The following is a 221,939-nucleotide window of genomic DNA, read 5'->3' as shown; positions in this document are numbered from 1 at the left end:
ACAATTATTATTATATGGAACACAATTATAATGTCACTCGGGTGGTTGTTTTTACTTTTATATATATAAGAAGATGTTTACTACTGATGGGGGCAGATATGATTGGAGATCTTGAATAAACTGTTGCATCCGCAAGCTATGTCACCCTATTATGGATGTTGGTTTTAACAATCCAGTGGAAAGACTTCAAGAAGATATTATATGGACTATAAATTTAAAGTTATTGTCTTTTCTTTTTTTATTTAGATATAATGGAATATATATATATATATATTTTTAAGTAGTGTGGGCAGTGAATTAAAGATATCAAGAATTGTTGTGTATGGTAAATTTGTAAGACAGTGGGTGAATAAGCTAGCTACAGACTGATTAGTTTAAGAAAAGGGATTTTTAAGTGATACATTTAGGGGAGTGGAGGAAATGGATAGAGTGGAATAAATGTTAAATTAGATTTTATGGGGAGCCCGCTTTGAAATGTTATTAAAGTAGGACTTATTGTATAGTTTTAAAGTGGAAGGTGGTTTTGAATTGTTGCAATAATGCATAGATATAAAACACTATTATGCTAAATTAGAGTTATTTTATAATAGTTATAGTATAATGTGTTTGTTTTTTTTTTGTTTTGTTTTTTTTTCTCTTCTTCTTTTCTGAAATGTATGGATAAAGGGGGATTTATAATATTTTTAGTAAGTAAAGGTCAGTATTTTGAGGAGGGAGTAAGTAATCTGTTATGAATTAGGGTTTTTTTTTGTTACGAAGAAGTCACAGGGGGGGAAGGGTGGGGAGGGGGGGTTAGGGAGGGGGGGGAGGGGGGGGAAAAAGGGGGAAAAATTTGTATTTGAAAACCTTTTCAATAAAAAAAAAAAAAAAAAAAGAAGTTTCTTATATATAATTGAATCTTGCTGAAGTTCATTTACTTGTGTGCTGGTTGGATGTGCTGCAAACTCTGACAGATATAAACCAAGTTAGCTGAAAAATACTTCAAAGGGTAATGCAAAAGAAAAAAAAATATCCTCAATAAAATAGAAGCTCTTTTCACTAGAAAAAGAAAACCTTTGATAAATTGAAAAGACAATTTTATAATAACATTCCTCGGATTTTTCACTCTGTTGTCTAACTGCAATTCCATCTTTGATGATAGAACAAGTGCACCTTTTTCAATAAGACAGACTCATAAAATAATTGCTATACCGACCGACACACCAAAGTGAAAATGACACTAAAGTAGAGCAGCATACTGATTATGTATTGCTGAGTGATAGCACGATTGTTCTGTCAACTTCCTTACTAGACGTACAAGATCTCACTACTATAGTATGCATCCCTTGATTGCTTAAAGCATATTTGTGTAAAATAAATCTGAATGATAACTTTTAGAAAAGCATTTCTTCTCAAGTTCTAGAGATGACACTCTGTCTCTAAATATTGCTTCTCGTTTCGGAATAGCAAATCTGAAGTGATATCCAAATTGGATATCACTTCTGGATTTTGTGCTTGTGATGAAGAAAAAAGAAAATAAACTTTGACTTTGGTTTTGTCAATTAGATAGATTTGTCATTATAGAAATGGCTAGTTATATACTAACGTGTAAAAGCAAAAACTTGAGGCCCCCCTTTTTTCTCTTGTACCTTACATTTTCTTTTCCCCTCTCTTTTTCCTTCCCCTAATTTCCCATTTCTACTTTTCTTATTTCTGTATTTTATATATAGATAAAACAATAAAAACAACAATAAAAAAAGAGGAACAGACAACCTATTTCTCTCCAAGTGAAGTTGGACTACAGCTCCCAGCGTTGTGGATCATGTTTTATCTGGTGCTGATGGAAAAGCCACAGTTTCTTCCAACCTCATTCAAGATTATCAATAGTAACAATGACTGAGATGGGAAACAGAAGCTTTTCTTTTCAGTTCAAAGGAAGGCTAAGTTAATGACTGAATGTTACAAGGATGAACACTGAAATTAGAGATACAATTACTGATAAATAATGTCATTTCTTGCCCGACCAACTAACATGATATGAAGGGTAAATCAATAAAAATGAAAGAAATGGGGTTGGATCCGTTTAGGAAAATGCATGTGTGCAATGGCTTCCCATCAACGTTGCCCGTTTAGGCAGTTCTGATCTTACTACTCCAGTCGGCATCTCTTAATTGCATAAAGCATATTTGTGCCTAAGCAAACAAAATAAGGCGGAATAACAACTCCTCCACAGTTGCTAAAAATATAAAAATTAACTTGATTTCTATGAATAGTTTTGCAAATTTGCTATATCTGCCTTTGAGAGAAGAAATTTCTTTCAGAGACATAAGGAAAATGAAAATCTATTCCCAATCCACCCTAATAAGTTCAGCCAGCCCAAGCAGTTTGATAAATGCATGTTAACCCATATGATACTTTTTTTTTAAATTCTTGCCACAATATTTGTTCCTGGCAACTGAAGTACAATTGCATGAATCTTGGCATTTATTCATCTATGAAATTTATATGGCTGCTCATCTTAAGCAAATACCTCTGGGTGACTCACGGTGCCAAAGGATAAAAATAGCATACATTCAAATCCAAACAAACACAATCAATACAAAACCCAAAAGCTTGAGACATCTCATACATTTTCCCTAATCACAGTTTCATCAATATCAAACTGTGCTAACAATGCAGACCTAACACCTATGGGAAAAAAAATCAGATTTCTCAATCTTCTAGAAGGCTGACAAGGTGGAGCTATCTACACAGAACAGGTGTTGTGACAGAGAAGATATGTCTCTTGGATCCTGCCAGATAGCAGTGTCTCACTGAGGGAAGTGGAGCAATCCCATTAAAACTAAAGTTGATGGACTAATCTACACCTGCTTTTCCTTATTCAAAATTACTGTGATGGGTGATATTGACCATGGTAGGAAGTTGCATTGCAGTTCCCCATTGCAGTTAGGAATATAAACAAAATAAAGAGCATGAATTAGTAAACAAAATGAGAGAAACAAAAATATGCTGTTAAATTCAAATAAAGTGTGATATACGCCAGAAGTGGGTTTCAGCAGGTTCTGACCAGTTCGGGAGAACCGGTAGCGGAAATTTTGAGTAGTTCGGAGAACCGGTAGTAAAAATTCTGATTGGTCCTGCCCCCATCTATTCTCTGCCTCCCAAGTCCCAGCTGATTGGGAGGAAATGGGGATTTTACAGTAACCTTCCCCTGGAGTGGGAAGGGAATGGAGATTTTACAGTATCCTTCCCCTGCCATGCCTACCAAGCCATGCCCACCAACCCATGCCACGCCCACTAAGCCATGCCACACCTACCAAGCCATGCCCACCAAGCCATGCCATGCCCACCAAGCCACACCCACAGAACCGGTAGTAAAAAATTTTGAAATCCACCACTGATATACGCATCCTGATTGTATCTTAGTACACTGCATGCATTTTTAAATTAGCATGATACAGGATACAGTATACTGGCTTGAAGAATACTTTCTGGATTAGAAGCCTAGATTGCACAGTATTACTATCTAGGAGAAGACTGTAATAACATTAGTTTGGGTAACATTTCTGATATACTCCAGCAGAGATGCAGGAGACAGTATAGTAGCTTGCAGGAACTTTCTGGATTAGAAATCTAGATTGCACAGTATAACAATCTAGGAGAAGACTGTAATAAAATTGGTTTGGGTAGCATTTTTCATATACTGACCAAAGATTAGTTTTAGGGGGAAAAAGTGCAATATTCTGAATGAATGGGATCTAGATCAATGGAAATAAAAGGAGAAGGTACACAGAGGTGCCTGAATTATTCAGAGACTTAAGAAGAATGAGAATTGAGCTGCTACATATTTGTTTAGAAAAATATATATGTTTAATTCAGATATACAGTGGCACTTTGATACTCAACTGCTTTGAAATGTATCAAATTTGATATTCAGTGCATTTTGACGTGAAATGTTTATCCCGATACTCATTGTTTGTTTGGTACTCAATGCACAAGCTGGAACTTGTTGGCATCAGCTGCCTTGTGGCTCACTACATTATTTCTTATGGGAAAAATTTGTTTGCTACTCACTGTTTCTGGTATTCATCTCACCTCCTGGAACCAATTAATGAGGAGTACCAAAGTACTACTATAGCCGAAGAATAAATTTATTCACCTGTACATATTGCTAGGCAATGAATAAAAATCTAAATGCATGACTGATTTGACTTTATTATGAAAGACTGAAACAATTAATGAAGGAGTCAAAGGTTGATGAGATGTTCAGAATGAAGGACAATTTGTGTGTGGTGTCAACGGTCTGGGTGCGTGTGTAAAAGAAACAAGAGTGACTCACTGTTGAAAGAAATAGTCTATTCCTTAATCAGAAAACAGATTAACCCTGAGTGGAATGGAAGAGAAGGTAAACATAAGAAAAGACAATTAGAACTACTACTGGGAACAGAGTCAAAATAAAAAAGTGTATTGAGTCCCGCCTGGACTACTGTAATGCTCTCTACATGGGGCTCCCCTTGAGGAGTACCCAGAGGCTCCAGCTGGTCCAGAATGCGGCCGCGTGGGTGGTTATGGGAGCGACATGGCGCTCCCATGTAACACCTCTCCTGCACGAGCTGCACTGGCTCCCAGTGGTCTTCTGGGTGTGCTTCAAGGTATTGGTTACCACCTTTAGAGTGCTCCATGGCTCAGGCCTGGTTATTTATGAGACTGCCTTCTGCCACCAGTAGCCTTTCACTGGCCAGTACGCTCCCACAGAGAGGGGCTTCTCAGGGAGCCATCGGCCAAACAGTGTCAACTGGCGGCCCCCAGGGGGAGAGCCTTCTCTGTGGGGGTACTGCACTTTGGAATGAGCTCCCCCCAGACGTATGGAGGATCCCGGATTTGCGCACTTTCCACCGTGCCCTCAAGACCTTTTTATTCCAGCAAGCGGGGCTGGCCTGACCCTTCTTAATTGTTTAATTTTAATTCGAACCTGTTCTTAAAAATAGGGGTGTTTTAATTAGTGGGCCAAATTTATTTAATATGTTTTTAAACTGTTTTTTAAATTTTATATTATATTTGTTTTATTTATGGCTGTTCACTGCCCTGAGTCCTTCGGGAGTAGGGCGGTATATAAATCTAATAAAAGATAAAGATAAAGATAAAGAAGAGTTAAAATACTGAGAAGTATGTAAAAGGATGCCAATTGGAATGATTACATGAAAGAAATTGATAAAAACAATGCATATAAGAGAACAATTGATGCACAAATGAAAATGTCTGCAGGTTGAAAATGATACAGTACATATCAAAGGTACATAGTCAAAGAGCAAGAAATAGTTAATATAAGATGAGGCAGAGAAAATTAAGAACAATTTCAGTGGAAATAATAATAATTTTTGGAAGTGGTTAAGAGAGCTAAGTAAGGAGCTTTCAGCAGGAGAAGGAACTTTAAAATAAACAAGATACAATGATTTGGAATAAAACTGAAATGAAGGAATACTGGAAGGAACATTTTAGAAAATTGTGTGGAACTGATAGTGATGTGCTGAAGATTGCAGCTGAGTAAATGTTATAATATTAGTATCCAAAATGATGAAAGTCATGAATGCTGTGAGAATACTAAAAAATAGTAAGGCTGTAGGTATAGATGGTGAAAGAGGAGAAATGCTGACATATAGATATGGTTTGCCTATGAAGGGTCTCTGTTACTTGTTTAACATGTGTAGAGTTATCTGTGGAGTCCATGCTGCTCTCTGAGCTTGATTGCTCGCAGACCTTTAATTACCTGACAAGGTAACATCATCAGTGCAAGTGAGTGTGGTGTTTGCTGTCTGTTTATACACTGTAGCATGCAAAAGTTTTCTGACACCCAGAAATTGAAAACTTTATACCGCTTCATTTTTTTTTCCATATCTTTCCCACCCGCCCTTCATTCTTCACAAGTTGTCTGAAATGTATATTATAATTTCTGTTATATTTAAAAATGACACCTTCTTCAAAAATTGAGTTCGGTTCCTTGTGGTTTTATACTGTATCTGTGTAATTTCCTTGGAAATGGTATTAAAAAAAAGAATTTGCAAGTGCCATCTCCTAATATTTTTTTTTTCAAATAATCCCAATTTAATTTGCCACCTTCCAGGAGATCTTCTATTGTAATATTAACCAGATTTATTTCTGCTATCCCTTCACATGTTCTATTTTATTCTTTCAATAACCCTCTTTCTGGAACTGGTTTCTGTTACTGTTATTTCCTCCTGGATACAGAATACAGAACAAAAGAGTTGGAAGGAACCTAGCAGGGTTAGTACCTTATACCAGCACTCAGATAGCAAATGCAGAACTCCAAAATTTTAATTTTCTAGGAAGCTTCATGTTCATAAAATATGGTTCAGCTATCACAACCCTATTGGAAAGGCAGCAACCTGCTCTCCAGGGAAATAAAGCAAGGCTGCAAAAAGAAAAGAGCCAAAACACTAGAAAAGTGAAAATGGGTGGTGAGTGGAGTGAAGAGCTTCTATTACAATGTTATTTATAGAATGTAGAACATTGAAAAATTGCATTTAAATGTGTCTAGATACATATTCCAAGCGCATGATCTCAAGCAGAATTGCTTAACGCACTGTAAGCCGCCCTGAGTCTCCGGAGAAGGGCGGCATATAAATCAAATTTAAAAAAAAAAATAGAATAATGGGAATAAATGATATATAATCCACTCCCTTCTTCTAAAAGAAAAAGTAAAATAATTTTGAAGGCTATGAACGTGTTTAATCTCAAAATGTCAGATAACTTAAATGTGAAAACATAAGCAGTTTTAAAATTATGATCTGCCTGGAAAGTGTAATCTTTTGAATGATGCATTTATATTCGGTACTCATTTGATATACATCTGCATTCAATACCTTTGCACATTAATAAAAAAGTTCACAGCCTCTGGTCTCCATAATTCTTTCTTCATGCTAAAGGAATGTTTTTTTGCCCCTTGAATTCTTAGTCCTTAAATCACTGCCTGCTTTGCCTTGCGTTGGGATGCAAATTGATCCAATTCTGCTTGTGCTTCTTTTCTTTGGCTCCAGATGCAAACTGGATTTCATTTAGAAACGCTCTGGGGAGTCACTGATTTTTTTTTCCAAGTCAAATATCCTAAATGTAAGCTAAGATAATCACAGTGGCTGGTCGAGCAAATTTGAATCTCTGCAATTCCTTCCCTCTTTCTTTTTAAGACTGTGACCATGGTCCATGATCACCAATTGCCACTGTTTTCTTTCTGTACCTTCTCATTTTGCTTCCTTGCCCAGTGAAAAGCTGGAAAACTCTAGACCTTGAACACAATTTCCTGTTGGCCACATTCTCTACCTTCTATGCTCTTTGGACGCTAAAAGGTAACCATCAAACTTTCACTTCATCTCAGACATTTGCTTGCAACAACCTTGTGGATAGTATGGCCTCCAAAATCAAAAAATAAAAATATGTGCTTGCATTGTGAAGCGGGAGCCCTCAAGGCTTTTGTTTTGAGGAGATCAATAAATAAATACATATGAAACAAACTGAACATGTGCCACATTCTCCCTGGGTCCTTGTTCGAGTCATTTATGGACTCTCCTTTATAGAAGATAGTCTTCTATCTGAAGCTCTGTTCAAATCTACTTGAAAAAAGTTCTAATTCTTCAGAAGAGTCAAAAGCAAGGCCCAATCAGTGTTTGGATCTTGGACAGCAGACCAAGCAGGCACACAGTTCAACATCTTCCCACTACACTGAGAAGTATTACACAGATGGCATTACTGTATATGTTTAAGTGTTTGCTATTTTAAAATTTGCAACTATCTATGTACGATGTATTAGGCCATGCACATCTCTGTTCTCTTTTTTCCTCTTCTTTGGGCTACAATATATGACTTTCTAGTTCTCACTGTAGCAGTGGAGGGAATGCATTGGCTTCTGAGGTTTGTTTGACTGAATCCAGAATGCCTTGGATGTCTCACTTTACAGTCTTACTTTAAAAAACAGAGAGCTTTGAATATAGGCAAAAGAGGATGAACTTTTTTTTTTTTACAGTGATTTTCATCAAGCAAAACCACTGAACCAATTAGACTGGAGTTGTGGTTCATTTCCATTACAAGCAGAGGACTCCAGGATCACAAATCCATCTGCAGGTAGGTAATGTTTGAAAGATTGAGGGTTTGTGTGATTGGCCAAAGAAAAGTGATGTAAATGAGATGGAGCTGTATCTGTGGTAACAAGGATAAATAACAAAAGCAGCTTCGAGCAGGAGATGCATCCCTCAAATCAATTGCTACAATCTACACAATGGCTTGAAAGCATCTCAACATAAAACTGTAGTCTGCCACCGGCCTGAGCTCTGCCCCAGAAAAAAAACTGCAGTCATATTCCTGGTGCTGGCACAGCATGTGTGAATTAGAGCTGAGAGAGAATCCCCTGCTCTGGAAAAGACAGTGGTACATTCCTCCGATTATGAACCTCCACTAAATTGGTTGCTGTGCGTTTAATTCTAGTCCCATCTTTCAGAGCTTTCAGGTCCTGTGCAGCATCTTTCCAATTAGCCCAGGTTTTCAGAGACAGGTGCCTCTCCGCTTCCAAATAATTAGAACCACCAGACACAACAGCTCATTCAGCTATTTGTCTCATTTGACAACCGGGAAGACTGCCCAGGAGTACAAGCAAGTGCTGAGCTACGGAGGATGGATGGTGTCGGTGGCAACAGGACTATGTCTTACAGCCGATGGAGTTACGACAGGTACTGTGCATCACAATCTTTATGTTCCCTCCCACCTCCTTCTTCCACCACCGGGGAAAGGTACACACTCAAGGTTTGTCATTGATTGTTGGTCATTTCTTAGCAAAGCCTCTAGTCTTCTGCAGCTGTCCTACTGAAGCAGTTCTGGGTTTAGAAATGGAAGGCTAGCACTTTCCCTTCCTTCCTTCCTTCCTTCCTTCCTTCCTTCCTTCCTTCCTTCCTTCCTTCCTTCCTTCCTTCCTTCGCTTTGGACATTAAGAGGAACTGGCAACACCAGATTCCCCGTTTTTTCAACTTGTAGTTCCAAGGGAAAGTCACCCTCTTCAGCCAGGTCCACCAGAGAGTGGAAAGTTCCTAGAGATGTGCTTATTTTTCTTCTTCACGCAGAAGTGGCTTCCCCAGAACTAAGTGTAAAGAAACGCTGCATGCTTAATTGCGAAAAGTGCTATAAAATTTAATTAGAAATTCATCTGTAGGCAAACTCAAAGGGGACAGGTTGGTGAAATTATCTTCATGATCCTTTTGCAAAGTCTCCTTGAAGCATTAAGGTGACCTCCCCCTCAAAAGCTAACCATATTGCTTTTTGGAGACTGTTAATCATCTTGCAACAAGCTATCGTTTTTTCCCCCCATTGGTTTCCTTCCTACTGCATTATTCCAGTGACATTTTTTCTGTTATAGATAGTAATGTGGGTGCAAGTTGAACCATACAAATAATTGAACTGCAAGATCTTGACAAGCTGTATGAAGTGTCAGACTCCTTTTAAAAAATGTAATTGCGTATGTGTATTAGGTTGATATGCCTACACGTTATCCCTAAAGAATAAATAATTGATGGACCATAAAAGGTAAAATCTGAACACGTAAGCACTAATTGCTGTGTGTCTGGATTGAAGAATGTGGATTTGGTGGTCATACAAAACCTGGCAACAAACATTTTGTGCAATTAAAAAAAGTAAATGAAAATACATAGTAGCCGATGTTTCTTGTAGTCTTGTTCCATTATAACCTCTCTGAACTGATTCTTTTGGATAAACAGTTAGTTTATAATAGCAACACACAAACATGGTTTATTGTAGCAATACCCTTTATTTAACAATACTTTAAAGTTCACCATGTTTGTTTACTGTCACAACTGATACTGGCTGAAATATGAACAATATTCTTTCTCCTTCCATCACCCACCTTTGTTGTGAAGGTCAGGACTGCTTGATTTCAGCTCCCAGTTTGCAGATTCATTTCAGATTTTAGGATTAACTCCAACAATTTCCAGACAGATTGAGAATGATCCTAAATTAAGGTACCCTAAATTAATGTTGTGAGATTGAGGAATTGTAAAGAACTTTTTGTTGCTCATTAAAATTATTTCCCTACAATTATTATGATTGACCCCTACTAATAACAACTGGCCTCCCAAAAGTCTGGGATAGATGGCTGTAGCAATGGGAACTCAAATAACATGTTGCATTTTGAATAATAAGATCTTAGAGGTACATGTGTTAACGGAAGAGTAGCTGCATTAGCATTGAAGTACTATAAGGAATAAGCAGATTCCAAGCGTGTTAAAGCATCAGCAGATGTGGAAGATGTTAATGTTACTCAGGATACCTGTCTTCAAGGTCTCATGTTTATTTTCTCCTCTGTCTAGAAGACTATACAGATAGCTCAAATCTCAAGTGCACATGATGTAGTTTTTTATTATACTTACCACATATAGCTATATAGTTGTTTAGATGGTGTTTTTTTTCTAAATAGATGGGCTTGCTCTTACGTAGACTGAGAATTGTCCACTGCAATGATCTCATCTTACCCTTGGATATTTCTGTCAAAAACATTTTCAAGGTGTTCAGAAATAGGCATTTTGCTTCATAATGTTGCATAGATTTTGCAGATAAATACTTTTATATTTTCTATATATTTCATAACTGTTAAGTATTGATTGCAGAGAAACAAGGGTAGCATGTAAGCCATGTGTGGTCTACAAATACTCTTTTGTTGCCCGTAGAGTAATTTCACTTTTTCAATCTCTGTAGCCCCTCGAAACATTGCACCCACTTGGGTCCTACTTTGGCCCACTTTTGGAGTGTGGCCTTTGAAATGCCACTCAAACCTAGTGGAACCCTCCGATGACAGAAGTTGTACATCCCTGATTTATTGTCTGAAATGTAGACTGGCATCCATTGGCCATCTTTGATTTAGATATTAAATTGGACCACATGTTTTCTCTCTCTCTCCCTTCCCCCTCTTTCCCCTTTGCTTTTTAGACTTAATTCAAAAATTAGCACATTCACCAAGCCAAATGATGGTAGTGGTAGTTAGAAATACTCAACTAGCTAAATATTTGCACAATTTTAATGCTAGCCCAATGTCTTTTTTGCTGATTTAGTTACTGCTTCATATTGACTGCTATTCTTCACCTTTTTTTTTTCTATTGACTCTTTGATTCAGTGTTCAGTGCATATAGCAACCATCTACATTATATAACCATAAAATAAACAAAAAGCACCATGAGTATATTGGGGGAAAACCCACTATAAGGAATTTACTTTAACCCCTGAGTCTTATGTACATATCCTCACCTATAGTATCAGTCATGCTAAATAATCCTTATTTGTGCTGCAGATGCTATATGGCTGTAGAGAACAGTATTGCAATAATATGGACAACTAGTACTAGAATAATTGATGGGAATGAAAGGGGTGGTTTTGTTTTGTTTTTGCATTCTCAAAAGCATATGAAATGAACATATAGACTCAGTCCCATGTGTTGGAACAGCAGCTCCCTCTGGCTCCTTACAATACCATCTTTGCTGGCTACTGCTACTGATTGTTCCTGGAGCCCAGCAGAAAAAAATAAAAATAAAAATGCAGGGAATCCTTTGGAAGCAAAACTCAAGAGGAGTCCTTGTAGCCTTTCTTGGGAAGGATGACCTTGAGAACCAAATTTTAAACTCTGCTGAAGTTGGTTTAGTTCTCAGGCTGTCTGTGGGGCTGCAGCAGTCAAGATTTCTTACCTGTCTACTCCTGTTGTGTTTTTCGACCAGTGTTTCACAACTTCGGCAACTTGAAGATGTGTGGACTTCAGCCTCCCAAATTCTCCAACCAGTTTTGGGATTTTAGCTCCTGAAATTTCCCAACCAGGAATTTAGACAGTTGAAATTCACACATCTTCAAACTGCCCAGGCTGAGAAACACCGCTTTATCCCTGTTTGAAGGCCTCTAAATTAGAGCTGTGCATACATTAAAAAGAAGTTGGGAGAAATGCTTTGGCCTTCATAGAAGCACACAGCGCATCTCTATTATTAATTTAAACTAGTTCAGTTTTTTTTCCCCAGACTTCTGTATTAGTTGCTGCTGTTTAAGTCTTGGATTAATTTTAACCAATTTTAATTTAATTAATTAATTTTAACAAGTGGATTCTTAACGCAGCAACATCTTTTTTAAAAAAAAAATTAGGAGGAAACCTGAAAAATGTCTGGCTACCTCAACGAACAAATGTGAACAACAATATCATTAAGAATGGTTGTTATGAATGATGGTTAAGGCAGTTACATTAAGCTGAAGTGATACATGCTGTTTATTCCTCCTTTTTTTTTATAATACACCTTTCTGTATTGGTCAGTTCCAATTTCTATCAGAATAGTTATCAACTGAAAGGAAAAATTAAAAAGATATCCCAGCATTTGTAGTTACAATTTTCTACTGCATTTGGTTTCTTCTGAAATAATCAAGTTTTCAGTTGCAGAGTTGCATCTTCATTCAGTTAGATATTATTTTTATTTTATTATAACATATTAACAGGTAGCACTGCAATGCATTCTAACGTCTGGGAAAATTTTCTTATAATTGGAGACTGCATATTTTTACTAACATTTTAGAGGCGACAATTCTCCAAGTATTCATCCAAATTCTTTGTGACTGATGTATATGTGTCTACTTTGTAAAAGTGTGTACTTATGGCATTGGAAGTAGTTTTGAAAAGTGCATTTTCAAAATATTAGAAGTGCTGTTAAAAGCAACAGCATCTTTATTTTTATGGGCTGCTTTTTTTGACTCCATTAAGACTTGGCCTTCAGAGTCCAAAGACATGTTTTCATTGCTAGGAGTGCTTGAGAAAAGGTGAGGTGGTAATTATTGTCGGTTGATGACTATCACATCTGTTGCTATGGGTGCACAGAAAATGGAGGAGAGATTTTTTTTTAATTATCAGCTTGATTCAAATATGAAATGATCAACTGTGGAACAAGACCTACCTCTTACTTGGACTGTTGACTCAAGAGCATTTCACAGTTGCTACTTAAGGCTTCTGGGCATGTATCAATAACGTTCGTACTACTAATCAGAAACACTCAGCTCCTTGATAGTGGCAAACCATTAGCCATTTCTGCAAAACAGATATTAAGGATCATTATTTTTTTTAAAAAAAAATCTGCTGTACGTAAGAAGGAAACAATTTAAAAAGCTGCTGAAGTACTGTGCCATGGTTTTTTTTTCTTCTAAAAATGAAAACTAACACGGAAGGAAAACTAGTATGGACCTGGGAAGGTGAATGGGTAGAAATTCCAAAAGAAGGGTGGTTATGATATTAATTATAAGAGGAACTTAAAGTAATAGATAATGAAGAACTAAAAAGGGAGCATTTGACATTTTATTACAATCTTTGACCAGATTTGAATTACATAACCAGATAAGATTAATAGAATAAAACAAAGTTTAAAGGAAAATGAGGTAAATACAAAACTTTAGTGAAATTGAACTGTTCCTAGTAAAGTCCTGATGGATTTTGACAGTTTTTAAGCAAAATTTGATGATGTTATAAAAGAGTACATTTTTGTCATCAGCTAAAAGCTAACAGAAGTTAAAGGAGTCAGCATAACCTGAATACTGAGATAAAAACAATGCAATAAGATTGTAATAAAATTGACCATAAGGAAGTACAGAGGCTGCTGTTTTAATAGCTCCTGATTTATAAGCACAAAAGCATTTTTATATGAGATTTTTCTGGACTTTTGCTCCCCAAACTGCAGTTTGCAAAATATTACAGCATGCAAATATCAGACCACTTTGAAATTTTTGTATAGTAATTTGACATAGCGATCTGGCAGGCTTATGTATTGACTTGATTACCAAATAGACATCAGTAGGAATTAGGCCATTCTCAAATTGTTGTTCCATTTCAAACTCTCATTGTCTGATGTTCTTCCTGGGTGAGTCATACCCCATGATGATCAGGGTCTGAAGAGAGAAGCTGCAATAATGCAGATTCTCTTTCAAGCCCCTTTCCCTAATTATCCAGATGGTTTGCTATTTGATGTCAGATTCTATACAAAACTCCATGGCAAGATTGCATCTACTTTGTTACAGGGAGGTGATGAGGATTCTTGAATAATATTTGATGAAGAAGATATAGTTTAGTGTACATTTGCGGCATCTTAAAGCAGCAAGGAGGATCTGTATTTATCTTAGAACAATTTCTCCATCATTAGGAACATATATTTTGCTTTGCCCTTGGAATGAACCAGTATATGAAAAAGCAAAGGCAACTCTTATACTTGATTTGTTGTTCATAGGTTATTCAGTGAGCAACTGGTAGAACACACACTATTCCCACCCATTGGTTCTTATTCTACCTTTGGGCCCTGTGAAAAGTAAATTCACACCCTCTTCCTTGTGATGATCCTTCAAGTATTGAAAGATTGCTATCCTGTCTCCCCTTAACCTTCTCTTCTTTAAACATTTAACCAATCCCACTAACCATTCTTCATAGAATTTTGCTTCCACACCCGTCATCATCTGTTGCAATCTTCTTTGCACTCTTTTCTAATCCTCAGCATATTTCATTTATTGTAAAGACCAAAACTGGATACCATATTGCAGCTGCAGTCTGAGCAGTGCAGCAAAGAAGCAAACTATAACTTCTGCTGATCTAGCCTAATATTGCATTGATTCTCTTCTCCAGTTCTTTGTTTTCTATTCTGCTGTCTCCAGACACGCCACATCCACTATCCAGACTTTTTTGTCTTTCTTATCAACAAGTTAAGTTATGGCAGGTGCCTGTCTGCTTGAATTCTAAAGTCTCAGAGCAATTTAACTTCTTCATTTTCTATGACTTCCTCTATTTTATGGTCCCACCAGTCCTTGCTTGCAGGCAAATGATATTCCTTGCAGATCTTCCAATCCCCCATTGTTGCTACTTTGACATGCCGCTGCTTGTAGCCAGTCTGTGAATTCTTGTAGCAGCTTACCAGGTGGTCCACTGTTTCTTCAGCTTCTTTGCATAGGTGGTTGAAAGCAGATTATTATTATTATTACTATTATTACTACCCGGAATGGTCCATTTTTCACAAAACAATATGGCTGCTACTAAGCACCTTGTTCCTTTCTAAATGCTTGCAAATCCACTGTTTGATTGGTTTTTTTTTTCCATAAAGTTTTCCCAAATACTGATGTAATACTGATTGAACTGTAGTTTCCTGGATTTGTAATCTCCACCAGTTCTTTCATTTCAGTTCTTTCGTTTCTCATCCAACAAACCTCTTTAGTTCTGAGGTAATACTGAAGAGCTGAAGAAGCTTCTTGGATGAGAAGTAAAACATTTTCAAAGAAAGAACCAAGAAAGTTCAGTTGCGTTTTGGAAAAAGCAGTTCTGGGACAACCATGACTTGAATGACTGGGAATCTCCACAGACACCAGTTCTTTTAACATTCTGGAATGCAATTCATTTGGTCTTGAAAGGTAAAGTTCATTCACAGTATTTAGTTATTCTCTCATCAATTTATTATCTAGCTTGATCTGCATTTCTTTTTTGATGGCTGTGCAGTTTTTAATAGGTTGAACTACTTTTTCCTTTTGTGGAAATAGGAATCAAGCAGTTCAGCCTTCTCCGTGTTGTCCAACATTAATCTTGCAATCTTCCCTTTGTACCTTCCTTCCATGTCTTTATACTGAATGCTTCAGAGTAATTCTATATTCCTTTATTTTATTTATCTAGTGATAACCTATTTGTATCATTCTGTGATTTCTTGAGCAGAGGAAAAGGTATTAAAACAAATAAATTAAATAAATTAGGATAGATGAGAAAAGCGATATTTCTTTTCCTGCCACTACATTGACTTATCACAACATAATATGTCATAAGGCCATTATCTAAGAATGTTGCTGAGATGGAATGCTAGATTTTGGTTCCAACAGCCCAGGGAAAATCCTCCTTTTGTCAACTGTGCTGTAGAATTGGCTGTGTAGGATTCAGAGGCCCAAAATCAGAAAATGAAGTTTTTAAGGATGGCCTTCTATTCTGATTGAAACCCTTAGTTGGACCTACAGGTTAAAAAGTACCTGGGCTTCTTTAGATTCTATGGTAGAATCCATTTGCTGGTTGGTGAGATAATTTGGCAAACATAATCAGGTGGAATATGACAGTGTAGTTGCTGTGGACAGTGCTTGATTTCTGGGTAAGGTCTTCGTTACACTTTTGTACTTCTCCAAGAGATCTCTCTCCTTCATGGTTTTCCTTCTGTTCCTCTTGTCTACATAAGAACCACTTGACCAGCAAAATTGTGCATCGCAAAAAGGAACAGTAATTGCCCACCATATTCTAATAGTGTTGGATCTAAACCAAAGAGTACATTCTAGAATGCCAAGGGCAGTTTCTCACAAATTAGGTCATTTTGTTCAATTTTTCCCCCAACATGTATAATGCAATGGATTCTACTGTCTCCAGAATTTAATGTGAGCATTTCCCAAAGTATATTAACAGGAAGCTGACCAAATAAATACAAACTGCTTCATGAATACATATAGTCATTTCCCTGAAACCATGTTCCCTTCTGGCAAGAGTATAAATGCTGTTATTATCTAGGCACAAAAGGTGCTTGATTTTCAGTGCTCTTAATTTCCTTTTCCAGTAGTACCCATTCTTACAGGAACAAACTGAGTAGAAGTTGCCAAGAAGCATTGTTACAATAAGAGCTATTACAGATCTCTGTGCGTCTGTGTGTCTGTGCTCTTATTCAGTCCCTGCAAATGTTTTCTAACCTTCGATAAGAAAGTGGGAACAGTAATGAAGCTTGCGGTTCAAACAAGACAACAGAGAATGAAAACTCTGTAGCAGAACTGAGTAGCAATAGCAATAGCATTTAGACTTATATACTGCTTCACAGTGCTTTACAGCCCTCTCTACAGAGTCAGCATAGTGCCCCCAACAATCTGGGTCCTCATTTTACCGACCTCGGAAGGATGGAAGGCTGAATCAGCCTTGAGCCTGGTGAGATTTGAACTGCCAAATTGCAGTCAGCTGGCAGTCAGCAGAAGCAGCATGCAGTACTGCACCACCGTGGCTCTTTACCTTTGACCTCTGTTTGCAGGGATCAGAGCACCCCACACCATAGCGTTGTCCTGGACCTTTGAAATGCTCCATTATTACCTCTGATTGTATGTCACTGCCTTTCTTGATCAACCATATTTCAGAGAGCTTTTGCTGCCATAAGAGTTAGATTAGCATTTATCTTTCTGTGGTTGCCATTACTTACCTCTGTATCACGCTAATATGCTAAGTTTTAGCTGTCTTTTTAAATATACTGCTATTAAATTTGAATCCACTGTTTCTTTGAAATGATCTTATCAGTGTAACCTGAAAAGGCAAAATGGAAATATTTCATTTAAAAAAATGATAATAATATGTGATTCCCCCTTAGGCGCAGGCTGAATGTGTCCTCAAAAGCCAGCAACTTAACAATTATTATTATTAATTCCCACAACTGAGTTATAATATTCTCTATACATTTTTAAGTTGGCAAAAATAATATTGGGGTGATATTTGCTATCCCCATTATCTATCCCTGTTGTGCCACTATTGCCACTGTCCACTTCCAGTTACCTGATAGTGCAGATGTGGTGCAAGTGGGGAAAGGCCTTAAGTCCCAAATACATGCACATGCACGCACGCACACAAACACAGTAACAGAACAGAATAACAGAGTTGTAAGGCACCTTAGAGGTCTTCTAGTCTAACTCCCTGCCTAAGCAGGAGACCCTATACCCGTGATGGCGAACCTATGGCACGCGTGCCACAGGCGGCACGTGGAGCCATGTTGCCTGGCACCCCAGCTCAGCTCCGGTGCACATGCGTCGGAGTCTCTGGAGGCTGGGGACAGCAAAAAAGTCACTTCCTGTCCAACCAAAAGTTGGGAAACAGGCCATTTTGGGCCTCCAAGGGGGTGGGGAAGACTGTTTTCACCCTCCCCAGATGCATAGAGAGGATCTGGAGCCAGGTGAGAAAGAAAAACGGGCCTACCGGGCCATCGTGTGCTAGGAGCAGAGGGAAGGGTGGTTGCATGCACAGGGCAGGGTGCATAGAATTATGGGTGTGGGCACACGTGCACGCGAACCTCCCCCGCCTCCCCCTTCCCGGCACACGATAGCAAAAAGGTTAGCCATCACTGCCCTATACAAATTGTTGTCCAGTTTCTTCTTAAGAACCTCCAGCAATGGAATTCCTACAACTTCAGAAGGCAAGTCGTTCCACTGATTAATTGTCCTGTCAGGAAATTTCTCCTTAATTCTAAATTGCTTCTTTCCTTGATTAGTTTACATTCACTGCTTCTTTTCCTGCCTTCAGGTACTTTGGAGAATAGGTTGACCCCCTCTTCTTCATGGAAGCCTTTTAGATATTGGAACACTGCTATCATATCACCTCTAGCCCTTTTTTTCATTAAACTAGACATACCTGGGTTTGCATACACATAAACACAAACACACACTGTATTTTAAAATTTATGGTTTAATATATTATTCAATGATTCAGGTGTTCACTGATAAAGTAATACAGTGGAAACATATTGGATGATAAATATATCTTCTAATTATGATATAATTCCTATAAAGCCCCTGTTATTTCCTTGAAACATAATATTTACCTTGAGAAGATAATGAGCATATGTTTTGCCTCTCTTTCTCTGTTACTTCTCTGATTAAACATGATAACAGTAACATGATTGTTTTTCTAATATATACCAGAGTTCTGGGGGTGGAAATGCTGTTGAACTTTGTTTTAATTTCCTTTAGATAATACTGGGATATTTTCAACATCCACTGTAATTAGGTTTAGCTGAGGATATATTTTCATGTTATCTTTTACAAGCTTCCCATTGTATCATTATCATCTTTGTTTATGCAACATAGAATTTAAAAAAATATATCAAAATTCGGTTGAAATTGGACTCAAACTGAATCACTCAGAATTGGAAGAGTATTTCTGTAATTGCTCTGATGCTCACTGTCTGGGATAGTGTCTCATTTCCAGCAAATGTTGCATACGTCATGCAATCATTTTTAATCCAAGTACAGGGAGAAAAGAGGAAAATTACAACCTGGGACATAAATCTGATTCAAAAACAGCTCCTTACCAGGAGCTGGTAAAGGTAAAGGTTCCCCTCACACATATGTGCTAGTCGTTCCTGACTAGCTAGGGGGTGGTGCTCATCTCCATTTCAAAACTGAAGAGCCAGTGCTGTCCGAAGACGTCTCCATGGTCATGTGGCCAGCATGACTAAATGCCAAAGACGCATGGAACGCTGTTCCCTTCCCACCAAAGGTGGTCCCTATTTTTCTACTTGCATTTTTTACTTGCTTTCGAACTGCTAGTTTGGCAGAAGCTGGGACAAGAAGCAGGAGCTCACCCAGTTACGCAGCACTGGGGATTCGAACTGCTGAATTGCTGACCTTTCGATTGACAAGCTCAGCGTCTTAGCCATTGAGCCATTGTGTCCTTACCAGATAGACTGTGGTAAATTAAGCACATCCTTCACCTATGCAGTGCATCTAAATGATAGATAGATAGATAGATGATATAGATGATAGATAGATGATATAGATGATAGATAGATGATAGATAGATAGATAGATAGATAGATAGATAGATAGATGATATAGATGATGCTAGATGATATAGATGATAGATAAATGATAGATAATATAGATGATAGATAGATGATAGATAGATGATATAGATAATAGATAGATAGATGATATAGATGATAGATAGATAAATGATAGATAGATGATATAGATGATAGATAAATGATAGATAGATGATATAGATGATAGATAGATGATAGATAGATGACATAGATGATAGATGATAGATAGATAAATGATAGATAGATGATATAGAAGATAGATAATATAGATGATAGATGATAGATGATAGATAGATAGATGATATAGATGATAGATAGATGATAGATAGTTAGATGATATAGATGATAAATAGATGATGGATAAATGATAGATAGATAGATGATATAAATGATAGATAGATGATATAAATGATAGATAGATAGATGATATAGATGATAGATAGATGATAGATAGTTAGATGATATAGATGATAAATAGATGATGGATAAATGATAGATAGATAGATAAATGATAGATAGATAGATGATATAGATGATAGATAATATAGATGATAGATGATAGATAGAGAGATAGATGATATAAATGATAGATAGATGATAGATGATAGATAGATGATATAGATGATAGATGATAGATAGATAGATGATATAGATTATAGATGATTGATAGATAGATGTTATAGATGATAGATGATAAATAGATAGATGACATAGATGATGATAGATAGATAAATGATAGATAGATAGATGATATAAATGATAGATAGATGATAGATAGATGATATAGATGATATAGATAGATGATATAGATGATAGATAGATGATATAGATGATAGATAGATGATAGATAGATAGATGTTATAGATGATAGATGATAGATAGATGACATAGATGATAGATGATAGATAGATAAATAATAGATAGATAGATATAGATGATAGATGATAGATAGATAGATAGATAGATAGATAGATAGATAGATAGATGATATAGATGATAGATGATAGATAGATAGATAGACAGACAGACAGACAGACAGACAGACAGACAGATAGGGAAAGATATGAGGAGTTCTTCTCAAGTCTACGCTGAAGCCAAAGATATTCAGAGCAAAGAGGATCTCTTTCCCCCCCCACAAGTTTTGTTCAACAACAGTTATTTTTATAGCCAGTGCATCATTTTGATATCAAATCCATACTAAGTTGACTCTATTACTTACAGGTACTTCTGTACATTTTCCAGCATGTAAAGAATGGCAGAAATTGCTGTCCTCCTTAGAACCTTCTCTAGCAGTATTATATCTTTTTTAAAGGTGCAATAACCAGAACTGCACACAATATTACAGATGCAGTTGCGCCATGAATTTATGTAAGGCCTTATGATATTAACAACTAGATTTTCAGTACTCTTTTTTATTATGCCTCCTGTGCTATTGGCCTTTTTTAAACAGTGGAGGCATACTGTGTCAGCCTCCTACCTTGAATTTCATCAACCTTGTCAGTCACAGCTAGCTCTGATCCCATTTGTTTCAATGAGTAGTCAGGATTTTTTGGCGCCAACATGCATCACTTTACACCTGCTTACGTTGAATGACATCTGCCATTTTGATGTCCATTCCCATAACATAAAAAGATTCCTTTGGAGATCTTCACCATGCTTTATTGTTTTTTTATCATGCTAAACAATCTACAGAAGTATCATCAGCAGTAATTCAGTTGCTGGTAAATGTTGTTGGGAACTGAGTTGTAACAACATCTCCAAAAAGGCATTAAGAGTTGTAAAACTAATCTTGCATAGCTTCTTCTCCGGTAATATTACACTACTAACCAGAGCATACAAAACATTTGCTAGACCAATTCTCAAATACAGCTCATCTGTCTGGAACCTGTACTCATATCGGACATTAATAGAATTAAACATGTCCAGAAATATTTCACAAGAAGAGTCCTCCACTCCTCCGCTTGCAACAAAATACCTTATGCCACCAGACTTGAAATTTTGGGCTTAGAAAATTTAGAACTACGCCGCCTTCGTTATGACCTAAGCATAGCTCATAAAATCATCTACTACAATGTCCTATCTGTCAATGATTACTTCAGCTTCAACCACAACAATACTTCAGCTTCAACCACAATAATACAAACTTAAAGTGAACCGCTCCAAACTTGATTGAAGAAAATATGACTTCAGCAACAGAGTGGTCAATGCCTGGAATGCAGTACCCGACTCTGTGGTTCATCCCAAAACCCCCAAAAATTTTAACCTTAGACTGGCTACTGTTGACCTCACCCCATTCCTAAGAGGGGTGTAAGGGGCGTGCATAAGAGCACCAGCATGCCTACCATCCCTGTCCTAATGTTTCCTTTAATTGTATTCATTTTATGTATTCAATTCATGCTTATACTTATATAGATTATCTAATACGTACTTGACAAATAAAAATATAATTAATTTTTTGCACTAGAATCTTGGAAAAAGACTAGAAAAAAATTCCACCCTCGATTTAGGTTTTACTTCTTCTTCTGGAATGGAGCTGGTATGGTTAAAATGTTGAGCTTGCACAAGGAGACTCAGATTTTAGTTCACTGAAGTTTTTTTCAATGACTTTGGGACAGTTATTCTTACAGGATGATGATTGTGGGGGGAACAATAGGAGGGGACACCATGTAAGCCAGGGATCCTCAAACTTGGCAGCTTTAAGACTTGTGGACTTCAACTTCCAGAATTCTATGGTATGCTGGCTGGAGAATTCTGGGAGTTGAAGTCCACAAGTCTTAAAGCTGCCAAGTTTGAAGATCTCTGATGTAAGCCATCTTAAACAGTTGCATGAAAAAACAGAATGAAAATATATCTCTCCATGCCACTTTTCTGCATTCCCAGGCAGTCTCTAAACCAGTGATGGTATTCAGCCGGTTCGGACTAGTTTGGGTAGTGGCGACCTGCAGATGGGCTGCCACCCCGGCAGAATGCCGTCCTATTTAGCCACATTTTCTAAGCTGCACACATGCATGCAAGCCATGCGTGTGAGCAAGGTGCATGCACAGAAGGCCGGGTGCATGCACGAAAGGTGCGCACACTCACATTTTCGGTGCGTGGCGAACCAGTGGCAAACTTATGTGAAAGCCATCTCTGCTCTAAACACCAACTCTGGGTTGCCTAGTTTGGAGACTTATCCTTCGACAGGATCTTGCAAGTTCCTATTCAGAGAGAGGAGCAAAATGTTTAGTCTTCATGTCTTAGGGAACCAGAGAGACTATCGTTCAATCTTTTAGTAGACTGTCATTTTGCTGCATGTACAGGTAGTTCTCGTTCAGAGGCTGCCTCATTTAGTGACAGTTTGCAGTTACAACAATGGTGAAAGAGTAACTTTATGGTGAATCCTCACATTTATGATTATTATGTCTGTAAAGCAAAAGAAAACTAAAGAAAGATCATAAGCGCAGTCACAGTTTTACTTGGGGATTAGTTTGCTGAACAACGAAGTTGCTGGTCCAAGTTGTGGGCAGCTAAATGAAAGTCGAGGTAGTCCGCGACATACAACTGTTCGCTTAGTGACCATTCAAAGTTGTAATGGAACTGAACAAAGTGACTTAAGACTATTTTTCATACTTATGACTGTTGCAGCATCCCCATAGTCACGTGACCCAAATTCAGACCTGTTCTGTTCCCCAGGCATCTGGCTCCACTGGGAACAGACAGATAAACTCTAGCAAACAGGTTTTCATGCAGATTATATTTATTTCGGGAATCCTCAAACACATAGACTTAACAATCATGGTGAGTCAAGATGAGGTTCATCCAAGTATTTCATAATCTATCTCATTACCTAGTGTAAAATGACGGTAGTTCTGTCCCCCTGTTCAGAAAGCATGCTTCTCTCTTCTGTGGTAGTTCAAAATGGCCGGGTCTTTGTTCTGCACCCAGGCAGAGAGCCTCAGTGGCTAATCAGACACACAGATGTGGTCACATGTCATGGACTACATTTCCCATAATGCAATCTCTCTCTACATCTCCCACAATGCAATCTCTTAAGGAGACAGCTCTTAATTCTTAAGGTAACTAATTCACTATAACTCACTATCTGAAACAGCACAAGACCCTTGGCAACTGATTCATATTTATGACCGTTGCAGTGTTCTGGCATCATGTGATCACCTGTCAATGGGGAAGCCAGATTCATTTAACAGCCGTGCTATTATCTTAACAGTTAGTGATTCACTTAACAACTATGGCAAGAAAGGTCATAAAATGGGGCAAAACTCGCTTAAGAAGTGTCTCACTTAACAACAGAAATTTTGGCCTCAATCGTGGTCCTAAATGGAGGAGTCCCTGTACCTGAATATGCAAATGACGTTAGTTTCAGACCTGAAAAATGGAATTCAGGATTTCAAAGAGTTAAGTGAATACACTACATGCAACACACACATGAATATACAGGGCAAAAGGTTCCTGAAATGGGAATTGGTACAATTGTCAGTATTTAAGTGGTGATTTCATTTTTAAAAAAATATTAAAAGAAGTTTACCTACACAAACAACTGCTGGTAAGGTAATCGAAGGGATTGTAACAAGGTTTTTGTATTGAATTGCCAGTACAGGCATTGCGCTCAAAGGGGAAGAATTAATAACATCCAACAATAAGAACCGTTTCCCTCATTAAAGGTTGTCTTTAATGAGAAGGTTCTCTCAATGGCCCCCCCTGAGTGCAATTACAAGGGTGCTATTTCTTACCTCTGTTTTAGTTATTTATTGCACTGAGGCCCAAGAAGGAGGGATGTTTAAATCTATGTTGTTTCTATTGGTGATTATCTGCCCAGACTGGTAAATGCTTTGGAACCATCTCTAAACATCTGGATTATTCTGGTGGTGGGGAGGGCGAAAAGAAGAGAATGAGGAAGAAAGATGCTTGTTTAGAATTTAGTGAGTGGGCTGAGCATTTCTATCCAAACTGCCAGTAAACACAGCCAGACAGAGATCATCGCTCCCAACAGGCTGATTAAATGGCTCCTATTACTTGAGGGATTTGGTTTAAAAAAAAAATGTCTTGTTTGTTTTCTTTTTACTTGAGCATCCATAAACACTATATAAAAGTTTATTAAAAATAGCTTTTTTAATGCCTGAATGTTGCCAGGAAAGTAAGTTCATTTTCTACTTTACATTTCCTAATCTAATTATATCATATTATTGATCTGGAGGAAAATGATTTTTGATATTACTGCTATTTTCTAAAACAGGAGTAACTCCAATGCAACTAACCCCCATTCCTATCTCCACCCCAACCCTCAACCCAACCTAACTCAACCCACCCAACCCAACCCAACCTAACCTAACCTAACCTAACCTAACCTAACCTAACCTAAGATAACCCATGGGTGAAATTCAGCAGGTTCTGACAGGTTCTGGAGAACTGGTAGCGGAAATTTTGAGTAGTTTGGAGAACCGGCAAATACCACCTCTGGCTGGCCTCAGAGTGGGGTGGGAATGGAGATTTTGCAATATTTTCCCCCCAGGAATGGGGAGGGAATGGGGATTTTGCAGTATCCTTCCCCTGAAGTGGGGTGGGAATGGAGATTTTGCAGTAGCCTTCCCCTGCCACACCCACCAAGCCACGCCCACAGAACCGGTAGTAAAAAATTTGAATTTCACCACTGACCTAACCTAACCTAACCTAACCTAACCTAACTTAACCCAGGGGTGAAATTCAGCAGGTTCTGACAGGTTCTGGAGAACCGGTAGCGGAAATTTTGAGTAGTTTGGAGAACCGGCAAATACCACCTCTGGCTGGCCTCAGAGTGGGGTGGGAATGGAGATTTTGCAATATTTTCCCCCCAGGAGTGGGGAGGGAATGGGGATTTTGCAGTATCCTTCCCCTGGAGTGGGGTGGGAATGGAGATTTTGCAGTAGCCTTCCCCTGCCACACCCACCAAGCCACGCCCACAGAACCGGTAGTAAAAAATTTGAATTCCACCACTGACCTAACCTAACCTAACCTAACCTAACTTAACCCAGGGGTGAAATTCAGCAGGTTCTGACAGGTTCTGGAGAACCGGTAGCGAAAATTTTGAGTAGTTCAGAGAACCGGCAAATACCACCTCTGGCTGGCCTCAGAGTGGGGTGGGAATGGAGATTTTGCAATATTCTTCCCCCAGGAGTGGGGAGGGAAAGGGGATTTTGCAGTATCCTTCCTCTGGAGTGGGGTGGGAATGGAGATTTTGCAGTATCCTTCCCCTAGGAGTGGGGAGGGAATGGGGATTTTGCAGTATCCTTCCCCTGGAGTGGGGAGGGAATGGGGATTTTGCAGTATCCTTCCCCTGCCATGCCCACCAAGCCACACCTACCAAACCACACCACGCCCATCACACACCCACAGAACCGGTAGTAAAAAAACTTGAATTCCACCACTGACTAACCTAACCTAACAAGCTCAGACTAGGCAGGCAGTTTGAGCAGCCCTTTTATCAATTCAAATATATTTACTATTTGCAGCTAAATTAAGATTGGTTAGTAAAAATAAAAAGGGGTCTTATTTATATTCCCCAAAAGAGGAAAAAAAAACGAGTTGAAAATTTATTCATTGATACTTATGGGTATATAATATAACTTGTCTAAGTAACAAATGGTTAAACAAGTTAAAAGGTTTTTTAAAGTTTAAAATACATTTGAAAGGGAATGAAATAAATCATAGCTACCAAAAGGCAGTTAAAAATGAAATTGGTATAAGGCCCATAACCACAGAAAAAAGGGATAATAAAAACTATACAGCCCGGCGTGCTTATAAATTACATTTTTGTTCTGCCATGCCTCATTCTTGGAATTTCACAGTTCATGTGATGACAGCAATCATCTCAAGTTTTCTACAACTTTTGTCTTCGGAGAGCTGAAACAGCACCATCTGGCTAAAACCATCACCTTCTGACATATAAGCAAAGACTGAATCTAAATATGTAGCATGGTGTTAAAATGAGTATTTCTTTTTTCTCACTTTAACTTCACAGCTCTCTGTTATTGGGGTGTGTTCATGCTTGTGTTTAAAGGACTTGTTTTAAGCATGTATGAATCTCATAGCATTCTAGACATACAGTACCTGTCCTCTGGAACATCGTGTCCCCAGAGATTTGTAGGGCTCCCAGACTGGTCCTATTTAAATAAGGCCTTAAAATCCCAGTCTTTGTGTTAGAGAGGGTGATGAAACCATTGTGTGATGTTTTGGGCCTATTATTTTGGCTTTATTGTTGTAATATGTAAGCCATCCAGACTGGTAACAAATTGGGGTGGTATGTAAATCTATTTTTCTCACTTCCTTTCAGTTCTAATTTTGGCAATGAATTCTTAGGGGAATTAAGCATTGGAGTTTCATAATTTTTAAACTGGAAACTCTTATTAATGCTCTCCTATCCATTTGCAAGAGGGACACGGTGGCTCAGTGGCTAAGACACTGAGCTTGTCAATTGAAAGGTTGGCAGTTCAGCGGTTCGAATCCCTAGCGCCGTGTAACGGGGTGAGCTCCCGTTACTTGTCCCAGCTTCTGCCAACCTAGCAGTTCGAAAAATACAAGTAGAAAAATAGGGACCACCTTTGGTGGGAAGGTAACAGCATTCCGAGAGCTTTTGGCGTTTAGTCATGCTGGCCACATGACCACGGGGACGTTTTCAGACAGCGCTGGCTCTTCAGCTTTGGAATGGAGATGAGCAATGCCCCCTAAAGTCGGGAACGACTAGCACATATGTGCAAGGGGAACCTTTACCTTTACCTTTATCCATTTGCAACTATTTGAGCAAGTGAGTTTTGTAATGGTTTTGATCATATTATGATTTTAAGTAAGGATAGGAACCATCTTGATGGTGAACCTTCTGTTGGAGAGCAAAATAACTAATGAAATGCATGCTCATTTAACAGGATGAAATTCTGGGAGTTGTATCAGTCTATCTGAAAAGCAAATATGGGGAGAGGATCAAAATAGTAGACTACAAATACTTCATGGATGCTCTTTTTCTTCTTTGTTGTAAGGGAGGGTGTCCTTATACTAAACATTTATGGAAGGGAATTGAAGTAAATTGACTATTGTTCTAACAAAACAGCAACTTAGTTCTCTATCTTAAATCCTCAGGCTTTAAACTCAGACTATTAGCCTGAGTTTAAAAGAGGCGTGATGGCTCAGCAGTTTAAAAACACTGAACTTGTAACTTAGAAAGCTGAAAGTCTGGGTTCGAAACCCGAGCAGCCCATGATGAGGTGAGCTCCAGTTACTTGCTCCAGCTCCTGTCCTCCTAGCAGTTCAAAAGCATGTAAATGCCAGTGGATAAATAGGTACCACTTAGTTTAATTAAGTTAACAGTCTTCTGTGTGTCTCGGCCAGTGGTGGGTTGCTACCAGGGCTGAGTTCTACTTACCTTTACTATCGGTTCGCAACGGGGCCGTGCAAGCACACGCTCTTCTGCAGATGTGCAGAAGCATTCTGATGACATCGGCATCAGTGGGTGGAGCCTCCTGCCGGTTTTACTATCGGTTCTATAGAACCGGAGAACCGGGGCAACCTACCACTGGTTGCTACCAGTTTGCCCCGGATCAGGTGAACCAGTAGCAGCGGTGGTGGGAGGCTCCGCCCACCCACCTGGATGCTTCTGCGCATGTGCAGAAGCATCACACGTGTGCCCACGAGTGAATCGGTAGCGACAGGTTTTGAAACCTGCCCCTGGCCTCAGCATATAGTCATGCTGGCCACATGACCACAGAAATATTTTCGGACAATGCTAACTCCCTCAGCTTAAGAAATGGAGATGATCATCGCCAGTGGTGGATTCCTCCCGGTTTGGTCCGGTTCGGCCGAGCCGGTAGCGGTGATGATATGACATCACCGAACCGGTTCTCCCCCCCGCCCTCCCACCCCCCACCCCCCACATTATTCTTACCTTTTATTTGGTCCCACCCCCAATCTATTGTTGCCTCCTGAGTCCCAGCTGATGACTAGAGGGAAAAAAAACTGTTTAAACTCTTGCCATGGGGCTTCAAAGGGCTGTCCTACAGCTGATCAGTGTTAAAAGCAAACAAATGAGTCAGGTCGTAAGTGCGAGGACTTTCCAGAAATGATTGACCAGCTAGCCATGCCCACCTAGTCACATGACCTCCAAGCCACACCCACAAAATAAGCCACGCCCACAGAACCGGTACTAAAAAAATTTAGAACCCACCCCTGATCATCGCCCACTAGAGTCAGACACGACTGAACAGGGGAAGCCTTTACCTTTACCTTTAATCAATCAATGGAACAGCTTGCCTCCGGATGTTGTGGGAGCTTCATCACTGGATGACCTACAAGGTCCCTTCCAACTCTGTTAATCTAACCTAATACCTTTATTAATTGATGAAATTTTAAACAAGTACTTAGAAGGAGGGACCTCCTTTTCCAAAATGCTTTGATTGTCCAAATGCTTTGATTTGCTGGGTTCAGCAAAGATGAGTTTTAAACAAATAGTATATATGCAAAGATCACAGATTTGTTGCTAGGGCAAAAGGTTCAGGTTCAGACTAAAAGAATGATCTTATATCAGAGCTCCCTAAAGATTTGAAAAGGCAGCCAGTTTGCTCTTTTTAAAACATTATTAAAACAACCATGGCTATACAAAATTTTTTTTAAAAAAAAGGTAACAGGAAATAATGAGAATATAGAACACTGGTTTGTAAGTGGGATAGGATTTGCAAGTACTGTGAACCCCTTTCAGAAGAAAATACTACTCAGAAATCCCCCTGGTGTCATCCAAGAGGAACTGCAAGCTGGTTTTATTTCCGTTGCATCATTTTTGTTTTAGAAAGGGCTCCCATTTGTTTTACAAATCTAAGAAGAGCCTTATTTTGATTATAGTGGAAAAGAAAACCTGATTGTCAGATTCCTGAATTAATTAATCTACAAATTTGAGATGATGTTTAAAATATCAACTTGTTCACTTTTATCATGGTAAAGCACGAAGAAAGGAGACTAAATCAACAACATTCGCTCGCCGCCTTGTGAATGGAACAAGTAGCAACTTATTAATACACATATTTGTTTAGAGGTTTACGTAGTAATGAGTGCAAAGACACAATACAGTGTATGCTCTGTGTTACAATGCCATTCTTCAATAAAGATTCCACAGAGATTTGGAAATATGCTGTAAAAAATAGATGTCTCTGTTTCAAAGATTAGCTTAAAGATGTCAAGTCTCCCTTTTTTTCTTTCTTTTTTGGTTATAATATGCAAGGCAAGCCCTCTACCAAGACTAACCAACTCACAGGAATAGAATCTGCTTCCTGGTCAACAGATGAATGCAGAAATGTCTCAGGCAATCAAGGTGTGTCTGCTGGTGAACAAGGAATGCCTTGTTATCAACAAGGCATACCCTCAACTCTCGTCCACCTTTTATAGCAAAAACAAATCAACAAAGGACTAAACTTTCTTAACTGTTAAAAATAGAATTTAAAAAATAGGGATTAAAAATAGCATGTTTATCATGGTGGTTAGCAAGAATATGCAAAACTGTTTGTGCGAGGCATAGGATATTCTGTTTTTCTACCTGAATGTGTCAGTCTAGTCCTGTGATGGAGAACCTATGGCACGCATGGCACACTTAGCCATATCAGTGGGCATGTGAGCTCAGCTCTGGCACCAGCCACCTTCTGGTCCCACCTAAAGAGGCTCTGGAGGCTGGGGACAGCAAAAACGGGCCTTCCGGTCCCACCGGAAGTTGGCAAACGGGCCATTTCTGGCCTTTGGAGGGCCTCCGGGGGTGGTGGGGAAGGCTGTTTTCACCCTCACCAGATTCCTAGAAAGGCTCTGGAGCCAGGTGAGAGAGAAAAACGGGTCTACTGGGCCATCACGTGCCAGGGAGCAGGGGGGGGAGCGGGGGGCCGCGCACGCATGCACGGGGGCGGGGAGCATAGAATTATGGGTGCGGGCATGCACACACATGATCCCCCCCCTTCCTGCCACGCGATGGCAAAAAAGTTAGCCATCACTGGTCTAGTCGTTCCAGGAACAGTTAATGTTTTTTCAGAAGTAAACCTGGAACTAGTGGTATGTACTGTATTCTAGATGTGGTTCAGCCCACTAAGGATTAAACTGGCATATTCTGGCAGAAGAAAAAAATGGAATGCTCCACAGAATCTATAAACACAGACTTCTGCATAAGATTAGTGGCTGACTTCCAAGGTCCTTATACGACTAGACATCTGGGGCCTTTTATCAGTCCTGATTTTTGGACATAAAGTGAAGTTGGTGGTCAGAGTCAGGCTACAGATACGTTTTTTTCAGAGTTAATAGTCACAAATGAAGGTCCCATGAATACATGTTCCAGGATAATGTTGCAGAATCCAATCTGGGTTGGTCACTGGGAGAGAGATTTACTCTTCCGAGCTTTCAGACTTGTGCTGGAGCCCATCCATCCTCAGGGAACTTCTCTTTAGCAGAGTATGTGCTTTGGGATATTCTGTGTGTGGTATCTATAGGATGCCTGTTGTATTTGGCTTTTTAGATGTTGATTGGGGTGTTGATGGCTGGCTATTAAGTTGTTGGCTGTTGTTTTCCTCATGCTGCCAAGCCTTTGCCTACTAAGTACTTGATAAGCTGATGGTAAATCAGCATTCCTGTTGACTTGACAATGGGCCTGTTTCCCAGACTTCAATCACTTCCCTGGCTGATTTTGTGTCTACTTGTCCAACATTCTTAATAGCTGCAAAATGGAATATATGTTCTTGTTCAATGCAATGCGAGATTACCAATGAGTTTGGGTCTCCTCGTCTGACCACTGTCTTGTGTTCTTGCAATCTGGTGGTTAACTTCCTCCCCATCTGTCCTACATAGTAAGAGGGGCAAATCAAGCAGGGGACCTGATAGATTACATTGGAAGTATCTCCCACCTCCAAATGATATTTACAATGCATAATTTGTTCTCATATGATAATATGCCCACTTGCAGATTTCAAAGGTACATTCTACTGCTTCTGAAATGTTTTTGATGCATGGCAGGGTGTGCCATGTAGTTGGTCTTGCATCTTGTTTCTTTCTTTCTTTCCCCACTGTGTTGCGCAGACATCTTGTAAAATGATTGTGGGTACCCACTCTGCTTGAATTGTTTATATAGGTACCTACTCTCCAGCTGTTTGGCTATCTGTATACTACAGTAGGTTCTCACTCTACAATACAATGTTCTGATACAACTCTTTTTGTGTAACAGTGGATGGTTGATGGTTGTTGAAATTCAGTATGCATGGGGGGTTTGTAGCCTTGCAATAAACTGATTTCTAGGGTTCCATCTTCTTGTCTGTTGACAAGCACATCTAAAAATGGTAATTGTCTAGCTGTTTCTTTCTCTATTGTGAACTGTATGTCGGGGAAGATGGAATTCGGTATGGTATGAGTCTTTCAATGTGTTTCTTTTGATGATGACAAATGTGTCATCCACGCAGTGGCACCAAAATTTAGGTGTGTAGTATTTTTTTTTAGAATTGATACCGTGTTTTCCCAAAAATATGACCTACCCTGAAAATAAACCTCAGCCTGTTTTTATGCATGCACCTAATAGAAGCTCTACCCCAAAAATAAGCCCTAGTGGGTGTGGCCCAGGTGTGGGTTCTACTTACCTTTACTACTGGTTCACAACGGGAGCACGCACGTACTTCTGCGCATGCGCAGATCACCCGTGATGATGTCATGGCGGGTGGGTGGAGCCTCCTGCTGGTTTTACTACCAGTTCTATAGAACCGGACCGAATCAGGCAACCCACCACTGGTGTAGCCAGCATAGGAGGTTGAGAGCATGCATGGACTGATGGTATCTGGCAGCAGCCACAGCCCATTCAGCACAGGTGAGTTGAGTACCTGTGCAAGCAGCAGGCAGAAGCAGACGGGGGGGGATGCGTTGCGTGGGCCATGGGAAAGCTGAGCAGCAGTGGGCAAGAGTGGCAGGCGTCTGTGGGAAGCTCATCTTCACATCTCTTGGCTTGTCCTGCAGCACATTGGGATCACCAGCCTTCCACTCTGGGCCTTCTGCTCTGTGCAATCCCACCTGTATTTAGTCATGTGTCCTTACTACTAAACTTGAAGAGTTTTCAAATTTAAAATATGACTTTCAGTAAAAATTTCTATCCTATATTTCATTGTGGGGAAAAATGGATGGCCCTCTCCCCTTTTGATATATACTGCCTGACTTGTTGCAGTAGCTAAAATCTGCTCCATTGGATGGCTGAGGGCCATTTTAATTTCCCATAATGCCATAATGTATTGGCAAATAAAAGGCATTATGGTAAATTCAAATATCTGCTAGGCTCAGCTAGGTATTGCTCCATTGCTAGGAAACGACCTTAAGGCTCTGCTCTGATGCTGGTCTTCAAATGCCAGATAATGACAGCAGCCCTGGAAATGAGAATAAACGCCAAACCAGAAGCACATATCTGAAATTTCAGAGGGGAATAATTTAGTCTCTTTCTGCACCTTAGGGCAGACCAGGACAGTAGCTTCAAAGTATATCTAGTTAAGTAGGTCAATTTCTTGAGATTAAAGCATCTTGCAAGCAAAAATACATATTACTCTTTTAAAAGGATGAATTGTAATGATAGTTTGAACCATTTTTTACAAATCATACTCCACTAAGTAGATGTTGTACATTAGCTGTCAAAAGAGCTAAATATTTTGAGCAACATTTTGCTTTGATGTTAACTGTTTTCTGTAGCACTTCTTTTCCTTATCTTACATGTCAAGAATAGGGCAAAAAATAGCTGAAAGACTACATAAACAAGCTAGATTAACCTGAGAATACCCAAAGAATAAATATCTATGTTATCTTAAGCTGGCCTTGCTTGCTATATCACATATACTTAGGTCTATATGTGAATGAGTTCATAAATGATATTCTTCATCATGAATAAATTGTCAGTGGTTTATATTGATAAAATTATGCGAAACAATTATATCCACTATAACAGAAAGGTATCTATAGTCCATTTTCCCTTAAGCTTTCAGAGACCCCGGATGTTTCATTATAATTGGTTTCCACATATGAGGTTGAGATTTACTCTATTTTTACCCATTTCCTGTGTCGTGTTTTTTATTTTATTTATCTATATAAATAAAAAATCATCTATAACAAAAATAAATTGAATATAGTGAAAATTTAAGAAATATACGTAATGGTAGGATTCTGAATAGGTGAATGAAAGTGAAAGTAATACAAAAGTGAATAACTGATACAGATAATTCTAAACTTATGACTATTTGTTTAAGAACCATTTGAAGTTACAACAGTGTTGAAAACAGTGACTTATGACCAATCTTTGCACTTACGACCATCGCAGTGTCCTCACAGTCATGTAATCATGATTCGGGGTGCTTGGCAACCAACATCTATTTATGACAATTGCAGTATCCTGGGATCACATGATCACCATTTGTGACCTTCCCAGCCAGCTTCTGACAAGCAAAGTCAATAGAGGAGACCAGATTTACTTAACAACCACAGCACAAAAAAAAAAAAAAAAAAGTTGCAAAATCGGGGGTTGTCATATGATGATTCATGAAATGACTCATGGAATGACATCACTTAGCGATGGAAGTTCCAGTCCCAATTGTGGTTTTAAGTCAAGGATTGCAGTAGTACATAGAGACAGTTTGGCTTTATAGAGAGGAAAAAATCAGGATTGAATTGAAAACAAATATAAAAAGAGGAAAGGAGAGATAATCGTTTAAGACCAAGAACATTATTCTTGGAGAGGGTTGATACGAAACTCCCAAAATCTGAAGTGAGAAATTTTAAAAAAGAAAATATTATGCATGAAAAAGTATATGGAAGTGATGGAACCAAGGATGGTTTGCAGGGATAGAACCAGTGGTGGGCTGCAACTGGTTTAACAACTGATTCTGTGAGCGCACGCTTTGTGTGCGCTTTGCACATGCCTAACGCACTTGCGTGCAGCGTTCAAAATACAGCAATTTGAAGCTCAGCTACTTACCTTCTAAGGCAGCCCCGATAAGTAGAACAGCGGAGGCGTGGAAATCAGCTGTGTCACGCGAATCAGCTGAGCCAGAAAGAAGCAAATATAGGACAGGATAGGGGTGGGTGGGCGGGGCCAGCTGATCATCGGAACTACTGGTTCGCCCAAACCAGTCCAAACCGGCAGCAGCCCGCCACTGGATAGAACCCTATGGTGAAGTATACTGAATAGTATGCCTGTAAATTAAATTTAGTTACTGTGTTTCCCCGAAAATAAGGCCCTGTCTTATATTTTTTTGAACCCTGAAATAAGTGCTTGGCCTTTTTGCCATGTGCTCAAAAGCCCAATTGGGATTATTATCAGGAGATGTCTTATTTGGGGGAAAACAGGGTAATAGTTATCTAATTAGTGTTTTTTACTGCTATTTTTTCTGTGCTTTGCACAGCATTGTTTATCCCAAAAGAGTATAGTGTGATGGTCATGTACCTATCTATCTATGTGAAAGTTTATTATAATTAGGTACAACATAATGAGCCAGCACACTGCACTGTGTAGGACAGCATTTGAGCAATAGACCTAAAGTGTTAGATCACCTCAACAACCATTTTGTGACTCGGTAATTCCAATAGCATCCATTTTTTGAAGGCACTCATGAAATTTTCTAAGCGGGCCCAGAATTCACAATGGTTGGAGACCTGAAATCATCTTGAAATTTCTAGTTCAGAACTTGTTCAGGTTTTTTGGAGAGGGGGAAGTATATTTTTAAAAACTGCTGCGAAACATTTGCCATAACCCTCACCACAAAATTTATATATATATATATGTGTGTGTGTGTGTGTGTGTTTTTCTTCTAGCCAGGTTTTCCCTACGTAGCCAAGGTTTTTTTGTAGCTCCAGCTCAGTAGAATCACATCTACTCGGTTCTGGGCTTTTTTTCTTTCTGACACCTAGCAAGCTCTAACTGCTAGGTGGGAGACCTAAATAGATCCATTTCTAGCTTGTTAGCTGTCATCAGTAGGCCACACCCATGTCTTATGTATCCTCCCTGTAAAGGTACAGTATCAATTTTCTTACTTCTTCGTAGGGTTTATGTGTGTTTTTCTTCTAGCCAGGTTTTCCCTACGTAGCCAAGGTTTTTTTGTAGCTCCAGCTACAAATACACACACACACACACACACACACACACACACACATATATATACATATACATATACATATACATATACATATACATATACATATACATATACATATACATATACATATACATATACATATATATATATATGTAGGTCTTTGGTTATTCGGGTCTTCTCCCACGTAAAATTGGAAGTGTCTTGGCGACGTTTCGACGAAGTCTCATTCGTCATCTTCAGGCTGGTGTTCTCGGCTTCGTGCTTCCAGGAGCAATGTGAGATCGCAGCTGTCTCTTCCTTTTAACTGCTAGTGGGGGTCTGAGCTGATTGGGTGGGGACTTGGCTGTGTTCTGATTGGGTGGAGGTGTGTTTTGATGGGTTAGGGGCTTGGCTGTGCTCTGATTGGATGGGGGGTTGGTTGTACTCTGATTGGCTGGGGGTGTGTTCTGTTTGGGTGGGGGCTTGGTTTTGCTCAGCTTAGTCTGAGTTGCAGGGGGATTTGAGCTGGTGAGCTGCATTGTTGTTGTTTGGCTTCATGTTTGTGGCCGTGCGAGCTCTTCATGGTGGGTGTCAGTCTGCTTCATGTATGGATTGGAGGGGTTTAAAGTAGCTAATGATGCAGCTGCGGTCTGGCTTCTGGTCCTTGGTCGTGGCTCATTATCAGTGTGGGTTTGAGTCTGCTCTCTGCGTGGATGTGTGGTGGTGACATCCTGTGTGGCTCTCGTGAGTGTGGGTCTGGTGTCATTCGTCGTGTTAGGGACTCGTTTGTCAATAAGGGCGGGTTTCCAAATGGCTGGTAGGCGGGAGGTATTGTCTCGTTTGTTCATGCTGTGTGGGTGTTTTTCTATCTCGATGGCTTCTCTGATTATTCTGTTGTTAAAGTGTTCAGTTTTGGCGATAGTTCTGGTCTTTTTAAAGTCAATATCGTGTCCTGTGGCTTTAAGGTGTTGGACCAGGGAAGAAGTTGGTTCCTCTTTTCTGACTGAGTTCTTGTGTTCTTCTATGCGTGCACTTATTCGTCTGTTGGTTTGTCCGATGTATGTGGTGGGGCAGGCGGTGCATGGGATTTCATATACTCCTTGATTTTCTAACTCAATTTTGTCTTTGGGGTTCCTTAGGATGGTGGATATTTTTTGGTTTGTGCAGAATGCCCACATTTATAAAGACTTCTGTCTTAGTAATTCATGTATGCAGATGCAATTTCCTTGCCGCTCATGGAAACACAAACAGAATACTTTACAATGGGAGGAGTTCAAACATTGCTGAGAATGACTGAGCACTAAGTAATCAAGTGTGTGAAATAACTCTGACAAGAAACAATTTGCACTATTACGCTGGCGACTTTGGGAATTGAGCTGAATAGATTTGGTATCGAAGAGACATACTGTATGAAGAGATCAACTAATCCCTAGGACTGGAAGACAGGCTGAATCAGTGGATTTCATTCAAGCTATAACAGAACTTTCCAATCATTCAAATTTATAATCAGAACCAAACATGGCTTCTTATAATTCAACAAGCTAGTAAGTGTGCAATTTTGTTGTTAGATACCAGTCCTCGTTGCTTCATTGCTGCTGTATGATAAAATGCATTGCTTTTATGTTGCCACAACTGACAGTTTTTCAGGTTATAATTATCACACCTGAAGAAGGGAGAACTTCCAATTGAAATGTGCACAAGTTTTAGCATTTTCTTCCTTTCTCATCTTACATTCCGTGGCAATATGCTGTAACTTTTTTTCATCACTTAATTCATCTTCTTGCCAAAGATGATGCTTGTTTTGCATATAAAAGGTTCTTCCAGAACAGTGTCACTGTGAAGAAGAGTAATGAATATTATAAAGGTGAAACTGGAGTGGGGTGAAGGGAGAAAATGCTATCAGATGAATGTTAATGCTTTGCAATAAAAGAAAGAAGTCTGAAGGTGGAGAAAACTGACAACTGTGACAAACTGAGCTATAAGTAAATTGTAATGCTTGTAGTATCATTCAATCTAGGTTTCCTTCATTGTCGAACCAATTCAACTCACTGGAATGTATCTCTGAGTGAACACACATAGGACAGCACTATTAAACAATATGTACATGGAAAAGGCTTTGAAAGGCATATTTTGACTGTAGGCAGACCAGGCATCCCATATCTCCTATTTAGAACAGAACAGAACAGAACAGAACAGAACAGAACAGAACAGAACAATAGAGTTGGAAGGGACCTTGGAGGACTTCTAGTCCAACCCCCTGCTTAGGCAGGAAACCCGACACCACTTCAGACAAATGGTTATCCAATCTTTTCTTAAAAACTTCCAGTGTTGGAGCATTTACAACTTCTGGAGGCAAGTTGTTCCACTGATTAATTGTTCTAACTGTCAGGAAATTTATCCTTAGTTCTAAGTTGCTTCTCTCCTTGATTAGTTTCCACCCATTGCTTCTTGTCCTACCCTCAGGTGCTTTGGAGAATAGTTTGACTTCCTCTTCTTTGTGGCAGCCCCTGAGATATTGGAACACTGCTATCATGTCTCCCCTAGTCCTTCTTTTCATTAAACTAGACATACCCAGTTCCTGCAACTGTTCTTCATATGTTTTAGCCTCCAGTCCCCTAATCATCTTTGTTGCTCTTCTCTTCACACTTTCAAGGGTCTCCACATCTTTTTTACAGCATGGCGAGCAAAACTGGATGCAGTATTCCAAGTGTGGCTTTACCAAGGCATTATAAAGTGGTATTAACACTTCACGTGATCTTGATTCTATCCCTCTGTTAACGCAGCCTAGAACTGTGTTGGCTTTTTTGGCAGTTGCTGCACACTGCTGGCTCATATTTAAATGGTTTTCCACTAGGACACCAAGATCCCTTTCACATATATGAGCTGTATTGAAATTGTGGCACAGTTTCTCCTACCATAAAAGAAAGTGGCCATTATAAAAAAAGGAAAAAAAAAGACTGCTGGAATGTTTGTAATGGGCTAAAGCTTTGTAGCTATTCTAAGATTTATATCTGGATAACACAGGCATATTTGACGGCAAAAAAAATGCTTCAGAAAGTTTTAGGATGGTAAAGGGAAAGGGACCTCAGTTGTCTAATGCAACCGCTTGTTGGCTGCAACTTTAGTTGTCTAATATAATGTTTCAGAATCACTTTCAATTCTATAGTAACAATTTTTTTGACTAGATTGTGTTAGCTCTTACAAATTTTCATCTTGCATTATGCAGATATATATATATATATATAAATTGCCATACACTAAATAAATAAAAAATAGATAAAATATATGTAAATAAGCATTATAAAACAAGAGCACCAGAGAGCTTCATTAGTAGGTTTACAAAGAAATGGAATTTTTCTAACCATCTTACTATAGAGCAAGGGTGTCAAACTTGATTTCATTGAGGGATGCATCAAGGTTGTGTTTGACCTTGGGGGGCGTGGCCAGAGTGGGTGTGGCCAACGTGATGTCACTTGTGTCGGGGGGCACTTATGGTGGCCCAAACACTCTGCCAGTGAAAACGGGCTCCCAAGCTCCATTTTTGTTTGGGACAGCTTCCTGCAACCCTCTGCACCACGGGCTGGTCCTTCGCTGTTTCCAGGGCGGCCCCACTGTCCAGATCTAAGTACCCCGTGGGCCGGATCCATATGAGTTTTACACCCCTGCTATAGAGATTTAAGACATCTACAGAAAAAAATATATTAAGTTCAATTGAGTGTTGTGAATGACTTACCAGCTTTAAATCCTGGGCATCTTATCAGTATTTCTCAAATATCACTTTTTTGAAATGGTGTTAACATATTTTTTCCAGTTCAAACCTCAGAAGTTGCTGCTTTATAAACAATTGTATTTGCAGTTTTATTTTGGTACAAAATTATATTTTACTAGCTGAAATAAAAGATTGACATATTTTATGCTGCCTTCACTGAAAATCTCAGAAGTAAAAAAAAAATGGTAAAGTAAATAAACTCTTGAATTTTCTTTGACTAAGGTTGTTGCACATTTAAAAAAGGGACAAAGTTTTTATTAAATGGTTGGGGCTCCCATCAACTTTTTTAACCCATGGCAGGTTCCCTGGCCTTCAATAATGTTCTAAAAAAATATGTACAGATAGTCCTTGATTTACAACAGTTCATTTAGTGACTGTTCAAAATTACAATGGCATTGAAAAAAGTGACTTATGACTGTTTCTCACATTTACCTTTGCAGCATCTCCATGATCATGTGATCAAAATTCAGACGCTTGGTAACTGACTCATGACCGTTGTTGTGTTCCAAGGTCACATGATCCCCTTTTGCAACCTTCTGACAAGCGAAATCAATGGGGGAGCCCAATTCATTTAACAACCATGTTACTAACTTATCAACTGCAGTGATTCACTTAGCAACTGTGGCAAGAAAGATCGTAAAATGGGACAAAGTTCACTTAACACATGTCTCACTTAACAACAGAAATTCTGGGCTCAATTGTGGTCATAGGTTGAGGACTACTTGTATATTAAGTTAGTGTTGCAGTGTTTCCCAGTATTTGCTTGACAGATAACAATGAGAGAAGTGACCTTATTGAGACTGTCAAGGTAATCATTACATGAGAATAAATGTCCAATAAATAATTTTTTAATCCCTTAGATCCTGATGTTGCTTTTGCCGCATTAGTGAAGCATGGGTTCTTTCTATAACAACTTCCTCTTTGACCAAGATTAACATTATCTTGGGGATTAGACAGAAATACTTCTGACTTGAGTTGTATCCTACTGGGTCTTTCCACCAACAAAATGGATTTGTCCTCATTCTTCTCCAGCTTTTCTGTGATCCCTCCCATTCTGCCTGGGGGTGGGGGGGAAGGGAGGAAGTCTGATGATTTGGGATAGAAAAGATGCTGTGGTAAACTTTCTATGAGTGGATTTTAATTTATTATTATTATTTTTATGACAGTATACACAGCAAACAAGATGACCATGCTGGATTTCGTATCCCAAATCACTAGTTGTTGTTGTTGTTGTTATCATCTCTTTTATTCATTAAACATGAAACTTAGTCAACTGGACATTTAAAAATGTGTCACATTTAAAAATGTGACACATTTTTGGTTGATACGGGTTGCTGCCAGAGTCCTAGGTATCAACCAAGTATCTTCTTAAAATATACGATGTTCCAAGTAGCACAGTTTTTTGCAGTTCTGCTGGTGTAATTGCCGGAAGCTGCAATTTCTTGATGTATCTTACAAAATTCTTGGACATGGTAACAAGTGCCCCAGGGGTGAAATGTAAAATTTGTTACTATCGGTTCTGTGGGCGTGGCTTGGTGGTGGTGGGGTAATGTGACTGGGTGGGCGTGGCCAACTTTTTAAAAAAACTTTTCAAAGCATTTTTTCTGCAAATGCAAAAAAATGCTTTGAAAAGGCTCTGCCGATCAGGCAACACAGCTGGGATCGTCAGAGCCTTTTCAAAGCATTTTTAAAACCACCTCTTCCCTGGAAGAGGTTGCAGAAAAAAATGCTTTGAAAAGCCTCTGACGATCCCAGCTGAGCCACGTGATCATCAGAGGCTTTTTTTTTTTTACTTTTAAAAGCATTTTTTCGGCGGAAGAAGTTGTAGAAAAAATGCTTTTAAAAGTAAAAAAAAAAAGCCTCTGATGATCGTGTGGCTCAGTTGGGCATGGTGGTGGTGGGGGCACAGGGATTTTTGCTACCAGTTCTCCGAAGCACCCGTTGCCATTGCTACCGGATCGGGTGATCCGGTCCAAACTGGGAGCATTTCACCCCTGAAGTGCCCCAATGAAAATGGGTATCATGGTTACCTGTTTCATCCATAGCCATGTAGTTTCAATGGCCAGGTTGCAATATTTCATTATTTTTTCCAGTTCTTTTTCTTCGACTCTGGCATCTCCTGGTACCGCGATCAGTGGTGGGTTCTAATCAGTTTTACCACCGGTTCGCATCGCGCACACACAGTCAACTGAACATTTAAAAATACGATTGACTGGTGCTAATGGTTGATACGGGTTGTTGATGTTATTGTTATTGTTATTGTTGTTGTTAACTACTTTGTCACTAATATAATATAGAGAATACAGGTCAATAATTTGCAAATCGATTTAGTAGTTTAAAGAGGGCTTGTTTCACAAGGGGTGGAAACTAATGTAGTAATGTATTAATCACTATTCTACTACAGAGGATAATTTGTATATATGGGGCGGTTGAGGCACCTTTTTAAATGTTTTGATTGTTTTATGTTGTTTGTCCTTTTTTCATTATTTTCTTTTGTATTTTTTCTGCTATTTTGTATTTTAACCTTGTCTTGAACAAAAAAATTTTTTTTGTTTAAAGAAAACAGTATGTTTGAAGCAGTGGTGAAATGTAAAATTTGTTACTATCGGTTCTATGGGCATGGCTTGGTGGGGGGGTAATGTGACTGGGTGGGCGTGGTCAACCTTTTTTTTTTTTACTTTTAAAAGCATTTTTGCTACAACCTCTTTGGTGGAAGAGGTTGTAAAAAAAATGCTTTTACAAGCCTCTGACAATCCCAGCTGAGCAGAATGATCATCAGAGGCTTTTTTTTTTACTTTTAAAAGCATTTTTTCTGTAGAAAAAATGCTTTTAAAAATAAAAAAAAAGCGTCTGATGATTGCGCGGCTCAGCTGGGCATGTGGGGGGGGGCAGGGATTTTTGCTACTGGTTCTCCGAACCACCCGCCTCCATCACTACCAGATCGGGTGATCCAGTCTGAACCGGGAGCATTTCACCCCTGGTTTGAAGGGACAGAAGGGAAAAGAGGAAAACAGGCTGTGATGATGCAAATGGAATATTTTGGAATTTGATTTCTGAGAATGGTTGATTTATCTTCTTATTTCAAAAAGGGTTAAAGCTGTCAGTTCTAAAAAGCAAAGAAATCTTGTCCTTCTTGACCCGGGCAGCTGACAGTTCCACAGAAATCTATTTTCTTTGCTCTGGAGTATATAAAACACACCAAACAACACACATCACCAGATGCTAAACTGGCATTTTCAACAGTTATTTCAAATAACTGTTGAAAGATATTTCCCTCATGACCCATCTCCATGGTAGCTCTTAAAGTGCTGAAGAAAGAACTCTGCATTTCTGTTCTTTAACTGCACTTGTTTAGGCGAATAAAATGTTGCTATAAAAAAACCTATGCACCTTTTAGATTTAATGAAGCACCTTTATTCTACAGCAAGTAAACTCTTACTGCTGTCAAGAACTCTAAACTACTATTGCTATAGAAGACAACAAACCCTTGAGTTTTTAAAGATTAATTAATTAATTCTTGAGGTGTAAGACTTATGCCCTCTAGAGGCACTTCAGTCACACATCATGTCAACAAAACACTTCCTTTCTCTTTGCTGCCTATGGTAATAGCAATAGAACTTAGACTTATATACTGCTTCATAGTGCTTTAAGTGGTCTCTAAGCGGTTTACAGAGTCAGCATATTGCCCCCAACAAAGTGAGTCCTCATTTTACTGACCTCGGAAGGGTGAAAGACTGAGTCAACTTTGAGTTGTTCAGAGACATCTTGCTTGTTAAATGCAGGCACCTCCACCATTATTGTTCATAAATCGTTATCTCATAACTGTCATCCAGAAGAATATGTATCTTCTGTCATGGATTGAAAGCTACATTCTGGAATTTCCTACTTTCACACAGTTCTTTAAGGAGATCTGTATCTTCAGTAATGGGGTTTAACATCACTGCTAAAAAAGTTCAATACTTGGGGATTTATCTGACAAAAAATGAGGACCTATTTAAAAATAGCTAATTACAGATCTGGAAAATATAATGGCAGTTTTTTTAAGATGGAAAAGTATTAAATTATGTTTGTTAGGAGCAATTGCTGCCATTAAAATGAATATTCTATCAAGGCTTATTTTTCTGTTTTGAATGATTCCCAAAAGAATTGAAAATAAGGTATTAAATGATCCTAATTCCACATTCTAAGAAAGACTGTAGTTAAATGCCAACATAATATCAGATTTTTTTCTCTCTTTAAATCTTTCATTTTGTTTTTTGATCAGTCTGCTTAAAGAGATCTTCAGATCTTGGAAATTTTTTAAGATTTTGACTTTGCCTAATCTAGGAATTGAGTTGATCTAATCAAACTACTTCTAATTAGATATTTCTATGTTCTTGCTTGTGGAAAATAACTAGGCTTATTCACTATTGGAATAATAATTTTCAAGTTAACATACAAACATTCATTTCTTTTTTAAAAAACATGTTTTAGCTGGTTTAATTTTTGACAGAAAAAAAAATACTGTTTATTTATACAGTATTTATGGGCCTCCCTGAACCATTTAAGATTCTGGGTGAACAACAAAACAAGAGTAAAATGAAAATAATAGTAAACAAATCAGCCAAACAACCTGCATGTATAACCAGGAGGGACCTCAATCATTCAATCAGGACCAAAGGCCTGGTGGAATAATATACCTTTATCTGTTTTGCAAAATGGAAGGAAAGAAGAAGCTAACTATATATCTGTGTGTTCTGAAGTGTGTGGGCTGTTAAAAAAAAAAACTGGCTTCCAGTCCCTTCCTTGAAAGACAGAGCCAACCTACAAATAAAGAGAAATTTTCTGAGTGAAAACAATTAAACAATGGAAGAGCTTGTCTACCAGATTTGTAGGTGCTCCATCACTGGAGGTTTTCAAGAACTGGACAACCATTTGACTAAGGTGGTATAAGGTCTCCTGTCTTTAGCAGGGGGTTGAATAAGAAGACCTCCAAGCAGTGCTGGGATTCAAAAAATATAACAACCCGTTCCCTGCCCTAATGACTGGCTGGGTAGATGTGGCTGGGTGGTCGTGTGGCTGGGTGGTCGTGGCCAACTCGATGTCACTCATCACACCCAGCCCTGCCTCCCGGCCACTCGCCTCAAAGGCAGAGGTGGAATTCAGCCGGTTCGGGCTAATCCCACCACTGGCTGGCCCCGCCCCCACCCATTTTTCGGCCTGTTTTGAAGTCCACAAGTCTTAAAGTTGCCACGGATGGATACCCCTGAGGTAGATGTTCTGATAGATCAGTGTTTTTCAAATTTGGCAACTTTTAAGATGTGTAGACTTCAACTTCCAAAATGCTGTTTGGGCAATTCTGGAAGTCCACACATTTTAGGATTGCAAATTTTAAAAACCCTGTCAAAAATGGGCAAATTAAGATCCTTTTTAGAGATCTGTGCTTTGGTCTTTTTTTAAAAAAAACATATTACAGATTATCCTGAGCAGCATATCTATGAAGGAAGACTCTACTAGAAACATGCTTTATGCATAAAAATATAGAAAGGCATCTAAGTATCACTAATCTCCCTACCTTCACAATGGGGAGAATTGCAAGAATCACAATCATCTCAACAGAAGTTTTCCTCAGCTCTGCTTTGCCTGAATATGCAATATTTCTGCTTTGTCATTGAGTGTGATCATTCTGGCCCTAAAAATAGACACAAAGTTCTTCCAGTCATAAAACTGTCCTCCTCTGTCTTTATTTATATTCTGGAATTGTCGGATAATGAAGAAAAGTTGAGCAGGAGAGATACATGGACAGACATTATTATTGATCTGATTTATCCTAGAACTGTTATCACTGGAAAAAAGGGACTTTTACACAGATACTTAAGATTCCTTCCTTACCCCACCCCATTACTAATGTACTGATATGAGGAAAATGTCCAAGTGGGTGGAAGGATTTTTGACCCTCACGCTTATTTTCTCAGGATTAGTTAAGTTTATTAGTACAGAAATTGTAATTGGAGCAAAGAAGGAAGCAGGGGACTTTAGGAAGACAACATTATGGCAATTCAAATTTTTGATGAAGTTTTCTTGTTTTCCTTATTTTCATATCTTGGCTTTAAATCAACCCAAAGACATTACATTTGTTCAACATAATCTATATATGGGGTATGGGAACTTATATAATTTTTTTTTCACAAGGTTTTGCTATAGTCTAGGTGTTACTGTGCTTAGTAGTGCGATTTTATACTATTTCATATGGTTGTGTAATAATCCAAATTCAGAAGGGGGAATATGCTTTGGGGTGAAGACTCACTTTGTGTTTGCCAGAAAATGTTTAAAAGATTTGTGCAGCGGGGCAGGAAAAAGCACAATGGATGTGAGGTATTGAGAGGTCTGAAGTGTGTGCCCACACAAGCTACAAATTCCTCTTCCCCTTTCAAATCCAGATTGTTGTACAGCTTTAAGAGAGGTAATTGAAAATTTGAACTATTCATTTTTTGGGATGTTTAGTAGTAGTAAATAAATAGAGAGGGAAACTGTACCTTGTTGAGACCTTTGACTCAATTTCTGTATTTATTTACTACTACTGAACATCCAAAACAGCCCAAAAAACAGCTCAAAAATGGCCCAAAAAAGAGCTGAAATAGGGCCCAAAAAAGAGAGGGGTTGGGACCAGCCAGTGGTGGGATTCAGCCAGTTCGATCTGAACCGGCTGAATCCCACATCTGCCACCAAGCCTATTATTCTACCAGTATGTTCTATGAAACCTCAAAATCCCGCAAATTCTTATACAGGAAAAGGATAGAAGGGAGCAACCCAATAGCTTTTTGACTTTCTGACTGATGGGTATTTGTGACTAACCAGCTGTGTGCTGCAGCTGCCAAAAAAGCCAATGCAGTTCTAGGTTGCATTAACAGAGGGATAGAATCAAGATCACATGAAGTGTTAATACCACTTTAAAATGCCTTGATAAGGTCACACTTGGAATACTGCATCTAGTTTTGCTCACCAAGATGTAAAAAAGATCCTGAGATTCTAGAAAGAGTGCAGAGAAGAGCAACAAAGATGATTAGGGGACTGGAGGCTAAAACATATAAAGAACAGTTGCTGGCATTGGGTATATCTAGTTTAATGAAAAGAAGGACTAGGGGTGACATGATAGAAGTGTTCTGATATCTCAGGGGTTGGAGTCAAGCTATTCTCCAAAGCACCTGAGGGCAGGACAAGAAGCAATGGATGGAAACTAATCAAGGAGAGAAGCAACTTAGAACTAAGGAGAAATTTCCTGACAGTTAGAACAATTAACCAGCGGAACAACTAGCGTCCAGAAGTTGTGAATTCTTGAACACTGGAAGTTTTAAAGACGAGATTGGACAACCATTTGTCTGAAATGATATAAGGTTTCCTGCCTGAGCAGGGGGTTGGACTAGAAGACCTCCAAGGTCCTTTCCAACTCTGTTATTCTATTCTATTTGTCGGAATCATTAATGAAAGTGAACAAATCCCCACTGTCCCATGACAACCATTTGGAGAGAGCACCTGTGACACCTGTATCAGCTTAAAAAAAAAACCATTGGGTGTGGGGGCTCTATCACATGTTTGTATTTTGTTGTTTTGAGAAGCAAAACATTCATCCATATAACAGCAATTTCCATTCCCCTCAAAACCTAGCAGAGGCTGGAAATGTCATTCTACTCTTGATCTGACCTCTGTAAGCTCTTAGAGATACAGGAATGTGTTTGTAGGAAGCAGAAGCTAGAATTGGTGTTAATGGGAGATGTGGGAGATGGTCATTGGTCAGGGTTGGTGCTAAAACCCTTTACAACTGAGTCTCTGAATTGAGGTAGCTTCTTAGAGCTCTAGATTCAATCAGTGCGTTCACAGCATCCATAGAGAGATGCTGAGAGAATTGTTGTGAGGTTATATATTATAAAGTGTTGCTGAAATCATTTGTCATTATCACAATGTATAAAATGGCTCATTGACTAGCAAAAGCATGTTTAATTTTTTTTAAAAAAATAGTTATCAATATTTGCATATGTTTGTTTTACCTGAATTCAATTAAATATGGGGAAATAATGCACTGTAGCAGTAATTCTATTCAGTGATGTGTGCTAGCACTACAAGAGTAGCCAATTCTTCTGTACATATTTTTCTTAGCTTGTTTCCATGGAAATGCTCCACAGCAATCATGCAGGCTTTTCATATTTCCATGGAAACTGGATCCAGGGTGCCACCAAGTGGAACTCCTCTGTCTTTGCAGCCACTTGCAGTTCCCATTGCCATTTCCGGGAAGCAAAGAAATAGAAGGGGCAAAAGTAATCCAGATAGCAATATTTGTAAGAAGTGTCCTTCTATTGTTGCATCTTATCTAGATTGTGAAATAAATCCCTGTGTAATATTTTTTTTTCTGTAAAAAATATATAGGGTGATTGTTAAGAGTTGGAAAATTTTCTGTCTTTGTAGAAGAGGCCTCTCTTCTCCTGTCTTGCCAGTGGACGCCATGGTGATAAATTGCTGTAGCTGTGCAGCACTTTGAAGGGGTGCTTCACTTCATTGGGTATCTGAGCAAACAGCCCTTTGAAATGCCTCCATTCAGCAAAATGCTGGCCTGCTTCAGTGCATGGATACTTAGCTCAGCAACAATGGCTTTTGTGCACGTACACATACATACACACACACACACACACACACCAGTGGTGAAATCTAAAATTTGTTACTACCAGTTCTAGTAAAGAGAACTTTGGAAAATGCTTGCTTCCGCATCTTTACTCGGAGTTGGGGTTTTCCTGGAACGCTGACACTGGTGATGTTAGCAGAGGCTAACGAAAGCTAAGTGGATAATATATTTTAAGTTCTGGAGATCGCAATGTCTGTCTCTTCTTTTATAGCTACACCTGGAACTTGTATCTTTAGGATCGTTTGCAATACATTTTTACATATACACACATACATACACATACAAAAAAGCTTGGCAAAATTAAACACATACACATGCAATACAGAAACACACACCATAAGTTGCTATATGAACCCAAACAGCAAGTTAGGTATCAAGTTAGGTGGCTCACGTACACCACACCAGAAACTGAGTGGAACCTCTGCCCTTTCTATTCCTTTCCTCAGGCTGCTTCTTCAGTAAATCCAGGTGGGCTGGCAGCAGTAGAGAGATTCAAATCCCGTCACTACAGTTTGCTCATGAGCGCGTGTGCATTCGTGCATGCACATGATGCTTCTGCGCATACGCAGAAGCTTCTATGCATGCGCAGAAGCTTCTGTGCATGCGCAGAGATGTCCTGGCAGGTGGGCAGAGCCTCCTGCCGCCACTGCTACCGGTTCGCCGAATCCAAGGCGAACCAGTAGCAACCCACCACTGGCTGGCAGCCATTCAGACAAATGGTTTTGCACTCATTCCATCTCTGAACCATGGAAGTTTTCAGAGGTCAAAACCAGAGCTCTGAATTGACCCCTGAATGATCTGGAAGTCAGTACAGCTGGCGAGGTACAGGTACAGTGTGATAATAATGCTCAGGTCAACTTTTCATTTATTTCAGGAATGAACTTTTGTTCATTTCAGAATGCATGGCAGTTGAGGGGGGCAGTTCAAGCTGTTCTAATTCATGGAGATCATGTAGTACAATTACTTGTGAATTATGACCCTAGGTGAAGAGAGTTAAATAGCTTATATGCCAGAAGTCATTCTGTAGGGGTCAACTGAAGAATGATTTGGGTCAGTGAGGAGGAACAATCAAAGTGAAGAGCTAAGAATCAGGCGTGGGTGTGTGTGTACGGGGAAGGAACAGCTCTGTGGGATTAGTATTATTTAAATGTTTGGCCTATGTATTGTGTTTAATGTATACTGGATTGATTATATAAACTAGCAATTTTGAATCTGATAACTTCCCAGAAATAATCACCTCAGCCAGAAATAATTACTTTAATATCAATGAATACTCACATCAATCTTCTGCCACAGAAGAAAGAGTGAGAGAGTTGTATAAGGGTAGCCCTCAGGGATTTCTCTTTGTTGCATAGCAGATCTGACATGACAAGTACTTGCCTACAAAAAAGCAAGTGGAAATCATTTTTGAGGTGGATAAAGCACTTATGTATATGAAAAGGCAGGTTGCAACTTCAAAAGTAGCTTCAAAAGTAGTTCAAAAGTGAACAGGTGGAAGAAACACAGAATGGCCATCAGGAAATAAAATGCAGTCTGATTCTAGGACACACATCTATGATAGCTTAGGTTTAAATAGGGCTGCAGAGAGGATTATTAAGTGATGGAACAAGACTAATATGGGCCCCCAGCCCAGTCCCCCCGTGCATGTGTGCCCCCCTGCATGTCCCCGTGCATGCACGTGTGGTCCCCCCACATGCGCTTCCCCACACATGCGCGGCAGAGACCTAAAGTCTATTTCCACACAAATTAAGTGTGTGACATCCACATGGGCATCCAAATTCAATAAATTACATGAATTATTCACTGAGTTTCAGATTAATAAAGGTTATGTCTGCAAGGAGGTTTTGCTATACACACAAAGTATAGCGTATGAAGTATATCCAATATTGTTTTTCTTTTTAAGAATTTGGTTTTGTAAATTTTTTTAAAAAAAATTCCCCTTCATGGGCCCCCTTTGAGCTCCATGGGCCCCGGAACAATGTACCAGCTGAATCACCCTCTCCTCAGGCCTGGGTTTAAAGCATGCTACAATTCCTCTGCTTGTTTCTAATCTGGGTTGACATTTACAGACAAAACATAACCTAATGCCAGGCTTGAATTTAACATATTACAATGCAAAGTGTAATGTTGCGTACAACTGGCAAAAGAATAAGAATACAAGACTTTGGTGTGATCAGAATTCATCATCAAGCAAGTTGGAGATTTGACAAGCTAATTTGGTGCAATTTGGAAACATTTTTCATACAATTAAGTTAAATAATTTATTGAGGAACTACTCTCATCAAAACTGGCCTGCCTATGGACTGTTGTACCTATTCTGCTTCTTTGTTGCTGGCCTAGTTAGAATAAAAAATACTTTATTTGGCCAAGTGAAGGAATTTGTCTCCGGTGGCTAAGCATACAAAACAACAATCATAATCATAATAAAAAAGTAATAAATAATTATTATTTATAAAGTAATAATAATTATTATTATTCAATGAAACAAGAGAAAGTAGTGGAACAGATGTGAAGGATAATAGTAATACAGCCATATTACTTGCGTAAATGCTTACTAAGTTCAGCAATTAAACCCAAATGTCTGGGTATAAGTAAAAGGAATAGGGACTGCATACTGTACATTGAACTGTAACACTCAAATAAAATTATTCATCTATAAACTGGTGGCTTTCTTTCCTTCTCCTCTGCCAAATTTATATAATTCACATCTTCTAAAATATGGTATATGAGTAACCAGATGGTTTTAAAAGGTTCAAATGCAAACATCTTCTCATCTATGAAGTTAATAATCTCTACCAAGGGTGATGTTGTATGCTTAAAATAGATGTGATGGGAGAACTTTTCCTCAAAAAAAATTCTTGCTGAGAGAAAGCATTAAATGTCCTTTCTGTTGTCACTTTTTAGTATTGACCTTTATTTATAACCAAAAGCAATGGAAGTGGAGGTGGGTTTCAGCAGGTTCTGACCAGTTCTGAAGAACTGGTAGCGGAAATTTTGAGTAGTTTGGAGAACCGGTAGTAAAAATTCTGACTGGCCCCACCCCCATCTATTCTCTGCCTCCTAAATCCCAGCTGATTGGGAGGAAATGGGGATTTTGCAGTAACCTTCCCCTGGAGTGGGGTGGGAATGGAGATTTTACAGTATCCTTCCCCTGCCATGCACACCAAGCCACACCCACCAAGCCATGCCATGCCCACCAAGCCACATCCACAGAACCGGTAGTAAAAAATTTTGAAACCCACCACTGAATGGAAGAAACTGTAAGAGTAATAATGTTGCATTAAAAAGAAAACTATAAATTAAAAGTCTTCATAAACTTCAGGAAAATAGGTTAACATTCTATTTCTGCTCAGCACCAATTAAATATATCTCTAATGTTAACCAACTGCCTTCTCTTTAACAACTACAGATAATCCTCATTTAGCAACTGTTCTATTTAGCAACCATTCAGTTATAACAGTGATGGAAAAAAGTAACTTTGGAACCAATACTTGAACTTATGATTCAATGGTCAGCAAAGCAAAGCAGAATTAAGATCAGAAGCACAGTTGTGGTTTACATAGCAGCCGCTTCATTTAATGACCAAGTTGCCCATCCCATGGTTGCTAAATCAGGACTGCCTATTTTGGACACCTCTCCATATGGACTATTGATACCAGGGATATGAGGATATCTTATTTTGCCACAGGGGTTCCTCATCTCTTCTCACTCAACCCTGCTGTAAGCTTCCCAAATCTGCTTCTCTTAGGTTGGCCAGGATGGAAGTACAAATGGAGGAATGAAAGAAATCAACAATTTAAATAGGATATGTATATGATACTGTTTAGTAACCTCTGTAGATGCTGCTCTTTCACAGCCTTTGTTCTATTACAATGGTTCTCAACCTGTGGGTTGGGACCCCTTTGGGGGTCGAATGACCCTTTCACAGGGGTCGCCTAAGACCCTCAGAAAACACATATTTTCAATGGTTTTAGGAATAATTTTATGGTTGGGGGTCACCACAACATGAGGAACTGTATTAAAGGGTCGCAGCATTAGGAAGGTTGAGAACCACTGTTCTATTATCTTGTAGTTTAGGGTGTGGGACTTTATCCATTGTCATTTACTGTACTGTATGTCACAGTGAGCCTGTGAGAGAGGAAATACTTTATTTCAATGTTTATTTGCATCTGACTGAAATTTATATCCTGCCCTTCCCATGAGGTTTACAGGGTTGCACTTGAAGTGTAGCTCTTTCAGTAGCCTTGGCTTTTTCAGTAGTGGTTAGTCCTATGTTTCAGAAACTGTTATGAAGGGAAAATGCCCAGCCATAGGTTCCAGAAGCTTTTTAAAAAGATTATCCAATTCTCATGCAAATTCTCCTCTCAGAAAATGGCTCTAAGGACTGCCCTTTTCTAAGATTCAATAAATCTGAAGACATGCTGAGTCATGAAAAGACAACACACCTTCACTTTCTTGCTTTCAAAGCCAAATAGTTGAGACTGAAGTCTTGCAGAAAGGAACTCACATAGGTGAGTTTGAAACTTGGATAAACATTGTTTGAAAATGCATAGGAGGTCCGATGTAGGGGATGACCAGACTAAACCTAACGGTGGAGTCCAATGCGTCATCAGTTTGGAGTACTGCTGTCCCACAAGAGATCTAAGTCCAGCCATGAATTCCGTTTGACTCTTATCTAGTGTCTATTTGTCTTGATCATTAGTAATTCAAATTCTTCTGTATAGGTAGTATCAAATAAATGCATAGTACTTTTGAACACTATCCTGGCTCTTGGTTTCTTGCACCTGAAACCCAAATCAACAAGTAGGGCAGTGGTGAAATCCAATTTTTTTTACTACCAGTTCTGTGTGTGTGACTTGGTTAGTGTGGTGTGGTTTGGTGGGTGTGGCTTGGTGGGCGTGTAAGGGGAAGGATACTGCAAAATCCCCATTCCCACCCCACTCTGGGACAGCCAGATGTGGTATTTGCCGGTTCTCCGAACTGCTCAAAATTTCCACTACCGGTTCTCCAGAACCTGTCTGAACCTGCTGGATTTCACCCCTGAAGTAGGGGTACTCTTGCAGATGCCCTCAAACATTTAAAGGGCAATGAATCCAGTGATGTTCATACAAGTTAGATCCCATAGTTGTTGTGTTTCTTTAGCCTTCCTTCATATAACTGGTGCAGGGAGTAGGGATAAAGTCTGAGAGCATCTAAGATATTGTTGTTGTTGTTAGTTGCAAAGTCATGTCCGACCCATTGCGACCCCATGGACAACATTCCTCCAGGCTTTCTTGTCCTCTACCATCATCTGGAGTCCATTTAAGCTCATGCCTACTGCTTACTGCCTTGTCGTGGTGAAGGGGCTTGCGTAGCTCAATAAAGCTATGAGCTATGCCGTGCAGGGCCACCCAAGATGGACAGGTCATAGCAGAGAGTTCTGACAAAACGTGATCTAAGATATATGAACATGGAAATGTTTATGCTTATAAATTTGAGTGGTCTAATTCAAGACCTCCCAAAGTCCCTTCCAGCCCTATGATCCTATGATTCCATCAAGCAATAAACAATGCTTAATCAAAGAACTATCAAGGAGAAAACATCACCTCACCAATACTGACAGGGAAAGCTACTTTATATAAACAGAATGCAAATTCCACTCCTTTCCAGCACTGCAGATGTCACCTAGCTGAGTAATAAAACATCTGCAGGAAAACAACCAAGCTCAGAGAGCATCAAGTCCTCCATAGAAGTAGTAATGATGGAGAGACAATGCAATGGCTGGGTATGTACTAATAAATTTGATTTTAAAAGAATATCACAGAAGTAACAAACTAGTTAATTAGACCCACAAGATTGATGTGCTTAAATATATTGCACATTAGTGATTCTGAAAGAGATGAATTATGACTTGCCATCTATCTGGTTCTGGAGTAGTGAAGTTTTCCCAAACTCTTCCAGATGCCGCTTTTGGAATTCCAAGCCAGCAATTTCAAAACAAATACCCTGTTTCCCCCCAAATAAGACATCCCCTGATAATAAGCACAATCGGGCTTTTGAGCACATGGCAATAAGGCCAAGTGCTTATTTCAGGGTTCAAAAAAATATAAGACAGGGTCTTATTTTTGGGGAAACACGGTAACTGCAATCCCAATATTTCTGGAGTACTCCTGGTTAGAACTCAAGAACTCAAAAGTTGAGGATCTTCCAACTGGGATCTTCCCCAGTTCTAGTCTTGCAATGGAACACAGAGCTGGGAAGATAATATAGCAGGTGGGCAGCAGGCACCAGTGCTGTCTATAACAAAGGCAAAGTGTATTCCAAGTGTATAAACCATTTCCTTAGATGGCTCACCTAGTGTAGCCACATGTCATCAATTCCAATCAGCAGTGTCATTTCAGCATTTCTACTTGGAGCACATGGGGTGTGGGTCTGTGGCTTTTTTGTATGCAAGCACTTTGACAATCTAAGCCAGGGGTGGGCAACTACCGGTATGGCTCCTTTACAACCTGTAGACTTCAATTCCCAGAATTCCTAAGCCAGGAGGCTGGCTCAGGAATTCTGAGAGTTGAAGTCCACAGATTATAAAGGGGCCATAGTTGCCAATCCCTGAGCTAAGCTTTCTTGGAATGCAGATTCAAAGTGCCGTAAATTTCTATGCATCATCTTCAGCAGACAACAAGGCACCAATTTGAGCGTAGACTTGAAAAAATGACATAGAAAAGTAACAATTTTATGTTATTTTCAATTATGAATTAACCACCAAGTTGTGCAATTGGAATATGATAGCTAGAAAACATCTATTATTTCCTAGATCAAAAGTTGAAATCCACACTACATGGTGCTTCTGGATTATTTTTCTTATAGCGGTATAAAATAAGAGCATAGCATCTTGTTGTATAAGACATAAAAGCATGTAAAAATAATTTTTCCTTGGGATAAAAAAATTAGTTGCCCTGGTTAGTCACTCTGGATGGATTTAAAGACTAGTCTCTTGAAACATCAGTCTTATACATTATGCTGTTACCTTGCAGTTTAACTTTTGGAGGTCAAATAACAACTGCTATTTTAATTTTTAATTTATTTTTGGCCTTTTTCTATTAAGGAAAATAAATAGAATTTAAGATTGGATTTGGCTTATCAGTCAGTCACAAGGATTTATTTTTAGTCAGGCCTTAGCACTACTTTATATGTGACTAAAATGAGAGAATCAGTTTTGAAAAGAAAAATCCTTTTAGCTGATGAAAAAAAAAGGAAATTTAATTGGGTAATTCAATAATCTTCCTTGTTTTTAATGGTCTTGCTTCATGCCTATCTTTTCTTTAGAAGCCCTTTTATTTCTTTTGAGGAACTGATCAAGAGGTAGATTTTTTTGATTTCACCACTGCTTTTCCATTACGGGTATTCCTCAATTTACGACCACAATTGAGCCCAAAATTTCTGTTTCTAAGTGAGACATTTGTTAAGTGAGTTTTACAATCTTTCTTGCCACAGTTGTTAAATTAGTCACACGGTTGTTAAGTGAATTTGGCATCCCCACTGACTTTGCTTTGCATGCAAATGGTGTTTACATGATTCCAGGAGACTGCAATGGTCATAAATATGAGTCAGTTGCCACACATCTGAATTTTGATCATGTGACTGTGGGGATGCTGCAACAGTTGTACGTGTGAAAAAGTCACTTTTTTCAATGCCGTTGAACTGTTGTAAGTCGAGGACTGCCTGTAGTTCACTTGGAGGCCACCAGAATGCAGAGACTTTTCTTTTGAGGAGGAGACTGGGAACTGCAAATGTTGATTTCACAAGTTTTGTATCTGGCTGAAGCTTCATTATTTTGGAATCTCAATTGCCAAGAGCAACAGGAGATTGCACAAATATATTAGGAAATAATAAAAGACCTAAGTGAAATATCAGCTTTGTTCAGCCAATATAGCTACACATACAAAAAAAATGCTACATGGAATATTCTGAAGTATAATGGCACATCAGTGGTGTTTCAAAACCTCTGCAGATATTTCAGCTCATGGAAAGAGATTACATGAAGTACTTACCCAGCTGAAGACCATTGTATAGGCCAGTGATGGCTAACCTTTTCTGGACCAAGTGCACAAAGCGTGCACACACTTGAACCCACAAAATGCAATGCGCCCCCATCCCATCTCGGCTCCCTGTATGCAAGCGTGGCCCTCCATGCATGCATGTGCAGCCCCCCTGCATGCATCCCACCCCCGCGCATGCACGGCAGAGACCCAAAGACCAGCTGGCTGATGGGAGGCGCGCCATAGGTTCGCTATCATGGGTATAGGCGGTGTGATATATTTTGGCTTCACTTAGAGCAGTGTTTTTCAAACTTGATAACTTTAAGACTCCAAATCCTGGAATTCTTCATTATTTGTAGCTGTTGTCATTTTAGTAACTACCTTACATAAACTAGTCATATGAGCCATGGTGGTGCAGTGCTTAGAATGCAGTATTGCAGGCTAATTCTGCCGACTGCCAGCAGTTCGAATCTTGACCGGCTCAAGTTCAGTCCTGACCGGCTCAAGGCTGACTTAGCCTTCTGAGACCAGTAAAATGAGGACCCAAATTGTTGGGGGCAATATGCTGATTGTCAATGTAGATTGATAACATTAAGTTTTCCATTAGATGATTACATAATATAAACAGGTGACTTTTTGATATGATGGTATATTTATATCATCTCTTGGTGTTTGCTTTCAATATTGCCATACTTAATTTCTTTGCACAAATGAATAAAATGAAATGTGGTAGTGGTTATAGAATAGAATAGAATAGAATAGAATAGAATAGAATAGAATAGAATAGAATAGAATAGAATAGAATAGAATAGAATAGAATAGAATAGAATAGAATTCTTTATTGGCCAAGTGTGATTGGACACACAAGGAATTTGTCTTTGGTGCATATGCTCTCAGTGTACATAAAAAGACAATATACATTCGTTAAGAATTATAAGGTACAACACTTAATGATAGTCATAGGGTACAAACAAGCAAGCAATCAAATCATACTAGGAAACAGTATGTTGTAGTGTTGTAGTGGTAAGAGTTGTGTTAACAGTTGTAGTGTTAGGCATTAGAGATGAAAACTATCCAGATCCAATGAGTACAAAACCCAAAGCTACCTGATCTTGCTAGATTTGAGTCATTGTTTATCCGTTCCCTACAGAGGAGGCAGGGTTTCATTTCTTACCAACCTGACTCCACCAAAAGCTACTTTCTGTAACTGGTTCAGGTATTTAACTTCTAAAGTCTTGGAACAATTCATGCCCGTTAGCCCCACTACCTTCCTATATATATTTTTTTCTCTTTGGTATCCTTGATCAACTCCGAGAACTTTTGCCGCAACACAACTGGGCCATCAAGTGCCATCAAGTGGCTTGGCTGACAGAACCCAGAAGAAGCCCATACAATATACAAAATCACCTAGGATTAGTCAGAATGGTCCCGCTCCCTACCCAAAATAATGAAAGCAGTAAAAAGTATAGCTATACAAAGCCCTTATTGACGGAATAATAAAACAACCTGACAGTATCCGTTGAACAGCAGGTAGTCCATAAATATTTGTTTTTTAAAGTGCCAAAACTTCACAGCTATCCACTGCAAATTTCTTAAATCCTGAAGGCTATTAAAATGATGTATGACACAGCAAAATGCAATTCTTCAAAACACATTTCTTTGTTGCTAAAGCTTCAGACCTGAAATATAAGGACACAGAAGTCAGTGCTAGAAAATAAGCCAGAAAGGAAGACAAAAAAAAAAAAAAAAACCCATCAAAGGTGCATAAAGCACAAAGAAGAATTTTTCATAGTGTACTAACTACATTACTCAACAGATTATTAATGAAAAGGGCCCTGGCTTTTAGCCTGCAGCAGTGTTAAGACTATCCCATCCTTACTAATCAGAGTAGTTTTGGAACTTTGAAGACCAGCAATCTAAGCTGCTTTACACTTGGCATCACAATTCTGCATGCAAAGCCAGGATGTGCTAAAAATAATCAGACAGTTTAGTTGATCTTCAGATACAAGACCGGGGTCAAAATTTGAAAGGTTCTGAGAAGGGGAAGATGATAAAGGCTTTGGAGGCTAAATCATATGTCGAACAGTTGAGGGAGCTAGATATGACTCTAGCCTATTGAAAAGAAGAATTGGGGAGACATGATAACTGTCTTCCACTACTTGAGGACAGAAGAGGGGATTGGCTTATTCTCTAAGGCAGGACAAGACATAATGGGTGGAAGCTTGTTAAAGAGAGATCTAAACTAGGAGAAATTTCCTGCTAGTGAATTAATCAATGGAATAGTTTGCCACCTGGGGTTGTGCTTGATCCATCATGGAGGTTTTCAAAAATAGACTGGACAACCATTTAACTGGGATGGTATAAGGCTCCCGCCTTGAGCAGGAGGTTGGACTAGAAGACCTCCGAAGTTCCTTCCAGTCCTATGATTCTATGGAAAGCTAAAATGCATATGAATGTATGTGTGGAATCTTCATATCATACCTTCTCTCACCTGATAGAGGAGGTATACAGATAGAATCTGGTTAGAAGGGTACCTAAAGTGAACTGTTAATTTGATGGTGATGTTACTTTGATGGTCTGTGCTGTCCTGAAAATCAGACCAAATTGCTTGAAAACTTCAACATGACTTTGGAGCAGTATCTGGGCATTCTATGTTTCCACTGCTATAAATGCACCAGCGAATTTAGACTTCCTGACATTTTTAGGGTGACATTTCATTGCAAACTGTAGCATTTCAAAATAGAGTGATTTTTTTAAAAAAAGGAAATAAGAAGCCTGACTTTCCCTTCCCAGAACATCCTGGCTTTAGTCACAATTTCCTGAGGTCCACCTGATAGATCCAATTCATAGTGGTCCTCCTGCATTAAATCTCACTTTGCAACATGGGTTTTGCTAACAATGCTTTAGTAAAACCCTTGCAGTGCTCTAGCTTTTATTTTTCTACTTTTTGACTGAAGACCTCCTTCCTTTTGTAGATGCTTTAAGTCATGTGAGGAAGATGACAGGTTTTCTTATTGAGTGGGTGGCTCACACACTTTCTGAGAAGCATAAAAAGGAATCTCTCCATACCTCATACTTCCTTCTTCACCTCCAACCTTGTTAGCGCCTTTCAGGGATACTAGAATTTCCTATGCCTAATGGAAAAACTTGCCAGCAGAGAGCACACCTTAGAGAAAGCAGATAAACAAATTTGAGAAAGCAACACAAAAATCATATGGTTCTCTTATCTAGTTCCTTGAAAGTTAGGGAATGTCTGAGAGACACGGGTGTTTAGTGCAAGGTCTAAAGGTATGGGGTGTTTTATTATCAGATGCTTAAACAAGCTTGCATCTGTTTACAACTTAGCTGGGAGATCACTAAGGCTGTAGGCCATGGGTGTCAAACTTATGGAGTCATGTTGCCATCATGTGATGTTTTTTCCATTTGTGGAGCTGGGGTGGGTGTGGCCTGCATGTGACGCATCCGGCCCATGGGCCGCCAGTTTGACGCCCTTGCTATAGGCCAAAACATCTCAGAAGATAAGGGCAAATCCCTTGTCTTGATTGCTAAGACAGCGTCCCTGTTGTGTCCATGTAGCCACCAGGTTTTCATTTTAACACAAAGACAGTTTTACCCTGACTATGAATGCAGGTCTAAAAGCTGCAGTGCAATGGAACAGATTGTCATGTGAACTTAATTCTTTTTCACTAGAAGCTGGATGGTCATCGTTTGGAGATGATGTAGGTAACTTGAATCAAACTGGGAATAGGACTTGATTACCTCGGAAATACATTTCAACTATACTGATTTCTTTTTAGAAATATGAAATATGTGAATTGAAGGAGACTTAAGTCTCACTTGTGTTCAGATATTGAAGGCTTTATAAAGAGAAGGAAGAAAGAGCTTATTTTACATAGCTGTTTTCCTCCAAATAAGTATACTGTCAGTAGAGGGGGAAATTGGAGAATGTGAACAGTGATTTCTTAGTAATTGTAAAGAGAATAACATAATATTGGTTACACTTTGTGTCTTCAAGACCTATTGATTTTTTAGTCTTTAAATTATGAACAGATTATTCAAAAGGCTTCTAAATGAAACCAGCTTATTAATTTGTTTCCTTTTATAAATTGCTTGAGAGAAATATTTATACCATATGCTAGCCCTCCCTCTCCATCTTTCAGTATTACATATTAGAAGAATATGACTTCGAACATGCCTGGCAGTGGTGTCCTCCAAATTTATATTTTTTGAGAGATCTGACTGTATACAACTGCATGGTTTCAGTTGTCAATAGAATTAAGAGCCATACAACTTCTTGCTTCAGATTGGCATTGAAATATATGACAAAATATGCATGTATTCCTGAGGCAGGAAAACGATTCAAATTCCGGATGCCTATTACATGATGGCTATGAACAGAATGGTTGATGATTCATGTTAGCTTTTGCTTATTGTCCCCAAGGGTCTGAATAAAGCAAGTACTTAACATGAGACATAACAGAAAACAGGGCACGTGGGATCATTTTAATTTGCTGGCTTATAAAACCTTAATAGCTTCAGCATATAGTAGCAGCTAGCTAATTGCTGCTTTTTCTAAGTAGGGCTGTTTCTTGGATGAGGAATTGCCTGGCAATTCCAGGCTGTTGATCAGACTGGAAAATGGGGGTGGACAGGCGAGAAACACAATTATTTTGGGGGAAAGCAGCAGCATCAACTTCTGTAGCACTGCATAAAAACAAAAACAAAACCGAACACCTGGCCACATAAAAGCAAAGCCAAATTAAGAATAATAATAAATACCTAAGGAAGGGCTCTATCAATCTGAAAGCTTGGAGGAAAATACCTCTGGGTCCCGGCAACCAACTCAGATTGGATCCTGCAACATTATCCTGGGACACATATATTTGTCTTCATTTGCCAAATAAAAAAGTTGATGTTCCCTAGAATTCAAAAGGACAAGATCTGTCCAAAGGAGGCTTATTTCCATGGCAGTCTTATTTGCTGGTCCTTATTTTGTAATATTTTGCAATTTGGTGATTTAGGTTTCTTGAGTTTTGTTTTTGAATAACTGCTGTCATTCCTCTTTTTTTTTTTAATGGGAAAAAATATAGTTGTTCTTTTGAATGAAGCACAAAAGATATTTACCGCTAAATTTCTTGTTTTCATATGCAAGGATTTATTTTTATATACTATTTCAGCTATTTGTTTATAAATTTGGAACTCATTCATGTGTTTTGTCCTTCACTTTTTTTTTAGTTTTATTTTTGTAAATTTTCATTCATAAACATTTTTGAAAAACAGTGCCAGGGAAATTCAGATCTTTAGACTAGACTTGAAAGTTGAAAAGCATCCTGTATTAAGACAATGAAAACCATTTCTGTACTGTTGACAATTAAATGGATGGTTGTGTCCATGTAGTTACCTTGAGTTAATTTTGACTTCAACTTTTCCTTATTAGTTCAGATTTGTTGGGATTCTTAATTCATTTATAATTTTCTTAGATCAAAGTCTTATTAGCTTTTTGAGTTTATTTCCAATTCTTTAAATTCTTAAACTTATAATTTTTATTTTGCTCAGGAATGAAGATAAATTCACCTGACCAAAAAACAAATCTTTTGTTCTGAAGACCTCTAATATCCTTAAGATATTTAAATAAGTAATTTCTGAAAGTGATTACTAAGTGAGGTTAGCAAACTTCACTGTCCTTTAAAAAGTTCCACTGTGACTGAGAGCATGATGGTTGATTTGTCTGTTGGCTCTCAACTGTGCAATGACCACATGCAGTCTCCTCATGAAGAACAGTAGTCCAGAGCATATGTGAATAATCTCCTGTATTCTCCTTCTCTGGAGAGGTTCCATAGAATTGGTCAACTCATCAGTTCTTCAGTCTTTGCCATGGTCATTGTCTCTGCTCAGAGACATGCTAGGTTGCCATCCTCCAGCCAGAAGTCCAGTGATCAACCACATTTTAGCCTAATGTGTTATGTAAAGAATATCCACGTGGTTGCTTATAATTGGTGTGTTTTTTAAATACAGATGACTGAATTGAGAGAAACATGGGAAAAAGAGTATTATACAAACACAACCACGGAATTGCAGGGTTGCTGTATATGGGAGAAGGCACTTCAGGGATGGATAATATGGTGTTCTTCATATATTTCAGGTTACAATTCCTAACATAATCTTGATTGTTAATGGCAGAAATTAGGAGTTCAAAATCTCTTGAGCCACCAGATTTTATAACTAGCTTTATGGCATTTCAGCCTTATATCATTTAAGGCAAAGGTGGGCAAACTGATCTCTGAGTGTTTGTCAGAAATAAATTCTGTGAATCTCTGGCTCCAAATAACTCACATGTTTCTCTTAAAGAGGCAAAGTTAAAATAATCAAGGCAGTGCAGAGTTTGTATTTTTCTGTGTTACTTAGTATTCAATCACAAAGAATGTTCTATTAAAATATGACTGTAATCTATAAAAGAGGGTAGGCTTAGTATATAGTTTGGGCCTCATGAGAGCTAAAGTCCCCATACTAGCAAAATCTCCTAGTGTTACTTAAGTGTATATTCAGCAGCTGATCCTAATCTTCATAAGAATCTCATGCATCTTTTCCAAAACATCCACTTTATTTTTAAAGTCTTTCAAATTAACCAAATCTGACTTTCTGCAACAACCTTTGTGCACATGTCTCCTAGTTAACATTATTTCAGTGTGTAAGAGAAATATTTTTCTCTTTACAAGTAATTCTTTATGTCTTTATTAATTCTTAGCAATTAATTTAGCAATATGTATAGGAAGGATTCAATGGTTCACAGCATTCAATACTGGAATCATTAGTCCCCTCTAGTGAATCAAGTGAAATTCATCATTTGTATTAGCAAGTGAAATACCAAATAATAGCAAATCCAGTTGGACTTTATCATGTCCTCACCAAGATCCTATAAAACCTTCTTCATATACAATTTAGACCAGATGTCCCGAAACCCTGGCCCACGATCAGGCTGTGGACTGTTCAGAACCCGGCTGCAGAAGCCCCACTTGCGCCCACTGGGGGTGGGCGAGCAGGCAGCTTGCACAGATTGAGCTGTGCGTACGCTCGCCTGATGCTCACATGGAACCATCCCCTCTCCTCCCCGCCATTCCGCAAAGCTGGAAAGGTTGGAAACCACTGATTTAGACAATTTCTCTCTGTAATTTCCACACCCCATCTGTATCAAATTATCCATGCACCAAAACAATATCAAATTAGCTTTTGTTATGTCTCATAGAGTTCTTGGTGCTCTCTGAGCTTGGTTTTTTTCTTGGAGACATTTCATTATCCATCTAGGTAACATCATCAGTGCTAGAAGAGGGTGGGGTTTGCTCTCTCTGTATATACCGTGGCTTGCCCTTCAGTGTTGCTGGGAGTGCTGTTTTTTTCTTGGTAGTTCCTTGATTAGGCTGTTGTTTACTGCTTGACTGTCTGATTTGGTAGTTACTTGATTGGGGTATTGTTTACTGCTTGATTATCGGTCTGGTATTAATCTTGATGTTAATCTCTGCTTATCTAGATGTTGATTGCTGGTGAAGAGGTCTTTTTGATCTTGTTTCCTTTTTTATTGTCTCTTTTGAATGGTATGTATGTTTATCTCTATGTACTTCTTGATGGCTGATCTGTCTGAGTGCCACATTTCTAGGAATTTTCTAATGTTTTTGGATTTAGTTTTATGTTTTATAAAACAAGTTTTCAAAGAATCAAAAAAGTCATCTTATTTTTATGTATAAAAGTATAAAATGCTCACTTTATAAATGGACTTTTTGGAATGAAATAAGCATAGAAAACTTCTTTGTGTAGAGTTTTGATAAAGCAATGTTTTCCCAAGAACGTGAACTTGATTTTATTATTAAAAGATACCAGCCTAGAAACTGGGAGATCGTGTGCTCTAGTTCCACTTCGGGCATGAAGGTAGCTGACTGATCTAGGCCAGTCCCTCATTCTCAGCCCTAAAAAATAGGCAATAGCAAATCACTTCCAAACTCTTGGCAAGAAAATGGCAGAGACTTTGCAAGCATTTCACAAAGAGCCAAGACTGATTCAAAGGTACGCATGCCACACACACAAATGAATAGGGGCAATTTTGCATCATGACATCACTGTCATTTTGCTGCAACCCTCATTTGCTGTGGATGTCTGTGAGTGTCCCCAGATATACAGTAATTAATTTCCATTTGCAATTTTCTCATGATTCCCAGTTGTTTGCCTTTCTCTTTGTTTCATCTTATCCCATAAGGATATCCATTCAGTGATTCAAGAATGGGGAATTGTACCTAATTGCAGCACAAAGAAACTGTGGCAACATTTTCCCATTCTTCTTCTTTATTGGTTCGATTTATATGCCGCCCTTCTCAGGAGACTCAGGGCGGCTTACAATGCGTTAAGCAATAGCCTTCATACTTTTGTATATACCTGCTTAGTAGGGCTTTTGGGCCCCCCTAAGCAGTGTTCTTTTTATACAAACTCAGCTTATTGCCCCCACAATCCAGGTCCTCATTTTACCTACCTCGGAAGGATGGAAGGCCGAGTCAACCTTGAGCCTGGTGAGATTCGAACTTGCAGTAATTGCAGGCAGCTGGCAACTAAGTGCTATTTAACAGCGCTTTAGTCCGCTGCTCTTCTTCTGAGTCTCCATTTATTTTGCTTTCATCTGGTGTTCAGAGTGAGTGAGTTGCTTAAATACTACAACCCCCCCCCCCCCCCCCGGGACCATATAAACTCCGTTTGGCTTTGTCCCTCATTCCCTTGAAAAGAAGTCGTGAGTGCAAAGCCTAGAAACAGAGGCAGATTAAGGGACCACCACACAGACAATAAACTTGATGCCAACATAGTTGTCTGTTGGCTCAAGGATGGATGGAGAGACGACTTCAACTCAGCAGTGAGGAAAAAAAGCCTACCCCGCACTAAAACCTCTTCCACTCGAAACTCCCCAATACACAATTATACTAATAACCTCACGTGGATCGTTGCCGGATTTAGTAAATGCACGAAACCCCGTCCGCTTAAAAATGCATTTCGCCGAATTACAAATTTTGCCGACCGCCGATTAACCGTAGCGCCCTAAAAGACAGCATGTGCAGCTTCCTTTAGTTCCAAATGCAAGCGATTACAAACTCCGGATTTTGCAAATCTTTTATTCGTGACGATTTCGCCTTCCTTAAAAACAAAAAAAACCAAAAACAAAAAAAAAAACACGAAACAAAAAACTGCTCCGCGCAGCAAAACTACCGACCACCTTCAAAGACGACCAGATAAATCCGCTGTGCGAGAATTCTGACGGGCCAGAAGAATTTTCTGCAGCTTTAAATTATTTTGTCTGCTAGGCAATTTTTTAAAAAAAGAAAAAAAAAGAAAAAAGAAAAATCCAGTGCCGCGCGCTCCCGAGTCCTTGAGCGCGCGCGCGCGCGCCGTTTCCAATCCAACCTATTCCGACTCGGCCGCTCCCTCCTCTCTCCCTTCCAGCTTTCTTTCCCTTTCTTCCCTCCCAAAGCTTTCCCGCGCAAGGCGGCCTCCGCTTCGCCCGGCACCCGCAAAGGCAGCAAGAGCGAGGCCGAGCGCGCGCCTTGCCTTGCCAACCTTTCCTGAAGCCACGCAGACGGCCGGAGCGAGGCGGGGCTGGGGGGGGGGGGGAGAGAGAGAGAGAGAGAGAGAGAGAGAGAGAGCAGCGGGCGCGACGATTGGCGGCGGGTGAGAAGAGGGGCCGACCCAAGCTGGTCCGGTGCAGTGGCCTTTCCTCGCCGCTACTGGGGCAACGGCGTCCCTTCGGCCCCCGGGAAGGACGCGCGGGCTCGGATAGGCGGAGGCTCGGCTAAAGAAAGGGAACCACAGCAAGCAAAGAAGCGGGCGGAGGAGTAGCCGCTGCCACCACCGCGTCTCTTCTCTCTCGCTCTCTCTCTCCCCGCTTCTCTTGCTTCCCCGCCGCTCCCCCTTTCCGAGCAAGTTGCTTCTCGGCCCCCGTTGCAGCTCGAAGGGGCAGCGGCCGGGCGGGTCCCTGACTCCCTGCTCCCTCCTTGCCTCCGCCTAACCTTTCCCGAGAAGATGCCGCCGCTGCCGCCGCCGCCGCGGCTGCTGTAGGGTGGCTTGCTTGGTTAACTCCTCCCCATGTTCTTGCCGCCGGCTTCGGTGGCTCTGCTTCGCAGGCCGGGTAGAGGATGCTGTCCTGCTCGGTGCGGGGCCGCGACCAGGGCATCGCCGGCCGTTTCCTTCCCTGCCATTCCGGCCCCCGGGGTTCTCCGTGCCGCAGTTGGTAGCTCCTTAGCCGAGCGATGACTTCAAAGCATCAGGCGGACTGGATCCCTTACAGGTACTTCCCAAGGCGCCAGAAATGGGCTATTCCTTCTCTTCCCCCACCTTCTCCCTGGGCGCGGTTTCGAAAGAGGCCGGGAAGGGTGCTTGTAGGCAACAGTGTCATCTTAAATAAGTTTTGTATTTAATGCTGGGGGGACACACAAACACACACGCGCACACACGCACCACCCTAATTAAATGAGAAGCTGTAAGTAAAGTGCTTTTGACATTCTTTTATAAGATTAAATAAACTGTACTTCTGGGAGGTGAGGAACAGAGAGAGCACCAGGCTGAGGGATAAACTAAGAAACAAGCCCTGCAGGAAAGGAGTTTTCATGAATGAAAGTGGCGAATAAATAGAAGTAGTTTGTTTCATTTGGGAGGAGATGTGGCCATTGCATTTTTGAAACGGCATCCTTTTAAAACACCAACAATTAACACCCTGGAGATGTCTGGAACTATTTTTAATCTCTATTGTACATCACAGTCCCTTGGAAGGGCTGGAAATCTTTGTTTTTTTTGAACTGACATGCGCAGCCAGTTCCTATTATTGCTTTTGTGTGTTTGCTACAGGGTGATTCTTTGGTGATGTGTTCTAGATTTATTTCAGTGGGTCAGATCGTGATGGGGTATTCTCATATGCTGTTACTGTCCCACTTTCTCTTCAGATAGTAATAAGAGTGAATATGTATCAAGGCCACTGTGCTAGCTCATTCTGCTCCATTATTATTTGCATCCATTCTTTTTTTTCATACTTCTTCCCCTCATTTATCTGCAAAAGTTTATGGCATCTAAGATAATTTCCAAGATCATTGCAATACGCATGACACCTGTGAAATTTCCTTTTCTTTAATTTAAATGTTACTTGCTGCCCTCAGGAACAGAGGACTTTTGTGGGTCAACATTGATGGTATTTCAAGATCCTTGATGGGTTGACAACTGCCTTGTATTTGACATTCAGTTCTGTTCTTCACAGATTTCTCCGAAGCTAATTTCCAAATTTAAATTCTTTCTGTATAGGAAATTGATGAACCCAAGGATAATTTGTTACAGGCGGTAAATGCATAGATCCCTTCTCATAAACAGATCATATATAAAAATGCATACAGCTTTCATGCAGTTACTTACAAATAATTATTTAGGTGTGAAGTATTTCAAACAAAACTTGTGGTATAGAATCAAATTCCAGAATAGATTGACATCTATTCTTCCTTGGAATTTATCTGAGGAATCTTGTTTTCTATGCTGGATCCCCCCCCCCATTACCTTTAGGTTAAGAGGATCAGAAACAATTATCTTATCAAATAAAATATAAATTTAAATAAAGCAAAAATTAAAAGGGCTTTCTTTAGAGATAAGCAATTATAATCCCCCCTCTTAATCCAGTGTTTGTTGATTTGGGAATGAGTAAACAAGTAGATTTTACATAGGATACCTCAATTCTTCCTCTCTCTCCACTGAATTGTTTTGCTTGTACTCCTACCTTTCTATATAATATTGGCAGTCAAATACTTCTGCCACCATTCTTGCTGTCTTTGTGACGAGCAGGAATTGCCATGGCAGCATCAGCTGCTGTTGTCGGTAATTGGTTCCTTGGTTGCTATAAGCTACCAAAGCCTCGGCTAGTTCTCTTTCTGAGAAAGCATATATGCATGCCTCAGAAATAAGTGAAGAACAGTGCTTGACACAGAGGGCTAAATCCCCTTGCTTATAATGCCTCCTGACGAGGCAAGGAAAAGAACCCTAATTGATTGGAAACTCAGAATTGCTGTAACAAAAAAGTTGACAAGAGAAAGTGGATTTCTGTTCATACCAGAAATTCAGTAGATGTTTGGGAGCATGTAAAACATTCAAAACTTGATAGAAATAAAATAACTTTATTAATTTAGGCAACATTATCTGTCCCAACTTTACATTCATAATGCTAACTATAGTATGATCACTATCTATGCTCATTGATAAGAGCCAATTGGGGGTACTTTTTCCCCTAAACTGGTGCTTTCTACAACTTGCTGAATGAGAGTGGTCAACATCTGGTTTGCAGGCTCTCTGCACTTTTCAGCCAAGTTTTATGGCCTTTGGAAAACAGCTAGATTGCACTGTTACATTTCTAACTCAAAAGAGAACACTGAATTTTATTTCCTATAATATATGTATGATGGAACTTCATACATGGAGCTTTTTTTAAAAAAATCACATTTGTCAATAAATTATATCTGTTCTAGACATATAATAGCATTTTTCTTCTGATGGTATCTCTTAATATTGCTAAAATATTTCCCTAGATTTTCTTTTATGGAGACATTTTTTTAAAATGTAGCAACTAGAGTAACAACTGTTCATTAGGCACAAACTAAAACTAGCCCCAGTGGCATTTTGGAAAATTGGTCAAAAATGCAACTATTAAATTATCAGTTAGTGTTAGCTGCCAGCCCTCATGCAGGAAGAATTTCACAATTATCAGCCAATGTTCAAATTTGTGACAAGTTTCTGCTTTTTCTTTTTAAAGCCTAACTCAGCGTTAGATTATTATTTGATGGAATGTTATTCAGTGATTGTGTTCACACATTATACTTAACCAGATCAGTTAAAAATCATTAAAATGCTTCATTTTAACCTGCAGTTGTTTGTGGTTGTTGCTGTTTTATGCTTTCTTATTATGTGTGCTGCTGTTCTGATTAATTTTTAATATTCTTCCTTATTGTGAAAACATGCTTGAATTAAAGAAAATATGAGCTAAATAAGCAATGATAGAAAGTAAATATATTCTAAATTAGATTTGTTCTGTGGCTGAATAGTTCATCGTTAATTTTTTATTACTGTAATGGCTCCTTTGTTAGAAGTACCTAGAGATGTAATTTTTACTTGTAACTGATTTTCTTGCTCTGAGGTACATGTAACATTTTTAAAGGGTGAATCACAATTATTAACACTTTTTTTTCTCATGAGGAATTTAAAATAGCACATAGTTGCTTGCACAGAGAATGCATTATTTCAAATTTTATGTGTATGGTTGTAGCCATTCTAGTCAGTGTTTTTATCTCCCACAGAGAAAGAATGCACTCTGTATGCAAAGTGAGAAATCAGATCTCAGCATGGAGTGAAAATAAACTGTATACAATATTTTGGAAGCAAAGATTGTAGCATGCTGTATTTTTAAAAGAGAGGGGCAATTTCAGTTCTAAAACAGAAGGCTGAGGACATGGTCAGATGGTGAACGATGCAACAGCATTTCTGAAACCAATAAGGTATTAACTGATTGAGTTGAATAGAATATCAGCTAGAACTTCTGTATACTGACAACACTTTGAATTGTGTGGAAAAAAAGGTTTTACATAAATACCTCTGTTACCTGATGGTTTAACAGTAGCTACACTATAAGAATACTGTACTAAGAATACAGTAGCACTGAAAATATTTTTCAGGAAATGCAGATCAGTTAGAAAACAAAATATATTGAGGCCCTAGAAAGAGTACAAGGAGGGCAACACTGTAGGATAAACAGTTGACAGAACTAGATGTGTCTAGCCTAATGAAGGGAAGGACTAGGGAGTGAAATGATAGTAGTCTTACATCATTTAAGGGGCTATCATAGAGAAGAGGGAGTCAACTTATTCTCCAAAGCACCTGAGGGCATTAAAGAGAGATCTAACCTAGAACTAAGGGGAAATTTCCTGACAGTGAAAACAATGAGTGGAACGATTTGCCTCCAGAAGTTGGAGGAGGTCCATCACTGGAGGTTTTTAAGAAGAGATTGGACAACCACTTGTCTGGAATGGTATATGGTCTTCTGCTTGAGCAGGAGATTGAACTAGAAGACTTCCAAGGTCCCATCCAATCTTGTTATTCGATGTTCTATGAACTCAAACCTATGTTCATCCTGAAGATTTGCAGAAAGATAGTAGCAAGAGAGAAATAACTGCCTATGCTATCACTTTAGCAGCCACAATTTTATAGAAGGCTTTATATGAATAAAGAAGGTAATAAATGTTTATCATTTCCCTTCAAGGCATCCTTTTTCTGTTCCCTGTTTTGCGTGCTTGAAAAACATAATGTAGTTGTTTTATTATTATTTTTTCATATGTAAAATTATTGTCTAGCACCAAGAATCAGGACCACTGTGCTGTCCTGCTCATTCACATATAACAGTGGTTTAGCGGGTTTAATATTCCCCAGCAATACCCTTCACCAAAAACTCAGAACTGTTCCAATTAAGTCCAGCCAAAGACAGACTAATGCTAGTCCACAGAGCAATGGCCAGTGAGTTCAGAAAGCACTTGAAAGTTTCCCAAACAAGATAAACCCACAAGTCAAAATTAAACCCACAATATAAGAGGGTTTGCAAGGCACAATCCAAGTCAAGGCAGAGTGTCATCCAAAGCAAGGCAAGGGTCACAACAACCAGGAAAAACATATCTACCCCGAAAATAAGACATCCCCTGATAATAAGCCCAATCGGGCTTTTGAGCGCATGCGCTAAAATAAGCCCCTCCCCCTCAAAATAAGCTCTCCCCCAAAATATTTAAATGCATGTGCAGCCGGTCCCTGCCATTTCATCTGGTTTCCTCCACGTGCCCCAAAATAATAAGACTTCCCCGAAAATAAGGCCTAGCACTTATTTTGGGGTTCAAAAAAATATAAGACAGGGTCTTATTTTCGGGGAAACACGGTAGGAAATGAATACATTGTTCCCAGCATTATCTCCATCTGTCTTCTGTGCTAAATAGCCAGTTTCCAGTGCGGCCCATCAAGAGGGGTGAGTTTGCCTCCTCTCAAGTAATCAGGTTGACTTTAGCTGTTCCTGCCTTTTCTCTGCCCAAAGTTTTCTTAGATCAGGAGCAAGAAGGCAGTTCCTCTTCCTCATCATGCTTTCCTCACCTGAAGCCTCAGGGCTGTCCTACTGCAACTGTGCTTCAGCCAAATTCCTTTCAGACGGTTGCTCGGAGCCATTGCCCAACTCCCCTCTTGATATGCCTGGAGCTGGTTCATCCTCCTCTGAACTGATAATTGTAATGTAATGTACTTGGATGTAATGTAATGTACTTGGATGGGAATGTAATAATTCCAGGATGATTCCTCTCTTGACTCCACCGCCACACTCTACTTCTCCTTCTCCTACAATTGTTTGTAAATTACAACATGGAACATTAGGTATATAGAAATTCTGTGGGGGGGGAGGGGCGTCTCCTAGAAATGTAAACTCATATGCTCTCTATGTATGTGCTGGGCATTAAGAAGATTATCCACCAATATTTAATAAGTTGAACAGACTTTATAGCTGCAGATGGTAGTACATAAAACAGCATAAAACAGCATACACACAATATATATTATTCAAACCTTACTGAGAAGTGGAATAAAGTGGAATCTGTTCTTCATTGTTTAAATTACTCATTATAGCTCTGCTAATTTTACAGAACATTCTGTAAAATTCGGCATGTCATGAAGTGGGAGAAGCCACGATATGACATCTAATACAGCATTTAAGCATATCTGAAATGATAATAGGTATTGTTGCAGATAATCTCCTATAGAACAATATTGTTCAAAATATTCTTTAGTTATCCTATAAGTTGAAATGCAATTACAGATTTCTGTTGTGACTATCCTACTTATATTTTATATAATTGTCCATGTTGTAGGCTGGCCAGATAATTGGGCTTCTTGTAGCAATAAAACATCAATATGTACCAACAATAGGATGAAATAAACAATGATGTAAAATCTTTAAGGAACAAGAACAGTATGTTACACAGAAAATTTAAAATTTGGTGAATTAAAAGTACACAGAGCCAGAAAAATAAAAGTGTTTTGCTAGGAAAAATGCAATGTTTGTAGGACAGACAGAGCTGGGTAGAGCAGAGGCACTACCCTTTCCCAGTGTCTATTTATTAGCTGCATTTCTGCACTCTCTGAAATGAGTCTTTGTTTGTATCGATTCACTTTAATTACCATGCTCCTGTTCATTTATGCAATCCAATGAGCCTGACTCCATTGGATTCATGAATATGTCCAGGTAGATTTCTGGGCAAAAATATGGAAGTGGTTTGCTACTGCCTTATTCCAGGTTCTCTCTGTCCAGCCTAGCCATCAGTCCATGGTCTCCCATCTAACTATTAACCAGTCCCACTCCATTTCACTTTTAGACATTGAGCCGGGGTGGTGGTGGTGGTGGTTGGACTAGATGACCCTTAAGGTCCCTTCCAACTCTGTTAATCTGTTAAATAGATCATTCCATTGTTACAGTTTGAATGTCTCCTGCCAGAAGTGTTACACTAGCTGTGCTATATATCAGTTTAAATTTCCATTAATTATCATTTAGGTAAGCATCTCTTACATCTAAGAAAAATGTAATTGTTATTAAGTAAATGCTGATGAAAAAAAGGAAATTTTCTAGCCTGACATAATAAGGTAGCATTCTTATTGTGCTAATTGTAAATAAAAAAGGTTTCATCACGTCAACATTTCCTCATGCTTTGCTGAATGCATAGGATTGTTTTATATTACAAATTAGTAATTAATAATATAAGAACAGATGACTAAAGAAAATCTGAATGTAGCATGCTGAAATCCATTCCTGAACTAATCTCTAGTTGACATTTTTCTTTGCCACATATTCATTAGGGAAAGTCTCAACTGATTTATATTCAGTGGGATGGTTGGATTTGCTTGGACATGCAGAAGAAAAAATAAGAAATAAAAGCACTTATAAATATGCAGAAATCTTCCAAGTGAATTTTAGCACTGATACCAGAACTAAGAATTGTGAAATTTACATTGGCCATATGGAAAACATATCCATTAGATTTATTCCTAACATCCCTACGCTGCAGCTTGATCTCCCATGAACTCATTTTCATTCCATGCCTGATCTTGGGCCTCACTTTCTTCCCAACTGCAATAGTAGCTTAGCTTTTTTGTGAAAGTGATTTTTTTTTAAATATTAAGGGAGTTATTTTATTGTGCTAGGAATGACATAGTGTAGCAGCAATGTAGTTTATACTGGCGATTTAAGTCTGAGTTCTCTGCTCATTTTCTTAAACTGTATTGTGGAGCGTGGATTTTTTAAAAAAAGTTTGTATATAAAGTGACCTTAATATCTGGCTTGTGAACAGCAAGCAGTTCTATGTATTCTGCTCACCTAATCTGGTCCCAGAGCATCCATATCTACTCCCTTGGTGTTTTAGCACCTTTTCCTCATAGGAAGAGAGTGAGATGATTTCCTACTCTCCTACAAACCCTTTTCCTCTTGGGTGTCTTTAAAATATGTCCCAGAAAATCATCCAACCTCTTAGAATGGAGGTTTTAAAATAACTTTTAATATAGTAAACTAATTAATAAAATTAATTAGCATCAACATATATGACTATAGAATTAATGGAATAACTTCCAACTTAATAATCATAGTTATACTAATTAGAGAAAGAAGAAAAAGTCAGCCTGTAGACGGGCACAGGTTTCCCACAGAAAGAAACAGCATGTCCATTTTCACAATTAGACATTTCCTCCCTAAAGATTGAATTTACTTTGAAGGAAGCTGTCCTGTTGATGATGTCATGTACCATCAACTTAAAAATTTAGAGATACTTTCTCAAACTGAATGGTACAGATTCATAATGATATAGGTACTTCCCCCAAGGAGGTTTATCCTGTCACGATCCTTCTGTAAATCCTCCACCAGTCTTTATTTTCATTCTATAATTTATTGCTACAGAAACAGGGCCCTTTCTTCCTTCCAAAATGAAGAAAACTGAGAAATATATTTATGTATTAGTTATATTCTGTTTTATCCTCAGACAATCAAGACAGCATACATCAGCAGCCAGTATTTTCCACACAACGATCCTATGAGATTGTTTGGGCTAAGTGCTCTTCTGAACTGCAACCATTAACTGCATTAACTAATCCGTTCTGTGTAAACTAGCAAGGAATGTTGTTATTTTTTAACTATTTAATCTATTTAATTGTGTCTGTCTCTTGGTAACTTTATTGCAAGTGCTCTCCATGCTAACCTGTCAAGCACACCTTCTTTTAATTGTTGTATGTTCAACTTTCTATCAGATTTGATGTTATCAAGCCAGTGTGTTCTTTGCTTGTCCCTTCTTCTTTGGTCCACTAACCTTTTCTAGCATCATTGCCTTTTCCAATGACTTTGCATCATAACATGGCCAAAGTAAATCAGACATACTCTTACGATTTTAACTTCTAGTTGTGTCTGTTTTTTTTTTATGATTTAACATCTCTCTGTGATTATTCTAGCTGTCCATGGTACATGCAGTAATTTAAACTAGCACCACAGTTCAAAGGTGTCAATTCTTTTTCATCAGTCATTTTTTGTATCCAACTCACACCCTAAGTCATGTTGAGTTATTGCCATAAAGTGTTCTGGTGAGATTCTTTTACAGAGTAGTTCACCATTGCTTTCCCTAATCCTTCCCATTTATACGTGAATGGGACCGGCATATGGTTGATGAATCAACAGTAAGGCTGAGTTATCAAGAAATGAGGTTGGTTTAAAAAGTCCTTTTCCAGATTTCAAATACATCTCCCTTTTGGCCACAGAATTAGTAAGAATTCTGCCTGACTAAGGTTAACATGGCTTGGATAGGTGATTCTTTTCCCTGCTTCTTTTCCTCTTTCACCCATTCCAGGAAAGAAAACCACAATTGCCTTTCTTTTTCCACATCTCTTTTGAGATTCTTCTAGTCACTTGGACTAGGAAGGAGGAACTTGGCAGAACTGTAGTCAATTTTACCCTGTTAAAAAACAATAACACCCAAATGGCCAACTTTTCTGTTCTGTGCCAGTAACTATAAGTACAGGAGGCCAGACTTAGATCAATGGTCTTGACAGTGACTATAAATCTCACCACTGTGCAGGAAAGCTGGAGTTCAGGAAAAACAAACAACCTTACTTCAGAAACTGAAGTTTTATGTGGACAAATCTAAGATCCAGTCACCAGAGCAGAATGTAGCCTTGTATTAGTCCAGATGTCAGCCAGGGAATCAGATATTACACACACTGAGGAAGCCAGGTCCAAGGTTGGAAAGATTATTTGCTTACATGAGTTTGACTCTCAAGCCTTTTTTTCACAGTACTGCATCAGCCCATGCCTACTTTCCTGAGTCATAGCTCTTTCCTTGGAGAAACCTTGCTGAACTTCCCTGTTGTACTCACTCCATCAATCTTGTGCAAGGATTCAGGACATTTTCCTGTTCAGTCTCTGAAACTGTAGACTCAGCCTATTTATGGTTTGGCTGTTGATTATGTGATTGCTCCAGAAGTGCAGGTTCATCATGTAGAACAGAGGTTCCCAATCTTGGCAACTTTAAGATATGTGAGGAATTCTGGGAGTTGAAGTCCACGCATCTTAAAGTTGCCAAGATTGAGAAAGAACTTCTACATCTACTGTAGAAGATCTTTCTTTTTCTGACTTATTGGCAAATATCTGAGGGCCTTGAGTTGTGAAGTCTTGCTCTTCCAGTTCAGAGTCTGATTCATCAGATGGGGCCATATTAATTTCATCTGCTGGATCTGTTTTTTTTAAATAGTCATTTTACACTTTCCCACTCAGTTGGTCTACTCTAGAGGAAGAAACTTGGCAATTTTTTTTTTTTTGCCAGTGTTATACAATTAAAAGAAATCAGGCCACATTTCACCATTCTTACGCTAAATCTGTTAAAGAAAACAAACAAACAAAATGTCCAGCATTTCACTGTTCCACGATTGAACCATGAAAGCAAAAATAAAATGGTAAAATTATGTCAGACACAATAGCAGCTCCGTACAAAACAGCCATTAAAGGCAGATGGTGGGGGATGAGGGAGAATGCCAGGCAAAGCATAAAGCATAGCGAGCCAGTTAAAAAACAGTATTTGTGTAAGAAAGTATGAAGTGCAATGAGTGAATGGATCAGACTTGCTCGTCCCACTGGAGGAAGAAATACACTACATTTGAGGTAGTGTAACAAAAAAATTCAGGGGGAGGGGACCCTCTCAGAGATTTGGGGGTGTGCTGATGGTAATACAATAGATTCCTGCCATCTTCAAATAATAGGGGAAGGAACATTCTTGAACCAAGGCAAACAGGAAGTGTGAATCAACCCTAAGAGACAGTGACTGGCCCAAGGTTACCCAGTGACCTTTAATTGCTGAGAATGGACTTGACCATGGGCACCTCCTGTCCTATCCTAACACCTTAACCACTGCTTAACATTTCCTCCCTGAGGAAAAATCAAAGCCTCAGAAACCCAGTAAGCCAGACTCGCCAAGGACCAGAACAAGGAGATCAATTTTTGGGTGGCTGAAGAAGAGGATGGCATCTCTTCCTTTGTTATGAAAGATGGCCAAGGACTCAGGTTTAGAGGGTTAATACAGTAAAAAGTGCTAAGTTGTGGGGAAGAATGGTTAAACTGTATGCACCCTACCTGGATGAACTCTTTATTTTCAAGGACCTCTTCTAGAGAGTTAACTGATGGAGATGAATGCCTAGTATAGCTGAAACTGCTGTCAGATATAATGGGAGGAAGAAATTAGGGTGAGAAGGAAGAGCCTGTATCAAGACAAGGATCAGATTTTTAAAAAAATGGAGCTCAGGGTTGAAATGTAACCAGAGAAAATGTCTCAGACATTCACCCTCCTTAATTCCCACAGAGACCTAGTTTACATGAAGGAGGGAGAAGTACAACCAGACTATATTGATTTATTGATTATGTGCCATGAAGTAGTATTTGACTCTTAGCAACCATATCAATAGATTTTCTCCATGTGATCTATCCTTAACTTGGTCTTTCAGATCTTCTGACAGTGCACTGATTGCCATTGAAACTGCTTGCTATTGGTCATCCTGTTCTCTTGTCGTCCATTTTTCCCAGCATTTCATACTGTACCAGAAAACTAGGTTTTCGGATAATGTGTCTGAAGTAGGATAATCTCAGCCTAATCTTTTGGGTCTTTACTAAGAAGTCTGGATTGATTTGTCCAGTAATCGATTAGTTTGTTTTCTTGGCTTTCTACGGTATTCTCAAGAGTCTTCTCCAACACGAAAGTTCAAAGACATCAATACTCATTCTGTCCTGCTTCTTCAAAGTCCAGCTTTTGTTTCCATAGAATGTCACAGAGTATACTATGGCATGCACAATTCTGATATTTGTTTAGACATATCATGGCATCTAAATATCTTTTCCTAAACCTTCTGTCACTATGACCTTATAATAAGTGTGGTATTGGCCTGCATGGCTTAGGTTTCCTAATATGATCTATTTTGAAGGGATGTCATCAGATCAATTCTAAAGGAATATCTTTGATTTGGCCTGTCTGTATCTGATCCCCTGTCTACTTTTGCCTTTCATGCTGAGTCCCCACTTCTGGAGTTTCCCTGAAATTGAGCTGGTTAATTATCATTACTTGCTTGTTGGACTGCTAGCCTCTTGGATTGGCTTTCACCTAATTACTTTCAGCCTAGAGTTGTCAACCTTTCTTGATCCATTTGTAATCTTGCCTGAAGGCACAGGTACCCACTAATTAAAAAAAAAGAAAACCCAGGGCAAAATCTTGTAATAACTAATAAGTTTATTAATGAAAACTATGTAATATTTTGTAATAAAATTACGATAGCTTATCACTTTGGTTTATTCTGTATGGCATCCTGAAATCTATTTGAAAATGAGTAGCTGAAGATTCAAGTTGCTCTTTGTAGAGATGGAACCTTAGGGGGAAGACTAGCCTAATTGATACGTATGAATATGTCCTGCCATTATGCCTGACCTTTCATGGTAAATACCAGCATCCTATTCACAGAGAACTCTGGGAATATATAGTGATGTGTAGTCATTTGTAAAGCACAAACAAGGAATTAAGCTTTGCATTTCAATTACAAACAGCAGGAAATTTTACTTTGGCTACATAAACAGTACCACTTGGGGAAATACACCATGTTTAGAAATAGCTACTCATAGCGCTAGGAATACATGACTATAACTTGTGGTATTATAAACAATCTCTAGATGTCTTCTCTTCAGTCTATTAAAAATGCAGGTACATTGTTATTTCAGTAAATGTGATCAAATATCCTTCTTTCCCTGTCAAATTCCTGCTTGGTGTTTAGGCATGATTTCTGAAGGAATAAAGGAGACATGATTAGGCAGATAGTCTGTTTAAATACTGTGAAAGATGAGATTTCTCCATCTCTGCATTATAGATTAATATTACTTAGTAGGTCTTTCATTTTCTCTATTACTGTTAGGATATGGTTTGAGCCTAACAGTTGTCCAGGTTATATAAGTGTACTGTAACTTTAATCTGTAAATGTATTATGTGACTTTAATGCTGAATCATGCTGTAATTACATAATTACTGGTTGTGAGAGTATTTAAGCAAGGTACTGTAACATGTTCAGTTGCTGCTATGCTATGCTGCCATTGTGTATGAAGATGATGAGATGATGAAGCTGCTATGATAAGCTACCATTGAGAGGAGTTGCTATCTGCTAATCATCGTTGGATGGACCTGCAACCATTGTGGTTTGTGAACCAGAGTGAGTTTGTTATTCTAACCAACTACTGTTTGTTGGGTAAGAAGATTCTGTAACTACTGGACTGATTTACTGGCAAAGACTTGGAATTTGTTTAAAGACTATGAGACTGTTTTTCTACTATAAAGTTTGCATAACTCTTATTCATTGCTCTCAGCAACGTTTCCTTGTGCATACACTCTGCTGGTTGGTAACACAACGACAATATCCTTAACATTTACCTCTTGGCAGGTTTCAATAGTAGGCTTAGAAATATGACCCAGGATCTGATCATAACACATTTGTGCAGCAGTAAATATTATTCAAATCAATGTTCTTAATATCAGTGGAAATAAGTTTAGCAACTGAAGATTGGATATTTTCTCCTCACTAAATGTAACAAATAAATCAGGCTTTTATATTCCTTGATGAAATAAAGCAATATTGTATAGAAATCAGTTGCTTAGAGCTTCTGTCCTATACTGTATATGAAAGTACAGTTCACTTAATTCAACAATGTTTACTGTTGAGTAGACATATAACATTGTACTATATAAGTCCCATTGTTTCCCAAAGTCCTATTGGTTTCTCCGGACTGTGAACATTAAAGACTTTAGACATTTATGTTGATCTATTGTTGTCATGAAAACTTTCAACGCAGTTGATGTTGGAAAGCAACTGTACAATGAATTCATTCTTAGCCATTTTAATGAACTTGTGCTTTGCAATCACTGCCACCCTTAGTACAGTTTTCATAAACACAATTGAAACATGGAAATTATCATCTGGGATTCCTTGAGTTATTTTAAGTACTTGATTATTAATTGGTAACACTGTTTGTTCTAATTGCTTTAGGCATATTCAAATTTGTTGTACTATCTATTTTTCATACTGGGCATTGATGATTGTAATTTTATCTGTAATTGGAGTTGGCACATGTTGATGATTCTCCATGCTGCTTTGGGAACAAAGTTGTAAAGTTTAGCCTAATGATTTAAGATATTGGATATAGATTGATGGGATTCATTTTCAGATCCTCACTTGGTCGAAGAGCTCCCTGAATTATTTTGGGTCAGTCAACCTCTCTGAGCCCAAGCTACCTCACATCATTATTATTGAAAAGATAAAGGGATGCCCTTTTATCTAGTGGGAAACACATGTGCATCTCTTTTGTTGCAGCTTGTCTTGTATCCACTAGGTCACACACTACTCAGAAGCTTCTATTTTTATTCAAAGATACGTTTTTTAAAAATGCCATGCTAATGTGGCATTCTGTCTTTTTGTTGTAGATTGAGTGGGACTATCAAAACAGAATATCTGAATCGTATTGGGGGAATCTAATACTAACTTCTTTCTGCAGTTCAATTTTTTTTTTAAAAAAAGAACCCTTGGTTAATCAACTGTTCTTAAGTCATTTCATTGAATTTGCAAAGGCATAACATTGTAGTTTCTTAGAAATTGTATAAATCTGTATTTATAGAAATGCCACTTTTTCTCTGCAGTGTTTGGCAGAGGCATCAGCCTGATCAATTTCATTGTCAGTTTTAATTCAAGCTGCAGTCCATCTTCCTCCTGATACTTGACTCTTCTCGGGGAAAACAGTCTCAGCAACACCTGTGACTTTCTGTATAAACGAAGCTCCTAGTATGAAAAGAGCCATGGTTGGGCAGTAGTTAGAATGCAGTAAAGGTAAAGGTTCCCCTTGCACATATGTGCTAGTTGTTCCCGACTCTAGGGGGCGGTGCTCATCTCTGTTTCAAAGCCGAAGAGCCAGCACTCTCTGAAGACGTCTCCGTGATCATGTGGCCGGCATGACTAAACGCCAAAGGCGCACGGAACGCTGTTACCTTCCCACCAAAGGTGGTCCTTATTTTTCTATTTGCATTCTTTACATGCTTTTGAACTGCTAGTTTTGGCAGAAGTAACAGGAGCTCACCCCGTTATGTAGCACTAGGGATTCAAACCACTGAACTGCCGACCTTTCAATCGACAAGCTCAGTGTCTTAGCCACTGAGCCATCGCGTCCCTATTAGAATGCAGTATTGCAGGTTAATTCTGCTGACAGCCAACTGCCAGCAGTTTGGCAGTTATAGTCTCACCGGCTCAAGGTTGACTCAGCCTTTCATCCTTCCGAGGTTGGTAAAATGAGGACCCAGATTGTTGTCATCATTTTGCTTTTATTCTGAAAAAAACCCTTTCCTAACATATTTCATCATCACCATATATAATTGAGGCATTAAAAAAAAAATAAGTCACTGTTCATGGTTCAGACACATAGAATTTTCTTGTTGCTGCTGTTGTTTTTTTGGCTATGTTTTGCATAATTTCATTTATTAGTGTTTTTGAGCATTTTTGGAGAGCTTTTATTCCATAATCAATTCCCTAAAATATTCTTAAAACAACAGTTATGGAAAGATGGGGAAGGTTTTTTTTAAAAAAATGCACATATATCATTTAGAGTTTTAAGATGTCATCTTTAAAGGAAGAAAGTCAGAATTTCAGTGTCTCTGAATTAATTTCAAAGCTTCTTTTCTTTAAAGGAATGGAAAAAGACTGTATATACATATTCATATACAATTCTGTAATTGAATTTTGGAAATGCAGACAGATTCTTAGAAACTAATTTCTGCCCTGAAGATTAGCATAAAATAACTAGTTGAAACAAGCATTTTCTCCTGTGCAGGAAGGAGCCTGTAGAATTTGACAATAAATCTCTGAATCAATTTTGAAAAGCGCCTTAAGTATTAGGATTACAATAAATAAATACACATTATATATAAAATCTGTTTACTCCAACTCAGCAGTGTAACAGACTTAGTTGGAATAAAATGTATGTGGTTTATTGTTCATTGTAATATCTTGTACTAATACCAAATAGAAAAAAATGTGTCTCTTGAAACTGGGTTCTAAAAACAGACTTAAAAGAAAGGTAAATAAAATCCAAAACTCTATCATTTAAGAAATGCATTGTAGCATATATCTGGTTCAGCTCTGATAGGCTAATACATTTCAGATTAGCTAGCATACTTATTCAGTCTTTGTGTTTTCCATGAAAAAAAAAAATGATGGTCTCAAAAGCCCTTGCCAGTTTTCTTTTAGAAAATATATATAATTTGAGATGTGCAGCAGTTATGCACATCTGCTTTCTACGAACCATGAAAGGCTTTAGACTCTAAAATAGAAGCACAGTCATGGCAATTCAATAGATGACAAGTTTTCTCTCCTCCTCCCATCTAATGCCAAACATTTCTGCTTTGTGTCCAAATGCTACAGAATTTCTGGAGTCTACAAGAAGGAACCCAGCGTATATTAACTGAAACTTTCTGTTTCTAATGTAATGTTATTTGAATTGATGCTTCTGGCCAAATATATAGTTCCTGACTTGCAGAGCTATTGTAGATGCAAGATATTTTTCTGTTGATAATTGTATTTCCTGAGAAGCTTGACAGCAATTAGATGGGTACAGAGATAAAGGCTCACCCTGTATTTTCTATTTATGAAGAAATGTTTGTTTTGTCATTTTATTTTTTATTGTTTGTTTAGAATTTTGATTTTTATGGCTTATCCTTGAACTGTTTGATGGCTACTTTTGAATTTTCTGTATTTATTTTTTTTTATACTAAACTCCCAAGTCCAATGAAATTGTCAAATAATTTTAGGGCTGGATTTATGTGCAAAAAAAATAATAATAATGAATAAGAGAGACTCAGAGAGAGAGAGAGAAAAGGAAACAGCTTGGAGTGGGTGGGGGACTTTCCCCCTTTCTGGTTCTCTTCAATTATTTCAAGTTCTTTTCCAAATCACCCGAAGGCCAGACAAGGAATAATGGATGGAAACTGACCAAGGAGAGGTTCAACCTAGAAATGAGGAGGAACTTTCTGACAGTGAGAACAATCAACCAATGGAACAGCTTGCCTTCGGAATTTGTGGGAGCTTCGTCACTTGAGACTTTCAAGAAAAGATTGGACTGCCATTTGTCAGAAATGGTGTAGGGTCTCCTGCTTGAGCGGGGAGTTGGACTAGATGACCTATAAAGTCCCTTCCAACTCTGTTAATCTGTTAATCAGGTTGCCCCAGAAAAAAAGTTTACTAAGAACATTTGGAAAAAAAAAACCCCTGAAATAATTGCCTATCGATCTTTGTAGAATTTATCTTTGTTAATGTAGAGTGATAATGATAGCTTTGCAAGGGTAATGCAGTAGTATGGTACCTGCATTGAAATGGTTAATTCAGTTGAATGGGGGGTTTAATGAGGATTAAGCTCCCTGGGTTTTTTTTTTTTTTAGTCCATTGTGTTTTGCAGTATTTTAAAGAATATCTGCAACTGATATTTGGGGGACTGCCCAAATTATTAAATATTTTTCAACACCTGCTATCCTGTACCATCATGGTTTAAGACCAGCATAGATCTGTAACCCATACAGCATTATTCTCCAAAAGGCTAGGAAGGGCTAGTTTGGAAGAAACATCCTCTCCTTCTCCCACTCCAAAAACAACCTGTCATGATGTCATTTCATTCCCCTCCCCCAATGGATTTTCTTTGGTAAAACAAAATTGAAGGAATTAGTGGGGAAAAGCAGAAGAGTTCCAAATAAGAGATGAGAACATTTGAGCCTTCCCAAACTATATTCCCTTGAGTAAAATTCGGTGAATATATTGTATGTTATGATCTGGGAGGGTTAGTCTACCTTATTGGCAAACATCTTACTTTAAAAGTACCAGTGGAAAAAAATTAAGATATCAATCAGGCTGGACCTCTTGACACACCCTCATCTTTCTAGCTAGAGAGGTTTTAGCTGCTCTTCCAAGGACCTCTCCCATAGTCCTTCCATAAGCCTTTCCCTTGAATCCAGCTCTAGAGAAAATAGAAAGGAAGGTGCTTTGAATCTTTTTGCCCAAACCCCAGAAATGGAGAATTTAATACACCTTGTGCCAGATATAAAATAAAAGCTATAGCTATACAGTGGTGAAGTCTTTCCCACGGGAAGGTTTTAATGAGAAATTCCTATTTGAAATGTATAGATATAAAAGGAATATATTGGAAAAGGAGAACGCAAGACACAGCAATGGTCATAAATATGAGTCAGTTGCCAAGCATTTAAATTTTGACCCTGGAAACGCTGCAATGATTGTAAGTGTGAAAAATGGTCATTGTCACTTTTTTCAGTGCCATTGTAACTTTGAACCGTCACTAAATGAACTGTTGTATGTTGAAGACTGTACAAATCTTCCTCTAAAATTCCTCTGCGAGGGAGATGGGCAGTAAATAATAAAGTGTTGTGGAAAAAGAATGAGAAATCTTCCTGACCACTTTCCCTAAAGCTTGCTCACTCCTATTTACTGCAATATAAAATCATTTGCTGTCTAAAGTGTTGATTTGTATATAGATTTAGAGCTGTTCTCCAAAACCAGGTTTGGCTTTGAATACTCAGGACTTTATATACTGTAGTGTGAAGTGCTCTATTTCAAACTCTCGGATGCGTCTGAAATTTACAGTGAAGTGGAAACGGATTTGAAAAATATCAACATGAAGTGGACACATTCCCTGCATTGTACTTGTCACATATGCACCATTTATCTGTCTGTGCTTGTTGGGCATTTATTAAAAGACTTTTATGCACATTCACATACACATATATCTTATTCACTTCTGGGAGTAAAGTTCTATTGAAGTCAAATGTTAAAAATATGGAATAAAGCAACCCTAAGCTGTATCCAATTTTGATAGATGTTTTATTTTTAAATAAATTATGTTCCAGTACTTCAAAGAACCTTACATATGCACAGAGGACATGCAAGCACGTACAAGTTTCTTTGAAATAGCATAGCATATTTCTGATAAAAATCTGAATTTTCTTCTGTTAGAAGTGCTTTATGCTACTAGCAATATAGCCAAGTAATCTATGGTATAAATCAAACCTTACGTTTTTCAGAGGGTAGATTCCAATCAGGGGAAGTATGCATTAGTTTTCCAAGTTTACAGCATGATGCACATATGCTATGATCAGCTTTAAACTCAGACAGTCACAAAACTACAAAACCTAGAACTGCTTAGAGATCTAGAACTGAAGATAACAGGAAAATCTTGGTCAGGTTCAAAGACCTCTGGAACTGGCCATGATGCTGAAAAAATTATGTGCACAGTGATATCATGATGCATACCCCATCTTTTCATAATTGCTTTCCAATGTCAGGCACAAGTGCGTAAATCACTGTGTTAAGTCATGTTCCATAATTTTCCTCCTTACCATAGATGCCTGTAGTCAAAAGTATAGATCCGTGATGGCGAACATATAGCACGTGTGCCACAGGTGGCACGCGGAGCCATATTGATGGGCACATGAGCGTTGCTCTAGGTCAGCTCCAGTGCGCATGTGTGCACTGGCCAGCTGTTTTTCGGGCCTTCCGGTCCCACCGGAAGTTGGCAAATGGGCCATTTCTGGCCTCCAGAGGGCCTCTGTGGGGTTGGGGAAGGCCGTTTTCACCCTCCCCAGGCTCCTAGAAAGCCTCTGAAGCCTGGGGAGGACAAAAAATGGGCCCACCAGGCCCACCGTGCCATTGCGTGCCAAAAGCGTGGAGAGCATGGGGGGGTCGTGCGCACATGCATGGGGGGGAGGGGTACATTGAATTATGGGTATGGGCATGCGACCCCCCCCTTCCCCTGCTTTTGGTATGCGACGGCAAAAAGGTTAGCCATCACTGGTATAGATGATCTTATAGTAACCTTTTTACATGGCTATCCTTTGGCTATATAGTAAGTTTCTTACACGACTATTCCATGGCTGTGGAATAAAGAGCAAAACAGAAAAGTCTTAATGTTGAGGAGTCCTTTATGCTCTCTGAGCTTGTTTTCTTGCGATAACTGTAGATGTTATCTACTTTGGGTAACAAAACATCTGTAATGTACCAAGACAAATTCCTTGTGTGTCCAATCACACTTGGCCAATAAAAAAAAAATTATTCTCTTCTATGTAATGAAACATCTGCAAGAAAACAACAAAGCTCATAGAGCATCTAGGACCCCTCATTACAACTTGGATCTACAAATATTCTCTTATCAGTCTTAATATTCATTGAGTTATCCAGCCAGACTGTAACTAATTTTACGATGGTTGTAAAAATATACTTTTCAAACAAGTGTGTGATAGCTTTTCTTCTCAGTTAAGAGTTTTGTTAGACTTCATTATTGCTGTTTCTTGACTCAAATGTGCAGTTTCTAGATCTTAATAAAGCAATGATGCAGCGGTGTTCCAGTTTAAAATGTGGCATTGATCTTGTTCTTCACCTGGGAATTTGAAATCACCTGCAAGGTTATGTTTGTTTCTTTTTATAGTACTCAGTCCTGAAAAAGGAATGGGAAATAACCACCCAATTTCTCCTCATTCAGTTCAGGAAAATTAAAATACGCTTAGTAGCAGTTTCTGTACCGATGTCCTGTTTCTCACAGGTGATTCCTCAGAGTTCTCAATTAGGCCAGCGTTTCTAGGTCGTGTTGCATTGCTGGGAGATTTCCCCACACCCAGCTATGATATCAAATATCAAATATCATTCAAATGCTGATAAAGGAGCAAAAAAAGTCTTGTAGAAGTTTTCTAGAGATGTGCCATGGGTCCTGTCTTAGGATAAGAAACATGGAATACTAAAATAAGAAACTCCTGTCAATGAGCTGTTAAATCAGGGTGATCTGCATGAGAGAGTCCATACATGAAATAAATTATTAATCACCAGCTCAGATGGAATGACTGAACTTTCCTACAAAGATTGCCCTAAAGGTAGTCCTCAACACAATTGGGACTGGAAAATTCATTGTTATATGGTGTGGCCGTTAGGCATCATATGATTGCACCCAATTTTATGACCTTTTTTTTTTTTGCCATGGTCATTAAGCGAATCATTGTAATAGTTAAGCAAGACAACAGTTGACTATGATTGGTGACCTTCCCTGCTGGCTTTCTCACTTTGCTTGTCAGGAGATAGTTGAGAAAGTTGCAGATGGTCACATGACTTTAGGAAGCTGCAATTGTTGTAAGTGTGAGCTGGTTGCCAATTGCTTGGATCATGATCAAGTGGCTGTGAGGATGCTGCGATGGTTTTAAGTGTGAGATCTGGTTGAAAGCCACTTTTTTCAACATCGTCATAACTTTGAACAGTTGCTAAACAAGGCAAGGAGTGCCTGTATTAAAATAATATAAATGCACTTAGGCCAAATTCTAACTTCATTTTCACCACTGTGGTTTCTGCAGGATATAAACTTTAAATGAACATATAACCTTTTAAAGGAAATTATTTTGAAACTTGTCAGATATTTAGCAAGGTGGATTTATTCTTTGAAAAGTGTGTTATATCAACCCTGTTATGAAAGGTGTCTAGCACTAGCTGCAAAATTTGATAGCATAGTAAATAGATTGGAGCCTCCTAACAGAAAATTTTGACATTATTTGATTCATTTTTTGATTTGTTTCAATCATTTAGAGTCTCAGATTGTGGTATTAAATGTCAGCATGAAAGTATTCCCATTAATCATGCAAAACTTAGTTATGCACTAAAACTCACATTGCATAGGTAGAAAGTACCAGCAACTTCTAACAAAATGATTACTCCATGGATCAAAGCAAGCGGGAGGTGAGAGATCTATGAATAGGCTTTTCCTCAAAACCTTACCTGCAGTTTTCTTAGCGAGGTTTTTCAGAAATGGTTTTCCATTAACTGTATTCTAGGGCTAAGAGAGAGTGAGTGGCTTTGTGCCTAAAATAGGACTAGAACTCATAGTCTCTTGGTTTCTATAGTCTGGTGCCTTAATCTCTATACCAAATTGGCTCTTTATATTAAACCATGCTAAATCTCTATTAGCTAAGATGTCTTTCTGCTGCTTGATGAAGACTATTCTTTTGCAGGAGTATAAGTGAACTGTATTTTGGTGTTTTAGCTCTTCGTTGCTGTTAAGGTTTCATTTTTATTTGTTTTAATTTTTAGTATCATATTAATTTCTTTTAATTCTCTTTATGGTGAAAAGGGATTACAACAATGTTAATCTACTCCTACTGTGATGTTATTGTAAGTTTGCATACAATGAACCTTGTGCATAAATTATACTATTGGATCATAATAGTTGGCTCGGATGAATCTATGACATCAAATTCCATCTTGGCTGTTACTCGCTATGCTGAGGATATTATGTTTGATCATGCATTTTTCCCTTTATTGGGTAGAGAGATCATCTGCCTTGAAGGAGATGATGAAATAACTCTTCTTCTTTTTTTTTTTTTTACTATTTAAAATAACTTTAGACCAGAGTTAGCTTCATCACTTCCAGTGAAGGTAGGTCTGAGAGTGATGGTAAATCAGCTATTAGTACAGCTGTATAGTTTTCTGGGTCTATTTCAATTTGGTGTTCAAGAAAGTCATGACATACAGATGTACTAGTTAGTCTAGTGGATGATGTTATAAAAGCTATATTTCTATAGCTTTTGATGTCATTAGCCGTCCTGGACTGCATTGGGAAGGGTTTTTGGGGAGAGGTTGGGGGAAGAGAGGAGAGAAGAAAGCAATGGCTCTGCTATCTACTATTACTAGTAGTATAGTTCTGCTTCTATCCTGGAGACAGATGTGTGATGAGATATTTGGGGAACTGTTCCATCTTGCAGCCCCTGTACTATGTGGTACCATAAGATTCCTATTCTGACTGTTTTAACATCTGTATGAAGTTGTTAGGTACGATTATTATCAGGGTGGATAAAAATCGATGATTTTGTAAAAATAATGAAAAAATTGATTTTTTAAAATTTAAATCAGATTATTTAAATTTTTTATCAAATTTATTTTAATAAAATGCTTTTCGAGTAAAAATCTATCTAAATATAGTTTTCTATTTAAGATACATTAATAATTTAGTTTATTCAGCATGAAATGGAACTTAGTTATATAACATGAGGCTGTATATTCTGCAATATTTACATTTTTGGTAAACTTATTCAATGAATCCAAGCTCTGCAAGCTAAATAGGAAACCTTCATTTTAATGAGGAAGTTGATCATCTGATCTGCAATTCTGCAATTATTCTACTCTATTCTATTCTGCTTAAGTATTTTATTGAAATATTCTCCTATGGCAGTGATGTCAGACTTGTGTATAGATGAGCCTGGCAATGTAGTGAGGAATTGTTACTTGAACAGAAAAACTAAGACGATATATAATCCAAATCTCTTTGAATCTGAGAGCTGTTTTATAAAGCTTCTCAAGCTGAAGATAGATAATCACATGAATCAGACTGATATACAATGCACATAGTTTTTATAAATCAGTCTTTTCTATCCTGGAACTTGGCTAGGGAGAATGGGAGGAATCGTCTAATCAAATGTATATGGGACTGACTATTATGAGATATTAGAAATAGAAGGTATAAATGTGTGTTTATTGAAAAATAGCAAGAATTTCTTCTGTGAGTAGATTAATAATTTATGTTTTTTTAAATATTTATCTTGGCAGTGTTTTAGATGACGAGAGCAGCAACCTGCGACAACAAAAGCTTGACAGACAGGTGAGTTTTTCAAATGTTGCTTGTGCTTTTTCATGTTGAAAAATAGAACTTACATAACTGGATTTGTCTATAAGAAAAATATATTTTATTTAAAAGTCTGTAGAGATTCTCAGTCATATAGGTCATGGTTGTCCCAAAGATGCTTTTTTCAGGATGCAACTGGACTTTCTTGTTTTTTCTTTTGAAGACGTTTTGCTTCTCATCCAAGAAGCTTTTTCAGTTCTGACAGGATAGTGGGGAATGGAAAGATTTGTATTCCTTGCAGACAGCTGGTCATTTGCATCCTTTTAGAGGGTTGTTGAAGCACTTAGAGGTTTATCTGTGTCCTCAGGGTCACTGACTGAGTAGTGTTCCTGGTTCCTGTAGTCTGCAATTTTTCCTCTGGAAACCCATTCCTACTCTCACACCATTCAAAGGGTGTTCATCCCAAATTGTATAGCTACAAGTCTGTTGAGATTCTCAGTCATCCAGATCATGGTTGTCCCAAAGCAAAACATCTTCAAAAGAAAAAACGGGAAAGTCCAGTTGCCTCCTAGAAAAAGCACCTTTGGGGCAACCATGACCTGGATGACTGAGAATGGGTAATGGAGTACAGTCCTATACAACACCTACTTCTGAGGTGCTTGTTCTTGTTTTTATTTGAAATATCTAGCTTTCAGTTGTTTTCTTTTAATACTTTTAATACAGGTATTAGCAAAATGTTTTGATAGCGTTACAATCAAACAGGATAACATTTGTTTCAGCACATCAACTAAGGTACATAGCAAACTTTATGTTTGCAGTTTCCATTCTGCTGTGGCATTTGAACTGAATTTTTGTCTCTTTGTATTCTTTACAGAGAGCACTGCTAGAACAGAAGCAGAAGAAGAAGCGTCAGGAACCAATGATGGTTCAGTCCAATGTAGATAGCCGCACAAGGACCCGTAGAATGAAACAATCTGAAGAACAAGCACCACTGGTTGAGTCTTACCTCAATAGTAACAGCAGCGCTATCTATCATGGTATATACCAATTTACTGTACAATGTTATGTGGACTGGCAAGATATGTTACACCAATAAATACCTCTGATAGTCAATTAGTTTTAGAAAAATAAGAGTAAATTTTGACTTAACACAAAGTTAATACTAGTTATATTGAACTTTAATTGATTTAAATATATATTACCCTGTTTCCCCTAAAATAAGACATCCCCTGATAATAAGCCCAATCGGGCTTTTTAAGTGCATGGCAATAAGGCCAAGCCTTATTTCAGGGTTCAAAAAAATATGACAGGGTCTTATTTTTGGAGAAACACGGTAGTTTTTTTTACTGCCATTGATTCTTTGTTGCACAAATAAAAGATACATGTTAAGCAGGGTGATGACAGCACTGAAGATGTTAGCAGTCTCAAAGGCCTATTCAAAGCCTCAGTCGAAGTGGTCTTTAAGTTGGCTTTATGAAACATTGAGGTGCTTGGTACTCATGGAAGGCCTTTGTCAATCTGCACAGGTCAGAGACAACCCCTTCAGGCAATTTTGGAAAAGCAACCATCTGAAAGTACCTTTCTTTGATGAGTGCTGCTGAGATGGCCCATCTTGCCACAGATCAAATCATTCCTTTGATCTAACTTGAGGCAGCTCCATGAAGCATTGCCGCTTCACACAGGCCTCATCATTTATATATGCAGTTCAGAATGAATTCATATAAATTCATACCCTGCTCAGCAAAGGGTAATTGGATTCTGTACTAATTTACTCAGCATAAATCATGTTTTATTTATGCAATCTGTCCATCTCATAGAGATTCTTTTCCCCCCTTCCCCTCAGATTGTCTCAGGGAACAAAGGCTGTTGCTTTTATTAATAAGCTGTAGCCTAGTCGAAAACAAACAAGCAGATCATTGAACAAATCAATTCAGAGTTCTCACTCGAGATATATATATTGACCAGGGTCGAATTATTTTACTTCAGATATATTATGCCAAGCTCTCTGGAGAATGCTGTAATGTTGGGAAAGACAGAAGAAAAGAGAGAGAAGACAACAACCTGTAACCTAATAGAAAGCAATAACCCAAAAATCCACTTGTTTTGTGGGTCTTTCCTTAATGCAAACAGTTTATAAATTTTGTAGGCTTCGAATATGCAGTATTTAGAAATAGCACTTAGACTTATATACTGCTTCATAGTGCTTTACAGCCCTCTCTAAGCAGTTTACAAAGTCAGCATATGGCCCCCAACAATCTGGCTCCTCATTTTACCCACCTCTGAAGGATGGAAGGCTGAGTCAACCTTGCTATTGATATTTACATAACATTCTGGGTGGAGTATTCTATATTTTGGCCACAGATGTTTATCATTTCTGTTTCAGCCATTTGAGACTTACTCCTTTATCAAGAAGTAAGCACAGGGAGAATCCCTACTGTAGCTTGCCTGAGGCTGAAAGCCATTTGGTTGGAAACTGGTAGGGATGACTACAGACTGATATTCCTAACAATTCCTCCAAGTAGATAGAGGCCTGCACCACCTGCTGTAGCATTCCTTGTATTTGGCAACTAAAGGAATTGTACCACATCTCAAAATTGTTCAAGGGTATTGAAGGAATTCTTGATTTTTTTTAACAAGAAAAATAATTTTTCTGATATCAAAATATGCTAAAATATATGTGGTGGAATGTAGTCCAGAATCACAGGAGGAAGGGGCTCTTGCCCAGGCAGCAGAAAAAATATCAGAGCTTGGAAACTTTTACGTATAGGAAAAGGCAAAGGCGATCCTTTCCCCCTAGACATTTACAGGGTATATCTAATAGTTACACAGTTAAGTACTTTAGTCTGGCAAGATTTCTGTCTATAGGCAAACAACAATAAACTACTCAGAAGTATCTCTAGGTGTCGTCCTTGGACCTAACAATATAACACTAATTGGAGCTGAAATGTAGCAATATGTGAGTTTATTGCTATTTATTTGGCAGTCCCATTAATTAGTCTTCAAGGCAGTCCTTCCATCGTTTCTATATTCTGGTTTAAAGCCGCCTCTTCAGAAGAAAGGCTTTTAAACTGTCAAATAATTAGCTCCCTTGGAGCTTGCCAAAATTCACTCGGAATATATCAGCAAAGCTAGATGCATAGAAGGTTTTTTTGTTACTCAAATTAAGGGGTATCTTTTTGTCGGCAAATATTGCATTGTGTGCCTTTAGTTTCACTAGTGATCAGCAGATGGGTATTTTTTGGTCATGGAAGAAAACTACTTTCAACGCTATTTGTTATATTGCATTGTACTGAGGGATTTCTAAATTAAGAAATGTCAGTTCAGAATGTCTTTGGCTTGTTACAAACTGGACCACAGGAACTCTCAAAAGCTATATCATTAGGCTAGAATTTTCTCTCTATTGACCTGCCAAAACCCACACTGAACTCAGTTTGGGGCTTGCTTCTGGTTAGGCATGTTATATAAGATTTCACTAGAAATGGCATTTTTATCTTGCAGAGTAAAATATTCACAATAATTATATTTATTTATTAATTAAGCAAGTTACTATGACCTGAATCACAGGAGACTGTAGGTAGCAAACAGATACTAATATTTAACTTGATCAAAGCACTTTTATTGTAAATCTCCTTTATTGTATATTATTGTATCTTTGCTATTATTGTATTGGCTACGAAGGCTGCCTCTTCAATTGCAGAATTGAATTGAAACTTCAATTCAGAGTTCACTGATAAATGTTTCAATATAGTAAAAGAAACCCCAGTAGTAACAAATAGTACAGAATATTATATTAATATATTAAAGCTAATATTAATATTAGAGCCAAGTTTTTACCTGCTTCTGGAAAGTTGTAGAAGTGAGGGCCATTCTCATCTAGAGGGTAGGATAATACACAATGGGTGATCCTTCAGCCAGCTTCCTTGGCTGGCTGGCTCTGAGCCAGTTTGGATGGGGCTTTCTTTTTGTGTGTGTTGGGAGAAACGATCCATGGGAAGCCATTGGATTACACAAAGGAAGCAACCTTCCAGCTGGCTCAAAGCCAACGTAAATTTTAAAGGGAAAGATGCTTCCCCTTCTTTGTCCAGCAAAGCTTTAGGTGGCTGTCCCACCTCCATCACAGAAATCAAGGAAATCTTATGTTCTTTTCCAAACAGTAGTGAATTTCTTTCTCTCCCTATATGGTTTGGAAAGGATCTGAGCACAGCACATGGGAGGAGCTGGTGGGCCAGAAGGAACTTTCCTGAGGACAGAAGTAGCCCATGGGTCGTAGTTTGGAAACCCCTGATCTAGCAGATGACAGAGTTGGGTTTTGCTACTTTAGTAACACCAATTCAGAGTGAAAGGGCACTTTAGATAAACAGAAGCTACAGATGCTTATACAAGAGTCATTTTGGTGAATTGGGCTATTTATATAGAAGTCTACATTCTGTTCCTACAATTGTTTCTGCCTTATTTCCACTTTTCTCTGTTGCAATAGCTGTGATTGCTATCTGTGAATAATATAGACTCTTTCCACCTTATCACAGACATTTGCGGTCTAATAGTGGCTCATTCTGTGATCAGGATGATAGACTTTTTAAAAATCCATTTTTGTCTTAAATTCTATTTCAACTTGTACAATGAATAGTTTTAAAGAGAAAATAGGGGAAATTTTGGATACACTAGTTTATTTTATATACTGTGTTTCCCTGAAAATAAGACCCTGTCTTATATTTTTTTGAACCCTGAAATAAGCGCTTGGCCTTATTGCCATGCGCTCAAAAGCCCAATTGGGCTTATTATCAGGGGATGTCTTATTTTGGGGAAAACAGAGTATTTAGGGATATGCAGGGTTTTGGTAAGATATGTGCTGAAACACTATTAGTTGGAGCAATACGGTACAGCACATATTTGGCAGCATTCAAATAGCTATGAAAAATCGGTTGAATCTTTGTCAAGATGAAGCACCCACAAGATGAAGCAGATCCCTAAATTTCTTTATTATTCATTGTTATGTTTATGTACTTAGTATTTGAGAGAGCCAGTGTGATATAATAGTTAAGTCGCTGAATTAGGAGTAGAGAGGCCAGATTCTAGTCTTCTTTAGGTTTAGAAGCCAGCTGCGTGGCCTTGGCCAGACATTCCCTCTCAGCCCTAATCCATGACAGACTCTGTGACAAGCCAGCTAATAAACAAAACCCATCATTGCATCAATATTGATGGCTTTGCTGTAGAAGTTAGAAGTTTGCTGTAGAAGAACAATGCAAGAATAGGTGGAGGACCCAAACATGCAGGAGAAATGCTAAGAAGGTCAGCAACATTGTACTCAACATGTTTCATCATGACATAATCATGGATGTTTGGTCATTCCCTTACCTCTTCCTCCCCACCCCAGTCCTGCAGATGCCTACTGTTTTGTTTTTTTTAATCACAAAGGGTGTAATTTTAAACATCCAAAAGGGAAGGTTTTGTGCTCTGCAAATGTTTTGAACTACGATCTCTTCTCTCTAAACCACAGCTAACATGATAATATTAATTGTAAGTATTCCCCGAGTCGTTTGCTCAGTGGCCAAAGTTACAACGGCTCTGAATGAGGGGGACTTATGACTGGCCTATGTAGTTGCAACTGTTGCAACATCCCTGTGGTAATGTGATTGCTCAGTGCCTGGCTACAATTATGTTTGTTGTGGCCCATCAGCGGCCTGTGCAGCTAGTAGCTGATTCCGACAGCGAGGAGGCTGGTGTGGTGCTGCGCCAGCAGCCTGTGCAGCTGGCACTCAAGTCAGACAATGAGGAGGCTGGAGAAGATGTGGTACCAGAGGTGGGGATTCAGCCAGGGCCTTCAGAACCTCCAGAAGCTCCCATAAGTGAAGAGGAAGAAGAGGAGGAGCCTCTTCTCGATGCATGGGCACGCAGAGCTGCCAAAAGGCAGGAGTGGTTCCTCAGGAGGAGGTCTCCTCGAGAGTAAGGCTTGGGGCTAATTGGCCACTCCCTTAGCCTATTTAAGGAAGGACGACAACTGAGGCAATTTGCAGGACACAACTTCGTTCACTCTCCTTCGCATCCTGATCTTAGTTCTCTTATCAGTTGCCTGCAAATGGCTTCTGGGCTTTCTGCCAACCATAGTAAGATTACGATTATTTATTCTTTGGATTCTTGTAGGCTGTTAAGAAAGTTAATTAACAGCCTTTATTTGAAAAAGACACATTTAATTTAGTAAACTAAGGTTTGTACAGACTATGTGTGTGCTGCGTTCTTTGGGGTCTGTAGCTGGGGCAGAACAATGTTGTAGCGAGCTGCAGTCAGATGATTATAAATTCTGTCATTCCCTGCCAGCTTCCCATAAGCAAAGTCAGTGGTCCCGCTGATCTTTTGCCCATCTGCACCACATAGCACCTACATCAGGGATGAAATCCAGCAGGTTCTAACAGGTTCTGAAGAACCGGTAGTGGAAATTTTGAGTAGTTCGGAGAACTGGCAAATACCACATCTGGCTGGTCCCAGAATGGGGTGGGAATGAAGATTTTGCAATATACTTCCCCCAGGAGTGGGGAGGAAATGGGGATTTTGCCGTATCCTTCCCCTGGAGTGGGATGGGAATGGAGATTTTGCAGTATCCTTCCTCTGGAGTGGGGTGGAAATGGAGATTTTGCAGTATCCTTCCCCTGCCACGCCCACCAAGCCACACCATGCTCACCAAGCCGCGCCCACAGAACCGGTAGTAAAAAAATTTGAATTTCACCACTGACCTACATGTGACACCCCAACCATTGTGATACTTGTCTGTGCTTTAGCTCCTGCCCATGGCACCTCCCGCAACATTCTGTGGCCAGTTTACCTGGGACTCCTATGTCTTCCCACTTAGAGACCGACTTAGTCTTGGGGTTACAAAGGGAACTGGGATTGCAGGATTGTTGTTGCTAATTGATACGGGGATATAACATCATGATTTATGACCATTTAGTGACATAAATTCTGGTCCCAAATGCCATTGTTACCTTTAGTTTGGGACACTTGGGACTGGACCACAATTTGGTTGGTCTTCTTTTTTGTATAGAATCATTAAGATCCATCTTGGATCATAAAAGGACACATGGATTGTTCACAGTCTTGCTGACATACATATGAAAACTTAAGGTCTAATAACCTTTGAAGTAATTCCTTCTCTTTAACACTAATTCCTCAAACTGATGCTCACAGTAATAGCTTCAGGCTAAATGCTAATTAAAGTCTCCAATTACTGATATAATAGGAAAACAAGGGGCAGTTGTAAAAAGTTGTGTTATGTCTTAAAATAAGCAGAGTAGCAAAACATGCAAATCAGTTTGCAGACTACATCCTTTAATGAATGTTTGATATTTGTTAGGATTCACCAGGTTCAATTTTGGGATACTGAGAAAGAAAGTACTTCCTATAATCTCCTATAACTTCAGTTTGAATGATCAGATGCTTGTTCAGTAAACCATGAGAGAATAGCTTCATGCACCCACTTCTTGCCCTTTAACCATTGTTAAATATAGTTTGGTAACTAATAATTACAAGGAACTATACTTAATGTTTTCGAAGTAAGCCAGTGTTAAAGTTAGCTACTAAATCCTAGCATATTAAGGTGCCATTATACAACATCCTTGGTTTTGATACAGTGAGAAGTTATAGCATAGTATAATTTATAATTTCTTCCTATTTTTTGTCATAGATTTTTGAAATACACACACACACACACACACACACACACACACACACACACACACTTCAAAAGAGGAGCCCTGACTATATTACGAAACTGGGAGATTTTAATTTATTTTACAGAAAACACTGCCAAAAAGTTTGGACCAATGGGGATATTGGCAGTTTATGGAACTGTGTTCTGGATATTCTCAGCAAATGGGAATAATTTGTCAGTTCACTAAATGACTATCATGGAATCATTTATGAAGAAAAAAAATCTAGTGATATAGCCCCATGCTATTTTTTCTTATTTATCAGAATATGGCCCTACATTCTCAGCTTATTTTATCTTTTTAACATATATATATATATATTTCAAATAAGCAGTGGTTTTCAGCCACATACCATTTTTAGTTTCTAAGGGTATGCCTGACACATAGGTGTTCCTTTGGGATCCTGTAAGAGTTGTTGGGTTTCAGCTTTCCATGTTTTCTTCAGTGTGATTGCCAGAATTATTCCTTGCAGTGCATGGTGGGAAATTCTGGCTCTCCCATCATCCCAGAAAATATGGTTTCCTTCATGAAGGAGAAGATAGCAAACAGCACTGGAGGACCTTGAGAAGGACATCAAACCCACACCTTACATTATCCAATGAGCCCAGAAAAACAGGAGGTTTGACTTCAGTCCATAGACCATACCTTGTCTAGCAAATAAGAACCAACCATAAAGGATTCCATTAAAAATTACTCCATCCTTTTGTCTTATTCTGGTTTATTCTGTATTTTTCTCTTTCCATTTAATTACTTGAGGAAATGATTTTACAATATACTTAACTTGCTTCTCTGTGGCTTCATACACTGGTAACTTCCCTTCCCTTTCTTTTCTTCCTTTCTTAAAATTTCCTTCTTCTTTTTCTTTACCTGTCTCTTTGGGTCACCCCAAATATCTCAAGCAGTACAAGAGACTGAGCAAGAAGATGTCAAGGTGGCAGCAGACCCACAGGCTCTGAAGTCAACTAAAAAACCCAAAGCAGCCACAGGAGGCTGTCAAACAAGCAGCACTAGGAAGGAGAAGAAAGGAAAACAAAAAGGTAAGCTGCATGCCAGTCATGATTGAATAAGAACAAGACATACCATTTAAAAGGGAACAGTACAGTCCTCGACTTGCAACAGTTCATTTAGTGACCGAAGTTACAACAGCTCTGAAAAAAAGTGGCTGATGACCATTTTTCACACTTACGACTGTTGCAGCATCTCCATGGTCACATGATCAAAATTAAGACACTTGTCAACTGATTGATATTTATGACAGTTGCAGTGTCTCTGAGTCATGTGATCACCTTTTGCGACCTTCTGACAAGCAAAGTCAATGGGGAAGCCAGATTCACTTAACAACGATGTTACTAACTTAACAACTGCACTAATTCACTTAACAACTGTGACAAGAAAGGTTGTAAAATGGAACAAAGCTCACTTAACAAATGTCTCACTTAGCAACAGAAATATTGGGCTCCATTGTGGTTGTAAGTCGAGGGCTACCTGCATTTAATGTGACTGATTAGTTTAAGCTACACATCCTTCAAGAACATTTAGTAGATGGAGCTTATGTTATCTACTGAAGTCATCTGTGCTTTGATTGGTGATGATGTGATTTATCTATCTCCTTTTGTATGTCTTCAAACACATTACAAGATTTTGGGAACACGAAGCATAGAATAGAATAGAATAATACTCTAATAATGATAGAAAGGTCACAATAATGCAGATTAATAAAATTCTCCGCCTTCCTAAAGTTAGCTTAACCCCTGCTCCCTAAATCTAAATGAGGAAAACTTGTAATCTTTTGAAAGGATGCTCATACTAGTTTCCACTAAGTTACTTAAAGTGGATAATCATGTGTAGGGCTTGCTGAACCCAACCCACACTTCTGCCAAATTATTATTTTTGCAAAAGGATGTTCAATGTCTGTTGCACTAGGCGGTGGTGGTAGTGACGATGGTCAAAGTAGTTGCACTTATGTATGTGAGATGGTCCAGTTTCTCTTGTAAAAGCCTTTAAATTGCATTTATCCTCATAACAACTGTTTATCTAGACCCGTGATAATGAACCACAGGGGGCGGGGCGCATGCAGGGGGACCTGCACGCATGCGTGGGGGGCGTGCGGGGAGCATGGTGCAAATGGGGGTAGGGCACGTGCGGGGGGGCGTGCACATGTACAGGGTGTATGCAGGGGCATGCACGCATGCATGGGGAGCGGGGCACATGCACGGGGCAGGGCACACATGCATAGGGCCGCATGCACATTGCATTTGGGGGTTCAGGCACACGTGCATGCATTTGGGCGTGCACACTTTGGGCACTTGGTCCGGAAAAGGTTAGCCATCACTGATATAGACATTCCCCTCCTGAAGTGCTTCTTGGTAAATCCTCTGTATTCACACAATATACAATGCTTGTGGATGAGAAGCCTTTACGCCACAATGAGCGCGCAGGAGACTTTTACTGTTTTTAGAAACAGAAATTGAATACTTCTCAGCCATCAAGATAACTGCTATACTCCTGTCTCCTAATTCAATATTTATCAGCTTTGTTTTAACTAGCATTTTGGTTCTTGTTTCATTTTATATCAATCCTGCTTGAAGTAGGGGAGAAAAGAGCAAGGTTCAGTATTAGGTTTATACATATGTTTCTTATTGCATATGCAACGCTCCATAAAGCCCTTTGCAAATGACACATGGTTGTTTTTTTAAAAAATAGTTTGTTTTCATGCTGGAATGTCATAAAGACCTCTGTTTAGTGATAAGAACTGCTTTGGATTTGGACATAATATCTCAAGAAGCTTGCTAGCTGTTTTGATATTTATTCATAAGGGAGTCTACTGTAAGAGTCTACTGTATTTGTATAAATATGAAACTCAGCAAAAAGTCTCTTTTCTGAAAGTAGTAGGATACTAAGATAATCTGTATCTTACAATCTCTTTGGACTGTTGCCTTCTGGCAGAAGATACAGAACAATTAAAACTCGGATCACATGTTTTCTGAATAGTTTTTATCCCAGAGCTATAATTGCACTCAACAATGAACTAAAGGGCCACCATTAGTGAGCTGTTGGACAATATTACTTGGTCTGTTGTGTGAATGTTTGGGTGGTTTAGGGGTGGGGAATTCGGCTGGGTGGGAGTGTGTTTGGGGATTGTTATATGTGTTGGACCTGGTCTTTGGATGTTAAGTGAATTTTGTTGTATGGGTATACTGTGCATACACGTACAATGACAATACAATTATTATTATTATTATTATTATTAATAGAATGGTTGATTTCAGAAGATACTGTTTCCCCATTATCATTCCTGGGGCTACTTCACTTATAGTCTAACACATTTGTGACTAAATTGGTGAAGATTGTTGTGGACTATGTTCTTGCTTGGATTTAGATATCTAGTTTAGTGGGATTATTCTAATATATATGAGAATTTAAATTACATCTGAAATATTGAGACACAAAAGATTTCATTGTTTAGTATATAGTCTTGTCTTGGTTCCATAATCACAGCTAGATCAGCCCTAGTTTTTCTAAGGCTGATTAGATTTGACCTAATTTTTCAAATTAGGTGAAATATGTTTAATGAAATATGTCTTTGCATAATTGTTTTTACTTTAACAGATGGTACACAGAGGTCTCCAAGCTGCTTCAGAACCATGGCGTATGTGTGCGTGTTAAATTATTTGTTTTTTTTAATAATAATTTTATAAAAGATTATAATTGAAAAAATACAAACTAACAAAAAAAGAAAAGAAAAAATAGAAAGCGCAGAAAATGAATAGAAAGAAAAATAGAAAAGAAATATATACAGAGGTAACTTCCCCTTTCATCACAGGTATAAACAATTTTAGTAATTTATATTTTCTCTTAAAATAGAACAAATGATCTCCTCTTCTCATATTTCAACTTGTAATCATAAATGAAATCCTAAAACCTCATCATTAATTCCTGAACAGAAAAAGTCTATTAAAGGTTACCAGAGACAGCTCCAAATCTATTTTAACCTTGATCAAATAATGGAAGTTTATATTCCTTCCTTACATTTTCAACAATTCTGGTTTTTAATTCTTCCAAATAATGTCCTAGAATTTGATATGGTTTTATTTTTTTCTTTGTCCCTTCTCAGAAAATCCTTTCAAATTTTAACAGGTCTCTTTTACTCTAATTCCAGTATAGAAAGATTATTCAAATCACTATTCTGGCTTGTTATTTGTACGTATATTTTAATAATTAAAACATCAATTGGTTTCATTTGTCTATATAGTATATCATCTTTTCCCATATCATTCTTGTATTTTGTCATGTTTAAATCCATATTCACACCCATTTCAGTTTTATCTGGCAGAGTTTGTTCCTCTTCTGTAATGTCATTTATACAATGAGTCCACTGTTCACATATATCCTTCAAAATGTCCAATGTTAAAGTATTTTGTTCCATTCTGTGTTAATGAGTCAACTTTACCAATAAAGAGAAGTGTCAACTTGAAGTATTCTTCTCCTCTAATTGTAATCTTTAGTTTCATCTAGTTCCCTCTGGTGTCCAACCTTCAAAGTGCCATCCTCTCATTTCCCCCCCCCCCTAAAGAATTCTAATAACAGCAATTTTCCAAAGGATGGACTCTTATAATTAATTTTAGAGACTTATTTCAAATCCAAATCCATCTGGATCCTTAGTTCATTTTTAACTTTCCAGAAACAACATTTTAAACAACCTTTTGCTGTTTATTCCTAAAACTTTTTTTTTTTCAAATCCTTAAATCATATTTAAAACTTATTTTGCTAAGAAGGAGGAGACTCACACAGTGATTGCAATAAAAACTTACCATTTCAAAAGTTCTTAATATTTGAAAAACAGTAAAAAAATAATTCCAAAAGGGATTAAGAAACAAGGCACGGTCAAGCTTTATGAATACATATAGGCTGCATTACAACTGTGAGCTTAGCTGGAATCCTCCAACTTCCAGCTGCTTGATTCATAAGCTGACTGCAGAAAGTTCCGGTAGGCTGTTTATGAGAAGCAGCTGCCTGGAGTACATGTGGGCAATCTTATGATCTCTCCTTTCTCTAGAGAGATCCAGCATCCGGCCATCAATCTCATCATAAAGGCTGTCCCCATTCTTTCATCTAGTGCTCCATGCCCTCACCAGAAGTCTGTGTGTATTAAATTATTTGGACATACTACTTTCCATATTGGAATTAATTCATTCTCACACTTCTGCTATTCCAAATAATCTGGGCTGAGAAGAATACATTTTTTTTTCAGGGATGATGGAATAGGGGTGATGGTGACTGATAAAACACAGATTATGATTTTGATTCTGTTGTACAAATGCAAACCATGTGGCAAATATCATCCCTGGTTTTGGCAAGATTCTCACATTGCTGCTATGTTATCTGTACTAACTCAACTCATCCTCTGGTTTTATTATTTTGGACAAGAGGTTGCTGAATTTAATGTATTTGTTTCTGAAGATGCATGCAGATTTGCAAAATGCTACCTTCAGTGGTATGTCCTAAAATAGGTATATAGGTAACATACCTTCTTGTCCAAAGTGTTCTGATTAATTTTTAAGTTATGCAGAGAAATAACATTATACAATGCTTGGCTAACAAACATTCATTTGATTTCTGACTTTGTAAAGGCTATTCATTTTAGCTGAAGTGCTGGTGTATTTTCTAATCCTATATTCAATAGACTGTACAAAATGTTCATTGAATGATTTTCTGAATCTCATTCATGAAAGACCCTCTTATAAATTTATTGAGACAGAGCCAAATACTGCAGGTGTTCTTCTACAATGTAACTTTTTCTTTTACTGTAGTTACAGATCTGGCCAAATATGCCTATAGTCTATTAAATTCAAAACCAGTTGATTTTTCTTTTTTAAAAATGAGCTACATATCTGCCCTTATTAGAATTTAATGGGATATTTAATTTTCAAATTGTGTATTCAAAAGCTAATTTTTGATATCTAGTTTGCATTAAAAAAGGCAGAATTCTGCTTAAAAATGAAATTGGGTAAAAAGCCTGAAATGAAGGCTGTTAATAATAACTTAGTTTAAATGTATGTTTGTATAGTACTAGTGTATCAATATATAATAATGTATAACAGTAATATATGTAACACCATGTATCCTAGCGCCTAATGTTTTGGGCTTGAAATCAGGAGCCTGAGTTCTAGGCCTACCTTAAGCATGAATGCTACCTAGGTGATTTTGGGCCAGTCACTCATTCTCAGCCCATCATCCACAGGATTGGTATTTTGGGGAAAATAGGAGAAGGAAGCAATATTAGGTGTGTATGCCATCTTGAGTTACCCAATAATAAAGGAGGGATGAAATAGCTAATATTTATGTTTCTAAAATACGGTAAGATTAAGAATTGTATTCATTGAAGTGCATTTGCTGGGAGGACAGGCCCTTGTTGGTAGCATAGATGCTCCCTGACCCCTCCAAATCTTCCAGAGCTATGAGGACAATCCAGGTTCAATGGAAAGGAAAAAGGTACTAAAGAGAAAGAAAAAAGGGGAAAGTCCTTTTATATGTTTGGATGTTGAAGGGTGCAAATTCAGCTGTCACATAGAAATAATATGTCTTCTATTTGTACACGGTATTTGAACTTGGAGAACTTGGTCTGGGCAGGCAATGGAGTATGATAGTTGTAGGTTGAAGGAATGAATTTTTTGCTGAGATTCCACTATTGGTAGTGGTGATGGGGTTAAATACAGGTAGTCCTTGACTTCCAACCTTTCATTTAGTGACTATTCGAAGTTACAATGGCATTGAAAAAGCGACTTAAGACCATTTTTCATACATACAACTGTTGCAGCATCCCGATGGCCATGTGATCAAAATTTGATTACATGATCAAAATTCAATTGTTTAATATTTATGACAGTTGCAGTGTCCTGGGATTATGTGATCGATCACCTTTTGTGACCTCCTGATAAGCAAAGTCAATAGGGAAGCCAGATTCATTTAAAAACCGTGTTACTAACTTGACAACTGGACTGATTCGCTTAAAGACTGTGGCAAGCAAAGTTGTAAAATGGAGCAAAACTCACTTAACAAATGTCTTGCTTAGCAACATTTTGGGCTCAATTGTGTTCACAGGTCATAAATGTTTCAAATTCTCAGAAAATAAGTACTGCAGGCAAAGACATGATATGTGTAGAGAAAGCACTGTCTTATGCACATAAGTGGATATTTGTGTCTGTGAGCCGCATGCAAAGAATTTCTTGCTGAAAATAATTTATATCAGATCAATTATATGGAAGTTTTCTTCCAAATAAAAAGTATTATTTTTAAAAAGCTGAGGAGAAAATTTGCAAACAGTTTATGCTACACAGCAATAGTCAAAGTAAGCCTTAAAATGTGGGAATGAGTATAAGGAATAATTTGGAGATCTGTAGGCATTGACTTGCAATCACAGGCTAATCCTATCTATTGTAGAAACCTATTTTGTTAGGAAACCTATACACCAACATTTGAGAATTTCCTGCATCATTTAAGTAGTGCTTCAAAAAGCGCTACTGTATAAAAATAAACAGCACTACTGTATAAAAATAAACAAGGTACATGATAGCAATGTTCTATTATCTAAGGGGCTGCCACAAAGAAGAGGGGATCAACTTATTCTCCAAAGCACCTAAAGGCAGGACAAGAAGCAATGGATGGAAACCAGGGTGGATAAAAATCAATGATTTTTTTAAAAAAATCAAAAAATTCAGATTTTTTTGATTTAAATAGGATTTTTTTGATTTTTATCGAATTTATTTTAATAAAAAACTTTTGGGGTAAAAATCTATTGTAAGATAGTTTTCTATTTAAGATACATAAATAATTTAGTTTATTCAGCATGAAATGGAGCTTAGTTATGTAGCATGAGGCTGTATATTCTGCAGCACTGGGATTATCGGTGAGTCAACAGTGGGTCAAAGGAGTAGCAGAGATGACAGTTGCTCTTTAAAAATTATGATTTAAATCGAGTTTTTAAATCAAATCCACCCTGATGGAAACTAATCAAGGAGACAACCAACCTAGAACTAAGGAGAAGTTAGAACAATTAATCAGTGGAATTACTTGCCTCCAGAAGTTGTGGGTGGTGCAGCACTGGAGATTTTTATGAAGAAACTGGACAGCCATTGTCTGGAATGGTATAGGGTTTCCCGCCTGAATAGGAAGTTGGACCAGAAGACCTCCAAGGTCCCTTCCGACTCTGTTGTTCTGCTCTGTTTTGTTAAGTTACAATAAATCCATCCATTAAGAGGTGCTGGTTTTGGCAGAATGCAATGGAAATTCAATAGATGATACACCAGAAAATACCTCCTCTTTGCACAATCCTCAGTTATCTAAAATCATGTTCTCGTAGAAATCATGTCATTGAAAATACTATGCTCCTGTTGGCTGTCTACAATTTTAAAATATGGGACACTTGAAAATCAAGAGATATGAATTAGATCAAAGACTTGCTGATGAAGTGACTTTCTGGTACACAAACATAAATGTTATTTTAAAAAGAGAGACAAGGCAGCTTTTTTTTTTTTACTGCTATTTTCTGATCATTCTTATTTTAAAGAAATCCAGCCTTTCCTTCAAAGAGTTACAGAGCCAGCTTTCAGTAGGGCTGGAGGTTTTTTTAGTCGTGCTTTAGAATTCTAATGTGCAGATGTCACCATGGTGGAGACACTAGGCTTTTGAGTATATTAAATATTCCAAGGGAAAGAGCAGCAGCCGGCTCTACATCCGGTGAAACTAGTTTGTTTATTCTGCAGTGATGTATGCAGTAGGGCTGAACCAAAACTGCTTACACAAGTTCACTTTTGTTTTAATTGGAAGCAGATCCTAAACTAAAGAAATACAAGTGCGCATGTGGTAGAATTTCACGATGCAGTTTTAATAACAAATTAGTTTTACAGTATTTATTCTGTTTCTAACAATAGTTATAGCACCTCCAATAACCTATTTTTGTGTTTTTAATAGTTCTGCTTTTTTCTGGACTTTTCTTTTCCTTGCAGCTTAACATTTATGAAATTGAATTGTTGGTCTCTTCTGCTCTTCATATCATTTAGAGCCCCGGCCGTTTTTCAAGTTGTTGTACTATAGATAAAATAATACAGTAGGACCTTGGAGACACAGATTCAAGGCCACCCTCAGATTGAAGCTCTGAGGTGATTTTAGGCAAAACAATCTTTTTTAGTCCAGTTTAGCTTGCACAGCAGTTATGAGGATTTTTAAAAAAAATCCACATAACTATATGTACCACATTCCTGAAGGAAAAGTAGAATAAAAATCTTAACTAACAAATAATTCTGAAACTTCTAAATAAATGAAATTAGTCTGGATCTTTGTTGCCATTTAGTGCTTATCTGGATAATTGCCACCTTATAAAAGAACCTTGTTTGCTTCTGTTTGTCCAGTAACTGGACTCCAGTAGGCATATGCTATCTTTTATAGGCATAGCCTTTCAAAACAAAACAAAACAAAAACAAACACCTCTTTTTGTTTCTGTTTTGTTCCAAAAATAGTCACTTATTTTCTTATTTCTAGCATTAGTTGTAACCCTCAGTTTATTTTGCTCAATTTTATCATCTTATTAATACAATTTTCTGCTTGTTTCTTGTTACAGTACCTTCAGTAACTCTTATTTCCTGTCAAATTGAATTTATATTACTTTGAAAGGCTTATGCTTACATATGTTAAAAATACGGGATGGGCTTTCAACAAGTTGTAGTTGTGGCTATTGTAGCATCTGTGGTTGTGGTCATGTGATGATGATTTTGGTACAATTACAATGGTTACAGTTTCAGATTTTGTCATTAACTTCCAGAAAAGCAACCTCATGAAAACTTTGTAAAAGCATTCTAGTTTTGTGAGAATTTAAGTGTTGATACCAATTAATGGTAGATGCCAGTTAATGGTTGAACAAATCTAAAAGAGTGTATACACAATCTGGCACTTTAAATTTTTATTGTGCAATTTATATGAGAATGAATTTAGTCCCCTAGTAAAAAACAATAATGTAGATGAAGCAAATTAAAATTAGGGAATTAGATAACATTTATCCATTTTTAGTACATTTTTGCAGGAAAAATAGTTAGCATACTAAAATTAAAAAACCATGATCAGTTATACATTACAGTTTGAATGAGAAGTGTATAAGTTGTTTTACAAAAGATTCAAAATATTGTATTAATTATTTCAAGTATACTTCCCTCTTTCCAAATTATAAAAATATATACGGACAGCAATTATTTTACTGTTTATACTTCTAATCAGTTCAATAATCAAACTTACTGAGTGGGTTACAGATTTCCTTTAAAAGCTATTTTCAAATATAATTGAAGAAAGATGTGACTTCTTAGATACCCTGTTGTTAATATATATATATTTCAGCCAGAGTTTTTGAAAGACCTTAAAAAGGTTTTTGTTTGGGAATTTAGAAGATTCTGAGCTGTGATCTTAGCCAGGATTTTAAACATTTTAACTAACAAACTTATAATGACGCGGGAAAACACACACATACACTTTATACTATATACTTTATACTTTATATGACATATACTTTATATGACATTGGTGCAATTCTTGGTTGGTAGGCATTGATGGTCCAGCTGCTTTTCAAGATGAAGTACAGATAGCAGGGAGCCAAGTTCAAATTCTTACTGTTGGGGAATCTTGCCATGATGAGGATAATGGAGAGGTGTTAGCTACCAGCCAACAAGGCAAACAAGACCTTAGAGTAACAATGCAGAAAAAAGGTAAGAAATCACTGAAATATTCAAATATTTTAGGGTTTTTCATCATGGTGTTTGCAAGATATGAAGAGGGAAGAGCAAAGTAGACCTTTACTTTTTTATGTCATCATCATCATCATCATCAACACACACACACACACACACACACACAAAATTGGGCCATTATGCATTCTTATAGAATTGTCAGATAACAAAAAAGATTGCAATTCATATACTTTGTGGGTGTTACTTAGGGCTAGTAAATTATGATGTCTACAAAGACATCATAATTTGTCTAAAGTTTAATTATATGCTTACCTGTCCTCCATACAAAAAATGCTAATGGTTTGTATTGTATTATAGGATGATCAAATGCATCAAATATGAAAATTTAGTTTGAATCCAGGGATATGCTACTAGCACTAAGCACAATTCATAAAATACAACAGTTAGTCATGCTTGGCAGCCAATTAGCTCCTCTCCAACTGATATTTGAAATATGTCTTATTCCTCCAGTGTCAGTGCCTCTGCACCAGTGGTGGGTTTTACTTATTTTTGCTACCGGTTCGCTCACGCATGCACCACTTCTGCACATGCGCAGAGCATATTTGATGACTTCCGGGCGGGTGGGCGGAGCCTCCCACCGCCACTACGACCGGTTCTCCTGAACCGGTGCGAACCAGAAGCAATCCACCACTGCTCTGCACACACCATTTAATAAGCAACAGAAGGAAATTAGAAAACTATCTGGCAGATATTTTGTATGCCCTTAGAGTTGTTTGATCTTGGATTGAATTTATCTGCTTAAAATGTTTGGTGGTAACACCAGAATTTGCCATTAACTAATCTATGTTATTTCTCCATGAAGCTTCTAGGAACTCTTGTTGTAAATTAGATAAATGTAGATAAATTAAGTAGGTAGGAAATATGGATTAGACAGAAATGCACCAAATATTTCATTTAATATTCTTTCCAAAACATATCAGTAGCAGCATTAATGATTAGGAAAGATAGATTTCATTTTTTTTTCAATGAATCAAGTTGAAAGAACAAATAACATTTTGTTACATTTTACCAAAGTCCCACTTAGTCAATGCTGTTAATATTATTGTAAGAATATGAATGTGAGCAAACATTAGTAGATCTTACAAGGTCTTTAAAGCATTATTGATAGATAACTGCTACACTTCACTAATAAGAAGCATAAATAGGTACAATCAAAGGTATGCTTTTTCTAGCACTTCAAAACTGATGGAAATGAGAGGCTCTGATATAGTAAATAAAATGCATGTTCTGAGAGCAAGCAGTTTGATTATGCAGTAGTTATATGGTCTTTAAATATAATGACTATATCTTAGGCATTTCAAGTAGCATGAATTTTGATGAAGAGGAGGATGAGGAGGATGAAGATAGCTCAAGTTCCTCACAGTTAAATAGTAATACCCGACCAGGGTCTGCAACAAGCAAGAAATCAAATAAGGTGAGTGATCTGATGTGGTGGACTTAAAAATACCTCAGAATTACCTAAACCAGACATTTAAAGTAACGTAGACTTATCTTGTCTGTATGGATTCTTCATAACAGTTCTCCGCATCAAAAGATTTAATGTCTGTCGTGAGCTCCTTGCTAAAGTATAGAACCATTTCTTATTTTATTTACTCTTTTCACTTTTTGGATGCAACTGTAGCACCACATCTATCATGTGATATTCTCTGATTGTGAAGATGGAACACGAATTTGCTTCCACACACATTCTTTGCAATTTATTCTATTAATTCTTTCATGTATACAAAGCTGAACAAAGTTGTTTATAAAAGGGTAAAAATTTCACAACAGAATCTGATAGCATTCTGTGAATGGTGGATGATTGGCGGAACTGGCACTGCCAATGAAGATACTATTAAAAAAAATGTAGCATATAAAATAGAAAGTTTTAGCATTGAAACTTAAATATAGAAGAGGCTCCATGACTACCTTCTAAAGTTTAGAAAGTAAGTGTAGCCACTCCCTTTTACTCTCACTGCAGTGTGAAGCTAATGTTGGTTATAGTATTGATCTGTTGCCTACAAAAATCCTAAATTTACTCCCAACAAGATCCATGGTTTTTAATAACTAGTTTGGAAAATAGCAAAACAGTGGTGAGATGGGAAGTATTTAAATATAATGAACATATTAATTATAAATAAATACTGGTGATGAAATGTTTTACCAAATATCATATTTTATTTTATATATAAATAACTAGACATGAATAACAGTTAAGGGAGAATTTAAATATCATTAATTTTCAAATTACCAAATTAGATTGATCTTATTATACTGTTAACTATTTTTTTTTTACAAATATTCCTTTTCTTGAGGTTTGTTTTGAGTCCATTAAGCTGCTACCAGTTAAATGGTGATATGCTAGGCTGCAGGCCTAAGACCAACTAAAACCTATTAAAATTCTTCTGAGGTGGTTATCATCCTTAAATCTTCCAGCAAGACTTTGTAAATTTTCAAATGGTGTTCTTTGCTCCAGCAAAGATTTGAGTGAAGCATTTCCTGGAAACATCATTTGCAAAACAATGCCCCTCTCTTGATTCCAGGATCAAAGAGAAGCAGGCTGCTCTTGTGCTGCTTTACTGCATTTCATTTGTGCACTGCATAACCTCATGTGATGTTTACAATACCTGAAGAGGCTAGATAAGAGACAATCAGTAGGCTGAAAAGCAACACAAGGTGCTTCTTCAAGGCACATTCAGTACATCTTTTCAGATCACATCCAGTTTTGTTCCATTGCATTACATTCTCCTATGTCTTCTTTTGTGTGGAAAGTGAGCTGTCCGGAATGTATGTATGTTCTGGGTTTCTTATGTTACCTCTATAGTACCAAATTTCCATTGAGATTTATCTCTACATTAATGGCTGTTTTTGTAGATTTAAAGTGAGGCAACTTTTCTTACTCTTCTAGGAAACAGCATCAGGGCCCAGCCCTTCAACCAATAACCCTGTAATAGATGTGGATGATTTGGAGGAGTTTGCTGTGAGACCTGCTCCTCAGGGAGTTACTGTCAAATGCCGAATCACAAGAGACAAGAAGGGAATGGACCGTGGAATGTACCCTACCTATTACCTCCATCTAGAAAGGGAGGATGGTAAAAAGGTCATAAAGCATATTTTCTTGGCTGTCAAAAAAGTAACAGTATAGAAAGCACACAGAACCTAGAAACCTGCATAATTATAAGTGTTTTTAAATGGGAGGGGGAGGTTGTATCCCTATCACAAGTATTTATAATGATGGGAAAATATAGATGAAAATGCAGCATGTCCCGAAAAGCAAGAAAGAATATCTGAGGGAAAAAAAACCTATGTGGACACACTTTAGGCTACAATCTTTTTTGTTGTAAGTCCCATTAAATTAAGTCGAAATTGTTTATGAGAAGATTTCGCTGCAGAACTGGAATATGAACCTCCTCTGTGTCATACATTCTTCATGATTACAGTGTAAGTACTGAATTGTTTATCACATATCAGCCATTCAATTACTGAACTTCCACAACACTCAGTCTCAACAATAAGAACTTCCCTGCTAGTTTGGGCAAAGTCTGTCTTAGACCAGCATTTTGCTTCTTGCAATAACCAATCAGATGTTTCTGGAGTATTCACATGCCCTTCCCCCCACCCCACCCCCACCCCGTTGTTGTCCTCAGCTGATTGGCAGGCTGCTCCTGACATACAGCTAATATTGAACTTCATAAGTGATAACCTCTGAAAGTCCTGTCTTCCATGAATTTATCCAGCCCCTATGACAAACTCTTTAGGAAAAGGAGATACAGTTGGAAACTCACAAGAGCAGACAAGAATAGGGGAGTTTTCTATGGCTCTTTAGTAAGGAGAGGAACAAGTTAACTTCAAATGCTGGACAGAGGAGCAGGGATGAAGAGTGAAGAGGGAGCAGTGATAGTGATTTGCCAGGCAGATGCTATGCTTGTAATTTTAGCAGAAGAATATGCTAATTACCTACATGTAATGGAAGAAATGACCCCAGGAGGCTTGAACAGGAGAATGTTCAGCCATGACAAATGTAAGCCTACGCGCATCTGGGTCAGAAAAGTAAAATATGGACATATAAGGTTGGGGAACCTGGCTTAGTAGCAGACATGAGAAAAGGATCTGGAAATAGTATCATTTGTACAAGAGTAAGCAGCTGCTAAGAAAGGCAATGCAATCTTGGATAGCATTTGTAGAATCATTGCATCCAGATCATGGAAGATACTAGTGTGTTGTTTGGACTGCATTTCAAATTTTGTGTCCATTTCTAAGTTGGAATGAGTTCAGATAAATGCTACTAGAATGACAAAAGGTCAGAAATTCAAGGGGGGGGGATTAAAGAAGCTGAAGATGTTTAATGTGTAAAAGTAAAAGGCTAAGGAGAGATAATGACACTAACAATTTAGAAATATCTAAAAGGCCTTTATATAGAAGAATGTGAACTTTTTGGATTCTAAGAGCAGAAAAAGGACCAACTAATTGAGAGAAAGTAAATTGAAGCTGAATATCAAAAAGAATTTCATGATAATAAGCTACTAAACAGCAGAAGAGTCTGCTAGAGTAGTGGTAGACTCCCTTCTGCTAGAAGTTTTCAAATGGTTTAGTTAAATAGCCACCTGTCTAAGATAATTGAGTAAATCACTACAATAGACAAAACTAGAGTAAGAGCAAAAGAAGGAACACACTTTCATTTTTTTCCTGCTACCTTGCCAAAAAACCAGGCACCTTAACTCCAAGGCTCAGTAATTAATTTGAAGAGGCCTAAGCTTTACCTGGCCTCCACCTTGCCAGTTTGCATTCTAGCTAGAAGAGCTACAAACCACACAACAGGAATATCTTTTTTAAAAAATAGAGTTTCTTAGAAAATATAAGCAAAGATATGAACATAGATGGATATTTGGCTAAAAGAAAAGAAGTAGCAAAAGAGGAAAAATGATCAGAAGGTAACAGGTAGCATCTAACTAGGCGTCAGAAAAAAGATAAATTTTGAAGGAAATCAGGTGCTTGCCTTGGCATGAACAAATAAAATAAAATTCTGACACCATGGTATTTACTTACTATACTTATTTAATATTCCTAAAGGTCTATGTGTGTTAGAGTTCCTATTTCCTGACAAATTTCATCACAACATGGAGGGGATCTGTAGTCTATTCTTTCTTTCTTCAACAAGCAAATCCGGCTTCATAATGTACCTTGTAAAGTACTCATTTGCTATTTAATTTCAAGGAGGGGGAAATTATTCTTGTTCAGAGGTTTGATTAACCAACTTCCCTTTTTCTTGCCCTTTAGAGTTAGATGGAATTGGTCTATAGGTGTAATGGTCTGTGAGAATGCCTTTGGGAGACAGGAGGAAAAGCCAATTTGACAATTGTCAAAAAAGAGGCAGCTCAGACCACAGAAGGAATGGAGTAAAAGCGTTAGAAGAGACCCTTCCTAGTTTATGGGACTGTAAAGGCAGCAGGGGGTGGTGGGAGAGATACATTTTCAAACCTGTAAGATTCTGTTAATGTAGCGTTACAAGTGGGAGTAAGTATTTCTGGATAGGCCTTTTGGACTATCTTGCAAGGCTGGCAATAGGGTATGTTATGCTTGAATGGTATTGAGTGTATTTACCCATTACCATTTGAGCATTATTTCTAGATACTCTGAAACTGGTAATGCGTCATCTAACCAATTTGCATCGAAATTTCATGTTATGACAACTCCTTGAGCAATAAACAGTACACCAAGTTATATTCAGAGGCAATAGCAGCATTTCTGTTGGGATATTTATTTTTTTGTGTCTATCCCAACAGGGACTGAACTTGGAACTTTCTGCATGCAAAGCAGAAAGCACCTCTTTCTTCTTTTAGTGTGTTTTGATATGCAGGCTGAAACTCTATTGTGAATTGGTACATTGCAATCCATCCAGATGAGTCCAGCATAAAGCTGAAAACATTTTTTTAAAAAAAATCTAAATGTTGTGTCATGCTTTGCAGCTGATAGGTAGATTAATGAAGGCTGACTCCACAGTACTGTATTTGCCCAACTGGAAGGTAAGTCCACCCCCCTCTGGCAAATAATTACCTATGAATTGATAGGTGAGTGGGGGGGTCATCTTACATTCCATGAGAAGAAAATATAGATGTAGATTCAGCGCTGCAAATGCTTTGGAAGATAAGTTTGAAAATTACTCCTTGTTGCTTGCCTGGTGAATTTCACTCTGTTTATGCTGTCTAGATATAATGTCAAGTGGTTGATAAGTTGGAACTCATTGGGGAAAAAAAGTAAATGAGAATAAACAATGCTTTAAATACACTGTTTAAAGTCTACTTTGTTCTTAGATAATTCCATGTTTGGATTCTTCAAATTATTTATAGCGGGATTCTGCATTCTGATCTGAACTGGAAAATGTTTTCCTTTCATTAAAAGGAGACTATTTAAGCAGAATGTAAATCTTTAACAAAATGTTCTAGGTTAATTATTTAAACCATCTATAATGGATCCAAGAGAGTAAAATTCTCTACTGATTTTTTCAACCCATCTCTGCTAATTCTCATTTTCTTTAATTATTCTTATTGTCAAGAAAAAAATCCTCATGATTTCTTTTTTTCAATGGTTCCACCAGATTCTGCTTAGAATTTGACTTTTTTAAATTATATATGTTTTAGATATTTTTATTAGCTGGAAGGAAACGGAAAAAGAGCAAAACCTCAAATTACCTCATCTCCATTGACCCAACAGACCTGTCACGAGGAGGAGAGAGTTTCATTGGAAAATTAAGGTAAACATCTACTTTTAAAATGTATGCTTAATTGTGAAATGGTTTGAGATTTAAAGCAATTCAAACCTCTTTATGTTTGTAAACTTGCATTGTTTCTGCATGTAGGTAAAAGGGAATAAGCTCTATACTTATTAGCATTGATAATATTGCCTAGTTGGGTAACAAAACATATGCAAGCAAATAACCAAGCTCAGAGAACATCAAGGATTCTGCAGACTTGAATTTTCCCAGTTCTAGTCCATACCCTTGTTATACAACACCTAATAACTTAGAAAATGGATACATTTAATGTCAAAAAGAGAAGATTTAGGGAAGAGGTGGGGAACTATTGCCCTTTATGACTTGTGTATTTCAACTCCCAGAATTCTTGAGCCAGCGTGACTGATTCAGGAATTCTGGGAGTTGAAATCCACAAGTCATAAAAGGGCCATAGTTCCCCACTCCTAGTTTAGGGGAAACACAATTCCAGTTTTCATGATAATAAATAAAGTACCATATTTAGTACTGGACAGTGATTACTCTTTTACTTCAATAATAGGTCAAATCTCATGGGGACTAAGTTTACAGTTTACGATAATGGAGTTAACCCAGTGAAAACAACATCGAGTTTGGAGGCAAGTAATCTACGCCAGGAGTTAGCTGCTATTTGCTATGTAAGTATTTTCCTATGCAAAAAAAAAGAAAATGTGTATTAGTAGAATAAATAACAATTGTTGGATTGAGTAATAAAATAACTTCAACATGTTTATAATTCCAGAATACGTATTTTCATGGACTCTATGTAAAGAATAGTTACTGTATACATATACATACATCTTTGCATCAGGCGTTTACAGCTTCACACATATATTAGGGGTATATTAGTACCATAACAGCATAGTCTTTGCATTAGAATTGGACATTATAAGATTCATCTAGTATTATAAAATGGCATTCCAGTATTCTCATTTTTAATTTCCAACGTTCATTTCTTTCCTGTTATGTTTTTTATACTATGAATTCAAATTGCCTTTATTTATCTGTATGCTACTCTATGTACTTCTCCAGTGAAAGAACAAAATATAATTTCTTTTAAAAAGAGGTCGTAGAACAATCATTTTTGCAAAATAAGAGGATGCTCAAGGGCAGGAATTATTTTTATTCAGGATGATGGATATCTTGGAAAAAGTCCAGCCCCAACTTGGAATTACTGGGGAAAGCAACATCTAGATTGATCCAATTGGTTTATTCCTGTGCCAAATAATATTTAATATGATATGTAGCTACTGTGTTGCTCTCATTTCCAGGAACACAGACCATCAGTATGACCATGAATAAAAAACAGATTAAGCATCTACTTGCTTTCTACATTAGCCTGGCAGCATGATGATGCTATTTAACATGACATTGTATGAAGCATAGTTCAATTTTAGCCAAAGCAATGAATAAAAGGCTAAGAAATACTGTGAAATTAACCATTCTGTCACTTGTGCAAGACTGCTCTTCTCAGCTGCATGGACTTGGCATTGTTCAACAAGGGGTTCTTTGTGGAGTATTATTATTTGTGGAGTTACCTTTGAAGTCACCATCTGTAAAACATCTACAGTTTACAGTGCACTGAATTGGATGTATTAATACTGGTTTTAAATCCAGTGTAATTAAAAATGGTAAATATACCCAATTATTCATGAAGGTGACTGGATGATTCATCTGGGTACAACAAACATTCCCAGCATTTTCTACCCTGGAGTGACTTTTCCCATTGAAACCCTGGGTTTCCCTGAAGCAAGAATGATTCACTGATGTTTTAGATGCATGTGATCATTAAGATATAAAAAGAATTAAAATACATTCTAGGGAAAGACCCTGTCTTGCAAAATCTTTAACCATATTTCTTGAAAAGGAGAAGGAATTAGGTAACAAGATCTGAACAATTAATACTTTGAGTTTAACACTGAATTTATTTATTGATTTGCTAGGCTGGGGTCTTCATAAATCTCTTGTTAACTTGAGGGACAGGAGAAATGACTAAGCTTGGTCTTTGATAATGGAGGAGTATCTAGATGTCCTGAGCCAGCATTGTTTTGCAAATTATTATTAGTTTGCTCAGTCCTGCAAAGTCCAGAAATGTTTTAAATGACATTTTCTTAAAATAAAATTTAGCGTTTATGTTGACTTTAGAAGCCAGCGGGAAGCATTCCTGACATACTAGATCATCTTCTTTATTCTTTAAAATGCCTGAAGTGTGTTCTAATATAATGGCAAAGGTGCCAAGTTAATACTAGAATGATTCAAGGTTACAGTATGGAAACTCAAGATTCAAGACCATCTTCCACCACAAAACTCACAAGGTGAATTTCAGTCAGTCACTCTCTTTAAGGCAGGGGTATCGAACTCAAGGCCCGGGGGCCAGATCCAGCCCACGGAGTGCTTAGATCTAGCCTGCAGGGCTGCCCTGGAAACAGCAAAGGACTGGCCTGTGGTGTCTCTGCCAGTGAAAACAGTTTTCGCTGGCAGAGGGTTGCAGGATGCCATTGCAGCTGAAAACGGAGCTTGCGAGGGCCACGGGCAGCCCTTCCAAGCTCCGTTTTCGCTGGCAGAGGGTTGCAGGAAGCTGTCACAGCTGAAAACAGCTCAGGAGCCTGTTTTCGCTGGCAGAGCGCTCAGGCCACCACAGGCACCCCCAACACAAGTGATGTCGAGCTAGCCATGCCAACCCTGGCCCCCCAAGGTCAAACAACCCTGATGTGGCCCTCAATGAAATTGAATTTGACACCCCTGTTCTAAGGCAAACTACCTCATAGAATTTCTGTGGGAGGAAAATGAAGGAAGAAAATAAAATAAACAGCATCCTCCCTTTCCAGTCTGGCAAAAGCTAAAAGAAAATTAGGATTCTTTGCTACACATAATCGTTTAAGGCAGTTTAAGATACTTCCTTTTTCTCAAAATATTCAGGATAATCTAATCTTAGTGAAGAGTAATAGAAATGAAGAACTTCCAAAATAAAACAACTCGTATTCTTTTTCGGTCATATATTTTAGGATTGCTTGGTATCAGGAAGGTTTCTAAAAATATTGCTGGGAACATTGGAGAAAAACCTCGTCATAAATTGTTTTTTAAACCATGTTCAATTGGAGTGACCCAGGTTGAAGAGAAACACAAAAGCACAGGACCCTGGGCATGTGGGGTTTTTTATCTCTCTCTAGAAGAGTTGAGAAGATGTTTTATTTTGTAAATTCATATAAAAGTACTATGTGTAAATTTCTATATTCTGTTTTATTACTATATACTACCGGTATTACAATGATAATTATTATCAAGACAACTACTATATTCTATACTATTATAATTGAATATACTGTACTCTGGACTCATTATCTATATATTATGCTCTATAGCAGTGATGGCTAACCTTTTTGCCATCGCTTGCCAAAAGCGGAGGGAGTGCAGGGGGAATAGAATAGAAGAATAGAATAAAATTTTATTACAGTCATCGACCAGCAATAGACAATAAATTAAAAATAATACTAATATTAATCATAAGTAATAACATCTCTGTTATGAAAATACCTGATCTTAAACCTAATCTACATGCATAGGGGATTGCAGGGGGGAGTGTGCGTGCCCACACCCATGATTCAATGCACCCCTCCCCCCCACATGTGCACGTGACTCCCCCGCTTTTGGCACGCAATGGCACGGTGGGCCTGGTAGGCCAATTTTTCACCCTGCCCAGGCTCCAAAGTCTTGGATCCTGGGGAGGGCAAAAACGGCCTTCCTCACCCCCTCAGAGGCCCTCCGGAGGCCAGAAACGGGGTGGGGAAGGCCGTTTTCGCCTTCCCCAGGCTCCGAGAAAGCTTCTGTAACCTGGGGAGAGCAAAAAACGGGCCTTCCAGTCCCACCGGAAGTCAGCAAACGGGCTGTTTCCAGCCTCCAGAGGGTCTCCGGCGGGGGGCGAGGAGCCGTTTTCACCCTCCCAGGCTCCTAGAAAGCCTCTGGAGCCCGGGGAGAGCAAAAAACGGACCTCCCCCCCCCAAGACCCTCCGGAGGGCAGAAACAGCTGGTGGGCCCGGAATGCCCAAAAGTCAGCTGTCCAGTGCGCGCATGCATGCTGGAACTGAGCTAGGGCAACGCTCGCGTGTCCACCAATATGGCTCCTTGTGGCACGCGTGCCATAGGTTTGTCATCACGGCTCTATAGTATTACTAGCATGCATCAGTGTTTCTTTCTTAAGCCTGTTCTATCTTAAATCCCTTCTCTCTGAGATTTCTTCTTCTTTTACTGGCCAGCATGTAGAGCTATTGCATTTTTTTTTACACTGCTTTGTGTTGTTGGACTTCTGTACTCCCCCCCCCCTTGCTTTTGGACCATCTACTTCTTCTGAAGGAAAAACAGTACTTTCATTTGGCTACTGTACTTGGTTTCCTGGTGGCTTCAGGACACATGTCTCCACTCACATCTGTGTCAAGGTTGCAGCTTTTTTGGCAACTGCCACGCTGATGCTGGTGAGAAGGCTCAATTGAGAGGGAAAGGAGGAAGCATAGTTTTTTTTTTCTCAAACAGCTTGTTTTTGCTCACACAAAAACAATCAATTCCAATATTCTTTTTAAATGATGGTATTATTATAGCACTGGTAGTAAGAAAAACTGCATTATGCATTTTAATAAAACCTTTTCCTATTCATATAGAAAGTTTCCAACATTCATCCCGTCTTTAAAAATAATTACAAAAATTATTGTAATATCCGTTAAGTGTTGAATTGTTAATTAAATCCTAGATGCAGAGACTTTTCATAATGTTGTTTAAGTAAAAGTAAAATAAGCCATGATTTTGCTTTCATTTTCTTGTTGCTGTTGGTCATTAATACAGCTGCCACGGCACCTAATGGTCACTGTCAAAACTGCAGCAGTAGAGGAATTCTAAATAGATTCATTAGAAATACAATCGCATTTGGAAGGAGAAACCATCTGTTGTTGATCTCTTGGCCATTTAAATATGGATCAGTTTCATAAAACTGTTATTTAGAACTCAGCTCATGATTAACCAACTGGCTACAATGCCTTTAATTTTTTGTTGAAAGGAATGTAATAACAAAAATAAGCAGATGGGTTTTTGCAGCCCTGACACATTCAAATCTGCTTCAGATAAGCAATAAGCAGAATCTGAACACTAACTGCCAGTTGACAGAGGAGGGAATTATGGAACAAGATGTACCCTGCCTAGACTCCTTTAGTACACTCAGTAGTAAATGAAGAAAGAAACATGACTCCTTCCCCTACATCTCTCCCCCCTTATTTTGTCACATATGGGTTTTATATCTGAGATATAAAATTAGGTGACTAAGGGCTGAGCCCATCTCTCTCCTACAGCATCAGTATGTAGGTGTCCACTATTTCTCAACTTTGGCTGATAGATAGATGCAATATAGATTCCCCACTTCAAATGTTTTGGATTTTAATTTCCAGAAAACGCTCATGTGGTCTCCTTAGTTAAAGAGCATCAGGCTGAGGAACAATGCTTTAAAGTGACTTACTTTAGTAGATTACCATGGCATGTATCAAGTACATTAGAATGATCAAAGCACTACGATATATAAACGTTTAAAGTGCTAAATTACGTTGTTGATACTGCTGCTGTTAAAAATAAATCATTAATTACACAACTAAAGTGCACCCAGTACCAAATTCTGAGCCTATTTATGTTTTTCCTTCCTTCCTTCCTTCCTTCCTTCCTTCCTTCCTTCCTTCCTTCCTTCCTTCCTTCCTTCCTTCCTTCCTTCCTCCCTCCCTCCCTCCCTCCCTCCCTCCCTCCCTCCCTCTTAGATAAAGGTCTATTATATTTTCAGTATTTATCTTATTGTCTTAAAACAGGAAACAAACGTTTTGGGGTTTAAGGGTCCTCGTAAAATGAGTGTCATCATACCTGGAATGAATATGGATCATGAGAGAGTTTCCATCAGACCACGGAATGTAAGTCAGTCACCATTATCCCAATCACCATAAGCTACCTCAACCAAGTTTAAGGATGCAATTACATGTCAGTCCTGGGAGACATTGGTTTTTTAATTTCCTTCATAGGTGAAGAAGCCCAGAATTCATCTATAAATATTTTCATAGCCACTGAGGACAAATTCAGAGGATAGAGAAAAAAGGGATTGAATGCAGAGGATGGGCGGATGCTATAACACTAATCCCAGATTCTGGCATAATTTATATTCTTTGCAACAGGAGAGAACAAGTTTTTTTTAAAAAAATTGTTGTTTTAATCTGAAAAAAATGTTTCTTAAACATACAAAATTCACCCCCTCTGTTCTGCTTGGATTTGTTATTAGTTAGATTTGTGTTCTGTCATTCCTCCAGGAAGTGAAAAAAGCCTAAATTGTGTTTCCTCTGCTAATGATTTCTCCATAGTCGCCCCATGAGATAGATTGGGTTTTCCCCAAAGGTGCTTTTTCAGGAGGCAACTGGTCATTCTTGTTTTTTCTTTGAAGATGTTTCTCCAAGAAGCTTCTTCAGTTCTGCCGGATAGTGGGGGGTGGAAGGTTTTATATTCCTTGCAGACAGTTGGTTATTTGTCTCCTTTTAGAGGGTCATTGAAGCACTTGGAGGTTTATCTGTGTCCTCAGGGTCATCTGAGTAGTGCTCCTGGTTCCTGTGGTCAAAGAAAAAACAAGAAAGTCCAGTTGCCTCTTGAAAAAGCACCTTTGGAACAACCGTGACCTGGATGACTGAGGATCTCTACAGCTATACAATTTGGGATGAACACCCTTTGAATGGTGTGGGAGTAGGAATGGATTTCCAGAGGGAAAAAAAATTGCAGACTACAGGAACCAGGAACACTACTCAGGTGACCCCAAGGACACAGATAAACCTCTAAGTGCTTCAACAACCCTCTAAAAGGATACAATTGACTAGCTGTCTGCAAGGAATATAAATCCTTCAATTTCCCACTATCCTGTCAGAGCTGAAGAAGCTTCTTGGATGAGAAGCGAAACGTCTTCAAAGAAAAACCAAGACAGTCCAGTTGCCTCCTGAAAAAAGCATCTTTGGGACAACCATGATCTGGATGACTGAGAATCTCTACAGATTGGGTTTATAATTCCCAGTTATGTTAAAATGAGACTGGCAGGTCTTTGGGGTTTGAGTTTCCATTTGTTCCTGAACTGGCTGTTCTGAAGTCAGGGATTTACTCACCTTGTCATAATGACCCTTCTTCAACTTAGTGAGAAAAATAGAGAAAGCCATTTACTACTACTCTGACAGTTACTAACATCAATTGTTAGCATTGTTATGTCTAAAATAAGCATTGTTATATCTAAAAAACTTGTCATGAAAAATAACACTTATCATAAACTAGAAAAAATGCCAGGTGAGGCTGGGACCTCTGAAAATTCATTTCTTATATATTATATAAGCAGTTACAGGAATCAGTAGCTTCCCAACTTAGTGTACCTGAAGATCTATGAAAGATATTAGCCATTTCTATATCACAGATACTACATATGCTAATTACTAGCACAAGTATGATTGGCCACAGATCATTTGATTGGTTTGTATTCATTGGATTTAGGTCTATGCATGTTGACTTTTAACATGCCATTGTCAACAGCAGGAGTTGGTTTGCTAGAAGTTGTTTGTAGAGCCCTGTGCTTGGTGTCAAGGTTCACATAAGCTTTTCTGCAGACAGTACTAAAAGATTGCTAAAAGTTGTGTTCGGAGCTCCTGCTGAGTGTCAAGATTCACACAAGCTCTTCAGCAGACAGTACCGGGGTTACATACAATCAGTCTGTGTCCTAGTGGCAGAAATGCTGAGAATGGAGAGAAAAACATAAATGACAGCACAATATGTGCAGCCTTTAAGGGAAAAAAAGTTTGCATGTTTTAAAAGTGAATCAGGAAAACAATCCGAAATACAAATTTATTCTTCCAATTCTGCCTTTTCTCTGGCTCTTGTTGCCCACCCTCCTACCCCCACTCTTTAGGCTGTTGTGCTTTTTCTTTGTAAGCCAAACAAAGCATGAAAACATAAGTCTGTCAATGGGGAGGGGGCGGGGGAGGGAGGGAGAAATCTTAGAATCTTCAGTCTAAGTGTGAGGAGCAGGGAGAGGCCCTTATTCTCTCCTAGTTACACTGGTAATATAAGTGAATAGATTATGTTCAGCATTGTCTGCTGCAAGGAGTCTTCACATGTTATGGATGCTTCTATATGATCTGAAGCACTCAACTATCCAGAGTTGTGGATAATAAACTGCAGTCATGCATACAACAAGGCTCTGTTGCCAGCAGTTATGCAGTAACTAATAGAAGATCTTCTTTTCTAACACCAGAGTAATGACTTGCTACAAGGAACTGTTTATTGCTACTTGAATTCTGCACTGAAACTATGAAGAGAGCAATGACAATAAAAAATACTACTTCTTAAAATCTGAGACATTGCTATCCCCAGATCTGTAAAAGTTTTAAGGTTTCATTCTTCTCATATCTTTTAATAAGAAGGTTAAAATGGAGTTACTGGAGTAAAGCAAATACTTTCTTGGCAAATATGGAAAAATATATTGACATATTTGTATCTTTATTGGGGACTGTGTCATTGAAGACATTTGCATTCTTTCAATTCTATATTTTTGCCTCAGCCTGATATATATAATTACATTCTTATTCTTCCTCAACATTGGCAAGATAATAGGTGCCACTGCCTCCCGTTAAAATATAAATGCTTAGAGTATATCTATGTGTGAAGATTTAATGCTCTGTCACTTGCAAGTCTGCTATATCCATTTGCTATGCCATATAGAAGGTCCCAAATGCAATCCAAACCTTGCCCCTCTAGAAATATGAACTACAACAGGACCTGGGAAGTACCGTATTTTGACATGGCTGTGATTTCCAAACTGATTCCAAACTAGCTTATACCACTTTACTATGTAAGTCTAGACTGTAACAAGAGTTAGTGTTTGTGTTTGTTAGTTGATCTCCGTATGCTCCCCAATGACAATGGAGTTAGAATAGCATGTAGGTCTGACAATCTAAGCAGTTGATTTGGGAGGGCTAGGGATTTTATTTTAGGAAGGTTTTGAACACTGGAATGGGGAATTGGTATATATTCAAAGAGTGGCAGATAGCTTTCGGCTAAACTCAAACTTATATCCGTGGTTCTGATAGGAACACGAAACACTCCTCTCAAGATGGCAAAACAAAAACACAGAGAGTGTGATTGAGCTGCACAACAAAACTCCAGTCTGGAATGATGATACTCAGTCTTATGTTTTAAATTTCCATGGTCGTGTAACACAGGCCTCAGTGAAAAACTTCCAAATTATTCACGACAATGATCGTAAGTATGACTTCTCTAGTTAAACTTGTTGGAACACAGATTGCTTTTCTGAAATCTAATGAGATCCTCTATACAATGATACTAAAGATATGTTAGGTTTCCTCAAACCAGAATTCATGTTGTATTTCTCTTACTGCAGTTTCCTTTTCTCAGATGTTGATAGCATACCTATGAATAGGGCAATTCGGATGGTTGTCATTCATTCATTTTGATGTTTTGATGAAGTTTTGGGCAAGGGTGAAATCTAGGGCAATCGTTTCTAATAAGACTTCCCAAATATTTTCAGCTTAAAACACTCATCTGTGTTCTTTTGGCTTGAATATACTGTATTTTTCAGAGTATAAGATGGACCTTTTCCCCCCCTAAAAAGGGATGAAAATTTAGATGCATCTTATACACCAAATGTAGCCCCGCCCACTCACTGGCCCCCACTCTTTGGCCTCTGCCTCGCAGCAGTTACCTCCTTGCAAGCAAACAGCAAGAAAAACCAGCTCCTTTCAGCTTCAGCACAGCCTAATTAGCACAAGTTGATTGGATTGGCCTCCCGACTCTTAGCTGATTTGCTCTCAGCTGTTTTGCGCAGGGCTGCTGCTTGCTGCAAAGAGGTAAATTGCTGGAGCAGATTTTTTTCCCCTTGTGCTAATCAAGCTATGCTGAAAACAAAAATGAAAGTAAAGCAGGCTGTTTGCTATTTGCTGCAACGAGGCAAAATTGCTCAGAGGCAGAGGGAGATTTTCTTCTTTTCCTCACCAAAAAAGGTAAGTGCATCTTATACTCCGGTGCGTCTTATACTCTGAAAAATACGATAGTCCCTCTACTGTATCCTCAAGGGTTGAGCTAGCAGAGGCAAAGAGTAAAATGAAATAAAATATGAATAGCTAAGACACTGATAGCTAGTTCTCAGAGTAGCACATAAACAGCTTCTAATTTAGCTGAAGAGTGCCACCCTATTGCATAACACCTGCCACATAACACCCAAGACTTAATAACTTGTTGATAAAAAAGACAAAAAAGTTGAGATAGTGGATGTGGCAGTGTTTATTTATGTATCAAACTTTTTAACCGCTCATCATCCTCACAGAGAGGCTCTGGGTGGTGTACAATTTAATCACCTGGAGATAGCAGAATAGAAGAGGAAGAATTAGAGAAGATAACAAAATACAATGACTGTGACAAAAGAAAGTAAAGGTAGCACCAATAGTAATAGGCACCTTGGGTTGGAGTATCACTTGAACATTATCAGCAGTGACATCAGTTAATTGCAAAAGGCAACTTTACTCAAAACAGCTTACATCCTGCAACAATACCTTTAGGACCATCAACATCCACATCTGTCTATCCCAGATCATTGGGAAGGATTTGATAGGTGGATAAAAATGCCAGATCCAGTCTTGAACATCTGACTAACTGTGCGACAAACCATAATATAATAATTATTTTTGAGAGAGGTGAAATCTTTATAATGGAGGCATAGTTTCTGGTCGGATGCATATTTTTTTAAATTTGCCCTCCTTAATTCAATCTATAAAGATATCCTAATGCCCACGGTTATCAGATGTAGTTTTGACCTCATCATTTAAAGGTGATGGGGGGGGGGCAGATGGTGTGCCTTCACCATTTTAACGTGTGCCAGAAGAAACATCATCAATCTGATGAAAGCCCCCCCCAGAAATGCCTGCTTAGGAAGTAGTTCTTCTCTTCATCACTGGTTCATTCACCACATCCTAACTTTGCTCTAAGCGCTGGCTGGCAGGCTTCAATTTTGTCCTTTCAGCAGTGGGTTCGCAAAGCATGTTGGGAGGCAGCTATTCGGGGGATCAGCCGGCTTAACAATATGGAAGCTGAAGTGGAAGGAAAAAGCGTAGCTTGCTGAGTCTTTTCCAGTCACTGCAGCTGTCTTCTGATTTTGTTCTATTCATCCCACCAGCGTTTTTGGATCCTTTTCTGTTTCCTGACTTATAAAGAATGTCATTTATAAGGACATCCGTGCCATGTGCGGAAGTGGCGGATACCACACAGCTGGGCAACATTTCTTTTCTCTTTTTTTTATCAGAACATTTTTAAAATCTATTTTAAAACATCAAGAAACAAAGTAAATGAACTACAAAACTACAAAATAAATGAAACAAAAACCAAAAATAGTATATATGCAGACTTTACAAATTGTCATAATATTTAAAATTCAACATTTTATTGATGAAACAATTCATTATTTTATTGATGAAATAATTTAAAATAGACTGATAATATCTTAAGAAATACTTGACAATCACTACTGAAATTTAGGTTTATAAAGAAGTCGCTATTAGTTATTCCTAAAATAGATGCACTTGATTTATTTATTTATTTATTTATTTATTTTTGAATTTGTATACCGCCCTTCTCCCTGAGGACTCAGGGCGGTGAACAGCCAGATAAAAACACCAGATACAAATATTAAAACACATTTAAAAAATATATATAGATTTGGCCCCGTTAATTAAAAACGATCAGCAAAACAGAACAATTAATAAAACCCTTAAAAAGAAATTAGGCCAGCCCGGCTTGTTGAAAAAAGAAAGTTTTAAGGGCACGGCGGAAGGCACTGAGGTCATGGATTCTCCTTATCTCAGGGGGCAACTGATTCCAGAGGGTAGGTGCCCCCACAGAGAAGGCCCTCCCCCTGGGGGTCACCAGCCTGCATTGTTTGGCTGATGGCACCCCGAGGAGGCCCTCTCTGTGGGAGCGCACGGGTCGGTGGGAGGTCGTCGGTGGCAGTAGGCGGTCTCGAAGATAGCTAGGCCCTATGCCATGGAGCGCTTTAAAGGTGATAACCAACACCTTGAAGCGCACCCGGAAGACCACCGGGAGCCAGTGCAGTTCACGCAGGAGCGGTGTTACATGGGAGCGCCACGCTGCTCCCGTCACTACCCGCGCTGCTGCGTTCTGGACCAGTTGGAGCCTCCGGGTGCTCCTCAAAGGGAGCCCCATGTAGAGAGCATTGCAGTAATCAAGGCGAGAGGTCACGAGGGCATGAGTGACTGTGCACAAGGAATCCCGATCAAGAAAGGGCCGCAACTGGCGGATCAGGCGAACCTGATAAAAGGTCCCCCTGGTTACAGCCGTCAGATGTTCCTCCAAGGACAGCTGTGTATCCAGGAGGACTCCCAGATTGCGAGCCCTCTCTGTGGGGGCCAAAGACTCGCCCCCAATAGTCAGTGATGGAGTCAACTGACTATATCGGGATGCCGGGAACCACAGCCACTCAGTCTTGGAAGGGTTGAGCCTGAGCCTGTTCCTCCCCATCCAGATCCGTACAGCCTCCAGGCACTGGGACATCACTTCAAGGGCATCGTTGGGGTGGCCTGGGGTGGAAATGTACAGCTGAGTATCATCAGCGTACTGATGGTATCTCACCCCAAAGCCACGGATGATCTCGCCCAGCGGCTTCACATAAATGTTGAACAGGAGGGGCGAGAGGACCGACCCCTGAGGCACTCCACATATAAGAGGCCTCGAGGTCGACCTCTGCCCCCCTGCCAACACGAACTGCGACCGGTCGGAGAGAAAGGAGGAGAACCACCGTAACACGGTGCCCCCCATCCCCAACTCTTCCAACCGGTGCAGCATGATACCATGGTCGATGGTATCAAAAGCCGCTGAGAGGTCTAACAGGACCAGAACAGAGGAGCAACCCCTGTCCCGAGCCCTCCAGAGATCATCAACCAACGCGACCAATGCCGTTTCCGTGCTGTGCCCAGGCCTGAAACCAGACTGGAACGGATCCAGATAGGATGTTTCCTCCAGGAATTGCGGGAACTGTCGCGCGACCACACTCTCAACAACCTTCGCCAGGAAGCGAAGGTTGGAGACAGGACGGTAGTTGGCCAATATTGCTGGATCCAGGGACGGCTTCTTGAGGAGAGGCCTCACCACCGCCTCCTTCAAGGCCGCGGGGAAGTAACCCTCACTCAACGAAGCGTTGATAATACCCTGGAGCCAGCCTCGTGTAACCTCCCGGGAGGCCAGTACCAACCAGGAGGGACACGGGTCCAGTAAACATGTGGCCGCACTAAGTCTCCCCAAGATCCTGTCCACATCATCGGGAGTCACAGCATCAAACTCCTCCCAGATAACATTCTCAGGACTATTCCTCGTCACCCTGCCCTGATCTACCCAGTCAGAGTCCAAGTCCCCCCGGATCTGAGCGATTTTGTCATGCAGGTATTGTCCGAAATCCTCCGCCCTGCCTTCCAATGGATCCTCCCGCGCTCCCAGATGGAGCAGGGAGCGGGTTACCCTGAACAGGGCGGCCGGACGATTCCCTGATGACGCAATAGAGGCGGAAAAGTAATTAAACTTTGCCGTCTTTATCGCCACTAGGTAGGTCTTAATATGCGACCTTACCAGTGTTCGGTCAGATTCAGCGCGACTGGCCCTCCAACCGCTCTCTAGGCGTCTTTTCCGGCGTTTCATCTCCCTCAGTTCCTCGGTGAACCAAGGAGCCGCGAGGGATCGACACCGGGTCAGAGGCCGCAAAGGCACGACTCGATCCAAGGCCCCACCAGCCGCCCGGTCCCAGGCAGCTACTAGGTCCTCGGCCGAGTCGTGTGCCAGATCATCAGGAATTGGCCCAAGCTCCGTCTGGAACCTATCAGGATCCATCAGGCGCCTGGGGCGGACCCATCTAATTGGGTCCGCCTCCCTGCGGCGGGGTGTAGCGGTACGAAGGTCCAGACGAAGGAGTGAGTGATCTGACCATGACAAGGGTTCCATATCTATATCCCCTATAACAAGATCACTCAACCACTGGCCAGAGACAAAAATCAAGTCTAGAGTGTGTCCCCCCCCGTGAGTGGGGCCATGAACTAACTGGGTCAGGTCCATGGCCGTCATGGAAGCCATGAACTCCCGAGCCATCCCAGACGTTTCACCAACGGATGGCAAGTTGAAATCACCCATGACCATAAGCCTGGGTGTATCAACTGCCACCGCGGCTATCACGTCGAGTAGCTCAGGCAGGGCTGCTGCCACGCGGCAGGGAGCCAGGTACGCAAGCAGCAAGCCCATCTGAACCCCATGACCCCATCTCACGAAGAGGGACTCACATCCGACAATCTGAGGCACAGTGGTCTCCCTCGAACCGAGACCTTCTTTAATAATAACCGCCACCCCCCCGCCCCTCCCCTGGGCTCTTGGTTGATGGTATGCTCTGAAACCTGGTGGGCACATCTCGACCAGAGGGACACCTCCCTCCGGTCCCAACCAGGTCTCCGTAATACCTGCCAGGTCCGCTCCCCCCTCCTGGATAAGATCGTGAATGAGGGGGGCCTTATTTACCACAGACCTAGCGTTGCACAGCATCAATCGCAGGCCCAGGTCCTGAGTATCTAAGCCACCTAGTATCCGAGGGGAGCCTTGGGGGCCGGGGCGCGCAATTGCTCTCAGACAGCGAGTGCGCGTCCCCAACACATGATGTGGCCCCCTGCTCCCGCCATATCTGCCCCTCCCAGCCACCGTGCAGATGGTATTTCCCTCCGCCCCCTCCCCATTCCCTCGTGCAATGTCCTCCAAACCGTTACCCAGTGCCGGGCTCGGCTCTGACCTTGGTGGATTACCCCCCCCATCCCCTTTGGTCGTCCTCCCGGTTCCCCTTAAAAAATTATTAAAAACCCTAATTAAAAAACCCCTTAATCCCCGCTTTGAAACATGCCACCTCTCAGGGCTCCAAAGCCCGTCCTTAAGGTAGGCCTTTGATAACGTGGAAGGCCATCGCCGCGAGAGGGGGGCATCTCGCAGCGCAAGCAGGTCTGTCGTGGTATAAGCCATACATAGATGAGAGGTAAAAAAGTCTGGTCAGGAGTTTGATAAATAGTCTAAGATGTTGGAGCAAGATGGATCTCAAAGCAGGTAGCTGGACTCCACTGCCCTCTCACTGCAGTGGGAGGAGTCCCGTGTCATTTCATCAAGATTGGAGGTAAGAATCCAAGCCACCCTCTCACGGTGGCTAGCCCAGATGGAAAGGGCTTAGGAAGGTTAGATGGTCTATTCCTCCATTGGTGAAAGGCAGCAACTCCCTCAGCTCCCGCATGACAGTTGCCCAGACACCCTCCAGCTTGGGGCTCAAGATGAAAAAGGAGCCAGACCATAGAGGCATGATGTTATTAAACCCGAGGGAGAGAAGATGTTCAAAGGGAGGGATAACATACAGCTGGATACAATGTGGAGGCGGGGAGCCGAAGACCAAGTCAAGGGCATGGGGGGGAGGGATCAATCGAGGCGACCAGGTGACCAGTTTTTTGGTCGCACTCCAGCCTCTCCAGCCCCCAGGACTTCATAACACCCCCTGATTGTATCTCCCGTCTCCAGTCTCCAGCCCCCAGGTCAGATAGTCTATTCCAGATATTAATGGTAAGGCCAGAAACAAAGCGGCCATATCTCCCCCCATTCTTCGCTGCTAAGCACCAGGCCGCCGCCGCCATCGTCTCGCCATCGAGCCACAGCCGCCATTGCCGCCTCAGCTGCCATCGTCGATGCCGTCTGGAACCCGGCCCCTCGACACATCCCAGGACCACCGGGACAACATCCAGGGCCTGGGAGGGGAGGGCCTGCTCCATGCCACCACCGCCGCGCCCACAGCTGCCGCCGCTCCGGCCTCCGCGGCCTCCAGCGCAGAAGGCGGCTGTCATTCTCCCGCGGCGCCTCCCGCGTCGGCTCCACCCAGCCGCAATATTCCGGAGGGCGAAAAAGCCCTCAGCAGGCTGGGCAGGGCTCCCACGACAGGGGCCGGGGCCGCCCCGGCCTCCGCGGCCTCCGCCAAAGAAGACTGCCGTATCCAGGCCGCCATTCTCCCGCAGCGCCTCTCGCGTCGGCTCCGCCCAGCCGCAATGCTCCGGAGGGCGAAAAAGCCCTCAACAGGCTGGGCAGAGGCTCCCACAGCTGGGGCTGGGGCTGCAGATGGTCAAGTCAGCTCCCCAGACCCCCAAATGACCAGAAACCGTCCCATCATCGGGCGGATCTCACATGGACAGCGCCATCTTGGGGCATGCGCAGAAGAAGGATTCATGATCTTGTGAACATAAAAATATTCTTTTAAAAAAATCAGGAAAAGCAATATTAATCCTAAATTCCCTACTATTGTACCTGGTGATTAAAATATAAACATTAAAATAGCTTCTGTTTACTATCTTTACATCAAATATTTCCCCCTTAAACATAGTCTGAGTATCTGAGTTGGCCTAGTTGCGTGATTTGTAATACACTGCTCAAAAAAATAAAGGGAACACAAGCAGAAGACATCCGAGAACTGAATGAATGAAATAGCCTTATTAAATACTTTGTTTGTCACATACAGTAGTTTTGTGTTCCCTTTAGTTGTTTGAGCAGTGTATAAACTACTGTATGTAAAGAACAAAGTATTTAATAAGGCTATTTCATTCATTCAGATCTCGGATGTCTTCTGCTTGTGTTCCCTTTATTTTTTTGAGCAGTATATATAGGCAAGCCCTACTTGCTTAATTTTAGTCAAATTTCAGTTTTGAATGTACACTTTTAATTTTGCTGTGGCTTCATATTCCCCAGCTGCTCAGTATTTCATTGCTTTCTGAAAAACACTGTGTCCTAGTTCAGATTTCAGCTACCGTAATCTAAGGAGATAGACGTTACTTCTTTTTTTCTAATTATACAGTTTGGTGTAGTACTGTCCTCATAATCTAAAATGTGTTAAAAGTCATATCTTTATGTTTCTTTATTCTTTCAGCCGACTATATAGTGATGCAGTTTGGCCGTGTGGCAGAAGATATTTTTACAATGGATTATAATTATCCTATGTGTGCAGTACAAGCCTTTGCTATTGCCCTGTCCAGTTTTGACAGCAAGCTAGCTTGTGAGTGAACAAATTATGCCTAAACTTCACTGCAGCCAAAACCATGTGCCACTGTAAGAAGAAAACACACATTCCACATTTTCTCTGGTGTCATCAGTGGTCACATATCCTTATGAGGCAGGTAAAATTTGTTTTCTGAAGGACCAACCTTTTTTGATGAAGAGAAAATATTTTAAAATTTCAAGACTTTCAGGAATGTTTTCCCCGCTTATTCTCTATTTTTCTGGAAGTGGCATCAGAGCTCTATAAATAGAAGTCCTATCTTAATGTCCTCAGTTCTGTTATAAAGATGCACATAATTGTGGCTTAAGTGAAAACACCATTGGGATCAATGATGTCTTTTTTTAAAAAAAACCCATAAAAGCTATCACGACACAGATCTAGTTTTGGATTTAAGACATGTTCGGAGGCTGTCAGCATACCTCAAGATTTCATTCACACTTTTGAGGATTTTGTGTCACCCATCTCAAACATATGACCGTGAGAAAGATGCAAACTTTTTTCAAGAAAGAAACAAGGTAGCGTTTACTCTCAAAGCCAAGACTGAAATTGATTTGTGATACTGTTTTATGTGGGAAGGAATCTGACAAATTTTTAATCCTGATGGGGAATGGAATGGGGGGCGGGGGGGAATCGGAAGCACAAGTTAATATTGCACAACTCACTTGTACTCCAAGGTGTTATTTTATAGATTGTGTTTTAAGTCTCACTTTCTGATGTTAGTTCACTCTTATTTTTAAGAAGGGAAGTTTGATTATGCGAAGTCACCAAATGGATGGGAGAAATGATGCTGAATCATTATACTAACTAAAAATTGGGGAATATTCTAAAAGAAGGAAAAAAAAATGTGCTTCAACATGTATGATGTCTCAGGTCTCATATGTGGCATGTTCTGTCCAAGAAAGTTTTCTGTCTTTTACCCTGGAGAACTGCTGCCCTTTGGGTAGACATGATTGGACTAAAAAGTTGAAGGGCTGACACTGAACAAAGTGTATGCATCTACTGTAAATTAATTGAATGGCATCTAATTCTTTGAATAAACCTGTCTTGATAGAGCTGCCTCTTTTAAGAAATTGTTTAGAAGATAACTGGAACTAATAGTGAATGGCATTTGCTCTTTTTCTGTCCCAATAGAGGTAGTCCTTGACTTATAGCCATTCATTTAGTGATTGTTCGAAGATATGAAGACTTATGACCAGTCCTTGCACTTACGACATTGCAGCATCCCCACAGTCACGTGATAAAAATTTGGGTGCTTGGCAACTGTATTTATGACAGTTGCGTTGTCCCAGAGTCATGTGATTGCCATTTTCAACCTTCCCAGTTGGCTTCTGACAACAAAAATCAATGGGTGAAGCTGGATTTGCTTAACAACTGCATGATTCACTGAACAATTGCAGTGATTTGCTTATCAACTTCAGCAAGAAAGATCATAAAATTGGGCACCAGCTTACTTAGCAATGGAAATTCTGATCCCAATTATGGTTGTAAATCGAGGTCCACCCGTACTGAAAGTTATATGCAGAGAAAGCTTCCAAAAACAGAAATTAATTGCAATGCCTTCTTGATTTTAAACAGATGGGTTGAATCAGAGCTTTTATTTTATTGGTGCCTTGTCCACAAACAAAGGGACACTCCACCAGGGTACCCCTATTCAAAATAATATTGGTAGCAAAAGAGAATACTACATGGATAGCAATTTCTACAGTCCCCAATTATACAGTCTTGACTACTGCAGAGGCTCCCTTAAATTTTGGAGCAGATATGGAGGGCCTAATGGAATCACCTGGAGAGATAGAATCAGTAAACATGAGTTTGTCTCTTCATCTCTTCAGCCAGAAGAAAAAATCTGCTGGATCAAACTATTCCTACTAATAGAGGGAGATGCTTCTATCTGTAGAAGATTTTTTCTGGATTTAACTATGTATGCATGTTTGTGCCTTTTTACTAACAAATCATTATATTTCAGAATGCAAGCTCTGGCTTATCTCATTTTCTTGGTTTTTTAAAAAAAAACACGTTAAGTGTACTAAAAATTTGAAATCAGAATCAGCTTTGAAGAGGATCTGAACATTTAGCATTAGTTTCGTGATTGTTTTCCACAATATGATATTGAATGTGACTGGTATACATGGAATATATACCAAGACTCAGCAGTACCAGATTTGAGGGGGGGGGGAACATACATTTTTGGCTACATTTTCATTGGATTCTACAAGGGCTGTTGGGTTAATTGTAGCAGGTTTGCCTTTGTGTGACTTACTAAAGACAATGTGCCGGTGCATCCAGTGCTGATTACAATTTTGCTGATGCTTACATCAGCATAGAAATGCAGGTGGTTGGTCTGTGAATCTCCCTTTTGTTTTAGATAATTAACAGTCCTCTTGTAGTATGTGAACACCTCTGTGCAAAAATGCAATCTGTTTGGTACGCTTTGAAATTGCCATTCTCCCAAGTCAAAGAACATTGATGACAAAGATGAAGTTATCACTCTGTCAGTTGGAGAAAAACCTAAAAGAAAACTAATTCATCTAGCAGCACTTTTTGTATAATAACACACTTTGTGATGAAAAGACATGTAAGTCAGGGTTTAGTACTTACAGAATATGGAATACATGAAGATCCATTCCCAGATTTTGCAGCAATCTTTTCCTTAGGTATATTAATGAGTCTTCTCAAAATTAGATTTATTTAAACTAAGGCTACCATTTGGACAACTTATTTGAGGATAAGCCTCCTGGCAGTTAATATCACTTGCTTTGAGTACTGCATTAGAATTGCCCCTTAGGAAGTATAGTTAAAGCTCAAATTTTTTGACTTGGTCATAAAAAATAGTCTTGTCAGTATGAGTATATTAGCATATATTTGGGCTATGTCACATTTAAACTCCTTGAAATCGAACAGACTTCTTTTAGCTAAGATTTAGTCATATTTATCTTAATGGGTCAATTTTAAACCTGATCTAATTTGTTGTATGATATGAAATTCAGTTGTTTGGATTACATTCGTCCAAGATTGAAAAGGGTTCACAAGGAGGAATGTTTGTCTCTATCTGGACTGTTTTAATTTTATGCTGTTACATTTTTCTCTTGGTGAATCCTTGCAAATTGAGATAAGAAACTTTTAGTGGATAAGGTTTCGAAGTATTGCTGCTTTTTTTTTTTTTTTTTTTTTGCTTTGATTGGACACTTTTGGAAAGAAGATAGCCTCAATGATCCTACCTACCCATTATTGGTAATGGATACACGTTCCCTTGTGCCAGTCTATCTGCAGTGATCTAGATTTGAGGGGGGGGGGAGCTGCAATCTTGTGATTCTGAGCTACATATTTTATTTTCAGTTTTTCTGACCCTGAAGAAGCATTGTAATGGTAACATCATTGGGAAGCAGGTCAGATGGTTTTCAGAGAGTTGGAAAGTTATTTTGGGGTAGGGTAGGAAAGTTTACCATATTTTTTGTCCTTTGTGGGTTTTTATTACAAGGCATGATCATAGAGGTGAGTTAAACAATCGTAGAAATAATTTTCTCATTAGTACACAGATACAGATACATATGTGTGTAGAGCAGCCTACTTACTGTTGTTACTGCTTTGGCTAAAAAGAAGCAAGCTCAGCAATCTTTACTTTCTGATTTGTACCCTGAAACAATTTGGATTAATCTTAAAGAAATGCATTTCCTTCCCAAATGATAAGAAAACTCACATTGAGAATGGAAAACTGTCTTCTATACTTTTCAAACTCTCTATGTACTCCATCGTGTCAATCATTAGACAATCTTAAATGCTGATGATGATGTTTGGGGGGCAAACAAGCAAGGGGGCATATAAGCATAGGGATCTAAAGGGAGAGGAGGACAAAGGATGAAATGAGCATCTTAATTGAGGATACAAACTGCCTTTTTTTTTTACATGTTTTGTATATGCATGTATGGAATGGATGGAGCTTGTGTTGTGACTTTGTGAAAGTTGTTTGTTCATTCTGATAAAACATTCAGATTCCATGGGCCACCTATTTAGGTCAACTAGGAATAAAAGCATGCATGGTATAAAAAGTGGATGGAATGGAATGTCCCCACCACTCACCCCATTACCTCCTGGCAGGTAAGGTCAGGCCCTTTCATTGATGGGTCTTTAATTCAGCACAGCAAGTATTCCTTTAGCAATATGGACTTCTATGTAACAAATTTTACCCACATAGATTGTAGTGCTGAACATTGACTAATGTGATTTTAAAACATTGACTAAATGTTAATGGTGTGCAATTCATCAGACGACTGATGGCTTGGTAGAATAGCCATCTGTGACCCACTTGTGAACTTTGAAACTGGATCTTAGTATTCTTAATCAATAAAGGAGAATATTTAATATATTTAATATTTAATACTCTCCTTTATTGAATCTTAGTCATTTTGCAAAGTGAGATATTGGATTAGAAGGACCCTGAATCTGAGCCAGCCAAGCTTGCTTATGTTCCCTTAAAAACATTTCTAGAGCTTTCAGAGCAGATTCTTTTTTCTTATCTTGAAGTGCATTAACCGGATGATCACTCCTTACAAGACCAAGACAACTTGCTATATATACTCAAGAGAATGACTAGATAGACATTTCTGGAAATCATTCTCTATTATGGAAAGCCTCCCATTAATAAAGCTTTATGGGCTTTACATGGATTCTGATTGTCCCACCCATGAGCCCTATTAATGAGTCCTCCTCCTATTGGTGAGGCTTTCCATGAGGGTTGGGAAACTAAGAACAATATGTGTAAAAATTGAAAGCAGTTTCTTTATTGCATGTTCTCCAGATGGATAAAAATCGATGATTTAAAAAATAATAATTAAAAATCAGATTTTTAAAAAATTTAAATCAGATTGTAGCATGAGGCTGATATTCTGCAATATTTACATTTTTGGTAAACTCATTCAATGAATCCAAGCTCTGCAAGCTGAGATAACATGCACTGCATTGATGCAGTCACACAATTTCACAGTAACCATGAGATAAATCATGTTCAGGAATATTCCTTTATCCCATTGTTTTGCAAATCTATGTACACTATAAACTGAATGACTGTTTGAAGAGAAATGCATCTGTACCACCAGGCTCTAAGTATGAGGAGGAAGGGCAAGCAGTAAAAATGAAATGAAACCTTCTAAGCAGCTTATAAATATAATACTAAAGAGCACCTGTCATTTCAGATTCATCATGGCAGCACCTGTTAGCGGGCATCCATTCACCTGCTGTCTGCCATGTCCCTCACCTTGTTGTGTCACTGCCCCATCACCAGCTGTCCCATCAAAGTGAATGGGACTGTCGGTGAGTCAACAGCGGGTCAGAGGAAGAGCCGCTGCGGGACAGAGATGACAGTTGCTCTTTAAAAATTATGATTTAAATCGAGTTGATTTAAATCAAGCCTTTTTACTAGTGATTTAAATCATGATTTAAATCATGATTTAAATTGACTTGGTTTAAATCAAATCCACCCTAATGTTCTCCCACAGACAAAATCTTGTTGGACCAAAGCAGTCTCTGCATAACTATCTGATAAATGCTCGGAAGAAATTGGGGAGGATCCCTCCTGTGTAATTTCTGCATAGCAAAGATTTAAGGTTGATGCTTCTCTTTACTTCTCCCTCTTGTAACTCAGCACCAGATTCCACCACAATTAAGGTGGTTCCATCTGCTACAATGTACTAGAAGTTGTCATGTCTAAAAATTTCTATGTATGTTTTTTATAAAAGTTCTGATGTAAAAACACCTAAATAGTCACAATACAATAATGTCCATACTGTATTCAGCAATCAAAATAATGGTTTCTAGTTGAAGTGTAGTACCTTCATAGGTAGCAAACAACAATGTTGATTACTTTCCCAATATTTTGCTTCACTTCATGAAAAGGCTACATTTTCATCCTCATCAAAAGTCTCTGAGAAACTCCCAAGTCAAGGTCAGCAACCAAATAGTAGCACTCACCCAATTTGACCTGAACTTTTGGAAGTCTAGTGAAAAATACTGTAGGGCATCAGTAATATTTTGAAAAACTTCTTTAATGTGAACAGGGGAAAGAGCTGTAAAAGAGTTAAGAAGACACAAATATTTTTGGATGATCAGAATACACATGGATGTGTAAATATTTCTACGTGGTTTTATAATTGTATCTTTCTTGGCACTAACTTTAGGAATTCAAGGAGTTGCTGTAGTATTTCAGTTTTTGCCTATTTTATTACTGAAAATGAGAAGTGAAATGGATGTTCGCACCACAATGTTAGAAGCACTTTTGTTAAGGAATTATGTTTAGTCACGGCAAAAAGCAGAGTGCAGTGAATAAAGCCTACAATATAATTTCACCTCTTCTTCACACTGCTCAAACTCTGCCAAAGTTCCATATATATTATGTAGAACTGGAATAAAGCACATCAAGAAGGTTAGCCAGAAATGCTCTATACTTTCTTGAGTCAGGATAATTTGTTATCTTTGCTTAGCTCTCTTTGTAGACATTTAATATTCCAACTGCAGAAATACCAAGGTGTTTGTGTAAATGTCAGGATATGAAAGATTAAGAAGGCGTAGCATTGCGGCACCATCAGAATGAAAATGAAAAGCAAATAAATTAAAACCAGCTTGTAAAACATATGAGAAATTATATTTCATTTCCCCTTTCTTATAGTGTTCTAAGAATTATTGTTTAATAAAGTTTATGCTGCAACTTGTTCATACCTTTTTCTTGAACCCTGAGACTGCTATTCTAACCACAGAGAAAAACCTAAAGAATACTCTTCGTATTCTCTTAGTTCCCAGAAAATATTTATACAACTTTATTGATACTCTAGTTCTGCTTTGTCAAGTAGATCCGTCCCAGAGAACAAGATAGCATGTTTTGTTCCAGATACTGTTTCCAAAGAAAAAAGTCAAAATTCAGATTGGTACTTACCAAAAGAAACATTCCCAATACATTTCTCTGCTTGTTTTTTTAAGAGGTAAGCCTCTCTAATGCAACATGGTTTTAGATCTCAAAAGAAGCCAGATATTTGGTTTAAACATCACTTGAAATCCAAAGTGAACAAAAGATACCATGGTTTAGTGCTATTAATTGACTCTGGTTCTGCAGGACCTGGCATGCCAGGGGAAGATGCCAATCAACTAACATACCCCTGATGTGAGCTGAATTGAAACTCTTGTTCAAAGCAGGCATATTTGGAAGCTAAAGATATCTGATTCCCATCAATGGTTTTTTTTTTTCTTATAACATTTCTCTTTATTATTTTTGTTTGTTTTTTCTTTAAAAAGAAATTTTTTAAAAAAGTCTCTTTTTTAATATTTTCATTTCAGACTTGGCCCTGGTGTAAAGCTTATTTTATGTATATATACAGTATATAACTGTACGCATGTATATGTATTGTTTTCAATTTTTTTGTTTTTGCTTCTTGTTTTCTTTTAATAAGAAAAATTGTGATAACTGTTCGCATTCCTTACGTTAGGAAATGTGAAAAAAATCCATTCTCATGGGCAAATTATGGCAGTTCCATGGAATGCAAGTTTATTCCTTTTCTTTCTCTCTCTCCCTCTCTTATTCTGATCTCTTCTTCAGTTTCTCTTGGGTTTCACTTTCCACAGTCCTCATTAGATGAGGCATTGGCTGTTCTAGAAAATGAGAGGCGGCATTTACATTTGTAGGTGTACAAATAGATACTATCCTTTCATTGGAATTATTTTTTAATTGAGAAAAACCCATTGCAGCTACTTTTATTGGTTAATCATTGCAACCACTTTATTATTTTTAACACATACATTATCCTATAAAGCTAACAACACAAGCTATGTGCCTGTGTGTATATCTCCGACACAAGGTTTTTCTCTATTCTACTGCTTTCCAGGTTTTGGGATAGAGACTTTGTTATTCGCAGATAGTTGGGTTAAAGGCATTTTGAGAATTGCAGTTCAACATATTTGGGTGAGGTTCATGTTGGCTGTTATAAATTCACCCAGAACAATTTTCCTAGTTACACAACATTTTCCTTTTTATGACATTTTCTAACAATATTAATGCAGTTCTTCACTGGAGGGATATTTGCCCTTCTACTATTCACTTAGATTCAATCTTCCTGAATAAATCCCTGAATTTTAACTAAGCCAAAATCAAACTTTGTATATGTCAATGTTAGGAATAAAATGGGTTAATGTAAAATAACATGATCTCTGGCCATTTTGAGTGGGGCTGATTTGGTTTGGAATCGTAACATTACATAGAGGACCACAGAATTCTATCCCTGAATTATAGTATATTTCAAAAGTAACATGAACATTCCTAGTAATGTCCTTGTTTGGCATTGTGGCTGCTTTTCTGTTTAGACTTTCATTGATTTGCCAAAAAAAAAAAAAAGAAAGAAAAAAAATCAAGCACTGTTTGCTTTGAAACCCATTACTAGTGCATCAACAATTATCTATCATTGTAAATAATCTCCTGGTACTCTGCATATATTTAGTTCTGAAGAGCAAAGTATGATTCAGTGCATAAGTGGCTTGCAGATACTATAGCACTTGATGGAAACACTTGAAAGCAATTGCATCATTTTCTGGGCTCATGCCACTGTCTCTTATAACCGGTGTACAAAACTAGAAAAGACAAGTTGAGATGGTACAAATGCACCAAATCATGTTTGCCCTGGTTGCATAGCTCAAATATCTATATTTTGGATTTAAGTGGCTAAGGAACCCACTAGAAACCATGAGACTTGAGTTCTAGTCTTGCCTTAGTCATGAAAAACCAGCTGGTTGGTTTCTCAGGCCAGCTCACCTGACATGGTGCTATGGGGAAAATAGGAGGAGGAAGGAATAGTTGTATGTTCACTGCCTTGATTTATTTAACAAGTCCTACTTGTTACATAGTTTTTGAGATGCTTGTTTTATTAAGTGGATTCCTTAGCGTATGGGGGCTTCAACTGATAAAACATAAAAAGAGGTATTGGATAGCAATTTGATATTGCCATCTTTTAAGTATGAAATTTTGGGAGGTCATGACCTTCAAATGTAGCCTATAGTACAGACGGCTAGACTTGGTAACATTTCCTAGAGAGTAATTGTTAAAATCTGCATCTAGTGAAGAGTAGGTTGAAGTAGAGTTACTCTTATTCTGCCATTCGTTAGCTCTTATCGCTCCTTCTCCCAATATATTTCTTTTACTCTTGCTAGAAAGCTTCTAGAAGAGGACAAAATCATCACGATCTTCGTGAATATCATGATCTCTCATCTACATGGCCAATTTGTATAGAGATTTTTAAAATTAGGACTAGGATCAAATGTTGCCCATTCTGGTATATAAATCCGTGAAATGATCAAGATATAATAGCAGATTAATGAGGGAGGTTTTATTACCTCCCTCATTAATCTGCTACTGTATCTTGATCATTTCACGGATTTTTATTATGAGGGAGGAAATTATTACAAATTCCTACAGAATTTTCAAAGTGCCATTAGGAAGCAAGATTCTGCCCTCAAAATTTGCAGGAGAAATCAACGAACTTGCTTTGAAGGACTTCCCGTTTTCACTCAATTCTGATTGGTTTTTATGTTTCTATTCCCCTCCTTCCATCCCCATGCGCTTGTTCATTGTATATCTAGTTATCAGTGAAGAACTGCACTTCCTTTACAGTGTTAGATTTCCACTCTGTCTTTTCTCCAGGAGCTCCTTTGGGTGTGATGCTTTCTTTTCCAGTTTTTCTCATAACAATACCCCTGCAAGGTGGATGAGGTTGAGAAGAAGTGCCTGGCCTAAGTGGCACTGGTAGCTGAGTACCTGAAAAAGTCTTGAATCCATATCTCGCCAACTGATATCCAACAATGTAAAACCACAGCATTATGCTTTGCAGCCGGTTAAGGCAAAAGCAATGGGGAAGCAGCTTTGGCCAATTGACTATTGTCTGTAATATAAAGTTGGCCATTCTCTTGGCACCTGGGTTCTAAGGAATAAATCATTGTCTTGCACATTGGCAAAGAACGGTATAGGGAAACCTATGAAAGATCCAAACTTTTTTTTTTATACATGATACAGGAAACAGGAAGAACAAAAAAAAATGTAGTTTTCCTGGGCTATTGCATTAATGTTTTACAAACCAAGGAAAAACACATGAAATATGGGGTTTTTTTCCTGTCCCCCCCCAAAAAAAAATGCTTAAAAATTGCAAGTTCAACAGATGCTGCCTGACTCTGTTTATGGAGCTTAATTTAGGAAGGCTGTCATCCTACTACTCTCTTTTCAAAGAATGATTTGTTGGTCTCACATCAGAAGAGACACGTCTTTGATTGCCCTGTGCAAAAAAGAAAAAGAAAAACCAGTTATCTAGTCAGCCTACCGGCAAGGCAAAGACTTCCTTAAATAGTTTTTAGCTGGAAAAAAAGAGGGATGAGAAGAAGTTGTTCCTATTCTGTTAATGTGGCAAGATTTTGTTTAATTTTCTGGACAAAGGTCCCAGTTTTATCCTGGGCCACCATGACTGGTCTGTAAAACGATTCAGGTGATGGCAAGACAGCAACAAAGAGGTAGAGTTTTCTCTTTTTTACCATCTAGTGATCGTCAGTTTTGTACTCCTGATCTTAATAGTATTTATTAAGTATTATAATGGGAGAATGAGCCACATTTAATACAGCAAAATTCACTTCTCAGCAGGCATGCAAGAGAAACTGATATCTTTGCTTCTTTTAGATGGAGCTGTTGTTCTTTTCTTTTTTTCTCCTCTGTTGATGTTAACTCTGGGCCATTGAATGTGTCTGTCATTCCCAGATTTGGGCTATACACGTTTCTCAGCCCCTCGAGAAAATATAATGGAAGACCATATCAAAGAAAGCATGATTTGGATGTCTTGTTTGATTGGACCTAAAGAATGATGATTGTTTTGTGGCTTGAGAAGTAGAATACATGCAATTGGATCAATGAGACAGAGAAATAAGTGTATATTTTTTTAAAACTGCATGATGTGCTTTGCAAGGCATTCAACAGCCATGTCCTACCCTCCGAATTCTGGAACATTGACAAGTGTGCCACAAACACTGAATAAGCCAGCTGCCTTTTCTGTTTTGTGTTTTTTTTCCAGTCTAACTGAAACCTAACTCAGGAGAATTTAGAATAGAAAAACAGGGCAAGAAGAACGAGCTGTCGCCTTCATTAGCACTATAGCCTTACTGGCATGTACCTTTGACTCCTAATTCCAAACATCCCAAACCCTGCCCTTGTTGCATTTAATTTTATAACTTAGGCTGGTTGGAAGGTTGGCCATGGAAAATCTTTCAAATTTAGACTTCACAAATGAAGCACCAATTTAAAAATATTTCTTTTTCATGGACTGACTCTAGACTTGAAAAAGCATTATCGGGGCATTTAAGCTCTAAACCAGACTTTGACACATCTGATGTCTTCTGCATGCTCTGGTTTGTAACTCCCAGTATTAGAATGAATAAAAGTCCCATCTGTTTTACACCCAGCAACATCTTACAACTTCCAAATCTCTCATGGCAGGGGTGAACACTGCCAAGTTCACCAGCCATCTAAAAATACTGGCTCTTCCCTTTCAGAGGAAAGAGTCTGTAACAGGGACATTTGGGATATTAACCAAGGCCAGCCAACATGCCTGGGCCCTTGCTTTCACATTTCTCATTCCAGGCTTCCCTTTAGATTGTTGGCCTACAATTCTCTTAGAAGACATTTTGAGAAAACTGGCAAGAGCATTTCCACATTTTCTCAAACATTATCAAAATTTGGGGGTTCCTGGGAAAAGTTATAGCTAAACTCTCCTCCTCTCTCAGTGCTCACATCACCCCTTCAAAATTCAGTAAGATTTGGAGCGTCAATTTTTTTTTTTTTTTTTTGGTGCCTCATTATCAGATGCCATCTGTAGAGGACGCATCTATACAACACTCAAGAAGTTGCACCATTATGGTTAACTGTTGTTCTTTGGCTTGAAAAATGGCAAGCAATGAACAGGTAGATCAGGGCTGTCAAACTCGCATCATCACGGTGTTGTCACGTGACATATCATGACTGTTTTCCCCTTCGCTAAACCAGGCACGGGCGTGGCCAGTGTGTGACGCATCCGGCCCGCAGGCCACGAATTTGACAGCCCTGAGGTAGATTATAAATTCTAATTATGACTGAGGCAAAAGCTGCCAGGCCAAAAGTCTGATATTCAGTTACTCTGAAGGGTCCATCCCATCACAAACTTGAATGGTTGGTAAAATATAGAAAATATATTGCTAGTAGGCTGCAGACAAATGTGTAGCATTGAAGGCAGAATATTTAGATTTAACTGTCTCCTCAAAAATATGTATGTGCATATATATATTTTAAATGTCAGCTGGCTTCAAAGCAGAACCTGGAGTGCAAGTGAACAAAATTTGCTAGCAATGCTTTCTCTCATGGCTAACACATTCTAATTCATCACTGTGCCTTTCTTAAAACAAACCAATGATCATTCTAATAGATTTTGACCACGTTCCTGTCTCAAGTTGTTTTAACTGGTGTTTGAGTTAAGGAGGGAGGGATATGGGGGTCTAAGAACAATTAGGAGTAAGAACAAATATTTAAGCAGTTGTATTTTTGCATAAAGCTTAGAATGTGTTATGTCAATTTGCACAAGACTGTCTTGTCCTGTTTAAGCAGTCAGGCATTCTTTCGTTTGTTTCAAACTCTATAGAATTTTAGATAAATCTGAGAAAATGTGGTTTTATGATGCCGATTTTTTAAAAAAATACTTTGGTATTTCTGAAGCAAATGTATTTATTTATGTGTATAACTAATTTGGTATTTTCACATAATTTACATTGTGTATGTTGTAGAGATTACAGTATATGTCAATACAGAAAATCTGTGCAGAAAAAATTAAAACTTGAATTTGTTTCAAAGGATGGTGGTATTTTTTTGGAACAGCCATATTCATCACTTTCTATTTGTTCTTTAGAACGTAAATTAAAATTATTTACTTTTCTAACAAAAACTGTCTCAGCTGTAATCTTGGCATTTCCTGTTTCTATTGAGGATTCTAACATATGCCAACCTCCTTCATTGGAGTTTTTGCTGTTCAGTCCAACTGAATTATATAAAATATTTATCTGTGAAATCTTGCCTGTCATTCGTTTAAAGCATGAAATGGGAAAACATTACACTGCAGCCATTAGAAAAGTGGAAACTGATTCTATTTGTACACAGAGACACAAAGAAAAAATGTGCTGGAATGTTTTCTTAAGATATAAATAAATAAAAATATCATGTTTAGAAGACTAATATGTTACAACATTTCTACTACAATTAGAACAGTTTGTTTAATGATAATTCGAAGTTACAATGGCACTGAAAAAAGTGACTGTTTTTCACACGACCATTGCAGTGTCCCCATGGTCATGTGATCAACATTCAGATCAGGGGTGGGTTCTAAATTTTTTTACTACTGGTTCTGTGGGCGTGGCTTATTTTGTGGGTGTGGCTTGGAGGTCATGTGACTAAGTGGGCGTGGCTAGCTGGTCAGAGTCATTTCTGGAAGGTCCTCGCACTTACGACCAGTCCTCGCACTGACGACCCGACTCATTTGTTTGCTTTTAATCTGATCAGCTGTAGGACGGCCCTTTGAAGCCCCGCGGCAAGAGTTTAAACAGTTTTTTTCCCTCTAGTCATCAGCTGGGACTCAGGAGGCAGCAATAGATTGGGGGTGGGACCAAATAAAAGGTAAGAATAACGTGGGTGGGTGGGGGAGTGGGAGGGCGGGGGGGAGAACCGGTTCGGTGATGTCATATCATCACCGCTACTGGCTTGGCCGAACCGGACCGAACTGGGAGAAACCCACCACTGATTCAGACAATTGGCAACTGATTCGTATTTATGACCATTGTAGTGTTTTGGGGGTCATGTGATCAACTTTTGCAATCTTCTGACAAGCAAAGGCAATGGGGAAGCCAGATTCACTTAACAACCATGTTACCAACTGCAGTGTTCACTTAACAACTATGGCAAGATAAATTGTAAAATAGGATAAAACTCACTTAACAAATATCTCACTTAACAACAGAAATATTGGGCTCAATTGTGGCTGTAAATCAAGGATTACCTCTACTATTTTTATTAGAGTTTCGGGGGGAGGCATGAAATTATGCTGAATGGGAGGATTTCCCAAAAGTAGCCTTTCTTAAAAGTTTTCAGTAATTAATCGCTTTATAACTCAAGTAGCAACTGACCAGACACAAAGCTGTTGACAGCCCTTCCCAATCTGATGCTGTTTACGTGTTGGGATTATAGTTCCCACCATGTCTAGCCAATAGCTATGCTAGTTGGGAATTTAAAATATTCTAAGACATTGGGAAACACCAGGTTATAAGGGAGGGTGAAGTCATTGTAAAACATTTATCAGTGATCACAAAGAACTTCTACCTACAGAAACTAAATATATTCTTCCAATAAGTAAGTAAATTCTCCTTTCCTTTCTAGTTGAACACTACCAGAAAGAGAAGAAATGACAAAAATCGAAGGCAATTTCCTTAGGCTTCCCAACAGTGCAATGACATATAATTTCTGAAAGCTTCAATCCAAATATTACACCTGAAATTAGTTACAATGGCTCTACATGAATGTCCATTCAGAAATAAGTCCACCCCCACTATCCATTTCAATGGAATTTCTTCCCAAGTAACTAACTATGATTGCAGGTGATAATAATCTGGAGCATATTCATTCAATTTGATAAGACTTATTTTGCCTAATATTGCTTGGCTCAGTCTTTCCCATTTTTACTTGAAAACAAAGAGAGATTTATGCTGGAAAAAGCAGACATATGGAGTATTTGCTGCTCTCTGAGCTCAATAGTTTGCCTGAAGGGTTATTGCCTCAATAACCCCGTTAGGTAACATCATCAGTGCATTGAAATGTCGACAAGCAAACAATCAAGCTCAGAGAACACCAAGGACCCCACAGTTGAATCCTGAGCTACAAATATTCTGTTCTAAAGCAGACACAGTATGACCCTTCTTCCTACTAACATATTCCTTTGAAGTCAAACTTGCATAAAATGATACATTTAAATACTAATTATAGTTTGCAATGTTAATTATAATTTTAACACGTAGGATGTTTCTGCACAATAATTTATAGCATCTTCTAGGATCATCCGATTATTCTTATGTCAAAATGGCAGTAATGTGGGCAGGCTTTATATCGCTTTGATAGTAACTGAGTGATGCTGGGCACATAGTGTAAGTCACTAGTGTGGAAATCAAACGAAAAAAAATATTTCCATGTAGATCAAGCTACTAATGCTCTGCAAATATGCAGAAATGTCATACAATGATGCTTGGTTTATCCATCATTTAGTTTTATCCTGAAAATCAACTGTAAGCTCCTTGTTTCACAATGCTGCTAAGACAAGTTCTGTATCAGTTTTTTTTTGCAAAACTTGTTCTGACTTCCTTTCATCTAGATTATAGCCAAACACACTCAGGCTGAAGTGTAATTTGACAAGATGTGATAGAAACCATCAGTGTAAAAGCAAGATAGCAAACAATGAGCAAGATTGCTTGTTTCCTTTAAAAAATATGTTAGCAATCTTTGCCAAAATGACACCACCTGGTCTTTTTTAATTAGATAGAGAAAAAGATACTTAGATCTCCCCAATCTGTGTCACTGCATGGGGAAAAATTCCTGTCACTTCACATCCAATGGCAATTCATCAAACTGCCAGGAAGCAATAGAAATTGCAACCCAATATATCTTGAAGGTCCCCATTGGGGATGACTGAAGCAACCAATCAATTATGGAGAATTCTGGCTATCAGGCAAGATGATCAATTTATATTTTTTTGGATGGGGTGACACGGAAGTACTAGGAATGTACAAATCGACCTTAAACCAATTCAAATTTTTGAACCTTTAAAAAAATGCACCTTTTCTACTTAGACTTCCAAACCAATTGGGAAAACCAATCAATTTAGACTTTTACTTCTATTAGGAAATAAAATGCACAAAAACTTGTCAAATTTCCAAATTAGGATTTATTCTTTCCAGATTGATTCACAAGCATCAAATATCAATGTGCAATGCTTCAAATTTCACCCACAAGTGTTTTTGAATCCATAGGAGCCTGAATGCAAACTCAGTGTCTGTTTGCAAGCTTGTTTAGGAAGCAATCACATTTATTCCCAAGATTGCATGATTGCAGTTGCATGGGCCTATAAAAAGGAGACCATTTTAATGAGTCACAGGATGGTGTTATACTCTTGTGTGTGATCCAACAAATCTCTTCTTATTCAAATCCAGATCACTGGACAGTTTTAACATCCAATTAAATTTGATATTTCACATCCCTTCAGAGATTCAGCTTGGAAATTTGAATCAAACCACTACATCAACCAAATGGCCTATGAAATATCTTTTGCATGCTGCAATTTCTTCATTTTAAGATATGAAAGGTTTTCTCTCTTAGCAAAATGAGCAAAGAAATCTATCTAAACTGTACTACTTATATAATGATCAAATGTATTGATCGTTTGCTGCCCTTATATGTTACTAAAAATGAACCACATCAGTTTATGTAGGACATGTTTGCTCTTATTAAATAAATACACTGAGAAAAAATGAGAACATCCCCTTTCCTTGGATTGCTTTTTGCGCTTTTTGCAGAGCTAAGTAATGCAGTGAATCTAAGCTGCAGTCTTGAAGACAAAAGCTGAAGAAAAGTGCATAGAAAAACTATGTAAAATTATCTTGTTTTCAAAATCTTTGGAAGCCATAGCGAGGGAGACAATTAATACTGTTGCAAGATTTCAACTGGGCACACAACAGAGAAGTTAAGCTTGGTCCTAAAAACAAAGATCAGTCTGTGCAGGTGACACGTTTGTACACAATCCTCAGTGTCCTAGCAACTCAGTGCCTTTTGTGTTTCGCTTTCTCAGGATACCAATTTCATCAGGATCCTCATCATTTTGCTCTGTGGATACCATATTTCCATAATCGCAGTCCAACAGCAGCTCCCCTTTAACTACTTCTTCTGTTTCACTGCAGCTATCGGAGAAGAATCCTGCATTTTCTGCTAGAACAGCAGGATCATCCTCTTCATAGTGGCAACAGTAGCATTCCTCGAAGTTATGGCCAGTCCCGCTCTGAACATTGTATGTGGTCTGCTGGTTCTTCTCAGATCCTGATGCAGAGCCATTGTTCACTATGGCAAGAGCAGATAAAAGAGTTTCACTATATAAACAGTCCTCATTCTCCAGAAACTCCATTTGCTCAGCTATCTCTTCAGCAGAAGGCTGGCTTGGATCTGGGCAATCTACCAGAATCGTGTCCTGTCTGTGCCTGAAGCAATCAGAATTATCATAAACAGGAAAGGTCTCTTCTGGATAACCTTAAGACATAAAATAAACTGGTCTTAGATTATACACCTTATTCCCAATATTATTAGAATTTCTGATAAAAGTTTCCAGACTTTGGGAATTTGGGGAAGCCATGTGGTAAATGCATTTACCTGACATTAATTGCAGTCACACTTTTTTCAAGCCAGTGTTGCTGGAATTCTAGATTAACACAATTAATCTGTGGGAGGGGCAGCTTGGTGTAATGGTTAAGGCACCAGGCTCGAAACTAGGAGACCCTGAATTCCAGTCCCACCTTGAACATATGGGTGACCTTATGCCAGTCACTCTCTTTCAGCCCTAAGAAGCAGACAATGGCAAACCACTTCTGAAAAACCTTGCCAAGGAAAACTGCAGAGACTAGCTTAGGTAGTTGCTATGTGTCCAAAACTGACTCAAAGGCATACAAAACCTTTGGAGACATACAATGTGGTACCACAGATACTTCACTTCGCACCTGCAAAGTGCCCTTTTCACTATAAGGGGAGTAAAAGATAAGATATAAAGCTGAGCAGGCTTCACTCTAACCTTCCCAGTCTTGCATATAAGGAGCCTCTTCTGCTTCTTTCTCCGGGGAGATGCTGTCAATGAGTTTGCCTTCTTTCATGACTTTAGTAATTTCCCGGAGTTGTTGAAGAAGCCTTTTCTCCTGATCAGTTGTGACATTTGGAGACCTGCTGTGGAATAGGAATTAAAACACACCCAGTAGTAGTGTCTGACAATATTTACACACAGTTTTAATGGAATGGTCCTAGCGAGGCTTCCCGGGGATATAAAAACCCAAATTCCATAAGCAATTCCAATACCAAAGGGGGAAAAAATGAGCGTTCACTACAAATTCCTTCTTGGGAGAAGGAATGATTTACAGAAAAAAAAAAAAAGGTTAAATGGTGACATAGTTTGTTTTAAATGCTCTCATAGGAAGGGCATTGTAAATACTGATATCTTGCTGTAACATCTACCATGTCATGCGACTGCTTGAATAAAAGTAGAAGGTAAGTCACAGTTTCCCATATTCAGATGCCAGAAAAAACTGATTAATTTTAGACCAGAGGCAGAAGCTTCTGTTTTTGTCTTGTAGTATGTGAAACTGAGGTGGAGAGAGAATAGCCCAACCTTCACCATCGCTTATTTTGAAACAGGAAATCTTGGTTGGTTGGTTAGTTTAAATTGATCTCTAGAAATATATTTTAGTCACAATGTGGTCTAATTTTAAGGAGAAAAATAAATGTTACTCACACTTTGATGTGATACAGATCGCGTTTCAATTGTTCTATATTCAGCCCACATATAATTATTACAATGACCAACATGTAAAGTAACTATATTGATGATCATTTAAATATTTGAACATCCTCTGAAATCAGACTACTCTGACTTCTTATATTCCTAAATATCCTAAATCAGAATTAGGATGAAATCTGAGCACCCAGCAAACATGCCCAATAGGAAGAAGTGACCTGCAGTAAAGGAATATTTGGAAGGTCACACTTTGATTCTCACCTGTATTACTAGTACGAGGAAAGATCTCTGCTACCTTTCTATCAGCACAATTCCAGTGAAAGAAGTGAAAATTGAGAGAAACAATAAAACTGAAAAAGAACAGGATTCTAAGAAGTACTGATTTAAAATAATCTCCCAAATATTTTACTGAGTCTCTATTTTTCCTTTACAGTATTTAGTGACTCACATTATTGCTAAAGAAAATAATGGTGCTAAATAATTATATAATAGACCTAAGGGCATTAGCCATTGGGAAATAAATGGAAAGAGGGACCTTTTAAGTATGTTCATCTCTTGAGTGACCTACGTTTTTTTTTTATCACCATTTTCTCCCATGCTAATTAAATATCACAGAAAGAAGACAGCATTCAGAATGCTGATCCAATTTTCTTTCAAGGAAAAAAAAAAGCATCACCATGTCACATAATGGGATAAGGTACATAGGAAAATGCTGCTTCAAATTGTGATACTCAAACTCAAATTGTGATAGTCAGGAGTGACCATTGGAGGCAAAGAGCCATGCTGGGGTGACTACTGTCCTTCCATCTGATTATCCCCCATCCCAAATGATGGGGCTGTTCTTAAAAATGGCTATGTGGGACTCGTTTCTGAAAGAAATGGAATAATAAGCTATAAGGTTTGCTTCATTTTGAATATTAGTTTCACTATTTCATTTAGAAAGGGAATGGCATAAATAAATACGTTTCAAGACACTGTAACTTGGGGTGTGGCATTTGACCAGGCCAATGGAAAAGATTTAGAAATGAGTAATTTTGACTGCTCAAAATATCAGTCAATTCCTTCAACTCCTCTCTGACCAAGCCAAAGAATTGAATAATTATATCTCTTTTTTGTTATCACTGACCATTTCGCATAGTCACTGGTATGAAAAGTTGGTATGTTGTCGTCTTCTTACCCTTTTCACCTTGTAATGTATTTGAAGCAGCTCATTTTGTCCTTGGCATCCTTCCTTTGCCTCAAGGGCATTTTGAGTTTTGCTTTCCCTATTTTATTTTATTTATTTTTCTGCTTTCCCTATTAGCATTTCTATAAATCTGATCCACCTGTCTTGTTCTAGTCTTCCTTGATGGATTCTCCCTCTTTCCATCTCTTATACTGTATATGTCTGTAAGCTTCACCAACTATTTGTCCAGTCTTTTTTTTTAAATTGCCTCTCTTTAAAAAAAAACTTTGGGATTGTTTGCACTTGCATTTTTACTTTTAAAGAATTCCCTCTACTATAATCTTGCTTCTTTTTCATTAGCTTCTCCTGCCACGGAATCCTACTCTAAGTTTATTAAAATTGAAAACTAATTGCATTACAGCACATCAAGCATTCATCTGTCTTAATACCAAATTTCCAACAATTATCTATCTGCTTTCCTTCAAAAATCCCCACTGTATCTTCCACATCAGTTCAGATTAAGTCAAAGGCAGCTGATCCTTCATCCTCTGAAAGGGTTATTCTGGATGTAAGTATTAAAACTGAGCCTTCAACAAAGAACAATACCTTTCACAGTTGGGTCCCACTCTGTTGATTATTTTTTCCATGGCTTGTTCAGTCTCTCTCAATTTATCTTGAAGCTGAGCAAGTTCATAGTCAGCTGTAATATAAACACAGTTCCAGGAGGTGTCAGTAGCTGCAGCTGAAACAGTTCAGTCCATTAAACAAGCATGGATTGTCTTAAATGTACATCAAGGAAAAAAATGGAATTTGTTCTAAACCGTGAATGCTAGTAAGCGGACCTATCTTTTATTCTGTCCAAATAGAAAAAAAGGGGGAGGGGATTATCCCTAAAGCTAGAAGCAGCATATCTGATGCATTCAATTTCTCTTCACTGCCTGATTTTTATTGCCCAAAGAAAGGCAAACCTGCATCATGGTTAGAAACATAATCTAGTGACACAGATAATATTCAGCAAAAGAAGAACATTAATGATTATTTCAGATGAGAAGGAGGAGAAACAAGGTTACAGCCTGTCTCAAGAACAAATCTCACTAGCTGGGGTAAAAATTTATTTTAAAACACACTTGTCTAGGATTGTGAAAAATAAATACAGTGCAATCAGTTAAAATGATGGGGATATATTATTTGTAGCACATTTCAAGAATAGAAGTACAGAAAAACTGGTTTGTACCATGCTTCAGGAAGTAACGTTTCTACTGGTATGTAGAAAGTTCAGACATATTCAGGACATATATATGTAGCCTTTATTTAGCGAGTGCCTTGGATAGTGACCATTTGCAATAACAATGGTGATAAAAAAAGTAACGTGGTTTGCTTCCCATTTGAGACTGTTGTGGAATTCAGGGATTGTCTTAGATTCACAGCTTGTAGGTGGAAGTTGTGGACAACAAGGCCTCTGCATAGATTCATGATGTGTGCCAGTAATAGCTGTTTGTTTGTTTGTTTGATTGATTGGGAGGTCCTTCTGACACTTATTCATGTTTTAGTCACCTCCTGAGTGGATTATTGAAATAATCTGTATGGGGTTATTTTGAAGACCACTCAGAAGATGTAGCTGGTTCATATATAATGGTGTGGGAAGTAATGGGCATGCCTTGGTCAGCCCATGTGACACCACTGCTCTGCAAGTGGTACTGGTTGTCCGTTGGCCTTCGGATCCAATTTAAGGGGCTGATTATAAAGCCCTTCTTGGCATGGGACTGGGTCATCTGAGGGACCACTTCTCCCCAATTACAATAGCCCACCCCATTAGATCTGGAAGAAGGCATCTTGTGCATATATAAGTCCCTGGCAGATGATATGCACAAGATGGCTTCTTCCAGATCTAATGACTTGAACTATTGTAATTGGGGAGGAGTGGCCCCTCAGATGACCCAGTCCCATGCCAAGAAGGGCTTTATAATCAGCCCCTTAAATTGGATCCGAAGGCCAACGGACAACCAGTACCACTTGCAGTATATATATATATATATATAGGGTCCCGGGTAGCAGGCCTTCTCTGCTGTCACACACACCCTATGAAACTTTCCCTCCTCCAATTAGGTTAGGTTCCATCTTTCCAATATTCTGGAAGTTCCAGGCATGGGGATCCTGAAAACCACAGACATGTTTATATGACTCCACTAGTGAGATGGATATAGCCAATCTCTCTCTCTCTGCCTGTAAATATTTTAATTTTAATCTACTTTTTAAAATGTTATCTATATTTTTAATACTTTGTTTTATATCTGTCCTGTTCTTTATTTATTGTACACCAGCCAATCATTTCTTGTTAGATGGGTGACTGTATAAATTTCATTAATAAATAAATAAAATTGGAGTGGATATACTCTGGATCCCTTTGATTAATCAGTGTCATCTAGTGGGACCCTGTCAGTGTGCCTTCTCTGCCACAACACCTACCCTCTAGTACAGCATCCCCGCCTAGGCATTCTATAGCTCCAACCCTGATAATGTTGAAGAAGTCTCTGAAAACCTGGTTATTTCCCCCAAGCCAAGGTGTTAAGCCCCTGTAGAATTTTGTTTGAGGGTGTATTTTTTTGGATGCACATGGGTTTTGTTTTACTTCCTTCCTGTTGCATTGACTTTTAGCGTAGTAAGCCTCTGAGGGTCTTATGGAGCTAGCTAGGTGGTCCTTTAAGCTACATAGATAAACAAATTCTATCTCAAACTTGAAATAGTACTTACTGATCTTCCGGTTTTTATTTCCAGGTGTTGAAGGAGGACATTTATGCTCGGCTGTTGAAACCATCCCCTTAGAAGAAAGCTATTAATTAGAAGAAAAGTTACTAATGTAGAAATAGTGAGAATAATATCTTTAAAAAACCTCAAGGATGTGAAAAAGGCCAGTTCAACCATAATTGGAAACCATAATTTATTATTAATTATATCAATTAATTACTGATACTTTAAGTCTTGGGTTTAGTAACTCCATTTCCATTCCCTTTCATACACCAAGAAAAGTAATAAGAAAAAAATCTTCCAGCTTTAAAATGACCAAACTGAAGAATCTCTGGTTTAAACTTACAAATTAACAAATAGATTAATAGAAAATCATGGTTTGCTCCTAGTTTAAAATCACACTCCCAAAAACTTGGTTGCCAAAGGAACCAAGCGATACTTCCATTGTAGGATTGTCCTTTTTTGATTAGGCAACATTCATGCCATCCTTAAAATAAAGAGTTTCAAACTCTATAAAAAAAATGGACAAACATTGGCAAAACTTGATAGAAGCCACCGAAATTCTATTTATAAAAATGCTTTATGCAAAGAATATAGAGAGAAGGGGGGGGGGACCCTGGATTTTTATGTGGTATTTGTCCCTAATCTTTGCAACATTTCTAACGAAATGTTCAGTTTCATTAGAAACGGCATCAGTTTCAACTTTAAATCCTTATTTATTTATTTTCCTTTACATGGGAGAGAATATTTGGCAGTTCAAAGCTTGAGCTCTGAGCATCAGAATCTGTCACGTGGCCCTGTGCTAGCTCTTTAACTGCTCTTAAATAGCACCAATTAGGTCCCACGATGACTGAAGCAAAAGCAATTGATGGAATGTATCTTTCGGTTGCTCAGCCATTTTGTCTACAATTCTTCTATAATTTGCTACTGGGTAGAAATAAATATTATCTTTACCATAAAGATTCCTATAAAGTGACCTCAGGACCCACAATTTGAAACATATTTTCTTGGCACAAGAATAATTTTAAGGGTGAGGATAAATCTTACCTTAAACAGAATGTATAGGATGTATAACAGGATCCCAAATCCATATATTGGGATGACCTGTCCCACAAGACCTCTCCCAGTACCACTGCCTCCACCTCCTCCACCACCTCCACCCTTGGCTTTGGCAATAGCTTCAGCAAGGTGAGATCTTGGAAACTGGGAAGCAGGCGGCCTGACTTCTGGAGACATCTGGGGATGTGCTGTTGGAGGAAAGTAGCTACTGCTTTTCCCTGAAAAAAAAAATCAAATCATAAAGAAAATAAACTTAGTTTATTAGCTAAGCAGTGGTTAGAATGCAGTATTGCAGGCTGACTCTCCTCACTGTCAGAAGTTTGATCCTCACCAGGCTCAAGGTTGACTTCCATCAGCCTTCCAGCCTTCCGAGGTCAGTAAAATGAGGACCTAGATTGTTGAGGGCAGTATGCTGACTCTGTAAAACGCTTAGGGCTGTAAGCACCATGAAGCGGTATTTAAGTCTCAATGCTTTTGTTAGGTGCCATTAATTAAAGCAAATAGTCCTGTTGATCCATCTATAATAGGACACTGTTTTTATTTAGAACCTAATCAATAGATGAAATGCAAATGTTAATATGTCTGGTTACATTCTGTAAGCTAAATGGAGCCATTGAATAAAGTTCTCAAAATAGTCTTTCCAAATGATAATGTCTCCATGTATTGGTAGCATATATTTTGAACTGACAGTGGATAGTTTAATATATCTGGGAATGTTTAAAATTGCAGTAAAGATGATAGCTTGTTTAAAACAAAATGTTCGTAATTTATATGAAATACTGCTGCTCTGCTTAGCTAGCAAAACAGTTAAAGTTGGTAGAAAAAATTGTATTGAGCTAACATTTATAACCAAAGAAAAGCTACATGAGCACCCACAGGAGCAGAAGTATTTTTGCTTCTTCCCCTTATTCATGAAGATGAAAGCTCTCAAATCAACAATTACCAAACCAATCAAATCAGTTAGTTTTGCAATTTACAGATAGCCTTTGACTTATGACTGTAATGGAGCTCAGAATTTATGGTCGTAAATCATGGTGGTTGTTAAGCAAGTCATACTATGACCATGATACTATGACCATGATTTATAACCTTTTTTGTGGTGTCCATAAAGTGAACGTAGTGGTCATTAAACAAACCTGTTTTCTTCAATAGTTGTTTTTTTTGTCAGAAACCAGAAGTAAACATCAGAAACCAGCAAAAAAAAAAAAAAAAAGTTAAGTCAGTCATGTGACCGTGGCATGCTGCAAACCACCATAAATGCATGTTGGTTTCCAAGCACTCAAATGTGATGATTAGAACTCTGGAACTGGTTGTAAATATCTCTGGGGAGGCCAGAGATATATATATACACACACCAGTGGTGGGTTGCCCCTGGTTCGGACCAGTTCTATAGAACTGGTAGTAAAACCAGCAGGAGGCTCCGCCCACCGACCCCAACATCATCAGGACGCTTCTGTGCATGCACAGAAGAGCACGCGCACAAGCAAAGCAAGCCCATGCGCGGCCCCATTACGAACTGGTAGTAAAGGTAAGTAGAACCCATCCCTGACACACAAACATACATTTTAAAATATAATTACCCAGAACTTGTCAAAGCATGCATCGAAATTACATTTTAGGAAATGTTCAGGTTTCCCAGATTATGAAACTTTTTATCAACCATTACGTGATACTGGAGAAACTTGAGAATAGCTTGTCAATGACATTAATGTTTTCAAGGCTTCCAAGGTTGGACAATTTCAGCATTTTTGTTTGTTTTTGTATCAATTTTTGTTGCTTTTGTTTTGTTTTTGTTTGCAAGATTTCAGAAGCAGTTTGCTATTCCTTTCTTCCTAGGGCTGAGAGAGTATGGCCAGCTGAATTTGTGGCGGAGGGAAAAATAGAACTCATGGTCTCATTTCTAGCCTGGAGTCGAAACCATTACACTAAATTCTTTCCAGTTTATGTTGAAATCAGTATGCATTCCAGAATGTGCTCTGAAATGTTTGATATTGACTACTATAGATGCACAGGAGTCCTTAGTTTAATTTGGCATTTACCCTTCAAATTTCTAGCTATTTAGAACAAATCAGGCATTAAATGATAAAACTGCAGTCAGGTCATCACATAGTTGATGTGCTTTTTGTCCATAAATTCCCCATCCTCCCAATCAATCATAATGTTTTCCAGTATTTTTTCCATTGGAGAAATAAAAGCTACTGAGACAAGACAGGTTTGTCAGTTTTCCATATTAACAAAATATCAAAGTTGGAAGGGACCTTAGAGGTCTTCTATCCCAACTCCCTGCTCAAGCAGGAGACTCCACCATTCCTGTCATGGCTGTCAAAGCTCTTAAGAACTAGTAATGGGAGCATCTACAGCAGTTCCACTGATTGTTTTGTCAGGAAATTTCTTAGTTCTAGGTTGTATCACTGCTTGGTAAGTTTCCATGTTTCTTCTTGTTCTGCCCTCTGGGGCTTTGGAGAATAGGTTGACACCCCTCCTCTTCTCTGTGACAGCCCTATAAATATGGGAATATTCACGTCACTACTAGTCCTTCTGTTTTTTAGACTTAGACATACCCAGTTCCTGCAACCATTCATCATGTTTTAGCCTCTAGACTCCTAATTATCTTTGTTGGCTCTTCTCTGCACCCTTTCTAGAGTTTGAACATCTTGTATTGACCAAAACTGGATGCAGTATTCCAAGTGTGGTCTTAGTAAGGCATTATAGAGTGGTATTAACATTTCACATGATCTTGATTCTATCCCTCTGTTGATGCAGCCTACGAATGGATTGTTTTTTTTGATAGCTGCAGCACATTGCTGGCTCATATTTAAGTGGTTGTTCACTATATCTCTCACAGTTACTGCTGTTGGTATGCCATTTAAAGATATTTCCAAATGTGTAAAATAATGTCCTTAAAAAATAATAATCTTGTAAATACTGCATAAAACCAATGAAAGATTGGTAAGCACTGTTAAGAATTTTGGAGAAAGTTAGTAATTAATCTCCAATGATCTTGTTGCACATTATCATTAATGCAGTGCATTTGATGGGAAATTCCAGCCAAACAAATAGGTTTCCTCATTTACAAAACCATAATTCTACTGAACACTGACATATTCAAAGCAAAACTATATCTTCAGCAAATTGTTGATTGAATTGAATTTTTTTCAAATGTTCTGATTGTAGCTTTTTTTTAATCTTTATATTTTGTAGCCATATTTTATGATCAGTAGTTAAAATAATTGATACTGTAATAACTAAAATCAATTCAAGGAGAATGTCTATACATTTTATCACCATCTGTCTAATAATAATAATTTTATTTCTATACCGCCCTTCTCCCGAAGGACTCAGGGCGGTGTACAGCCAATTTAAAAACACAAGACACAACAATAATTAAAAATTAAAATAATTAAATAGATTTGGCCGATTTAAAACCCTGAAAATTAAAATACCCCAATTTAAAATTATTATATTGACAGCCCTGCCTGGCGGAACAACAGGGTCTTCAATGCGCAGCGGAACACCCGGAGGTCAGAGATCTTACGTATTTCCGGGGGCAGTTCATTCCACAGGGCTGGGGCTCCCACAGAGAAGGCCCTCCCCCTGGGTGTCGCCAGCCGACATAACTTGGCTGATGGCACCCTGAGGAGACCCTCTCTGTGGGAACGGACTGGTCGATGGGAGGCCATTGGTGGCAGAAGACGGTCTCGAAGGTACCCGGGTCCTATGCCATGGAACGCTTTAAAGGTGGTAACCTTCAAATATTCAGACCTTGAAGTTCTTTAGTTTTGGAAAAGCTTTACAAGTACTCTCACATCAAAATTGGTTTCATTCAAACATAGAACAAGGAACATATCTTATAATATATTAATTGTTAAGACTTCCAAATTAAATTAAAAAAAATAAAATGTAAGGGTGAACTTGTTTAAATAATGTCTTATGCAAATGCAATTGAAGCAGAAGCATTATTGAATTTCTGTTGCAATGAAAAATATTTACTGCTTCAATTTTGGTACTAAAAGTTTGAGACTAAAAGATGACATGAGGAAGTAATGATTATGGTGGTGACATCTAACATTCAAAGGATGCAGATAAGCTGTATTAAAATACAAATAATGATTTTTTCTGCATGTGTACATTTTAAATGATTTGGGCAGCAACAGTAAACACACTTTAGAATAATGGCAGTGATGCATGTTGGGTAGAAAGACTGATAGTTCAATAGAGGATTGGGGAAAACAATAAATAGGAAAACACATTGTGGGTCATTTGAACAATATTTATATTTATTTATATTTAATATAAAACATCCAAAATATGTATAATCAGCAAATAATAATGGACATGAGAACATAAAATGTATGAAAATAACTGATCATTACAAAAAGCTAGGAAACGAATACAATGAAAGATAAAACAAGTGCTTATGAATGAATGAAATAATTCAAAGAAACAAAATAAAACAAAATGCAATTTTTCTTAGAAATATATATTGAATTTATTGCTATTTTAATGCCATTTTAGCATCACAAACACTGAGATAAAATTCTGTAACTGCATGGCTTTGCAAAAGGGCTTATAGAGAGGGACGATTACAACCATATCTGCTATTCTTTCTTACCTCACCCTTTCTCCGAATTTATCAAAGATACAGTTCAATATTAAAACATTTTCATTATTATTAATTATTATCAATAATTTTTATTATTATTCATCGCAGTCAGCCAGATGTTCAGATTGGGTTTGGCGTTTTTGTCTACCTATTGAGTCCTTAGCAAGGACCTAGGATAGGCAAATCTGTATTATATTATTATTACTATTACTATCACTATTAATAATAATAATAATAATAATAATAATAATAATAATAATAATAATAATACTCTATTCATTAAACATGAAACTCAGTCAACTGAACATTCAAAAATGCATCACAAATACCATTGACTGCTGCTAATGGTTGATACGGGTTGCTGCCAGCGTCCTAGATATCAAACAAATACCTTAAGATGGTACTTATTACTATTATTACTATTACTATTATTATTATTATTTACACAAAAATGACAGTATACACAGCAAACGAGATAACCATGCTGGGTTTCGTATCACAAATCACTAGTTGAACATTTCCCAAGCATTTAGGACTGTGTGATGTATCCGTGGATTATGCGAGCAGATCCCTATTATTATTCCTATTACGAATATTATTATCCCTATTACTATTATTATTATTACTATTATTATTATTATTAAATATAGAGTGGGATCCTCTGTGGTCTTTGTCCTTCCTGAACGCCTAACCTCCGCAGCATCAGGCGGAAGGGAGAGCGACCGTCTTCTGTGCAGCTTCCGCAACTCCTTAGGAAAAGACCGAGAGGAGCCGCTCGGGGGCCCCTGGATGGAAGCTGCCTCTTACCCTCCAGCGTGGCAGTGGACGGGGCGGCCGTGGCCTCCGGCTGCCTCCAACCCCGCGAACGGAGAAACTTCGGCAGGAGCAGCGATACGCATAACACTAAGCAAGAAGCCAAAGCCACTTTCCGGAACGTAGAATACGCCATGGCAACAACCTCGCACCCGCCACAACCGGAAACAGGATCGACCCGGCCTATTATTTTTTTTCCCCTTAGCGTCACATCCGCTCCCTTCTCCCTACTAAGCACGGCGTTACCATAAAGTTTCAGGGTCGTGAGAGAAGAGCGGCAAAGCGTGCCCTTTACTGCGCTTGCGTACGAGCCCTGGCCATGCGCACGGGCATCTTCGGAAGACACGGGCGAGGCTTTCAGTAGTCCACTCGGGGCCTGCCAATAGAAAAACTGCGACTGACTCGAAGAGGCGGGGATATTAAGCAATTGCTCGGCTGTGATTGGGCCGCCGTTGTAGCGGCAGCACTTGAAGAAGATGACTCCGGGTCTCTAGACTCCACAGTCAAAGTGGTTGTGGCTCTCGAAAGGTTGCTCTGTCCGATTGATGGGTGCCCCGCCTGTTGTGGCCAATTGGTGGCAGCACCTACCACTTCCCCTGACTGGAGCTGAACCCATCCAGATACTAAGTTGCTCTGATGTCTAAGCCCGAATGCATCCTGCTTTTAGTGATGGGGGTTTATTGGTGCCAACTTGGTTTCTTGTTTTTCGTCCTGTGCTATATCTGATCGGGGTGAAAGCAGAGCCCAGCTTGAGAAGTCAACGGATCAAGCAATTTGTTAAAAGCGAGCAGCCTCTTTCCTCTTGCGGCTTTGTGTGTGTGTGTGTGTGTGTGTGTGTGTGTGTGTGTTTGCACGGGTGTATTAGCTACCTGGGATAGTTCACTTCTGTATCCTTTGTTTACTTTTTGTGACTCATTCTCATTCTTGTGGGAGATACATACTGCTTGCATAGGTTGGGTTTGCACTTAAACGAGACCTGCGGTTGATTGGCTGGCTTGTGACTTAGAGTGTCATGTGAACTCTTTATCTATGGTGGTTCTATCAGTTTCCATGCTGCTATTCAAAAACCAAATAGCCAGAAAAGAGTTCAAAAGGGAAGGAAAATAGGTGGTATAGATATTGGCTGGTATCATCCAGTGATACCCAAATCAAAAACCTGGTTATTGAATGAACCAATCTTCTGCTTTTGTTTAGTTGACCCACAAACTAGCCAAATAACCTGGCTTTACACAACTTGTATGAAGCCACATATAGACAAGCCAGTGCTTCTGCATGCAACTTATCTGTTTATAAACATTGTGTAAACACAATCTGTTCCTGGGCACTGCAGGAGAAAGATATGGAAATCTTATGATGCTGTACCATCTAGAATAGAATAAAATAACAGAGTTGGAAGAGACCATGGAGGTCTTCTAATCCAACCCCTTGTTTAAGCAGGAAACCCTATATCACCTTTTCTGGACTGAGTGCCCAAAGCATGCATGTGAACCCCCAAAATGCAATGTGCGTGTGCCCCCCGCATGTGTCCGTGTCCCCGCATGTGTCCCGCCCCCCCATGCATGCACACACCCCCGCATGTGCCCCCCACACGTGCCCCACACATGCGTGGCAAAGACCCAAAGACCAGCTGGCCAGCAGGAGGCACACGCATGAGCAGCAGAGCTGAACTGGGGCAACGGCTCATGTGCCATCAGAGAGGGCGCTGCGTGCCATCCGTGGCACACGCGCCATAGGTTCGCCATCATGGCCCTATACCATTTCAGACAAATGGTTATCCAATCTCTTCTTAAAAACTTCCAGTGTTGGAGCATTTACAACTTCTGGAGGCAAGTTGTTCCACTGATTAACTGAAAGCCTCTGTCCCTCCCAGTGTCTTAATGTTTTATGGCCTCTCTCTTCATCTTCTCACTTCTCTTTTCTGGCTGTATCTGGTGTCTGAATATAATTCAGTAAAATGGGATGCACAATCCAATGTCCTTTCTAGCATCAGAATGATTTCTCTAGTTCTCATTTGCTGAATTACACTTGTAGTAATTGTGGGCGTTTACCTTGCAGGATCCTGTTTTATCCTTATTTAAAAGCAAGGGTGAAAGATAAGTCCATATAAGATTATAGTCTTGAGACCAAACTAGACTTGGGGTAATTCTACAAGGGAAAGCTGTAAGTGCTTCTGAGTGAAAAAGATTGTATCTATTTGATCCTCTTAATACATTTTTTATGAGAAGAAATAAAGATGAAAGAAATAGGTTCTTCTGAAAATTTCATGATTGTAAGGCTTTTACCTAATACGACTTTGCATTTAAGTTGTTGCTGTTTTTTTAAGAATAAAAGAAGAATCTAATGAGTTCTGATGTAACTTTTCTTGTTTTATTCCTATTTACTGTTCTCCTTTTCTCACCTCTTAGTATGTCAGGAAGTTAGTTACCTTAGTGTTGATAGAACTTTCCATCATAATGTCAATAACAGCTGGATTGAAAGATTGATTAAAAAGGAAAGTTTTGCTTTTCTTTAGTGCCATCCTGTACAGAAATACGACAGCATGTGGGAAGTGACAGAACATGAACATGAGTATAAAAGACTGAAATGAGAAGGTGGGGGCAATGTGGCTCTTCCTATCCTTCCTTCTTGATTTCAAGATCATCTTCTTGATGATCAGATCAGACATCAGTGCTGTGTTTCTTCTATAGTAAAATTGGATCTGCTCTTTAGAGTTCTTTTTTTTTTTAACTTGGAATAGTTGCTTAATTACTTTTCATGTTTTGATTTGTGTAGGTACATTTGTTGGGCACAAATAATAAATTTTGAGCATGGTTTGGCAAAAGACTTTTAGCTCTGATTCTGAGGATCAAAATAGAAAGAGAGTCCACTAAGTGTAGTTACTGAGAAAACTACATGGTTGTGTCTACACAATCATCAGGTGTACTCAAGTGAAAAGGGATAAGTTACCTATAAATCAGGATATTCTTGTTAAGCAGATGCAACCTTTGTATGTTATTGAACAGATTCAAAACAATTGGCTCCGGTTCTAAAAAGTTATGCAACATCATGTAACAAGTTTGTAAATGTCATGTTCCATTGATCTGCATTTCTATGGCAAATCCCTACAAATTTTGCATACATATATTTCCCTGGTAATCCTTGCCCTAGAAATGAATCTGCTGTGCTGTTTTAAGTCCAATATTACCTTTTATTAGCTACATCTTTCCCTAAATCTTTAGTATTTATCTCTATTTATTGTATTGTTGTCTCTGCTGTTTATACACTGAATATGGTGAAAATTTGAAAAAGCTATATCTTCATGTAAATTCCAAGTGTCTGTGATTGAGTCAGCAGTACTATTTCTGCATGTAATTTGACTTTAAGAAGTCATCTTCCTATTCCTCCTAAAAATATCTCTGCTGCTTTTTCCTTTTGTCAGATGCAAGCTGCATTGCCATTTGAAGAAAGATAACTGTTCTATTATGGGAAACCCTTGGTAGCCCTCAGAATGTTGATTGAAACAAATTCCACTAGGCTTGGACAGTATGATAAATGTTGGAAGATGCTGGGAGTTGTAGTTTCAAGTTCCAAACACATCTCTAACAGGAGTCAAATACTCTAGTGGTCAATATAAGTATATATTCCCTTCATTGTATGTATATACAGCAAGATTGTATATTCACTCACCTTAGGCTTGAGCAGTTATACTCAAAGTGAACTGTATATCCTTGAAGATGATGTATGACTGTCAAGGCTTCTTTCAGCATAATGCATAAGATTAATAGTTTCTTCAGTTAGGGGGACTTCTAAATTATGTCCTCCAGAGACAACATTGGTATCCTGGCCTAGTGGCAATGGTACTAGTACTGGTAATGCCTAACAGACAGTAACCACTTGGAATGGCCATGACATCCCCTCAGTTCTTAGCAAGAACAGATTCCTGTTCTTTGTCATCCCTAAAGACCAGGTTGCTTTGAAATAATGCCCAAGTTCTATGCTGCATCTTGTGTCCTCTATTGCAAAATTTGTTTACATGGGCACTGAATAAAAAAGGTACTATGCTTGGTTTCTTAGGTCATTTTTGGATGCAAAAATTAAAAAAGGCAGCACCAATTAATTAAACAAACCAATATAAAATGCCCAGGCTTAAATTGTACTTTGCATATCCATAATCTCTGTGCTACATTTTATGTATACTTTACCCTTGGGTAAAAAGTGTAAGCATATAAATGCTTTCTCACATAATCTTACTAAAGCACATTCCTGCCTATAAATATTCATACTACTGCCAAAACATTTACAAGCTTTCCCCAAAGGTGAAATATGTGTAATGTACTTTGCCTTCTGGGTATAAATATTATCCAATACATTTTGGTTAATATGAATACACTAATTATTCTTGCAACCCTTTTGAAAAGGGTCATCCTCATGATGTGATTTTTTTAAAAAAAATGTAATTACAGTAATTGGATACTTAATCTAATTAAAACTGGCTTTATCTTTAATGGGTATTTTTCCAAAGACACAGAATGACAATTGACTTTTTGATAATCACTGTTTTTCTTCTGTAGGATGCATTTAAAATATACTAGAAATCACAGAATGCCGCCTTCATACCATCTGCCAATGGAGCCAGGAAAAATTACATTTTTATCCACTTTAGGCAAAACATTTATGTTAATTATGAAATAGGGATATTCTTGTATTTAATGATACTGTTGATTATCAGTGAGACACTATTATAGTTGATTAAAGGGACCTGATATTGCTAACTTTAATGACTGGTGCTCTCTACATACAGGACAGTTTGGGGAAGTATGAGTATACATCTAAATCTAAGTTCTCAACAATTTGAGAAAACATCAGTAGTTTGATTTTAACAGTAAGGCAAGATGATTTTACCAGAAAAAAAAAAAACTAGGTTAAAATTTAATCTACATCAGGGGTGTCAAACTCGCAGCCCTTGGGCTGGATGCGTCACGCGCTGGTTACGCCCACCCCTGGTTTAGTGAAGGGGAAAAAAAGTCACAATATGTCATGTGACTACAATATGACGTTGCAAGTTTGATACCCCTGATCTACATGATACACAAAATTTTCCACAAAACATAATGCCTTTTAGTTGGGAAAGTAATGAATTACTAAGTGTTACTGAATTTCAACTCTCATTGGCCAGTTGTGCGTGATTGTGGGATTTAAAAAGAGAAGACACTTAAGAACATGTGACCATGAAAAAAAAAAAAGAGAATTCTTTGGAAATGATAGCTATAACATTTTTTGAAGGTAATTCTTACATGGATTCCTGACATTGACTATCAAGGCATCTGATGCTATATATCCACTGAGGAGAAAGAAGAAGATGGGCTGAATAGACTACAGTTTAGTTTAATAAAATACATACTAAATGAATTCAGGTTCCAAACAATGATGTATCCTGTTATATTTGTTGACAGCTCAATGGCAGAATCTTTTAATGAAATGCCAAATCCTGAACATGGGATTGTGCACAGAAGCAGCACAAGATGGCAGCATCCATCTGGAAAAGCATCCAGGAACACTTCCCATAATGATTTCTGTTCTGTAACCATTTGCTACTGAAGCACTGGTATATTACAGGAAGAGAGAGCAATTATATATATGAAAGATAATCAGATAGAGGAATTTCAGTGAGATTATCAGATGTTCTCTTTGCAACTCTGAAGTGTGCCTATTTCTCACAAATTCATTGAATATTATAATTCTTCTAAATGGAAATGGTAAGAATGCTTATTCTACCAGCAATTTCTATCACAATTATATATTTTCCAGGGGCATATTTCTGTCATACCTAATGCTCAACAATGCCGTCTATTTACAACACTCTTGCAATTTCGTGGGATCATCATTTCCATTGGGAAGAATTGACTAAAGCACTTCCAATATTGTATGCAAAACTTTTAAAAAGTCAGCTAAATGTGCCAGAAATTAATGAAGAACGTGGAACTTCATCAAAAGCATCAAATATGCTAAACATGCTAAGTAAATTGCAACAAGTTGATGAGGGTGTTTCTATTATTCCATTTGCTTTCAAGAACTATGATTTCCATGATTTTCCATACATATTCATGATAATGAGAACTGTGACTGATCTCTGTGAAATACAGTATTTTTTAAAAAATAGAGATAGGACATCCATTTCTTAGAGTTTACTATTGTCTTTTCTTTGATGACATCCCTCCCTCAGCCTAGTGTATCTGTTCTTCAGATAAAAGGGAAATGGAAGCATGATTTTGCCACTCTGACTTCCTCTATGTTCACATATATGCCATTCCATTCCATTTTATTTATTTACTTCTTTGTATGCTATTCAGCCCTGAAGTCCCTGGGGATTAAAGTCTTATGAAGAATTATAACTTAATCAAAGCTTTTTTTTCCCTTGACAATGTTATTCAGTTGGATTTTAGTGAATGCCAAATGTGCTTTCTTCAGTAAATGGAATATTATGGGGAGCTAGGGGAAAAAGAAAAATCAGAAATTATGCTGCTGTCACTCTTTGCATGTTTGCTTCTTCAAAGTTGAGTTGGATGAAGCCATGAACTAGTTCATGTTGTGTTGATTGCTTGCAACTAAAAATGTTTTATGGTACCTTAAAGCTTAACAGATTTACACAACTGAAAGACCACAGTCTACTTCATCATCAGCCTACTTCATCAAATGCAAACCACAATAGATGGGTCCATGCATTGTGCTAAACCAGAACTGAACCACATTGCAGTCTTAAATTGCAATTATTTTGTAAAATGTATACCGTATTCTCTTTCAGGATATACAACATTATACCAAATACAGGGGGAAAAAACAAGAGGGATATTTATTTTAGTCAGTGACCAGATAAAAAAGAACTAAGAAATAGTAAACCAAAGAAATGTGTAAGTTAAAAAAGAAAAGGAAGTATAACTAAAACTGGCATTTTACACTCAAACTGTTTGCTGTCTGTTTTGCTCCATACCAAAACATTTTTGCTTGAGCTATGCCTGCATACTGCTTTTGATTTTTTGAGCAATTAATCAACTTGATACAGCCACAGGTGTCTTCCCCTTCATCTCCATATAAGTCTTTTGCAGTTTAAGCCTCATTTATTCTCTATACATAACCAAGCCACCTCAAGGTACTTCTTTCATACTGGCCATTCACTTCTGTATTCAATCCACATTCATTCAAATACTTGTTCTTTGTGTCCTTAGTAGACCCCACATGTATTCCTAACATATGCAACTTCTACTTCCATATAATGAAAATGGTGGAAACCTACTCTTAAGACACAGTCACTTTCATTTCTTTGAATAAACATTCCTTGCAGGAGATCATGGTCTACTTCTGCCCAAGTGTTCATATCTTAAAAATTCTCAACTTTCCAACTTTACTAAACATTCTACAAAAATAATCAAATTATTTTTCCTCTGCTCTAGTTATTTCCCGTATATGTATAACTTAAAATCATTTATGCTATTTCCCCATCATGGTGGCATGAGGGCTCAGCAGTTAAGACACTGGGCTTGTCGGCTGGAAAGCTGGCAGCTCAGGTTCGAGACCTGAGTGCCACGTGACAAGGTAAGATCCCATCCTCATCCCAGCTCCTGCCAACCTAGCAGACCAAAAGCATGCAAATTGAGTAGATAAATAGGTTCAATTTTGGTGGAAAGGTAACAGCACCCAATGACATCACGGTAACCACATGAGTGTGGAAATGTCTTCAGACAGTGCTGGCTCAATGGCCTTGAAATGGAGATGAGCATCGTCCCTATAGTCGGCAACAACTAGAGGATTAAAATCTGCAGGGATTCCTTTACCTTTTTTTTACTCCATCACATATAATTTCTTTGCTCTACTAGCTCAGTTTTCAGATCCATATTTCTTGTTGCATAATGTACTCTGACATTCCCTGCAAATCAATCAGGTCCTCGGCCATCAATGCATCATAATCTGCATATAAGTGTATGCATACATTCATGTCCCCAACCAACACACCTCTAATATCACACAAGCATTTCATATACATTAATCCATCAATAAAATGAACAGCTAAGAGGACATCATTTATTCTTATCTTACTCTCTGCTCAATGTTGACCTATTTACTACGCATTCTATTTATTTTGAAGCATGATTGACTTCTACTGTATACTACCATTATTGCATTGCAAGTTTCAAAAATACAAAAGATTACATAGAACACCATACCCCTTTTTCTAAAGCAACATACAAAGAAAAAATTATCACATTCATGTTTTCTTAATTGCTAGCCTGAAAAGCAAAAACCTGACTTTACAAACCCTCTGCCTGGCATAAAGTTGATCTACACTTTCCAAATTGCAGTCACTTGTCACTTTTTTTGGTATGGCACTCAATAATCATTGGGACTAACACAATTTTTATGTCATAATCTTTCAGCTTCGATTTTCAGATCTTGATTCTTTGTGATCTCCAATTCTTTGTCCTCTATTCTACTATCCGCTAGTATTGCCACATCAATTATCCACACTTTCTTCTTTTCAACCATAGTCTAATCTGGTGTGTGATGATCCATGATTTTATCAGTTTGTATTTAGAAATCCGACAGTATTTTTTAACTTGCTTACTTCCGATTACTTTTCAACTCTATATTCCCACTTTTTCATTACTGGCACATGATAATTTTTACAGAGTTTCAGTGAATCATTTTGGTGACTGTGTTATGTCATTGTTTATAATCAGTTTGTGCAATTTTCCTGTACAAGGTGAATATATGATCTATTGTTTCTTTAGCTTCTTTGCACAATCTGTACTTTGAAATATTTTGATGATTTTTCATTTCTGGCCTTCACTGCATGAATTCAAATAGTTTATTCTTGAACAGCCAAAATCAAACCTTTAATTTCTTTTTCTAACTGTTCTAGTTGTAAGCCATTGCCAGGTTTTATCTCTCTTTATATTTTTAGATTTATATGTATCCCTTTTCCATATGAATGTATGAACTTATGTGTTAGCTATGTATTCAGAAAAAAAACAGCATTTAAACACATACAGATAGTCCTCAACCTACAAACTCTTTGTTTAGTGATTGTTCAAAGTCACGAAGGACTGGAAAAAATGATTTATGACCAGTTTTCACACTTATGACTATTACAGCACCTCCCCATGGTCATATGATCAAAATTAGGGCATATGGCAACTGGCATGTATTTACAGTATGAGAGTTGTGCTGTCCCAGGGTCTTTTCCCCTCTTCTGAAAACATCCAAAAGCAATCTCAGTGGATAAAATTAATTTCATTTTTGTCACCTAGGACAAAGTTGGGACTCTTGTGTTAGGATCAGGGGCAATAGAGGCAAGTTAGGATCGACAACGGGGACAATTAATTTAGTGTTAAGTTTGTGTTGTGCTGTCTGAAGGATGGGTGGAGATCATTTAAACTCAGCAGTGAAGAAAGGTCCTATGAATGTTACAATGCCACGAATCTATAGGAAGCTTTTAGGGTTTTTTTGAAGAACAACTAACAGACAGAGATAATTGAGAGCACTTTTTGCCATTGGACTTGCAGATTTTAGTTTGTGCGCTAATAGGGTCCTGGAAAAAACAGAAGTAGTCAGTTAATTAATCAGTTCATCAATCTTCTGCACTTAAAGATTGGAGGGTGCTGTGCTAGCAATTAAAGAAAAAATAAGCAAGCAAACAAAAGCAATTAAAACTCAAGGTCAAAAGGCAGCCCAAGACTCTAATCACACACGTATGCCAGAAAAGAGACAATCACCACACTTTATTCCTGTTTCTGGATTAGTAGCCAAAGCTTGTTTTCTGTTCAGAGTTTAGGTTTGCTCCTTGTATTACATAATGGCTGTAACATCCACCCAACATCAAAGCAATGCTCTTTTTCAAGGTCATGGTTTGCTTGAACAAGCCACAAGGATCTGGGCTCACATATCACACTAAATCAAGGATCTCAAACCCAAATGGCTAGGAGGCCTGCATAAGAAAGGACCAGAACATTGAACCTTCCCCTCCACCCAGAAAAGTCTCTAGTGAACTAAAATGAATATTAGGACATGCCACCCACCAGTGGTGGGTTGCCCCCGGTTCACACGGGTTCTATAGAACCAGTAGTAAAACTGGCAGGAGGCTCCACCCACCGGCCCTGATGTCATCAAAATGCTTTTGCGCATGCGCAGAAGAGCACGTATGCACAAAGCAAGCACGCCCACGCGGCCCTGTTGCGAACCAGTAGTAAAGGTAAGTAGAACCCACTCCTGCCATCTACGCTTATCAAATTAAAACTAAATCTACTATGCAGCAGAGCCACAAGTGATATCCTATTTCCCCCCACCTCCCCAGAGGTTCCGTCACTCAAGAAAAGCTCCACCCAACTAAATATACAGGTAATCCTTCAGGTACGAACACAATTGCGCACAAAATTTCTGAGTGAAACCTTAGTTAAGTGCATTTTGCCCCATTTTACGACCTTTCTTGCCACAGTTGTTAAGCGAATCACTGGAGTTATTCACTTAGTACCATGGTTGTTAAGTGAATCTGGCTTCCCCATTGACTTTGCTTCTCAGAAGGTCGCAAAAGGTGATCACATGACCCCAGGACATTGCAATCGTCATAAATATGAGTCATTAGATTGAATGATAAAAATTGGGTTTAGATTTGGGGTTTTTCTTTGTTTTTTGTGATTTTCTGTTTATTTTAAGATGTTAATGGAGGGAATTGGGATTTATATCTATGTTATACCGGGCCAAACTCTTGCTCCAAAAAGATGTTTTATGTTTTATTTCTTAAAAAAATAAATAATTTTTTTCAATAAATAAATAAATAAATATGAGTCAGTTGCCAAGAGTCTGAATTTTGATCACATGACCTTGGGAATGTTGAATGTTCGTAAGTCTGAAATATGGTCATAAGACACTTTTTTCAATGCCGTTGTAATTTTGAACGGTCACTAATTGAACTGTTGTGAGGACTGCCTATATTTGATTTTCACAAGTATACAACAAGTTCACCCTTGCTGCAGCTACATCCCCACTAATAAATTTTGGCCCTGGCCAAAATAGCATCCTAATTCAAGGCTAGGAAGCAGCTGGCTATTAGGCAAACCCAATGATGGCTAACCTTTTTGCTGTTGCATGCCAAAAATGGGGGGAGCGCGGGGAGGTTGCATGCGCACATGCTCACCCATAATGCAATGCCCCCTACGCCCTGCCCCCCGTGCATGCATACGTGACCCCCCCATGCTCTCCCTGCCCCCCACGCAAATGCGTGTGCAACCCCCTGTGGCCTGTTTTGGGCCTAGTAGGCTTCCCTGAAGCCTCCTGGGATCAAAAATGGGCTGTGGGGGTGGGCATCCCCCGCTGTGCATGCGCACATATCTACCGAATGCACCCACCCCCGCGCCAGAAACCTGAAAATCAGATGGCCGGTGGGAGGCACATGCACATGTGTGATGGAGCTGAGCTGGGCTATGGTTTGCGTCCCCGCAGAGTAATGTTGCCAGGTGTCCACTATTTGAGCGGACAGTCCACTTTTTTCACATTATGTTCACTATTTTTTTTCACAAAATAGTGGACATTTTTTTTATTCAAAAGCTTTATGATGAAATAAAAATGTAATTTAATATTTTACATATTATTATAATATATTTGATGTTTTGAATTTTAAGTAAAGTTTTGAAGTGATTATTTTAATACGTGTTAAAATGTTTGTAAGAAAATATATAATTTAATTGTAATTTTTTTTAATTTTTTTACTACTTAACCCCCCCCCCCCGCTTGTCCGCTATTTGTTGGAAACAGACCTGGCAACCCTACCGCAGAGAGGGATCTGTGTGCCACCTGTGGCTCGCGTGCCATAGGTTCACCATCACAGGCTTAACCCATGACGATGGCCCATCCCTCCCCAAGAACTAGTTGTTTTTTTTTTATTTCTATTTTGTGTTTTTACTGTTTGTAAGCCTCCTAGAGTCAGTGTGAGCAAGTAGGCGGTTATATAAATGTTCTAAAATAACTAAATACAAATCCACAATTGAACAACTAAAGGAGAACATTCAAAATATTGCTTAAACCTTTATAAGTTCCCTTATTATATGTTGTTTTGAGCTCCCCAATAGCGGAAGGTCACAGCTTCAAAAACTGAGGAATCCGCTTCATAGTACAAGGAGTAGGTTTCTGTATCTTTTTGCTGCTTAATAAAAACATCTTAATAGACATTGGGAATGTTACGAAAATCTAGTAATTTTCATGAAGGCTTTCTCTTTCTCTTAGCACAGAATTTCAGAAGAATAATGCTCCTTTGATAGAAAAGCAATACTGCACAACTTTGGAGGGGGGTATGAAGAACCACACTTGAGAAAGGACCAACAATAGACCTAAGTTGTGTGTGTGTGTGTGTGTGTGTGTGTGTGTGTGTGTGTGTGTGTTTATCAAATTTAGAAACCGCCCATCTCCCTTGCAGAGGGACTCTGGGCAGCGTACAAATAAAATATCAAGATGTAACAAAATATATAAAATTTAAAAGAGGCAAAGATAGCTAAAATTCAACATTAAAAGTTAATTAAAATGTGTGTGTGTTTGTGTGTGAGGAAGGGCCTTTAGGGCACTAACTAGCCCAACAACTGCACCTTCCTCTGTGAGCCACAGTCAAGCGACCAGAGCTGTGCTTTTAGACCTTTCTGAAGGTCTAGTGAGGGCCTGCCTCACCTCTGGGAGGAGAATGAGGGGGCAGTGGCAGAGTTAGGCTCTCTCTCTGGATCACACCAGTTGGAATTCTGAGTATTGAATGAGAATCATATTAAAATATGATTATTCCCTACACATCTATTCTCCATCTTCTGGTATATTAAAATGACAAACATTTCAAAGAACTCTTTCTTTTTTTTTTGAAAATTTGTATTTTAATTTTTAAACAAACATAAATAAAAACATAAAACCATCTTCAATTACACACAGTGTGTCGGTGGTTACAAGTCTGTTGTGCGTCTTCACCATATTCATAGCTTACAGCTTACCTAAATTCTTATATTATAGATCTAATATATATCTATGTATTATTGGCCTCATTAATCATTTATTTGACTATAGGTATCCTTCCCTCATTTTGTACGAAATATTCTAAGATTTAAGTTAATTTATATTATAACATTCATTTCATCATCCTAAATCGATCCAATAATAATACATCTTTATGTTATATTTTATATAGTTCTACAATTCTTATATTATAAAAATCTCTATCATATTTCATTTCCATATCTTTTTTATCTAACCATTGATAAAATAAATCCCATATCTTATAGTATTGTTTATCTTCTTGTTCTCTAATTTCTACAAGAACTCTTGAAGTTCGAATGGAGGCATGCAATCCTCAGGCTCCAGGGGAGCACTCTTGCTGATGGTCCAAGCGCTTACAGGCACTTTATTGAAGGAAAGTTTCAAGGAGCAGCTGCTAGATTCCAGGCAACTGCAGCTTTTACAGGCTTTGTTTACAAGCATCTTATTGAAAGCTCAACCATTTGACTCTTTGAAGTTACAACACCACTGAAACAAGTGACTTATGACCATTTATAAGTCACTTATACTTGGCAGCTGGCATGTAGTTATGATGGCTGAAGTATCCCGGGGTCATGTGATCACCTTTTGTGACCTGACAAGCAAAGCCAGATTCACTTAACAGCCGTGTTACTAACTTAGCAACTGCAGTGATTTACCGAACAATTGTGGCAAGAAAGGTGGTAAAATGAGACATAACTCACTTAACAACTGTCTTGCTTGCCAATGGAAATTTTGGACTCAATTGTGGTCGTAAGTCAAGGACTAACTGTACCCGTTTGTAGAAGCTTTTTGTCTGTGGAGATTCTCAGTCATCCAGGTCATGATTGTCCCAAAGGTACTTTTTCAAGAGGCAAGTGGGCTTTCTGGTTTTTCTTTGAAGATGTTTCACTTCTCATCCAAGAAGCTTCTTCAGCTCTGACTGCATGGTGGGGAATGGAGCTGAAGAAGCTTCTTGGATGAGAAGCGAAATGTCTTCAGAGAAAAACCAGAAAGTCCACTTGCCTCTTGAAAAAGCACCTTTAGAAGCTTTTCGGTTCTTATGCAATAATTCCATCACCTCAAAATTCTTCCTTGGAGAGGAGGAGACATTTTCTCACTTTTTCTGCCTGCCCAAAGGCTAAAACTTTCTTCAACTTTCTTGGACTTTAAAGTTTGTTAAAATACAGTTTTAATTACATTGCTTTTGCCTCGCTCTCATGAAGGCATTGTTTGTAAAAACTCAATCTCTGCTATTGCTCCGTATTCCACATTTTTTGTTTTCATGGCATGATTTATTCTTCAGTAACATATTTTGTGCCATAGAAAAAGGGAGAGGGTGGGAAGGAAAGCACCCAAACTCCAGCCACGATACACAAAAAAATGTACTTGTCTTATCACAAATGATTTTAAACATGCAAGCACCCCAATTTGCAGCTAGGAGGCTCACTTGAGGGATCAGTTAAAATGTACTCCTTTATACACATGCCAACTCTGACTTCAAAAAGACTTTATTCCCAAGGATAAACAACCCAATATTTGTGTAATATAATTAAGTGAAGGCATCTTTTAAATGTCATACCAGTTTGTGCCATGCTTTAAATTGTTATGCATCAACAGAATTTAACGAGATGGCCAAGGATCCGGCATCCTGCGTGAATGTGATAAGCCACAAATACTGTATAGCTCTTTAATAGATTGCCAAAATAAAGCATTTTGTATGCAAATTATTCATGGAATAGCAGAGCTAATACAGTGCCAAAATTACGCCCACTGGTCCCCTGCAATTAGCTGTTAAGTTGAAGCTTCTTCAAACTGCAGAATTTCTTTCAGGGCCTCCCAATACTTCAAAAACCTTTTTTTTTTTTGTTGATGCAAAATGGACTTTTCATTTTCTTTGCCTGCTTGAGTTTTATAGAGAAAAGTAACAATTGGCAACTCATCTGAACTATTACACGGGAGCTCTAGCTGAATTCAACACCAGAGTTTAGAATTGGAAGTATGGGTTGGACTAAGAGGAATGAAAAAGGCCCATTTGCAAATGGAAGAAGGGAAGGAGAATTTTGTTCAAAATGCATATAATCCCTTCATTTTCATGGCAAAAAAATAAAGCAAATAAATTGAAATTACCGAATGTTAAAGACTGTTTTTTTTTTCTTAGTCTCTATTGGTTCCTTTGTTGTCTCTTTTCTATTTTCCTTTTCTTGTCCAGGAAACATCCATCCATAGAACCAGCGTATGAACCAATAAGGAAGCGGTCCATCTGAATCACCAATCGATGACAGAATTGACCATCCCCTCACCAGTTGCATTTCGTGCCTCACAACAACCAGTCAGAAGTCCCAAGACCAGAATCAGTCTTGTGATTCAACCAGTCTTGTGACTCAGTCAGTCTTCTGATTCAACCAATCATGAAACCAATTGACCACCCAAGACCTATATAAATGAACAAGACATTTCACCCCAAATCCCCACTGAATATGTAACCTAGTTTGGTAACGAAATGTCCGGGAGCCAAGTAGCAAGGTTGGAGGACAAATCTCTGTTAAACATCCACCTGCTGATAATTTGTATAGAAGCCTATTGTGTGCCAGGACATAGAGTGGAAAGAACCACGTAGGAAATGCTGCTGAATCAGAAGTGCAATTCTTTTCAGTCCTATCACAAATGATATCTAAGTCGGGTCCGCAACCTTCGGTCCATGGACCGACATTGGGCCATAGCTGTTGTGGTTTGCCAGCAGCCTGCGGAGCTGGCAGTGGAGTCAGACAGCAATGAGGCTGAGAAAGAACATGGGCCAGTCCTGGAGGCCCGGGCTCTGTGTCGGAAGCAGAGATGGGGCCAGGGCCATCGGGGAGTGATGTGCGGACTCCGGAGCCTCCAGAGACTGATAGTAAAGAGGCAGAGGAACAGGAGGAGCCTGTTCCTAGTGCACGTATGAGAAGAGCTGCCAGAAGACAAGAGCAGCTAAAGCAAAGAGGACGACTCGGGAGTAGGGCCAAGAGATAATTGGCTCCTCCCATAAGGTTTAAAAGACCAGCAACAGTTCTTGGGTTCTTTGTTGGAAAACAACATTGATAGTCTTGCTGCACTTATCTCTTGTCGGCGTCTTCTGCTTTTGAACTTTTGCCAAGAGAAGCTTTTGGCCGTTTGCCTAATTATACCAAGGTTGGTGATTAGACTGAAGAATTTGTGTCATGAAGAGTTTGTTTTAATTTAGTTTGGACTACGCTGAGAATGAGTTAATTCTCAGCTGTTCTAATAAAGTCTGTTTGTTTTGGAACTGTTTGCTTTGATTATTACCTACTTGGGCCTGGGTCACAACAATAGCATGGCAGAAACTGGACCACACAAAAAAGTGAAACCCCACCTACAGGATGCAGGCAGCACGTGAAACCACGCCCCCTCCGGTCCATGGAAAAACCTCTCTCAACAGAACTGGTCCCTGGTGCCCAAAAGGTTGGGGGCCGCTGATCTAAGTATACGGTCCCTAAGAACTGCTTTGCTCCCAAAGTTCATTTAAAATATCACAATCCACTTTAGAATGTGGAGATTCCAGCTACATGCTAGCTTAAATATCCGGGTCCTGTCACCCACAAACTTATTGAATTTGGCTTTACCGACCTTGTGACTTCCTGATCTTTTGGATTACAACTGATTGGCAGTTGTAGCAGGGCTAATGGAAATTTTAGTCTAGGATCTGAAAAACTTGTTTAATCCTCCTCATAGCTTATTAAAGTAGATTACCTCTTATGGTGATGAATTTCATATATTAATACTATTCCCTTCATTTAATCAGTATGTGATACAGTAGATGTTGGGAACTGCTCAGTCAGCCTTTGGATCCAATGGCAGCACAACCCCTTCTGTCTTTCAAAGTTTAGCCTGGAATCCCAAATCTACTTTGGTATATGGCATACATTTTCATAATTTTGTTTTAAAATATCCATGCATATATCCTTGACTTTCACAGAGGGAAGAAATGTTTGCAGCTCTTGTCTATTAAGTGTCTAAAATTGTTTATAAAGCAAAGTTCTTCACTGATTATTTGATAGTTTGAAAAGCATTAAAACAGAGTACCTAGCATCATCATTATGAACTTAAACATTTCTCTGTACAATACGTGTAATATATGAGACCAAATTGAAATTAGACTTCAAAAAGGACTGATGGGCTGGATGGTGAGTATTGCAGATTGTGTTCATTTTGGCTTGTGTTAATACTAACTATATTTTTCATTTACAATCTAATCATCAAAAGAGTATATTACATGTCAGAAGGTTGTGACAATGATTTAAGGAGACAATGTCAAACTGCTTGGACTTAAATGGCCTTTCTAAACTAACCTGCAGAATTTACGACCAACTAAATAAAAACATTAATTTTGATCACAACTATTTTATAAAATTTTGTGAAACATCATAAACCATTGTGTACACTCCAGTGAACTTTAAAAAAATGTCATAACAAGCTTCAGATTTGTATTTTTTTTTTACTCCTCACTTCGTTAGGTTTTTTTTCAGGCAAGAAAACAAGCTAAGAACATTATTATTTTCTGATGTATTAAATGCATTTCACACATGACATTTGTCTGTCTGTCTAATCTCTCTCTTCCATCCATGTATAGGAAGAAATCATTTCTATTAATTTATTATGAAAATGACACTTATCAAAACTATATTCCCAATATAACACAGCTTTAAAGAATAGCATATTGAGGAGACAATCTAGATTATTCTAGTTCATGGAAGCAGAATTATTTGCTGTTTATAGTAATCAAAATAGCCATAATTTCATTTAATTTGGCCTGGCTATGATTAAAAAGCTCATAGAACTAGTGGATTGAAGGTTGTGATTGTAATATTATGTGTTCAATAATATATATATTTATACTTAAATACTAACAAATATAGTTGTTATAAATCAGAAGCATTGAAAATTAGAGATGTTTTACCAGAGGTAATATGCCAAGTATTACAAAGTATCTTTCATACAATAAATCTCCAATCAAATAAAATATGAATTGCCTGAGAAATTAATTAAATAATAAGATGTAAAAGGTAATTGCTAGTGGCACTCATAGATCTGGTATATACATTTATGGATATCATTTGAGTTCTTTATATCTGACATGTTTAAAGTGGGAGCTGAATTATTGGCTCCATGAGAAATGATTTCATCTGAACATTATGAGAAAGTCTTTTGGGTGATGTCCTGTCAATGGTGGTCCGGCTCATTTATAAATACATTGGCATCTGAAATTCATATCTTGAACTTGTGGTCATTGAATAAATCCCTTCCTTCCTTCCTTCCTTCCTTCCTTCCTTCCTTCCTTCCTTCCTTCCTTCCTTCCTTCCTTCCTTCCTTCCTTCCTTCCTTCCTTCCTTCCATCCTTCCTTCCTTCCTTCCTTCCTACCTACCTACCTACCTACCTACCTACCTACCTACCTACCTACAACAGTGACTCTTGGTTGCCAGGTAATAGTTATATGGATTTCTTCAGCCAGATATGATAGTCCCAGCACATGTATAGTGTCAGAACATCACCAACATGTTACTTTTTAAATTGTCCAGCATCATACATGTTTTATGAATTTATGAATTTAATTGACCCTTAATACTTTGCATCAATGGGTGCCAACTGTTTAAACTTACAGTTTGTAGGTTTCTGATCTGTCCCTGTCTACACACACACACACAAACACAGCCAGCCGAGGGTTAAGAAAGTACTTGGCACACACACAGGTCGTTATCTCAAACTTGGCAACAATATAAGCACCGTCTGCCAAGAGCTTTACTGCAACAGATAACATAAAATTACATACGCATTGTAAATAGTCCAGCAAAACAATATCCCTTCGGCAGCTTCAGACGTTGTTCAAGTGACTAGCCAGAGTTAGTTTTTGTTCGTCACAGAGTTTTACCAGCCACCACCCTCTCTTATATAGTCTCTGGGGTGTGGTCCAGTGACTCAGTTCTAATCCCTAGCACGCCTCCTTAACTGCTGCAACCGTTTATCACGCCTTCATTGGCTTACATCCAGGAATGACGGCTCTCCTTCCTCGCTCTCATCCGAGACACCTGGCTCCTGGCTAATCTCCTCTCCCTCGGCCGGCACCTGAAACAGTGCCAGAGGGGAGGGGCCTGGAGATGGAGGCCTGGCTGGCTCCTCTCCCTCATGTTCAGAGCCTTCTTCCTCCGATGAGATAGGCTCAGAGGGCGGGGCCACAACAGTTTCTTTATAGAGCCATAACCTTGTCCAACTATATTTTGTACTAATTCTGCATGATTTTGATGAGCATAGAATGGAAGGAACCTATGATGCAAATGATTATGGACATGAATGAACCTCAACATGCAAGCATAGGTATTTGCAGGATCCACCGTTCTCATCCAGATGACAAAGGGAGCATCATGCTGCAGGACATAGGCTTGACCTCTTTCTACAAGATATCACTGGATCAGTAGTGGGATTCAAATCCCGTTGCTATCAGTTTGCTTGTGGGCATGTGTGCTTGCGCATGATGCTTCTGCGCATGTGCAGAAGCTTCTGCGCATGCACAGAGACGTCCGGGCGGGTGGGCGGAGCCTCCCACCATCGCTACCAGTTTGCCTGATCTGGGGTGAACCGGTAGCAATGCACCACTGCACTGGACCCATACAAAAGGGGCAAAGCTTGTGTTACATCAGTGCAATGTGGCTTTTGTCATTTGTCCCCTGCTTATGTACTGCTGGTTGCAAAACACGCTTCTTGTTCCTGTTCCCAGATGTTTGTGAATGTTGTTTTCATGTTGTGAGTGCTTCCAGAAAAAGGCTTCCTTAGTCCACATGGCTTTCTTTTATGGGGAACCAAGATAATGTCATTTTCATTTGGAATCCATCCATGTGATCCCACCACTCGCACAAGTGGAACAGCGTGTGGACAAGTGCTTCCCTGCTACTTGCACGGACCAGTTCCAAATGGGCCGCAGCCTGGTAGTGGGGCATGGCCTGGGGATTGGAGATGCCTGTTTTAGGTATTAACTCTGGAATTGTCATTCAGTTTTGTAAGGTGTGGGGCATCTAAATCACATTATTATTGAATTATTTTCTATTTATCTTATGATGCTTCACTTGGAACCAGTGGTGGGTTTCAAAATTTTTTACTACCGGTTCGATGGGTATGGCTTGGTGGGAACGACATGGCTTGGTGGGCGTGGCTTGGTGGGCGTGGCAGGGGAAGGATACTGCAAAATCCCCATTTCCTCCCAATCAGCTGGGACTCGGGAGGCAGAGAACAGATAGGGGCGGGGCCAGTCAGAATTTTTACCACCGGTTCTCCGAACTACTCAAAATTTCCGCTACCGGTTCTGCAGAACTGGTCAGAACCTGCTGAAACCCACCTCTGCTTGGAACTGCAGAGCAGGTTCAACTGCTTTGAAAGGCCAGTTCTTTAGACTACAGTCTGCACAAAGAACAAGTTGATGTTCCTTTTCTCTCTTTTTATAACTCTTTTTGAGAAGAAATATGATTCCGATATTTTGAGTGCTGAAAACCATTGACCTGACTCCACTTTGACTCTCTAGCACTGTGTGTGTGTGTGTGTGTCTGTGTATGTGTATGGTGAATGAATTTTAAAATATTTATGTCATTTTAGCAGCCTGTTTATTTCATTGTTCTTTTTTATTTAAATTAAAGCTGTTTTTTCCCTACAGTTCCAATTAAATGAAAAAGTATTTTAGAAGAAATGAATAACATTTAAAAAAAAAATCTCTCAACTGATCAAATGGCATGATAAGGTATAGTATTTCTATTTGCCTGTCTGTGCATCCATGCGATTATCATAAACATGGGTAGAACATAGAGATGCAGACATTTGGGGAAAAAAAAGTGCTACAGTAATTTAATTGCAGAGAGTCAATAGTAATTCTGTGTGTTGCTTACAATGAAATAACAATGCTTGGACATTGCTAAAAGTTGCAAGTTGGATAGCACTGTAAATACTGGAAACAACGGAGCAAAATAGCTGAAGCTGAAAGAAGTTACAATACACTGTGGTTGCAGTTTAGTGAAATATTCAGAAACGATGCTTCTTGTGTGTGTCTATTCCCAAAAGAGATTACTTTGTGTCGGGGTGAAATCCCAAATTTTTCCCTACTGGTTCTGTGGGCATGGCTTGGTGGCCGTGGCAGGGGAAGGATATTGCAAAATATCCTCTCCCACCCAACTCCAGGGGAAGGATACTGCAAAATCTCCATTCCCTCCCCTCCTGGGTGAAGGATATTGCAAAATCTCCATTCCCATCCCATTCTGGGGCCAGCCAGAGGTGGTATTTGCCGGTTCTCCGAATTACTAAAATTTTCCGCTACTGGTTCTCCAGAACCTGTTAGAACCTGTTGGATTCTAACAGGTTTTGTGTTGTTCCAGGAGTACTCTGAATGTGCTCTGTAAACATGAGCTCGGAAGCAAAATATCCTCCCCATTACACTTGTACACACACACAGACACACAGACACACACACACAAAGACACACACACACAAAGACACACACACACACACATCAAAAGCTACAGAAGTCCAAAAGAAAAACAAGGCCATCTTTCCTGTAATTTCCCCTTCAAGTCAGTAGCAAAATGGATGCCATTGTTTTCTAAATGGGTCTTTAAACAAAGTTCGATTGTGCTGCAGGCAGAAGAGTGGCCTCCCAATTTTGACCTACCAAAAGCCTCTTAGCTACACCTGAGCTGCTATGGGGCCTTAGATTGATTTTTTTGGCCAACATCAGGCCCTGACAGCTTGTCCCTGACTTTGTGGAGGAGAAAATAAAAATGGTGGCCAATCTAAATCAATCTTTCGGCTGCTTCACTGCTTTAAATACCAGTAGAGCAAACAAACACCCCTAAACAATATAGCAGGAGCCATATATCAATTACGCTAAATGCTCAAGCATTTTTACTTCCCAGCCTGCAACATCCACATGTAGTATCCTCTGCACTGTGCTGAGATGATAATGGTCCTGTATTGTTCTAAGACATCTGGCAGCTAGATAAGGCCTGCCTGCTCTCAGATGATAATGCAACTGGGCAGACTTAACATTGCGATTTGAAAATTTCTTGGGTCTCACAAAAATGTTCTATTAAGCCCACTGACCCCAATTGAATATTAATTAGCTAATTAACGGATTTATTGTTCCACGCAATTTCTAGAGAGGCATTTTTTTGGGGTGTGCATTATTTTTCTCTAAATTATTTTCTACATTGTGTATAATTGAATCTTTGCAGCTGCCAACATCTTCTGCATCATTTGGCAAAAAAAAGAAAGAAGGAAAGAAAAAAAAAACCTCCCCCAAACAACAAAACCCTGGAAAAAAAAACTCCACAAAACAAGAAATAGAAAAATAAAACAAGCAAACACAAAGCAGAAAGAAGGAGAGTGTGCACAAATGGTGTTACACCACAAAGGTTTCCAAATCATTTTAGTTTGGAAAAAAGAGAGCAAATGCAAGGACAGTATAATTCTTTTAATTTGGGAAAGGTAAACTTTGCACTAACTGCAATCTCAACTTACTTCCATACCCCCATTCTGCAAAGTTCACTTTTATGATTTCCTCATATTACACTGCTTTTAATTAAAAAGCTATTACCATCACAAAATAGCACCTTTGCAGATCATACAATATTATCAATACTACAATCATCATAAACGAAAATATCCCAGGTCTGAATTTGGCAAAAATAGAATTATCACTGATTTTTTTCATTTTAAATTTTTCCTTTTTCTTTTAACTTTCCTTTTTTTTTTTTTAATATTTGCCAAATTCAGACCTGGGATATTTTTGTTTATGATGATTGTAGTATTGATAATATTTGTATGATCTGCAAAGGTGCTATTTTGTGATGGTAATAGCTTTTTAATTAAAAGCAGTGTAATATGAGGAAATCATAAAAGTGAACTTTGCAGAATGTAGAAAAACATCACATCCAATGCCCAATATGCTCAAGTATTCCTGAAATTTGTATCAAAGGAGATAAAACCAGAAAGACTAAATGTTTATCATTTATCATTGAGGTGTATCTGGGCTATTGGACATACGAGTAGTTAAGATATAAAAAGCAGTAACATGACTCCACCCTCTCCAACAGTAGAGTCCTTCACGTTTTGGGGTTCTACGGTTCAAATCTATGGATTTGAAATGGACACCCAACGTTAGAACCATTAATTAAAAAGGCACAACAAAGAATGTTCTTTCTGTGTCAACTCAGAAAGCTCAGACTGCCCCAGGTGTTCTTGATACAGTTCTACAGGGGAATTATTGAGTCTGTCATGTGTACTTCTATAACTGTCTGGTTTGGTACAGCAACCAAACAGGACGGGTACAGACTTCTAGAGATAATTAGGACTGCAGAGAGAACAATTATAACCAGCCTGCTTTCCATTGATGACCTGTATATTGCATGCGTCAAAAGGAGGGCTGACCCTCACATCACATCCTGGACATAAACTATTTCAACTTCTCCCCTTGGGTGCTGCTACAAATAAATGGGGATAATGGGACAGGGACGGTAAGCACATTGGTGTGCTTATGCATGCCCCTTACAGATCTCTTAGGAATGGGATGAGGTCAACAGTAGACAGTCTAAGGTTAAAGTTTTGGGAAAGTAACCACAGAGTCAGGTAGTGCATTCCAGGCATTGAACATTCTGTTGCTGAAGTCGTATTTTCTGCAGTCGAGTTTGGAGCAGTTCCCTTTAAGTTTGTATCTATTGTGTGGTCGTGTATTGTTGTGGTTGAAGCTGAAGTAGTCATTGACAGGTAGGACGTTGTACCAGGTAATTTTATGTACTATCAACCAGATGTTAGTCTGCAGTATGTTTATTGGCTGCTTATACCTTTACTGTTGATCCTAAAAGGCAGAAGCCAGCACCAGGTCAGAAATCAGGAGACTGTGAGTTCTAGTCCCACCTTAGGTATGAAGCCAGGTGGTTGTTCTTGGGTCACTGACACTTTTTCAACCCTAGTAAGCAGGCAATGGCAAACCACTTCTGAAAATTTTTGCCAAGACTAGTCCAGGCAGTCACCTGGAGTCAAAAACTGACTCAAAGAAATAAAAAATAAAGTACAATTATTACTTGTCATTAATTGAATTATTTAATAGTTCATTACCTTCAACACATACTGATCCCAATCCCCACAAATTGCAGTTACTTTCTAAATTTAAAACAAATTAAAAACCACTTCTGAAAAACCTTGCCAAGCAAACTTCAAGGACTTGTTCAGGCTGTCTTCAAGAATCAGATACAATTGAATAAAAGGGGAAAAAAAAAAGAGGATATAGCTGGCACAATTTAATCAACATTCACCACCATATTCTCATACTGTGAATTCAGAATATGGTGGTGAATGTTGATTAAATTGGAACATTGGAATGGTAAATTGGCACTTCGGCCAATAAAAAATATTTGAGGAAAAACAAAAAGAGACCAACTTTCACATGCGTTTTACTGTGGTGCTTTGAGCCAGCCTATTAAGAATGACTACCAGATACTTTCCATGAGAAGTTTTATAGCTGCTTATGAAACTTTATCAGAGCCAGTTTGGTCTAGTGGTTAAGGTACCAGGCTAGAAAACAGAAGGCCACGAGTTCACGTCCTGCCTTAACCATGAAAGCCAGCTTTGTGACTTTGGGCCAGTCATTCTCTGTCAGCCCAACCCACCTCATAGGGTTGTTGTGGGGAAAATAAGAGGTGTGTTGGATATGGCCGTCGCCTTGTACAATTTGTAGATATAATAAGGGCAGGAAATAAATAAACAAATAAAGTCCAAATTGAAACATTTAATGCCATTTGTGAATAACAGGCCCTGTTTGTACGTCGCATTTGATGCAGAAAGTATTTTGAAGCAGGGACCAAGTTTTGATTGTGTTCCTAGGAGCAACTTCATCCAATCATTGAAGGACAGAAGTGACCTTTTACTATAATATAATAGCTGGGATCACTTTATAAAGAAACAATTTGAATAGCTTTCTTTGGGAGGGGGAGAGAAAAGCTTTCTCTTGCTGGAACCTGGAAAACAAAATGTTTGATTGAGGTCATCTTGACATCCATTAGTGTGATAAATGAAGTTGAATTCAAGGTTGTTCTATTATCAAGGTTCATTTTCGTGTGTTCAATTCTGGATTCCCCCCCTCCCTCCATTTTTTAAACAACATTCCCTCAGACTCAAGGCTGATTATGGTAATTACACTTTCTACTCATAATAATACAAATGATTCAAAGAGTTATTCACAATGTTTCAATGTCAGCACTTAGATAAATGCCCATTCTTTCCTGAGGGTTTTCATTTTTTTCTCTTTTTTTTTAATGCAGGTTAGTTAGTAGCTACAATAACAGTCTAACTGTCAAAAACCCCAGGATTTACATGGCCAGTAATTCTCTTTACAATTGTTTGGCCAATCCGCATGGCAACTAGAACAACTGGGCTACTAGATAATTTATAACTATTCCCTAATATAAGAAGAACAATTATATTGGGTGTTGTATAAAAAGGCCATTATTTAGCTCAATTTTTTAAAAAATGTATTCTGAACAAAATGCCCATCTTTCCCAGACCTATTTTCTTCTGGGTTTCTAATTAGATGTCCTAGGAATATGGGAGGTATAAATTTTTAAGAGAAAATATACTTATGGAATTTTAATTTGCTTCCTGTATACCTTGCTCATAAAACTTCTTAATCTCTTTCCAAAGGTGTTTAATCAAAAAGAGAATACAGCATAGGAACACAATCGCTTGATACCATTGGGGATGTATCCAGCGATGGTCTGACTGTAATCTCTAACCCTGACTTTCATAGTGGGAAGAGGAGGAAAAGATTCCAGACAAGGATATTTTAGTGGCGTAAATTGAACTTAGCTCTCTGAATTGATTTCAGTTCTGCCTCAGAACCTCATGTATAAAGAAAGAATTATAGTGACTAACCTCCTATGCTTTGTTCAAGAATTTTAAAGCAGGTTTAATAAAACCACAGAAATGATATTTTTCCTCCTCTTGTTTTCGTTATTCAGAAAATTGCCTTGTGTAAGGAGGGATTTTGAATGATTTAGTGCAAAGTTTGATATGAAGTAGCATGGGCTACGTTCATCCCAAAAGAGAAAGGGAAATAGGAATGGGCAGACTTGGTCAGTGTTGTATGAAGGGTCTAGGACAACTCATCATGGCCAACATGCCACAGCCAACTCAAAGTGGTCAACTCACTGTGGCCAACCTGTCATGGCCTCACCATGGCACAATTCACTGCAGACAAGAGTTACATTAATATCAAATAAATGGTGGAATAGAGTCATTAAAGAAAGGGTGAAAATTTCATTGAACCATGAGGCACAACATGAAATATGAATGCTAAAAATTAAAATAATTTTTAAAATAGTTAATTGAATTGTTGAATAATCCCACAGCAAGTTGACCATGGTGAGTTGTCCTGCAACAAGTTGGCTGAGGCGAGTTGTCCTGTTCCATTGTATGAATGCTAGACTAGATGTAGGGATCTCCTATGTTCCTCTGTTCTCAACAAATCATCTTTGGAGGCTGATCAGAAGCTCTCTGGGGCTAAGATCCTGGTCCATGCCTCAGATGAGAAGAGCTCTCCTTCTGATTCTGAAACATTGTCCCACAAAACCCTGGAAGAGTATAGGTTAGTCAGGGGTCAGGAATGAAAGCATCTGTTTGATATAAACATTGGGACTTCTTGTGGGTAAAAGTACACTGCTGATGTCTAAAGCCCTACTAAAGGTAAAGGTTCCTCTCACAGATATGTGCTAGTCATTCCTGACTCTAGGAGGCAGTGCTCATCTCCGTTTCAAAGCCGAAGAGCCAGCGCTGTCCGAAGACGTCTCCGTGATCATGTGGCCGGCATGACTAAATGGCAAAGGCGCACAAAATGCTGTTATCTTCCCACCAAAGGTGGTCCCTATTTTTTCTACTTGCATTTTTTACGTGCTTTCGAACTGCTAGGTTGGCAGAAGCTGGGACAAATAACAGGAGCTCACCCCATTACACGGCACTAGGGATTCAAACCACACACTCTTCAGTCTTCGGTTCTAGATTCCTAGCTGCTGCAAATAGGAATTTACAAACTGTGCTAAGGTAAAGTTTGATTCTCACATAGTGTAAACCCAGCTATTGCGGCTTAATGAATAAACCATGATCAAATTACGGCGTGTATGTTGTGTAAATTAAGCTTCTCAGTCAGGTTGTTCAGCCATTAAACTCAGCACTGTCTACTTGCATCAGGAAAAGGCCTCTCAAAGCTCATGTAAAAAACAGATGTATTTTGTTTTTTTTCCATCCAGTCTTTGCCTTGAGATTGATGCCAGGACTCGCAATACATAAAACATGTCCTCATCCACTGAGTTACGGCACCCGTGCCATGCCAGGAGACTTACACTGGCATCGCTGAAATGATTGCATCTGCCTAACACAGATTGCCTTGTGGTCTTGTAGCCAACCTATTTTCAGTCTGTGGCAGTGTGGCATCAATTAACTGGGTCCAAGAAAGTGAGTAAAATGGGAAGAGGGAGAATCAAATTGAGCAAGAGCCTATCATTTTTATGTTCTCTTCTCTGAAAATGCCAGTTCGTAGGTAGAACCACCATAATTCACACACCCTTTCCTTTGTATGCTTTTACATAATCTTATAGATGGATGGTATCTGAGTGGCTGAGATATTGTAGCTCCTGACAAACAATGCAAACTTTGGCAGTTGCTATAAATATCCCACCCAAATACTTGTAACCGCAAAATCCAAAGCTTCCAAAGTAGCCAACAGCTTGTAAGAAGTTGACAGGTTGCTGCATTTTGGCTAAGAAATGGCTAAGAAATGCACACCACAGCATTTTGGCTACATGGCTAAGAAATGCACACCACAGCATGGGGACAGTCCTTTCCTTTCCTTTCCTTTCCTTTCCTTTCCTTTCCTTTCCTTTCCTTTCCTTTCCTTTCCTTTCCTTTCCTTTCCTTTCCTTTCCTTCATCACTGTCTACTTCCCCTCTTTCCTTGAAGGAGTATTAATGAAAGAGACATTGTCAGAAACAAAAACAACCCTCGAATTCTTGTTCTTGTACCTCACATCTATCTCTGATACATAACCAGTCTACCTCTCTGATTTTTTTTAAAAAACAAAATATTGAAACTAACAAGCTTGCAGCTCTCATCGGAACTCTGCAGATGAATTATTTTAAACTGCCTCAAAATTAACTGCAGCTTAGCAAAGGTTTGTTCAAAGGCTTGATAAAAGATAGGAAAGGTGACATTTCACAGCATTAGTGATGAAGCCATAAATCAGCCCTCCCCACCCCCTTTTTTTTGGCAAAGTCAACTATTTTGCATAATCTATCGCCAATCCATTCTACCTCATTAGGAATTTGTGTTGTCCTTATTACCATGGTAGCCAAACATCCACAATACTGAAATCTTGCCCAAGCATTGCTCTTCAAAGAAGAAGTTAATCCATAAAAGGAATGGCTACTGTTAATTCAGACGATTAATAATGGTGATAAATGGGATACTTTTAGCTGGAAACAACCGATTGGCAAAGTTTCTTCAAAGCAACAGTTTATTTGGAATTTTCAGTGACAGTCCCTTTTCTTTGTGTTTCTTTTATACCTTGGAAATGCCTTTTATAACCAAGACATCTGAGAAGTCTGTTACTTTTTCTTTTTTCCTTTCATTTTCTTGGGTTGATATTTATCAAGGACCGTAATCCACACAACTAACCATGATGGTGTCTTTGCACTTTATGACACTGAAATTTGAAGCTGAGGATACCCCTCCCCAGAGCCAGATCTTGAACATTTCCCCTCAACTCAGGTTCCTGGGGAATAAACCACATTTTATGTTAAAAAAGAATGTGGTATATTATTAAAGTAATGCTAAGAACATAAAATAACATTTAAAAAAAATTAGTTTTATTGTTTGCCTCCTGAGGAAGTAAATAAGGTTCTCGGATCTGTCCCTGCCATATTTCCATGTTAGGTCATTCCAAATAAACAAAGAAGCTATCATTGGGCCCAAAGGCTTTTTGCAAGTATTGGCCAGTGTCCAGAATTCCATTGTCAGTAAAACTTGTGGAAGCTTTTTATCAGCTTCATTTGTTAAACCAGGTGCATCATTGCCTGGAGGACAAAAATCTGCATTTGGTTCATTTGCCAGAGTGTTGGGATGTGTTTTTTGAAGATAGTCTGGAAATTATAAATGGCCAAAGGATCCAGCTGCACAGATGGAACATGAGGACTCCTTGAGGTTGCTCATTATCTCATCTTGAAACAACTTCCTTGATGGTTGGTTGCTTTCTACACTCAACTGAATGTACTCACAATTGTCGTGCAAAGGACAATGATGTAGGACAAAGCTACTTACTGCTTTCTCACATACAGCCTGCCCTTCAGTGTTAGCTCATTTAACTATTTTTTCAGAGATGATTGACACAAACTAGTCCAGCTTTTTCTGTGGATGGGCCCATAATTTGGAATACATTATCACTAATTTCGAAGTAATTTTTTTCTTACTATAATTTAGTCTTTATTTTCTGGATCTTTTTTACTCTATTTAGGTTTTGTATTGGAACCCTGCTTTATTGACTTTTTAAAATCGAATTTGCCATACAATACATATATAAGCTATTAAGAGCTATGAAGCACGTGAGTAGGATATACACTTTATGAATAAAATATACAAGTAGGGAGGAGCCTGTCTAGTCAGCCACAAGGAAAACAAGGAAGTGATAAATAGTGTTGCAGTCCAGAGGCTCTTATATATAGTTAGGAGTTCCATTGTCATGTGCAGCTATGGATGCTTACGATCGATATGTATCTTGGAAGAGGCAGAATATTTTCAGTTGTAATACTGGCCCTATCCTATTGGATGCTCTGGTCCAAAGCTGGTTTGGACTTTGTAGGAGAAAAGTAAAACTTTGACCCTGGTTTAGCAGCCAAGCAAAACCCAATATGAAAGAATATATGGATTGTTTACTGTTCACTTAGCAAATCATATGGATCCAACTGTTGTGTTTTGTAAAATATAGTTTAAGGCTTAACATGGGGGAATTCAGCCAATTGTAGCTTATTCAGTAAATCAAGGTTAAATAAGCCATGGTTTAAACCATATATAAACCAAGCAAGAAAATGTGAGAAGAATAGCTACATTAATTAATCTTCTGGGAATTATGAACTCACCCTATTAGGTAAGATCATCAGGAGAGGCCCCTTTGAAGATGTTTCCATTGCCATAAACTTGTTTTTCTGGCTCACAGAAGAAGCCTAAATTATTTATATCTATCTATCTATCTATCTATCTATCTATCTATCTATCTATCTATCTATCTATCTATCTATCTATCTATCTATAGTTTATATAATAATATAAGAGCGGAGGTTACATCATCCTGTGCATGTCATAATTTTGACATTATCTCAGTTTGCTGTGGATGGACTATAAGCAAACAAAGAGACAATTCAATGAGAATCAACTTTTTTTTTCAAATAAAGAGCTTACTAAAACATTTTTTTTAAAAAATCCGAGAAAGGAATAATTTTTTTTAACCAGTGTTTCTTTTCTTCTTTGGAAAGTGAATGATAAAAAAAATCCTCTTTGCCAAATAGCACATCTCTGCCTAATATTTATATATAGAATTTTATTCATGTTTCCTGTAATTTCAATATTAACATCATGCTCCTTTCTCTTTTTCAGCAACATAGGAGTATCATTATTCAAACGAGGCCTCTCCTTCTTTACAATCTCTCTCCTCTTTTCACCATTTCAAGCAATAGATTCATTATACTCTGCCTGTAATGTTAGAGTAATTTCCATGGCATCAGATTTTAATGATACAAACACTGAGTGGATGGGTAAAAGGGGAAACGAGGAACAAAGCCTCTGTTCAAATAGGAATTGTTTGCTAATTAGCATTAACGGAAAGAAGAAATGCAGCACATTACAGTTAGGCGGTAACCAGGAAGCTCACTTCTTTCTTTCTTTCTTTCTTTCTTTCTTTCTTTCTTTCTTTCTTTCTTTCTTTCTTTCTTTCTTTCTTTCCTCCATCCTTTCCTTTCTTTCTCTTTCTTTCTTTCTATCCTCCATCCTTTCCTTTCTTTCTTTCTTTTTCTTTCTTTCTTTCCTTCCTTCCTTTCTCTCCTTTCTCTCTTCCTTTCCTCCCTCCCTCCCTCCCTCCCTCCCTCCCTCCCTCCCTCCCTTCTTTCTTTCTTTCTTTCTTTCTTTCTTTCTTTCTCTCTCTCTCTCTCTCTCTCTATCTTCCATCCCTCCATCCCTCCCCTCCCTTCCTTCCTCCTTCTCCCCCCTCTCTCTCTTCCTTCCTTCCTTCCTTCCTTCCTTCCTTCCTTCCTTCCTTCCTTCCTTCCTTCCTTCTGTAAGAATATTTCAAGAAGACCATAGGGTGTTGTTTGTGCACAATATTTGCCATTGGGGAGTTTTCCCATTTGCAGAACAGTGACAACAGGGAATATGCCAATTTGCCAGAATGGTCCTGTTTTCCTGATTACCTTACCTTGCTGCAGAAATTCCCAACTATCCTTCTTTCTGGATGGAAGGTTCCATTTCCAAAAATAATAATAAAATAAAATAAAATATTCTGCTGCAATCTCTAGTCATTTAGATCCCAGATGAAAGATTATATTCTTAATTAAAAAGGTTTTATAAAAATACGTTAAAAGCCAGCAAGCATTGTGGGTCACCAGGGAGGTTTCCATTAATGCAATGGTGCCTAAGGGGGCCATTTTATAGGCCCCATGGATATTATCCAGCCACTGTGGTTTAGTATTATGTGTGAACTAGGCCATTAAGGTTCAATAAACCATAATAAAAATACTCTGGTTTAGCATTGGGTTCAAATAACTTTGTTGAATGGTAGCAGTTCAGCACAAATCATTCCTGGGTATTTATCCTTTCTCTTTTTGAAGAAAAATGCTTCTCCTCAGCCTACCCATCTTAAGTTTATGGAAAGGCCTCAGTAGAATGGGAGTCCTGTATACACTCAGGAATCATGCTTTATGTTCTTAGATTGGTGTAGAACTGGTCTTGCTGGATTATTCCTCTCAACAGTCCAGAATGTCCAATTTCATTATTAGAAACAGGGAAGCAGTTGCCTCCAATGGCAGATGCCAGAACTTAACAACAAGGAGTTGAAGCTAAACTACATGGCCTACTCTATCTCCCGTACTCTCTAAACCAGTGTTTCTCAACTTTGGTGGCTGTAAAATGTGTGGACTTCAAGTAGGCTGCCCCATTACAATTATAATGGAGTTTCAACTGGTGGTCCCAAAAAACTTTTCCATATGGAATGGAAGGGACATCATCTTCAGCTGGCTGTACATAATATGACCATTATTTTAAAACCAATGTTGTATTAGAAGCAAGTTTCCTTTGCCCAGCAGACTAGAATTATTGTGCTTCAAATAAGGCTTTGAAATCTTTGTAGATTTCCTCTTGCTCCTCTACCTCCATATGAATGTTCAGGTAGAGTGCATTCTGCCCTAGACAGACATGATGCAATAGGCCTCTTTCTTAGCAAGGGCTTACAGGGCTATGGAAAAGCTAAAATTGAGGTATAAAGAACTTAAGAGTTCAAGGGTTGTCCCAGAAAGCAGTTTAGTGTCTTCTACAGAGGAGCTGGAATACATGAGTCCAGTGTTTTTTGAAAACCAGGCTTCATGAGAGAAGGAAAAGGAGTCATAATAATATTTATATAGCCATCATTTATCTCTGAAATCCTTCCCTGAACTTTCAGGCTTTCCTGTGTGATTCTGCCAATAGATGTTTTGTACAAGCAAGGAAGTGTTCTGCAGGAGTATGAAATTAGGAATACCTTGTCCCTTCCTCCCCCCCCCCCCCCCCGCGCAAACCAAAGAAATACATCTCCTGTAATTGACTCCTGTTCAAGAACCTGATAATTGTACATTTGTTCATTTTATGTAGGGGTAAGATTTACAGGATAAAGATGGCGGAGAAACTAGCGTGCAGATTAAAGCAACTGGCTACTGCCAGATTTATATTCCATTTGGGATGATAATGAGCTGGTTAATATAGAGGTACAAGGCAGTAATAAACCATCGACTTTTGCAGATCTCTCTGTGAATCTGAATCATTATCTGGTGACCAGGCAATCAATGATATGCAAGAACATGTCCAGTTTTTTTTTTTCTCTGCTCACCAGCTCCTAGGTAAAACAAGCTCAGCAATCTTGCTTCTTTTTTTTTGACTGTCACAAGAGATTGTATAGGCAATAAAAGCAATAAATCTACTTCTGACTCCCAGGGAATGCATATATTGAATTGAGCTTTATTAATGGTTCATGGATCAGGTAATCTCACTCTTCAGAAATATTCTTTTCAAATAGATAACAGTTTCTCTGGCATATAGATTGTGCTAATTTTTACAGAGAAACAGAAACCTTTTCAATCAACTTTAAAAATATATCTCTCTCTCTGCGTATGTACGGCTCATGATAGCATTCAGCATTTTTAAGGACTAAAGGATCATATAAAATTAGTTAACCCAAATTGCACAGTTTGAAAGATACAATTAAAGTATGAACCCAGTGATTCCAATAATCTTAAAATTGCTCTGTCAGAAAGATTATTACACAAATACCCCACTAAACAAATCAGTTACATTTGGCAGGTGTGCATATGGGTGCGGCTTTCAGCCTTGAAACAAAACAATGCTGCAGTCAAGTAGTACAAATAGCACTATCAAAATAAGCTGCTCAGACTTGAATAAGCTGCTTAATTTCCTCAATTTAGTCAATTTTAAACTCTGGAATCTATTTCTTAACAGATAGGGAAAAAAAGGAGAAATGCTTTTGGTGGGCCCAGAATGTTTATTGTAACAATGATGAAAGGAATGTGAAACACAGGGAAGATCTGAAAAATATTTACAGAGAAAGAGAGAGAGAGACAGAAACAGAGAGAGAGACAGGGAGGCAGGGAGGAGAGAGAGAGGGAGAGGGAGGAGAAAGAAAGACCCAGAGAGACCCAGAGAGAGAGAGACAGAGAGGGAGAGAGGGAGGGGGGGGAGAGAGAGGGAGGAGAGAGAAACACACACACAGAGAGACAGAGAGAGAAAGTTTCAAGTTTCAAGTTTATTAGATTTCTATACCGCCCTTCTCCCGAAGGACTCAGGGCAGTGTACAGCCATATTAAAACACATAGATTTATAAAATTTAAAACCAATTAAAATCAAATATAAAATTTGGCCAGTGAATTAAAACACACATACACCCAATTTTAAAATTCGTACTAGGCCAGTCCGGCTTGCTGGAAAAGAAGGGTCTTAAGGGCATGAGAGTCTTCGGGGCTAAGACGAAGCTCTAGAGGCAGCTCATTCTAGAGGGCTGGTGCCCCCACAGAGAAGGCTCTCCCACTGGGTGTCGCCAGTCGGCATTGTTTGGCCGACGGCACCCTGAGGAGCCCCTCTCTGTGGGAGCATATTGGCCGGTGGGAGGTTGTTGATGGCAGAAGGCGGTCTCGTATATATCCCGTTCTAAGCCATGGAGTGCTTTAAAGGTGGTAACCAATACCTTGAATCGCACCTGGAAGACCACTGGGAGCCAGTGCAGCTCGCACAGGAGAGGTGTTACGTGGGTGCACCGAGTCGCACCCATAACCACCTGCGCAGCCGCATTCTGGACCAGTTGGAGCCTCCGAGTGCTCTTCAAGGAGAGCCCCATGTAGAGAGCATTGCAGTAGTCCAGACGTGACGTGATGAGGGCATGAGTGACTGTGCGCAGGGCATCCCGGTCCAGAAAGGGACGCAACTGGTCTATCAGGCGAACCTGATAGAAAGCTCCCCTGGCCACAGCCATCATGTGATCTTCCAAAGACAGCCGTGCACCCAAGTTGTGAGCCCTCTCTGAGGGGGCCAAGGTCTTGCCCCCAATAGTCAGCGATGGGACCAGCTGACTATACTGGGATGCCGGGAGCCACTGTCACTCCGTCTTGGAGGGGTTGAGTTTGGGCTTGTTTCTCCCCATCCAGATCTTCATGGCCTCCAGGCACTGGGACATCACGTCAAGGGCATCATTGGGGTGGTCCGGGGTGGAGATGTACAGCTGAGTATTGTCAGCGTACTGGTGGAACCTCACCCTGAAACCACGGATGATCTCACCCAGCGGCTTCACATAAATGTTGAACAGAAGGGGTGAGAGGACTGACCCTTGTGGCACCTCACATACAAGGTGCCTCGAGGTTGACCTCTGCCCCCCTGCCAACACAAACTGCACATGGTTGGAGAGGAAGGAGGAGAACCACTGCAACATGGTGCCCCCCACTCCCAATCCCTCCAATCGTCGCAGCATGATACCATGGTCGATGGTATCAAAAGCCGCTGAGAGATCTAATAGGACCAGGACAGAGGAGCAACCCCTGTCCCGAGCCCTCCAAAGATCATCAACCAATGTGACCAATGCCGTTTCCATGCTGTGCCCTGGCCTGAAGCCCGAAGAAAGAGAGAGAGAGAGAGAGAGAGAGAGAGAGAGAGAGGGAGGGAGGGAGGGAGGGAGAGAGAGAGAAGGAGGAGACTAAGTCTAAGAAGGCAATTGATCTAGACCACTGCTTCTCATCCTTAGCAAGCTTTATGAAATGTGGAATCCAAACCAGCATGGAATTTTGAGAGTTGAAATCCAGACATTTAAAATTATGGAGGTTGTGGAACACAGTTCTAGACCAATTAATATATTTAGAATCAGAGAGTATATTGTAGGCCCTCTTAAAAATTGATCACCACGGTAGGTGTGATCAGTCATAAAACACATTGCTAACAGAAGTCAAACTTCCAAAGTTTCATCTGACTTTAATTGTTGCTAGTTTTCCAAGATTCTTTTGTCGTGACAACTTCTTTTTCTAAAGAAATTTCCAAATCAAATTCATTTTTATTTTTTTTTAAGAATGCCTATGGCATCTTCAAGATTGCTGCTATCTTTTATTTTATTTTTCTTTTAAGAATGCCTATGACACCTTTGCAAGACAATGTCTGGAAAAAAAACCCCACTGCTGTTAAAAGGTGCTTTGCAGAATGCCGGTTTCGTGTATGCTTTTTTTTTAATTATGTAAAATTATATCAGGTGAATCAGGAAGCCTGGCAGGAATCAAAAAAGTTTTTTCTGGACATAAGAATTCCTCTTGCATCATGTTGGCTAAGCAGAGATCAAAGAAGAAGATATTAACTGGCTTCCCATAACCCTGGGCTAGTTAGATCCGAATTTCTTTTTGTTCCGAAGGGAAAAAGTAGACTGGTTGGATCACCTGGGAGAGAAGCTGATTTTGTCCAAATATTGGAAAGATATCCTAATGTATTTATTCTTTTTATTTTATTTTATAATTTTATTTCATTTTTATCTGTTGGATTTAGAACCCAACAAATCACATTTCTTCCAGGATTGGACCAGGGGTGAAATGCTCCCAGTTCAGATTAGATCAGTTGATCCGGTAGCGATTGTGGCAAGTGGTTCGGAGAACCGATAGTGATGGTGGCGCGAGGCTCCGCCCATCCACCCAGGTGTCATTACTTCCTGCTTTTAAAAGGTTAAAAAAAGGCTCTAATGATCACGCGCCACAGCTGTGATCGTCAGAGCCTTTTTTTAACCTTTTAAAAGCATTTTTTTACAACCTATTCGCCTGAATAGGTTGTAAAAAAATGCTTTAAAAAAGTAAAAAAAAAAAGTTGTCCATGCCCACCCAGTGACATTACCCCCCCCCACCAAGCCACGCCCACAGAACCGGTAGTAACAAATTTTACATTTCACCACTGATCTGGACCATTGTCATGGATGCATTAGTGCCATTAATACCTTGCCATTCCTATCCACACCAATAAATTGGACACAAAATCTCCAAGATCCCTTCTGGAATGATAACTGAAATGGATGCACTAATGCTGTTGAGCATCACTTTGCCTACTTCTGCTGTTAATTCAAGCCAATCATTTCCTTATACTGTTACTTCTGTATTTTATTTTCCAACTGGCATTCCAAGTTGTGTAACTTTTTAGTAAACTGAGTTCTCAAAAGGTTTGTGTTTTTCTTTGGTTTAGATCTTGAGCCTTAGAAATAGTTATACAGTGGAAGATGGGAATGTAATAGTCTTCTTCAAGTCCATGAAAGGATATCACACAAAAGAATCATCACAACAGAGATCACGGAAATATAGCGGAAATATAGCTTTAAGCTGTAGTGGAATCATGTAGTCTGTCAAACTCCCACGTTGGCCCCGCCCATGCCAAGTTTAGTGAAGGGGAAAAAGTCCTGATACGTCATGTGACACCACCATGACGACGGGAGTTTGACACCCCAATGTAGGGTTTCTACTGTATAACTTCAAGGAGATTAAGCACCCTTCTCCCTGGAATATTTAAATCTGAAATGGGCATATTTCTGGCAGAATATTTAAAATTGAAATCCAGTATTGAGCAGTGGCCGGGCACAATTTTTTTTAAAACAATGGTTTCCAACACTATAATTCTATAGGAAATCACATAAATACTATTCCTGGATCTTGTAATTTCTCATGGCAATGAAACACACATAACAATGGCAAAGTTTTAAAATCTAATCCATGTATATTCCTCCAATTATTTTTGGAATTTAAAGCAGCTAGTGGGGAATAACTCTTGAATATTTGATGATGATGGAATGTTGACTAAGCCTGCCTGGAGATCTATATATAACTATATAGTTACATAGTTACAGGTAAATTATAGCAGCCCTACTGACTTACTAAAATTTGAGTTGCTACTTTGGGACATCCCATGGTGGTCATTCTTGTTTGAAATTATTTAAGCATTTCCAAAATCTCAGCTGATTGTTCCGATAGTCAGCTTTCCACTATGTAGAGGTAGTCCTTGATTTACAACAGTTCATTTAATGACTGTTCAAAGTTACAATGGCACTGAAAACAATGACTTATGACTTTTTTTATGACTTTTTTTATGACTTATTACTATTAATCTTCTCATTGTTCCTAACACCCATCTCCTCCCACTTATGACTATATGACTGTAACCTTGTTGCTGATATCCTTAAGACTAATATTGACTGTTTTCCTATGACTATCATTAAGTGTTGTACCTTATGATTCTTGACGAATGTATCTTTTCTTTTATGTACACCGAGAGCATATGCACCAAGACAAATTCCTTGTGTGTCCAATCACACTTGGCCAATAAAGAATTCTAGTCTAGTCTAGTCTATTTTCACACTTATGACCATTGCAGCATCCCCCGAATCACATGATCAAAATTCGGACACTTGGCAACTGACTCATATTTATGACAGTTGCAGAGTCTCATGTGATCACCTTTTGTGACCTTCTGACAAGCAAAGTCAATGGGGATTCTCTGAACAACCGTGTGACTTACTCAACAACTGCTGTGATTCACTGAACAACTGTAACCATTTTACAAGGTCATAAAATGGGGCAAAACTCAATAAACATCTCACTTAGCGACAGAAACTTTGGGCTCAGTTGTTGTCGTAAGTTGAAGACTATCTCTAATCATGTCCCATTCTCACACCAGCATATCGCAGCTTAGACACCTAGCCTCTTTCGACAGTAGAATGTCTTTATTCCTAGGAACTGAGCTATATGAGGATTTATATGATGATGGGGAAAAGATAAAATATTAGAAGAAACGTTTCTGAATGCTGAACAGAAATGAATGTCTGAAGGAATCTATCAATACTTTATGCCGAGGCAAGAGATACAAAGAAGAGTTGTTTTTATTGAGAGCTCTCTTTCTTTCCAAGAAAACTGTTTGTGCAAAATCTCTCCAGAAGCTTCATTTTTTATTCATATATCCATATATATGAGCGCTGGTAATTTGAACTCCTCCAAACAATCACCTGTAAATTATCATTTTCTCAGCGGCAATATATACCCACAAATCATCCCGGGGCAATGAAATTATATGTGAAATGGTGTATTTATATCACCCGAGATGTGGGAAGAAATTTGCACAGTTTTATAAGAAAGAAAAGGTCTTATTAACATGTAGAGCTAATTGGATAATAAAAAGAGAAAAGTCCTTTAAAAGACCTGAGATGACTGGAAAGTTAATCTATTGAACTTTTGAGCAGAGGAATTTACAGGACCAGTGACATTCCCTTCTCAGCTGTTCACAATGTGGATTTATGAACTGTACAATGCTGCAAACCCCACCCCACTCCCCAAACCTCTCTTATTACCATTTATCTCACTTTCTCACCTTTTCTCTCTGAAATACGCATAACTTGAAACATTGCTGCATGCCTTAGCCCAGTTTACCTGCACTGAAAACCATTCGTTTGGGAGATTTATTCTGAAACCTTTAGAAGAGAAGTAACAGGATGTCTTTTGCTTCACATTGTTTTCATTCCTTGCCAAGTTGCCTTGAACTGAATCCCCCTCCCCACCTACACCCACTCCTGCAAGGATTTTTGAACACCAAGGAAATAGTTTCTTTATTGTCAATGTCAGTTATACCATCAGATGACTGTACTTTGAAGAGCATGAAGTTTCCAACCCTTTTCAAAGGTAGACGCAAGTACATTACATGGCAGCCATCAAGCAGAGATGACATCAATCTTTTTCTGGGCCATCTTTTTTAAAAAAAAAAAGAGTTTCTGATTCGCTACTCAAAGTGATGGAAGACCCTTTATGAAACCAATGCTGTTTGGAAACAGAGCAGGATTTACAATCACTTCCAAATTGCAAATCCAATCTTTCCCCAAACTTTAGAGGAGACTGTAACCTTGTTCATCGTCCAGAGGATGAAGAGCACTTTCATATTTTCTGGCATTTATTAGTCTTTCTGTCTAGTTTATAACTGGTGTCCAAATAATATGCCGTAATGTTCACAGTTACATCTGTTTTACATTAAGAAATTAAAGAAAGTTGACCTTTCTTTCTAAATGACCTTTCATGGAGATGATTGCTTTCAATAGATAACTCATAGTTTGGAAATCAAAAGAGAATCATGTGCGACCCATAATTATAATAATTCAAAGTGTTATGGAATCATCTTTCCCTTATCAATGGAATTTTATTATATAATTTATTTCTAATATTTTAATAGCAGTGACTTAAATTTAGAACAACTAGTTTAGAGGAAAAAAAGAAGGTAAAATAATTTTCTTAGAGATGCGGTAGCTAATATTTTTAATATATTAACTGTTCATGAGGCTGTATCCGCCAGTTGTTACAACTAGTTTAACTATATATGAGGTGGCAGTGAGTAAAATGACTCCACCACTACTTAGAACCTCTTGACCTTTCATTCAGGGACGATTTATTAACACAAGCCTGGGAAAATTTGTATCTGTTCATTCAAACTAGGATTGTTTCCTAGTATGATTCGATTGCTTATTTGTACCCTATGACTATCATTAAGTGTTGTACCTTATGATTCTTGACGAATCTTCGAAATATACGAAGAAAACGTATATTTTCTTTTTATGTTCACTGAGACCATATGCACCAAAGACAAATTCCTTGTGTGTCCAATCACACTTGGCAAATTAAAAATTCTATCTATCTATCTATCTATCTATCTATCTATCTATCTATCTATCTATCTATCTATCTATCTAATGTTTTCTTTTGGATTTTCTAACCAGCTGGAGACCTGCTATCAAATAGTTCTTTTCAGGTACTGGGTATTTTTATGGATATTTCCCTTCAATATAATTTATAAAGACTATTTCAGTCAATTGTAAAGATACACAAATAATAGCCTTCGTTCTAGCCATCGTAAAATAATCTTGACTTGATTGTATTTTCAAAGATCCAAATGGAAAATTTCCACCAAGTTTTTGGCTAATGGATTGTGACAGCACAAGATTTTGTCATATATTCTGTAATGTTATAGTATGATTGTGTCACACCGATCTTATATTACTTTCTCTGACCATCATTTTTCTGGTGGCTGTTCCAAGTACTGCTATTAACTAGCAAAAGCTCCTCAAAGCTTGAGCAACCATAACTGAATCACTTCTTCTATTATTCATTCTTGACTCCTCATAATAAGAGAGGTTGCTCTGAGTGCTGAGGAGTGGTCATTTCAGTAATAGGTCCCTCATCACGAAATGTTTTCCCTGGAAGAGGGAACACCTGCCACCAATTTCTCCTCCCAACCTCCAAAATTAGTCAAAGTCTAGTTTGGTCTCCCAGTTTGGTTAACTGTATGTTTCTCTCGGATTCTTTAAAAATGTACTGGGATGCCTCTATTGTTTTATAGTAGGTTGTTGTATTATATGTTTCTTTAGGGTCGATGTGTACAGACTTGGGAGTTTATTTGTGGTCTTAATCATAGGTTGCCTTGAGAATTAATAATTGCAAACAACTAGCATAAAAATAATAGGCAACATTATCTTGGGTAGCATTTTCATTCAAAACTGCCTGGAAACACAAAACATGATTAACTTGGGATCCTTTCATAAGACCTGGAATCCTTAACCCTTGTGGGTCTTGCATTTTGAAAAGAGGATTCCTTGTCTTGCAATAGTCTCAGGGCAAGGTCCTAAAAAGAAAGCACTTGACTCTTTCAAAAAGTTGATGGGCTAAAAGTTGATGGGCACCATTAAGAACCTGCTTATGGTTGTTCTTGAAAATGGATTTGTAGACCTTGAAGTCACCTCCAGAAAGATCACTGTCCATTATAAAGTAGGAACTAGACCTCCTTTATGCTCTGTCTGTGTGCTTTTGAATAATGTCGCATTGCATCTGTATATGATATTCTCTCATTTCTCTCTCTCTCTCTCTGATTGGCTTCAGAGTAAGGAGATGAACAGATGAATAGTCAGTGCAGGAAGTGAAATTTCTTCAATAAAAGTTATTTTGTCTTCCTGTCTTTCCCTGAATGGTTGGAAAACTTTATTAGTTTTGGTTCTCTGTAATCTTTTCTATTAAAGTAAGAGATGCCTTCTCCAAGGTTTGAAAGTTGTTATAAGTCTATCGTGCCCTTTAGGGTTTCATTTTGTGCGTGTGTGTGTATGTGTGTGTATGAAAATTCTTATTGGCACTGTATTATTAGACAAAACATCAACTGCTTCAGTTTAATTTCCCTTGACTGTCTGCCCCTTTCCACAAATAAATAAATAAAATCCAAGGATCAGCAGGTCAAGTTTACTGCTGATAACTTTCATTTTTATAAAACCTAGTCAACAAGAACCATAAGGGATCAACGGTTATGTGGCAAATCAAGTCAATGAAATTGGGTGCCTTCTCAAAATGAGAACTGAAGGAACGGTTGTCAGTTAACTGCTTGTAGTGAGAGACAAAATGAGAATCCCTATGGACCTGCTTCCATTTTTATTTTATTTTTTTTGCAGCAATCATTTTGTAATTTATTAACCTTCAAGCTCAAGAAAGGCCAAACACTTTTGGACAAAATTTCCTCACCTGTTTTTATTTATATGCTTTGCTGCCTGAAAAACATGAACCCCAGCATTGTCCTTGATGTGCCTAAAAGCAAAAAAAAAAAAAAAAAAAGGACGTGCAATTAAGTCTTTCCAAGTCAGGGGAATCCTGTTGAGTTAAAAGAATGTCGAATGTGAAATAGTAGACTGAATATCTATTATTTAATCTAGCTTCAGCTATTCATTCAGCCACGCTGAAATTTAATTAAGAGAAAGGCTGTGTGTCCTAGTTCCACAGTCGTCATCCTCAGGGGACTGAAAGGTAATAAAACCCCATTATGTTTCCATTTCAGCCTTTCCCTCAAAATGCCGGGTTTAGATATACTTGAGCAAAAGAAGATGGGAGACAGCAGCCTTTATAGAGTTATTTCCCCCACACACCAAAACTTATATGGAAAAAGGCTTTTAAAAAAATCAAGAACGGGCAAAAAGGGGACTCAACATGTTGGAAGTTGCAAACATGATAGACGGCACTTTGATGAAGCTGATCTTATGTGTGTATACCTACATATATGTCAAAAAGTCAAGATGGCAGCTGTGAGTTCATGATCAAAACCCAATCACATTTTTATATATTTTGCATTTACAGTGTGCTGTATGTAGGAAAGGGACAAGATTGGTTCCTGCATCTTTCAATCTAACAAATCACTTTTCTGGTGAGTACCATCAGTTTTGGGCTGCTTGGTGAGATGGGAGAAAGATGACAGCATCCAATATAAAACAAGGAATATCAGGAAGTAAAAGGCAGGTCTCACTCAGGTCCTTCTCTCTCTTTGCTTCATGACCTTCTGCTGATGTTGAATAACTTTATGTAATTCGGGGATGTCAAACTCGTGGCCCACGGGCCGGTTGCGTCATGTGCTGGCCCCATCCCCGCTCAGTTTAGCGAAGGGAAAAAAATCCCGATACATCATGTGATGCTGCAGTGAGGACACAATCCCTGATGTAATTCATCCCTAAGAAAAGATGAACTTAAGAGGTTAAAAAAAAATCATTTATCATATATAAGCATACATTAGCAATAGTGTGTCTTTTATCTAAAGCTGATGCTTCCCACTCTTGCTTTCTTCTTGTGCATGTATCTTTTTCCTTCCAGAAATTTCTGCTATTATCACAGTCTACTTTCCACCATTCTTTTCCCAAACTAAGGCAGATACGCTGGATGTGCATTGTCTTTGAATGTGCTGGTTTTTAGGAAGTCCTTCACTCCAAATAAATATCCCCTCAAATATTGTCATCTTACCAAATTATGCCTTAATCTAAACCCCAAAGTCCAGAACTCCTATGTGATTCCAGATGTGGCAAAAACAAACAGGTGCCATAATTTACTAACGAGGGCGCAATGAAACACTCACAAATCAGCATTGTACTCGAGAAGGAAAATGTCCCATAGACGCAGGAACGTATCTGCATTAATTGATCTGGAATACTTATTATCCAGTAGGTTCTCTGAGTGTATATGAATCAGTGAAGGCGGAAGTCAAAACTACTCACAACTTCTAATATCTCCTTTATGTGCTCAAAATCCCATTTTGTGTCTGCCTTTGAACAGGCATAGATACCTGTTCTTTGTGGTTTTGCCACATGCAGATTCCATTTAATAAACCCACAAAGATTTAGATGTACGTCCTCAAATCCTAACGAGACTTACATCTCGAACAAACTATTGTATTTAAAGCCCCAACCTGCCACTTGATTTGATCATTTTTGTGACATTCAGTATAGACGTATCCATTTCAATTTGTAAACAGACATTGAACAGGGTAGGAAAACTTACTCTTACATCAGAGGGAAGAATGAAAAGACTAGAAGCAAGATATTGTTCAGCAAGTGGAAGCCCATTAGAGCTGATTTCTTCCTGTTTGAAAGCAGCAAGCAGGAAAGAGCCCTTGGGAAGCACCCCTTCTTTGCATCATTGTTGAGAGGAACCTGGAACAGTCTGAAACAACCTTATATAGAAATCATTGTGGCTTCTGAACTTCAGAAAGAGCCATTCTGTTGGTGCCCCTCTCATGAAAACATGGCTCCATCAACCTTAACTCTCTTTCAGTTTGCTTGTGTTCTGTAGGCACACAACCCAAGTCATGGAAGCACATTTTTCATGCAGATCTCTGCTTCTTCAAAATGCATAATTATGCTTCTGCACGAATATCTTTTGTCCCTGGTTCTTTGATGTCACATTCGGAACGGTCATAATGTAATATATAGAAAGTGCTTTGCATCCAGTGACCTTTGTTAAATAATTCCTGTTAATATGCTAAATTAAAAATATCTGCATCTTTTGGAAGAGCAGCATATACAGTCTCTGTTTTGGAAATGTGTTTTATAATGCAGTCTGAATTAACTAGCTGCTAAAACCAGCTTTTCCCCCTCCTATTTTGTACAGCCAAGGGCTAACAGCCAGCCAACTTTATTGTCCTTGAAATGTCATGATTTTGAGCATGCACAGAATTCTTAACTGCCCAAATTACTGCAAAGCAATCCCTTTTATTATACAGCAACAATGTGATGCCTGGCTCAAAGATTTACCAGTTAAGAAGATTAAGTATTTTTGTTTTCCTGTTTTATTAAAGTGCCAAGTCTTGTATTTTCAGTTGGTGAAGGTTGGTGGGGTATTTTTTTGGCATCTTCTAAAGAATAAAATGTCTTGTGAAATATTCTCTCAAAGCAAAGAAGTTATCTTAGAGGAGCTCAGAGATGTGGGATTTTTTCAATCATCTCTCTCCTTTTGTCAGTAGTTGAAACCCAGTTTTCTTTAATAGGCTTCCAAATATTATTTCTTTGTACTGACAGCAGACCCATATGCACATAATCTTTCATAGGTAGAGGCTGTTCTGCTTTTGTGCCATTAATTAATTAATTAATTAATTAATTAATTAATTACCCCTTGTCTTTTGTGAGCAGTTACTGATGAGTCCAAGTTGGACTTTGTACAGGCAGGTGGCAAAAAGCCTTCTCCACAGAATTCTGCCAAGAAAGTTAAATTCTGATGTTGGGCATCCATTCTAATCATCAGGCCAGGCTGCTTCAGAAGCAAGCAAAATCCCAGTGCCCATTCATGGTGTATTGTTGTAAAGCGAAGGAGCAGAGAGATTACTAAATTGTCTAAATGCTCACAAAACATCCCCAAACAACTACCATTTTGAATAAATGACAACCTGGGAAAGGAAAAGGGTGTGTTAGAAGTTTGGGGCAATTCTTTTCCCCCTTGTGCAGAGCTTAGTAATTTTTCAGGAAAGCACCAAAGAAATACATTCTGTTTGGGTACTCTAAACAAAACACTGCACACCAGAACAACTAGACACAAGGACAGTTTTTTCCTGAATGCCATCACTCTGCTTAACAACTAATTCCTACAACACTGTCAAATAATTTACTAAGACTATATTACTGTTATTCTTCTCTTCCTTACTAGTATCTATCTCTTGCCACTTATTACTATAACCATGTTGCTTGTATCTTTCAATTTATATTGTTTTTACTTGTTTCCTAGTACGATTTGATAGCTTATTAGTAACCTTGACTATCACTAAGTGTTGTATCTTTTTATTCTTGATGAATGAATTTTATTCTCATTATGTACACTGAGAGCATATCCACCAAAGACAAATTCCTTGTGTATCCAATCACACTTGGCCAATAAAGAATTCTATTCTGTTCTATTCTATTTATTTCAGGAAGATGTTTTTAATTGAAGGAGAAATCCAGATAAAATAGACTACATCCTACCATGTTTTATTCTGAGGTAGTCATTTTAGTCTATTCTGATTCTTTGAGGATCCATCTTCTGTGATGAATAATGGAATTTGCAGGGCTGATATGAGAAACTTTGCAGCCTGAGGGAGTGATCATACAATCTAGTTCCAGTCTGTATTGCTTAGTTGTGTTTATCAATCTGTTCTATTGTTCCATATTGGTGTCAAATTGTGATTTTAACAAAACTTAACATTTTCACTGTTTCTCTACATTTCTTTTTCACAAAACCTGCTGATATGTAATTGAACTTCAAATACAAACATGCACATTGATGCATTATTTTACCAGCAAACTACACCTCAGCTTTTGTGGGAGGGATACAAACACCAGGCTAACTCTATTTTCATCCACACAGTGAAGAACAAGTTGATTTGCTTAAAAATGCAGAACTCACAAGCCTGAAGTGAAAGGAGAACCTGGGAGGTCCTCCCTCCACCAATCAAATATTTTTGAACAATTATTTCAATCCTTGAGTGGAAATTTATCCTGGTACAAAAATGATAAATACAGTATATTGTATCGGTTGTTGACCTTTTATGATGCTCTAAACCTGTCACTCTCCATAATCCTTTAAAATATTTGTGTTTTTTTCAAATAAATGGGTTAGACCCTGAAACCGCAGAATGATCTTGTTTATAGTGGTGGATCATGTAGCTTGTAGTTTAGATAAGGTTGAGCGAGCTATAAATAAGTTAAGGATCTTGATGAAAAGGTGCTAGGTTGCAGCCTGGAGACCTTCTCTATACTTTAATTCACTATAGGTGCAAGAAATGATGACTTAATACAAATTCCTCACTTCTCCCACTTCTTTGTGCTCCATCTCCAGAGAGAAGTTAGATTAGAAGTAGGAAGTCTCAGGCTATAATCCCCTATTAGCTACAGATGATTTTTCAGTAAGTCCTAGAGCCAGTTCTTCGGTCTAAGCCCAATGTCCTTATAAGATTGTTCTTAGGAATGCTATGCATTTTAACATGTGAATGGGATAGTGGAAAACGTGATAGGGCACCTAGGAACATGAACTAAAAGACAGATCACATTCTTTTCAGTCATATAGGAAAACTCAGATTTAATTTCTGGAATCTCAGATACTTTTGGTAACACATAATATGACATGAAATTATATGTCCAAGTACAAATGGAAATATTTGCTTGATGAAAGCCAGTTTCCTGTATTCTGAAAATGAAGCAGAAATAATGGCATGTTTAAGGCATTGAGTAGAAGCAAAACTTACAGTGGAGTGGCAATTTGTAGTGTCATTCAGAAGGGAAAATTACTAAATATACTGATTACATATAAGTAAAATGCAATTGGATATGGTGGCTTATGCTGAGTCTTTTGCTGGCCAGGAATAAGTGGGTGAATTCAACATAAAAACTATACTTTGAGGACTGTGGTCTTTGCTTGGCCTGAAAAAAAAATGTATACCCCATGGTTAGACCTGGCTGGCATTAACATCCTAGTATATCTGTTACTTTCCAGAACTTTTGGACAAAAATTATTTAATTTACTATTTAAATGGTAATACAATTCACTACAACTGTGATTCTACTGTAGCTGTGCATGTAAATGGTTCAGGTTCAATCCCCAAATAAAGTTGGGTAGCTGTCTCTTAATCATAAAATGTTGTTATTTAATCTTTCTTAATTTTTTATTGTTTCATTTTGTCCTTAAATTTTTTTATTATGCTCTAAGCCTCCCTCCTCCCCAGAGTTGTTATAACAGAGAGATGGGTGGCGTATAAGTTTAATACATACATACATACATACATACATACATACATACATACATACATACATTCCAAGTGTGGTCTTTTCAAGTCATTGTCAGTCAGTCTTGTTCTGACCGAGTTCTGTTCCAATGTGCTGCAGTGATTTAGATGTTAAACTGTGACTTCGGAGATTCATCCTCTAGTTCTTCTTTAGCCACAAAAGTTCCTTGGATAAGTCTCTTGGCCAGTTATTCTTTTTAGACCCAATTTATCTTGCAGGATTGTTCTTGATTTCATATTGAGTTTACATAAAAGTGTATACCAAATTAAAATACTGCTATAAATATTGCTATTAATGGTCCAGTGAAATGACTCAGTATAAAGCATTTTTTATGTTCTCATCATTACACAGACATAAGATGTGCCTAATCTATCACTTATCTAATATAGAGATGCATTATTATTGTATAAGGATCCATCTGTCTCCATATTCTATCTTAAGTGATGTGAAATTGAAAATATTCAGAAATATTGATATCTTCCAAGATCTTGAAAATTAAGACAGCAGTATTAAATTGCAATATATAATATTTCCAATATCTATATTGAGTATTTATATCCTGTCAAACCTGACTGCACACTCCTGCATTGGCCAGTGGTTTTTGCAGAAAAAATCAACCTTCCCCTCCTTCAAATTAAGTTAGATATGAAAAAGAATTCAAACATAATAATCTTAAAAATATGTTCTTAAGGGTCTTCACACAATGCTTCTGAATTAAAATCTGAAATCTAACATGTTGATTTTTGGGGAGTGGGAGGAGGGGCAGTCTGATCTAAATATTCTTTGTAAAACCTATTCAGTTGAAAGATCAAAACAAGCATTAAATGGAACATTACTTAGGAAAATCTCATTGCAAAAGTCAAAATGAGAGTATAGAAAGAAGTCACTTGTAGCATCATGCAATTACTGATTCCTTCTACAATTTCATTGTGGGCATCTGTTAAAATATATTATGAGGCAAATTACCAAAGACACTGTAGTGTGTAACAATTACATTACAATGTGTGTTACAGAGGGAAGCCATTTCAGTAGTACCCAGTAGTAGGGTAAAACCAAACCAATTTGATGACAAATGAAGTTGTAAGATTGTCAAAAATGAGAGAAACAAAAGAAATTAAATACAAAACACCTTCCTCCAACATCAATTAAATTTCAGTGTCTTAAGGATTTATGTCAGACCCTGAATGCTAATTTGGAGGGATGTATTTTGTTAAATAATATACTTGTTGAAAAGGAAGTAAGAAATCTGGTTATAATAGGACATCTATTGTTCTGTCAATTTTATATTTATTTATGTATTATAAAACTAATCAGACTTTAACTTACATCACAGATAACTGGAGACGATGTTCCAATCATATTGTCATTAATAGAATCAACAGCTTTGTCTTCTTATTACTAATGCTAGAAACTTTATTTACTTCACATTTACACTTTTCACAACCTTGGAGAGTCAACCTTGCTTGTCACAATTTTGGCTCAATACTTCTCAAAGCATGACATGGACTTCCTTGGAGAGCCAAAGGAATTTGCCAGTTAAATAGGACACTTCTGAAGACTGGTTGATCCAAGAGATGAAACATCACCTCTCTCCATCCTAGCAATTGTGTTGTCCCCCAACCCTGCTGAGATTCAGTAGATAATCATTTATATTTCCATCACCTATTTGTTTTGATATCTTATATTTTATAAATTCCAATTTCCCCTTCTAAAAGTGTTCTTCAACTGAGGCCAAGAAAAAAATATATACAACCAAATGGAAGTAATCTAATTTAGGATGTTATATGGTCCTATTCTTCTTCTTGTTTTAATTCATTTAAATATTTTCCTGAACTAAATGTGCAGGAAGGAAACTAATCTTCCCCTATTGCCTTTTTAAAGAAAATTCACATGCTGGGAGTGAATCCCTGAAATCCTTCATGTAATCATTGTGGGAGTTAGTTGTATATAATGATGACTCTTTTGGAGTCTGAATGAGTTTCCAGAACAATTTTGTGAAGATACTGAATAGCATGGAAGATGAGAAGGAATCTTGCACCATACAAGGTTCTTGCCCATGAAGAAATAAATGTTCATAGTTCCATCTTCCTTTCAAAAGTAAGTGGTGTTATATAGGAACTATTTAGTAAACATGCTAAAAATGTTTAACATTTCACTGTTATATTATTATATTGTTCTGATATAATCAGTCCCCTTTGAAAACTTTGATTATAATGCAATTTGTAAGCACCCATACATGCATACATATTTATTCAAAGTCTACTTACAGTCATGCTAAGAGAAGGGTTTTTTCCTAGGGATGATAGAGCTACCTTTGTGTATAGGATTTGATTGGGATAAACATAGCCACAATCTCCTTTCATAAATAAAGCATCAAAATTTGAAAATGTGTTTTATTGTACATACTTCCCCACCCCATAACTGAGTGAGCCACGAAGAAATGATTTCTAGATCAGAAGAACGAGGTTTGCTGTTATGAATCTCATTAGATCTAAAAGTAGCAAATTTCTACAAGTTTCAAGTATTTTCTGTTCTTTGCAAGTGAAATGAATATCTGATACCTATCAGGAGAAATTTGACAGAAAGGTGCTAATATTGACTTGAAGACAAATTGGCATAGAAATACTGGATTGTTGTGACCTAGGCTCACTTAGTCATTACAGGACACAATTAGTCTCAAACAAAACTATTTTATTATAACAGCTGAGAATTACTTCATTCCCAGCTTAGTCCAAATTAATTCTAAAACAAGTCCTTCAGAAAAAGTCCATCGGGCTTATCACAAACCTTTATCTTCTTTGACACCCTGCCAAAAGCCTTTCTTGGCAAAGCCCCACGAAGTTCATAAACAAGAGACGCTGACTGGAAAACAGATTTAGCAACGTTGCTTTCCTACAAAGAGCCCAAGAGCCTTTGCTGCTCTTTTAAGCCTTATGGGAGGGGCCAATCATCTCCTGGCCTTACTCCCAAGGCATCCTTTTTGCTTTAGCTGCTCTTGCCTTCTGGCAGCTCTGCGCATGTGTGCACTAAGAACAGGCTCCTCCTGTTCCTCTGCCTCTCTGCTGTCCAACTCTGGAGGCTCCAGAGACTTCACATCACTCCCAGATGGCCCTGGCCCCATCTCTGCCTCCAATGCAGAGCCCTCATCCAGGCCTTCCCCAGACTTCAGGACTGGCCCATGTTCTTCCTCAGCCTCCTCACTATCTGACTCCACTGCTAGCTCCGTGGGCTGCTGGCAGACCACAACACGGATGCTTTTCCGTCCTACAATGCTATAATCTATTGTGCCACATCAGTGCTGTGATTTTGCACTGCTATTTTGCCTGGATTTTTTTTTTTGCAATGTAAAAAATAAAAAAAAAATGTTGGAAAAAATCAATTCTAGTATAAAACACTTGGCATTCTGCATGTAGGATCTGTCATGTACTTATTGCATTGGCCAGGTAAACTGCCAACAGACAGTTTGGAAGGGTTCTTTTTTTATTATTATTTTTGCTTGTGGGTGGGGAGAAGATTAATTGTTTCAGAGAATGTGATTGCCCTTAACTTGCATTATGAAGACAAGATGCAATTGCCCTGGCTGGTTTAGTCCAGTTTGGTGCAGAAGGCACAGATGTATCATTCAGGATCCTGTCCAGATTATACTTCATAAACTGCTATCCTCAGGATTAAACTGGATGCTTTTTGTTTGCTGTGGAGCCATTAAATCCAGTCAATGTCATAAAGTGTATGTGACAAAATGGTGAGTGGTCAACTGTCCAGGTGTGGAGCAGCTGAGTTGAGTCTGGAAATTGATGGGTTTGCTGCCCATCCGCTCATCTCTTTGCCAAAACTGCTGCATCACTGACTCATAGTATGATTGACTCATCCTCTATATCTTTGGAGAGCTGAAAAATGACTCAGGTTGCATACTTTTTTTGCCTGGCTCAAAGAAGACACTTTGACTTTTCTGAAATACTGAATTGCTTGTCATCAGGATAGACATGGTCTTTCTACAGATTCCTCCCATTTTGGACATAAACTGTTTTGACTTGTCCCCTCAAGATGCCGTTATAGGACATTGCATGCCAAAACATCTAGATACAAAGATAGCTTCTTCCCCCAGGCCATTGCTCTGCTAAATACTTAACTCTTATAGCACTGTCCCCTGCCCATGTAGATACGCTGTATTGCTTTTATCCTTGTTACCTTCTCATCCTTCTCATCTTCTTATCTTTCTTACCTTTCATCTTTCCTACTGCCTTCTCCTATGCTATATTATGATTTCTCAATTGTTGTTGTATCTTATGATTTATGATAGTATCTTATGATTTTTGATCTATGATTTATTACTTTGTTGTTTGTAGGCACACTGAAAACTTATGCATCGGACATAAATTCCTTGTGTCCAATTACACTTGGCCAACAAAGAATTCTATTCTATTCTATTCTATTCTATTCTATTCTATTCTATTCTATTCTATTCTATTCTATTCTATTCTATTCTATTCTATTCTATTCCATTCCATTCCATTCCACTCCACTCCACTCCACTCCACTCCACTCCACTCCATTCTATTTTGACCATATTATATAATTCTTTCCTTACTTTGTTTTTGGCTTGTTGCTTTGCTAGTTTTATCGGAGGAAGAAGCTTCCTTTAAAATGAATCTGTCTGCAGAGGTAGTAAGCATAGCTAGGCAAATCTCCAGAAGTTAAATGGGAATTGAAAAAAAAAAACCCCATGTCTCTTGTCTTGTTACATGGGTGTAAAGACCTGTAAAGAATTAACTTTATATTTAATTTGCTGTAAAGTAGGAGAGTCCTTTTACATTACTGGTTATATATTACAGGACAATGAAGTTTTTGTCATGCTTCTTAAAATTAAAAACAAGTTGGCAACCAACCCACTAACAAAATTCCCTACCTGCTTTTTATATTTGCTGCAAGAAGCTCACTCCGCTACTATTTAGATGCTACTAAAAACATTACCTCATTTTGAGCTATATAATATTAATGATGAGGAAAGGACATCCCCCCTGTGCACTTGTGTTGGGATTTGAACAGGTTGTGTTACTGTTACAGTTTAATTTCAGGTCTCACATTTCTACCTTGCATGTAGAAAGATAATTTTTATTACACATTTTATTTTTATTTTCTTACAGGAACTTATCTAAATAGGAAACCCTTTGATAAAATCCAAAGGATAATTATTTAGATGTTTCCGTCTTCATATAAATAACAAGATCTGTGAGATCTGTCAAAGGAGTAGCCAGCATATAGTTAGCAGATTAGACCTGTTCCAGAATGATTTCAGAACCAATAAGGTTTAGTGAAGCAGCATAGCTATGGTGATTTTAATAGCAGACTAGAAATATTTACTGAAGAGGCAAGGTCTGTCAAAATAATCTGGAACATCTAGCCTCAGAGACAGGAGGCCTCCAACTGCCAAGTGAAGTAACAACAAAATGTCCTTCTTAAGGCATCGCTCAAGAACAAGAAACTTTGATTTATAAACAAATCAAACAAGAAATATTTTATTCCAGTATAATCAGACAAGTTAATGGTCTCCAATTGCTTGGTTTTTCAAGTGTATTCCAGGGGTGCTATTCAGCAGGTTCTGACATGTTCTGGAGAACCGGTAGTGGAAATTTTGAGTAGTTCAGAGAACTGGCAAATACCACCTCTGGCTGACCCAGAGTGGGGTGGGAATGGAGATTTTGCAATATCCTTCCCCCAGGAGTGAGGAGGATATGGAGATTTTGCAGTATCCTTCCCCTACCATGATCACCAAGCCACGCCCACCAAACCATGCCCACAGAACCAGTAGTTAAAATTTTTGAATTCCACCACTGGCGTATTCATATCTGCTACTCAAAAAAGCACTCTCGCTATCTGATCAAACAGACCCAACTCCCAAAAATGCTTACGTGAATATAAACTGAGAATAAACCCCACTCCATACTAGCACTAAAGATGTTACCTAGTTTAGGTTATGAACCATCTTGCAAGAAAAACAACCAGAAAGCACCAAGGACTCCTCATTTCAACCCTGAGGTACAAATATTTTACTTTATTTATTGGTAAAATGCTTATGCCATAATAATAAAATTGTCAGTCATTGCAGAAGGAAGAATGAATTACTTCAAGAGGAAAAAATAGAAGATCCACTATTCGGACAGTGGTTACATAAAGGAGGAGTGAGTTCAGGGCAGCAATATAAGTAAATCTTTCAGACAAGACCTTCCCTTGTTCTCACAAAGATAAAGGGGGGGGGCAAGCATATTCAGATTTGCAAGATGCTCTTACTAAAGAGCCTTAGTGGCGCAGCAGACTAAAGTGCTGTTAAGTAGCACCAGCTGCCTGCAATTACTGCAAGTTCAAATCTCACCAGGCTCAAGGTTGACTCAGCCTCCTATCCTTTCGAGGTAGGTAGAATGAGGACCCAGATTGTGGGGGCAATAAACTGACTTTGTATAAAAAGAACTGCTTGGGGGTGGGTGGCGAAAGCCCTACTAAACAGGTATATACAAAAGTATGAAGGCTATTGCTTAACTCATTGTAAGCCGCCCTGAGTCTCCGGAGAAGGGGGGCATATAAATCGAACGAATAATAAATAAATAAATCTTACAGTAAAAGTAGTACTGACCTAGATGAACCTGGATTCTTGGTCTGATCTACCTTGAAAGATTGACCAATCTTGGAATGCTGAACCTAGTGATGGTATATCACTATCATTGGACAGTTTTATCTGCTTTTTGTTCTAATTACTGTTAGTATGTTAGAACACTATGATTGGGAATTTGTCTGAAAGAAGGGTAGTTTTAAAATATTTTAGAAAGTTAGAGAGAGAGGGAAATAGAGAGGTGAACAATTGCTATTAATCCAAGGAAAGCCCTTCTTAAGAGGTTTTTTTTAAAAAATATAGCTCTAATGTTAATTGAGTTTTGCAGATCTGTCCTGCACATTTTAAACTGTTTTGATCCAATTAGAGGCCTCTAAAAATGGGAATTATTTAATATTTAAAAAGCTCTTTTGTTTCTCTTTTGGAAAGTTTGCTGCTGATGCATTGGGCTCTATTTGACTGTACTGTATCCCTCCAATTTTTTTGTGTTCTTGAAACAGATGGTAGCTATCTATTTTCTGAGACCCACAAAGCATCCACAGAATACAACAAAGATTGCCCAAGGATGATAATACTCCCACAGTCAGCTGCAGCTCTCAGTTCATGTGAATGGTTTGCTGGAAAGCATCTGGAATGGCAGAAGCAGCCATTCTTAATGTCCTTACTGTGAATGTGCAGATGGTTCATTCACTGTATACAGGATTTCCACCGCCAAATTTCATGCTGTTTTGTTTGCCTTGGACCAGCCACACTCAGTCACTTTAGAATTGCTTCTCTTCTAACATTCTTTTCTCTTTTTCTAGGGCAGTCTTTAACAGCAGTATTATTTTAAAATAATCATTGCGTCCAGAAGCAAAATTTAAAGCAAAGATAGAAAGAAACTATCTAGGCTAAACCTCATGTGAGTTTTACATTTAAAGTGAAGCATTTTTAATGGAGATTCTTCTTCCTTTTTTTTTTTTTTAATTTTACCAACTCAAATTGGGGGAAGGGAAAGCACTTAGAGGAGATTGGATGAAAGGATTAAAGGAGGGAGACAAAGTGCTTAGCTGAGAATAGTGGGATCAGTGGTCAAAGTTTTAAGATGCTGTTGTGATGCCAACTGTTTTTGAAACAATGCTATTTATAAACAGGGAGGTTAATTCTTGCAGAACAACAGAGCAACTGTTCAAAACTCATTACTGTGCATTGCAAAATATTCTTTCTTTTCTATGTTGTTGCTGAATTGATAGGGAAAACCTTGCTGCAAGATTGAGTGGCACGTTTCTGCCCTTACTCTCACAGGGTGAGATCAAGTGGATCCATTATATCAGGTCTGACTCTTAATCTCTATTCCATCACTACCCCACCCCCGTTACCAGATGTTGTATCCTATATGTTCACAGAATGTGCTCTATCATTAAATGATGGCTCTTATTCAATAAACAAGATCTTTATACACACCTCAACGGCTCAATAATCTTGATCACAAACTCAGATGTTTATTTAACTTTCCTCATTCTGGTACCTCCAAATGTTGCTGTACAAGTCTTATCACCCTCAGTTAGTATAGTAATGCTAATACCAACTGTAGTTTAATACTCTAAAATCATAACGGTGGGGAAGGCAAATGCAATACGCAAGCTTCTTAACAGAAGATATGTGGTTGAGGAATGTGTATCTCTCCAGGTGGTGTAGAGCTTCAATCTGCATACACTCACAACCCCACTAGCCTGAGAAGCATGACCAATGGTGAGAGCCGATGTTAAGAATCTGACAACAGTTAGAGAACATTACCTACTACTGTTATAAAAAATACACTGGTTATTCTAACATGTTTCCCTGAACATAAGACCCTATCTTATATTTTTTTTGAACCCCGAAATAAGTGCTTGGCCTTATTTTCAGGGATTTCTTATTACTTTGGGGTGTGTGGAGCAAGATGGGGCTCCTCTTGCCATCTTACCAGATTTCCAGCTCTGTCTCCCTAACCCTAACCAGAGGAAATGGCAGGGACCGGCTGCGCATACGTTTAAATATTTTTGGGGAGGGCTTATTTTCAGGGAGGGTTTATTTTTTGGGGAGGGGCTTATTTTAGCACATCCGCTCAAAAGCCCAATTGGGCTTATTATCAGGGGATGTCTTATTTTAGGGGAAACAGGATATCAACAAGTGAATATATATATGTTTCATTTTATGTTTTGTTTTATTACTTGTTTTATTTAGAGCCGAGGTGGCACAGTGGTTAGAGTGCAATACTGCAGGCTACTTCAACGGACTGCTAGCTGCAGTTTGGGAGTTCAAATCTCACCGCCTCAAGGTTGACTCAGCCTTCCATCCTTCCAAGATGGGTAAAATGAGGACCCAGATATTTGGGGGCAATATGCTGACTCTGTAAACTGCTTAGAGAGGGCTGTAAAAGCTGTATATAAGTCTAAGTGCTATTGCTATTGCTGTTTATTATTTTTATCCCATCTGAATCCAAATGACTCTGGACAGATCAAAATATACTAAAATATTATGAAAACTACATAATAGTAAACAGCAGACTACAAAACCAAACTAGAACAAATAAAAAGAAGAATAAGACTGCAAATCTAGCAAACCATCCCACCAACAACACACATCAGCAAATGGGGTCCCAACCACCCTCACTCAAGTCCTGGGAGAACTGTCAGGTCTGTAGGGAGAACCAACAAGGTGGGAACCATTTGGATTTCATGGAGAACCTCCTTCCAGAGGGCAAGTACTGCTATAGGTAATAGGATAGGTGGCATCAACAGCTCTAGGATGCATTCAGCCCCACAAACCTCAGGCAGGTATAGCTGTGTAGGATTTCAGAGACTGTTTCTAAAGTAGTTTTTAATTGTTGAAGGAGAAAAGTTAAATGCATGATTGGAGGATAATTATATTAATAATATTTACTTTTAATTCAATGTGATGAAAAGACATCATGTTCAGATTTTGTTCTCCACCCGTCTCCCACTGTTTGTTGTCTGGCTCCCACCTGATCAACCCTAGAACCAAATGTGGTTCTAGACTAGAATGGGCCTCTGATGTAGATGATAAAAGGGAAAATTTTGCACCATTTATATCAAGGACATGGGATAGTCCCATTAATTGGAAGGCTACAGGCAGGAATATGTGGAGCACTGATAGAGTTTCGGAAAAGAAGAGGTGAACTTATCAGGTATACATAGTTTCAAAGTCAAACATTCCCAAGTATGCAAATTTTTCTAAAAAAACACACCCTACTTTTAGCAAGATTTTATAGTTTGCTCCTCATGTAATCAAGATGTAGTGATAGATCAGTTTGTGCTGAATACTGAACTGTCTAAAGGGGAAAAAAAATACACACCTTCCGTTTGATTATAAATGTGATATGCGTCAATTTTATCACCTTTTAAATTCATTGCCACTATAACACCTGAAGCCCATCTGACTTCCTAGCACTTAGAATAAGCATTTTAGATGGGCTTTAGATAGCAAACTGCAAAGGAATTGTGTTTACAGCCTTTGCCAAGATAGAAGTTGAAAAGTGATATTCCTATTTACTAGCACAAAAGGGCCTAAAGTCTGGTGCCATTTAATTGTGGATGTATAAGATTTCTTCTCTAGGATGAATACAAATATAATGGTTTTTAATAGTGATTGACAACTGGGAGCCCAGGCATGATTCTGGCTACTAAGACCTTCTACATCATAAATCTAGGAAAGTACCAGATCCCAAGGTCTTCTTTTTTCTTCTCCATAGTCAGGCTTTTAACTGATTTCACTATTTACCTCTCATATGAATAGAAACAGAGTTTGTCCACATTGGACAGAACTGGTGCACAATTTGGGGTTTCTTCTGGCCTCTCAGCTATGACCAGGAGGGCTTTGCACAGATCCATCTCATGTGCCAGTTATGGCTGTTTTTGAACCAGGAGGCCTTGCTCGCAATCACTCATGACCTGGTCATTTTGGATTAGTGCAATGCTTTCTACAAAATCATCTGGAAACTACAACTGGTGTGGAATGCAGTAGCATGCATAGTTCTGGGTGCTCCATATTTTGCAAATATGAAAGAAACTTTCTGTTTCTTTCCAGGTGTAATTCAAGGTGCTGATTAAAACCAGTGGTGAAATCTAAAATTTGTTACTACTGGTTCTGTGGGCGTGGCTTGTTGGGGGGGTGTAATGTGACTGGGTGGGCATGCCAATTTTTTTTTTACTTTTAAAACCATTTTTACATGTAAAACCATGTAAAAAATGCTTTCAAAAGGCTCTGACGGCCTTTAAAAAACCTTCTGCTGATCAGGCAACTCAGCTGGGATCGTCAGAGCTTGGATCGTCAGAGCTATTTAAAAGAAAAAAAGCCTCTGATGATCGTGCAGCTCAGCTGGGCATGGGGGAGCGGGGGCAGGGATTTTTGCTGCCGGTTCTCCGACCTGCCTGCCGCCATCGCTACCTACTCGCCTGAGGCGGTCCGAACCGGGAGCATTTCACCCCTGATTAAAACCCTAAATCGTATGAGACCAGACTACTTGCAGGACAATCTCTCCTTCGGGTATCTCTCCATTCCACCAGGTTAGATAGGATGGATCCACTCTAGGTCTCCTCCTTTAAATGTTGTCATCTAGCAGAACCTAGGTAGCATGCCTTCTCTGGAGCTGCCCTATCCAGTGGGATACCTTTCCCCCAGAAATCTGGTAGGCCCTCACCTTTCTTGCTTCTGAAAGGCTTAAAGAGTTGGGACAGGAGCTGTATGGGACAGTACTGCCTTGGGATGCTACGAGTTTTTATAGAGCTTTATAGGTTTTTATTTTATTGTTTGAGGGTTTCTGTTATGTCTATTTTGTATTGCCCAGGATTGTTCTTATAATAAAGGTGGCAACATATGATAGAAGGAAGGAAGGAAGGAAGGAAGGAAGGAAGGAAGGAAGGAAGGAAGGAAGGAAGGAAGGAAGGAAGGAATTTCAAAATGATATTGACAGGAAAAGAAAAAAAAACTGAAAAAAACCTGAATGAAAAATTACTAAAGTTAATAAAGAGCAAAGTGCTTCCATTAGGAAAAAGAAACCAACAGCACAAATATGGAATGGATGACGCTTACTCAGTAATAGCACACATGTAAAAGGTTTTGGACTTGTAGCTGATCAGCTGTGACATCGCTGTTACAAAATCCAATGCAATTTTAAGCTGCATCAATAGGAAATAATAGATCTAATATACTGAGCACATTCAGTTCTAGGCACCACATTTTAAGAGAGATTTAGAGAAACTGGAGGAAGTGGAACAAAACAAAGCAACGGGAACGATCGAGGAAATGGAAGGCAAACCACAGGTGTCCATAACAAGGCGGGAGAATATTGAAAAGACATGCGCCTCATGGTATCATTATGCAAATAAGGCAATGTAGTACTTGTTGATGCAGATTTGTATTCTATGACTTTTGTTTCATGACACTTGTGTCATCATTTGCTCTTTGGTCTTTCCCAAACCTCCATCAACTTGCTGTGTTGACCTTTGTGATGAGATGACTGAGCTTAACAGAAACGTGATGGCGTATTTCAAGTACCTGAAGATGTGTCACACACAAGAAACAGTCAAGATTTGTCTTCTGCTGTCCCGGTGGGGTCTTACATGGCTAGAAGATAGATTACAATTTAATATTATGAAAAGCTTCCTAATGATAAAGGTAGGTTGACAATGGAACCATTTACGAAAGAAGCTCCTTTTGGCTGAATGTGTAAAAGCAGAAGTTACACATCCATTTGTCAATCTTTAATTTGGATTCTTGCACTGAGCGGGGATTAGACTACATTTCAGTGGGCTTTCCAACTTTATGATTTGATGTTTTATGTTTATTACTGTGTTGAGCCTCCGTGGCACAGTGGTTAGAGTGCAGTACTGCAGGCTACTTCTGCTGACTGCCGGCTGACTGCAATTTGGCAGTTCAATCTCACCAGGCTCAAGGTTGACTCAGCCTTCCATCCTTCCAAGGTCGGTAAAATGAGGACCCAAATTGTTGGGGGCAATATGCTGACACTGTAAACCGCTTAGAGAGGGCTGTAAAGCACTGTAAAGCAGTATATGCTATTGCTATTGCTATTTATATTACGATCTGCTAGTAACATTGAGTATACATATGTGAATGACTACTCTAAAGCCAGCAGTCAATTTCCATAGCCATATCTAGCAGGGATGGGTTCTAATTTTTTTTACTACCGGTTCTGTGGGTGTGACTTATTTTGTGGGCATGGCTTGATGGTCATGTGACAATTCTTTAGGATTTATCAGAGGTACTGGTCTACTAGGCTTTTAACTGCTTGCAGAGCTGTACCAATCTACCCATTTATTTTTGCAGGCACTGGTCTACCCATTTATTTTTGCAGGCACTGGTCTACCCATTTATTTTTGCAGGCACCAGTTTACTCATTTGTTTTCTTTTAACACTGATCAGCTGTAGGGCGGCCCTTTGAAACCCCGCGGCAAGAGTTTAAACAGTTTTTTTCCCTCTAGCCATCAGCTGGGACTCAGGAGGCACCAATAGATTGGGGGTGGGG

General features: G+C 38.6%; 2 protein-coding genes and 2 long non-coding RNA genes across 13 annotated transcripts; 1 reads left to right on the top strand and 3 right to left on the bottom strand.

Annotated features, from left to right (window-relative positions):
- Window positions 1–8,478: 8,478 nt before the first annotated feature.
- TUB (TUB bipartite transcription factor) lies at window positions 8,479–144,726 on the top strand. Of its 7 annotated transcripts, none has more exons than XM_034417006.3 (12): window positions 8,479–8,714; window positions 89,430–89,481; window positions 90,320–90,482; window positions 98,045–98,182; window positions 107,732–107,893; window positions 109,228–109,349; window positions 110,823–111,014; window positions 114,553–114,665; window positions 115,204–115,318; window positions 120,515–120,613; window positions 123,806–123,977; window positions 131,716–144,726. In XM_034417006.3, the coding sequence occupies exons 1-12, from the start codon at window positions 8,659–8,661 to the stop codon at window positions 131,847–131,849; spliced, it is 1,518 nt and encodes a 505-aa protein (XP_034272897.1). In that variant the 5' UTR covers window positions 8,479–8,658; the 3' UTR covers window positions 131,850–144,726. The 7 variants fall into 7 exon arrangements, with proteins under 7 accessions (XP_034272897.1, XP_087735390.1, XP_034272899.1 ...); XM_087879264.1 differs by lacking the exon at window positions 8,479–8,714 and adding an exon at window positions 65,793–66,450 and having other exon boundaries at window positions 98,048–98,182; XM_034417008.3 differs by lacking the exon at window positions 8,479–8,714 and adding an exon at window positions 65,811–66,450.
- Window positions 56,958–65,570, bottom strand: LOC117665295 (uncharacterized). Of its 2 annotated transcripts, XR_009621449.2 has the most exons (4): window positions 64,654–65,570; window positions 60,918–61,057; window positions 59,208–59,304; window positions 56,958–57,817 (listed from the first exon to the last, which is right to left on the bottom strand). It is a non-coding gene; the product is annotated as an uncharacterized LOC117665295 (long non-coding RNA). The 2 variants fall into 2 exon arrangements; XR_004591302.3 differs by lacking the exon at window positions 64,654–65,570 and having other exon boundaries at window positions 60,918–64,479.
- LOC148116496 (uncharacterized) lies at window positions 67,263–71,533 on the bottom strand. Of its 2 annotated transcripts, none has more exons than XR_015730059.1 (2): window positions 71,313–71,533; window positions 67,263–67,446 (listed from the first exon to the last, which is right to left on the bottom strand). It is a non-coding gene; the product is annotated as an uncharacterized LOC148116496 (long non-coding RNA). The 2 variants fall into 2 exon arrangements; XR_015730061.1 differs by lacking the exon at window positions 71,313–71,533 and adding an exon at window positions 67,870–67,946.
- A 3,110-nt stretch (window positions 144,727–147,836) lies between the features above and the next one.
- Window positions 147,837–161,201, bottom strand: RIC3 (RIC3 acetylcholine receptor chaperone). 2 transcript variants are annotated; one of them, XM_034417011.3, is made up of 6 exons: window positions 160,835–161,201; window positions 155,413–155,642; window positions 154,372–154,450; window positions 152,227–152,320; window positions 149,742–149,890; window positions 147,837–149,206 (listed from the first exon to the last, which is right to left on the bottom strand). In XM_034417011.3, the coding sequence occupies exons 1-6, from the start codon at window positions 160,974–160,976 to the stop codon at window positions 148,710–148,712; spliced, it is 1,191 nt and encodes a 396-aa protein (XP_034272902.1). In that variant the 5' UTR covers window positions 160,977–161,201; the 3' UTR covers window positions 147,837–148,709. The 2 variants fall into 2 exon arrangements, with proteins under 2 accessions (XP_034272902.1, XP_034272903.1); XM_034417012.3 differs by having other exon boundaries at window positions 147,837–149,020; window positions 160,835–161,060.
- Window positions 161,202–221,939: the final 60,738 nt, after the last annotated feature.

The sequence above is a fragment of the Pantherophis guttatus genome, chromosome 1 (genome assembly GCF_059756535.1).
Source record: "Pantherophis guttatus breed Tessera chromosome 1, ASM5975653v1, whole genome shotgun sequence".
NCBI classification, from domain to species: Eukaryota; Metazoa; Chordata; class Lepidosauria; order Squamata; family Colubridae; genus Pantherophis; species Pantherophis guttatus.
This window is presented reverse-complemented; position numbering and strand designations above follow the sequence as displayed.

What these genes read in the sequence shown, in the direction of transcription:
- TUB (XM_060687700.2), top strand. Translation starts at nt 80,979, where the DNA reads ATGCAGTATTGCAGGTTAATTCTGCTGACAGCCAACTGCCAGCAGTTT. An exon ending in AACAAAAGCTTGACAGACAG is followed by an intron (nt 89,482 to 90,319) that starts GTGAGTTTTTCA and finishes TATTCTTTACAG; the next exon opens with AGAGCACTGCTAGAACAGAA. An exon ending in CAGCAGCGCTATCTATCATG is followed by an intron (nt 90,483 to 98,044) that starts GTATATACCAAT and finishes AAATATCTCAAG; the next exon opens with CAGTACAAGAGACTGAGCAA.
- RIC3 (XM_034417011.3), bottom strand. Translation starts at nt 160,976, where the DNA reads ATGGCGTATTCTACGTTCCGGAAAGTGGCTTTGGCTTCTTGCTTAGTG. An exon ending in GTCCACTGCCACGCTGGAGG is followed by an intron (nt 155,643 to 160,834) that starts GTAAGAGGCAGC and finishes TTTTTTTTTCAG; the next exon opens with GGAAAAGCAGTAGCTACTTT. An exon ending in AAATAAAAACCGGAAGATCA is followed by an intron (nt 152,321 to 154,371) that starts GTAAGTACTATT and finishes TTTATATTACAG; the next exon opens with CTGACTATGAACTTGCTCAG.